This window comes from Pezoporus wallicus, unplaced genomic scaffold (genome assembly GCF_028554395.1).
Source record: "Pezoporus wallicus isolate ANWC-B61680 ecotype Strahan unplaced genomic scaffold, APGP_CSIRO_Pwel_v1 contig_5069, whole genome shotgun sequence".
NCBI lineage: Eukaryota > Metazoa > Chordata > Aves > Psittaciformes > Psittacidae > Pezoporus > Pezoporus wallicus.
In genome coordinates this window covers 7,285,104-7,517,874 of record NW_026642361.1, presented here as the reverse complement: position 1 = coordinate 7,517,874, position 232,771 = coordinate 7,285,104, and the positions used below count along the sequence as shown (strand labels likewise).

At 40.4% G+C, this 232,771-nt stretch overlaps 2 protein-coding genes across 2 annotated transcripts; both read right to left on the bottom strand.

The window, feature by feature from the left end:
- Window positions 1-11,921: 11,921 nt before the first annotated feature.
- On the bottom strand, window positions 11,922-70,882 carry PTPRB (protein tyrosine phosphatase receptor type B). Its single transcript, XM_057429351.1, has 34 exons — window positions 70,715-70,882; window positions 69,065-69,457; window positions 60,576-60,814; window positions 55,748-56,024; window positions 48,846-49,124; window positions 48,226-48,483; window positions 46,112-46,375; window positions 43,974-44,243; window positions 42,585-42,845; window positions 40,180-40,446; window positions 38,586-38,849; window positions 37,364-37,627; window positions 36,173-36,436; window positions 35,188-35,451; window positions 33,981-34,250; window positions 33,151-33,414; window positions 32,032-32,295; window positions 31,369-31,650; window positions 29,891-30,169; window positions 27,873-28,022; window positions 26,541-26,784; window positions 25,693-25,799; window positions 25,081-25,180; window positions 23,677-23,760; window positions 23,552-23,569; window positions 23,368-23,449; window positions 22,851-22,941; window positions 21,617-21,693; window positions 20,696-20,830; window positions 19,499-19,621; window positions 19,129-19,292; window positions 16,836-16,971; window positions 13,222-13,342; window positions 11,922-12,201 (listed from the first exon to the last, which is right to left on the bottom strand). The coding sequence occupies exons 1-34, from the start codon at window positions 70,767-70,769 to the stop codon at window positions 12,179-12,181; spliced, it is 6,633 nt and encodes a 2,210-aa protein (XP_057285334.1). The 5' UTR covers window positions 70,770-70,882; the 3' UTR covers window positions 11,922-12,178.
- Window positions 70,883-71,516: 634 nt separating this feature from the next.
- PTPRR (protein tyrosine phosphatase receptor type R) lies at window positions 71,517-223,611 on the bottom strand. Its single transcript, XM_057429459.1, is given in 15 exon segments — window positions 71,517-72,716; window positions 79,086-79,199; window positions 83,161-83,318; window positions 84,473-84,583; window positions 90,844-90,981; window positions 91,939-92,018; window positions 98,458-98,542; window positions 105,078-105,264; window positions 125,670-125,926; window positions 132,199-132,309; window positions 139,901-140,056; window positions 143,337-143,450; window positions 208,326-208,630; window positions 223,424-223,520; window positions 223,522-223,611. Coding segments are annotated over 15 exon segments (2,097 nt in total). The 3' UTR covers window positions 71,517-72,622.
- Window positions 223,612-232,771: the final 9,160 nt, after the last annotated feature.

Genomic DNA, 232,771 nt, shown 5'->3' with positions numbered 1-232,771 from the left:
TGCTATTCCTCTAAAAAGTAATGCTTGAGACTTAACCATGAAATTGTCACAAAGTCTGGTTTTAGGCAGGGGTAGAATAATTTGGAAGGAATGAATATACAGCAGTCAGTACATCCAAAAGGTGGGTAGCCTAGATCCTAACTGCTTTTTCTGATTAATAATGAAAAATGGGTCTGATACTAAAGGGGAAAAAAAAAAAAACAAAACCAAACCAAACCAGACCCAAACTATATGGATATTCTATTTAGCTGGTGCCTCTTGCTTTTGATGGATCTTCAATATTTATCAAAAACACAGAGTGTATGCTATGAATCTACAAGTATTCAGATAAGTGAATCACAGGCAGTAAGTGATTCTGGTGTGTTAAAAGCAAATAGTGTCCTGTGAACTTTGCCGCTTTTTTACAGCCAAACTGGAGACTAATGGAGACATATACGGGAAGCAATACACAGTAGGGAACATTTTAAATAATGCTTTGGGATCTTACTGAAAAAATTAATTTAGATCAGGCTGGAAAACAACGAGGGGAGATTGAAAATGGGCTGCAGAACTGTCAACACATAGCAATAATGAACAGCGAGGTACCGAGCACAGTTGTGGGGTGAGGTGTCTCGGTAGCTGTATTCATGATAGGAGATGCCAAGGTAAAGGGCAAATTAATTGAGTTTTTTTAAAACATGCCAGATCAGGAGGTTTGTGAGCTCCAGTTTGATGGCTAGAGATTTAACAGCAAATAAAAGTAACTAATAGTATTAGCAGAAGAATAAAACGTCTTTTCTATTCCTGAAAAAGACAAGGTAATAAATAGGGACAGGATGGACAGAGCAGATATGTTTGGTGAGGGAAAATATCTTGGCAAGCAAAAGTGTGACGATAAAGTCTTCAGATAGATGCTGGACAACACGCTGGTACAATTGCTGCTAGCTAATCCTGGCTTTGATAGCATTTAGCTGGTATCTTGGTCTGAAACAATAGCTTTTGCTCTGGTAGCTGCCACTCAAGTGACTTCTTGGTGGAATATGGGAGTACCTGAGACTGCATCTTGGGGGCAGCATGGTGGGAACAGAGCTGAAACCACTTTCCTGGACCTGGGAAGGATGGGGCTGTGGACACTGAGCTCTGCCAGCTTCACACTCTCATTGCAGATTCAGGACCATCACACTGATTTTTCTTTCCAAAAAGCAGCACATTTCTGCTGCAAATCCATGCATGACCTCAGAATCCCTGCCTAAACTCTTCCCCAAGGAAGGAGTTTGCACAACTGCATGCAACCAAGCAGGAGATTGCTAGGGCTGAACATCTTAAAATTCACTGGCCTCAATTTCAACAGGTTTGGGGTAAGTTTGTTTTTCCTACAGAGATATTCTGGGCATATAAAACACATAGTCATGCACACAAATTATTTAACAGGAACCTGCTTCCCTCACTTACAGGAACATGCATGTATGCCCAAGGAGTTCTTGCTGTGCCGAGTGAGGAATATTAAAGGACGTTTAGGCAAATTTCCATATTTCAAATCAGTTTTCAATGATCTACTGTTTAAATTATGTGTTGACCTATCTTGAAACTTTGTGGGAATGATTTCTTTTTGTCTAAAATGCCAGCACAGATCTACAGCCCATTTTGTAGCAGTAGGGCAGCTAATATATGGCTTACACAGTGGAAGCTTGCTGCAGTGTTAACTGTGCCTCTAAGTAAGATAGACTGGGAGTTGGCCCTTCCTTCCATCCTGCTATTGGAATAATGTGCATACTCTTTGATTTCACTCTGTTGATTCCTCCTTAAGCACCCTGTCTCTGGGCACACAAATACATGCGTTTTGTGCACTAAGGGTTTACCAAACTCATCATTATTCTCTATTCATGCACACCAAGCTCTCTCAATAATTAGCTTTATAATGATCAAAGATGTTCTGTACCAACTTGCATTCCTCTTTGTTTTATTGTTCCTCAATCGCTTCAAATGTTTCTTGTGTTGCATCTTCAAGGCTACTTTTATTGATAGCCAAAACAAAAAGCCAAAATGAGAGCGAAAAGACAAATTGATTAGTTTTATATTTAATTTGGAAAAGACATATTAAACTGAACGTTTTGTTTTGTTTGAGGTACATTTTGTGCTTTGCTAAATAACCTTGAAGACTGCTGCCAAGTTAAGCATTGCTATTAGCAATACTCATTATGTAGCTCAAGTGTTCTGATAATTTGGCCCTTTCCACTTAAACACTCCCTATTATTCCCTATGAAATCTGAGAAAAAGCACAAAAGAAGTGCTGCAGTCTTTCTGAAAATGAAGGGTTTACTTCCCTGTTCAAGTAAGAAGATTTCCTGCAAAAGTATCATATTAAAATCTGCTCCATCCTTGGGCGAGGAAGAAGAGGGCTGGCAGCATAGTTATTTTTCATACCATGTTTCAAGCAGGGGTTTTAATCGGACCATAGGTCTGCTTACATCACAGTGAGAATTTCTTTTACAGGCAGCTGAACTGCTGCTTTCAGAGGTTAGGTATTACATGCAAGGTTAGACAGTTAAGCAGAGATGGATACAGAACAAGAGGATCCTGGTTCTTCAGTCCCTACTCCAGCTACTAGCCCAGTTTCTTGTCCTTTGCTGAAACCATCCACAAGAAGATGCAGGTACTGTGGAGGGATTCAGCATTTCTGCACATCAGCGGCCCTGTTTAATGCTAGTGATGCTCTGAGGGGGTTGGGTCTGCAAGATGTGGTGTGTGACTGCAAGTGACAGTGGTTGCTTCTGCTTCCAGCGCAAGATCTGAGTGCTAGTTTGGTGATGAAGCAGTGGTTTGCTGTGCTAGCTGGGGATGGTACTCGGGCATCTGAGGGAAGGAAAGCAGCTTTTCCTCCCCTTCCTCCCTCCCGCAGTTGCTTTATCCCTTGCTGTTCCTCTGAACAATGCCCTCACAGTATGAACTAATTTTCTTTGAAATGCAGGCACTGAGTAAGTCATACTCTTGCCTGTTATTCCTTCCCTAAACATCTGCCATTATTTATCTGTATGGTTTAAACTCTTTATGTTCAATTTACTGGTCTCTCTGAGAATTACCTCCAGCTTTGTGTGGAAATATACACAGTGGTCGAAACAGCTGCCAGCTGTAGGGCTCCCCCAGCTCCTCTCATGATGATTTTCATTACAAGGTGATCTCCAGCACCATTTCAGAGGGTGGGATGTGATTGACCATGCCATTTTCCTGGAAAGAGGCCGCAGCCCCATCCAATATAAGCTAGCACAATCTCTTTTACCATCTATGCTTTGAATAAAGATATCTTTAATGCTAATCCTGAGAGAGATCCCCTCTGCAAACCACTTTCCTTGGCTATGTTGGCAGAAGAGCTACCTTTGTCCTTTCCCACTGGGTATGCAGTGCCTGGGAAGCAGTGGTGGGCTCCCAGAAGGACCTTATCCAGCAGGTCTGGGGACACATCATTCATGTCCTTGGTCCTTGCTGCCGTGTTAAGTTCATGCTGTGGTCTGAAATGTAAGTGGGAGAATAGGCTTAGAGCCTCACACAGATATCTAATGATCTGCTCTTTTCTTGTGTCATTCTCCCTTACTCTTCAGACTAGTGCTAGACTAACCTGGTTGCTTCAAGGTTCCATCTTGCCCAAATCCCATATATCCTACCATTGACATTTACCAAGAACCATGGTTAGGTCACACTAACTCATGTGGCAAATTAGACTAGCCAGAGTGTTCAGGGAAAAGCTTGATTTTAATAATTAATTATGAGTATCAAGTTGGAGGCCAGAGGCCATTCATTTCTTTTGATTAAACGGCCATTGCACCACCAGCCTTTGAAGTTCAATTACTTCAAGGCCCACATATCACCCAAATCTCTCTGTGCCTCTGCTGTAATGTTTAAAATGCACCACTGTATTCTATAGCATCTTGCATGCCATCTGTTTTCCAAATCACTTTCCTCAGCTGCATAATTTAATTACTGAGATAAGAACTAGAGCGGGGAGGATATGCAGATGTAGGTAACCGAAATTTGTTTGTGAAGTCTGTACCCAGTTCTTCCTTTCAGTGTGCAGGTACTGGAAGACATAAAGTGGAATTTCAGGAGGAAACAGGACGTGGTCACACTAATAAAACCCTCAGCTTCCCCATTTCCCTGGAGAAGGTCCATGCAGGGAATGGACAACCCATGCCCTGCCAGCCTGCAGCCGCATAAAAGCCTCAGATGCTCTCTCCTGGAGCAGACCCAGGAGGTTAAAAATAGCCATTTGTTGCTGTTGATGGCAAGGTAATTTTAACACAGATCACTTCCCAGTCTGTTGTGCTGAGTGACAACAAGCAGAGGGATGTGGGAACAAGTGGGCAGCACTGGGGCTTGGCAGGAGGAGGTGGAAAAGAGTCGCTTCCTCAGGGGCAACAGCAGCTTGCACAGACAGTTGAAGTACAGTTTTCCCTGGCAAGGCTGAGTGAGGAATGAGGAGCAGGTCCTCATGCAAGGACCTCCCAGGAGAGATGCATAGTCACACTGTGTGGTCATTCACAAGCTTGTCTTTCATCTGGTCACTGACAGTGTGTTGTATAAAGAAGGGATATTAAATGGAAGATGTCATCACAAAGCTGGTGGAGGCCTTTGGAGGCTTTATCCTTCTTCCTAGCTGCCTTCGAATCCCAGCATGGATGTATGTGCATTTTTCCCATGGAAACAGATGTTATCTTCCCTAGACAAAAGCAGTAGAAGTTCATTCACCATATTTTCTGTCTTTTCCCATTTTCTTCTAATGGACTCACTATACCAAGATGTTTATGTCTGATTCCACCAAAGCAAACAGAAATCCATGCTGAAGAACATTGCCAAGTCAAGGATCTGAAATCTTCTTATGTGCCCTGGTTCATCAATCACAACCTACTTGACACCAGCTCTTCCTTTCGGATTTTATTTCCCCCTTCCTCCATTTTTGCCATTGAAATTTCTCACATCTTAAAGGCATGATTTCACCACCCTGGGAGCTGCCAGAGGGCCTGGGGGAGCTGCTTGCTGGACAGAATGTTTGTAGGAAATTTGTTAGGGCCTGACCACATCTAATTGGCATGATGTGTAAAGAAACAGGCTCCTCGGATGTTTTTAGTGGTCCCCAAACTTTCCAGCAAAGATCTGCAGGGAATTAATTAATTCCAGTTGTCTGCCAGTTAATTCTCTGGAAGTTGGATTCTCACAAATAATTTAGTTCCAGGTGTCTTTTAGATCCAGTGATAACAGGATGCTGGCATTTATCATGTGTGGTGTCTTGAGCATATCTCTCCTGAACTGTTTGATACTCTGGACATTATACACCTCTTCCTTGCCTTTGCAAGTATCCCTCTTTTTCTCCTAGTGGTTTCATTACTGCTACTTTAGTCATTGACAGCCAGGAGAAATGCCCCCAATTAACTCATGGACCTTTCTGTAGCTGTCCCTTATTTGCATAACATTTTCTTCTGTAGCCAAGCTTGTGTGGAGCATTCTGACACCTTTACTTTGCTTTCTGCATCCAATTATTTTTACTCTGCATTTTTGCAGTGCTGCTCAGCTCATACCCAATCTATTTGAGTAGCTTTACTACATGCCATCTGGTCTGTGTTTGATTTTCCAGGAAGTCTGGGCTTTCTTATCCATAGTGCCACTAGTCTCATTTATAATTTCAAGATTCTTTGAAGAGAACTGAAGGGCCTTCTTTCTGTGCTGGCTGAGTTACAGCCTCAAACTTGGCCTGGACAAAAACTAGATGGATTTAACCCATGTATCCAACAGGAGTGGGAGAGATCTCATGATCTCGTAGTAGAAATAGATTATATAAAAACATCTAAGTTTGCAAAAGTGAAATTATTTTCATAGCTTTGTATCATTTGGCAATGCAAAAAATTGGATTTGAAATATATTCCCATCCCTACTGACATAAATGTGTGTATTTGTGCCAAGGACAGAGTTCATAGAGTATGTATTTCCTTCTGATTCCTTCATGCTTGCAGACTGCTGCAGGGATCCAGTGCTAGTGTGCTGTGGAGCCACCCAACACGGTTGCTTTCCTCTCTGAAAGAGCCTCTGGCACTATTTTCCCCAAGCACTTTGCTACTCTGATGATCAGTGGAGACACTTCAGCTGCAAATCGTGGGGAAGAAGCTGAACTAGTGTGAGAACTGAGCTTGGGGTATAGTTTAGCAACAGAACTCTGAGTGTGACTCCAAAGCACATCACTTAAATTCAGAGCTGTATTCTGAAAAGATGGAGTGGCTCCTCTGGAGCTGCAAGGGTCTGAAGACCCTGAGGAGGCCCCAGAACCACTTTCATTGAGCAAAGATGCTCAACTCATAGTCCATCCACAAATGTGACGTGGATACAGGCATAGTAGCTAGTTCATTTAAGCCCATGGATGTCTACATAAGGCACTGTAGAAGTCTACTAAGATGACTGCTTTGTCATCTAACCACTTTCTGTGTCTTTGATAAGTGACATACCGTTGGGGTATGGTTCTTCCAATTGGAAGACTGGGGGATGAGCAGTCAAAAGGGCAGTGTGAGATGATTACCCTGGATAGACAGATATCTTTAATTTAATCTAATTTACAGAAATGTCTCTGTGTGATCACATTCCTAATGATCACACTTTCTGCACAGTCACCGAGCTTCTCCAGAAGGTACTTCAGATCTGAAGTACCAGAGGTGATTGCCACAACAGGTTTGAGGAGATGGAGGGAGCCAGGGTTAGGCAGTGGCTTGGTCGGTGCCTCTTGAGTGCAGCATGTATGTGGCGTGTGTAACTCAACACTGTCCAGGTGCCTGGCTCCCACATCAAAGAGGCAAAGCAATAATTTCCAAGCTGATGAAAATGCTACAGGTCCACTACAAGTGGGGACAAGGACTTAATGAACATATGTTGCTCTCCACAAGAAGGAAGGACCAGACCAAAGCCAGATTTATGCTCCCAATAACCCACCAAAGAGATTTCATAGAGATGTTCTATTTTAGCTCAATCATCAGCTTTCTTCTGCCCAGGTTTTGCACCTATGCAGGTGGGTGCACTTGGGCATCACTCAACAAAAGACATCTAAGTTTTAAGGTCTGGCACAAAACAGCCCAGCTGAGACAGGTGCATCTCAGCACCCATGAGAACCATTGTGTGAAAGAGGGCTGCTGGGATACACATAACCCTAATAGGGGCTCACTCAGCTCACCCCTTTATGTGTGTGCCCCAACTTTTAGAGAGAAGAGTGCCACTCCTTGAGCAATTAAAGATTTATTAAAGGACAAGGCCAGAGAACTGGGGAGGTGAATGGAACCATGGTATCTTTCTACATGGGCACTAATCTGGCCAGCAGGCAACAGCCTTTCTCCCAACAGGTTGAGGCTTCTGATGAATTTAATCAGAATCAAACTCATTTATGACCTTTTCTCTGAGCAGCAGGACAACAAAATCCATAATGCAAAAGCAGTCAAACGGAAGACGAGGATGTGATTTATTTTTAAATGGATGTTTTATTCATGAACTATTTATAAAAATGTGTAAAATACACTCAAATATATTTGATTTGTTGGCTGTAGCTAAAAATATAAAAATATACTTAACAAATGCATAAATTAAATTGACAATAGTAGCACAATTCTGTGTTCACCCAGTGTTTGTTAGGAACACAAATATAAGTAATTATATAGCATATGAGAATGGAATATGTGCTCAAGATGTTTTTCAGATGCTCTACTCCAGGCACTGGCAAAGAACTTATGGTTAGCCACATTTCAAAATTGTGGGGTTTTCCACTATATCATACTGCCCTGCTGTAGAGCAATATATATTTAGCTACTTGACGTTACTTACAGTATTTCAGTTTTCAAAGAAACCAAGAAACAACTGAATAATCACGCATATCAACCCACCAGCATCATTGAGACTGTATGTCCCCAAATTCCACAGCATTTGCTAAATTTAGTTAGTCCCTAGTCTCCAGGATTTCCTGCCAGTCTTAAAAATGAAATTTCAGTCTGAACTAGCTGTTGATCTGTGAGGTCACCAATAACAGACCAGTTTGCTTTGGCCATAGTGGTGCTAACAACAGGGCAGGAGTTTGACTTTGTCAGCCTGAGAGGGACAGTCGGAGACCCTGGGTCCGCAGCGAGCTGCCCAAGCAGTGGGGTGCACCCTCATCTTCTATTCAAAGTTGCAGCCTCCTGGGACTACAGGTCCCAGAACTCACAGCTCCAGAGCCCAAGCACTCACAACAGGGCCATCAGGGAGTGGTGGTCATTCTGTATTGCATTTTATTCACCCAAACTGCATGTCTGAAGTGCTGAAAGACACCTGAATAAAGGTGAGCACCTTCCATGGTAGCAAAGCTGTGGCTCCAGTAGGCTGTATCTCTGAATGTCAGACATGTTTCTCCCCTCTGTGGCCCTGGGAGGAGATGCTAATACATAGTGAATAGGTGGTTATTAATCTCATCCCTCTAGCACATATATTAACTCCCAGGCTGAGGAGCACAGCTAAGTGCTCATATACTCCTGTCTGTCTAGTATTTTAACTTTTTGCTTTCAAAGTCAAAGCGTAAATAACCATATATAATACATAACATAAACTTAAAGCTCACACATTTTATTTTCTCTGTTCTACAACTGAAAGGAAATTCATAGTATATCATGGCATAAAATAATATTTCTGGCAATTTTAGGCACGTATATAAGCTGTATAAATAACTATAGCAGCAGAGAAAAACGTATAAAGTTGCACTTTTATGACATCTTCACAGTATGCCTATTTCTCACCCACTTTTGTGTTCCATTGTTCCATTAGTAAAAAAAAAATATCATTTATCAACTCCAACTATGCAAAATCTGTTATTTTTTTTTTTTTTTTTTTTTTTTAGTAGTGGATCTTGTATTGCACAGATTAAAAAAAATTACATTTTTTTTCATTATTAAATAATTTTCAATACAAAAATTTGAATTAACCTAAAAACCCAACCCTGCAAATGCTTCAGAAGTGGAGTGGTATTCTTCAGGTAAGCATTCCAGTTGATTTCCATCAAAGTACTCATGTAGCTTTGTGGACAATGCAGAGATTCACAGGATTGGGCTTCAAGTGTGCAAATCTTAGCTTATGGATCAGCAACAACACCAGCCTTGCTTTATAACAGTATTACTGGGAAACATCAAGAAGGGAATTCTGAACATCAGTCACCAACATTCAAAAGAGAAACACCCTTTTCAGCAGAGGATGTCTTTTTCCTTAAGCGCGGTCTTTGTTCAGTACACAGGCTCCTTCAAGTCCATTCTTGTTACATTAACAATTTCCCATCAGTCCTGTTATTCAGCTTAGAGGCACGGTAAATATAATTAATTATACTGGTAAGGAGGTGTCATATTAACAAAATGCTACATAGATACTTTTTACTTAGTGGATTTACACTGGTTTCATAAGAGCAGGATTGAGTGGAAAGCAGAACCAGAGCAAAAATGTGTGTGTACAGTCTCACACGTGACCTATCTAGGCAGTGATGTAAAGCTGTTCAAGAGCACTGTGCCAGGGTGTTTAAGGTCATCTGTTATGTTACTACGTGATGAGGAGGAAGAGGCTTATGAACTGTGTCCATTATAAGCTGAGAGGAAAGATGAAAATAGCTACGTGCTACTACATCATCATTTTGGGTGCACATTTGTGAACTCTGTAGGTGTGGAGGAGGGAGCTGAGAAAAAACGTTAAAATAAAGAACAGAATGATGTGTGTCTTTCTGAAAATGATGAACAGCATGCATACACAGGATATACGATCAGACTTTTGCTCTCAGATCATGTATTATTGAGTGAGTTCCATTTTGCTCAGCATAAAATATGACACAGTGATATACAGTGTGAGATAATTTATAGGGTACATTTGGTATGTCTTCACAGTGTAATTGCCCTGCTGATAACTAACATGATCATGTTCACTCCTCGGCTACCACTGCAAGAAGGACTAAATGCAGCACATGTAACACAATGCCAATTTTCATTATGCCCTAAGTTCAGCTGTTAGCAGAGTCAATGATTGATCCAAAGCTGCCACGCTGGTTTGTCCTTGCTTGCTAACCTAGAGTCTACCTAGCATAGGGAACAGAATGAAAAAGGGGCCTGCAAAAAATCTGCACACTCCTTTGTGGTTTTGCTCAGATTTTCCTCTGTGACAATGGCTTCCAATACAACACTAGTTCCCTTCTTCTTCAGTTCCAACTAAGGGTGCCAAATACTGAGGTTTGTGTGAGGCCAAAGAGAATGTACAAGAGGAATGAGCAGTATTTTCATACAGCAACACCTAAAATGTTAACCAAGTTTACATGTTTGGAGCAGCTGTAAAAGCTGATATGAATGGTGGCTACTGAGGCACATGAGCATGTTTGGTCAAGAAAGGACAAGACTCCAGATGGAGTAGGAAGGACAAGTGACTATCAGTCTGTTTCCTTCTCTCTAGGAAAACCGGAGTGACCTGGATGTCCACAGTTCTGCTGGAACAATCTAAGAAAAATATGTCAGAGCTGCCCAGCAGATGTCTTAAGCATTGGCAGACAGGTGTTCCTACTGCAAGGAGAGCATGGCTCCAATAAGTCATGGTGAAATCACATTAGTCTTGGACCACGGCCTTACCAGCTCCTCAGTTAGGCACTTAGGTGTATTGGCTGGTTCTCAGGAGGCCTTCAGAAATATTTCTCTCCAAAATAAAAGTTGAATTTAGGCACTTCAGCAGCAGGCTAAGATTTCTTTTGGTGAAGTATGGGTGAAAGAAAAAAAACCTATAAAGCCCTTCCTTCTTTTTGTGATGGAGAAAAACTGTGTACTGCCTTTTCTCTATTGGTTTAACAGCAGTTTGTAAAGACAAAGAATTACTGAACAGAGTACCCAGTCCCTTGAAGAAGAAGCCTCTTTGCAGAGGAGAGAGAATGTGCCTAATCTGCTTGGCTGGGCAGGATACCTGGTGAGTGGTCTTTGTGCTTCTTGCTCATCGCTAAATGCTTTGAGTCATCCCAGGACTTTCACAGCCCTGCCAGCCTACACCCCTTTTTTTACTGACAAGTCTTTTTCTACTCCAGTTGCCCTTGCAGTGGTGACATCAGGCAACACTGAAATGGAGGAATCTTTCTATGAGGACATGCTTGGGCCATGCTTTCCCTTTGTGAAAGCAAGTAGCATTTGAAGCAGACAAACACTTTGGGCCAAGGCAGCTATGCTGCAAGCAGCTTAAGACCAAAGCCAGTTGTGTAACCTATGGGATGTATACCTTTATCTGTCTTCAGTGTGTTTATAATCTCTCTACTTTTTTAGCTGTCATGGTACAGCATTGCTTTTAATGAGCTATGGAAGTTGCCAGACTTCACATCTTTAAAGGTCTGTTAACATGAATGTCTGAGGTGTTTCCTTGAGGTGTGATCTTTTTTATCCATGTGAAAATGCACAGACACAGGCTGCGCTCTGATTCTGCTCTCTTAAACCAGTGCAAAGAAATCTGTATGTGACCTGTCTCCCCTCAAAGCATTTGAGGGAGGAAAGGTCTTGTAGACTACACGGCAGTGCATGTTGTGTGATATTTTTCTACTATGTCACATTAGACTGAAACAGTTGCTTCCAGTGAGGTGGACCCTGGTTTGCTTGGCTGTTGATGAGTTCTGTTAAAAGTATGCCATTGTGTTATGGGTTATACCCACTTTTGTCAGATCAAAAGCAGTAACTTTAGAGTAGCATTGTAATTGCTATACAGGACTACTGTTCCCTTGCTTTATAGTAGCTTATTTCATCTCACAAACACTGAACTAGATAAAAAAATGAGGTCCTCCTTACAGGATTTTTCATTTGTGTTTCATGCCAATACTGCCTTAAATGCAGCAGTCCTGTTAGCCATACAATCTAAAACAGTTTCTGTAGAACAGTTCATAAAAACTGTGATAAGAAAAAAAATAGTATTATCTGAAGCTTAATATTAACAATATAGAAAAAAATACATATTTACATAATGCCAAAATACAATTATATACATTAATATCTATTACACTTAAATTATATATCTTTCAAAAAATTACCATACCAATAAATTATACACAGTCTCAACAGAAAGGTCTGGCACCTTTCTGGTGCATAAAATACATACATTAAAAAACCCAAACAAAACCTCTAGTTAATACATGTGGTCACAAAAGCAGATGTCTGTAACATTCTTAGTGCCTTGAATAAACAGCATCTGAAAGCAAGGAAAAATGAGATTAGGAAAAATAAAACAACCCAGCTGGATTCATGTTCAGCTCTGCCAGCTCATTACAACACTGGCTGGTGACTGATGTGACAGCTCAAGAGCAGATCCCACCTCTGCTTTTGCTAGCACTCCCAACTTGTGGAACCCTGGTTATTTCAGTTGTTGGCCTCCTCCTCCAAGCCTGCTCTACCTGTTGGTGACAACTCTGATTTCTACAGGCTAAATCAAGAAAATTATTTTGGTCTCTCATCATTTAATCCCAATTCTTAATCTCCAAATCTGAGAAGATACTGAGATCCTGCTCTCTGACTGAAAACTTCTATAGCCCTTAAGAATCAGCTCTACCAGGACACACAGGCCACCTCTGCTTACAGCTTCTCCAGACTGGTCCTCTGGCCATGAGAACAGGAGGTAAAGGGCAGTGCTAGTGCCAGGTTTGCTACTGCTGCAATTCTTATTGCCAAGAGATGGGACACAGGCTAGTTAAAAAAGCCTACAAAGATGGCAAGTTGGGGAAGAAACAAAGAGCATAGCCTTGGACACATACATTATCCAGTCAAGGCAGATGGGAAGTCTTCTAATGCTGCCTAGATAGTCATCAGCAAATGAGAGTGATTCAGGACAGAAAGTGAACTCCACGAACGAGAGAAGGGCCCAGCGTCCCTTCTCAGCCAGTGGCTTCAGTATGCTTCAAAGTGGATGGTGTAAACACTGGGGAGGTAAAGGAGGAAGCCAGAATCATGATAGGGAAGGGATTCAGTTCCCTTCAAAAGCATAGGAATCATGAAGTGTGAGACAGGGAAAGCATGAAAGTAAGGAAGGAGCAGGAAGAAATGTTATTATGACTACTAATGGAGGAAATAAAGATGCAATTGCAAGAGTGACAAAAGCAGAGTAGTGAAGAAAACAAGTATCGATGGCAACTGACAGCACAATTTTCCCCCTCAATTACAGTGTTAATGAGCATTAACATTCAAATGTTTTACAATTTGACAAACCAGCACTTACCTCTGTGATATTCTGGATTCACATTTTCATATATTGGAAACAAGGGATTTTCCTGTTCACTGCGAAGTTTTCTGGCTCTTAACACATCTCTCACACACTGATGTAGATACACATATTGACACTGCAAAGGAATTTTTTTTCTAAGTCACTCTGGGAAGTTTTGTACTTGAATTTTCTGTATTGTGAAAAATAATTACAGGCTAGCTCTCTGAGAGATAGCCTCAGCCCTAAGGCTGAGAGAGTTGGGGTTGTTCAGCCTGAAGAGAAGGCTCTGGGGAGACCTTATTGTGGCTTTTCAGGTTTTAAAAGGGGCTTACAAGAAAGATGGGGAGAGACCTCTTATCAGGTCATGTTATGATAGGACAAGGGGTGATGGTTTTAAACTAAAAGAGGGAAGATTCAGGCTGGAGGTGAAGAAGAAATTTTTCACAATGAGGGTGGTAAAACACTGGCACAGGTTATCCAGAGAGGTGGTAGATGAGCCATCCCGGGAGACATTCAAGGCCAGGATGGATGTAGTTCTGTGCAACCTGATCTAGGTTGAAGATGTCCCTATGTCAACATCTAGTTGAAGATGTCCCTGCTCATTGCAGGGTGGTGTTAAAAATGAAAATACACTTCTAGAATTAATCTTCTTTTCACACTAGGAATACAGTAAATTTTATTTGATCACCTGTTTTTAGAAATGCTACCAGTAAAACATAAATGAACATAATATGTTTTGATGGATCATGTCATGAGTGAAAACTCTATGAACTGTAAGGCACAATTTGACCTGGTGCTGTGTTGGATAGCTACTATTTCTGAACGATTTCATATAAAGTACATGTGACAGAATCAATATGTACAGAGTAGCACACAGAAGAGAGAATTTCCTGACTGTTTTGCTCTGAAAGGAAGTATTTTTCACAGAATTTTATCATAATATATAAATATTTCATAGAACTTTGATGAACCCAAATTTTCTACCAAAAGCAGTGGGTTTTTTATCCAACATGAGATTGCTTCTGACTATGTAGTAAATGACAGACTGTCTTTTCGGAAGAGTGCTTTTCATAGGAGGAAGCTAAGATGACATTCACAACCAAAGCAGGGAGGGTCATAAATTGGCTATTTATCAAACTACTTTGATAGAATAGATTGTTAAATCTCTATCCTTTTTGGGGGTTTATAACATGGGTTGTAATTTTTTGATTAGTGTAGCGTGGTACCCCAAAATTAGTCTGAGCATCTTTATATGTCCAGTGTACCTTTTTAATATTACTTTAGCTCAAAGACATAATTTCTCCAATGACCATATGCTTTTTTTCTCACCCAATATCTTCTTATTTTTCACAATAATTTCAGCTGTTGCTCTGTCCATTTTTCTCAGTGCTCTGGCCCTGGGACAGTGAGCATACCTGCTGTTATGCATATACAGCTGCTGTCTCCGTGGAGCAGAATCCTGCACCCCATCTGCCAATTTGGTGGAAAGTTGGCCAAGGCATGGCAGACTCTCTTTGGCAGAGACCATTCAGGACTGAAATGGTGGACAGCTTCTCTGCCTGTGTTACACCTGGGCCCACTGCCTTCTAAGCTAATGGACACAGTTTTCTGTTACTCTCCTGCATGTCTTCAGCTGCTGTCTCTTCTCTTAAACAGCTTTCAGCCAAGTCTCAAGCAGGGGCAGTGTTTTGTTGCTGCTCTTTTACTGTGAGTGCATAATGTCAAGCAGGATAGTGCTGTGATTTTTGGCTGGATCCATCTCATTGCAAACAGCCCTATCTGCTGGCCTATGCTCCCCACTGGTATTTGGCTTCCACCACATCAACAGATGGGGACCTAGCTTTTATCTCAAACCCCAAACAGATTGTGGAAGCCAAGACATGAATGATAACAGGAACTAGGGTCTTCTCACGCATCAAATGGAATTTGTGAAGCAAATCTTTTCTTCCTCCTCTCCCCACCTCCTTTACTTTTCGTTAAAAGATGTGTATGAATTACTCCGTAATTCACTGCTCACTGCAAACTCTTAATAAAGCTCCAGGATAAATTTACTTAATTTTCTGTCAGGGGGATGACAGATTGTATTGCTTGCGCTTTAAGCTACCTCGATGAAAGTCAGTTCCAAATCAGAAGCTATATACAGATGCAACTGACAGTTCAGATTACTAAAACTTGCTGAGAAAACAGCAGCTCAGTGGCTGTGCACTGACACAGCTACATGGTCAGCGTACAAGCATGTAACAGCTCAAGTGGGGTGAGTAAGTGTGAGCTGCAAGAGCCGTCAACTTGTTCCTGGGATGTTGATTGTGAATTCTTCCAGGGGAGGGACTGTTTACAACAGGGATCTGGGTAAGACTTGAGCCACTGCAGTTTGGGGCAGAAGTGCATGTAATGGAAAGTTGGGGTGCCCCTCACTATTGCTGTAGGTATTTTGTTTGGATATGGCTACCATTTGATTCAGATGTCCCGTCAAGCTCATGCCAAAAGTGGGATATATATGACAGAACTCTAGTTGTCTATAAGGCTGGTGTGAAACTTAGTCTTTTGAGGTACTTGCCTCCTCTTTTCAGCTAAGAAAAAATAGTCACCCCCCTGAGATGCTTGTCTGCCTTTGCTGACTACTGCTAATGGGAAAATGGAAGATAAGATGGATCTGTCTCTGAGCATGCCCAGACCAGGCTGAGAATCTGTCTCTCCTCCAGCAAAAGGTCTTCTGTGATTAAGATTGTTCCAGGAAATCTCTCTGCATTCCCAGCTGAGGCTCTCTTTATACCCATATGTGACTTCTACATCTATCAGGAAGTGCTGTCACTGATATTTTGATTTCCATATTGCAACAGACAGCTCCATTAGTATCAGGCTAGAAGCAGACCCATCAAACTTGTTCTGATTCCTCTATTAACATTTCACAGGGAAAATATAAAGACTGCTTCTACAACTCGCCTTTATTAAATCAGCTCTTAAGTGTTTGGCTGCTATTAGTGCAACGTGATTTTCTTGCAGTTTTAAAAGCACAGAAAGAAATCCCAAACTTGTACTTTTTCTACCCTTTGAGAATAAATGTACTTGCTTTTGTATGTTAGGAGAATGCTGATCAACTTTCCAATACCATTAATGAAAATGAGAGCAGCTCAATAAAATATTAACTGCAAAGCCACAAGGTCACACTGCTTAAGAGTTTAAAAATTATGTACATCTAATTTTCTCTGCCCTCTATTCCTTTTCTTTATTATGTTGAACTATCTGTCTTGTTTAGGCTTGTCTTTCAAACCTGTTCCTGAAGGACCTGTGCCTGCTCAAAGCCCATTTACTGGACACTGCACTAACAAAACAACGTGCTGTTGAGTGCCTGCTGCATAGCACTGCTGGGGTACTGTGGGCCAGTGCCAACAGGAGAAATCTATAGGAAGCACAGCTACCACTTGTTATGGTTTGGACTTGCTGTATAGAGCTGCTGTATTGAAGCCAAGAGAAACAATCCTGAACTAGAAATTCTCACAGAGAAAAAATACATCTAACTAGTATTTCACAGTGGAGTAACTGTGAAGTGCTTTGAGAGCCTCTAAGATGAGAGTGATTATTGTATATTGCAGCTGGTGTTGCTGTATTGTAGGCTATCCAAAACTTACCTCTGTCTGAACCATGTGAACCCGGTGGAGCCTTAGATCGTGTACTGCTGCATAAATGTCAACAGTGTCCTTTGAATCCAGTTGCTGCAGAATTCGGTCTAGTGCAATGAATGTGCCAGTCCTGCCAACACCAGCACTGGAAAAGAGGACAACACAAAAGATTTAACACCCAGAAGGTGGTGGTAAATAGCTACTCTTCCAACTGGTGACCTGTCACAAGTGGGGTCCCCCCAGGGATTGATACTGGGCCCAGGACTGTTTAATAACTTCATAAATGATTTGGAAAATGGGATCAAGTGTACCCTGGCCAAGTCTGCTGAGTAGGCAAGTGTACAGTTTGGGAGGGAGAGCCACTCTGCAGGAAGATCTGCATAGGCTGGAAGAGTGGTCAAACAAGAACCTTATGAAGTTCAACAAGGACAGATATAAGGTCTTGGCACCTGGGAAAATGCAATCCAAGAGTGCAGCATAGGCTGGAATCTACCTGGCTGGGAGCAGCTCTGTGGAAAGGGATCTGGGGGACCCTGGTGGACTAGCTCAATATGAGCAAACAGTATGCTGCCACAGCAAAGAAAGCCAGCAGGATTCTGGGTTACTTCAACAAGGGCACGACCAGCACTATCCCACTCTACTCAGCACTTGCCAGACTACATCTGGAATACTGTGGTCAGTTGTGATCCCTGCTATACAAAAAAGATGTGGGCAGGCTGGAGAGGGTGCAGAGAAGGGCCACAAAGATGATCACAGAACTGGGAAGCTTGCTGTATGAGGAAGGCTGAGGGAACTGGGTTTGTCCAGCCTTGAGAAGAGAAGGCTCAGGGGAGACCTTATCACCATCTTCCAGTATTTAAAGGGTGGCTACAAAGAAGACGGAGACTCCTTTTCTACAAGGAGTCACACGGAAAATATGAGGGGTGATGGGCACAAACTATTCCCTGGAAGATTCCAGTTGGACACAAGAGGAAACTTTTTCACAGTGAGAACAATTTCTTCAGGGAAGTGATGAATTCCCCAGTGTTGGACAGGATGCTGGGCCACCTCGTCAGGACTGTGCTTTTGTCAAAAACGGTTGGACCAGATGACCTTGAGGTCCCTTCCAGCCTTGTATTCTATGATTCTTTGACTCAAGAGATACTTTAGTAAAGTTCAGATCTTCAGGGTGAGAAGTTCATTGTTCAAATGGCATCTCTGGGACTTCAAACACTTAACGGAATTTGTTTAGGAAGGAAGAAAGGATAGCAATGCTAGAGGTATCTCTGCTACTACCCATACTGTTTTCTGCTTTGTATTAACTCAGTCATAAAGATACACTGAGACACTACACTTGCCTCTAACTTTTAAACCACTTTTCTCCAGGGTAAGCCAGTAGACTTAATTCTAAAAGATCAGGTGGCTTGTGCCTTGCGGAAGTAAGACAAAGTATCCCGGAGCCCCCAGTACCTGAATTGCTGGGAGGTGGGATTTGGAGACAGGAGGCCAGGAAAAGGAAAGTTACACAAAGGACAGTATACAGCAGACATCTGACATGTTGCAGCACATGAGGTAGAGCCAGACACAGGTGGGGTCATGTAAGATACATGCCTCAGCCCACATAATGGGCTCAGATACTACTCAGCTAGGACAAGTGAGCATGTGGCTTTACCAGATGATATACACAACACCACACTGCTCTCTCTCACTCTGTAACCTTATATTCTGCTGCAGCTGGCCAGTGGATCACGCATCCAGCAGTATGTTTCTTGCCTTTTTTGTGTATGTGTTTAGGGGTGGATCACAGAGCAGAGGAAAAAATGCAGCCCTATGGCTGCCAGAAATGGCACAACAGCAGAAGAGCATAAGACAGTCAGGAGAGGGAGTCTCAGGATGGGGGAAAAGGATGAATCTGCCAGCTAGTCTCAACATCCACATATAATTAGATTCACCCAGGGTATATCTTACCTTTTCAGAACACCCCTTTGTGAGTCAGATGTTTGGCTGCAACAGGAGCACACAGGCAATATAAGAGAGTAAAAGCTTATGAACAGCAGCAGCTGCTGGCACCTTTAGGGCTCTCCAGTGGTCCCACAGAGACACAGTGGTTCCTGAGAAACATTCTGGGGGCATCTCCAGGGTGAGGTTGTGAGCAAGCATATGTGCCTTGGGAATGCTGCTCTGATGTATCTGGAGACTCAAGCCCATCAGCTCTCTCTCAGGTTCTGCGGCTGCCCATGGCCTAACAGGGATGAACATTTGGGATCTTCCCAAGGGTATGCACAAAGGCTCTGTGCTGTTGGCCTTTTGGTGCTGCACATACCTGCAGTGCACAATAGTTGGTCCTGTGTCTGGGGTCCTGTTAATATAATCCCTTACAGTTCTGACAAACTGAATCAGGGACTGGGTGGTCTCTGGCACACCATGGTCTGGCCAGACAGTGTAGTGGAAGTGACGAATGAGCCTTGTTGAGTCAAGCTGCTCTTCCTGTTGGGATACAAAAGCGTGGGTCATCAGAACAGAGAGGAAGAGGAGGCACACACAACATGCATCTTCAGAGCAAATGCTACAGCTGCCACTACAGACAACCTGTGCATGATGCAACTGTGCTATAGCAGAAGAAACCTTCCTAATTTAGCCTGCAGGTGCTTTTAAGGCAATTAACTGAAAAAAACCCAAGAATACAAACATACACTGCAGATTTTAAACTCTCGTATTGTCCATTCTGGGAGCACCGATTCAGACAGCATCTCAACAATTAGGTCTCCATAGTACAAGGAATCCTGGTCAAGGGGCCAGTAGTGGTCACACTTCACCTGCAGGGACACAGACCAAGACAAATTTAGTGTCAGTAACAGCTGCAAACAGTGCCTCCATCCAGCACTGGCAGAAGCAGTTGTTGGACCTAGTATGCCTGAAGATGAAGGACGAAAGGCAGTGGCTGAATTCAGAGATGCCGTGCCCTGCCATGTCAGCTCAACAAACAGGGCCTGGATTGGGAGAGGGCTAGGATGGAACTAGGAATTCTAAGCTCTCATCACAGATGTCTGTGATGGGCTGAATCAGAAGCATTTCACTGATGCCCTCTCCTGGATGCCACATTTTCTGCACCAACTCTTCTCAGAACTCTGCTTGGATGAGCGCCAGGCCTCTAGTGCTTGCTTCCCCATTGCTTGCTGAAACATGACAGTAAAGTCCCACTCACAGAGAGATGCAGAAGGAGAGAAGCGCCTGCCTGCCTGCATCTGCTTTCACCATCTCCTCAAGAAAAAATGGTAAACTGAAAGCAAGTGTCCCATATGTGCCACCAGATGACCACTACTTCAAGTTTGTTTAATCTTTATAGATCTAGTCCCTGTCTTACAAAGGGTGCAGGATGTGGTAATACTTGGGCAGGTGGATAGCTGAGACAGCTAAACAGCCCACCTACACCTGCACTCAGTAAGACTGCTAAGTATGTGAGTGGTCTTTTTGCTACAACAGGGCTTATATAATAGAGACAGTTCCATGTATTTAATGATTAATGTTTGCTCTCTAGAGATTATATTTAGAGTAGCAGTTGATCTGATAAACAGGTTAGTTTTTTTTTTGCTGGTGGTTGTCATTCTGCATGGTTTCTATTAGTACTAGAGAGCTAAATCCTGGATTAAAGACCAGAAGCACTGTGGTTTGTTCCTAACTCTAGCCTTGACATGCTACATGATCTTGGGATGGTCACCGCACCCTCACTTCATAGCTTTAATCTCTCTCTAGTCTTTAGATTTTACCTCTCATCTCTTACTGTCTATCTCCTTGACCAGGGCCTTTGGCATTAATGTGATGCAAATAATAAACATAAGCTTCTAACATGTTAGAACATGTCACTGATAACAAACAAAGTGGCTGCTCACCCGGCCCTTCTCAACACACTGGGTAACCATGACAATATTGTGAACATTTTGCTCCCATGCCATCTTCCAGAACTCATCTTTGGTGCCAGGCAAAGGGCCTTGAGTCGCTATGTATTCCCTGCGGAAACTGTTGCCCTGCAAGTAGAAAGAACACCATTAGTTGCCATAAAGGCAGAAAAAAAAGTCTTCTAAAAAATGAACATGTCATGGGTTTGTGGCCAGGGCTCTGCAGCAACATCCTTTAGCAACAACTGTTGCCTTGGCCCCAGAACAAGGCAGCTGGTTGGAGTAAAGACAAGGAAGAGACTGCAGCAGGGTTATCCTTACTTCTATTCCTTTTGTGGCAGTCAAAACTCATTGTTCTATTGTGTCCAGCACAGTCTTAAGTAATTTTGGAACTACTAGGGGTTTTTATTTACTGTTTTTAATAAATTAGCTGAGTTCTGGCTTGAAATCTGTATTGCTAAAGCCATTGCTATTATCAATCACAACTCTCTGGCAAAGGGCACTGTTTTCATTTCAGCCAGTTTTGCCATTCAACAAGGTGCCAACACTGTCAGGATGAGCTACAGCTCCACAATGAGGATGCCACCTGCAGTGATAGCTACAGTTGTTGTGGACACTCTATAAAATTAGTGACCTTTAAAATGTGTCCTTGGCCAATTAGACCTGCTATATTACACAACCATAGCAATCCAAAAAAGTGTCTTTAAGTGCTGCGTACATCACTCACAGTTAACTTATTGGCAGTCAGACACAGCCTTTCAGCACACTCACAAAATGAGTTCTCAGACTTTTAGCTCAAGTGAATAAATGAAGGGGGAAGGGAGTCATAAGCATCCAGCTTTATATTCAGTTTTAGATGAAGGACAAATTACCACTGGAGGGAGGATTGTAAAATACCATCCTTGCGTCACTTACTGGTATGTAGCTTGCATTAATGTAGTCTGAGCAAGGGTCATCATCCACGTTGGAAAGCTTCACTCTTGATGTATCATCTAGGAAGAAATTGATTAGAAGAGGCTTATAGCTAGGTCTTGATATTCAGTCCCTCTCCTGTTTACAGAAATGCATTTTCAAAAGGACTGGCAGCATTATGATAAGGATTTTATCTGGAGGGCTAATTTAGAGGGGAAACTGTTTATATCTGCACTGCCTCTTTCACCCACGAGTGCTGTGGAGACTTTCAAAGTCTAGGAGATGGATGGGTGAGAAGGAAGTAGTAAGTATTCCAAAATTTCTCTGCTTATTTGCATAGGATTTGTTATGGCAACAAAAGAGCCACAACAGCCTACTTTGATCCTTCAGCAGTACTGGAGAGCTGTGCCCAGCACTGCCCTTTGAAACAGTGCTAATACTTCACTGGCCCACACAGGTCCTGAGCTAGTATGTGTGAGCAGGCCAATCATCCTCCCTCAGTAGAGGACCTTGTGCAGAGGGTTAGAGTGCCTAAGCCACCCGGTCACTGATTCATGAGATAATGCCATGTTGGATCTCAGTCAGGTCTTGTTTCTTGTACATCGAAGGCATGCTTAGCCCGGCAGAGCAGGCAGAACACAGGAGATAATGTTAGGCTGTGCTCCAAGCACGTACCACATCCAGCAGCAGGGCAGCCCGCAGAGTTGGCAGTTTCCTCCAAAACTGACAGATAGGAGATTAAAAGGGGAAACTCTAATGCCAGGTCTTGCCTCAGGAGAACAGGGCTAACATCACACGTGTGTCTTACCATGCAGAACCACACTAGCTCTACATTGTATAGTGGGTTTGCTGCGTCCTCTGAAGAAGAAAGATGTGGCAAAGTTGTCAAAAAGCACTGAATGGATGATACCTTGTATGTAAACAATGCTACTGTTATTTCTACTATCCTTGTTATCAGCAGTGACTTAATGTCCCTAACAGCTGGAGCTTTTTCTCTCCAGACTGAATGATAGTCATTACACCTCTACTGTGAAATGAAATTACTGGTCTGCAGGAAGCCATTCAGGGCCATGCATCATCTGCCTCCTAGCACCAGAACCTGAGCTGGCAGAGGTATTTTATCTCTGTCAGGACGAAGCAAAGGGATTGGCTGCGCTCTCTTTTCCACTAGGCCTGCTGAAAATCGTGAAAAATAGCTGGTGTGATGTAATATTACACAACCAAACCCAAAACTCACAGGGCAATATATTATTGTATCGATTTTTCCCTCTGTTCTCTGGCAGAAGTGCTATGTCACATGTCTGGTTTCGACCCACATCTTTCAAGTCCTGCAAAAGAAAATAGGAATAAAATGTGAGGTAAAAGTAATTAAAGGACTTTACAACACACTGGGGTGCAGTGCTTATCAGCTCTCAAGGGCCACACACAGAAGAATGGGTAGTTTTTTTAAACCAAACTGAAATTAAATATCTAATCATACTGGTTTAAAGCAAGCACATGGCTGGCAGGTACTTTCCATGCTTTGTTACACAGATGTGTCACGCAAACAAATGCTCCTGACCTCAGGCAGAGCCTGCCAACCTGAAGAGCTGATTTCTGCACTAGGACAAGTGGAGTTCAGGTAAGATTCTCAAATTTGTTTGTATTTGTGTGAACAAGACAAAGAAATTCAGGCCTTTCTAATGCATTAACCCATTGATTCAGCCAGCCCGCGCCTTCATAAAGCAAGTCCTTTGCCTAGATTAAGATCCCACCTCATACTCCTTGGACAGGAGGTAGTTGGAGTCTGCTTGAAGTTTGGTGAAGTGTGCTTCAAAATGACTGACTTTGATTGGACTGGAATATTCAACAGGAGAAAATCACAGGATGAATCACAGTCATAATTTATCCAGTTGGTTATGAAGAAGCTTTTTTAGGTATTTTTTTTTTTCTTTTTACCTGGAAGTTCTCCGGTTCCTAGAAATGATTTCAAAAGAAAAAGAAACACTTCAGTGAGTGAGGGACTGTTCATCCATGATGACATGCTAAAATACTGCTCTTAAAAACAAAACTTTTGACGTTACCCTTTTTGCCCCAAGTTCAGATGCACTGACAGTGGCCTGTCCCTCCGAATGCTCAGCCTTGCTGTAGGTCTCTCGTGGCCATTACTGGAATAAAAACGAAGGTATTCTATTTTACTGGTATGTTCTGATACTCCAAGAGCTGCCAATAACATAACTTACATTGGAAAGAAGTTGGTAAGTTAGAAAAAAGGAATTTAATTATATTTATCTCTTCATCCTTTCATGGCTACCTGCTTCAACACACGTCCCTTAGAGAACACTCTCCTGATGAGCAAAAACCATACCAGTATACTTGCAGTGCTGCTGGCTATATAAATCACAACAAGAAAACACACTCTGTTTGAAGTTCAGCTACACCAAAAAAAAAAAAAAAATAAAATGCTATGAGCTGTGCAAGGTGGAAAGCACATCAACCTGCACTCTGCTCATTCTCTATATGTCACTGTGTACTGAGATGGTACACAAGTCTATACATGCGAAACCAGACTTAATTTACTAATTCGCCAATGATCTATGCCTCTTCTTTTTTGGATGGCACATAGAGGAATACACTGAATTTGTTCACGGAGTCTAAGAACAGCATTGCTGCAAGGTATATCCATTTGGCCAAAAGCTATGACTAGTCACAAAACAGGTTCTGTTTTCATTCTAGCATCTGAAAAGCAAATTCAAATCAAAACAGACCTAATCTTTTATCAGTAAAAGAACTGAATTTCAGATTTTCAGAGTTTCCCATGTAATGGAAATGTTGATTTTTTTATTTCAGAAACCACAAAGAATTTCACATCAATAATGTCATTTCTCTTTCATGCAAAATAGTTTAAATGGATAAAGCTTTTTGAAAGTCGAAATAGAGTATTTCACTTTAAAAAAAATATTTAAAACTCACTATTTAAGTTTCATCTATAATGTGAAATATACAACTGTAACTGACAAAAAATGAGAAGTAAAGTTTGAAGTAATCTTTTGGACACTCTGGTTATGCCATAATTTAAGATTTTTGAACCAAAATGATAAAGTCTAAATGAACAGTTTCAAGAGCTTCCCATCTACAATGGAGATGAAATTAATTTGCAACATTTCATTTTTGACAACAGATTGTTTGAATGATAAACCAGTTTTTCAGGAATATTCAGACAACTACTGAATACTAAAAGCTACAAAGATTCACCTATGAGATAAATATGACTAACATCAGTAGGTATTTGAATCAAGAATATATAGATCTCTTCGTATGTAAATAATTAGTTCTATACTTCATGTACAGAGGACATAGATTTTATCTGTTGAATAGTTCAGTGCATTCCTCTGATTTTTTAAGTATGCTTTAAATACTGTATGGTTTAAATGAATGTAATTTGACCTGACTTCAGTAACAGAGACTGATAAAGGGACTCAACTTACCTAACTTTTTGTCTGCAGACAAATAAAGCTGTAACAGCCACTAACATCACAATCAGAAACAAGCCAGCACTCACTCCTTCAATGACTCCAAACAGAGGCTCTAGAAACAAAAATGTATATTTATGTATCTTGAGGAAAAGATATGAAGAATCAGAGAATCAATAGCTTTCAGGGGATATGTTACTATCAGATAAAGAAAACAGTTAAATCTAAGGAAATCTGAGGCATTTACGCACTTAACTAAAATCTGGCTTTGATTTCTGTCCTTATTTTTAATCCAACTATTACACAAAATCTTTCATTCCCAACACAGTAAAAGAAAGCCCAGCCCCATTTTATGGGAGTTTGGTTCTCTTGCACTTTGAAGCTTTCTTAGCGATAGCTTCACTGAGCATCCACCCTTTTCCTCTACTATCAGCAGCTCCATCAAGCGGCCATCTAAATTTTCAAACTGAGGCCATGGCTCCAGCCTCACTTCAGAGCAGCCTTCAGGACATGCACGACAACCAGTTTTTGTTCCACTCCTTGCAAACAGTTCTAGGTACCAGAGTGTTCTTAGGCACAGTATATAACCACGTGCTACAGTCATTGAAAAACAATCCTGAAACTAACCTGCCTCTGTAGTGATTGGCAAAGAGAAGAAGGTGTCTGAGAAGAGCGGTTTAGGGAGCTCCTTCGGATCTTCACTGAAGAGCTGGGTAAAAGCCCGTATGCTGATCCTAAAATACCATTACCATTATAGTTAGAGTTTATCAGATGTTCAGGACCAACAGCAGAAATGTAAGAACTCATTTGCCCCTTAGAGATAACTAAAACCTTTCCACTGACCACAGACAGCTCTTAATGACATCTGTTTATGTGGCTGTCCATTAAGCAACTTGCAGACCTCTTGGAAGAGTGTTTGGCTGAGGGAGGGATGTGACTGAGCTGCACTGAAGATCATGTTTGGTCTCACAGCCTGAGAAATTTCTGAGCCTGATCTTGGCAGACGCTATCTTCTACCACCCTACGGCCAACCTGGGCCTAGCTCTGGAGCCTCCAGGTTTTTGTAGCTTATTCCAAAGGACTGGTGTGGGGTAGTGGTGCCAAAAAGACTGAGTTAAGCACCCTTGCTTTTCCCATTAAGTAGTCTTCTGACATAGCAGATGGTCTTAAGTCTTTCCAAAGATTTATCAGCTATAGGAGGGCTTCCCATCAAGTTAAAGGAAACAAGCAAGCCTATTCACTGCACAGAGTTTTGTGCATAATTAACCATATCATTCCCATGCTCGTGAAGGACTGATTCATACCCATGCAAGAGGGGCATGGATACATGGATAAAGCTTTTATAAATTCACAATGAAACACAAAGAACATCATACAACCCAGTTAAGAATCTACAGAAGCTCAAGTGTATAAGGAACCCAGACAGCACCATGCTTAATAATGTGACAGAGCACAACTACCAGCATAAAACTAACCTGTAAGCAGTCCGAGGTTTTAGAGGTCCATCGCAGAATTTTTGCTGATCTGGATCACACCTTCCTCCCAGATTTTCCATTTCTCCTCCAAGCTTAATGTCAAAGCTTTTATAATCACTGTCAGGGTTTTCAGCACATCTACTGGCAAAATAATTTGTCTGGTAGATGCGTATAGAGTCATTGTGTTTATACTCCAGGTAGGAAGGTAATGGGTGCTGCTCATCAGGCTTTGGTCCTTCACTACCTACATCATACACAGAAAAAGACAGAAGATTTACATGCCACGGCCATTAATGTGATGCAGTTTATAGGCTCAAGCTGTTGACAGACATATTCTTTTCCAACTTTCTAATGTTTCTTGGAGGCTGCACAGGTTACCTTGTGAATACAAAGCTACAGTGGTTTCTAGTCCCAACCTTATTATTATTTTTCTGGGGAACTTCAGACACCACCAGCTATTTCAAAAAGCAAGTAAAAAAATCCAGACACTGAAAGATCTATTGTATAGAGAGAAAAGCTGCAAAAGGAAATGACAGGAGTCCCCTGAACAGAAACTCACAATAATGTGTAAAAGACTCAGGTAGGCAAAGCCATAGCAATGAATAGGCCCTTTCTCAGAGAGATTCATGGTCTGCACAAACATGACAGAGCAGACAGCGGAAACACTATCTCTGCTATTTTTCCTAAGGGCTGATGGACAGAGAGAGCCAGAAACTTTCTCAAGGGTCACAAAATACGCCCTGGAATGCCAATAAATGAAGCCACTTTTAAAACCAAGGTATTAATTGTTGAGACATCCATCTGTTTTGTCACACATAGGTCAACTGCAGAAAGGGAGGTTTGCATGGGCAATTTCTGTTCTGTTATACACACAAAGTCATTTCCTTCAGTTATCAAACACCACCTGGGAGTTGCTACCTTTGCCTTCCCAGCATGTCTTACTGAGGTTCTCTGAAAGAGTTGCCTTAGTGTTCACACCTAACATTCAAACTACCTTTTGAGATCTGTGCATTGCAAGGCAGCTTATTCTGTGTTCACTGGCAATGGCATCCAACATGTCTCCTACTGTAGAATTTTGTTGAACAAACATGAGCATGTAACCTAGAGTACAGCACCTAATTACTGCTTCTGGCTGAGCTCTGCAGTTGCTACTCTCTGAGAAGACTGAGTTTCTAAGTCTCCAGGGCTAGAGAGCAGGGACAGATCCAAAACCTCTAAGCAACTCGGCCACTAAATGACAAGAAGCTCCTTTGCTTCATGGTGATAGTGGTGTACCTCCCCATGTAACTCCATTAGGTGACAGAGAGAATGGTATTAAACCATGACACTTACCATCTGCCTCTCTCACAACCACAGTAAAGTACTTCACAGCTCCATTAGTATCACTAAACCAGCTGCAGTTAAAAGTAAAGTTGATAGAGGATTTGGTAATCAGCACCTCTTTTTTGTTCACTCGTATGTCTGGAGGTGGCTGAGGGGGACCTGAGTAATTAAAACCAAAACAAAACAAAAAAGAAGAGAGAAAGCATTATCTATGTATTTGCTGTGAGCTAGACTAGTAAGGGAAATGTAATTTGCAATAAAGCTCAGCTGACTTGACCCAAATCTCTGATTCTATTATTTTTGCAATCAAGGACATGCCTTCACCTCCCACTGGGAATCTGCCAAAAGATGAAACAAGCCAGCAGTGAGTTAACCATAGTAACAGTGGCAGCTCCCCAGCAGGAACTCCTATAGAAGCCCATATGGAAATGCATGTAAGTCTTGCTAAATCTATGAAATCAGAAACTATAGCTGCTAGAAATGACACAGGCTTAAGCCAGGTATTTGGAGGCAACTTAGAAGTTGCCTATTTAAAGCATCTAAATTTCTGCTTCCTTTTCCAGATGAACAGCCTTGAGTCAGCCTTCAACTAGAGAGTACCATTTTCCAGAGTGACTGCAGAATTTCCATAGGAAATGCTCTTCATGTGCTAGAAAGCTATACTTCAAACACACACAGTAGAAGAAAACTGGAAAGTGAAATATGTGTGAAATACCTTCAGAGGACCAGTGGAGTGAAAGTGGGTATTTTAAGGATCTACTTCGCTGAATCTTTTAAAAACTTGTATTACTGAAACTATATTGCTAGTATGGGAAACATATCAAATATGTAAGCAGGTGGCTAAACTTCAAAAGATTTCAGATTGCAAGAAGAGCCAAGAATTCACGCTTTCCTATATTGTTTAGCTGAACTTCTTATATGTATAAAGTCTAGCTGCAACTTTCTTGTGTTTCCTTGAGTAGGGCTTCCAGTAATAATGAGAATCTGAGAGAATAGCAGTGTTTAAAGCAAATAAGAATGTGAAACAGCTAGCCTTCAATTAGGACTCAGAATCACTTCTTGTGACGTGAGTAGCTAGTTGTAACTACATCTGAATTTGTAGCATCCTTTGCAGTAGAGGAAAGAGATGACATTGTTGCAATTAAAAGGCTATCGATGGGGGAAGGCAGAAGATGGGACGGTGACTGAACTCTGCAGCTTAGCTCAACAGTGTCCAAATCAAACATAATTTTTATGATCTAGCATTTCACACCAATGTGGCTTTCAATAAGCAGCTATCAAAGTGTCCCTGAATATAAGCCTCCTGGCCACCTTGTATTTCTGAGAAGTTTAGCCCTAGAGTGGTTCAGGCCCCTGTGTTTTGCTGTGCCACTGAATCCAGCAGTACTGCAAAAAATGGAGCATCTTTAGGGCCAGCAATGGCAGGCTGCTCACCACAGTGGTCTGGCAGTGCAGAGGCATCAGCTGATTCTACCGATAACACTCCACACGGCAGCCTATGGGTAGAGAAACTGAAGAAGCTGTTTCAAAGCACATGCTATGTAAATCTGAGATTCCCCTCTCCTACAGGTAATTTAGTCAGGTAGCACCTCAAAAGAATGTACAGAGCCCAAAAATGATCCAGTGCCACAATCCGATGTCCTCACTGAAGAATATTTGTGCTTATGATGGCTACCATCCATGAGGGGAAACAGCCAGGCACAGGAAGCCAAGCAGCAACCATGAAGACAGCTAAAGGCGTACGATGAAGATATCTTTGGTGTTGAACATCAGAATGACAGGATAACTTTTAAAGTTTCTCCAAATAAGCAGGTCTGGCAATATAATGAGAGGCAACATAATTAATCCTGCATTGTCTGTCACAACAGGGACCAAAGGACAGATTCACTCTATTTTGGCTGCTGGATTATTAGTACTACACACTGGCAATTACGGAGTTCAGAATTCATTTTCCTGTCAAACCAACACAAGCAATTCCTTACTGCTGCTCACTTCCCCCCTTCGCAGCAACTCTGAATTACGCTTACGGTCAATCATTGTGATGGTGCTGTCTTCAACGACTTCACTTGTCATATCTGCAGAATGCACCTTGATGGACACCATGTATTGCTTGTGGGGAACAAGGGTCATGATATTAAGCAGAGATTTGTCTTTGTCTATCCTTCTAGAAAATTCCACTTCACGAGTGTCCATCTTCTTGCATTCAACACTGTACCCATCAAAGTCAGAATCAGGAGGAGTCCAGGAACAGGCAATGGCAGTAGAGGTCTGCGGTCGACAATGAAGACTTTGGATCTTGTCTGGTTCTAGAGGAATGTTGAGAAATTGAAGCTTAGTGGGAAAAGGTACAGCATCATCCTGCTCAGAGCACCTGCTCTGCTCACACTAGAGCCCTTAGATTGCACACAACCATCTAATCAGAGCAGGAGGCTAGGAACCATAATTCCTACCTCTCCTGCAAATATGTGCTGCATTATTATTATTAGGCAAGGCTAACTCATTTTAGCCATCTGAAATCACATCTAGTGACATCAGCCTTACTGAGTTTGTGAAGCTTCAGTCATTAATTGTGAAAACAAGCAAACAGAACTACTTGCGGAAGTCTTAACACTAACAACAACACTGCAAAGCAACGGATTTCCAGAACTCTGCTACAACTTATTTGCAGGTCACATGTGGTTAACAGAATCAGTCAATACTGATACTGTCATCTCATGACTTTTACGTTTTCCTGGCTAGCATGTGGTATGCACGTATTACTAAAACATACCACAGAAGTACACTTTATCCATGTAATATCAGAGCACGATGTACAACAGGTCACATAACAAAAATAGATCTCACTTTCAGATAGCAGACATCTACATTTAAGTGATTAAATAGAGGTGAAAGAGGTCTCTTGTTTTAATAAATATGCTGAGTGGAGCAATGCTATTCAGCTTACTAAACATAGATGTCAATTTGGAGCTGAATCCCACCCCAGGTGACATGAGGGCTTGCCAAGGCTCAGTTGCTTTCACAATTCCAGGTCACTTTTTCAAATCAGCCTGCTCCTGAGGTTGATAGAGACAGCTAGAGGTTATGCAGATCCACAAACATGGACAGAAATGCAGAGCAGTGAAACACTGATTTCAGTTTCAAATCTAGTACAGCAGGGCTTCATTCATCTCTCTGGTCTGATCATTCAGAAACATTTTGCTGTTTGCTCTGACAATATCGTATTGTCAGAGAAGTTTGGATATCCAGCCTTATTTTACCCTGAAACTGACTGATTCAGGCTCCGCACCCAAACAGCCCCACTCTGGATGTGTAGATTGTAAGTGTATGTCCATTTTCAATCTTTAAACGGTTGACCTTGCACACAGCAAGGGCTTAGAATCTAGATGAATTCATCACCATCATCCATAAATTCACTAATGGAAATTACTGACTGTGAAAGGAACTGATAAGATTTAAGTTTTGCATCTTATCCAGCTGACAGCATGCAATGGAAACTCTCACTTACTTGTTCTCACACTTGCAAATTGAGACTGACTGTATGTCTTCCAGCTGTCACCACTGACAGTTCTGACACTGAAGTCATAGAGTCTTCCTGGTCGCAGGCCATAGATGATGCGTACTTTTGATTTGCTGCTGCTGTAAGGATTGAATACTGTGAGGGGATCCTTTGGAAGCCACTGCAACTCAAAATCATCGTAGTCTGTCCAGTCTGGAGGACCCAGCCAAGTGATTGATAAGGAAGTGTTTGCAACATCAGTGAATGACACGGTGTTAGGAGGGCTGGGTGCTACACAGAAAGTAGAGGAGAAGAGGGAAGGGGACAGATTCTTACCAAATTTTTACACAGACATAAAATGAAACATACATTTTCTTCAAGCATCACAAGGTTGATTATATTATTCCGTGTACACAGCTAATCACTGCACCTCTGCTGATGGTGGTGACTTTCACAGACATTACGTATCCCTGAGCCTTTGAAAGTAAACCAGCACTGAATAAAATCACACTCCATTGGTTTAATACCCCTAAGGACATTCTTTATCTTTACACCTTCAGTGACTCTTACAATAAACCCTCCTGCAGAACAAGTGTGTTGCATAGCTGCGAACTAATACGAATGCTGACATACGGGACTAAACAAAAATCCCAAAGCTTTTGTGTTTTTTACCTGTTCTTCCTTCAGCATTTGCTGTGTTGGTCAGGTCACCACTGTGAGTCACCACAGATAGAGTATACTTTCTGCCAGGAATGAGCCCCTGGAAATACCACTCTTTCAGGTCTTTCCTCTGCCATGTTTCTTTCTGTGTCCCGTTTGGGTTGTAAAGATTCAGCTCATAGAAGTCAACATCTCCTGCTGCTGGACCCCAGGTGAACCACAGACTGTCTGTCATGTTTCGGTTGGATGCCTTGAGGCCAACAACCGCAGCTGGTACTGAAAAAAAAAGGGGGACAAATATTACTTTATGCAGAACATCCTTAGAGTGAGGAAAGGCAAAAAAATCCAGCAGAACTTACACTTATCCTGTAATGACAGCCATGTAATAAACCAGACAGTCATCACAGCTGGCCAGAAAGCTAGAAAACATCAGGAAGTGTACCTCAATAGTTTCCTTTCTTATTTTGAAATGACACTGTCCCCAGAGTAGGCTGAAATGTTTATAATAGATACTTTTGCAAATGTTAAGAAGCTTTTTCCCACTCAGTGTATGGAAATATCCAGTTCTGAGGTAGCTGAAGGAAGCACACCACTGTCTAGAGGCACTCTTACATAAGGGCTACTATAAAGTGCCTCAGAGGATAAAGAAAGGTTTCACAGAGCATCAGGGTTGCTAAAGCTGCTTAGGAATCTCCGCTTCCTACGTGTGGCTGAACAAACACAGATCTGCAGCCAGAGCTCCCCAGGGGGAGCAACTTTTATTTACTGGTAGATTGTCTTCCCCATTAAGCCTACCTGCTTTGCCTTTTGGTCTTTTCCACTCATAGACCATGCTTTTAAGATAGGACAAAGCTGTTTTCCTTTAACGTTTAAGCAGCATACATTGGGATGTTCCTCTCCTGACCTGAGTACCTGGGAACTATTGTAAAGGTCTTTGATCCATTTTCCTCTTGTAACCATGTAATTCAAAAATGACCTTCTTCTTTGTCTAATGCTTTTCATGTATGAGAGCCCATTTTGATATTTCTAATAGTTTCTCTAATCTAAAGTGAACAGCAGACTCAGACTAGCTCACTGGTGTCCCCCATGAGCACCACACCAGAGACAGATGGTTTTCTTAGATGTTCTTGCCTGTTCTTCCAAAGACAGACGACTCGTTAGTGAGGTCCCCACTGTGGGTAACGATCACCATTCGATACATCCTGCCTTGCCGCAGGTTCTGGAATGAACACTGCTGGAGGTGCTGCTCTCCTGAAATCCTGTCATGAAGGGACTTGTCTGGGTTGTACAGGAAGATGTCGTATGAATCAAGCTCTCCTTGAGAGGTAGTCCAGCTGAAGGACAGTCGGTCAGTGGTGTTCTCTGTGACCTTCAGATCTGTAACTGCTGCTGGAACTGAAAAGAAGAATAAATGCAAAATGTCTGGCCACTAAGCTGAACCTTTAGTAAAGCAACAACTCATGTCTGGAATACATTTCAATTAAGCCACAAGTAGCTAAGTAATGTCAACAGCAACTTTCAGAAGCAAGGGGAAAGCATTTACGAGGTGCCATTGAGTCTCTCCAAGACAACGTTTGTATTTCTCAGCAGGCCTGGTTCTCTAGCCTGCACTCACACAGACCTCTCCGTTAGTTTCTGCAAGAAGCTTTCACTGAGTAAAGACTGTGCTAAAAGCCTTGAGATTGTGAAGTAAAAACTTGATGACAATAAAGCATTCAGATAGTTCCATAACAGATGGACTGAAGGAAGCATTCAGCAATCTGGTTTAAGATCCTTATTATGAACCATGGCCACATTATTATGTTAACAATTTCAGATTCACATACCAAGGAAAAATGATGTATAAATATCTGGAGTCTGTTCTTACTATAATCTTTCCAGAATCAAGATATAAAGATGATTCATGTATTTAATGATATCTGACTGAGGGAACTATAAATACACAGAAATGTTATAATTACCTGTTCGCCCAACAGTTTCTGCTCGTTTACTGAAGAGGCCACCACTAACTGTCAAAACCTGTATTTTATACTTCTTGCCAGCTAATAGATCTTCAAATTTGTGCTGTTTGGCAGTAGCTGGCTCTGATTTGTTGCTCAGGAGGATTCCTTGCTCATTCAAGAGCAGAATGTCATATCTTTCAGCTACACCAGGAGCTTTCTGCCAGGTTACTAACAAGGAATGACTGCTGTAAGCATGATGGGCCAATAATTCCTGGACAGAGGCTGGAACTGAAAGCAACAATTAAAGGCAGGACATTACTAGGTGAAATAGAGATCATTCAATACACATTCAATACACAACTATGAATAAAGTAATTAATAGAAAATATCTTCATTCATTTGCACGTTCACTTGTGGGAGAGGAATGTCTGTGCATGTGTTTACCCAAGAAAGTAATTCCTAGACATAAATACAACGAGATGAAGTTTGAGAGCAACATGAACATCTGAACTGGGTATGAAGGAGCAATAGATACATGTAAATTATCATGAAAAGAGGGAGGAGAGTGAGATGAACTGATGGGAACAGTTAATAAAGGCATGTGGAAAAGAACTGCAAAATAAAGGAGTGGTGCAATATAATGGCACAGAATAGAAAATGTTAGCTAACAGCTGTTGCTCACAAAAGCCAAGGCCACAGCAGACACACTCAGGTGCTGGAGAGAAGATGGACTGAAACCAGGGTGTTCCACTGTTTTCTGTGTCCCAACATGCAGTGGAACATTGTACAACAAACCTCGACCATACAATGGGCTCTGCTACAACACACCTCGACCATACAATGGGCTCTGCTACAACACACCTTGACCATACAATGGGCTCTGCTACAACACAATATTTGACTAAACGGAGCCCTGAAGATATATGTGATGGATGGGTACAGGCACAGGCCTGAGCGGCAATGGAACTGCATGCATCCTGCGAAGGCACTTTGGGCTGGAGACTTGTATTCCACATGCATTCACTTAGGCAATGTTACTGACATGACAGATCTGTTATTAACAGACCCATGTCTAGGTGTTTGCAAGAGTGAGGACTCACACTCCTTCGGAAAAAAGCTTGCCACAAATCTTAGAATCCCAATAGTATGTTCATAAACATTATTAATAAGGTTCAGCTTCTGGGAAGATTTAATGCAACTTGCCCTTGTCTCAAAAGAAACGTACTTGTTCTCCCAAAAGCTGCTAAGCTGTTGTGCAAGGTGCCACTGTTAGATTGCACCACCACTTGGTATTGCTCCCCAGCTTCCAACTTGTGAAACGTGTGCTCAGACACATGTTTTGAGACACTCTGGGAATCAAGCTGATGGTTTTGGTGAAATATAGTCACTGTGTAGGAATCAACATCTCCATTTCCAGGAGTCCAGCTCACTTTCAGGCTGTTTGTCATGCCATTAGGGGACACATGAATGTTTCTGACCATGCTTGGAACTGGAAAAAAAAAAAAAGGAACACAAAGACACCTGCTCACATATTTCCTGTTTGATTCAGACTTCCAAATTCCTACATTTTTTATGGCCGCAGCAGATGATTCAAAGGACAAAGAGCATTTCCATGTACAAGTCATTTCAATCATGGGTAAATGCAAGTAAAGCTGAAGACATTTGTGTAGGATTGTGCCATTTTAGAAAAGCAATTATGACTTCATAGGAACAAAAGTAAATAAAACATAAGTAAAAAAGAAAGAAGTTTCTATCTTCTTTTGTCTGGGTAACCTGCCTGCTTTCCAAATGATGCTTTAGATACACCTTGGAAAATCAGAGCTCTTTATGTACACTTAGTTAGTTAGCCATTTTGCGGTTATAATCACACCCATTCACTTCAGGTGGGTAAACAAGAGGTGTAAACCAGCTTAAGTTATTTAGCTGGAGATACTAAGCAAACAACTGGCATTCATGGGAATAACAGAAATCCAGCACTGACATCTCAATACTATTCTTATGCAACAAATTAAATTATCTGCCAAATATCAAATATTGGTACCTGTGACATTTGTTTATTAAGCACAGATCAACTTGGCTTAAGTACTAGTGTGATTTTCAATGAGATATGCTGTCATTGTGCCAGTATTACAGGAGCTCAAGTAAGATCATGGTTCACCCTTAATTTTATGTGCCTCATTCTTTCCTCTAAATATCATATTATTTCTTACTTGTCAGGCCTTCTATGAAAGTAGCACGTTGTGCATCTCCACTGATGGTCAAGACAAGAATTTTGTATAGACGTCCTGGAGTCAAAGCTGTGAACCAATACTCCTCAATGGTGTTCCCAAGGAAAATAGGTGGGAAGATCTTCATATCATTGAAGAGCAGCTGAATCTCATACTTATCAACATCGCCCTCAGCCTTTGACCAAGTTACCTGCAGATCTTCTGTGCTCCTGTTACTAAGAGTCAGTTCCTTCACTGACTCTGGCACTGAAGAAAGATAGAAAACTTTTCAGTACATATTAACAGATCACAACAAAAAGATAACAGCTCTGATGCCATGCTCCAGCACTAAAACTTTTCATTCAGTTCCCTAGGAGAAGCAGTAGATTGCACTTATTTACAAGGGCAGCTGCCTGTGGCTTGCACTGTATCTAACCTCAGAAGGTCCCATTTCAGAACAGTGAGCCCACAAACTACCACCATAAAAATAATAAGTGGGTAATAATGGAGCCTGCAGAGGATCCGCATAGCCAACAAAAGTTGAGTAGGATCTGCATGTACAACAAATGTTGTACGAAGAGGCCTGAGCTAGCAGAGACCCGAAGCAATCCATCTATATGCTGCAGCACCCCTCTGAACAGCTCCAAACTCCTGCCAGATGCAGGTCAGTTATTTTTGCCCAGTGCTACATCTGTGTTAATAAACTCAGTTTCTTAGCATGGCTCATTAGCTTATATGTAGTGCTAGGTGAAGACAGGCAGACTGCATTCAGGTCCTTCCTGGCTCACAGCTAGTCACTTTACCGCTCCTGCCCCATGCTCTCCAACTCCAGTTCTTGGAGTAATTTGAGAAGTGTGAGGTCTAGCCCTTCTTTTTCCTTATACATTTCCATGATGAGAAAAAAACTGTCGTGTACATTCTGGCATAGTTTAAGTACTAAGTTTATGTGAAAATCTGTACACTCTATTTCAGTTTTCCATATTTCAAGATTTACTTTCCAAGTTCACAGCACAGATCTCTTCTTTCGTGTACTGTATGTCCATAACTTAAACATTGGTCATAAACTATTTATTTACACATTCAAAGATTCACACTCAACATTCTGTGTTAAAATCACATGAAAATTTTAGGCCAGCTATGGTAAACAGAAAAAATCCTGGAGCGTCTCAAGATGCTTCCAGGGTGCTTACTTACTTGTTCTGCCATAGACTCTTTCACTAGTTTCATATTTTCCACTCCTTGTGCTGACTGTGACACTGTACTGCCTCCCTGGGACCAGATTAGTGAACACACATTCATTTTCATCCTTTGGGACACTTTTTGTTTGGATGAAATCATTGTTGTTCTTGATGATCACTTCATAATTATCAAAATATCCAGAGGCATGTAACCAGGACACCTTCAAGTAGTCACTTCTGGCTGAATTGCTGACAGTAAGTCCCTGAACACTTGAAGGGACTGAAAGAAAACCCACAATTAAAGATTCAGAAAGCAATAACTTCCTGAAGTAACAGGAGCTGCTGTAGTGGACTATATTTGTGGTAATTACCAGACTTTTCTGAGGAAGTTGCAAAAAGACCATAATGTGGATTTAAGCAATACCCTAGCCTCTAAAACAGTAACTGCCGTGTCTAGGCTGCTTTACGTCATGTAACAATGGTTTGCCTTTCCAGTTTTTGGTCTTTTGGAACTTGGTCAGCTTTGCTTATAGCAGTGAGTTCCACAGGTTCACACTAATCTTGAATTTGCTTCCCATTTAAATGGCTGTCTCTTGGATTTTCACTTACATTATGAGAAGACTAAAATTGCATTAACTTTACACTCTTTGTCATTTTAACACCCCTTACCATCTTCCATTTTACTGGTTTACCAAGTGTAAAGTCTGAGTCTCTTCAATCTTTGAGGAAGTTTTAAGAGGTTTTCCATCACTATTGCCACCCATTTCTGAAACTTTTCTATTCCTGATATAACCTTCTTGAGCACTGCATGACCAAAACCATACATATGGGTGTTATTCATTTATGTGACACCTTTCAAATATTTTAGTAGTTAGCCTAATCTATCCCATTCTTCCAGTACTTGAGTAATTGGGGGTAGCTGGGACGCTCTACAGGGTATACTTGGAAGAGCCAACCAGAGGTGTTAAGGGCAGGAAAATGATTTGAGCTAAAATTGATACATGTTTTATTTTTACTCACAAGGACTAACACATGACTTTTATTCATGCTAAAGTACTTTTATATGATAAATGCACATGGGGATTAAGAATAAAACTAAGTCTGTAAAGCTTTAATTTTGTAGTTTGACCCTCCAATCCCTACTCACCCATCCCAGTTTGGTTAGATACTGAGAGATCATTGATAATGGCTATACAAAGTTGCTATGGTGACTGGATTTGCTCCGAGGCTCTCTTTACCTGTTCGCTCCTGGCTGAAGGAGTAATTTTCATACTTCCCACTCTTCGTGGTTATCATCACATTGTAAAGCGTCCCAGGAGTAAGGCTGCTGAAGGAGCATTCACTGAAGGATTTGGAAACGGTGAGAGTCTGAACAATCTGGTCATCGTGAGAGAGTGTTACCAAATAACTGTCTACATCTCCAGAAGCTGGCAGCCAAGAAACACTGAGGTAGTCACTGCGACCTGAGTTATTTACTGTTACTCCAGTCACGCTGGAAGGAACTGTGCAACAAAGAGGAAAAACCAAGAGAGGTTTAACTACCCAATTCCTATTGTTGTCAGAATGCCTGGAATGTCGCCCTGCAAAATAAGCAGTCTGGGACTCCTGAGAAGCTCAGCAACACTTGTCTGCTTTTCTGAATACAGTGAAGGAAATTGCCTTTGGTGGCACAATCTCAGCACTTCTAAAGTCCCAGGAGATGAGTTATCCTTTCAAGTTGCCATTCATCAGTAGCAGCAATAACTGTTAAAGCTTGCATGAAGTTGAGGCCCACAGCAGAATGCGTCATTTACAATGAGTTCTCTGACGCCTAGTGGCCAAAACATGAATGAAATTTGTTTCTCAAAGCAGCAGGGTGAGATCAAAGGCTCCACATTGTCAGAAATACCATCACTCAGGTACAGAACTGTCAGAATGAAGCAGACCTTAATCACAATGAACTTTCACATTTTCACTGGACTCTGACTGACTGAACTGACTTACCTTAGTTAGAGGGACAAGCCATCAGCTGTCAGAGTAAAAGAAAAATAGATTTTACAAAATACGTTTATTCACTTTAGGCCTTTTGGTGCTATTCTTCTGCAATTGTGGGGTTGTGGTTTTTTTTTGTCATTGTTTGTTCGGGTTTTTTGGGGTTGTTGTTTTCACCTGAAAATAGTTCAGAAAGAACACTGGAGCAAGCTGCAGAATTTCCAGCCTTTGCCAAATTCGCATAAAGGGTGAAATTGCACTGTGCTGTCAATATTTCCCTCTATTTAAATATCCAAAGGACTGGTCCTTCATTTCATGAGTCATTACACTTACAGAATTTGGTGCAAAAGTAAAGCCTGTCTTATGCAGTATAGAAGGGCTTCATAATGTGTCATTAACCCTGGTGGACATTCTTTAATGTTGGATTGGAGCAAAAGAATGGGTCATAAGAGACTGAGACATAAATTTATCTCGCCACCTTTAGGCAGCTAATTTATGTACCTAAGGAGCAATCACCCTATGCTGCCAACTAGTCAATGGAACAAGAAAGTCCCTTCCTAGGGGTGACTCAGCTACCACAGCTGTACATCACTCTCAGGGCCTATTTTTGTCTTCACTACAGAGTGGTCCTGCTGTACTGAGTTCATGGTGTAGGCAGGGCAGTTAGCTCCTTAGGGAGCTATGCTAACGTGAATCTGGACCCACAGTGTGCCTGAGGTCACATACATACAGGAATTATATGGCTGAAACTCCTGTATTTCTGAATGTTCAGTGCAATGGCTTAATCACAAGACCATTCTCTTCAATAAATTAAGCTTTTAGGAACTGACAAAACACATGCTGGGGTATTTTCCTTTTTACCTGTCCTCCCTTCTGTGATTGTTTGCCTTGAAGATATTCCCCCACTGACAGTGGTGACAACAACTGAATATAGTCCTCCAGGTTTCAGGGGATAGAAGTGGTATCTGTTGGTTTCACTGGGAACAGTCTCATTTTTAATGACAACATTCTCATGAATCAGTAGCACTTGGTATGAGTCTACATCTCCCAGTGCTCTGGTCCAGTTGGTGAACAAGCTGTTGGTTGATCCCTGACTTGCCACGGTCAGACCTGTCACTTGGGCTGGCACTGCAAAGAAAATTGTCATAATGTTACTGAGGAGAAACAAAATAAAACAAAACAAATCCCCCAAATAACCCAAGTTTAGTCACATTGCGGAAGTGCATCAAAAGAACATTCCAATTTGCAGCCAGACTCAACAGGACTAAAAATAATCTAACTGTGGACTGCTTCCTGTCTGATGGGATGCGGTCTATGGGAAACTATCTAAGGCACAGAAAGGCCTTTCAGGGTTTAGCACAGCTTTTCCCAGTCAGACCACAATGATTCAAGATCAGGGAACTGGAAGAAATGGAATTTTATAAATACCATTAAACAAAGGCCAACAATTTTGGAAGTCACTTGGGGTTTTGATGACTTTAAAATACTGTGACTTTCATTTTCCCTTTCCTCTCCTATTCTCCATCTCTCATTCCTATTAGACTCCATTTCTTCTCCTACACCCCATCTCTCATTCCTGTTAAATGGCAAACTATTTTCCTGAATACCTCGGGCACAGTCATCTATACCTCAGAAGTGTCAGACCTTTTACTTTCGGAGTTAACTGGATGGTTTTGGTTTTACTTTTCACATCAGAAGATCTGCAGGACATTAACTTTTCTAGCATCAAAAGACTAAAAAACCAAACATAACATTTATCTAAATACAAGCTGTTAAACTTAACCAGGACAAGAATGAAAAGGACAGAACAAAAGGAATGTAGCACCTTGGACAAATTTTACCTCAAATAGTTGTTTTTTTTTATTTGACAGTATTTGGTCAAAGCAAGGAAATACAGCTACTTCTTTCTAAGTAGTGCTGCTTACATGACCAAGCGCAACTGAAATAAAGCACGCTCTTATTTTACAGAATGTGATTGCAAGCTTCTTCTCCTGTTTTATATCAGTCTTTTTGCACACATAGTATTTGATTAGCAATCATTAACAAAAGCTAGAAAGTAAAGCACATAGCTAAAAAAAAATGTAAAAAATCCCACCTGTTTTATAACGCTGTCATAATACAGAAAGCTCTAACGAGACACTGAAGTGCCACATTCCTGTGCTACAGGCATTTTTAGTAATACCTCAGGCTTCATCAGAAGCTGACCAATCTAGGATGCATGCAAGACCTTTTTCTGTCATATTTACAGCAATATTTTGCAAGCCTAGTGAGCCATCCTACTGCAATGAAGACTGAGAGGTTTGGAATGCTTATTAATACCTATGTTCAAATTCATTGATTTTAATTCTTTATCACTTTGAATGTAATAGTGACATGATATCCCTGTCTGATTCATACTAGTTAAGCAGGACACTGTAACTTTTATGCCTAAATAGGCCTTCTAAAGGGGCATAAGGCAGAAGGAAGTGAAATCCCAGCTATCTAATCACACAGCAGAGAAATGAAAGTGTAAGTTAAACTTTTCAGGCCTTGGAAGGACTTACAACATTTGAGTAAGGACCACTATCAAGCCATAGGCACGATTAGATTCACACCAGCAGCTTGTTTTTCCCTGTGCTGTGCCAGACCAGAGCTACATTTTAAGACTTGCTTGCACTGGAGAATGCAAAAGTCAAACAGAGTAAAGCAACACATATGGTTTATAACTTGCACACATGCACAAAATTAGCACCCTGCAGGGGGTGGGAATAGGACCTTCCTTTTATCATAGCCACCATCCTAAGTAAGAGACACAGATTCTGCAATCAGAAGACCAGACAGATTCAAAATACATTTTCAAGGTCACATATGTTTTGTGTCTGTCAACCTTGCAATGCTCCCCCTAAAGCAACATTTTCCTGTGTGGTGATGTTTGGTTTTTTTAAAGATGATGAATGCTTTGAATCAAGGAAGTGACCTTCCTGAAGATACTCAGTGAAAATTGTTCTTCTTATATGGAAACTTGTGGTAATGTAGATTGATCAAATGTGACACAGTATTTCAGAAACCTGTTTTGTCAGGAATTACAAATCCATTTCCCCAAAAACTTAAGTAAATACTGCAAGATAACTGATAGTCAGAAATGAGAGACTTGGAAACACTGAGGAAATAAACATAAATTCAATACTTTTGAAATATAGACACAGTTTATTCAGTTCACTATAAAACAAAGAAAGTTGTTAATGGTCAACAGAAGTAAAGATTAAAATAGTTTGACAGGATGGTACCTGTTCTTCCTTCCACTGAAGTCCAGTTGCTTAAACTCCCACTAATAGTAGTGATTGTGGCTGTGTATTTTCTTCCAGGTACCAAGTCAGTGAAAGTGAATTCTTTAGCTTCTTTTGCAAGCCCTTTTTTGATGACAGTAAGATCCCTGTCTCCTAGTGAAACCACATAGCTGTCCCATTCCGCAACAGGGGTCATCCACATGACACTAAGTGAAGATTCATTAGCATGTTTCACACGGAGCTGGAGAACAGGCTCTGGAGCTGTAAAAGTGCACAAATATCTCAGTGAGAACAGGAGTTAGTAGTGAACACACATGCCGTATCTTGAGCTGCTGTTAAGGAATCTGTTCTGTAAGACAGAATTGTAACAGCAACAGAGTATTTGTAATCAAGAGGAATTCTTTACCCTTTTCCAAGAAGCCAATGTTACAAACCTAGTATTTGTGCTACTCTTCCAGTAAAGGGCTGTAGCTGCAGCCTTCAGCATTATGGCTGTAATGCTTAGGCTTAAGCTTGTGTCAGGATACATATTTTAGTATGAATGGAAATGCAGTGAAGTCAGCGAGCTTCCTCTTGAAGTGTGGGTGCTAAACAGCAATATAAAACGTTTGTACCATAAACCAGTCCTACACCAATTTAGCTATAACAAACAACCATGCAAATTATCTGATCAGAGAGACACTGATTTTGCACTGGTTCGTATCTCAGTCAAGTTGGCAGACACTCCAAACTTACAGTGGTATAAAGGAAAGAAAACAGTAAATTTCTCTGTGTGCACACATACACACAGAGGGCATCTGTTTATTTTGTCCCCGTTACACTGAAATACAACTCACTTTCCAAGACTGTTGATCTATGTAACAGAAAATTAAGACAGAACGGGGCTTAATACCTATGCTTCATAATAGATACATTATGTACCTAACTGTGGGTCAAGCAGCTGTGAGACACCTAGAGCTGGATATTATTTATTAGACCATGTTCTAATCACTTAGCTGTGTCAATTAAAAGTAACACTACAAACCTAAATTATTTGTAATGTACAACAAGATAGGCAAGATGACAATGTGCCTTGCTCTATCAGCTACAGTATACAACAGTGAAATGTTGTATATGTAATGTTTCAGTCATGACAGTATATAGAATATCCTATATCATATATAGAAAATAATTCCCAAGGCTTTCATTAACAAAATATTTGCCACAAAAATAACCTTGAAAGTTTTCTCAGAACTACTAAGAAGAATTATTTCTCTTGTCTACAAGGGAGCTCTTTTTCCCTGTATTAATAGTGAAATTCACCTGTGGATTCTGCTGTACCTTTCTTTCTCATTGCCCACAAACCCCAGCTGAACACTTTGCACTCACTTCCCAGGCAAGCACACTGACCTGTTCTCCCTGTGCAGCTAGTCTTGCTCTGCAGATCACCACTCTCCACAAAGAGGTCCACACTGTACTGTCTCCCCGGGATGAGGCCCACTTCGTGGATGAGGTACTCGCTGGTGTCCTTCTCGAGCGTGGTGTTGAGCACCAGGGCCGAGCGGTTCCACAGGAGGAGGTGGTACCTCTCCCAGTCTCCCGCAGGGGGCAGCCACTTCACTCGCAGAGACCTCAGCCAGCCACCAGCACCGGCTTCCAGCTCAGAAACCTTCTGTGGAACTGAAATAGAGATTGAGAGAGTAATTCTGAAGTGGGGCATTCCTGCTAAGATGTAACTGCGCAGTGGCAAAATCTGTCTCGCAGCACAGCTACTGCAGAAGCACTTGGTTCAGCTGAGCAATGTGAGGTATCTTGTTATGAAGGTTGGCATTCATTTTAAAGATAATTTTTACTCTTTCCCGCACAAATCACTCACTTCTTACTGTTGGTTTCTGATATCAGAAATGGGGAACTCTTCTTATCAGGGTGGCAAAATCTTCCCTTGCACTTCTAGGACACATCTGCAGTTTCCAGTTAGCTGCCTTATTGTTTCCTGGACATTTACAGACCGTGAATCAATTTTTCAAAGCTAAGGCCAAAACTTCAGTCACTATGGGCCAAATTCTGGTCTCAGCAGGAGAAATTCTAAGTCTGATGGCTTCTTCCCACAAAGGCCTTGTATGTCGCAGGCCCTCCCATTTGTAAGGCACTGAGGCTCAAACTGAGGTCTATTAAAACATCCACTTTGTCCTGTCCTCCACTTCCAGGGTCCTGAATTTACATTCTCAGCAGGTTCTGCTGCTGTAGGCACCCTCTCAATACACAGTGATGTGAATTATGTTCTTGGGCACCTGGCTCTCTGAGTTAGGGTCCTAACAGTCTAAACCCTTCAGCATCTTTAGACATGGCAGGCTGGATTTAAAAATTTATCTTCTAGACACAAAGCGTGTGAGTCTGTTTTCAAAGCTCTTGGTAGCTATGGAAAAGTCATGGGAAGGAGTTGCACATGATCACCATCCTTGGAAGAAAGACTTTTAGATCCCTGACTTTGAATGTACTGGATCTAGGTCACAAATTTGAGGATCAGTGGTTTGAGTGAGGGCCTGAAGCTCTCCCTTCAGATGCAAACTGTAATCTTAAAGGCCTTCAGTGGTAGGCTAAACAAAAAAACAAAAAAAAAAGACATGCATATGACCAGTCCAGCTTTGTACTTACTGGACATGAAAGGCTTTCCACCTCTCTTCCAGCCTGCACTGGTAACAGGGTAGCACCTAGATACATCAAGCATGAGTCCTTCACATGAGGTGTTTAGTTGTAGATGATAGTCTCTAAAATACTCTTTCCTTCTCTCTCTTACATACACATATGTAATTTTTGGTTCTGAGACTACCAACAATTTATGCATGTATTCTTCACTCACATATACTTTTTTTCCATCTAAATTCTGCCTGGGCTAGGCTGGTGTGGAGACCATGACTTTGTGGTCAGTAATGCTGTGGGAGAACTATGCCAGGATTTTTCAGGTTCAGAACTCATACAAGAGACATCTCAAAGAAAATTATACTTCTGAAAAAGATCAAAAACCAAAATACCCAGCTCTACCCAGGCTGCCACATGCCTTCCTTAATCCATGCTGTTAGTAGTGAAGAAAGCCAAGACCTAATCTTTTCCTATTTGTAGATTTATGTCTGGAGAAAGGGATATTTAGACCCTGCAAAATTACTTAAAAATCTGTTAACAATTTGACTACATGCAGACTTCCCCATAATTTAACTCGTTTTATACACTATGCTGAGTTGAATTCAATATAACAAAGTTGGTCAGAAATGTAGTAGTGTGGAACAGTCTTTTTAACAGACCCACCCACCTATAAGGTCCAAAATGCATTATGTTGCCTGCTTGCAAACTACGCTGGAGCTGCTTTTGGCTGCCAGATTAACTGTTGCCAGAAAGTCAGGAAGGGGTACTCCTGGAACAATATTGTGCTTTTTATCTCATTTTGCCTGGAATCCAAATCATTTTGTCTCCTAAAACGATTTTCTACAAGGCCAATGGAGGGAAAAATAATGTTGGTTACAGTGGTCCTACCGAAGCAGAAGAAGACTTACATGTCCTGCCAGTTGCCATCTGATCAGTGAATAGTTCACCACTGATTGTGCGGGCAGTAACCTGATAGAGACGTCCTGGAGTTAGCTTGTCAAAGTGAGTCTCTGTGACTGGTGGCTGTAGAGTTTTGACTTCTTTAACTGATCCAAGATGGGACAGAGTGATATTATAGAAATCGAGGTTTCCTGAAGGTCTTCGCCACTTAACTTTTAAAGCATCTGAGCTGTCATCGTTAGTCACTGTCAAATCTAAGACTTCAGCTGGGGCTAAAAAAAAAAAAAAAAAAAAGAGAATAAAAATAATTCCACCACAGAACATATAAGACTTGCTGCCTCCAAACTGTAATAGTGAAGTTTTGGTTCTGAATAGTTCTATGAGAGGAGTATGATTGATTTTGCCTTAACAGTGAAAGGGCAAAATCTGGTCAAAGTGAAACTACCCAACCCTGTTTCAGACACTGTACTACTAAGAGTGACACCTCTCATAACGCTACTCTTGTTTCATGGAATAGAAAATTTGTTAGCCATGTCTGCACCCTAGTCATTTTAACTACGAAACCAAACACATGCTCCTAAGAACAGAGATACCTGCGTACATTTTTGCAGAGTAAACGCTACAGCATTATTGGAGCTATGCCTGATTTACACCAGTGTAGAACTGAATTGGAATCCAATTGGATTGGTAGGATTGGAATCAAACTCTTTCATTCAAGCGATCCATCAAAAGAAAAGCATAGCCACCTCCAATATCTTCATTTCTAAGGGTTTGGGCATGCTAGGTATGAAATGGAGGACTGTGCTGCAAGATAGATGGAGCGTTTTTATATTCTGAGAAAACCTCTGAGATTTAAAGTTTATGCACCTCACAAGAAGAAGAAAGAAAAAAATCTGAAGAAATACAATGAAACAAGAGTATGATCCCCAGATCAATGATAGATGACAACAGCAGTCATCTGCATGTCCTAGATATCACAATATTGTTCACTTAATGTCAAATTATATTTACATGATGAGATTTCTGTAGGAGAAACTGCACCTTACGTTTACTAGAAATTAAAGAAAGCAAAGGCATGACCCTGTTATTGCTTACAACAGTGTTTTAACCATTGGACTATAGCAGGGTATTATTTTATCTTTCTCTTTATGACCACAGAACTCTATCTTGAAAAACCTTCCTGGAAAAAAAAATGATTTCTAAAACTCTGCTTCTGTAAATCAATACTTCTCTGTGAAAAAATAACCAAACCCAAATAACTGAACAACCCAACATCCAATTTTAAAATTCTTAACCTACTCTAGTTTTTTTTCACTTCTTTTTCAGAAGTGCAGCTATTTTGAAAGCCAGACAAAAGCAGTCACAGAAATTATTTCTTGCAAAACTCACAAGCTTTACATCTTAGGACAAGGGGCAATGGGTGTAAACTGGAGCATAGAAGGTTCCATGTGAACATCAGGAAAAATTTCTTTACTGTGAGAGTGACAGAGCACTGGAACAGGTTGCCCGGGGGGTTGTGGAGTCTCCTACATTGGAGATATTCAAGGCCCGCCTGGACAAGTTCCTGTGTGATGTACTCTAGGTTACCCTGCTCTTGCAGGGGGGTTGGACTAGAGGGTCTTTTGAGGTCCCTTCCAGGCCTTGGGATTCTGTGATCTCCCACTCAGCTAAGTAAGAAACATGGAGCTAAACTGTTTTCAGTACTGTGAAGTAACCAGTCCACACACTGCCTAAATTCACCGAAGTTCATACAGGAGTCAGATGGACCTCTTTCACAGATACAAGGTGATATTAGCGCACTTTGGCTCAAACTGTTAACACCGAACTTCACATGTTTAATGAAGTTGCCTACATTAAGCAGTTAGCTGCAGACACCCTAGAAGCTAATTTAGCAGCTAACTTTGCTGCAGTACTAACTTAGGGAGCTAAATAAGCCTATGGTGTCTCTAATTCCCTCTATAGCCTTTGGAGAGAAACACCTGCCAAGGGTAATTCAGCCACTGAAGTCTGCAAATATACACTTTTAATATAAATCACTTATTTTTCTTTAACATGTCCTGTGGTATTATTAAGACTACGGTCTTAGCTTCTTGCTCTGTTGTGATGAATTCTGAAATCATACCTGTCCTGACTGTTCGAAAACTGTTGCTCTCCAAACCTGCAGCCTGGGTTATGATAGAGAGGTTATAGAGGTGACCTGCTTTAAGTCCTGAAAAGGTGTAGGAGGTCAGAGGATCTTCTTGGTGAACTTCATGAACCGGACCATGATTATCCAGTAAAAGCAGTCTGTAACGTTCCACGTACCCAGAGCCAGGAGACCATGAAGCATGGATAGTGTCTGTTTTGACACTAATCCGAATATTTTTCACAGGGGATGGCACTGTTGGAATAATATAAAAAAAAAATCACATGCTGAAGGCCTAATGGTTATCACCACAATTTCAGCTATTTTAAACAGATTTACTTCTGAAATATGTTGAGTTTCTTTAGGGTTAGTGAAAACCCAATCTCAAATTTATGTCCAAATACACCATAACAAAATGCCTGCATTCTTAGCAAACAACTCTTCATGTTTGTCAGAGATTTGCTTTTTTCTACTTACAATCAATAGTTACTGACATATATATGTAAAGATATATATCTTGCCAGGAAGAATAGTTACATATATTTGTTAATTTCAAAATGCAGAACTGAAAAATACCATGCTTTTATTCAGATGAACTACAGTAAAAAAAATCCTACCTGTAGATCCACTTATGTGAAGTTCTGGGGTACTCTTATTTCCAGCAACTGCAGTGAGGACAATGTTGTATTTATTCCCAGGGATGAGACCAGAAAAAGTATTTTCTGGTTTTGAAATTCTTCCTGGTATGGAGGCTTCTTGTATCTTTTTATTATCATGATCAAATAACACCAGGTTATACCAGTCCACCTTTCCTGAGGAAGGTTCCCACTGAACCTTCAAGCTTGTGAATGTAGTTTTTTCCTTATTAACTTCAAAATGAGGCGGCGATAAAGGATCTGTAGTTACAAATAGAAAGCATGAGCATTTATACACTTTTGAGGGCAACAACGTTTTGGTTTTAGTACCAATTTCAACCACTTCAAACAGATTCTGAAAGCATACGCTTCTGCTCTGCTGTAGTATTGTTCATATAAATTGAAATAACTCCAAACGCTACGATGGATAAACTTTTAGGAATTATATTTAATTGGGACTATTCCTCTGAGAAAAATCTCAGCATCCATTACGTTGTTTATTAAGGAGCTCTCAAGTAAAATCACCTGTAAAATACAATATACTGTAAAGGTATTGGCAAACATTAACCAAATTGAAAGACTCTTGCTGCTTGTATACTCCAGGTGTATTTCATCACAAGACTTCATGCAAATCCAAAGGAATATATTACTTGTTGATGCACTAAGGTATTGACATTTATGTCTCCCAATAAGGTTAAGAAATTGCATATTAAAAAGGTATTGTAAAACAACACAAAGCAGCAAACTCAAGCATTCACAAGTTGGGGAGATAAAGAATAAAGGTTTACCAACAATTAATAACTAAATTTGGCTTCCACATGAGTACACTCTGTGATACTCTCGCCTAGAATCAGACAAGACATCAGGGAGTGTATGGTGCCTCCAGGCTGCCAACCGAGGTCTCCATATGAACTATGCCTTAAACACAGAAGAATAAGACCATTTTTCCATTCCAGTCGTTGCTGCCTGGTTCCCTGAACAAGGCAGATGAAAGAGTGTGAGATCACATAATTAAAAACTGGACTGTAAAAGCTGCCAAGTCAAACCTACCCCTACCCTACAAATACAGCAGTAGGAATATCACGGGGCTAGCAGCCTCTAAGCTGTTTTTAATTCAAAGCCTGGATGGTGAAGAGGATTTAACTGCTTCTTACTCTGCTGAGTACATATTGGTGACAGGTTTTGGTGGTATGCTCTGTCAGTCACATATATTAGGAATTTCAAGGCAATATGTCCACCCTTGGAGACATTCAAAAGCTGTTTGGATATGGTGCTACACAACTGGCTCTAGGAGGCCCAGCTTGAGCAGGGGGCTTGGACTAGATGATCTCAAGAGGTCCCTTCCCACTTCAACCATCCTGTGATTTTATGACTGTGAAAAATACTGTGTGAACCCAGGTCTCTGCTTAAATGCAGATTCCTGCTTCGGACCACAGAGATACTAGTGCTCTTCACAAAAGGAGATAAAAATTAAATTAACAAAAGCAATACATAAAAGTCTTCTTTTCTTGAACTCTTTCTGAAAGGTCAAACTAAGTCTGCTTAAGTCTGGAAAAAAAAACAAAAAACAAAAAAATCTCAAGACCAAGTACATCAAACTTCAGGCCAAATAGTTAAAACTTCTCCCAGTTACAGCAATTGAAACAGGTTTTAATGAAAAGTGTCAGGAAATGTTAACAATAGGTCTGACTACCAGCTCCACCTATAATATATACTAAGCCACTAAAGACTATTATGTTGGCAAAAGTGAATAGTGGGGGTATAATCTTGTTCCTTGAAGGCAATTGTTCTAATCACAAAGGTCAAACTCTGGGAGTCAGAAATAAATTCCAGTGCTATATATGGTCAGATGCACAGACAACTGAAAAAAGTTTTAATTTAACTGACCAAGAGAACAGTCATGATAACTGTTGCGAAGTTTAATTTGCTGACAAAGTTCTAGTAAGTTTGACTGTTCTTTAGCCCTGCAAAAGTAATCAACACTGTAATCTGCATTATTTGCCAAATTCTACAAAAAGAAGACATCTACATTTTTAGAAGAGATTATACTCGTGAATGCACATTTATATGATTATACTTGTGAATCTACATTTTTAGAAGCGATTATACTGTCCTGGGTAATCTGTCTTCTAAGGTGAATTAGCAAAGAAAAGAGTTGCGTGCCTAGAAGGTGAAGTTCAGAAATTCAGACTTTATCTAATCTATCTGGTCCAGAAAACAAAACACTCAGTGCTTTGTACATCCGCTAGAACAAAGGAACAATGAGATTGGGAAGTGCCTGGGCTGAAAGAGCCCTGGATGGAAACAAACACTTAAAAAGCCATTTACATTGTTATACAAGTCTCTGCTGGCAATGATACAATACTGATATATCACAGAAATAAAATATTTTCACAAAGATATTTTTATACCATTTGATACTATATGGATTAATGTCTCCTGGTTTCAAAGGAATCTTACAGAAGACTTAATGTTGAGTTATACTGCACCCCCATCCACTTTTTGGGAAGAGGATATACCTTCTGTGCAGAGCTGCTACAGATACATTTTATAGAAATGATAGACAGGTTTATGTCCCATCCCAGTGACATGACTCCTAGATGCAGCCTCCAAGCACAGAAACACTCCTGCCTTATGCAGGAGAAAAAAAAACCCTATAAACATGACAAAGATACAAGCCTAGGACTCAGTAACAAGGAATTTCTGCCAGTCTCAGCAATCTTCATACCAAATTTTCCATTTTTTCCTAGTTTTCTCTATTCATGAAACAGTAACCTACTTCACAAGGACTCTTCTGACGAATAAGTAAGTGAAGAGGGTTGATTTCACTGCCTTTATTAAGTTCCAATACACTTTCTGGAGGGATGATATTCAACCTAGAAAATCTTTAGAAGATGGTAATTTATTTTCTTCTTGTACTCTGCGTTTTGAGTAAACGATCATAACCATTACATGATTATGGATGATAGGATTATACAGCCTATAGTCAGAGCCATGTCACAGTAGTTGTTCCTACAGATGGCTAACAAATCAGATTTGTCCCAAATAATTTGAAATTTACAGGACTGAACACATGGCCAAGCCATGCTTCTGGCATTTAGAGAGTTACATATTGCAGGGGAAAAACACTCTACCAGTCTGTGTTTTAAAAGGTAGGTTTTTTTAGCCTCTTTTCATTAAAATATTGAGCAGTTTACTGACAAAAAGTGATTTACCTGTTAGTGTTCTTAGTACAGGTGGTTTGGACTATGTATATATAACATACTGTATCACTACAATATATTTTTAGAAAACAATGTTGAAAAAGGCATTTGTAAGCATACTGTAGAAGACATATTTGAAAGCAGGGCAATTGCCAAGTTGTTCTTCATGGCTGTCAAGACCAGTATTTCAAATCTCAATTTCAAATCTCAAATGATAAATTTAATGGTAATTAGGATCTGTTTATATACTATTAACTAGAATTTTAATTAAAGAGCTAGTCATTCACTGAAAATACACTACTGAAATACACAGTTATGCTGGTACACAGACATTTGGAGAGTTGACAACTTAAAAAGTATTTTATCTGAAATTGAGAAAGACACAACCCTACCAAATTTTGTCATGGAGTCACTCTCAGTCACAGAAACAGTTTTACTAGGAACAACAAAGACAATAATACAAAAGGACGGACAGGTGCATGCATTGTCCCAACTTTACAATGTCACGCATGCTGACTAGTTGTATGGGTTTATGTGCTGGTTTATGTACGTATATATTAAAAAATATAAAAAATGGTAAATATGAATGTGAAACAAATATACAGACTTATCCCTACTAACATCTGTAATCTCAGGTTTGCAGTGGAAAATTTATCTGTAGCTCAGAGCTGATAAGTCATGTTATCAGCTTTTTCTTCATTTCCTATTCTACCAAAATAGCACAACTGCCAACACTGTATATGTGTTTGCATGTGTATACCTGCCTTAGACACTATATACATGACTGTATTTTCCATTATTTTGGAGGACCTATTTTAGTTCTGCTCTAGAGGATTAAATACTTGGCATTTTAAATTGACATAGATCAAAATTTTTTTAGTAAAGAGGCTCCACCTTAGTGGACTGGTGCAAATTATTGTATCAGTATCCATACATTTTTAGATTTCAGATCTATGGATCCACAAGTGAAATAGAAGCTGCTTCTCTGCTCAAAGATTCACAAAGGGTCTGGTGTTACTTGAGAGTTTATGAAGTCATGATGAGCTGTGAACTTACTCCATTGGAATATCAAACTTGCAAACAAGATAGACTTAACTCATTGACATAACTATGATTTTAATGTGAAATCCAATACTCAGAAGGCCAAATTAACTCAGGGATTTCGTCCTCTCCAAGCCTTCACATTACAGCTGCAACTGTGGTATGCATTATGCATCACTTTCACCTTAATTCCTTCGTCAGAAAAGATCATACTCAAAATTTAACAAAATATTTTGGATTTTATGGGCTACTCCAGCACTCTGTATAAGAAACATGATGAAAACTGAACTCATAACAGGAATGAGCACATGAAAATTTTAACAGGACTGAATATAAGCAAAAAGTTAAAGTTTCCAAATTAGGTATATAAATGAATCTGCAGCTTTATCTGTGTACCTTTACCATATCAAGACAAGACAGATGTTCAAAACCTCATTTTGCAAAAGTAAACAGATGAGATGGGATTCCTCTCACTTAACTACAATCACCTAGACTTCAGGTGCCTGGTTGAACCTAGACTCATTTTGTGGTCAGTGGAGAAAGCTGGGCACCTGCAAAGGACAGCTTAGCCTATCTGTCTTAGACAAAGAGCTCAGGAAAGGAACCTCACTGAGTACCAAGGTCAGACATCGTATTTTTAGATGGCTCAGTTCCGCTACCATTCAAATGAGTGGGAAATCTGTTTACAATATGGTTGAAAATATTGCACATACTTCCATATTCACAGGATAGTTTCCAGGAACACATGCCTATGGACAGTCAGGCTCAGTAGGTCGTAAAACAAAATTACTGCCATCAAGTTACAAAGGAACAGGTGAAAAAGAGCTTCCAGAAAACTGGTTTAAAATGCTGCCCCTAGTGGAAACATACAGAGGAATAATCCTCACTCATTCTGCACTGAAATGCATGGTATTAACAATACAATATGGGTTGTTGACAGGCATAACAAATCCTACATATTCTTTAGAAAAAAATAAAGATGAATGTTGGAACAATATATAAATAATAAATAGATTGACAACGTGTTTTGAACTCCATCAAGCAATGCAACTGATGTGATGAAATCAAGAAAAGCAAGTAACCATGGAGAAATCTTTGCAGGAAACCTCTACAGTTCCTCTATTCTTATTTTACGCTTTTGAATAATCTCTGACGTCCAAAACCCAAACACAAATCTCACTTCAACTATGGTCCATTAATTTGCAGTGTTTCAACCTAAACTTTAATCAGTCTTTTCACACTGATGTCAGCTCAGCTACATAATATGACTATAAACAGCAGTTGCTTCCATGCACTTTTATCCTGCAGCCTTGAAAAATCTATTTACTGATAAAAAAATCTTAAATTACATGTATAAGCTACTGTCAAATGATAATGTATTAATCAAAATGCAGACTAAAGTGGTATCTGCTTCTTCATAAGTGTTCGACAATAGATCTCTACTATCTAGTAACAATGACTTATACCTGTCACACTGATAACAGTTGATCTATTCATTCAATTTTCAAATTACAAGTCATCAATATTGAAAACAGTTGGCATGATGCATGACATTTAAATCACTGTCTGCATAGAAACCATTACTCATTTTTACTTGTGCTTACTGTACAGCTACACCAGAAGACTTGCTGCTAGACTTTTTTAAACTTGAGTTATCAAAGCAAATCAATGAAAGGTATTTAATGCATTTCTGTGGTTAATGCAGTGAAAAGGGTCTGGCAGCAGACAATGTCTCTGAACAAGTAATTGTTAAGTATTTGTCTGTTGCAATCTTCGATACTACGACTGCAAAGTACCTCTCAGAAACTAACACTTAAGGAGTAAACCAGGGAGGTATTTAGTGATGGTCCGATTGGACAACACTGCATTTCATCGTCTTTAAAAGAAACACTAATACAGGTAGAAAGAGCTCGGTTTCATCACTGCAGATGGTGGCTCTATGTCATGCACAGCTTCGCAGCTGAGCTGTTCACATGCACGCACAAACAGGCATGCGGAAAGGGGGCAAGGAAAGACAGAACTCTGTCAAGCTGCTGGGACATTTTTACAGCCAGCCATGGGTGTGACACTGTAAGTGCTCTGCACACAACTGTACATTGCAACACCTCACTGGTTGTATTTAAGGAAAACATGCAAGCAAGACATTTCAGCCTTACTTTCTGACTTTCAGACTCCGGTTAGAATAAAAGTACAAAAAATGGGCTGAAATAGTAAGTTATCCTTGAACTGGATCTACCTGTCATGAAATAGGCTGTACTTTAAACACAGTAAATAAACTACCACCTGAGGAACTATGAAGCCAATACGTTTTCATGAGCACAAATCATTATGGGCTACTACTTCTTATATTCTGCTGGATGGCAGCTCAAGAAAGTGGCAGAAGCACATGCACAGCACTGACCCAGTCTCCTCACAGCACCTTCTCCTTTCAAGCCTGATGGGTTAACCTTTGGCAGTAGTTATTTCTGGCAGCAGCATAACGAGAACTCAAGCACAGGACAGCTACGTCCAGCTAAGATTGCAGGTTTACCGCAGCTGTAAATGCACTGCCCACCTCCTGCCGCAGCCAGCCGAAGCAAGGGGCCTGGATGGAAAAGCCCGGGGTCCCCCCCGAGCACCTGCCGCGCCCCCCTCCCATACCTGTCTGCACGGAGATGTTGACAGCATCCCCAGCGGCGAGCGGCTCGATGCGGAGCAGGTACCAGGTGCCGGCCGCCAGGCCCCGAACGGTGCAGCCGTAGGAGCCGTTGCCCGTCGGGGCGGGCTGGCAGCCGACCGCCTCCCCGTCCTCGGAGCGCCCGCTCAGGCTGAAGTTGCAAGCTCTGCCCGCGGCGTCCCACCGCAGCCGTACGCTCTGCCCGGCGACGCGCCGCTCCGTCAGGTTGGCGCTGCATCCCTCCGCCTCCCCCGGCACGGCCTGCGAACAGCGGGAATGCTCTGAGGGACCCGCCGGGCTCCGCCAGCCATCAGTGTCCCCCGGGCGCTCGCCCCTCCATCCTTCACATCCCGTGCTCGAGGGCTCGGCTGGGACCTGCGAGGGGCGACCCCGCACCACCCCCTGCAGCCGCTCACCTTGGTCAGGGCCAGCGCCGTCCACAGGGCGAATCCCGCTCCATAGCTCAGCATCGCAGATGGATTTTAACCCCGAAAACCCCCGCGGGGAAGGGAGGGGAGGAAGGGGGGCGGCAGGGGTGGGGTTGGGGGGTACTGAGAAGCGAAGTGGCCGCGGCGGACCCCGGGGGCCCCCCGCTCCCCGCCGGGCTCCGCGCGGCGGCCGCCGAGCCCTCTGCCGGGCCGCCCGCTTGCTGCATGCGCTCGGGGCTGCCCCGGCCGCCTCGCCGCCTCCTGCCACCGGGGTGGGGTGCGGGGGCTGCCCGCCGCCCGCCCGCCCGCGGCTGAGGAGGAGCGGAGGAGGCGGGGGAGCGGCCGCCGCTTCCCACGCTGCCATTCTGACCCGGGCTGACTCTGCCGGCGCCCTTCCCGCCGACTTCCGCAATCAAGAGACGATTTCCTCGCTTCTCGCTGCAGGGGGCGAAGCGCGGCAACCCGGGACCTGCCGCTCCCCCGCGCCCCCCGGCTCCGGGGTGCCGCCCCGTGCTCCTTGTGGGTCCCACCTTCCTCCCGACTCCTCTCCCACCCCACCTCCCTTCCTGCCTCGCCGCTTCCTCCCGATGTCGGTCCCCCGGGTTTTCTCTCCCCGCGTTCCTCCGGGCTCATGAAGGCCCCTCAGGCAGCGGGGTGCCGGCAGCGCTCTTGCCTCACGCCGGCTGCACCTCACGACGATGCCTTGCCTCTCCTCGTGTGTGCCTCGCCTCAGAGCTGCCTTGTCTCATGTTTGCCTCACCTCCTGCCTGCCTTGCCTCACACCTGCCTTGCTTGATGGGCAACCTCTCCTCACATGTCCGCTTCTCCTCATGCCTGCCACCTCTCACTCTCACCCCATCTCCAGGCTCACCCTCCTCATAGCCTCAGCCACCACTGAAGTGCCATTCCAGCTCCCATGTCCCAAACACTCATGTCTTTAGGGGTTAGCTGCAGACCACCAAGATATCCATCTCCCTGGCCCGGCAGCACCACAGCCAGAGCCACTGCAGCAATGAGAGTCCCTACACACCCAACAGAAAGCAAGAAAGTATCCCTGTATTCAACTGTGCACGACTTTGAAATAGCTGCAGCCACGGCACAGCTCTGTTTCTGCCATGCATGCCCATTTCCTTCCTGTTTAGGTTTCAGCCTAATGTGTACTCAACGTGTATGTGAGGGAAAAGAAAAGTAGACAGAAGTGTTTCAGACCTTCAGAAGCTCAAATAGGCAAAATCTAGCAGCCATGGGATAAATCTGAGGTTGCATAAAGGGGGAGGAATTTACTTTCTTCTATGGGAATGGCACTTTTCCGCATCTTTTTGTACTGTATGGTGCACATGGGTTTTTAACTTTTAAAAGCAGGACCTCAAGCAAATTCAGTACCATGTCTGTTTCACTTTTGTCCCATTTTAGGGAGAAAAAGGTGCTAGGGCTTACAAACATTAGTCTGCCTTTTAGGGGATCCGCTGCCATAGGATTTTTCAGGCATCAGCCTGTCAAGCAAGATACCAGTGTATGAAAAAACCTTAGCTCTTATTCTTCCATTCAGAAATCGAAGGTGTGAGCACTCGTGGAAAGCTTCCTCTGTCCCAGTGGAGCCCCTTGACTGGCCCTAGGGACATGGCACTGACAGTTTTGGGCTTTACTCTGCAAAGCTCGGGATGGTTAATAACTGTGAACATCACCTTAAGTGAGGATATGTGTTGATTATTATGCCATCCTCAAGACCATTGCAGAACAAGATCTCTCATTGGAAGAGATGATTTACATACTTCAGACAACAGGAGAGACTGTGCCCCAAAGAGCTAGTGCAGCGATAAACCATCTATGGAAAACACAAGATGTGTGCATCAAACCTAAACTAGGACTAAAATGACACAGGTGTCTTGTAATGTGAGAGAGTTTTACAGTGTAAATTCATCTTTAGATGATTGTGGGTTTTGGACCTAATGGCATAAACCACACCAACATTTTTCCAGCACTGGAGGGGAGCAAATCTGAATGCTTATCAGGACATTTGAATTACTTCAAACCCCTCTCTGAAAATGACAACATTCAGAGTAACCTGCCTTTTCTTGGACATAAAGCTGCTGTAAGGTTAAGATCTGACACAGATGTCTATGCCAGCACTGGAATAAAACAGGAGGGGTCCGTCAGTCACTGGTAGGAATATATTTATATAGAGTAGCCAACATAATACGAGTGATTATTTCCAGACTGGTATTGAATAAATGAGCTCTTAGCAAATCAGCAGTCACACAGCCTTTAACACTTACTGATCTGTGCAGCAAGCCAAGAAACTAATTAAAAAAGAAAAAAGAAAAGAGAACTGGAAGTGAGTTTCTGGAGTGGCCAGACGTGTCTCTAATAGCAGGTTCCAAAGTCCCTTTCAGGCACTTTCCCAAGGTTTCCTGACTTTTTTTTTAACACCAACCTCTTTCTCTGCGTCTCTCTAATCAAAAGGAAATGGGCTTTGCATAGCTTTTGTCATGGTTTGAAAGTGCAAGCTGCATTTTACTTGAAGACCAAGGCTGCTCTAAACCAAACATTTTGTCCAATTGAAGTGTTACCACTTTCCGTCCCCCTTCCCGCCTGCAATGGGTATGCTCACAGCCAAATAACATCAAGGCTTTTCTTCTGCAAACAAGAGGACCTATCCCAGGCAAATGCAGTTCATAGAAGGTATTGTCCTCCTACAACAATACTTGGTGCTTACACTTAAAGACAGGGGAACAGAGATGAAGGCCAAAGATTTTAAGTTAGTGTGTCTAAGTTGGTGTATCTAGATTCAAATGTCCAGATCTGGCTGGAGGCTCTAAGGGACAGATATTAATGTTTTGGGTTGTTTCATTTTTTCATATGCTTAGAGTGGTTATCATCAGGATTCTGGTTTGGAAGCTTTGACCTAAGCAACTTGCTCAGTACAAATCACGTCAATCAGGATGTGAACTGTGGTAGAAACACAGGAGGTAGTACCTGTGGTACCATGGTACCATTTCTCTAGCACTGGTGGGTTTATTTAGGAGGAGTGCTGGAGGCAGTTTGAGTAATATCGGATTATATAGGACATTTCCATTTCGAAGAGACTAGTATTCTGTGCACATGAACGGAGGGGATAGGGAAATAAGCTCAACCTGCCTGCACCAAGCCGGAATAATCATATTTTAAAAGAACTGTCTCCATCAGCTATGGAACAGTGTGCAGTGCATCCATCATTGGCTCAATCCCTTCCCCTACAACAGCAATGTCAGGCTTCTTAAACTTTTGAGTTGGTTATTTGGGTCAACATAGGCCTGGTGATGCTGCTTCTTCTTTCTCCCTGTCTCTAGCAATGTTGTTCATACCAGATTGTACAGATTACTCCCAAATAAAAACCACATTTCTTAGTCTTATCCACAGTAACACTGACACCCAGAGTAGTAACTGAAACAACATGTTTGCCCCAATATACTGACTGCAGTGTGCTCTTCTGGAGAAAAAGCCATAGAGAATTTAGGGATTTTCAGTTCCAAACCACTGTGTGTTGATAGCGATACAGTGACTAATAATTTCCTGTGTGCTTTAGCTCTAATTGTCTGTGCACATTTTGCCAGTGGTGATTCCAGGTTTGTTCTCACATTACTTAACTGTGCCTTTCATAAAAGGATGTGGAGGTACTGAATGCCCACTACTTAACTGTGCCTTGCAGAAAAGGAAGACTTTGGAAACTGATGTGGAGGTACTAAATGCCCAGTGGTAGCTCCTCCTCTGGATGGGGCTGTCATCCCTGTTCCCCTCCTCTGCTAGGGCTGTTTGTGGCTGGACAGAGCAGAGATCAAGAAGTGGCTGTGTGTCCCCACTCTACCTATCAGTCGGTAGACAATCTGACCAAGGTCAAGGCCAGGGTTGCTTGTAAAGCAAGCTGAAGCCTTCCAATTCACTTGCTTTGATCTGTAAAACATGTATGTAATTTTAGGACTCAATTATCCTAAATAAGGTCGTAAAACATACTGCAATTCTTAGAAGGTAATTAGAGCTGGACCTTCATGTCATGCAACAAACCAGTGGCAGAGCCCAAGTCCCTGAGAACAGATACTGCTTTCACTGCTTCTCGCATATACTGAACACTTCCCTCAAGTGTAGAGACTTTCCCAATGCATTGTGCACACCAGGATTCTGCTGTACGGAAGCGGCAGAATTATTCTGCAGCTGTGCTTCTAGCAAAGGGCACTGTCAGCATGAGCAAAGCATCCCATCAAAATATAGAACAAAGCTTAGTCCTCTAGCTGGCTTTTTTTAGGCCATAGCTGGCTTCTTTTAGGCCATAAAACATCCACGTGCAATAGCTGTCAGGCTCCACAGAGTGGAGCAGGCTTAATAAAAATCAATAATTCTTCTGCCTTACCTCTTCTGTAGTGCTAGAATATTGACTAGTAGTGGTTGGAATCCAGGCTTTCTCTGTTACTGCAGATCTCAAGTCAAAGTAGAGGTTTTCAATGAGATTTTTACTGAAGTGTTCAGTCACATTTCTGATGAACATCTCTGTGCTACTCTTCAGCAGATTTTCAGGCCTAGAGGTAACAGTGTCTAAAGGGTGGGATGTAGTTCTAGTACTCCATACAGAAGTGTCTGCATCTTGAACACCTAAGGCAAATAAAGCAATTAAAATTAGCTCTACATTTTATGAACAATTCTTTAGTTCTCCATAAATGTGGCTAATACAACTTTTGAGTAGTTTAAGTGCACCTGTCAGTTCTATAGCTTTTGGGTTTCAATGCAAACATGTATTTTGCATCAGTACCAAATTCTGTACAGTACAAAAGCAGAAAAACATTCATTTTTCTGAACATTCACACCATTCATTTTAAACATCATTCTTCAATGATGCTGAAGTGAAGGGTTGTATGTTGTCATTAACAGCACAATGCCTTCTTTTCACTGGGAGCTTTTTCACTGGCTTGGGTCTATTGAACAGCCCACAGTTTCAGCTTTATATGGTCAGTATACCCCCTCTCCCCTCCTTGTAAGTACATGGACCAGATTCTCATCTGCCTTTTGTTGGTTAACATTCAAAATATGGCTTTGTTCAAGGTAATTTTTCAAGATAATTTGTTCAAGATATTTTTGTTTTATTTGAGGTACTTGTTCAAGGTAAGTTCCTTGTGCCCATACGGGATGTTGTTCTTGCTCTTTTAAATCAGTCCCATGCAGAGGCCATACTAACCCCTGACTGCTCTCTTCCCAAGGTTCAGCTAACAATTGTATCAGTTAACTGAAGTGTCTGCAAATATAACGGTGGATTTGCTTTCTTAGTCACGTATCCTTCAGAGAATGCCAAAGTTGCAATTAAAGCGCAGGAAAGATTTTACTACACATTTTTCCTCCACATTTTCATGGCTCTTCCTCCCCATTGGTATGTATTTAATATCCTTTCTTTGTGGCTGTGAGGGCAGGGTTCAAGCTGTGGTGGCCCCTACATCTGGTAGCATCACATTTCAGCTAAGTGATTGGGATTACTCACTGGCCCCTTCTCCTGACAAAAAGCTGCCCTGCCATTGCTGGAGCACAGCTAGTGTGCATTGGCTGAATGCCCAAGACACTTTGTCTGTCCTTGAACTGGGGTCTCCAGCATGACAGAGCCTTGTTTTGCTGCTGAGCCACTGGGCTGGTTGCCATTTATAACAATTTTAGCTCACAAGCCCCCTTGAAAAAATAGTAATGACTGGGTTAAATTGAAGCAGAAGCTTCCAAATGTAATTACTTGGTGTGCAATTACAATGTCTTAACAGGCCAGTGTGTGATTACCTCTTACCGAAAAGATCAGCGGGTGAGCTTCCATGAAGTTAACATGGTGGTGTTCTTTTTGTATATGTGTAAATACATATGTTAACATGTTTATATAAAGAAACTTGCAGCACTCTCATTTGCATTCAGAAATAAAAGTAAGATCATAAGCCCTTGTAAGAGATGCTTCCATGCAAGTGTTTCCTGTGCTTCACAGCACACTGCCTTCACCTGGTATGGGGTTTTAGACCCTCTTGAAAAGGATTGGTTTGCTGGAATAGGTTGATACCCAGATTAAACGTTTCCCCTCCTTTTATCTAACTGTGCTTCTCTGGGAATATAAAAATCCAAGTGTCCATTTAATTACAAAAACTGCTGATCAATTATTTTTCCAAATCAAGGCACTGAAAACAATACTACATACCCATTTCTGCTCTCTCTTACACCCATGCAAAGGGCTTCATTGAACTCTCAGGCCTGGTCCAACACTGCATGATCATCCTCATGCTGCTGTGCTTGCAGAATCCCCTGCAGAGTGCCTGTGGTGCAGAGTCTGCTGTCATCCTACATCATGTACCTTCCTGGCCCCCACCAAAAGACAGGGAATAGTCTGGCAGGGGCAGCCCTGTGCTCAAGCTGTCATCAGCTGCTGCAACAAACTGGTTAGCTGACACAAGTCCAGACTTTGTCTAAATTCCACTCCAGTCATTGCTCCTGGGAATCTCTTATTAGTTGGGGGTCTCTGAGAGCCTGTGGTAGGCAACTAGAAATGCTAGCCCCAAGGACTTGGAAGGAGTTAGGCCTGCTGGCTCTGCTTCTCTCAGATAATCTCCAAGTTCAGCAGGGATTAGAATTTAAAGGTGGCTGAAAAAATAAGTACATTTGAGTGGTTAGCAGCTGCTTAGGAAAAAAGGCTACTCAACTGGGTTCCTAAATATAGATTTACACACCCAACTTACTTAAAAACACATAAAAAAAAATCTTGGCTTTATTTACAGATGAACAGCAGTGATTCCAACAGGAAGATGTTTGCGTTCCAGTGCAATTGTGTTCTAGGAAAGCTGCTGCTCCATAAAAGGGAAGCTGGTGCTGCCAGTGACATTTATGGGAACTCAGCAGACAGAGGATAACCAGCATTCCTGGTGCAGGAGATGACAGGAGAGCTCAAAATGCTTGGTCCTGAGAAATGTTCCACCAGCCTGAGGAGGTACTATAAACAAGCAGCTGGTCATGGCACAACCCAACTCCTCTTGTTAAGCCTGGGGCTACCCTAGGTTTACAGCTAAAGGATCTTTCCCAGCAAAGACTGACAAGAGTCTGTGACCTGTAACTTCTGGACGGAAATGGCTTGCATGTAGTACTGTGCCATACTGGAACTTCAGATATACAGACCAGCACTTTCCATGTATCCTGCATTGGACTAATAGGGTTCATATTTGCCCTCACTTCAAGAAAATCAGGATACAGATTTATATTATCTTTCTAAGGCAAACCACTACAGTCCTAATATAAGGATCCTCACAGTCCTTCAATAGCAGGCACATGAAAGAAGACTGCATATTATAAGAACCAAGCAAATAGATACAATAACTTGATTTCCCAAGTTTTAAACCAGAAAAAACTCACCTCCCATCTGGACATCAGTAAGTACACAGACATTTCAACAGTGGGATTTTTCGGAAGTGTTTAGCATTGTTCTAGCAGTGTCTTTGGAAATCAGTCATAAAACTGTTCATGGGAACAGAACCGCTGTACTGACACTGATGCTGATCACCAGTGGCTGAATGATATACAGTGTGTGAACACACCATTGTAATCATCAGTAGCACACTCAGGAGAAATGATGACATTCTGACTAAGTGCATATTTCATCCATGGGGCATACTTCAGGCTGCATCCATCTGCACAGCAGCAGGCTACTTACAAGAAAAGGAAATCCATAAGTTTTGCATGTATGATGAGCAAGAGTGCTGATTAACTGTCAAGTACTGAGAACCCTACAGTAGTGCCTTCAGACTCACATAAGCCAGCCTGATGAAGGTTTTTGAAACAGCTTGCATCGTACCTGTCTGCCTACCCTATTAAACCACATTTTCAGAGGCTGAACTGCTAATGAAACATATATGAACCAGATATCTGTTATATATACATATATATAAAATAATCTGTAAGATTGCATCTAACTCACTGACAGCAAGACTGGGGCTGTTTTAAGGGGTTGTTTTAAGATGTCTGTATGTGCAGGACAAAATGAATTCTCTTTTTAGTGATCTAACTACTTGTAAAGAGACTGCAAAAATAAAGCCTCCATTTAAAAAAAGTATTTCCACTTTCTGTTGTATAGAGGAGTGTGACAGAAGAACAAAATCCACAGAATGACCCTTCTTTCCCATTCAGTGTAGACCTTTTAAAAACTGCACCGTCTATGCTGCTTGAAATTTTTTTACCTTCTTTATCTGAAATGTTGTAGAAGCTAGCAATGTTTGTATCTCATGTCAGGGAGGTCAAACGCCTCTGAACTCCAGTCTAATCCTAAGTAGGTCTTTTACTTGCTTGTTTTTGAAATGCTGAAGTAGCTACTTAAAGGCTTTTTCCACACTAGTGGTAGCTGAACATCCCAGATAACTATGGTGATAACACATAATAGGGCTCTGTCAGACTTATTTCTGACACTCTGGACAGACCCAATTCACTCTGAAGTACATTCTTGGTCACTGAAAGGTATCTAGACTCCATTAACTCCACAGATTACATCTCTACTGAAGAGAGCTCAAAAAGGCAGCTACTATGGAGACACCTAGGACTTGGTTCAGTTGCCCAAACATGGTTGCCTTGTGCAATCTGAACTGCCCTAGGGCATCTGAGACATCTGCTCAGAGCTCTCATAGCACCTATTGGAGACCTATGTCTTTCTGAATGGGCAGTCAGATGTCAGGTAGGGTATCTTGGAGCATCTCAAATGACAGAAAGCACCTATGTTGAGACAACTGAAATAAGACCTTCCTTCAGACACCTACATTTAGACATCTAGAAGCTGAAACCCACTCTAGCTACTACACAGAGTTCCATACAAAATGAAGGCAGAAAATGTAATAATGAAAATTATCAGTAAGTACAGATGTCTGGAATTGGCATCTTTGTTCACACTCTCAGCAGAAGATGAAATAGTAAAGCAGGAGTTGCTGTCCTCCTGGTTGCTCTGGAAAGCTTCTCATATCATTCCATTTTTTCCATGTGAAAGTACCCAAGCTGATTTTGTTCAACACTTTGTGTTGTGGCTCGTTTAGACATAAAATTTACAAAAAGCAAAGTCCTAGGCTACACTGTAGATTTTTTTTCCCTGTTTCTTTTTATGAAATGTAAAACCACATTGAGCTTCTGTCAGCATGGTATTGGGTTAGGTACAAAGTCTTGTAATTATATCCAAGCATCTGACATTGATGCCTTTCTTTTTCCAGGTGAAGCTGAGCAAAAGTGGTCAGCTATGTAATTGCTTCGACCAAAGAAATAAGATTCAAGTCATTTTTGGTATTGCATAGGTTCACGTAGATGTAAGCAAACTCTTTCACTTCTAAAATCCTATAAAATAATAATTCAGGAAAATAAAAATGGGTTTGAGTGAAAGCTTTTTTAGAAAAAAAGTTTTGGGTCAACTCAAAGGTGGAATGAAATTATTGATTCTTACTGTTCTAATTTATCCTGGACAAATTTGTAAAGGTTACAAGCACAAAAATCCAACCTGTTACGAACCTGTGGATGGATTGTTGTGGTCACTACAAACACCAAAGGTGTAGGAAAATCAAAGCCCAGAGATATTAAAATGACCACAAAAATGGGTAAGAGTTGTTGCCTTTTCTTTGCTTCTGCCACCTTTTTTTCGTGCTTTTCCACTTTCCCAAGAGTGCCAAGAAGATGCATGTGTCTTCCCTTGCCATGTTCAGCAGTCAGTACTGCTGCTCCAGTGGTTCAGAGCGTGCACTGCTCTGGTCTTTTCTACCCTCCATCTGCTGAAGGGTCAGCAATGAGATGTGAACTCAATAAGCCCAGGCAGGCAAACTGAAAATGGGACAAGGGGAAGAGAGAGGCCCATGTGAAAGACAAGATACAGGGCCAGAAACTGAGGTAGAAAAGGAGGAGGGATTGTGGAGGTAACAGTCTGAACATCAGATGGTACATCAGGCTTTGGCTCATACATAGTATCTGTTATTTTGTCTGGTTTAGACTGCAAACAAAACAAAGAGATTAAAAGATGCTGTGTTACTTGAATTCCTTGTCCAACTTCTTTTTTATCTTTGTAGATCTCACTATAGTTCTTAATTACTTGGCACATAACAGTAAGTAATAAAACCATTCTTCTCCACAAAATCAGCCATTCTTTTGAATGGGACTTTGTCTTGATATTCACAGTTCTATGGTTTTGCACCTACAATTCCTTCAGGAGATGTCCCTGCTATGTATGAAATGGTAGAAGAGAAATGCACTGCAGAGCATCATATTACAAAACAGTTGATGTCACCTTCTGCATCCAGAGTGTTCTACAGGCTGCGTGACAGTCTTCAGGTCTCAATGAACAACTGCAGCATAAAGCTTGGACTTGTGTCTCCCTGTTTGAAGTCATTCTCCACTTAGTGAATAAATTTTGGTCTGCACTGGTTTTGAGGTTTGTTGGTAATACTTGAGGTGCTACATAGCACTGCTTCTGCTCTCTAATTGGATACTTTATTAAAACTATCCTTCCCAGAACAAAGGAATCTTGTAAGAATTGCTTACAACTCAGCAGTGACATAGGCATTAGTGTGGTGTGCTGGGTGCCTTTCAGACATAAAAGAGAACACAGGGTTTGTTCCATAATTGTTATTTACATGCAAAAGTTTTTGTTCCGCTTAGTCATCCTGACTTCTACCCCTTCACGCCCACCATGTCTTCCTCCTCCCTGTTTCCATTCCTGTCCCTTCTCCTGGATCCTGTCTTAGAGAAGCTCTGATCTCGAGAGCTGGCCAGCGAAAAGAAGGCATTGGCAGTATAGACACTATTTCTCTCTCTGCCCAGAATCTACTTGTGAATTTAATGAGAACAGAAGTCTTGCCATCTCAAGGGAGATTGATGCCTCATGGCCCTTCTCCGTGCCCGTTGTTTCAGCCAGAGGCCAGGTTCAACCATGCGTTTGTGTGAGAAGGACTGTCTGCTGTTAAAGTGGCCTTTGGCTGAACAGAGATGTGATATTTAAACTTATCCTGCTTTCCACAGACAGTCATGTAGGTCAGGATTGTAGCAAAAAAAATGCTTATCTAAGCACATCTCAGATGGCTGATCTGAAATCTAAATACAAGCTCAGACTTTCCCCAGGCACAGAAAAATCATGCTTGGCATTTAAGTCCTGAATATAAGGTAGTTGCAGTTGTTGGGTTTGGAACTTGTACTGTATATGGGCTGATAAGATGTTTGAGGTGCAATTTAATGAAGTACTCCTTTGCCAAAATAGAACTATTTTTATGAGTACTATGAAAACAAAGGGTAAATTATATAAAAATACAGTCTTACTTAGGAGTAGAAAAACTTAAGCGATTTAAGCTCCAAAGACTTTGCTCAGTTTTTACTATCTTAGCTAAATAGAGACTGAATATGTTATTTTAGGCTGTTCCATTGCTGCTTTCACTGAAAGTAGGCAGATGTTCTTGAAAGACTAATTTTACACTTTGCTTCTCCTCTGAGGATGATTAAAAGGAGGATGATTAAAAGAAGGATGTAAGGTTACTTTAACTCTGCTAGGCCACACTTAATCCAGCAACCTAAAGAAAATAACACTACCTACGTAGTTCATCTTAACTTTTTCTGGTGCATTGACTAAGCAAGACGTACTCACCCTATACACAGGACTTCAAATGGTTTTGCCTTTGAAATCTCAAAAATGTATGGGTGGGCTAGAATGGCATCTTGGTCATTTTCCATTCCCTGATTCTGCAAGCTGGCCTTTCAGACCTCCACTCAGGTGGGTAGTCCTGCTGCTGTGAGTGGGGTTCTACAATTACACATTTGCTGATAAAATGGTACCCTGCCTTACAATGAATGGGAGGTTAGAAAGAACAAGGATTTGTTTTAAAAGTTTTGAAAATTCGGCCATATGCAAAAGTATGGGGCCATAAAACATTTTTTCTTAATCCTGCAAAGGTAAGAATAAAATGTATGTGGCCCAATAAAAAGCTTAACTCTGCAGGTTGTTCTTATTTTTAACCATGAAGAGCTGCTTAATACTGCACAAAAAAAAACCAAACATCAACAGGATTGTCAGGAAGGATTGACAACAAGACATCAAGAAAAGTGTTATTAAGCAGTATTCAAACCATTCTACCTTCCCTTTTGCTATGCATATGGAAACGTATAAACACATTGGTGTATCAACACATCTCTAAGTATGTGCACAGACTCATGAACCTCAAAGGGCTATTGCAAGAATGTCTGAGATTTTTGGTTCAGGTCATTATTTTCAGAATTTTGAGTGTTTTCATATATATTATGATTCTAAGGCAGAACAACACTAAATATGTGAACATGGAAGCAATAGAATCATAGAAGCATAGAATATTTTGGGTTGGAAGGGACCTTCAGTGTCTGTGCTAATCACACATTTGGGTTAATTAGAGAAATAACCTTTGTGCATGTGCTTGATTTTCAGATGTCTTCTTGCTCTTGGCAGATTGAATCTGGATTTGTACAGTAAAATGAATGCAGAAGAGAAGGACTTTTATGCATAGTTTTTAAAAGTATGAGGAGTTAGTACCCACAATTCTGTTTAAAAGTGGAAAAGGAAATGACACAAAAAAAATGAGCTGAGTTTGCACTTAGCATACTCAGCTTATTTTGCACTTCAGCTCATAAGCACTTTGATACAAAGATTGGGACTAGAGAAAAGGAGAGACATCCTGAAAATATAAAATGGCTTAAAAACCCCACCAGTTGTGAGAAAGTCAGCACTCAGCTGTTCTTTTTATGGTTCTCTAAACTCTTTTCACATAAGAAAAATTATATTCGTAATTTTTAACATTTGTTAGCATACAAGATACATTTTTGTTAGCAAAACTTCCAGGATACTTCCTTGAAGGAGTAGCTCACCTTGCTTTGAGCACAGATTTACATACACAGGTTTTCCCGTCTCTCTGGCTTCTAGCTGCCTCCATCTGTGAAGGTATTTCTTACTCTGCTTGGCCATTACCTTCTGGCCTTGCTTTGTGAGAAAGAGAGAGCTGTTGGCCACCATAAGGAGCCCGTCCTCCTCATGGCAAGTCCACCTGACTGCCTCGAGACAATCAACAATGATGCTGCGAGATGAAAGGGCAAAGCGGGTAGAGATGCTCAGGCACTGGGCAGATTTCACATGGAGGAGCTTGTCATCTGCTGTCCACTGCCATTCCTGGTTGGGGTTGGTCATATTGCACTTTTCCATAATGACTCCTCTATTTTCTGAAAGACACTGCTGTTTCTGGACATGGATAATCAGAAACCCCTCTGGAAGAGGAAAATTCCAGAAAAATACAACAGATTACACATGGTTATTTAACAAAAAGCAAATTCTTGATGATTTAAAAAGCATCAGCAAATAAATCCTCCCACTTTCTATGTGCTGAACTTTTCATGAATTTTCCATATGTTGAACCTATTTAAAATAAACCCCAAACACACAATCCACACGATGCAAGTGTTGGTACTGTAAAGAATGAGAATGCATAAAGCAACTATTGTAGCAAAGGTCACCTCAACCTTCATTATATATAAAAATTAAGAAGAAACTAAACTGGATGTAGAAAAAAAATCAAGAACTACTAACTTTAAATACCAATTCTAAATACCCACTTCCCCTGCTGGAAAGTATAGAGAGATCTACATGGGCTCTCAGTTTTCTTTTTATTTCCAGTTTCAGGACACAGTCCTTTTAAAATATAATTTACTGCCTGGAAATTGTTTTAGTAACACTCGTAGTATTTCCAAAGAAAACATAAGAGGACATTCCCAAACCTATGTGCCTCTCAGTGTCTGTGCCATAATGGAGGCTCTTTACTGATAGGAAGTACATCTATTTTACTGGATTTACTCCAGTGTCTCTAGCTGTTAGTTTCATGACCATCCTAATTCACATTAGATTAGCTCTTTGTGCCACCACAATGAAAGATCAACACCAAACAAATAAAGAGAACTGCAATGCATTCATCAAAAAACCCCCAAAGTTAGAACAACAAATTCATGCTTATAACAGAACACGGAACTGGTTATTTCAAAGGCAGCCTCCCTGCCATATCTTGTTTAGGTTTCTCTTTTTTATATCTTAGTTACTCAAACATTTCCAGCATCATTAGTGACAAAGTGCTATACTCGACAAGTGTATTTATTTCCCTTGGTTGAGGTTTGTCATCCCCCTGTTTTTACAGACTGGGTATTTTCTAACTAAGCACCACAGAAAACTCCTGGCTCTGGAAGTTTCACAGAGTAGGAATAAAAAATAGGAATCTCCCCTTCAAAAAGATCAGCTCTTGGACTGTCTAGCAGGAGGTCTTCGTAAAAATGAAAAGAGGTATCTCTAGCATAGAAGGGGACAGTTTATTTTCCTTTGAAAAACGATCTAAACAGAACGGGCTGTGTTGGCCCTGCCCCCCATTCCTCCTCTATGAACCCCAGCAAAGAAATGACTCAGGTTTTGTAAGTCACCAGCTGCGCCGCAGGGCTCTGCTCAGAGGCAGAAAGAGCAACCCAGTGGGGAGAGACACTTACCTGAGAATGTCAAGGCAAGGCAGGTAGAAACCAGGACGTGAAATAAAGAATCCATTTTCCCTCTAGCAACTCCCCACGCTTCTCTTAAAAAAAAACCACCTCAGATAAGTGAAGCGAAGGCTAGGAAGGAAATGTGCCTTCACAGGGGGAAAAAGTCAGTGACGAGCACTTCCTTCTATTCAATTGTTTTGGGGAGTTTTACACCACTTTGTCCTTTCATATCATTCTTCAGAGTTTACTAGTTGCTTTATTTTGGAAAATACAAGCAAGAGAGAGAAGTTTTCAAACACCTGGGGAACTAAGAGGTGATATTGTATCTCTTTAGAATAAAAAGTGAAGGGATTATACTTTTGTGTAATTTGTTGCCTGTGAAATATTGAAAGTCTGCAGGTGATCTGGATGGTGCTGAATGAGTATATCCTGTATTATCCAGAGAATAAACAAACATTATATATAATCAAGCAAAATCTTAATATCAATGCTTCTAACTCCACATGTTCTAAAAGCCAAGTGGATGGCGGAGGGAGAGAGAAGAGGAAGAGGAGGAGGCAAAGCTCTGAGGTTTGCACCATGTCTTAAACTCTCTCCAAGGGATCAAGTGATGCTGGTTTTGCCTTACCATCACGTGATCCACCTTGATCCATGTCAGTGGGAGATTACCTGTGTCCTCTGGATTGGTTCTGTAGTGGTCTAAAGCCATGGTGAAGGCTGAACAAACTGTACTGGGCTGTGCCTGTTTACAGGAGTACAAGAGTGTGTGGTGCATTACCTTCTCTAGGTTAAGAAGAGACACTTCAGTAACTATTTTATATCAAGTGCAATTTATTAGCAGTATGAAGCAAAGTCAACGTCACTGCATTAAAAACTCATTATACCCTGTAAACAGACTTCCCAGTGCTGTAAGTCATAACGCCAACTTTGCATTTCTCTTAAAAACAAACTCTTGCTGATCAGTAAAGGAAACAGTCATAGAAGCATTTTCTGTCTTGTATAACCTGTCATGAAACAGTCTATATCACCAAAGGTATCTATCCCTTACTGAAAGAGACAGAGCAGATAACATAAGCAAAAAAATCCTTATTAATAAAAGACAGACAAATATTTAAAATCCTTACCATTTAATATATGCTACAAAGTTTTCTTTTTAAAGTAAAATGACTTACACAATTTACAAATACACTCGATTCGGGTCTGTAGCATAAGAATGTTCTGAAACAATCAACAGCATAGGGTAAATACGTACACACTGATTAACAGACATTGTGCTCTGCAACTGCTCTGTAAGACCTACAGTAAATACACATTTAATAGTTAATAGTATGAAGAACATGTATTTCCATATAAAATATGAACCATTTTTGAATATTTTCAAAACCAAGACTTTTCATTTTTTTGTCATCTTTTTTTTTAATCCATAATTGAACACTTGCAATTTTAGCAGCAAGAATATTATGTGGCCAAGAAACAAGCTCACCACATAATCAGTAATAGCACTTTACAGTACAGTTAACAGTCCATTCACAAGACAGTTTGCAAATGTTAAAGCATTTATACACTTGATTAACATTTCTTCCGTAGAAGTTCCAATGTCCATCCAACTGCAGCAGTAGCACATACATACATTCCATATGGCAGATATCAGTATTACAGAATTAAACCCACCTTTAGATATATACCTTCTTTCAGCACAGTACCTTCTTTATAAATCATTTTTGGGAAGCTCACAATACATTCATATATAGTAAGGGTCCACAAATCTCTATAGTTTTGCCAAGCCGTCCACAATCCTTTCAGAAGTTGGCCTCAAAGCCGCTCTTCCCACTTCAGTAAACTCCTTGAAGAAGCTGCTGGTAGGTAATGAAACAAATTACCTCAAGAGACTGACATTTGGTTTTACACTCCTTGGCTTCACTGGACAGCTTCTGCAGAAAGTCTGCTTTCATACAGACTCAGCGCATGGTGCACAAATTCATACTGTTCACTGGTCTGCACCATTCCGCCCCTGAAAAGGAAACGCATCGGAATGAAATCTTAAGAATGCGATAATCTGCAGCCCCTGCCAGCTCCTTGACCACCAAATAATACAAGACCTTTTCTCAATGTTTTACTTAGGGTTTGCTTGTGTAAGTGGGAGATATGCCTGAGCAGAAGCACTTTCTTCGTATATTATACTGTCCAGCACATGCCCAGCATGAGCCACCATTCCCGACTCCGTCAGGGTAAGAACTGGAGAGGAAAACATCTGGCATCTACACTGTTAAAACCTACATTTAAAATTCAACACATTCTAACAGAATACTGCTCAGTCACTTGGGCAAGGCAGGCCAGATACATGGACAGCAGTACTACTATGGAGCAAGGGAGTAGTCAGAATGCGGCCTTTCATTTTTTGTCCTTTACTAAAAATGTAACCTTTGATGACCCTCAGATCGCCTGTGCAGAGAGCAGCTTTTCCTGTCCTCTTTCTAACGCCTACAATGCATCCTGTCTGAACAGCAGCCACCTAAGAAATTTTACAGCAATGACTCATTTCAGCACCAACAATACAAAAGAGTTTAAGTTGACCATAAAAAGGACTAGTTACAATCAGTTTGGATTAGATGCCTACATTTAATATATTCAACTGATAACAATCCCTTTTTCAGGTCTAAGTATGAGGATCAAGTCCCACATCTCTGGTGCCAGCGTCAGGGTGGTGGGAAGCGGATGATGTCCTCCAGGAGGTAGGTGTGGTATTTAATAAGAGTGATACCACTGAGCTCTGAAATTAACCTTAGCCTCTTTCTGACAGTCCTTAGTCTCCCAGGTCTCACTTCTCATGGAGTGAAGCCTCAAGTTCACTTAATTTCACTTCTATTATCTCATCTGCCAGGGTATTCAAAGCTACCTACTCTGCTTCTAGAATCAAGCCCCCAGTTCATCCTCCGCGCACCCTGGAACAGCTACTTACCTTTGGGAGGATGAAGGACTAAGTGACCTTAGTGGGAAGGAAGACATTAATTGTGCATTGTATTTGGCTTCATCTAGATCTTCAATGAAACAATCAAGTCTGGGAGGGATTTAGATACAGAGCAATGTTGAAGCCAGGTATCTTAAAGGAGAAGGTCTGACAAACCCTCATGTGATTCCTTTAGACACGCTAGCAACAAAAGAGTCTACTGATATATAAAGCTATACAAAAATGGTAAAAATGCCTCAACAAGTATTGTGCTTTAGTAGTAGAGAACGTTATCTGTAGCCACAAGTTATTTTTATTTTCCTCAGTGGTACTGGATGGTTAAAGGGAGATGTCAGGGAAAACATATTTAAAATACCTAGTTCTTTAAGCAAATGACCAGCTGTCTGTGCTTCTCCAGTGAGCTCAGGCAACTGCAGAACACCTTTTAGTGAGCTGCATGTCTATTATGATATGCTAGCCGTAGGAGTTAAATCACAGACCCTTAAATGGTCCCATCCGGTGCAAAATGCAGCAGCCTCTTAGCTTTGCCAACAAGGACATCCACAAATTCATACTCTTGGCTGCCTGCTGTCTTCAGCTGCTCTCCTCTGTGCTTGTTCCCTGCCTTGATATCCAGTGAGAGTCTAAAGGTGATGAGAGGGCTTTGCTCTGGTCCTCTCTATTGCCTAGCCTCCTTCCTTCCTTGTCACTACTGTGTCCTGACTTGCCCACACAGCCCCTTCCCAGCCAGCTTCCCTTCCTGTCTGCCCCATCAATTTTCCCCCAAGATGTTCTCTAAGGGAGTACATTTCCCAGGTTAGATCTGCTGTGTAGAAGGGATAGAGGAAGGTAACATATCTAGGGACAAGGACTTGGCAGGAAGGGCAGGTTAAGACAAGTTTGGCTGCACTAGGCTGTTTGCGGCGTGATCCTTGCTTCTTCCTCTTTGGTGTTGAAGTAACATACAAAATCACCACGAAGGTATGTGTAAGACTGCCTGGGGCTGAGTCCAGCGCTACTGCATGTGCCCTATGTGAGCATGACCAAGATGTTATGGTGCTTCTGAACCCTGTATGGGCAAACCAATTCACCTCCCTGTCAACCTAGGGACACCTGACAATTTGGCCTTGTCAGTGCTATTATACACAGGATTCATAGAACCATAGAATCACAGACTGGTTGGGTTGGAAGAGGCCTTAAAGATCATCTTGTTTCAACCCTCCTGCCATGGGCAAAGAACACCTTCCACCAGACCAGGTTGCTTCTGGTCTTGAACCTGCCTTGAACACTGCCAGGGATGGGGCAGCCACAGCTTCTCTGTGCAACCTGTGCCAGTGCCTCACCAATTTTACAGTAAAGAAAGAATTTCTTCCTAATATCTAACCTAAATCTACTCCCTTTTAGTTTAAAACCATTACCCCTTGTCCTATCCCTACTGGTAACAATGCTTTCTACATCTTTCTTATAAGTCTTCTATATGTATATTGCTGCAAAAAGGTGTCCCTGGAGCCTTCTCTTCTCCAGAACAACCCCAGCTGCTGCCGACTTCCTTCACAGTAGGCATGTTCTAGCTCTCTGACCATTTTCATGCCCCTTCTCTGGACCTATTCTACCAGGTCTGTGCCTTTTGTGTGCTGAGGATCCCAAAGCTGGATGCAGTGCTCCAGATGGGGTCTCACAAGGGTGGGGTAGAGGTGAAGAATCACTTTCTTCAACTTCCTGGTCACTATTCTTCTTATACCACCCAGGATGCAATTGGCTTTCTGGGCTGCAAGTGCACATTGCTGACTGATGTCCAATTTTTCATCTACCAGTATCCCCACGTCCTTCTCCCCTTTGTCCTTGTGCAAGGCTCATGTTTAATAGCAAGGAATTATCTGTGACCCTAAGACATCAGTTTGTGCAGAAGGCTGTGTGGTAGAGCATTTCAGGAGGAAATCTGCTCAAGGAGGGAGGTTTCCTCTCCCATGTCCCTAGTGGCTAGCAGGGATGTACCCACAGCTATGGCACCTCTGGGTGTGCAGCCTTTGTCCTCTGCCAGCACACACCGCCAGCTCCTCTGTGAGCTGCTGGCCTCTTTTCTTCTTTGGGACTCCCTGGAGTGGTGCTGGGAAGAAACAGCCCCTGGTATCCTGAGGGCTTGGGGACCGCAACCAGCTCTGCCTGGGTAGCCATGGGGGAGGAAAGCGTTCTTTACCCTGCCCTCTGGCTTGCTGCTAGTGCAGCTGGATGCAGTCTGCTTCAGAATGAATACGGTGCAGGGTTTGGGATTTATTTTTTTTTAACCTGTGGCGATTAGTCAAAACACTTAAACAATGAATTGACGCACACTGGAAACTCTTTTCATCCTGTCTGAGGAGCCAAGAGCAAACTTACTGGATGTCATTCCAAGAATGTGCCTTTGAGGTTAAGAATGTGCAAAATTTCTCAACATCACAGTCAGTCTTGAAGATGCTTCACATCAAACGTTTCCTGTTTCTGTTGAAAAACTTAAAAAATGATCTGGGAAAAAAGCTAAGCTGAGCAGACCTGTGGGTCTGTCTTTCTATGAATCCACACATAGCATGGCTGTATCTCCATCCTGGGTCAAGATTTTGAGTGGATGGTTCCTTTCCTCATGTTAGCTCAGCACATACAATTACTGCCAGATACATTTACCCCTTAACTTACCCTAAGCAGCTAAGAAGAAAGTGGCACCTGGAAATACGTTACCTAGGAGCCACTCTCTTCTGTCTTATTCCCTGTTGGAGCTCTGCTTTATACTGTTTCCAGAGGGGTTACATAAAAACTTAATTAAGCTTCTTTTTCAGCATAACTTTCTGGCACCATCTCGAATTTGTCTCGATCCTTGTTTGGTTCTCTGTCAGTATGTTGGACAATGGGAATGTTTTGGTAAACCACTACAGCATCACTGTGAGTCCCTGAAGTGCAGCTCTTTTCTTCTATTACTTAATTCACTCTAGTAGAAATGTGGCCATGGACACATGCAACAAAAAGTTCACACACAAGTGGGTACTATCAAATGTGTTTATTCCATCAGCAGGTCCATCAGCAGGTGTCTGGATAGCTCTGACCATAAGCAAGTCTGGCTGGGAACCTAGTGGAGATGAGGTACCAGGAGTGAAATATTCAGTGTACTACTTAGGCAGGTTTCTGGCTCTCAGGTGGTCAGATAAAACCATCCTTTTCTGCTGAACTCTTTTTCTGTTTTCTAAGGGCAATCTGATGCACAGAGAATAAATTGGAGCTCAGCTGCTGGCCAGTGTCATGAAGAAGACAGCTTCATCACTGTTCCTGCCCTGCTCCTGGTTGTACCCCATTGCTAATGTTGGCCACTTGCAAACAAGTCTAGTGGGACATTAAGCTCATTTTGCCAGCTCATGCCGTGTGTAATGACCCAATCTCACACACCAGTAACCAACACATCAGCACTCTGTCATCAGTGGAAGCTGGTCTCGTCGATCTATGTCCATGTAAGAGTGATACTCAGCCACTTTATGAACCGTGTTCATAAAATCTGGTTGGGCTGGCAGTGGCTGCTGTAATTTGAGAAGCTGCTAAACTCTGCTCTAGCAATCTTTGTTATAAACTCACTGCCAGGTGAGCGAGATCCATTATGCAATATGGCCAATTTATACAACGTGAAACTTAAAATCCTCCCAGAAATACGCAAATCACAAGACTTAACAATTTTTATAACAGGCTTTGTGCCACTGAGATTGCTGTTATGAATGAATTTCAGATTATATAACTCTCAGGCACTGCCTGCGATAAAAAAGTATATATGTGTCTTTTAATTTTTAAAGACATTTTTCTCAGCAAAACTCAGTAACCAAAACCTCTTTTCTTTTATTTGGGTCAGATTTTCATTATCTTTCAAGTTTATCTAGGATACCCATAGATATAAGAGAGTTCATTGGTCAGATAGACTCAATGAAATAGTGTTGTCAATTACAATGCTGAAAATCTAGATTATATTTTCTATGGCTGAAATAATGACATGAAAAATGACTTAGCTGAGACCAGAGTTTGCTTCCACTTCTCTAAAATGGAGTGTAAAAGCAGTAAGAAAAAGGTCATTTCATAACAGAAACACTAAAGCGGGGGAGAACACTACAAACCTTTTTCAATAAGATGAAGAGATAATCAGAATGGAGTGCTGGAAATTTAGAACTGATAATTTCAAACAGAGTAAGCACTTTTCCCTCAGTTCTCCCATCTTTTCATGTTGCAGTGGTTTTAGGTCAGTAACTCCCCTTGCGGAAGTTTACACTCCAAGTGACTGGTGTTGCCCTGTAAGGATCACACTACAATCTCTAGTAGGATGAAGGCACATCAGAGAGGAAGGCAGAGAGGGTGATCCATAAACATGGTTAACTATATGAATTCTGGTCCTTCTGCAATTTGTGGTTCTAGTATCTTTCAGAGCTCTTCAGAACACAAAAAATCCTGTATTATACCTTTGACCTAAGTTCTTTTTCAGCATTTGCACCCTTATGGGTTGTTTCCATTTAAAGAAGAAATGCATGTCAGAAGCAGTTAAGATACTTGTGAGGAGATGATATGACCCGGTACCTACAGCAGAAGAGGAACAAGACTTCTCTATTCTTGGTACAACCCTGTTTATTTACTTTATACAAAATCCTGTTTCCCTGAGCAGAATAAGAAAGAAAAGTGCAATCAGACCAACAGCTCCCATTGTGCGCAATACCCACATCTTCCTTTCCAACACAAATCTCTCTTCAGCCACAGTTTCACAAAACAAAGCATGCTGCAACAATGCTGGCTTACACTGTTCCTGCTCCCAAGCTGTGAATTCAATCAGGGAATTGATCTGACTTAAGATTTAAGAAAATTCTGCAACAAATGCCTTACTATTTTCTTAAGCTGGGTACGTTTGCCAACCCAATTCAAAACCACCCCCAGCACAGCTGAGGGAATAGCAGCAGCACCAGATTTGGCTCTCTCTGCTGCATAAAGAAGCTACATACTGAGTGAGCCTGGATGTCCCTGTCAATCCAGGCTCAAAGACAATCCCTTGCCTCCGGATTGCCCCATGTCTCTTGTGTCCCAGTAGGATGCTGTAAATAGCAGAAAGCTCCAGGAGGGGAAAAGAGGAGTGCCAAGTGCCCAGCAACTGCAGGGTTGCCATCTCAGGACAATTTCATTCAGTGGAGTCTCACACAGGTTCACCCAGAAAAGAATGTTCATTATTCAGCGTCTTAAAAACAGATGTTACCTTGAACATTCAGCTAATGCTGTCATACGAATCAGCAAAAGCAATGGCTGCTATTTCATGCAAAACAACATTCAACTGTGGAAAGCTTTTCAGAATCATAACTGAATCATTTCAGCAATGATTTCAGCATAATTTCAGAATTATTGACTAATTTTCAGAATCATTGACCTATTTATGGTTCTTCTGGAACTCACCGATCCACTCGTAGCTGGCAGACAATGCTCAATGCATCGACAACTCCTTCTTCCTTCAATTGCTGACAACCAATAGCCGTAGCAATAAAACATCCAGTTCTTCCTATACCAGCACTGAAAAGAAGGCAAAATTTAATAAGGGAATGGAGTTCACGGATCAAAGGAATTAACTGGAAAACACTAACTAGATACAAAACCAGTAAAAATATGAAACTCGGAATTGCTAGAACCCACAGTTCTGGGGTGCATGATGAGCAAGGGTAGCTTCTCAGCTCACTTGCTTAGAAATGAAAGGGTGCACTGTTCCAGTGGTCCAGTTGTTGTGGGTAATTTGCGAGGCTTGTATGTTTTCAGTCTGCACACAAGTGTATGGTAAGAAAAATAATCTCCAGTAGCACCACAAAGTCCAAATATTCTATGAAACAGTCCAAACAAATGATGGAGATATGCACTGAGATGGGGAAAAGTCTACCTAAAGGCAAAAGTCTTTATGGGGCTTTATGCTCAAAGCCTTCAAAGTATACAGGGATTCTGCTAACCATACCTCTAACCATGAAGGAAAAAAGGATCTAGAATCATGTTGATGAAGTTAACTCCCTCTCCTGTGATTCTGCAGGAGGGAGAAGGATTTGGTGCTGTAACTCTCCACGTTTTCTTGATGCAGGCATGGAAACATTCATTTTGACATTATTTTTACTCCCTGGGCCTCCAACACTTTTGAGACTCTCTGCCCCACAGTTTTCTGCATAAGTAATGTGAAATTCAGTGCAGCTCATCCCTGTCATGCTGAATGGGAGGAAAATAGGTAAAATAGTTAAAACATGGAGTCAGGGGTCAAGATCTCCATGCCTGGCTTTATAGTAAATACTTAACCATCTGGTGCCTCGCTTTCTTCATCTCTGCAATGGGTATGGATGCTACCTGCCTAATAAGAGCACTGTAAGAGTTACTTAAATTAATGCCAGGAAGAGTACATTGAGTGTCTCAGATGGAAGCTTGATATATATGAGTGAAAAGTGTTACCAGAAGTATGTTCATTTGCTGCAGCTGAAACAAATCACAATCTACTCACCACAAAGTGAAAGATAGGAGTGTTTTAGAGACTCAAGAGCCCTCTCATCTGGAAGTGAAAATTTCCAAGAGGACTCAGCAATATTGACTATATGGGGATGCCTAAGCCAACCATGGGGGGATAGTGAGATATAAAACTGGCAGAATAAGAAATATCAAGTGAGATAAAGATCTTCAGTTGACAGCCTGTCTCCTTGGACATCAATATTTATGAGGAAAATGTATCCAAAAAGAGGAGGACATCATAGTTTCTAAAAAGGGATTTGGAGAAAGCAGTCCAACGCATTCCCCCCATTCACTTCCTCAAATATTGTGAAAACCTTGAATGTGGGGCTAAAGTTTTAAGTGAAGTTGGCTACAATGAAGGGTTCTTTTTTCCCCTTCTTTTGGAGTGGATTAAGTGTTCTTGGACAAGTTCTTAACATGTATTAAGCAAAGTCTATTGTTTTCTAATGTATTTTCTTCCTCAGTTTAGGCATGCCAGTCCTACCTTACTACACAGTTTATTTCAGGCAGTGTTCTTCACTTGCATAATATTTCTTCCTGGATATCCACAAAATACAGAGAACTACTTACTCTGAAGTATTTTCAAACACCCAAACATGGTGTGTGGGGGTGTGTGTGTGTATATATATATATATATATATATATACATAAACATTTATTTTTATTTTTCTATTCTTCTTTTAGGAGTTTAAGGTGTAGTAGCTCATTCATAATGACTGGTCTGTTAATTGGGAGTGTTGGATATTGGACTGTTATGATTTTGAGATTAAGAGACGTGGGCAGTGTGCTTTTTATAGAACATATTCATGCACTAGGTGATGTGGAAAGAAAAGCAAAAATTTACAGCAATAACAGTGTCAAGTTTCCAAGCATGAAAATTTTATCCCTTTGTCTCATTTAGGAAACTCTTACAAGTCCTCCAATATGCCAAATTGCTGGTTCTGGGAAGAAGAAAACAGCATTGTGGTCCAGATTCTCAGTCCACTTCGTTTCACTGACTAAATGGGGTTAAATTAGTCTTATATTTGCAGAATGTAATTCTTTGTTCTAATTCTTCTCAATTCAATTTACATTAAAAAAAAACCACTTTTCCTTCTATATTTGAAATCTTTGAATTAAAACTTGTATTTGATCCCAAACCACCTAGTTGCTGTTAAACTCAAACTTAGCACTAACTACACATCCAAAGGACAGATTAAAGAGGTATTTTCCACATTTGCCACATGCTTTTGATGAGTGACATGAGAGAGGAAACATACCTTTCAGTAAATGCCACTATAAAGATTAGCAAGAATTTAAAACTTCCCTTGGAAATCTGTGCTGTTAGTGTGTGTGTAACCAGATCTGCTGATTTTAAGGACCAAAACAAATGTTTACTCTTTTTCCTTTTCTTTCTCAGAATAGGAATTGTTTTATTACAAGAAGTCAAGTCCTTCTTATATCCTGAATGGGCTCGTTCCTAAAGTATTTAAGACAGCACCCTCTGTGATAGGCTACAGGAAGGCACATACAAAAAGCCTTTTGTTTGCACTAGTGCCATAATTTCCAATGTTCAGAGATTATTAAAACATTTCTGCTTCAGATTAAGGATCACTGTTTGAGTGTGCACTGTAATGGTCCTCTGGAAATAACCGAGAATTGTGCAGTTGTATCTGAAGTCCAAAGTTAAAAGTGTGCACAGCTCTATAAAACCTGCATGACCTCAACTGCAACTCAGATTAAAAGGGAAGAAACTATCTGACTAGAAGAAAATGGAGTGTGAGTTTTTACCTATGTTTTAGACCACAATGATCATATAGACATCTGAGTAATCTATTAATTTTTAGAAGAACTATTAATTTTAATAGTTCTGATATTAATTCATTAAGAACATGAAGAACTATTAATTTTAATCACAACAGAGATGATATCTGGGTCTTTAATAACAAATAAATTCCTCCTCATGATTACAGACCTTACTGTCATATTGCTCACCTCAGAAAGGCACCCTAAAGACCTTCATTACTGAAGATTCGTACTAAAAAAAAATACTCTCAAGAAACATCCACAGGTTTGTGGATTGTCTAGGGAAGCAATAATTCCTCATAAAAACAGCTGCATAAAATTAGGGAAAGTTCCTTATTCATCACATTCTGGTTTGAAAAACGACGGGTGGTTCAAATCTGGCTTCCATTTCTCTAAATTTCCTAAATACGGAGTTGAAAAGAAGTGGTTCAAGATGAGAAGTTCTGTTTTGATGTACTTCTAGGAAAAAAAAAAAAAGTAGTATCCCAACTGTAAGAGATGTATCATCACAGTTATGGGACAAAGGAAGTAAGGAAGCATAATTTTCATTTATTTTCTGGTTTGCTTCACTTTTCACCTACTTCTTTGCACCAACAAATCCAGTACTACCTTCTGCTATTTCAATTGCAAAACTGGGGCAATGAATCAATACAAAGAAATAAAATTGAATTTAATTAGAATTCTTAGAAGAACATTCTCTGATTTATTACAATTCATGTGAATAACACTCTGCTCTTGAGTTCAAATAACACTTTGCTCTTGAGTATCAAACCAACTGCCTGTGTGAAATTAGTATTGATGCATTCTGGTCTCCAAATTTGTACCCAGTGCTTGCTGTTGAAAATTTACTTGCTTTTCAGCATTTTAGCCAACCAGTCATAGGGCATTGCATCTGACCTAGGCATGTAATTATGCAACAAGACCGAAAAGCAAGCAAATCATGACTAGGAAACAGAAGCAAAATAATTTTCCAGCTGGTCTTGCAGAAACAAGGTTCATTAGCAGAAACAGAGAATGGTTTAGGAACAATTTGCTAGCAACAAGGGAATTCTCTCCAAAGCTCAAATCCAGAAATATGAACTGAAAAAAGTCAATTAGCATGAAGAGGATCTGGAGAATTTTACTCTTCCCCAAATCAGTTCTTTGTTTAGGAGGATGTGATTTGCTGTGGCCTTGCTTTGGGCAGTCATTTCAGAAAAGGATTGCAAATTACCTGCAGTGCACAATGACAGGCCCTCTGCCTGGTGATTCTACCCTGTCCTCTTCTACATCCAGCATGAGCTGCAGCAGAGGCTGAGCGCTGTCGGGGGTTTTGTGGTCCGGCCAGGATGTGTACCAGTAGTGTTTCACACTCCGGGACTGACTCCCTTGCTGAAATTAACATGAAGATTTTATAAGCACACTTGGGGTGAACAATTCTTTTTATTTCTCTTAATGTTGTGGTAAAAAGACAGTAAAAATGTTAAGAGAGATTTAAAGATGTTTTTTATAGACCTTGGAGGATGCAATTGTAGACAACAGACACCCAATTGTAAGAAGGGTTTGTGCATCTGAAAACTTAGCTGGTTTCCCAGCTATGTAAGTTCCACTCTGTCCATCTGACTGCTGCTGACTTGCTGACTGTTACTGTCAATTGGGAATTGTCAGAGATGTGTTAGATCAGCATGAAGATGATACAGAAAGATTAGCTTGATCTGGGCTTCTCCTAATTGTTATTTATTTCTGCTACCTTTTATGGACATTATCATAAGGGTCGGATACTAAAACTACAAGAGTATTTAAGTTAAAAGTGCAGAAGAACTGCTCTTTCAGATTAACCCATCATCCCAGTTTGTCCCGTTGCTCTATCCAACAGAGGCTTCTACCACTTACTTCAACAAGCAAAGGGCCTAAATGTGGGATAATGTGACTTGTGTTGAACAACATGACTTCTGCCCACTTCTCACTGGCTGGACTGAAACACCAAATTTTCCCAGTTCATTACTAATTGCAATGCTTTGTCAGGAGAAGCAGACCAGTTCAGTAGCACGCAAGTGTAACTGGGGAGTAACTCAGAAAAGGATCATCTGCCTTATTTACAGTTAATATTTAGTCAGAAACATTAAAGTGTGAAGCTTTCCTTTATATACTCCTTATATTTTTAGCTTCTCAAATGGAATACGGATGCACTCAGCACACAACACGAGCAGCTTAACTTTTTTAGAGTGATGCTATGCTATTTATTTCATTAACTAAAATCTCTTTACATTGCCTTAGCCACGTAAAAAGGCCTCAAACCAAACGTAATTCAAGGGAATGGAACTTGCACTCTTTTTTAAGCCTTTGTATTGCCAGAGTGATACAAAGCAGCAGTAAGGTAAGTGTTCCAGTGCTTTGGTCTCAATCATACCTTGCAGCTGTGAGCTTCATAGCTCAGTTACTCCTTTTGTAAAAATTTATGCCCCTTAAAAAAACCTCTTTAACTTCATTTAACAGTAAAAAAAAGAAAGCATTCGGAACAATGCTTCTCAGATGCAGACCGTTACCTTTATTGTAAGCTGACGGATAGTGTAGTTCTTGCATTCTTGCACACTGTTAACAAGGACTTCCACCTTCCCATAGATTCCTCTTTTTTCTGGCCAATAAAGCACACATTTCTGGAAAACAAGAATCAGTGTCATCAATCAGCTGGATCCTGGAGCCACATTCATATCTAATTTTTACACAGAACGTATTTGTCTGGAAAGTTGGGAGGAACTCAACCAAGGGGTTACTCATGTCAGAAGCATTCCCAAAAAAGATACTGCAGGGCTCTTAAAGAATGACTTAGGCCTGATTTTCAGGATCTGAGTTTTTCAAATACAGATTTCTATCACTGAACACTTTGAACAGCTATTTTTATTTTTAAAAGCTCAATGAAGTTCAGTCAAAGGAACTCTTTTCCACATTCAAAATTAAAGATTTTTTCCCCTAGAAAATTCTTTAATTCATAGAATTAAGTTTATAAAATGTTCTCTTTCCAAAGGAGATTCCCTTCTGAGCAAAAGATTCAGAGTTTGTCCTCTCCTCACAAGACTTTTTATCTTCTTTACTCTCCTGAGCCCTGATACAACAAAGCTTGTAAATGTGCCCTTAGATCTTAATGAATTCAATGGGACTTGATGTGCATGTTAAGGTATATTGCAGAATCAGAGGTGTCAACTATATAACTTACTGGAAATGAAAGCTAAAAAAATCTATCAATCAGTCTTGCTAGAGCTACACAAAATTATATACAGAATTCTTAATGAATCAGTAGTGTTAACAGTCTTTCAGCAATGTATCTGACAAGCACCTACTGAAAAGGAGATGAAGAAATAATAGTATCTACAATATGAACCATTTTATTTTTCCCCTCCAATAGTTTTCTTATCTTCAAGTCAACTGCAACTTCATATTCATTTCCATGAAAGTATCTCTATAGTCTACCTGAAAGCAAACCATCCCTATTCTATAAATACTTCTCTAAATCTCTAAAAATAAATGCTTATTATATTAAGCATTATCTTAAGATCGTAAAGTGTTTGAAAGCCACGTTTTCTGAAATAATGCTGGCCAATATGATGAAAAGAACCCCAACAATTAAAGAAAATATTCTTTTTAATATCCAGTGCACAAGTAAAAAACCAAACAAACCCAAAATGCCCAGAAAACAGACAGTTCTACAATAATAGGAATCCCAGAAAGAACTTGTTTGCATTTCCTCACAAACTTTTGCTGAATAAACTAGTTTACATTTAGACAGTAGCCTACATTACACAGCAAAATGAAAAAATCCCTTTAATGTAATTAATTGCCATAAACCATAACTCCCAGTAAATCATGCTAAAAAGGATCCAAAACAAATTATCAGTGAAATGCAAGGCTTTACCACCAGGTGTGATCTTTAAGCTGCTACGCGATAACCCAACAGCTGACTGAACTGAATCATCTCTGTTGTACAAATACTTTTCTAAAAATAGATGCTCATTACCTTAATAATGTAAGGTGTGTGAAAGCCACATTTTCTGAAATAATGCTGGCCAATCTGAGCGGTTTCATTGACATCCTGCCTTTAGCAGCATTACCCGAACATCCTAAATTTGCTGTCTCCCCGAAGACATCAAGAATGGCAATAAAATACTCAGAAATTTGTACAAAAAGAAAGGTGTTCACAAGTTCCACAGTCCCCCCATGTGACACGTTTAGCTACTATCATCTGCCAGATCTGCAATTCATGCCCCTCCCTGGGAGCGTAGTTTTCAGCGCTAATATGGGGAAAACTCTAAATACACAATTGTACCCTGACAATCAACAATAGTTGAGTCAACCCCTGAGACTTTTTGATAAATGTGAGCATACAACTACAACGCTCACTACAAAGCCTTCAGGCACTTCAGAAGAGTGTTTTTCTTGACTCTTTCCCAGAACTGGAATTGGCAGCTTGCACTGGGTGGACAATGAAATGGGGCTGTTCATTAAAATAACTTTCATTTAACAGTTCGTCTACATTTAGTGAAATACAAAGGATTATTTTTAATATAGTCTCTGTGCATCTTTTATAAATACCATTTGTTACTGCTTTAAGAAAAACCTTGAAAATACAGCTAAGATCAGCTTGTTCAGGCACTTCTAAGAAGACAGATACTTGGGGGAATTAACGTGCTTTTGAAAGTTAATTATAAAAGAAGGATAAAGACGAAGATGGGAGGGTAAAGGCATCAAACTTATGGAAAATAATATAGTAAATCCCAGGAGCATCAGCAAAAACAAGTAAATTGCCTCAAGACACTACTTGAACCTGAAAGATAATTCCATTGGTCCCATATAGCTATATCTTAAACCTGTTCAAAAGCCAAACACAGTGTCTGAGAAGTCTGCTCTCTAGTCTCTGGTCTGTAATCAGTAAAAGCCTATTGCAAACAGTATGTATCAGAAAAAAAAAGAAAGAATTTACTTGTTCTTATCATCACGTCATCTTCCACCTCCACTCTTTCTGCTGGTCCTGATTCTGTTCCCTGCTCTTCTTTCAGGCTGCATATTCATTCACTATAGCACTTTCTAAATAGGTCACACATTTTGTGAGCTTGGGGTTGAACATACAATCCTCTATGCAGTCAGCAAACACATAACAACTATGAGCAGGGTTTTTTTAAAAGATGCTTAAGAGGAAAAAAAAATAAAAATAAAAAATATCCTAGCCAACTTGCATGGCAGCTAAAAGCCTGGGAAACCTCTTACTTCCATGTGGAAATTCTCATCTTCCTTCCATCTTTCAAATTCCCCCCTCAAATTAATTTCCATTGGTTAGCTTTTTGCTAATAAACGGTTATTTATTTCTGATCTGCCCCACAAAAATGACACTCCCTGACCTGAGCAGGAAGTTTATATAAGAAACAGCATCTCGCATGACCTTTAATTGGTTTCAGCCTTTGTCCTTCCTCCTGTGACAGGCCTGCAGGCTTTGGTTCCCTCCAATCCCCTGTCCTGTCTCCTTGCACACCCCACCCCAAACCCGCCAGATGCCAGGCTTCATGGGGCCTCTTCTGATGTGGATCTCCAGAACTAAGGCACGCTCTGCCTTGATGTACTAAAAAACTCAAAATTAGGACCAAATCTTCTAAAGTTTTTCCAAAACCCAAAACATATCTATAGTACCAATACTGAACTATTAAGCAATCTCCAAAGAGGCTTAGGTGAATCTATAAAAGGTAGGATTTCTGAATTCCAGAATCTACTTTGCTGTGCATAGATCAGTGTGCTTATAGAGGGAGGAAAAAACATCCCATGAAAAACAATATGAGCTTAAACAGCGAGTTAACAAGATTGTCCTAGATAATTACTGACAAGATTTACATTATCTGAGTTGAATAAACACACATTGTTTAATGCATCAGTCAGTACTAGGCCTTTCTTCTTGTAGAATGCCACACGGTATTCTTTATGCTTCCTAAAATATGTTTTCTGGTTAACAGGTAATGTTGCTAGTAAGCTTTTAAGACAAACTAAATGCATATTATCTATGGAATACATAGCACAATTACGAAAAACAGCTGGTACAACAGAAGTCTATAAACATCTCTGTAAAATTATATAGAAGTCTATAAACTTCTTACATTCCACATATTTGTCAAATTCCAGTTAACTAACTTCTGTAATATATGAAGTTCGCATGTGCCTCATGGATAAAGCTATGTAAGATCCTGTCCTAAAATATTACTACAGACGGTCCCTGATCTCTTAGAATAGGATGGGTCACCCTGTGAAAGTGACTACTGCTCTTCAGTGACCAGGGAGGGTACCTAGATCACTAGATGAGTTGTGATTTTCCTCATATTAACCCTAAAATTATAGCCTAGAGTTACAAGTTTCTCATTATTCGTTCAGGCAGAAGCTCCTTTGCTGTAGACTCTCCTTGCATAGGCAGATTTCCAGTCTGTTCAGACATTGTGTAGTGCTGAGGACAAGTTTTGCAGATTCTGTTTAAAACACTCAGAGCACCCATAGTTCCTTTAGCATTATTCTTGCTTACAAATCAGTCTCCTTTTTTTAAATCAGTCTTCAAAAAGAAAGAAAATCCAATAATTGCATGCTCCATGGTTGGGTTTTTTTTTCATGCAGCTGAAATGGGTATTTTGTTCAGCACTCTACTTTCATATTACATCTTCATCCATCTTACAAAAACTGTTACCACAGAGTCTTAATCATTTTTTCCTCTCACGGAGGGAAGTAACTCTATAGAATCTTTTGTTTATCATCATTTCACACAATTCCCTTTTTGATTGCAAATTCATCACATCAGTATATTGCACTAGGACACTAATGTCCCAAATAATTTTACTTATGCTAAATAAATGAATTTATTGTTGAGATTAAGGTTTTCCATGTGTCTCTCATTTGAGAGCTCCCTCATTACACATTACTTTATAGTACATTATAGCTCAAATGGAGGCCGACTGATGTTACATCAACTGAGGAATGGGGCCTACAACTGAGTCGGGTATGGTGTTTATTTGTGCAGGGGTGGATGTGGATGAGTATGCTTTCAAATGTGAAGGAATCTGTATGTGTGTATACTGCAGATGCACCTCTGTGAAAATGATGGAAATAAAGCAGACAATAGAAAAGAAAAAAATATCAACTGCTATTACGTGACATAACATCTGCTTTTGCCTCCTCTTTAGAAAGCAAGTTAATACACTGAGCTCAGCCACTAGCTAAGCTGTTTCCTTTCCAGTAGTAAGCCAGGTTTCAGGAGGAACCTAACAGCAAGAGTTTCTAAGGTTTCTAGACAGAGCAGGACAGCTTGTGCAAACACAGCCCCTCTATATAGCCTGGGAACGATTTGAGATTCCCCATCCTTTCTATTAGGAGGAAATTACCACTGCCAGGCCACAACAATGCGGATAAACACCAATGCCTACAGCCTGTGTAACTCAGGTAAACACAGGGCTTCCTGACACGGTGGAAACTACTGGGCTCTTCTTTCAAGTCATTCTTCTTACACAGTGTCAGATGTGAGTGTTTAAACAGTCAGCATTTCCTCAGTGAAATACTTACCCTTTTGGCCAATTAGGCCAGGGTAAATTTTCTGTGTTTTCAGGAGTAACCTTTTTAATGTAGGCTTCTGGACACTTGTTTGAAGTCTAGTGCAAAATGGCACCTAGTTTGGAAATACGGCTTGGGATATTTTACAGGACTAACCTACTTTTTACATATAGCTTTCATAAAATCCATTTGATTTTAAGTTTATGCTAGAAGCCCAAACGCAGGGTGACAAACAGCCAAGCAGCAGTCAAGAGCACAAGAAAGAAGAGTATGTCTACTGAGTCCACATTTTCATGGGGCAGTGAGTTTGAGCCCTGGGAACGCACTCACGATCTCAGTCCCCTGATCACTCAGATTGGGAACTTTGCCTGAATAAACTCTGTTTCTCTATCATCACATGCATCTGAGTTTGAAGAACAGGGGTGTGAGTGAAGCTGGGGCAATATAGCCTAGTGCTTACCTGGCAAGGTGCTGAGATCTGATTGAGGTACCTAACTGGAGCTGGGAACTGATACCAAGTCTAGCAGTTTGGACTCAAGGAAAAGTCAAACTCCTTTGTGTCTGTCTCTCTCTTGTCCACAAGCCTTGTAAACCACTTGTTTAATGTTTATTCTTCCAGAACACAGCTTTGTGTTGGCCCTTTGCAAGGGACAGTAATTTTTGTTCCTAATGTATGGCAGTCACAAACATGGACTCTGGCACAATCAAGGAAAACCTGGCAACAATTTACACGAATACTAAATAAAGCTATTAAAGTTGTAGTTAGGAATTGATCCAAAAGTCACATATGTATAACAGGCAGTTAGATGGCCGTTAGCAATTAAAATACAGTTGTCATCTCTACTTGGTACTAAGGTAAAGAGCCACATATTTTCATTCTGGCCAAGTCCCTCTTGTGGTATCAGCATTTGGGAGCCCAAACTGTATTTCTGGGATGGTCCAGAAGATTTGTAATTTCTGGAATGGAATCAAAACCTGCCATTACAGCAAAGTGAAAACTTCAACCACATCAGAAAACCTCCATAACACTAACCATTGATTCTTTATATACCAGAAAGTTACAAGAAGTACAGAGGTAACCAACAGATAAATGAGGTGTTTCTTAAAAAATATGAGCCTAGCAGCACAGATCTAGAAAATGGAATTACTTTTTGTCTTTTTTAAATGCATCTCTTATGACTGCTATGCAGTTGCAGTTGGTGCATTTGGCTACCCCAACTTTACTTACCACATTGACCATTACCAGATTATTTAAGAGCCGGTTATCTGCAAGCTTCCTTTCATATATGCTAAGGTTCTTTCTACAGTATCAGCCATAGGAATAGTTTCTCAGTTTGGCTAGTTGTCATACCTCATTTTTTTCTTTCAGCTTTGTGATCATAACAATGACAGGGCTGTCTTCTTGCCAAACCATTTGCCAGAAATCATTCACGGTATTAATCATGGGTCCCTGAGTTGCAATGAAAGCCTTCTCTTTACCTCCATATCCCTGGTTCAGAAACAGAAACAAAAGTATTTGCTTTAAATCCATGTGGTCAAAAAAATTGCAGGTGGATGTTCTAAAAAAGCAGAAAAATTAATCTGGAATTTCAGAAAAAAAACAAGTTACTTGAACTGAAAACGGTTATGACTAAGAGTAGAGCAGATCCGAAATTTTTCAGTAGAACAGCTTTTCCTCTGGAAACTGGATGGGCTGAAATGATCCTGAGAATATATCAATCCCTTGCAAATTTCTCTGCTTACTTGGCTTCTTCTAGCTTACTCTGTTGTCCAAGTTGTTGGGGCTTTCCATCATCCATATTGCTGCAGTGCTTACAAGACAGTTTACAGTCAACAAGCCACAGGAAAAAAAAATGAGAACTATAAAATTAGTTCCTATGAAGATTGATAACAGGAAAAAAAAATCAAAATACATGAATGCTTGTGGAATCCAAGATTCTGCTATATATCTTTGCTAAGGGAGAAGCACCTTTATGAGACCTTATAGAAAGGCCAGAATATCAGTATAGGGAGTCCCAAGACACACAGATGTATAGAAGGTCAAAAAAGTGCCAAGCTAACTGTAGGGAAGCAGAGGAAAGGGAAAGGCAATACTGGTATCTCTGTCACTGTTAAAAGGTAACTCTCATTTCCTTACTATAAGACAGTAGGACAATATTAAAAGGTAAATACTGAAGTAAATAAATAGTAACATCTGTATTTCTCAATGTTTTTTATAAACTAGTTGATAAAGTGTTTTCTTACCACAATCATTTTAATATATTCATGGCTATGTGGTCTTTGTTACAAATAGTTCAAGAAAGTATTCCTGTCACACCAATGTAGAAAAAAAGATAAGGAATTATCAGTGAAGACAGGTAGGAGAGTGGCACCTTAGCAAAACCAGGTATTCATTGGAAAATGAAATATTGTTTCAAAAGCACATGAAGAGTGTACATTTACTTACCCTAATGTAGTTAGCATTTATGTAGGTACTCAGCGAGTCAGATGGATTTTTTGGTTTCAAATACACTCTGCTTAGAGGATCTAAGAGCACAAGGAAGATGGAAATTGGAAAGAAAATCCGTAATTAGAAGGTTTCTATAGAGAACTGAAGACTTTTTGAAGAAAATAATCTACTGTTATTTGGGGCTGTCAAGCACTAAAATACTATGCACCCAACTCTTTCCTCTGCAACAGATCATTGTGTGTGACTAAGGTGCACCTGTAATGCACAATGCTGAGCTGTGCAGAAGTATCTCAGCAAGCTGTGGGCATTGAAGCAACACTATCAGGTCCAGGCAACATCCAGCAAGCTCTAGTTTGCCTGTGCTGAGTATCAAGCTGACCTGCCTAGACTGTCTCTGAAACCTGTGTCATATCATTGTATGATGCTAAATAATTACACCAAGTCTTTTGAGTTCAAGTTGGGTGTCTTTGCCTGAAGTTGCACTGTTCCAATGACTACAGTTGGATTTAAATTAGGAAAAACTCCTTCTCCCTGGGATGAAATCAGCTATGTGTTTTTATTCTAATTTAAGTTCACTGCAATGGGCTGGACCAGGAAATACCTATCCTTCCCTTCAGTCCTGTGTTCCATATGAGAAACTTGTGACCGCTCATGTGTACTGGACTGGATATGCAATGACAAAATGCAGGAACATTTTCCTTCACGCTTTTCTTTCCTTCATTATCTTAGATACCTAGAACAGAGCTGGGCCCAGCTCTGTTGAGTATAGAGCTTTTGGTTACTAAATACATCTTGCAAAGGAAGTTTTTGTGCTCTCATTTGTGATGCTGTGATTCTCGATGTATTAATTACCCTTTTGGAATTAAAGCCAGTAAATTCTCAATTACACAGAGTAACAGAAAGGGATAAGGAGATGGGGAGTGAGGTGCCTATGTTGTGGCTGTCTAGGGACACTTTGGTTTTCTTCACACCTTTTGTGAAAAAAATGTTTTACTGTTAACAAAATGATACGGAAATATTTCTGTACTAAAAAAATAATATTCTGGCTATTTGCTAAAATAATTCATTAGAATCAACAGCTTTTTGACAGTATACAAGACACCTATTGGTTTGGAAATCATCTCTGGACAGCTGCTTTGCTGAGTGCAATCCAAGCAATGTCTTCAAAGATACATATGTGGATGCTGAACTGAAGAGTTGTAAGATAACACTATTTATTATGTGGCCCTGCTGTTTGTACAAGAAATATATAATTCATGTACATATGCAGTAGCAAAAAGGGGTATTTTCAGAGTTGGTTTTGTATTCTTTTTGTTACTTTTCATCCTGTTCCTAAGAACAATATAAAGCCTTTGCAAATCAAAGGAAGAGGGAGGATGATCCCAAACATACTATATGTCATTTTCCCACTGGAGGCCATAGGAGTGTCTTGGACAGGAGTGGAGCCTTTGCAGGACCCAGACTGGTGTTCTGAGACCATGTTTCTTAAAATGTGCAAACGAATGCATGACTTCTAGTTCAAAGACTGTATGTGGAAGTCTTGTCCTCTGTGTTAACAGTGCTACATGAACCCTAGTTAGCTTGTGTTAAAATCTCTTTGTACTAGCTTTCCCAACTTTTCACTTTTTTTTTTTTCCTTTAACAATATGAGGACAGGAAACCTCTCATTCCTTTTCAGCACAGAGTGATTATAAGCCATTTCCACAAATGCCTCAGGCTACGTGGCCTTGAAAAAACACCCGCTTCCTCTAACTCACACAATGCCTCTGATTCTGGTGTAGCTTGACCCCTACCTCAAAAACCCTCTTCCAAACAGACTCAACATCCAGTTTAATTACCATGTCTTGAGATAAATCCCTCTGTTACTAAGGAGCAGCTAAATCAGTTTCATAATTTCTGAGACCTCCTTCCAACTCCAATCAACGAAACAAACACTGCTTCCGGATGGGAATCTTTTCTAAATTAACAGTCCTGATCCGTTATGAAATACTCAAGTGCTGTAAACTTAGCTCTGAAATGAGGAAAACCTGAGTGCCCTTAAACATCCACAGCCACTAAGCAATCATCAGACACAAATGGAAGTAATTTGCTTCCTCCTGAATGACAAATACCTTGGAGGTAATAATCTTTTCCTCAAAGATGACAAAGTCTGAGAGTCTGAAGCTACATCAGAAAGACACAGATGGTGGCTGCAAGGCTGAATTCATCAATCTTTGTAAAGCAATCTTGAAACGCAGCAGAGCTGTTAAGCACTTTTAATTACTAATAAAAAACGTCTCCTGCAATTCTGACTTAGGCAAAATTACTGCTGTTTTCTTCCATGCATCTAGGAAGTCTGGAATAGCTTTCCCATTAGAGTAGAAGAAGCTCCCTCTAACTCCATCTTTAATAAATTAATATTGCCCTGAATTTACCAGGCTGGAGGAAAAGGAAGAGATTAAAGGGGTTGGAGCTTGCCAACATGAGATTGCCCAGTGCAGGCAGCAAGGGAAGCTATATGGTGGCACTGCTGGACAGCCTCCCCAGCTGCCATCAGCACTGGAGATTCATCCGCTTCATGAACACCACCTTGTCATAAAGACATGAGGCTTTGTCCCATTGCAAAGGCTGTGTTCATTTTACAGGGGGTATGATGTGCTGTGGTTGTTTTTTTGCTTCTTCACTGCTACTATGTTTTGAATTCATCAGGCATGGGTATGTCCTTATTCGTAGCACTTCCATGATAAGTCATTTTTAACTCCCAGTCCAGTCCTAGTTGTCTTACCAGCAGTAGGACTGAAGTACTGTGAGAAGGGATGTCCTCAAGGTATGTCTGCTTTGTGAGCAGGAAAGGAAAATGAAAACTTTGTGAGCAGACTGCTCTCACACTCGCAGCCCAAAAGATCATTAATCTTTCAGATAACTGAAACATTTGAAATCCATCCACCTCTATTTTGCCTGGTTTTGTTTGCAGTCTGTAAATGAATTGCAGATACTAGTATTATTTGGTAAACACTGTTAACACAGAACGTGGAAGAATCATACCAGACTGCATTCCCGATCTCTGCCAGGTGGCGAATAGGCTATTAGACTTGCAAATAATGCATTTGGCTTAAAACACCTCACGTATAAAACACCTGTAAACAAAGCATAATTTTTTAATCTCATCTGAATCATTTCCTGGCACTTCCAATGTAAGCCAGGTTTTCCCAATGGAAAACTTAACAGATTTATGATGATGAGCGCTTCTGCATTTTAATAAAAATCCTTCATCATGACAAAATAAAGTTTTATCCATGCAAAGGGGATTTTTTTTATCTACTAAAGAAAAGGTTGCCTAATATCCGCTTATATTTTTAACTATGCAGTCTAACACAGATAAGCGTAATACTCGCTATTTACAAATATTACAGATATTATGATACTCGTGACCACAACTAGGACACATTTTGTTCACTCATATGGATACACAAACTGCTTTGATAAACCCATGTTGAATTCTCCTAAGATTGAACAGTTTTTCTCCTTCTGCTTTGCAAATGGGATCTTTATTTTTTTCAAAGCCTGCTGGTGATCCTATTGCCTTCATTAGGGAGCAGGACTGGAGCAAGCATGACTGCTTGCAGTCACAACTGCAGTGCAAGGGAACTGGAAAATTCTCAACATCAAGCGCATGGTTTCCCAGCATCTGTCCGTAAGCTTGCATAATAAAGTGCTTTGTTCATACAGTTGAGGTTTAACTTCCCCCTGGTCTTTAGCTGGAGAGCCAGAGCAAGTTTTAGCACAAGCACTTCAATCAACAGCTTGTGGATTTGTTGGTCTGACCCACCAAGAGCTTCCTACCTTCATGTTACTGCTCTTCTGCCGCAAGTGTTTTCACGTAGGCTTTTGCCCTGAGGGTACTTTCAGAAAGGGGTAAGGAATGACATCCAGGTACCTTGGATGTGTTGCACACATGGGAATAGCCACAGAATAGTGTTAAGCCTCTTGCTCCGCTGTAAGCAAGAGCCCATCCATGCTGTGAAGCACCATGAGAATTCTGCTTCTGGTCTGAGGTGGAAAAGTGAGGTAAGAACGGGAAAAGAATGGCTTTGAAGCTGAGGTCCTGCTGCTGGGACATGTAGCAGGAGCTCCAGGAGATAAGCAGCAAAGGTGAAGATGTAAGAGGATGAGGAGGGAGCAGCAGGGCTGGTGTTCTGCCACAGGGATGTGACTGTGGTGAGAGACTGGGAAATCTGTGCATATGATTGGAAATTTGCTCAAGGAGTGCAGAGGGAATGCAGCTGAAGATACGGAGTGGGGTTTAACAGTGGCTGGAATCACAGTCAGGAGGGAGGACGGAAAAACAGTGATTTTAAAGGATTGTTTTAGCCACTTGCTTCTGATCCCACACTGTCCCCTTGTACATTGCATGAGCATGTGTATGTTATATATGTACATATATATGCATTTATAAAACAACACTTAAAAAACTTAAAGAGGCCTCCTGTGCCTCTTTGCCGTAGCAGACACTCTTGTGCCTGAAGAGGCATAAGGGTGTTGGCTATGTTATACTGCAACTGACACATCTTTCATGTAATGTAACATTTCCTGCCTTTTATAGTTTTCCATATAGAATAATTTTCATTAGGCATTCATTTTATTTCCCATGAGCGTGTCTGGCTGGGCAGTATCTGTTAACACGAACCTGCCCTCATGCACCCTGCCACAGAATTATCTCAGAAAATGAGAACGTCCTCCACAGGGCAGAGGGTGGAGATGGCAGGACTGGGCATTTTTAGGAGATAATCCATCAGGTCAAACGTCACTTGTCACCACAGGTGCCCTGATTCAGGAGACGCACCCAGCGCTGGGAATGGAAAAGCTGATGCGGGCATATGAAGCAGCAGGTTGATATCATCTGAGCAGGAAACCAGGAAGGCTGTTCTATTTAATCACTCGAATCATTTCCAAACCCTCTTGGACTGGGCGTGGGGTGTGCGAGTATTTATTATGAGCATGTGCCTCAATCCACAAAATACCTTCTTTGAAAAGGCCTGGTGCTAACACACAACAGACCTTTTGATTTCTGTCAAGGATGGTTACAAAGTGCCTGTCAGTGAGTAGTTGTGGTGTGCACCAGCAGTGTGCTTGGACTCAAAATGTGCCGCAGAGTTAGTGGCACGTCCCAGCTAACTGGAGGTGAAAACACAAAGGCATGCTGGTTCTCAAAGCTCATCAGCATCAACCACAGCCCAGCTGTTGTGTCCCAATTCAAAACACATGCTACTGTGAACCAGGACTCATAGCACTTGCAAGGCATTGCTGAAGGCGATGCTGTGGCTGGGGCAGCTTGGATGCAAGATGCTGTGGGAAAGGAGAACTCCTTCCAAAAATCTGCATGTCAGGCAGAGCGAGGCTCTGTGATATCCTGGCTCCACTGCAGCTGATGGCGAATCTTGCTGTCGTCAAAGGGGTCAGGACTTCACCCTCAGTGTACATCCTGTTGATTCTGGGCCAGACTCTAAGGGAGCTGAATTTTCTGATTATTTGGTATATAACTTGTATTCAATTAATTTCCTTAATTCCCTTCAATATTTCTCGATAGCACTCAGATGCACAGAGCTATCAGTTGTAACAGAAAATCTAATCTTGAAGACTACGGAAATCTTACTGGGGGCTGAAGGGAAGCAAGTACTCCACACTAGTTGCTTTCCCAGCTATGTACCGGATTTCTGAGATTAATCTAGTGGCTGAGGGCCACCAATTTTCATTAATTTGGCTGCAAAGCCTTTGTATGATGTGAACAAATCACAGTGTGTTCAGGTTCACTGAAAGAAATCACGTCATTTAAAGTGTGTGAATTTGCATGACTAACACATAACGTAGGCCTACAAGGACATTACAGAGATGATTAGAAAACAAATTTCTAATTGGTGGGATATGCTGTCATTTTTATAGTATTCTTCATTCCAAACCTAAGCAAAGGGACGTGTTTACATTTTTCTGTGGGACTGTCCTCCACCATTCTGAATCACTGAACTGTTTTACTTTGGTGATGTCAGAATTTATAAAATCTCAACTATTTCTGTCTATATTTAGTGCAATGTCAAAACTTCCTCAACCTATTCTGAAACTGAACACAAACCAAAATGATTATTAATATAAACAGATTTCACTGCAGGATGGTTTGTGCTGTGATGGATGGAGGCAGCAGTCTTGGCCCTCTTGTCATACAGATCAGGGGAACTACTGCAAGGCACGGTAGACCCCTCTCTACCTATCTGCCCAAGCTTTCCTCCAGAGAAAACCTAGGTTGCATTTCAGTACATGGTTGGGATGCTGCCAAAGCCTGTGCCTACTAAGGCATCCAGTGAGAGTTCTGCATTTCCCAGTCCTACAGCACTGGGATTTTGTTATCTTTCTACATAGACTATAAATACACTTATGAATGGGTACACAGTGATCAAAAGATAAAGAAAGCTAGATTTTCACAGCAATCCACTCTCAATGCAGGACGAAATGTCACCATAGGAAACCGAGGGCTAACTTACTTACTTGGCAAAATTGTCTTATAGCGGTTTTTAGTTCCATGACTCGGGATGTCAATTTCTTTGGGATCCACAAAATTCATTGGTATTTCCTATAAAAAATAAATTAAATGAGATCGGTGTTTCCAAAGGAGCCATGCAGGAAATCATCCCCAGAAGGCCATCTGCTGTTACACAACTGTCTTTTGACATCAAAGTTATTAAGAAAAAAAGTGGTTCCCACCTCAAGCCTGTCAACACCCTTCCTTTAATAAACACAGGGAGTTGCATATTGAAGGGGTGACTTCCAAGGAACACTTCTGATGAAATATTTAAAGCAAAGTTTTTACAGGATCTTGAGAGAGGTTAAAATGCACAACAGTCCGAGAAAAGAAGAGTTGAAAAGTGCAGTTCTGTAGCAGAAAAGCACAACATTTTCCATAACTGGGAGAGGAACTTTCAAAATAATTAAATACTAATACCTGGCAAACATTTTTGTTTAAATTTTGTGTAAAGCCCTTAATAACGTCAGTCAAAGACCTCACTGGCTTTTTATGGAAATTACTAGAATGAAGTGCCTTAGTATTTTGCATTCAGTGACCCGAAAGTGTAATAAAACTTTGAAGCTATTTCTCTTGATTCTTATTTTGATCTTTTAGTGACTGATCTGCATTGTCTTCTTTACATACACAGATGTTCAAGTAACCGATGCAACGGTTTGCTTGAAGTACCAAAAATACATAGATTATCAACTGAAAATTACTGGTTTTCAAATTTTTTTTTGTCAGAATGAAAAGTAAAAATCCTCAATTTTTTCATTGAAGAAAATGTTTCACCTGGTCTAAGGGGATGAAGAATAATTTTGATTTTGAGGTCCTGAAACATTGTTAGTTTTCTTACAGTTGAATAAAAACAGCCTTTGAAAATGGAAAGATCAAACATGTAGTTTGGTGTTTTTTCTCCCTGACTGTAGGAGATGTTTTACCAACCAAAACAATCTGCAAAATCACATTAAAAATGCTTCAGCTGACCCCATTCTCAATTTTTTACTGGCTTTTTTGTTGTTTTGGTTTGTTTTTGGCCACCATTATTTAAAGTATCATAGGATAAGCTGGAATTTGATCTTCAGTAAATTAATACTTCTATTTAAAAGCACAGTCATTACTACAGACTTGAAAACTTCATTGCTATCCCAGGACATTTATCTGAACAGACAGCAGCATATTAAATAATTGCCTCTTACAGATACATAAGAACAAAAGGGTCCTTTGACTGGCACCACTGGCAAATTTACTGAAGGATTTTCCTCCAAAATCAGCAGGTTTCTAACTCCACAGGCACAGGCTTGCCCAGGGCTTTGACACAGATGAGACGCATGGCCACTGCCCTTCAGACCTAAGCTTCCTGCCCAGCATGAGTGGCTGCTGCGGGGACTTTTTAGAGGAGCAGGGATGAGGCCCCAGCTTGCCAAGGATGCATCCAGCAGCAGGTCTTTATATGGATTAAACAAGCAGGGGAAGGTACCCTCTTACTTTTCTGGCTGAAGGCAAATTACGTAAAATTGAGATGGGTCATAAGGAATTGCTTTGAATCTTTTCTGCTTCCCAACTTGGCTTCTGAACATTTTACTGCATAAGGGTGCAACTTCTGTGTTGTTTTTATTTTCCTACTTTCTCTATTTAATCACTTCTCTGCTTTATGCCCATGTGTTTAGTAGGTCTTCTTTATTCTTCCTCTCTCCCTCACCCAATTTCTTCCTTGGTCTCTTTCTTGTTCTTCAGCTGACTCCTCGAAAGAAGAACTCGCTGCCTCTTATTTCAGGACAGCCAAAGTGTTGCTGGTAAGATACACCTTCCTTGCAGGTACTTTACCCAGTCCATTTTCAACTCCCTGGATTGCTATCCATATGGTGCCTGCACTAAGCACAGGTTCTTCTCATTTGTAAGACTCCATTCCTGCATAAACCTCATTCCCATTCCTTCAGGTCAAACAATTTCACCTCTATCCTTCTTCTCATGCCCCTTCCTCCTCTGTGGACCTAACAAAATGAGCTGTTAACCCCCTTTCACATTTACCTCTGATTTTCACTCCTTCCAGTGGTGACCTCTCTGAGACTCTTCTCCTTGGCCCTTGGGCTCCAAACTGGCTCTAATGGACAGTGGCTGACCTAGTGGCTGACCTAGAGTTTGCCTGCTTCAGTTCTGGCTTGGAGGAAACACCACCAGTGCATGGCTTCTGAAAGGATTCCCTGCTAGACAATATACCAAGAGAGAGCAGTACACTAAGACTGTGTTTAACACAATCTATGTCTGTCTAACCTACAGAGACTGGAAAAAGATGTGTGAGGAAGAGTCCTCTGCCTGCATGACAAGAGACTGTTTCCCTCGTGATGCCTCCTGATATTTTAAAATAGTCCATCATTTGGCAGGTTACTGACAGATGCAAAAATGCCACTGAGTTGAAAACAGAAATGCATTTCTCTGGGCCAGCAAGGTCAATTAATAATATTAATCACTTACATCCTGTAAACACTTTCTACCCAGTGGGCTCCTCCCAGCAGTAAGTACTTGTGGGGCCAAGGGCACAAGCAGAAATCTGACAACACACCATGGATCACAGCCACAGACAAGTCATTTATCCTGAAACTGGCTGTGAAAAGCAAGAGAGTATTCCAGAGGAAAAAAAAAAATCAGGATATTATGGGGATAATGTTCCTGCTAACATGGGGGAAAATAATCCCAGCAGATTGCAAATAGCACAAACGTGCAAATTAGCATACAAACACTGTAGCTATATAGGCAATATGTCTCAATTGGTTTTATCAAACATATATGCATATTATATATAACTAAATGATTAAAAATAACGTATAAGCTGCATACATTCGTGTGCTTAGTTGCATGCAGCAATTATAGATGTGTATGAATATATACCTTTGTTCATGGGGTACTTCACCTCTCTGGGTGTTAATCCTGTAATAACAGCTATTGTGGCTCACATTAGCCTGTCATGCTACAACTGTTCATGTACAACTGTATATGATTATACATATATATACATATATAACTGTATATGATAACACACAGATATGATTTGGGTCTCTGAAAGTATTCAAGAAAATGTGGCAAAATTTAGGAAAAGTCAGGCAGATATTCATTAAATTCAACCCTCCATTTCTACGAGAACAAATTTAATTCCAGTATTTTGGAAATATGATTTTTTTTTCTGTTCTGTCCCCAACTTCAGACATTCTGTCTTTTGAATAGTAGCAGCTCAGGCTTCTAAAGAAGTATATGCTGGGCAATTTATGTTTTCCTGCTTACAAATAAGATATATTCTCCTAAGTTTTTTATCATTAAAAAGAATAAAAATAAAATAGCTCCTTTTTCTTAATAAATACTATGGAAAAATATTTTGATGGTATCTTATCATGTTTTACAACAAAAAATACAGTTAATTCTCACTTAACTGTTAATAAAAGAAGTTAATTAAAGAACTAAAAATAACCTGAAACTGTTCATGTTTCAGTTTTCCATTTAAAACTTAGAACGTTTCTCCACTTTTTGCACATTTGGAAGGTTTTTATGGGATCTAATAATTCTAGACTCAAGAAAACTGTCTTATTCTATTTCTTCAGCTAGCTAAAACAAGCTGAGTGAGCAGAACGAGTGAGGGTTATATATTGCGTTCTTTGCATGCCTCAAGTTCCTACTGAAGCTATTATCTGTAGTAAGGAAGATATTAAACAGATACTGTTCAACAGCTTCATCTCAAAATACATTTTAAAACATGGTTTAAAACTGGAATAGACAAGTCATGATCTCTTCAATACAATTTTGTGGAAACGCTGAATGGACAAAGTCATGTTGAACCCCCCCGAGGGACAAATAAAATGTGAGTCTTTATTGCCCCAAAGCCATGCACAGATGCTGTGTGAGAGGATTCGGGTAAACAGGATTCTATGGAGGTGCCAAATTGTCTGTACAAACTGTCTCTTAACACAGGGCACTATAAGCACTATGAAATTATTTCTTCTGGTTTTCCTGCCTGAGCAGCAGAATGGCAAAGAACTGACGCATAACTGGTGATAAAAGTATGTTGTATGATTACATTTTTTTCATGTACACTCTCTGACCAATTTTTGGTAAAATCACTGAAGGATTTGTTTTTCTTAAGCAAATGACTTTTACTACAAACCCCAGCTTTTGAAGGTGAATAAAAGCACCGTGTCATAGGATACAATTATTCATAATGAAGAACTATTTTTAGAGTAAGATGGCACTCATCATCTTTCTATTCTATGGACTTTCATGTACAAACTAAAAACAAAATGAAACTTGAGGTATCACATGCTTTGGTACATTTATTAACTGAATTGTTTGTATGGCTTTGTTAGACCTGTAGTAGTAGTATGCTCAAGGGGTTTTACAGGTCTTCCAATTCTTACCTGCCTTGTTAGGATACACATTTCTGTGTGGCTCTTATTAAATTTGAGCTACAAAAGCAGTCTTAAAAAGCTTTGCTTGTTTAGTTTAGCTAGCTGAGTTGCAAAAGCTAAACGAGTTAGGCTAAAGTTGGGTTAGGTAGTTGGTTATGTTAGTTTCCTCCTCTCTGGTACCCTCTGATAGCACTTGGTAGCAAAGCATCTGAACTAGAACAGGACAAGCTTTTCTTTGCATTGCAAAGAATGATACCATTCTTTGAGCATGAAAAACCATGAATAATCACTCTATTCACCTTGTCCTTGCTATCATGATTTTATAGGCTTCTGTTAGAGCCTCTCACAGTCTCTTTTCTAGGCAGAAGAGTCCTCATCTATTTAGAATCTCCTGATACAGAAGCTGCACTAGTGTGTGATTATGTTCGCCATACTTCTGTATGTGCTTCAAGGTTCAGAGAAGCATGCAGGTGTGACTGCAATACAGAATTTTCCAGTGTCATAAAGATGTTTTCTGTCTTATTCTCTAGTTTTTTGCTCAAGTTTATTAGCTTTGTATTTCAGAACCCATCAAAGTATACCCTTATTATCAACCCCGAATTTGCTCTGCCTCATCACCATCATAAAACTCTTCTGTAATTTCTCTGAAGTTTATTTTTAATTTCACTATCCTCGGTAATTCAGTGTCATTATCAAACTTTGCCAGCTTAATATTTATTCCCTTTTCCAGATGACTTAAGAGCATCTTGGTCAGTATCACCTCCAGAATAAATCCCTCTGGGACTCCAATGGTGAGCTCCTTTTACTCTGAGAAGCAACCAATCCTTCCAGTGCTAGACTATTGTTATTATTCCCCACTGTACTGCATTTGTTCATATATCTGTTGGATTCTTTCCAATTTCTCTGATTTAGACATCAGATTTCTAGGCCTGTGGTTCTCTGGGTGTCTTCTGGTGCCCTTCTGAAAAACTCCTGTTACCTCTGGCCCTCTGATTCCTCAGCTGCTGGGGCTCAAATGCTAGGTTAAACCTGCCCAGTTAATACATCAATAACTGCATACGTGAACTCCTTTAGGATTCCTGTGTGAATACTAGCTTATTCCAGAGAGTAGCTTTTATTCATTTTATTGATTTGTTCTAGAATCTTTTCCATTAACACTTCAGTATCAGATAGATCCTCTAGTGACCTGTTTGAAACTACTCCTTGCCACAGAGGTAAGACATTCCCTAAGTTTTTCTATGAACAACACAGATGCAAATAATGCAGTCACTTCTCTCTGACTGTTTCAACTTCTCCAAATCTCTTTTCTACCCTTTTGATCATCCTTGTACTCTTTGGTAAGTTTCATGTTTTTGATATATTTGAAAATGGAGTTATGATTTTTTCTTTTTAAATTCAAAACCTTTTTTGGCCTGCCTTATTCAGCTCTCACTTCCAACTGGCCTCAGTTTATGCTGTTATATTCCCCTTCTAAAAGTATCATCTCCTTACTTCTTATAGTGCTGTTCATCTGGTTGTTTTGCAATACCAGTCTTTTTCAGGTCTTATGTAATTACGTGTTTTCCCTGGCTGAGTTTTTCCTAATCTGATTTATTTCTATCTATCAGCCTACTGTCCTCATTTTAGATTCTTGCTTTTTTGAATATCAGATACACTTGTAGGACACTTCAGGTTTTTTGGTCTTAACGTATGTCACGCTTGCTGTATGGAGTACTTGTTAAAAGATATTTTTGACTGACTGTGAGTATCCCTATCTGCTCCAAAAAGTCATTGATAGTGACTAAAACTTTAGTCTTCAAACTGCAAAAATACGTGATGTTTACAAGGGAACAAACAAAATCTCCAATTATTACTGTGTTTTCTGTCATCATAGCCTTTATGATCTGTTTGAAACTGTCACAGTGTTACAGTCCTGGCTGTTTGTACTGTACCTCTAATACAACATTTATCCCATCTATGAATGGAACTTCAAATTGAGCGGCATCTGTATTATCCATGGATATAGCTGACTGACTTATCTATCTTCAGTGCTTATCTATCTTCAGTTTAATCATAAAACACCACCTTGAAACTATCTAATCTGCCTTTCAGAAATGATTTCTACCTTAACATTAAAGTGTTGCCCACTTATTCCCCCCCCCCCCCCCCAGTTTCTGTTGTGCCAATTATGTAAACAAAAATCTACATTTAAAACTTGTTGTTAAACTCACCATGAATTCTGTTTGAAGTAAATGAGAACATGCAACCGCATCTCGAAGCTGCTGCCGTGTCAGGATGCGGCCGGCTGACTGTAGGTATTCCATCGCTACCTTTTCTCGTGGGGTTGGCACAGTGACGAATGGTTCAACACTTCCCAAACTGCTCATATCCAAAGTCAGTGAGACATTGGATCCTCGTCTGTGTTAGAAAAGAATTACAACAGTTACATCACATCTCTGTTACTGTAAGTCCCATAGTCATGAAGATGATCCTGAGTTATTTATGCACTCTGCCCTTCTGTATAGTCATTGGGAGATTTGGGAATGCAAAAACTCCAAGACAGTTTTCACTGGTAGGACTGGGTGGCCAGAAATCCAAGACCTTATATATCATCCTGCCTCTTGAATCTAACAACCAATACTGCAATAACAGTGTGCTAGGGAGCAACTATTTGGATTATTCTTAGAAGCAGAAACTGCTCCCTATATGCTACTTAATCGTTCTGGATGTCAAATGTGAAAATGATATCTTAGTAAGGAAGAAATGTTTCATAGAAAACAAAAGGGGATATATTTCTAACTGATAGATATAACAACCTGGAAATAAATTCATAGTTATGTCAGCATTATGTTTTAAGAGTCTACTCAAACATACAGAATGGAGTGAAAAAAAAGTGATAAAATCAGCAGGAATAAGTGGAAAGGCAGTGCAAACACTGCAATTACCCAGACAGTGGACAATGTCTCAGGCTAGGTAGGACAAAAGGGAGATGCGATAAACCTCTCCCTAAATAAACTGCATCCCAGGAGGAGGAGTGGTCACAGAGAGGTTATTTGGAAATGACAAACACCTCTTGCAAGACAATCAAGTCCATCAACACTGCACATTTCTACAGGAAATTAAAGTTGCATCCAACACCACCTTTAAGCAATGAAAATACAAATAAAGCACACTTCTTTTTGCTTTCTCCAAACAACACTTAAGAAAACTGTTTTTTCATAGTTTCAACCCATCAATGTTATCTACTCAACCCTTAACTTTAGGTATATTGACTGCAATAAACTGATGATCTCTGAATCACGATGACTAAACTCCTACTGGGTGGATGTCACTGCACACTGCTCTGGACACTGGGATGCGGGTAAGGTACAGTTCTCTCTTTTGCAGTAATAACTCATATTATTATAAATATCATACAAGCATCACCAGATAGTATCTGTGAAGCAAGTGCTATTAATATTGGGGGAATGATTTCCTCTAGTCTTCAGCTAAACTTGTTTGTGTTAATACTTGCTTTTTACTGCTTTTTCATTATTAACCAGTGGCCAATATGTATTTTCATGCACACATATTTGAGAAAATTACTTTTCTTTGCAGACACTGTGACTCCTTACTTACTGCTGGTGTGGCTGCTCTGTTTTCTGGCCGCCTTCTGCCACCAGAAGAAGTACTCTTAGGATTTATAATCTTCTTTGTTTATATCCATATGAACTTTTTTTTTTGTCACTCTGACACAACTTAAATGCACTTTCCTTCTTCTCATATGTGTCAGTAATTTTGTTTTAAATTAAACCATTTCTATCAAATCAGTCTGCATGAATAGAAATTACTTCAACCATTCACCTGTTCGCAAAACACAAAGGAACAATGGCCAAGAGACAAGGCCACCCAGTGGAATCAGTGAATCCCACATTGTCCCCCAGTGTCAATAAGCCTATTTCAGCTCAGGTGATGGGTGGGTGATAGCAAGAGCTTTGTGGTCCTGGCCAACAGATGGTATCACTGAGTCAGTGACAGAAGCAGAGGTGGAAGAGGCAAAATGGAGCTGTCTGCCTCCAGGGTTGAATGGGGACAATTGCTGTTGGCAGAGGGAAGTAGGAGGGGTACAGTTCCACAAACTTTTATAGGAGGTAGGCAAAAGTGAAGTAGCATCCTGAGCAGAAATGACTAGTAACTGATACATGCATAGGCTACCAGTAGTGGTCTCTGGCTCAATACAAAACCTGCATCATACAGAAGCCCCAGTCAGCACTACCAGAGCTGTGACAGCCTGGGAGATGGGCACACCACAAGCCAGCTGTGGTGGCCACACTCTGCTGGACCCTGTGGGAGGATGCTGGCTCATGCTCCCATTGCAGCTCCCCAGGGGACCGTCCTGTCCAGTCCCTCAGCTCCATGTCTCTTCTCAAGGAAAACATCCTATTGGACTGCTTTCTCACAAAAACCCTCCTGCGAAAGAACCTCTTCTGACCATGACTAGTGATTTATTCCATGGAAAAAGGCAGTCCCTCAAACAGGTGTCCAATCTTTTGACAACAATCCAGAAATATACAGAGGAGGTGTGCAATGAATCCCTCCAGAACTGTTTAGGCTGAGAAATGGGTAGTGATTTAGACCCAAACATACTTCTGGGAGAACCTACTGAGATTTCCTAATATAGAGGAAAAGTATTTGCATTGTTCAGTAACAAAGTACAGTGAAAATGTTAATATTTTCTTTGGCTTTTACATTGTTATAACTGACAGTCTTGGCAAAAAGGCTATTTCCTTTATAACAACAACAAAAAAATATACCTGATCTAATTATAACTTTGAGTTTACAGCTTTTACCATTTATGGGAATTATTGATGAATACTGGTGTTGAGAATCAAATAACTTACTCTGGAAAGAAGAAATAGCTTTTGCTGCATATTTACCACATTAAAAACTACACATTGAATAAAAACTGGATACAGGGCAGCAAATAAAAGTGGGTTTTTTAGAAAGTCCATAAGAGGATATACAATAGATAATAGCTCTAAAAGTAATTCTTCCATAAAAACAAGCATCTCAAAGAACACTTTTAAAGTATGCTTCAGATAACAAAAATATTTTAATGATGTTTACAGTGGCAATACTAACTATTGTCAATATTAATCACGCAGACTTCTTTACTGCATTTAAGACCATGCTGAGAAATAGGTTTGAAAACATGACATATTGCCTTGTTTTGAAAGATGAGGGAGGGCTTGAACCCATCATGCACTTGTATATCATAATAGAAGATGCTTTTAGTCTCCGGTCTTGTTCTGCACTCCTTGGATTCTCTATGTTCCTGCAACAGTTAAATTCTTCACTTTCTCTAGAAAAGACTGGAAAGCAAGAATTCTCTGCTCTTTTACTACCTGCATGGAAAGAGCTTGGGAAGTGAGTCCATCTTTTCCCACCTTATTGTAAGGGACTGCAGAAGGCTGGCCACAGAGCAACAAGGAGGTACCACCTAATACAAAGCCCATTTTTGGCAACTGTCCCTTGTCTCCAGTAGGTTTTGAATAAAGATATTACAAACAAACCAGTGACATTTCAAGTCAGACAACTAATTTTTCTTTCATACACACACACACACACGTATCTCCTGACTACTTACAGGTATCTTTCCATTTTAAATGAGAGTGAAGGAGCCATACACATGGGTTTTACATTATTTCTGAATATTCACAACCCTTTTTAACCATTTGAATAACTTTATATTCTTTATGTTCCCCATGTTAATAATTTGGGCAAAACTGGAGAAGATTTTGTGATGATACACCTCCCCCTGCGGCCCCTTGAGGTTGTGTCTTGATGGGGAAGACCATCATGTGAGGAATCTGAGGAACTGTAAACATTCATGACAACATTATATTAAAATCAGCATGAGACTAACTCTTCCGAAGTTTCACCAGCTGGGACAGCTACCTCATCACTGGGTACGTGAATAAGTGCAATCAGGAAACCACTTGTGTCTGTGTATTGTCTAGTATCCCAGAGGGGGGTCTTACTACATATTCACAGCCCTCTTTCCAATTGGGTAATAGGAACAGGTCCACTGATGAGAACCCATGGAGTATTTTTAATAACACATTTATAGAAGCAGATTTTAGAACAGGCCATGATTAAAAAAAAAAAAAAAAAGATTAATGCAATGTTTGTTTGAAAACTCTCAAAAGGAAGCTCCACCTGTCCACCTTGGAGTGCCACCAGGTTACTAAAGCCTATTAATCATTACTGAGGTCATTTCCAGGTCTTCCCTGACCCTAAAATTAAGCCGTAGCTGGTGATTATGAAAACCCAATTACCCGCCACGTTTTCCCAGTTGTTTATTTAAGCTGGGTAATTTCTTTAAATACACATTCCCGTGTTTATTCAGCGCTCCTGAAATATGCAGTGCCCAGATTCCCGGTCCTCAGCTTCTCATCCTCTCGAGTGGCTTTGGAAGTGGCCGTGCCCTCTAAGAGCCATTGTCCTCCGACCCCGGCATTGCAGACGTGGGAGGGGCTTCCTTCTGCACCCTGTCTCCTCCGTCCCAGCGCTGAGCTTCTGAGTGGCCAAAGCGGGAGCTGTGTCAGCCGGGCAGGTGGAAGGAAGCCGTTAATTAGCGGGAACAGCAGCGCTCGCTAAGGCTTTTGGGGAGGGACCTTGCGTTGGGTCCTCAGATCCTGCTTGTACCAGGGGATGCTCGGCAGGGCTACTCTCCCTGAGCTTTACTGCGGGGATGACAGGAAAACACCGTGGTTTCCCTGTGTGTTCATTTCTGTAGCGCTCACAGACTGGCTCTAGACATGGGTCCCCATTCTTTTCCCTTGCTGGTCCATCTCATCAGTAAATGCACTGAATTGAGGTGGGTTTTGCACTGCCGCAGTTGCACTGGGAGTGCACAATCAGCTATGTGGTTTCCACCATTTACTACTTTACCTTAAGGAGGTGCCAGTCTTCACCTCCTTATCTTGTTTTATGTTTCAGTAGAGTAATTCAAAGGAAAAAAATATAAATTTGTGAAAGAAATGCAATGGAAAAAAGCAGAGGTCTCAGCATTCCTGCTGCTTTTAGCAAAATAGTTAAGAGAATTGGGATGGGCAATGGTTATATAGATGAAGAAAACGTGCTATGTAAAGCTGCGGTGGGGTGTGCGGTAATTTTTCAAGTTACCTTAAGTCATTTTGCAATAAATTGTCACAGGTGCTCTTCTCTAAAGGACAGTACTCCTCAACTGATTTCAAGATTCAGTATTATTTATGTCAGTCATTTACTTAAACCCCAACAAAACAACAGGAGAGGAATACAAACTGATTTTGATAGAAAATCTGTAACTATGAATATAAAATTACTGATTTACTTTGCATTAAAGGATCGCATGCATTATGGCCAATGTAAATTGATACAGCCAGATACTTTGAAGACCTATTTCACTCAGCTCCTGTTTGGTCATTTTGCAGCAACTTTACTATTGCTGAAAATGAAAACTGCAGGATCAGAGTTCTACCTTCAGCACTTTGGTATGCAAGTGGTCAAAACGTCACTTCACTCACTCTCTTACTATCCCCTGATATACCAGTGCTACTTAAAACAGAAAAAGTTACCTACTGACCTCCTATCATGCCTAGGAACAATGGACTTTCTTTTTCTATAGGCTCCCGGCCTCATTTCCAAAGTCTTATTTCTCTCACAGATTAACCTTACTCTAGCTCTGATTTTTCCTTTCCAGAGAGAATATCCTGGACAAATAGGTAGATACTAGCCTGATGTTTCCACAAGAACGCTTAGTAATTCAATCATTAATAATACTGATGTTTATATTATTTCTACTCTGCCTCATAGCCATCTGCACTTGAGACAAATCCTCTAGCCATTTGTATGGGCAGCCTGGTTTCACCAAGTAGAGGACCTCATTTGCAGTGCAGAGGGAGTAAGTAATCTGGATATAGCACTGAAACTAATACCTATCACCAGAAAGTCATAGATGGAAGTTTGGGACTACAAGGGAGGCAACAGGATGAAGTACACTGATCCTATACATCTTCTTGGAAAGAGGCTCTGCCGTGTCTGCTCTCATTTGCTCTAACACACGGCTCTCCTCATAGTATTCCACTGTTGCCTTATTTTATTGTTTCCCACCCAGTTGTCACTTGAAAACCTGATGCTTCCTGCCTTTCACTCTGAGGAAGGGGTCTGGAAGTGACGACAGCAAGCTCTGTGCCTATTGAAAGGAGAAGATGGATACATGGCTACTGTGAGGCAAAACTTCCAATCATCTGCAGCTTCCTAGCGACAAGAAACCTGGCAGAACGTGGTAGCATCCTCCAGCCCTCTCCAAATCCACAGAAACTAATCAGCAGCCTCAACTGTAAAGCTTAAACAGGTATTCTGGAAAGTGGAGGCCCTTCATATTCTCTCCAGAGGATCTGATCTTGTTCGCACCACCACAAGCAAGAGCAGGCCAATACCTCCAGCACTAAACTGCAAACAATTCTCAGGATCTACTCAGCGCCCAGCATGTCAAAATGAACTGAGGAAACGGTTTTGACAAGTACTTCTGGACTAAGTTTTAAGCAATCAGTATCTGGTTAGGACAGGAATGGCTCAATATCCTGTAGAGGAAAACAGCTGACATGAGAGTAGTTTCAACTTTCCCTCTTTTAATCATGCTTTCTAATGTACTGCCAATTCACTCCTGTTCTGCCCTCGATAAGGCTATGCCGCTCAACTACGGGAACTGACTGTTCAAAAATGCAAAGCTTATTCAATCTCCCATCTTTTCCTGTAGATTATTTCTACAATCAAATTGCATTTTGTCACGCAAACTTCTCTCTCCAATAAAATTTGAATTGTAACATAAAGCTCTATTTCAGGTTCGTATTCACCTACGCGTGTTTTTTGCATGAGTGAAAACTGAGTTAAATGTTCAGAAGTGAAAACAAATGAAGATGCTAATTCTTTGTATTTATTTCAGCTGCTTTTTTTTCAAATAGCTGAGTGAATGTTTACTGATTTATGGGTAATTTGCTTTAAATGGTAGAGCTTTAATTGAATGCAGTCTTGTTTATTGCTAGTATTGTCTACTTGCATCGCAGCACTGCTCTATTTCATACTGGAGGCCTCATTGCACAAACATACTGGATGACCTGTTCTCTTTCCGACTAATGCACACGCTAATTTAAACCAAGCTACAACGAATATAAACAAAAAGGATTAACAGAATAATAGGGACAGGGAAAAGAGAATGGAGAGGAATAATAATTAGCTTCCAGGGCTGCACAGATTAAACAAATGCACAAGTTAATGAGCTCAGATAATGCATTTGTTTAAGGTAAGCCAACAGGATCTGTTAAAAGCCCTACATATTCTGTCTGCTGTATCTTCTGCTTGAAAATATCTTTTTAAAATCAATTTGCAAAATATTTTTGTCACACTTGTATGAGTTGCTCCTCTACAACTTCAGTTCACAAGTACCTCCATGATGCCTTGGAGGAGTTGTAGCCAGGCACCAGCATTTCCCATTTAGATCCCCTGCCCATGTGCAAAGCTTTGTTACTTTTCCCAGCACACACAAGGCTCACTTCTTTGCTGACCACTACAGCATCTCCTGAGGGTGCTTGCCTGCAGTACTGAAAGATCTGTAGCCTAAGAGAAATGACCTAATAAATGAGAACACAGAGGTACAACACTACAGCAATAGCTTCCAGGAAGTTTTTTTTTAAGACTGCTTAACTGAGATTTTTTTTGCTATTTTAGTTGGTTAGCCCTGTGGTAAACAAATAAATAATGGACTGATCTTAGATTTTCCAGTCTGCTTAGGATAAAAGCTTTTGTCTAAAAGACAAAAAAAATATTTGTGGTTATTTTTTCTTTTTCATAACAGACATCAAGGAGTCCATTTAGCTTCATATATTACATACTAATTAATCACCTAGACACAAACTCTACCTCCATCCTGCACCTGCTGCTCATTTAATGAATATAATCTACAACCCTTAAATCCAAACAAACAAATATATTATCTATTCACACTTTAATGTCCTTCAATACTCTTCTGAATCTTCCATACTCAAAAGCAGCTGACCTCAAAAAAGACAAGGGTAGGGGTATTAATGTGAATGGGCAGTATCTTCAGACAGTATCAGTAAGAGAAAATCATTTTTTTTATCGTGACTTAAAAACTAATCAGTACAATGAGTTCTTTCCTGGTGAGTCTGCCATTTGGAAAAGACAGGAAGGAACATCTGGGAAGAGGCGTTTACTACAACCTGTCAACCTTAAGATAATAAAAAAGCACATTCTTTGTTTATTTGACTTGGTCTTCATTATCTTTAAACTACTGCAAGTGTCACACAGAAGATTTCTAAGCAGACAAATGAATTGTTAGTGGACTTTGAAGAAAATACTGAATAGCAGCAGTTCCTGAAGAATGTGAAAGCTCCAGACCCACACCATTCCTCAACAGAGCTGCGCCATCTATGGACATTTCTAAAGGGAGCCGGCAGAACTGCTCCACTCAGTCACACGGTGGACAAAGCATCCAAGGCTGTAATGACCAAAAATATTGTTGGCTCATACACTTTGCAAAGCACAGTCCCTTTTCCAGAGTGACTTATGTGCTTATGTTATACTATGAGTTGATGGGATTTAGGCTCTTAGAGACAGGAACCACATGAATGCACTTAGGTCTGCCATTTGACTGCTTCTGAAGTTTCCAGAGCTGACACCTAAGCTAGGTATATAATAAACATTTCTCTCCACCCAGCTTTATTTTTCTTTTCTTGATTCACTTTAGTAATTTGGCTTTCCAGCCTTGCTTTCTATGGGAAGGTTTGCTCTAACGTGGATATTAATATGCAAAGTGCCTGGATTCCCTTTGAAAATAAAGTTTAGGAAATCTGCTTAGGCTTGCAATTTGAAATGAGCAGTGCTTTAATGCTTTTAAAAGACAGCTGTAAATGGCTGCATATCACAGTGTACATTATCTTGCACTTCAGAGATCAGGAAGACCTTTAAAATAGGTATTGCCAAGCTGTACGGTCCCATTTAGGGCTGAGCAGCTGATATAGCTGACGAGGAACAGAGAGGTTAAGTGACCTGGAGCTCCTTTCTATAGAGCTCAGCAGATCCCTTGAAGGCCCTGGCCCTGGCCATTGCCTGCCTTCATGAGAGATATTTCTATAGGGGAGTGTATAGGCTGGGCTCTAGAGAAGGAAGATACCTATGCCCAGAGATGAAGGCATGGGTCAGAGCAAAGGTTTTCTGTATTAACTCTTTCTCATACACACCCACCAATGAGTCAGTACAGACTGGAAACTTCAGAGTGAAACAATTATAATTGCTTTAGATTCATAACTCTCTATTAGCAAAGGATTCACAGCATTACATCGCTTGATTTAAACTCAATTCTACGAATGTGAATAGAGGAGGGAAATGTGTGGACTATTGATAAAAGCAGTGATCCTCTAAATGCACATTGCGTTATGAAATAAAGAGAGAGGAGGAGAAGTCATATCTGAAAGATAAACCAGACTCCCACCCTAACCAACCTCCACCCCATCTGTCTCAGTTCAAATGCTCTCAACACACAGGGCTCCATACAGGTAGCGATTAACATGGATTAGATTAACATACATAGAAGGGAGCAATGTAGAAATATGAATGTAAATTTAGTATACTGTGTAAGACCAAAGTTTGACCAGTATCCTGTTTTCAACAATGGCCAGCAAGAGGAGTTTTAGTGAAAGAACACAAGAACAAAGTGAGCAGGAATTACTGATTACTTAATTAACCCTGTGACTTATTTTTAGGATGCCCTCCAGCTTCTGGCAATCTGTAGTTCAGGAATGTCCTGAACCAAAGGTTGCTTCCACATCTTTATGTCTAGCATCTTCTCTTCTGTGATTTTTCCTTCAGACAGCTTTCTTAGCCCACCTTATGACCTCTGCACTGTCCCAGGACAAAGAGAGCCACAGCTGGGAGCCAGGCAATAGTGAACACTAAACATGGGGACAAGAGGGGTATTAAGGCCATCTACATTTGGGAAAATCCTCGTGATGAAGCAGAAAACATTTATTTTATCCTAATCTTTTCAGTAAATAGCAAATGCATTCTCTGTAGCCAGAGGATTACCTTTGGGATTAATTACAATACCAGCTTTCTGCTTTTCACAATGCCGCCTTCTTTCACAAACCTATTCAGTATTGTGCTTTGTGGGCCAAATTCTCTTCCCAGATACCTCTACAAATCCACTGAGGCAAAACAAGCTAAATAGAGTCTACAGTGAAACAAGACCGTGCAAATTGGATTTATTAGCTGTTGTGTACTTTCCTGCTGTTCCGACCATTTTCCTTCATTTGTTGTACGTCTATGCTGCTACATCCACTATCAAATCCAAGGGAAAGGAACTGAAAGCCTCTGGACTATGCAGCAGTCCTCCGGTGGAATTTGCTACAACTCAGGAAGAACTTGAGACATCTCAAAGACAGGAGATGCGGCTGTCAGGGGGATGGTGGGAAACGGAAGCACCAGCCCTGGCAGACGGGAAGGCTTAGCTGCCTTCTGCCCAGCATCAGCCCCAACTCTTGCTGGCAGCATCACTTTCCAAGGAGCCGCTATTGGTCATCCTGAAGCATCGGGACCATGTTCCCTAGAGAAACATTGTACTTAACGACATTTTTCTGTGTGGGAATTATATACAGCACTTCCCCTTCTGATGCCTATCGCATATTTGAGCAGTCATTTGAAGTGGCTGTGTTCTATTTTGCTCCTGTTATCAAATCACAGTATTAACATAACAGGGATAATTATAGCTACCATAAATTAATAACAACAATACGTCCTATTTGTTAAGCATCAAAAGTATATTCTTTGATAGGGAACATAAGGGAAGTCCCTGTCCCAGAAAGAAATATCATTGTTGTAGCTTCTTACAGAGTCCCCTGGTTAGAGAATGGAATGAAGAGTTTTAAGGGTCCAGGTATTTTATGAAGATAGGGATCTGATTTACAGTATCATCTTGGTTCAGCCATTTAACCAATTAATGTCTCCCTTGCCTGAGCATGAAAATCATAGAAAGAGTCCCTGAAACTTTATGGCCATATTCAGCTAAGGTCCAAAGTCAAACCAAACTGATGCATCAGCTTGGATGTAATGGGATAAAAGCAGAAAAACAACTCTAGCAAGAGCCTGGCTGAAATGTCAGTGTCATATGAAAACAGCTGCTGCCTCTGGGCAGTACTTCTGGGGCTCAACCACTGTCATAGCATACTCCGGGCATCCTCATCTCTGCCACGGTGCTACTGCTACCCGATTTCCTAAGGCTTGCCTGTATGCATCTACTACCTTGTCTGATGTTTAGATTATAAGTTTTTTGGATAGAGGATGATTTCATCTTTGTGTGTATATGGAGCCTTGCACAGAGGGATCCAATCTGTGACTTAGGCTCTCAGGTTCTAGATTAACAGAAACACTAAAGAGAATTTGCCACAAGAGCTGAGAAATAGTCTGACCCATAAATTTACATGCAGTATTCTTGGAGCAAACATGCATTTGCAAACAATGCAATATTGCTAGTCAACAGTGTTAAGCTTTCTGTACATGCTTGCTCTGACTGCGCGAGAGATCCCTACTGGATTTCCAGAATTGGATTTCTCCATGAAGAAGCAGTATAATTAGTCAATTGATAATGCACAGAAATAAAATTAATTATGATTGCACCCAAAGAAGAGATTCATGGCCTGGAATATTAAGTGATGTCTACAATATAAGCCGGATGTAAGTACTGTCCATGGCTTCTTACAATTCAAAGATATACTTGGATATTTCACATTGCAGTTTTGGAGGCACTTTTTCTTTTACTTCTTTAACTGTGTCTGTTCCTAACATTTTAAATTAAGGAGAATGGAGCTAAATGCACCTTTAGGCTGCCCTGCAGAAGCTGGCCAGAAGGAATGGCATGATGACTGAGAAATGCATTCCAACCCTTCTCCCTTCTACACTGGTTGGTTGTTTTGCTGAAACCTGTGGGTTCTCGTCAGGAGCGCAGGAGATGCAATGTACTGCATCTTGCTTACAACCCAGTCTCATGAAGAAACTGGTCCTCTTCTCCCACCTTTTGTCTGTTAGCTTGGCATTTCCAACCTGCCCAAGTGAAAAGGTGATACTTTTAGTTGCAAATGTCACAGATCACAGATACACAGATCTTGGTACAGGCTGAGCCAAGATACTCCAAGCATTCAAGTCCAGCTAATATGCATCTCCTCACTTTCCCAGATGTCCCACTCTGCCTGCACATTAGGACAGCTGGTGAAGCAGTCACAGAAACCCTGCCTGGGATGGTCAACCACAGAAATGGAGCAGAGGCAGAGAGAAGCCAAGGAAATCAGTCACAGGAAAGCTGCATCAGAGTTTAAAACTGACCAAACAGCACTTAAAACCCCAAACCTACTGCTGGACCAGACAAGGGGATTACTCACACAACAAAAATTACTCATGAGCCCATGAGTATCACTCATGTGATTCTAGGTCTCAAGAAGCATTTAAATATTAACATTTCCCCCTGGTTTCTTGTGCCGCGTGTGACTTTTCAAAAGATCAGCTGGACGAATCACTGCAAAACCACCAAAACTGTCTACCAGATGGCGGCCACTGATTAATTTGTCTTAACTTAAGCCAAAAAGGAAGAAAATGTGATGGGTGGAGCAGTAAAGACAAGCACAATCAACATCCGACCAAATAGGGTTTCCTGTCACCTTGGGAACGCCACTGATTGGCACTGCGGTTTCCTGTGTACAAGCTAAAACCAGTAGCAACTGGAGTAACAAGAATAAACGCCAGATAAGAGACCTGGGAATACAGCAAAATGATTATAAAAGTCCTGACTAAATCTCAGAAGACAGTAAAGGCAAAACCAAGGGTAAGCATGGGCTGTGTGCTAAACAGAGCACTCCCCGGCACCTGAGAGGACTACAAAGCTGCACCAGAAGAATTTCTCCCAACAAGGGTAATTTGCCTAAAATATCCACTCCCAGAAATGAATGTCATGTGCTTTGAAAAGCTTTTAGTTCTTCGCAAGAGAATAAAAAAGGGATGTGGGACAATTTAAAACAGAGATGGAGCTAGGAGCGGAAACGTACCGTCTACCCATGCTAATCTGAAGTAATTTGCAAGATGTGCTAGAGACACAGGGAAATGGACTGTGGGTGTAAGTTTGGGTCACGGTACATCGTTATGTGCAACTATTTATTTAGGTCAAAACACCCTCAGAGTTTTGCTTCCAAGAGCTCTCACCACAACCAAAACACCTTCCCAACCAGCCAGGAGTCAAACAGTTAAAATAGGGTTTTTAAAGGGTCTTTGTTCGGCTGGTGCCTGAGTTCACTTCCCTTCCAGAGAAAGGGGACAATTCACATTCCTGCCCTCTTCCTACACTGCAGATAAGCAAAGACGTCTGTAATGGGTTGGACAGAACAGACCTTTGTGCAACTCAGAGGTTCAGCGCTTGCAAAAAGCTTTCAGTGACTGTGCACTAACAGAAATGTTACACAAATACAAGCTGGAGGTAAAGCAGTACTCCCTTGAGTCATGAATACACGTGCCAAAACAGACCTGGGGGGCACTGAGCTGGAGGCCCTCAGGGCTGGATCCCACGTTATGTTCGCCATTACTTAGACCAGTTTCTTCCACCTTGTAGCCCAGGTTTTCAGCCCTTACCCTTATCCTGTCACCCAGAGTGGAGGTGTCAGTGTTGTCTTCCACCTAGTTGAGGTGGCCTGAGGAAGAGGGATGCCACAATGCCAGGCTGCGGGGAGACCCTGCACTGGAAGGAGCATCACTAAAAGGAACAGCCTGTAAGCAGCTGCTCCTGACCAGGACTGCTTCCCTCACGTCAGCTGCTACACCAGCTGTGCACTTCATGTGCAACCTACCTCCAGGACCAGAAGTTAAACAGCACCAGGAAACAATCCCCGGCACTGCAACTCTGTAATCGATACTGCTACGTATCAAGCCTTGTTTTTAGCCTTTGCCAACAAGAGCGTTCCAAAGCAATCCGCTGGCATAGCTTGGGAACCAGCACATGCACAAACCATTCCCAGCAGGCAGTCTGCATCCAGCCCCTGCTCTTTTGGAGGTAAAGGGAGCTTGGCAGTATAGACACAAACTAATCTCTGCTAGCTGGCCTCAGCGCAATAAGTGTTCCTCGATGTATTGAATTTATTAGTGCTTCTTACAGACTAGGACAATATAGCTGAGAGGTCTGCCAAACGAGAGAAATGCATTTTTTAGGTCCTTCAGAAAGTGGGCTTTTTTTACTGTATTCTCTCACTCCTCTTAAATGCTATGGACAAATAGTACTATAGAGGACTTTTACTGTCCTTCGGGTTAAGGGTCTCATCCTTGCCACCCCTCCTTCAGATGGACATGCCAGCTAGCCAGTCTCAATCCAGTGGTTAGGAGCATGGCTGGAGGAGGTTCATGTGCCATGTCCAAAGTGCTCTAACGAGTCAGTGGCAGAGATGGACTGGAGCACAAAAATTCCTGCCTCCCACCTCAAACCCACTCCACTGGTTCCTGGTGCCTTGCAGACTCCTGATAGGGTATCACTGTAAAATGATTCTCCAGCCAGTACTTTTGCGTTGGCACAGAGCTGTGCTTTGAACAATTACACTGACATTTTCCTGAAAACAATCCCCAGGATTTAAATTAAGAATGCAGAAAGCATATTCAGCTCCACACAATAGGGTAAATTTATCCTCCAAATCTATGCAAAGCTAGTATATTTTAGCCAGGAAATTCAAGGCCTCTTCCTGTAAATATATTAAGTTCCCATGCCTGTGTCATAAACTACAAAACCTGGCGTGTTTACAGTAGTCCAACTGCAAGGTGCTACCCTCTGAGCATTACTTGAAATGATTACTCACAATGGACGGCTTTGTATAAAGATAACAGATCAGCAACACCATAATTATATTTGCAGTGACTGTGCTCTGTGATCTGAAAATCAGAACAGAACCAGGGAGAATTGTTGGAAATTTTTCTCATCTGATTTGGTTGAACAGTGATATCCCGAGATGCAGCTGCCATTATAGTAATGACGTAAAAAACACATTTGGCTTTTTACCCTGTTGCCAGCATTTCTTATGAGGTTTTATTTGTTATACAGTACTGTTAAGGCAATGATTCATTTAAATGGATACTGTTTTTCTGACACCAGGAAAATAGGCATTACCATTAGCATTTGTCATCCACAGCATTTCTCATCCAGATGGCAAATTGACAAGGCATAGAATATGTATAGGTGGTGAGAACAATAGTTCAATTCGTGTGTCTACGCAGATTAACTAATAGAAGAGAATAATTATGAATATCAATATAGGAATTTTCTTCTACCTCCAAACTTGGAGCCCAAACTGTCCATGATTTTCTCTTGTAAAGGTGTCAAATACAAGACATTTCTGAGGAAGGATGCCAAAGACAGACAAAGAACAATAATTGCTCTCATTATTTGTGTGACTGACTATATGTGTGTGTACCTCTTGCTCATACATTCCTGATTCAAACTTTATCTTTTGGCAGTGACTTCCACAGACTCCTATGAGTTATCTGAATAACTTTCAAAAAATATTTTAAAGTATATTGCCTTTCTTTTCCATCAGAATATCTCCTTTTCTCATCTTACAAGGAAGCGGACAGAGCATTTACCAGCTTTAAAATGCATGCTATTTTAACTTTTGCTTCATGATACTTACAGAGAGCAGAACTCACTGCGAGTACAGAAAAGGATTCTGCTGTCAATTTACAGGCATCTTCAGGATGGTAAGAGAAATCTCATTGGCTACAGTCTATTAGCTGTGGCGTAGGGGTTTTACAGTATTGCTCTGCCACGTACAGTTCTCACAATCAGAGTTCAAGTCAAAATTCAGTCCTATTTGTTATGTTTGCAGGCAGTTACAATCAACGTTGATCTGGGTGATTTCCGCCCCACTATTCTCTATTCTGATTTTCTCTAGAGGTTTCAGACTTGGTTGCACAGTATATGTTGAGCGATCTCAGTGGGCTGCCCTCTCTCCTTCAGTTTTGCTCATGCTGGTATTGCATGCCTTCCCTTTCACAGAGTATCTTCTGTTTTCCTGTGTCCCAGCAGTGCTTCCATACCATTTCAGGATGCTTTTATTTAAAAAATAGTTTATTTCATGTATCTGCCTTTTTTTTTTCCCCTCTATTTTCCAAACTTTTTTCTATTATATTATCCATCCTTCTGTATTTATTTGCAGAGGAAAAAAAAAAAAGCAACAAACCCACAAAGCACATGTAAAATGTTACCTGGTCTGAATGAGTGTCCTGCATGCCCCTAGCATCCTGATATGTGAACATGAGGAGCCCTCCATTTCAGACAGAATAATTTTCCAATTACTATGTAACAGACTGGGAAAACATCTTGCTGTGTTTTTTTCCCACTGATTATTTAGATGTAATACCCACAGTTTTAGGTCTTTGTGGCTAGGATGGAACACAAATGTTTGAGAAGACTTTCCAAGCACTGTTTGTGCTTTTTAAGACACATAGAAAAGCTGTTTTCCACATTCTCTTTTCTTCCATGCATTTTTGCATGTTAGATAGTAACTAATTTGAACAAAACACTACACTGTGCACTAGTTAGTTGAAATACAGTTGTCCTAGTCACAAATAATATTGAAACTAAAACTCACAACAGAACTGGCTGGATGAAAAGTAAATCCAGTTGTAAAACAAGTGAATACCATGCTGGTGTGGTAGCTTACTTACATTTATATCCCCACCATGTTTGTGTTTTAACAACTCTCTGCTTGGACTAAGTAATTGTCAATGCTCGACATGTCAGAATGAAATTTAAATTATCACATCCCACTTCACCAGATTCTGATTTTGGCTGGGACCATTCATATCAAGATGAATTTTGGACCAACCAACAGAATAAAAGGCAGCCTCACTCTGCTGAAGGAAAAAGTATATATTATTCGTATAAACTTATAAAAGCATAAGCAGAAAAATAAACATTATTTGTCTACCTCTGTACCAACCAACGCTATTCCTAGTAAAAATGGAAAGGTTCTGAGAGCTGGATACTGATGTGTTCCACTGCAATATGGATAGGCTAACAGAAAAGGATCATTTACCTCCTAAATTCAGGCATTGGTGCTATGATATTGTGACACTTCATCTCTGAAGACACCCACAGGAGAACATTAGCTCTCCCACTCTTTGGGTCAGCAACAGCACTGTGTGGGTTGCTGGTGGAGAAGGTCTTTGCTGCAAAGCAGAAGCAGTTGTGAAAACACCAGGACAGAGCAACTTTGAATCATTCTATACTGAGTGATCCAGAGGATGACAGGAGGCTCTTAAAACAGCACTTCACCCACCTGGCCCAGCATCCATCATTAGCTGCAACAGAAAGGGGTTAGTGCCACTTTGTTGTAACAGCCTCCACACCTCTCAGTCTGCTCTTGGCCACCAGCATTCCATCCCTTCCCAGACACACGCTGCACATGGGCACGCATCTGCCATCACCAGCCAAGAAAATAACTCGTCCCCCGAAGACGCTGCGCCAGGTACCGCCCTGACTTCATGGCCACCCTCCCTCCTCCAAGACCTACAACCCAAAGAATCAGAAATGCAGGACACCTGGATGAGGGGAAAAGGGGAGGGGGGGGAAGCTGCAGTGCCTCCTGTCGCCTCCAGGTGTCGCCCTCCGCTGCGCCGGGAAGCAGGAAGCGCTTCAAGAAGCTGGACTAACTCCCAGGAACGTTTTGATGGTTGTAGGTACGTGTGTACGGTTGGCCATTAGCAATTTGTCTGCCTCTGCACCAGCCGACGCCATTCCTAGTAAAAGTGGAAAGGTTCAGAGAGCCGGGATACTGACGTGAAATTTAGGTTCTACTGCATTTTTGCTTTTCAGTACACTCCTCAAAGCAGCACTTGGTGTGCAGAGCTGGGAGAGCCAGAGAGGCAGGCATCACCCAGCTATTCTGCCCCCTCCTTCAGAGACGCTGTCACAAACTTCCTATCTAGAAGGCACAGCAGTTGCCTCACTCTCTAATTGGGCCCATGGTCCACTGATTTCTCTTTGGAGAGATACACTTTAGTCCAGGTCATACTAAGCATTTAAGGTCTCCTTACAAGACCAAGTAGTGACAAGACAAGGGGGAATGCTTTAAACTGACAGAGGGTAGGTTTAGATTGGACATTAGGAAGAAGCTCTTCCCTGTGAGGGTGCTGAGGCACTGGCACAGGTTGCCCAGAGAAGCTGTGGCTGCCCCACCCCTGGAGGCGTTCAAGGCCAGGTAGGATGGGGCTTGGAGCAACCTGGTCCAGTGGAAGGTGTCCCTGCCCGTGGCTAGGGGTTGGAACTGGATGAGCTTTAAGATCCCTTCGAACCCAAACCGTTCTGTGGTTCTATGACTTCATGACTATAGAACACAAGGAATCAAACCAGGCAGTTTGGATAGTTAGAAAATACTCAGGAACCATTCTCAAGCTATCTGGCCAAAGGAATCTCAATGCTGAGCTTGTCAAGGAGTCCCCATATCCACACTACCCTGCCAAGAGCTTCTTCCTCTGGCAGAAGCCAAAATCAGAGTAGCAAACACTATTGAACGTGTGCCCTGAAGCTGTGGCTATGAGCAGGAGGGGACCTCTGGACTTGATCTTGCTCCATACTGACAGGAAAAAGGGCTGTCAGCAGACTGTTTTGTGCACAGTGTGCTGCTTGTGGTGTGCAGACCTATGTTGTAAGGTCCACTGCTCCCATGTGTAATGAGGATAGCCCAGGGTTGCCTAGTGCAAGGTTGTGGGGCACAAAGGTGGAGAAGGGCTTTAAACTGTCCACATGCCTGCTCATTAGCGAATGTCTGAGGCAAAATGTGTTCCTACATTAATTTGTCTTGTCTTCAATGATTCTATGTGTCAGATTGTGTGTAAACTTTTTCATAGTACAGAATACACCAAATAAATAAGAAAACTATTTAATAATAGGTGCTTATTTCAGAGGAAAAGAAGACATCATGCTCTCTAATGTTCTCTCCCTCATGTTCCCAGACCTTCGCATCATGGAGGCTGAAATAAACTTAGAAGTGGACTTAGGCTGATAAATGTGACTACTGAACATGACAGAAAGAACTGCAGAACAGGACATCACAATTGCTTTCACTTTTCCACACTGACCTATCAGTGTTCTTTTACAGTAGAAACTGAAGTGCCCGGTTCCTTCAACTTCTTTTTCCTTAGTAATAAGCTGAAATTCCTGATCTCTTTGATCAAAATCAGGTTTAGTTTCCTCTTTATCTCAGCTCTCCATTTTCACACATCAGAACTTTGTCCTTCCAAAGGATGAAATTTGGTTTGGAAGCATTAAATGCTCAGTTACTATCTGTGGAGGTAGAAATTAAGATCCTAGATCAATAGTTTTTATTTTCTTTTTTGAGCAATGGAAAAATTCCTTCCCTTGTCCTTAAGACAAAGTCCCTCTACAAATTTCTTCACCCTAATTGCTCTCAACTATTATGACTGCTATGTTAGGTACTAGGTATTATAAATTAGATATGTGTTCCCCATGTTCATGTGCTTTCTTTGTAAGGTCTTGTGGAATGACAGCCATTATCAGAACATGTTTACTTGCTTCCTCCATTTCTCCATTTTTTTAGCTGCAGTGATAGCACAGCATACTTTATGACAGCTCTGCCTTTCAGCATTTTTTATCACCCTCCCTTAGCTCTGGCTGTAGCTCCTAAAGCCATTGACAAAATCACTGTCAGTGAAATCCCACGGTTCAAGCTGAATCAGGGTTACTGTTCAGCTCTGAGAGTCCTCACAGACAAGGCTCCATTTGCTCTCCTTTTCATTCTGATTTCCCATCATGTCTGCATGATGTCTGCTCTTCCGTTTATGGTCTGTGCCAGGGTGGAAGAGTTCAATTGCACGGCTGCATGTTATGTTACTTATTCAGAGCACTGATGCTTTATGAAAGAGGCCTGCAGCTATCAGGCAAAGAATGATATAGGTTTTTAACAGAGGAGAGACAGATGTCAGTGTGCATTCTCCTGTGGGAAAAATAACTAGTCTCATAAAAAGAGCACTGGCCCAGTTTTTGAAAGATAGGCAAAAGCTTTGGTGCTGTCCTGGGTTTAGCAGTAGCAGTCAATTTTTCTCCTTCTTGGTATTTCTGAGGAGCTGCACACAAGGGGCGGTTTCATCACCAATCACTTCTTTCCCTGTTTTGTAAAGCCCGCAGACTTCGGACTGTATCCCGACCATCACAGAAAGCTGGGTTTAAGAAGAAAAATTATCTAAAGGTGATATGGAAACAGTGCATGAGATTGGAAAATGCATCAGTTAGTGTAAATGCTGGAGTAAATTTACACCACTTGGTGTAAATATTTCTTCTTTCTAAGTTTCCTGTATGCTAGGGACTCCTTGACAGGGAGAACATCCTTTGCTGACAAAACATAACCAGCCCTTGTGCCCTCTGCCAGGATCCCAAGATCAAACCAGGCAAAAATCAATGGAAAATGAAAAACTATTTCTTTGGAGTAATTGCTGGAAAGGGGAAGAAACAAGTCAGCAAAAAGAATTCCAGTACAGCAGCTAATCTCAGCCCAAACTTCTGGACCTATGCTCATATGAAAAGGAAAGGAGAGAATACCCATGAGACAGATATTAACGCACCAAAATCCCACTTCTCAGATGTCTGTATAACAAAGTCTCCCATTCACTGACAGAAGAGACATATGAAATCATGCAACTTGAGTGTAACAAAGCAGAATAAACCCTGAATGTGCCAGGCACCATCCTACCTTTCCTGAAGCCCCACAGGTTTCATTCTGAAAGGAGATGGACTGGCACACAGGGGAGGTTTGAGCTCAGGAACACACTGGCCTTGAGGGTCCACTACAACACTGACAACTTTTGGAGCCTGTTCAGGCTGGACCATGCTGCTGGTGGTCTTAGACTGAGATGTCGGCAGGGGAAGAGGTGACAGGTGGATCTCCTGCTTCTTTTCCTTCTCTGGTCTCAGTGACAGCTGGATCTTCTCCTTTAATCTGTACAGAATCTACAGAAATAAAGAGGAAAATCCAATCTCAATTCCCTGCTAAACAATGTAAGGAAGGTATCACAAAAGCTGGGTAAGATTGCTATACATGGCTTCCATTTCTCGAAAGTAAGCCACAAGTTGTGTTATACAGCATTCCCACAAAAGGATAAGTATTACTACAGCATAAACCACAGTGTATACACATGGGCAGAAACGATTTTAAGAGTTCTTATTGTGACCAGTAATTATTTGTAATACCAGCAGTCATATTATTAAAGGGGCAAAACCCACAGAATGGAAAACTGTGAAGAAGGAGCTACTGCTTAAAAAAGTAATTGTAGAAAAATTTGTAAGAACTTTAACATAAGGCAATGGCACAAAATAAAATAGATGCTTATGTCTCAAGTTATAGCAGCTTCATTTTGGTTTAGAGCAGATGTTCTTAAAAGATCTTACTCAACCCCACTTGTAGCACTGCGTGCAGTTCTGGTCTCCTCAACATAAGAAGGACATGGAGCTGTTGGAGCAAGCCCAGAGGAGGCCACGAGGATGACTGGGGGCTTGAGCACCTCCTGTATGAAGACAGGCTGAGAAAGTTGGGGCTGTTCAGCCTGGAGAAGAGAAGGCTGCGTGGAGACCTCATAGCAGCCTTCCAGTATCTGAAGGGGGCCTATAGGGATGCTAGGGAGGGACTCTTCATTAGAGACTGTAGTGATAGGACAAGGGGTAATGGGTTAAAACTTGAACAGGGGAAGTTCAGGTTAGATATAAGAAGTTCTTTACTGTGAGGATGGTGAGGCACTGGCACAGACGTGAATGCTCCATCCTTGGTGGTGTTCAAGGCTGGGTTAGACAGAGCCTTGGGTGGTACGATTTAGTTTGAGGTGTCCCTGCCCATGGCAGGGGGTTGGAACTAAATGATCTTAAGGTCTTTTCCAACCCTAACTATTCTGTGATTCTATGATTTTATGATTTTGCATGGAGCTGACCTCTGAACAGAGTAACTTTACTAGGCTACATTTTCAGTGGTAGGCTGCTCCTACTCTGAAATACTCCCCAGGATAAGGATGTCCCTCAATATCCTCAGAGAAACATATCCTGTTCTGGAATAAAGCTGAAGCAAATGTGTGGCCTGCAAAGCTATTAACGCATCCGTTTAGAAAAGTGTGTTTTACAATTACCAAGACATTGATGTCTCATCATGCTGTAGTACCAGGATTCTTTGTCCACCTATTGCTTATGAACTTGGATATCTGCAAATATCTGCAACAAAAGCTTTTCAGAATTTGTCCTGATCCTCTTCCACTGAACTCCACGCTGACGTTGCTGTACACTGGCTTGGTGAGGGCTGGTGCATACTGTGTGCTCTGTAGTACCATTCTAGAAGAACCTGTATTATGCGTATTTAACAAATCTTATCTCTCTTGAGTGGAATGCAAAAAACAGTTTCTGAGCTGTAGTTGTGTCATTTTCAAAATGTGCCTTAAAACCTGTGAAAGTCAGAAGAATTATCCACACATAAGAATTGTGTGTGGAGGTGGGTGAAAGGCACTTTCACAGCTTTTTGGAGGTGTTTGCAGGCACCTTTATACCTTCTACTCTGCTTTATCTGTTGCTGCAATGGATTCCAACTGAATACTGGTTTGTAAAGCCATGAAGACAAAGCTTAGACCAATGCATTTTTCTGCTGCTCTTTGGCAGCTGTTGTCCTGCTAGCACTGCATAAAGATCTATCACTCCATAGCTTTCCACAGAAGACTGGATGTCTGTGATGGGTTTGTTTTTTCAAGGATTAGCATTAGAGATTTATCTGGGAACCGACCTAATGTCATTAGCAATATACCCATTAAACCAGACTTAGCTACGTAAACCATCTGTTCATTCAGAAGAGTTTAGAATTAAATTGCATGGATAAGATAAGCTGCTCTTTGCCATTATTCTGCAGGAAAAACAGCCCTACTGTGAAGCAAGGACACAGGTATCAGTAAAGATAAAACAGGAAGTTGAAATATTTTAACTCTTTTTTTTCTTCCAGTGATTGCTTTGGTCTTATTTTTCTGGTAACCCACAGGTATACAGCTCAGACATTCATGGTGATGACAATATTAACCATGACTTCTTGTCACTGATATATTTTGACACAGTTTTGTCCCTTGGAGACCCAGGGAATTAAGATTTTGACTTCCAAAACCTGGACAAGTATTATTTCATATATTTTTCAGTGCTCTGTTATTAGACCTGAGGAAAAAAGATAGCCTGCCACCAGCAGAAGTTGAAGAAAAGCTAAAGAACAGCATTTGATCTAAAAGCTAACACACTTTCCTCAGAAAGTGTGGTCAGGGCTATTATGTTTTTAATGAATTCCAGGTGAAAGTTAAACAGAAATGTCCCAAAAGACCAAACCAAATAGCCAAAAAGATCAACCAATCACCAAGCTCTGCAAAGGGAGCAACTGAGTTGTACTCATATTTCAAATCAGTTTAAACACATCTTCAGTATGGATGGAAACAAATACAAACCCCCTAAATTAGGAAAACTGTCATTTTACTGATACCCCAGAAGATACATTGTGATGCTAATCAAAAGGCATGGAGCAACACCACAAAGTACTATTTTCCAGGACACCAGGTAGGTCACCTGTGATTTTTCATATACGAAGCCTAGGGAAAGGAAGGAAATACGAAGGAAAATAAGTCTTCTTTCTGCCTCCTTTTCAACTCATATGGAAGAATGACAGGGTGCTGACAGCATGACATTCACTGTTTGTATCTCTGCTCAGATTTCTGCAAAGGAAAGCTGACATATTACACTCTAACTTGGCCAATACCTTCTATATACCCATTCAAAATGCCAGTGGAAACTGCTTTTATTCATCTTCAGAGATTGACAGGAAATCCCAATGAGATAACTATGTTTCGAGAACAAAGATCTTGGCAATGCTTATGTGGAGCTGTGATACGAAAACTCATCTGCCTAGAGATATGTAGGACACCCAGGACTGTATAGTAAAATCTCCCAGAAACTATGAAAATTGAGACAGCTCACTCTTATTAAAAGTGTTCTTTGTAACAAGTACTTCTCAATATGTGAGTGAGGCTGTGTGTGTATCTCTGCATGAGCAGAGCTATTGTGCATGTGTATTCATGTGTACCTGTCACAGGTCAGGTTGCAGAAAGTTCACATCTTTCATTATTTTAAATGAAAAAAATCCCACTTTTTGATTTATTTTTTTAGTGGGAAAAAGAAAAACATTTAGAAAACCCTCGTAGTACAACTTGCTACAAACATTACCTAACCTGAAGATGATACTTCCAGGCTACTCAACAGATACTTCTATGTGCATTTTTTTTAAAGGATATGCAAATATACTGGTTTAATAAAACAGAAATACGATAGCAAATATTTTAACCCACTGTCAAATATTGTGTTATTTAGCAAACTTGGTGATGGCTCAGTTATTTCTCTATTTTTCTAAAATCAAAATGACAGCACACAGGAGCACTAAAAATATTCATTGCTACTTAGCGCTTTGGCAAACTTTATACATGATGTTCCCAGTAGAACTGAGCCCGTGGTCAGTCCATGATGAGGATAGCGATGAGCTGTGTGTTGGCTTCTGCATATGACAAATCACTTCTGGGATGCAAGAAGTTCTCATACCATGACAAGGACTAGCTGAGTAAATACACAAAATGACCTCAGAAGTAAAGGTTACAAGGCTGAATTTATCTCATGTGCTACTGTATTTCACTGTTCAGCAATACTCTGCACTGTAGATTTTTATGTATAGAGGCCAGGTATTTGTTAAATTCCAGCCAAAAGAAGCCTAAAAGCTGTTAATGCACAGTGCGCTGTCAGCACAGGGAAGCATTGTGATTTGTAAAACCCAGTTAAAGACAAGGCCGCACGTTTTACAATTTCTGCAGAAATTACACAGAACTAAGCAATAACTGACAATTCAGCTGTCTTACACTGACCACTGTTGGTCATCATAATCATCACTTAAAAGTGCTTCCTGCTCCACACTTCTGAGGACACTTCAAAGTCATCTGCAGATGCAGCCTAAGCTTTCTGCTTCTGGACCTTCTAAACCCTAAATAGCCACCTATGGACAAACAGGCGACTACCCTGTAACTTTAAAAAATAGGCCACCTTTTGGTGCTTTCATATGGTTGCTACAGCCAAAGTTACTTAGGATGAGTCCTAATGCCTTACACTAGAGCTGAATGATCTGATAGACTGCAATGGCTGAATTTGGAAAATACTGAATTCGGAAAATACTGAATTCCTACTTTCCATAAATCTGCCACACTCAAACACGTAGAGTGGGATGAAAAACAACATGAGATAGTTTTTAGCCTTACAGATTGCAGATGTATTAACAGATCCTGGCAAAATTTAGGACAGTGTCTGAACAGTCACACATGTAAAGACACAGGCTGGACCTGGGAGGGGTCAGAAAGAGGAATGCCTGCAGAAAAGACCACAGCATCATAGGAAATCCGTCATGAAGGGAGTTCAAGGAGTCTACTAGTATTTATCTTTGCCCTAACTCCAGATCAGCTGCACCCAAACTATTCCTGACAGATGCTTGCCCAAAATCTTAATAGGTGAAAACTCCTCATCTTCCTCAAGCAATGCTCTCCAAGGTCTAGTGACCCATGCGTTCAATAACAAAGTTCCTTCTAATGAGTCAGCCAAATCATTCTTTCAAAAATATTGCTTCTTTTCCAGACCCCAGTGGAGAAAGTATTCTTCCTCACCACAGGCTTTGAAATCTTTCCATGTTTGAGATCCACCATGTTTCTCCTTGCTCCTCTTTGTCACCAAGTTGAATGCCGGATGCAGAGATCATATGCTCATTTATACATTCCAGGGCAAGCGGTGTATTTCTTTGCAACAATGTGATGTTACTTATTTACTTCATTGTGTGCTCTGCACTATTGCTGGATCCTTTCCTACATAACTGTTGCTTTGCCACGTATTTCCTACATTGTATTGATGCATATGATCAGTACTCTTGCCCCTGCACAGCAATATTCTTGTTATTGCCCATGTTTTCCCCAGCACCTTAAGAATATTTTAAGTTCTGATAATGTCCTCCACAATGCTTCCAATTCCCAATACTGTATATGTATTCCAAATAAATAATGAAAATATTGAATATTTGAGGACATGGACAGACAGCGTTTTCTATACCCTTCCAGTTAAACAGTCAGTAATGACCAAAATACCTGCTTCTCCAAAGTAGAAAGTTTGAGTAAAAGTTAGTACTGCTAGAGCTACCCTCCCATTTTTGAGTGAGATGGCCAGGAGCAATGGAGATGATTAGGCAGTAGAAAAATGAAGCAACAATTTCTGTGAGAAAATAGGTGTTTTTCAAATCTCAGGGAGACCTTAAAACCTTAAATAAGATTTTGTTATAAATGTGATTAGTAACATCTTCCGTTCAAACATTCTTTCCATCTTAAGGTTCTAAGTGGGAAATCCATCTAGTTTAAAGAAAAATAAAAGAAAGCAAAAGACCTCAAAAGACCCCAAGATACTATGTATTCATAAATGCTGAAAATTGTCATAGAATTCAGTAAACCCTCACATTCATCCCAGAAGAAATATACAGTTCAGAGAAGGAAAACAAGTGACAAAATTGGAAAAAATGCAAAAGTTACCCTATGAAAGTCAGTGGTGGTGCTGTGTTCTCCATCTTCTGTGTGATCCTTGCACATCTCATATTCAGCATATCAGAAGTCCAATGCCCAGAAAACTGGCCACTGAACAATGTGAACAGCAAAGTTGTTCAAAAATCTGATCACTCCTTCATGTACTTACTAGTCATTTCAGTGTAAAATTCATATATTCAATATGTGAATACCAACACACACTCTAACAACTGTTCCTTGACAGTACTGTATCGATGTGGTGTTGTTTTTACTGTCCAATAAAACTGAAATACAGGCAGCTAATGCAACTTCAGGGCTCCTGGGACCTTGGTACGAAGACTGAGAAGTCATCACTCATGTCACTACACAGTTATTTTGCAGATTTAAGAGCCCATTATTTATTTCTGCAGCTTCCTTCTAGTTACATTCTTCAGTTGGACTCAAAATATATCAAGAAATGTGGTTCTTCAAACTTAGGCTCCACAGCATTATGAGGACAACCACGTCTTACCTTGCAGCTGAGTTTTTAACAGCCTTGAGAAAACACCTCTCCTGTAAAGAATGTGTGACTCTACCCTTCAGACCGAGAAAAGCATGAAGAACAGCAAAAGAAGGTAAAAGGCAACTTACCATTAAACAAGTTACTAGAATGACAAAGATGCTGAGAAATATGACAACTGCATAAAATCCTTCTTTGCTCCAGATTTTGTCTGCTTCATGTTGGCCTTGCAAAACGTTTTTCTTTTTGAACCAATAAAACAGAAAGAGGAAGAGAAAGTTACACAATAGCTTGTGCAGATTAAATAGCTCTTGTCAGGCATTAATCACCCTCCTCAGCTTTGTCACAGTTCACATTCCACAGTATATGGCACTTACTTTCAACGCTGCTATGTGCATACCCACCTCGCCTGCACTCCCTGTGTCTGTATGCGTGCATGCCATCCAGGGGCTCCAATGCCACATGAGGTGATATAAGACCTCCTCCGTGGCTGGTGAGAGAAAAATCCTCCACCAGGAGTCATGGGCTGGGTGAAGGTAAGCAAACAAGACCCATGGCTTTCTTGGAAACTACTGAGCTCATTAGGTAAAAAGTCTGCAGGAACCGCTCACCCTGCTTCCTTCTCCCCACTGCTTATCTCCAGCCCACAAGCCAGCCTCCCGACTGCTCACACTTGACACAGGAGCAAAGAGCAGGTGACTTGCTGGTTTGCCTTCATCAGCTGGGAAGCTCCAACACTGTCACCTTTAGGCTGCACACACACACATGTGCATGTGTAAAAAATTCTGATTTATGCTGGAGTAATCTTGTTCTCCATCTATCTACAACTCTGCGTTTGCTTAAAGTAATCTCATGATCTTTGGGTTCTTGCTGATAGTACATTTCTAAAACAGCTGTGCACACTAACATTTTCAGAACTCCTGATGATTATGAAATATTAATAATTCTAAAAGCATTTATTGTTGGTTTTACTGCAGTGTGGTCACTTGGCTGAGATACTAAATGACCAGAATTTCACTGTTTCCAAACAGAGAGTTGGTAGCAGAAACAGGGTACGCATACCTTGAGTCTAACTGCAATATATTGTTTAGAATAAAGTAGAGCCTCTTGTATTTCCACAACCACAGTTCAGTAGACATCACTTTCCCAGGTTTTGGGTACTTGTTTTTCTCAATTGTGTATTTACAGTACAGTTTTCAGACTGAGTAAAAACTACTTTTGTTAAGTTCTGGTTTCCACTGTAAATATTCAATGTCTTGGTGCTTCCCTTTTGCTGATATTCCCTCATGGCCTTAATGAAACTTCTTGTTTAATTAGTGAGCTGTCTTCTGTCACAAGGTGGCCTTTTTTTCTCTCTAGGGACACTGAGTAAGAGGACTGCAAGTTTTCCACAGAGGAAAGAGTTCCTCTCTTTAGAGATGAGTGGCTGCTCATTGGACCTGTGTGACTGAAGGGACCCTCTAGCACTTTACATGGGTACTGACTGCATGCTCCAACGTCTGCTAAGCCACTGATTAGCCGCTCTTTTGAACAGTTCATGTCAAGCAAACTTCCTGTGTCCATCAACCTCTCAAACATCAGAAGTCATTATGAAGTTGAATGCATGCAGGAAGGCTTGCTGAGGAGAATATCATGGCCTGGGGAACAGATGACAAGCTGACAAAAACCTGCTGCATGCTGAATCCCTATAGAGTTTTCATGGTCCTCCTTTCAGCACAGGTTTCTGCCCTGCTTGCTTTGAAAAGGGCCAGGACAATGGACATTAAAGTCAGTGCAGATGCACGTCAATTCACAGATCATACTGTCCCAGAATGCAAACATTTAGAGAAGCATTTGGTGTAAGGGTTAATTTATGGAGACTCCATTGCTAAAAAAAAAATGCCTGTGTATAACCAGGAGTTAGAATCATAGAATCATAGAATAGTTAGGGTTGGAAAGGACCTTAAGATCATCCACTTCCAACCCCCTGCCATGGGCAGGGACATCTCACAGTAAACCATACCACCCAAGGCTTCATCCAGCCTGGCCTTGAACACTGCCAGGGATGGAACATTCACAACTTCCCTGGGAAACCCATTCCAGTGCCTCACCACCCTTACAGTAAAGAATTTCTTCCTTATATCCAATCTAAACTTCCCCTGTTTAAGTTTGAGCCCGTTGCCCCTTGTCCTGTCACTACAGTTGGCTGTTTTAGAATGGAAAGCATAATAAGGAAGGGTTTTCTTTGGAAGTTATAGCCCTAGGTAAATCCTTTACCCTCTTCTGCTAAATTACAGAAACAAATCTTGTAAAATTAGTGTATTTGCCTGTGTGTGCAATCATGCAGTGCTTCGTGGTCTGGGCTTAAACGTATTGCAGGTATCACAGTTTAACAAGGTTTCTGAGTGTCAGTCTGATGTTCAGTGAGGGCTTTCAAAGATAAATTGGAAATCCTGCCAAATATTTCTGCACAAACTGTTCCTGGACACATTCAAACAGCGCTGCCACTCCATCAGGGTGCAACTCCCCATGCAATCTGCCAGCTCAGCACAGCAAGGTTCTTCTGCTGTGCTTATGGCACAGGACGGAGGTCGTAGTACTGGCTCACAGCCCGAATCTGCAGCTGCTCCACACTCAGCACTGCTCCTATTGAACTCCATGGGAACCCCACAGCGACAGAAGCAGCTGCAGCTCTGGTCCATTAGCTATAAACTGTTTGACCCTGGGTGGGTTACCTGATGGCTTTCCGGTGTTTCAGATCTCTCAGGAGGAAATCCAGATATAAAACAGGAGCTGAAGGGGAATTGGCTGTGCTGACCTTTTGTAAGTGAGTAAACGGATTTGTTTTTTTTGTACCTCTAAACTGAAAGGACAAATACACTAAAAACGAAGAACGAACAGGATTTTTTCACTCAATGACAAAATGAGGCACTAAAATTAAAGCTAATTCACTAGTGTCACAAAACTTAAAATATTTTATAACAGACTTCGTACATATCCCTGAGTTAATACTGAGAGAACTGATCTCTATGACGTCTGTATGTTCAGATTCCCTGATTTGTCTTTCTAAAAATGAAGCTCAAAGAAATGTATGCCACAACTTAAACTTATCTGACACACCATTTTGAAACACTTTAGTAGTACCTTCACCTAAGCAAGGAAGTCTCTCCCCCAGATCTAACAGCAGGACAGCAGTATCATTGCTTAAGCTGCTCCCTAATGACAGAAGAAGCTTTGACCTCCAGTAAATGAGTCATTTCAGGACCATGATAAGGAATTGCTTTCTGAAACGTCAGTGCTGCTCATTCAGAACTTTGTTCCTTGGCTTGGGAAAACTGATAAGAGGGATGGCAGCTGCCACAGTCAGGAAACAAGCTTGCAGGATGGGCTAATCATAGAACCATAAATGGTTTGGTTTGGAAGGGACCTCAAAGACCTTCTAGTTCCAGCCCCCCTGCCATGGGTAGGGACACTTTCCACTAGATCAGGTTGCTCCAAGCCCTGTCCAGGGGGAAAGAAGGGATGAGGAAGCCAGGGATGGGGAAGCCACAGCTTGACTGGGCAACTTGTTCCAGTGCCTCACCACCTTCATAGTGAAGAATTTTTCCCTAATATCTAATCTAAATCTACCATCTTTTAGAGACTGTAGTGACAGGGCAAGGGGTAATGGGTTAAAACTTAAACAGGGGAAGTTTAGGTTGGATATAAGAAGGAAATTCTTTTGTGTTAGGGTGGTGAGGCACTGGAATAGGTTGCCCAGGGAGGTTGTGAATGCTCCATCCCTGGCAGTGTTCAAGACCAGGCTGGACGAGGCCTTGGGTGATATGGTTTAGTGTGAGGTTTCCCTGCCTACGGCAGGGGGGTTGGAACTAGATGATCTTAAGGTCCTTTCCAACCCTAACAATTCTATGATTCTATGATCTTTCAGTTTAAAGCCATTACCCCATTGTGAGGACTCCTGTCCATGACCATGGGCAATGAGCCTCCCACATGAAGATGTGCTTTCTGCGGCTCAGCTGACTGATGTTATTCCACACTTCCCTCACTCAGTTGGGAACCTCTTCCTGCCTGAGAATCCACTAAGATTTTCTGATAGCTTTTGAGGAGTGGGAATGTACCACTGCCATCAGAGGGCAGGAAGATAAACTCAGATTAAGCTGCAAAAAGCCCTGATAAAGGCAGGGGAATACCAGAGCAGGTGGGATGGCAGGGGAGTTCCAGTAGCTCAAGCACCATCAGGTACCAGAGTAATCTTGGCTTCAGGGTGGAAGGCTCATCATCATGTACATCCTCAAGAGCTTCATCACCAAGTGTTTGATGCCATTCTCTAAGGAGCCTCTGCAATCAGGTGAGTCATTCAGGCAGAATTAGCCAGGTTAATTTAAACAGTTTAAATTCAGTATAATTCAAGGTGGGGAAGAGTCAATGTATTTTTAACAATCCCACACTATCGCTAATCTTATGGAAGAGTGCCTGCACAGGTATCTGCTTTGGTCTGAACTGGAACAAATGTGTTTAGAAAAATTATTTTATATATATATATATGCATATATCTATTAAGACATTAAAATGGAAGTAAGTAGTCATTGTAAAATCTATGACTGAAAGATCCTGCCAAGGTAGCAGTGCCTCACCACCTTCACAGTAAAGAATTTCTTCTTTATATCTGACATGAACTTCGCTTTGGGTTTTTTTTCTGCTATGTTAACTATGCTATCTAAGGCAGGTTAGGAAAGTCTGCCAAGAAATCACTTCTACCCACAGTGAAAACATGCAGGAACGTGCATGACCTCACAGACACTGATCCAGTGTCCTCCCAGGACAGTGGATAAGAGCTACATGGTGTGTCCCATGACAAAGCCTCCCCAAAGCCTGTAGCTTGCATGCATGTGCAATTCAGTGCTGTGATTTCATGTCAAATCTGGGAGGCCTCCAGGGGCTCCTGACCTGCTCTGGGTGCACCTGTGCAGATGTGATGTTACGTCTGCCTTACCTGATGGCAGGAGCACGTGCTTGTGCTCTGCTTTGCTCCCAGGAGCCCCTCTCGGTCTAGGCTGTTGTAATTTCTAAGCTACTGGTTTTGATCAGTTGTCCTTACAATGACTTACGGTTTCTGTATTCTCTAAGTGCATGACTGCTTCCTTTGATTTCTTCCCTAAGAAGTTAATATCACACACTTCAAAGGCAACCAACTGAAGCTTTGTGCAAGGAGGCTGTAACAGCACATTTTCAGATTGCATAATTTTGGCATGATTTCTGGAAATTTCCCCTTCAGTGCCGTATCTCCCAGCTGGCAGTTAACTTATCTCTCAAAAGAAAGTAACCCTTCTTTTACTTACTGTAACTTCAGCTATTTTTGTCATTCAAAACCACTTCAAGTTCTCTTCTACTCTACTAAGTTCTGAAATCCAGTAGCATTTTCTTTTTTTCTCCAACCACAATTTAAAGCCATTAGGAAGTCATGATTCCCACACTACAATACCATGGACTGCCTAAGTCATTGAATGTGATCCCACAAAAAAGCACCAATTCAGTAGTTTGTTCTGGGGAAGTCTGGTCCTGGCCCTGACACACACCGTGAAGCAGAATACAACCCTAAACCCAACTTCAGACACAAACTTAAGACCATAATAAAAAAGCAAATGCTACAACTACAATAGGCCATTGGAAGAGAGAGGACATATGAAAGGTATTGCCAGTGCCCTGGATTCCTGAAATGGCAATGACTCCATTAAATTCATTTTTTCACATTCCCACCAGTACATGTTCTCTTCTACACCAGGCAGCAAAGGACTGTAGTGGTTCCCGCAGCAAAGGCATATAGGGAACCTGCTCCTTCGGCTACTGCAGATTAAGAAACTAGGATATGAATTTTGAGAAAAGCAATTTAATTAAAAATACATCTATATGTTTAATGCATCAGCAGATTTGAACTGGCAAATTATTACTGGACTGAATGGAAATGTAGCTCCAGTCACCTACATCCACCGAGACTTCTGCTGTTTATGGCATCACATGGGCTGAGAATTTAAGCAGAGAGCTTCAGTTTTACACTTGCGTTTTCCCATATAATCTTGGTAAAGTTTCTTAGGAGAGGGTAATCTCCCCCCACCATTAACCCTCTACAGTTAGGGTGTCTAGTTTAAGCTAAGCCTTGTTAGAAAGAGTCAACCAAGCAATCTCAGGAGAGGTATCTCAGAAATAAGATGAACTGCCTGACGAATGTAACTCTTCCTTTTTGCCGTAGAGAGAGCTAGTAGACCTTCAAGACATTGGCAGCTCATACTGAAATAGGCAGCTAAAAAAGAAGACAAATTCCAGCCCTAACACCTCAGGGTCAGCCACCCACCTAGAAAGATGTGTATAATGTTTCCTTTCTGCACAGATACACTGGTAGTGCACATACGATACTGGTTGTGAAACATTCAGACTCTTCAGTGGAAGATTGCACAATTTATTAGCTCATTATTTAATTAGGATTGAATACACAACCACACAATGTGTAAAATAATGTGTCAGAGATACCTAAAGCTTTGTGTAACTATATATGTTTTAATTTTCTTTGCTGTTACTTTGGAATGATTTGTTCTTAGAGCAAGTTGAGAGAAGAGTAAATTACTGGTAAGTAGCCAAGCAAGTAAAGATTATATGTTGCATTTTAGTAGTTGTTTTCTGTGAAGTCTTAAACATGTGAACAATTTATTGAAATCCAAAAGGAATAACTATTAGTGAAAAGCTGCATGATTTTCTAGCTGTATAATCTGCTAGAACTGAAATATTAAAATAATCTCTGGTTTCTCATATTGGAAGAAGTTAGAGTCTGCACAACTTCCATTCTAATAATCCCTTTCTAAATGATTCCATCTGGTTGTCTGCATTTTTTTTTTTTCCAGACAGAAAATTCAAATACCTAAGCACTCCAACTTATTGAAATATATCTAACTCCAGATGAGATCTGTTCAGCACTGGTTTTTTTTTTCCAGCATCTCTTCATAGCTTGATGACATTTCTCCATTCATCTATTATTCATGTATGTTCTTGTCCTATGCCTACCTGAAGTGTTACTTGTAAGTGAAGTGCTTGGAACAGATAATTGCATCTATCACAACCGTCAGAGTCATGTGCTTCAGTATCAAAGGAAATTCTGACCTAAAGGAAGCTTAGATCAGGTCACTGATATGCAATTTAAAGACCTGATTTGACTTCTGGACAGTGCTGCTTGGGTTCATTTTGTATTAGAACAGCTAAAGCCTGAGAATCCACTCATTTTCATAGTGGCAAGCTGCTGTAGTAGGGCATCTAAAATCGCATTAAACTGGCTTTGGTTTTATGTTTTATTTTTTTGAACCAAAAATATCTTCCAGACTCTTAAACAAAATTAGAATACTTAAAATAAGCGAAAGTATTTCTAATCAGTATATATATAAGTGAACATAACAGCCAATACTAACTCAGCAATGGCTCAAGCACAGGTTTGGATGTAAAAAAAAACAGGAAGTCTTTACCCATAGGGAGAAATACAGCTCATCAGAACCTCTCTTTTTTTCCATTGTTTTGGACATAGACATCTTCTCTGTCAAAATGGGAGCTTCCATGGAAAATGCTGATTCTTGATAACACATTTGAAGCTATTATACCTTGCACTGAATACTGCAGTTCTTTATAAGGTAGGTGCTTCTAAGACACTAAAGAAAATGCAAAGTAATGTGGCCATGTATGTGATATCAGCAGTAATGCCATCTTAGCTTATACGATTTCTCCCTCATGCTTAAGAAACTCAGACTGAAAACTACCAGCAATGTAATAACTTCCTAATCTGTTGTTGCCTAATCAATTAGAAAATTGATAACCAACCTCAGGGGAGACCTCTGTTATTCCAAACTGGGATAAACTCTGATGCAAAATGTTGATATTAAGGGAACGCAGCACTTCTTCAGATGGGAGAGCCTCAGAAATTCCTGGCTTTCTAATCAGTGGGGATACAAACAGTTCCACACAGTTCTTCTTTCCCTAGGAAAATAAAAACAATATAGAAACATCAGAAGGGTCTGAGATTAGATAGTCACTGCTGTCTATAGATTGTATCTATAATTCTTTAAACACAAGTATAGAATATAAAGACTCAACCTGCTCTGTGAGGAGAGTATATCTGTTCCTTGACTCCTTAAATCCCAGTTGACTGCGCAAGAAGATGCAAATACCATATGTGGGCACATGCGCTTTGTCCCATTCACTATTGCCAAGATACCCTCTTCCTAAGTCTAGTTAAATTAAATGAGACAGGTCAATGTAACATGATGAGGGGAGGAGCTACAGGATGGGGTCAAGGGCAGAGTGCCAGCAGGGGTTTTAGCAGACAGTTGTCTGATCTGAGCTGAAATGCAACCTTATTTTAGAAGGTCATCTTTAAACAAGAATGCTTAATATAATAGTGTGGTATTTCAGCACTGCTTTCTAATCCCATGCCAAAACATTGCAGACATATACCACAATGAAGAATAAAGTCCTTTTAATCAACTGCAGTGTAATTCCTTAAAAAAGCACAAGATGAAAGGACAAAAAAATTGTGTTTACATTTAATAGGTAAGCTGAGAATTCCTACTCTCCCCTCTATTAATTCCTGCTCAGGTGTCTTTGACACAGTCCTGGTAACCCAAGGGGTGCTGTATTAGAGATACCACTCTGTTGCGAGGGAGCAAAAGTAGAGACTGCCAGAGGGCTCCTCTCATCATGATAGCCTAGAAAAACACCTGAGAGCAGTGGCCCAGACAGTGCTGATGTCCGAAAGAGTGTGTTGGAACCTGGGTTTCCCAGGGCTATGGCCAACTTCGCTGTGGCTGTGATGTAGAGCCCAGACCTTGGGGATTGCACACATGCAAGGTAAGCATGGAGCTACCTGCATTGCTGCCTGCACAAGCAAGAACCAGCCTGGTTATTTGCTATTCATTATTATGGGATGGGAGAGATCAGTTCAAACTAGGATAATCATGATTTCCCCACCTCCTTCCCTTCACCTTGATTGTGCATCATTATCTTTTCTGAAGTGAAGAAAAAGACATCTTTTGCTATTTTTAGAATACCTAGCTTTGCATTCAGAGTAGATTTGCAAGAAAAGGGACACTTTCAAATATGTTTACCCTAAATCTGCCCTCTGTGCTCTCATGTGCTGCTGGCCCATCTGCTTGATAAGTTTGGTAAAGACTTTAGCCACCGGTGGGACTACACAGATCAACAGGGTTATAAGAAGGGAAAACAGACCTATAGGTCTGGACCATCAGTTCAGGGCAGAGACTTCAGTCAGCTGAAGAAGCTGATTTGAGGCTGCAGTCCTACTCAGTCTCTGATGTGGGTAGGTGGCTGGTTCTGGGTGTAGTTGGCAGGCACAAGGCAAGGCTTGGCGGGGCCCCAACACCCCTGGTGTTTTGTGCCTCCTCTTTTTAGGAGTTCCTCTGCTCATTAAAAGGCCTTTATGGGAGGAGGATTTACTTGAAAGGTTAAGGAGACACTGGAAATGCCCAGTGAATATTTCCTGGCACACTGTGTTATACATGAGAGGCTAGCAGGCCCTCTGCTCTCCTCGTGCCCAACCGCATCTTGGCTGCTAGGTTCCTCATCACTCTTGAGAGCTGCTCACTTGGGATGGAATCAGCTTACCTCACTTCAGTCATCTGAACTACCTTGAAAGTCAGCGGAGAGAGACTGGCACCTCCAGGGAATGATTTAATCTACCTTAAAATAATCAGGATCTCAATGCCTCTCCTAGCAGTTAACCTTCTCTATACTTTTTTTACAGGGAGACTAGTTGAGTAGCTTTGACTAGGCTGAAGTAAGGTGAGATGAATTTTGATGTTCCCTGCTTGCTTGCCAGCACTCTGCCTGAGAGGAATTGTCTCATGCTGGATACAAAGTGGGAATAATGTCTCCTAAGATATTTTTCATCCTTGTGAGTTTTGACTGTGATTTTTAGAACAAAGAGGGAAAAAGTTTCCTTTCTTATATCACTAAAATATTAACCCATAGCAGACTTTACAGATGTTAAGACTAATTAATTAATGGCATTTACTGTATTCTAAGCTATATGAAGGTGAAAAATGACATTATCTTTTCCCTTAAATCACAAATTAGAGGAGAAAATCTATGGAGCCAGTAGGAAAATAAACGGCATTTTTCTTCTGCTTAGTTACATAACTTCCACAGAGCATAGTAAGAAAGTGACTTTTGTGTTGAAATACACATCCCAAACTCTGGAACATTTCTCATTTAATTGTGCTTTTCTGTGAATATGTCTTTCAACCTTTCATTCCTTTCATTCTGGTTAATGGAAGGGCCAAAACAGATTTAGCATCACTTGTCACGTCCCTCGCAAACATGAAAAGGGCTGCATTGCATTCCTATTGATCTCTTCTGCTGTATTTCTTGTGTGATCCTTTCTCACAGAGATATTATTTGAGGCAATTTTATAATCCTTTTTGATGTATAAAATCCTATCAAGGTATCGAGGCAGGAAATACTTTTATGCTGAAGCTGTCAGTTTTCTTCCCTAATATTCAACCTGCATGCAGAATAAACTAAAATAACTCTTCTTCCCTCTGCAATGTGAATTGAATGCAATACACACATGATGTTGGTGGGTTTTCTGATTCATGGCAAAACTGTCATAAAAAACCAACAGTTTTAAGAATCCATGCTCTTAACAGAAAACCACACAATGGCAATTGCTTTCAAAAGTCGTTCTTGCTAGAAGCAAATTTTCACCATCTTTTGCAAATATGATACCATAGTCTACAAGATAATTTTTGAGCATGCATTGTTACAGCTGTATTTAAGAACATGAATATTAACATTGTGAGGGCACAATGAATTTATTAATGGAAAATCTGAGGATAGATTGTGAAGATGCCTTTGAAAAGCAGAATCATATGTACTTTTTTGAGCAATATTGCACCTTTGAGAAAAAAAGCCCCATGATAAACGTTTCTCAGTGAATGTGATGTCGAACTGCACTGGAATGAAAACTAAGGGATAAGCGATCTGCTTATGAGCATGACACAAAAGAAGTTTATCTGATTTAATTTTTTTTCCAGATCGCAACTGAGAATGCTTTCCATTCAAAAGAAAATTTAAATTCTTTTGTAATGGAGATCCATTTTTCTGTAGTGCAGTTAAAATATTAGAAAAATTATTTTTCCATCCTATTTTATTGTACTTTTCCATAGTGACAGGAAAATAAATTTATGAGAATTCAATGTAACCTGATACATTTTATTGTACATAGCCCTTTGGTACTTACAATGAGTCTGTTGATATGAACTTGCTGAGGTAACAGTCCTAGTGCTGCTGCCACTCCTCGGCGAAATATCCGGAGCAATGTGATATTCAGCTTGTTTACATCCATTTGCAGTGTCTGAAAAATAAAACCAGTTCAAATGAAATCCTTGCTCAGCACACTCAGTTCTCAAGATGACTGATCTCCGCGGCTGTTTGTTAATTGTTTTTTTCCAAGAATGATAATCCATGCAGTGTACTGCATTGAAGTACGGAACAAGTCCAAAGGAAAATTTAAGTATCTTAAATGCTTCTTGTTAGCAAAGTACCACCTTTCTTCGACTACATTCAAAAGAGTTTCCAGAGGTTTTTGGCTCAATTCCTTGGGCAAGACATAGTGTTTAAGTGAACACAATTATTACATTGAAAATTGCTACATTAAAAAGTCAAGCATTAGACATAAGTTCACCTTTAAAGAATGAGATGTTGGGTTTACACAATGAAGATTTGCTTTGAATGTTATCTTAGCATTTCTCCCTGCAGGTGAAGAATGAGTCAGACATGGTGAAATTATAGGATTTTAATTTTGATTAGCTGTTTCTGAGATCAAAAAAGAAACATTCTGGAACTCGATGATCTTAAGGTCCTTTCCAACCCTAATTATTCTATAATTCTATGACTCCACATGCTTGAATTTCCTAAAACTTGAGTCAAAGAAGGCTATAATGATGAGTGGTGTTCCTCAGGGGTCAGTATTGGGACCAGCACTATTTAACATCATTGTTGGTGACAGTGGGATTGAGTGCGCCCTCAGCAAGTTTGCTGATGACACCAAGCTGTGTGGTTCAGTTGATAGGCTGGAGGGAAGGAATGCCATGCAGAGGGACCTTGACACGCTTGTGAGGTGGGTTGATGCCAACCTCATGAAGTTTAACCATGCCAAGTGCAAGGTCCTACACCTGGGTCGGAGCAATCCCAGGCACAGCTACAGGTTGGGCAGAGAAGAGATTCAGAGCAGCCCTGTGGAGAAGGACTTGGGGGTGTTGGTCGATGAGAAAATGAACATGAGCCGGCTTCAGGGTGCGCTCGCAGCCCAGAAAGCCAACCATATCCTGGGCTGCATCAAAAGGAGCGTGACCAGCATGTCGAAGGAGGTCATCCTGCTCATCCATTCCATTGTTGTGAGACTCCACCTGGAGTACTACCTTCACCTCTGGAGCCCCAAAACAAGAAGGACATAGACCTGCTCAAACAAGTCCAGAGGACAGTCATGAAGATGATCAAAGGGCTGGAATCCCTCTCCTATGAAGACAAGCTTAGACAGTTGGGGTTGTTCAGCTTGGAGAAGAGAAGGCTCCAGGGAGACCTTAGAGAAGCTTCCAGTGCCTGCAGGGGGCCACTAAAAAAGCTGGAAAAGGACTTTTTACAAGGGCATGTAGTGCTTTAAACCGACAGAGGAGAGATTTAGATTGGATATTTGGAAGAAATTCTTCACTGTGAGGGTGGTGAGACACTGGAACAGGGTGCCCAGAGAAGCTGTGGCTGCCCCATCCCTGGCAGTGTTCAAGGCAAGGTTAGATGGGGCTTTGAGCAACTTGGTCAACAGTGAAGGTGTCCCTGCCCATGACAGGGGGTTGGTCCCTTCCAACCCAAACAATATTATGATTCTATAGTTCTATGATAATTTTCAGCAGAGACTGAAGCATTTTCTTTCCCTGTGTTAGCATCCTAGTGAAATTTAAATATCTTCTCAAGTTCAAATCCTTCCTGTGAAGTCAGTGGAATTTTACCCAGGAAATTATTTAGATTTAAATCTTCTCTTTCCAAAAAGACCCATCTGTGGGGTCTTTATGTACTTTATGTATTGGTGGCCAGTACTTCCATGTGGTACTTTGGCGTCCCTTCCTTTGCATCCGTATCTCCTTTGCAGACAATATGTAGTGGAGAAGAGAGGGAAGAGGAGTATGTCAGATGGTCCCAGAAGGCTTCCAATGTTTCTGGCAACTTCTGACTTAGGAAGTCAGTAAGTTCTGATTGAGCCAGTTGACTTGAGCTGAAAAAGATTATTTTAAGCTTCCTATTTAGAGCCATAGGCCACCTTGCTGCTTTGAGGATCCAAGCAGGAATTCTTTCCTAACCATGACTGCATAAAGTGAATTAAATACCCATGGGTCAGACATCACACTGGGAATATGGCTATGGTCCAGAAAGGAAGGCAACTTTTTTCTCAACAAGAAAAGTAGCATCACACAGTTTGACTGTTGTTCTTTATCACTAAGGGTTTGTAAGTTATGATGTGAACCCATAAAAGATTTGCTTTCTTTTTCCACTGACAATCTGATTTTTCTTTCAGTACTGTTTTTAACATTTTCCCATTTTCTCTTTTTTTTTTTTGGAATTGTCAGGTCTTGACACATCACCTGAGATCTGCTCTTACCACACAGCTGAGGTTTAATTCAAAGTATTACAGGATTCTTCATTTTAGATTACCCTTCCTACCCTGGCATTTTCAAAATGAAAAATCCTCTTCTCTTTGCTTCTTCTTGACCTAGACAGACTACCTGACTGGTTACAAAACTGATCCAGCTTTTCTACTGAAACACAAAAATGCCTTGAGAGGGGACACATGTAGATCTAACAGATCCAAGCAAGACTACCTGACTGGTTACAAAACTGATCCAGCTTTTCTACTGAAACACAAAAATGCCTTGAGAGGGGACACATGTAGATCTAACAGATCCAAGCACCATCTTTTCTGTTCCCAGACTGGCTTGCTCCAGCCACAACATGTCTGAGCAATACATCAGACAAGAATTGGTTTGAAGCTGCTACTACATTGAAATTTGACAGCCTGCTCTGAGGATCCTGGGTAAATGAGAAAGGTACTTGTTGCTAATATAGGAAGGCTGCTGTGAGCATCCCTAGAGATCCATCAGGATGGTATGAAGACTGTGAAACTGCTTGTCTTAGTCAGTGACCCTGAGTTATGGGGATAATGCTAACTGTTGTTACTGAGCAAAATTAGCAGGCATAAAATCAAAATACATTCACTTAAACATACTCAAGCCAGGGAGCAGATCCCATTAATGGAGATGTTGTTAAATAATGTGTTAAGAGCTCATTGATAAAGACACAGAAATGAAACAGCCAGAAAAATACCTAGCTTTAGACAAAAAAGAAGTTCTTTAAGAGCCTATAAGGAGGTAATAAATTCTTACAGCTTTAGTATGCTGGGATCATGGTTCATCATATCCAGGCTCAAAAAAATGCGTGAATAAACTCCATTACCTTGAAGAGAGCCAATTTTCTTCTACTAGGTCTGAATTTCACCCACTGTGTCCCATAACAAATACTCATAAAAGGCTGCACAGTGTGTGTGTGTCTGTAACAACTATCTTGTCCTTGGTTGTTCTAGGTGAAGCCTGAAGACCACAGGAGTTCTCTGTTGGTCTGGACTTAGCCTGCTGTGAAAGCTCACATGCCATTGCAGCTGGAGATTTCAGGACCCTTTTAGGAGACCTCCTATGTGGGTGGGAAGAAATTTGTCCTTAAGCCTCATCTCAAAGTGCTTCTTGTGTAGCATTAAAGATTTTTTTGTGACTATTCACAAAAGAAAACCAAAACCCAAGAAGCCTCTGAGGAAGAAAAAGGTCAGATTTTTTACAAGAACCTTGCCTTGCTGCCAATTGAAGGGATCTACTTCTTAGTTGCTGGTGTTAGTGTGAAACTTAGGAACTTCGCAATTATAGTAAAAATAAAGTAAGAGTAACATAGGCCACATTTTTCTACATGAGGCAGCACGAGAGAGTGTATTTGCCTCTTCCTATAAGAGAAAACCAGTCCAGATTCTGCCACTTTAGGAATGGGATTTCTAACTCAATCAATGAAAGATAATGCATAAAAATGCTTGATGGTACCCCAAGAGCATCTGCTTTAGAGTGAGCAGCACACCACAAATGTGCTCTGTGCTCTCTATAAACCCCTTGTTTGTACTGGATTCATAAAAGCATAAAGCAGGAGTAGACCAGGTTAGAGACACATCAAGTTCATTATCCTGTAGCCAACTCTGGATGCTTACGGAAAATGAAAGGAACAGGGCAAAAATACGTCCTTTTCTCAAGTTCCTTCTGACAACTTCCATACTAATTTATGCTTACTCAGCACTAAAAGGTAATGAGTCTCCTCAATTACAAGGTTTTTATCATGCTGACACTATTAAGATCTGGGATGAAGGCAACACTTGGGGGCATTATATTCTCAACTCTGGCATGTGCAATCCCAAAGGTGACTGTAATTTAAGTCTGACCTGAGGGTCTTGTACAGAACTGCCTTTGCAAATTCTTAACTATGATAATTTTTGTTGAGAAAAGTTACTCAAAAAAAGAAAAAGAAAAAAAAAAGCCCTAATGATTCCTATCAGTAGAAAACTCCTAAAACATTAATAAAATTTTAAGATTTAATATTATTGTGCCATACTAATGGCATGCTTAGATACTGTGTTGACTGTAGTCCATAAAGGTAAGAGATTAGCATAGAAAACTGATAAAGGATAAATTACAAATGCAACGATGCCTGTGCATTAGACAAACAATATAAACTACAATTATGAGAATCACTCCTAGAATGGAAACCTGTCCAGCCATTTACAGGTTATAATTACACAGACAAAATCATTATGAATTCTAACACCACCTGTGATGAAACGTGAAATTAACCCCTGCAAAGGTTAGATATAGATATATATAAACATAGATATAAATAAAAAAAAAGCATTAGCATAGATACACAAGTTAAGTCTTACCATGTTCCTCTAGTTGCTCCTTTTGCTTTGGAAAAGAAAGGGCTGAAGCATCCCAGTTAGACAGCACTAATAATTTACCCTTTGCTCATCTGCAGTGTTTATCATGGACTGCAACCTGCTCCCATGAGAGTTCACAGTTTTGAATCCGCTACTGCTGTTGGCAATAGCAACTTGTCGAGCCTCGAGGTGAACACCGTGAAGGACCCATTTCCCTGAGCAGCTACAGACCTGGATATTGCAGCTGCAGTGATAGTTTCCAGGTTTATGTGATCCAAGCAAAACAGTAGTTTGAAAAGAAGGAGTTTTCTGCTTGTAGTGGAAAACTTGGGAAGACAGGGTTCCAGGAAAGGAAACTCAACACAGAAAAACGTCAAAGACCATTCATTCACACCTGAGATCCTACAGGGACTTTCTGATAAAGATTTTTATGTTAAAGAAAAAAGGGGGAAAAAAACCTCCCAACATGAAAGGGATGAATGTATAACATAGTTTCTGAAATAATATCTTTAGGATATTACAATAAATTATAATTTGCAAGTCAAATTCTGCTTCTCAAGAAGCATTCAGAGATGCTTCCCTTTCTTGTCTTTTCCTTATCATCAGTGATATCCTCTCTGCAATGACCCTTAAATATACCATTCCTTTTCTAAACACTGGTTACTGCTCTCTGAACTCCACCTGACCCAGCCACCACAGGTGTTTTCTCAAACCTTCAGCTAACCTGAGTATACTGGACGAAAAATAAGCAAGAAAGAGGAAGGTTAAAGTAAAGTCTTCACAATACTCTTACAAACAAAGATTAAAAGTAAATCAGCAAATTATACATACTAGGAACTTTACATATTTAAGAGCCACTGCATAATAAGTTCTATTTTTGTGTTAAAACCAAAGAAAGTCTACTCTAAAAATGACAGGAAAAATAATCACTCCAATTTACTTAGGCCAAACAAAAGAGAAAGCTCAGAAAAGAGTTGTCTTACCTGCCTGTGCACCACTTACTTATTTATAAGAAAGTCACCAAAAATGCTATAAAATGTTTTTTGTGTTAAAGCAAATACTGGACTATGGTCGGGCTGTGGGTCCCTCCATCTGAGCACCCTGCTCTGCTGCCTGTACAGTGACAATGTCTACAGTTCATTAGTGTCACTGTGTTCCATCTTGTCACCCTCACCAGACAGCCTCAGTTGTACACCAAATAGGATGTATTTATCAGGAGTGAAGGTGAAAGTGTTGCAGCTGTATTTGTACAGTTGGGTACAGGAGTACAAAATATTTGGCAACAAATTGTGAAAATACCTGCATTTTCTGTTTTCTTCCCTTAAACACATTGGATTTGCCTCCCTGCTGCTGTTCAGCAATTGAGATCACAGCTGCACTGGGCATCACGTTAGCCCCTTTGGCTGGCTCAGGTACCTAATACATATCCATAGGAGACTTTGGCTTTTATAACATTACGTGTCATGTGTCACAGCAAGTTTAGGGTCTCATGTAGTCCATGAATCAAATGGGAACTGCATTTCCTCAGCCAGTGTTGTGCAACTAGAACAAAGCATTTTGCCAAGACAACCATCACTCCAAAGGCACTTTGCCCTAAACCAACCTGATGTCCATGGTGGCATTCCCTCCTCTCTCATTTACCTCTCCCTCTACAACGGTACTTTCTCCAAGATGAGAAACCTGCTCTTTTATGAAGTCCACATTGAACTTGGAATTATGTCTGTAAACTAAGATAAAATTCTCCTGAGTATAAAATCAATTATTCTCAGTAATTAATTAAAGAAGCTTCATGTTTCTATGTGTTAGCAGTAGCCTGAAGTGACCTACTCAAACTTTTATACATAATATATTTCTGCTAAAACACAGTGTGACTGGAAATATAAATCTTGGGGCATTTAAGTACTTTTAAGGTCAGAGACCAACTACAGAAAAAATTGTGAGGTGGATTCTTGTCTATTCTACAAAAGTACAGTGAAAACTGTGCATGTCGAAGGAGGTGATCCTGCCCCTCTACTCTGCTCTTGTGAGACCTCACCTGGAGTATTGTGTGCAGTGCTGGTGTCATCAACATAAAAAGGACATGGAACTGTTGGAACAAGTCCAGAGGAGGGCCACGAGGATGATCAGGGGACTGGAGCACCTCCCACATGAAGATAGGTTGAGGAAGTTGGGGCTGTTCAGCCTGGAGAAGAGAAGGCTGCATGGAGACCTCATAGCAGCCTTCCAGTATCTGAAGGGGGCCTATAGGGATGCTGGGGATGGACTCTTCATTAGGGACTGTAGTGACAGGACAAGGGGTAACGGGTTAAAACTTAAACACGAGAAGTTCAGATTGGATATAAGGAAGAAATTCTTTACTGTGAGGGTGGTGAGGCACTGGAATGGGTTGCCCAAGAAAGTTGTGAATGCTCCATCCCTGGTGGTGTTCAATGCTGGGTTGGACAGAGGTGTGAGGTGTCCCTGCCCATGGCAGGGGGATTGGAACTAGATGATGTTAAGGTCCTTTCCAACCCTAACTATTCTATGATTCTATGAAAACCACCTGAAATAGTAGAAAAATTACAGGTGTATGCTTGAGTTCACAAGAGCCATGAAAAGTATTGAGAAATGCTCTGGACCTGGAACATGCACTGTTTAAGTCATTAATTTTCTAGTGAGGAGACACGAGGCTGTAGAATATGCAAATCTGCCCAACAGTTCCAAATTTCATATGTAGCTGGTGAAAATTTGAGTATGCTTCTCCAAAGAGTATTGGGGTGGTGAGAAAAATAACTTGAAACTGATTCCGTATAAACATTAAGGAAAAGTGATAGGAATGGGATACTTTGATCACTTCAGTCCTAATTAGACCAGGAAAGCATTGTATATTTGGATGCTACTTTTCAAGACATGGCATTGTACAACTCACATTTTTACTAGAGAAAAAAAACCCACATCTTTTACAGAAAATCTTCTTTAAAGTAAGCATAGTATTTCCTGGATTTGTGCATTTCTCATATAGCATTAAAGAACCATTTGGCTCTTGATCGATTTTTCATGAAAACATACACATTTAAAAATTCATGCATGTTATGAGCTCTATGAAAGACATCAAACACAGAAGTAACACTAATGGGAAATTTTGGGTTAATCTACTTAAGACAGCTGTATGGTGTATCCCCATACTGATTTTTGAGTTAATGTTCATTAAAATACAAAAAAAAAAAAATCAAAATTTATAAGAGGAAGCAGTCTTTCACACACTGCAATTAATCCGCAGACCCTTTTACCACAGGAAGCTGCTGAGGCCAAGAACTGAACAAGAGGCAGAAAAAGGCTGGATGCTTAGATAGATGTTGAAAATCACTAATGTCCCTGAAAACTGTACAAAAGAGATACTTTAAGTCTTGCCATACAAGCAAGAAGGAAGGAAGCTAAACCTTTAACTATCAGAAACCAAGACAAACCCTAGTGCAATAAAAGAGTAAGTTTCTCAGTCTGCTGTCATAAGTTTTGAGTGTTGGACATCATGACAACTAGATACTGCATTTCCAAGTTCTGTTTGCATGTGTAGGTACCATTTGAGGATCATGTAAGAGCTGCATCACTGAAGATGATGATGCTGTACCAGGTGTTAGGTGAGGCCAGGGCACTCTTCTGGCATTCACAGTTCAGACTGGCAAAGCTACTCTGGAGGTGGGTGAGTAATATGACTAAACTGGTTTGTCTCAGCTACGTGACAGATTTACACTTCTTTTTGCAGGAAGAACTAATTTCTCAAACGAGATCAGCTGATTTGGAGCTGATTTAACCACTTCTGTAGGAAGCACCAACACAAGAGTGAGAAATGCTCCATATGTGAGGTCTGGCTTTTGTCCAAGATCCTCTTGCTGAGCTCGTACATGCACTTGGGCACATGTGAGTCAGTCAGCTATAGAAAGACTCTATGACCTTCATGGCTGATTAAAGTGTACAAGAATGCATTCAGCCTATTAAGGATAAGGTTTTTCTTCAAAAGGCACACTTTGATTTCTATCAGTCCTATGGTTTGCATTAACCTTTGGGCTTGCAGTCTCCTAGCAAAGATAAGGGTCAGCTCTTTCAGTGTCACTTGATACCATTGTGTCACAAGGTAATGTGGATTTACTGATCACATCTAATGAGAAGACACAAAGTCTTCCGTCTTTCTTCTGAAAGAAATCTCAGAAGGACAGTTATGTCATTCTCCTGGCTTCTGAGTTGTGTGGGTCACTCCTGTACCACAATGTGATGCATTTAGAGGGGTGACAGTCTGAGACTGTGGATTAGATTGTCCCCTCAATGCTCATTGTACTCACTGCCCTTTACCTCTTTCCTAAGTCATCATTAATGTATTAATGATGCATTATATATCTGGAAGTCAGAAACTCTGTACAGCTTCCAAACCTAATATACTATAGATTGTATGAGGCTACCATCCCACAGCCTAATCTCAGCAGGGGAATAACCTTATCCAGAGCCCAGTAAAGTTAATAAGACTTATTTCTGAGTCAGAGGGTTGAAGAACCCTGTACCCTAAATGCCCATGGGATGCATGCTTGTCATTGCTGAGGGGGTATAAGAAGGGAAGGAAAGGTTATCTATTGTCTGTGGGACACAAGTTTGGCACAGTTTTGTCATTAAATAACACATGGACTCTCTACTGTGGGTGCCCTTCAGAAGCAGGAAGGAGAGAAGCAGGACAATTCAGTAGCTCTGTTGGACTTTGTGGCTGATTTTCTAGAGCTTCTTTGGGACAGAGGGAACTTTCTGCTTCACCACCTCAAGGAACTTAAGTACCTAGTGATGGGAGGAGACAGTTTACTGCTGTATGTGGAAGTATACTACTCCTTTTTAAAAAATTGGTCATAAGGACGCTACATCTATTTTAAAAAGTGCTAAGCTGGGAGCATTTACAATTAATGCAAATTGTTACCAGTAGGGATAAGAGACAAAAATTTTGCTGTGCCTCTGGCCTTAGCAAGTCTGCCTCAGTTAATCTGCCTCAATTCTATGTCTGTAAAATGGGGACAACAGCATTTGACTGTTTCAGAGGATTTTACATAGACTCATAGAATAGTTAGGGTTGGAAAGGACCTTAAAATCATCTAGTTTCCACCCCCCTGCCATGGGCAGGGACACCTCACACTAAACCATGTCACCCAAAGCTCTGTCCAACCTGGCCTTGAACACCGCAGGGATGGAGCATTCATCATATATTTCAGTAAGAAGATGGAAGGCAGATATGCAGGATGGAACTTTTCAACTTCTTTCACAGAAGTTGAAGAATTTCTTCTTTCACAACATTTTAACGTTGCCCCCAGAAGTCACTTCCTGTCTTTTGTAATCTGGTACTGCATTTGTTCAAGGACTGAGATTTACTTCATCACAAAGTATTTCAGTTTTCTTAAAATAACAGCTGAAGTTCATTTCAAAGCTCCAATAGCTTTCTAGGCTTCCTTCTTTCTCCATCCACTTCTCCCTGCCCTCCTCCCTTATGGTAGACAGTTGAAAAGGACAAGATGACTGAAAAGCACAGGACAATACAGAGAGGTAGAAACATGAAGAAAGCTGGAAGAGCTCAGCTGTACACCATTTCAAACTTTTTGTTCTTTGAGAGGCATGTATAATGAGAGCCATAAAATTGTCCTATCTGTCCTAATTCAATATTAGCAAAAAAATTATTCCTTTCATTACAAAAGAAATGCATGGTGCTATTATGCCCAGTACAACTTTTATGCACAGCATGTTTGTACCAGTCACATCCTATTTCATCATCCCAAAGCCAGCTGTAATCCTCAGAGCAAACCTTTTGAGCCTGTTGAACACAGCACTTTATATGTTTGTTTTTTCTGTCCAATTATTAAATCTCCAGTTAGAACCAGCATAAAGCTCTAAGTGTCATAAAACCATCATTGTTTCTCCTTGCTTCTTTTGTAAAACCCTCATTTCAGCTAGTTTTATGTTTCAAACAACTCTTAGTTACTGAAGTTTGAATTACTGTTCCAACTTTGTAAAACGATCTTCAATACATCAAAATGCCTCCCAGAAAAATGACAGGCATAAAAAACCCATCCCAAAATCATTCTTTTAATGATTTTAAATTTAGTTTGCAGCAGAAACATACAGATATATGTATATAAGCTGAGAAAGTAATGAAGAACAAAACTAGCAATCTAAGACAATACAGTGACTTCCACATATTTCAGGAACTGATGCGGCCAAAAGACTCCCAGTGAGTTATTCTCCATAGTAACCTTTTTCTTTGCTCTTAAAACCAAAGGAAGATTTCAGCACTCCTGATGTCCTAGCTTTCTCATGCATTTAGTTTCAGAGACAAATTTTACTGGTAGTTTCAGATGAGCAAAAACTGCCTGAACACACACAATAGGAACATTGTAGAAAGAGACAAATGCTTTCCCTTTTTTCACATAATCACAGTTCTCTGCAGTTCCTGGGAATAGGAAGAAAAAAATTTGAAATACATTTGGGGGAAAAAAAGAATGAAAAAAAAAAAGTCTTAAAATATACTTGGCTCAAGTGGAACTGAGATATTTACATGAAAGGCTATTTTTGTGTGATTCCTGAATACAGCTCATGTCCCAGAACAGTCTGGATTATTTGTCCAACACAGATGAGACTCCCAATCTAAGAAGCAGTTCTTACACCTCAGCTCCTGAGAGATCAGAATCCTCTTTTTGGAACCAAATGTCCAACAGCAAGGGCTCTTCAGTGTGATGCAATTCACCAGTACATTTTGGGGTTTAGCTGCTTTCAGCCTTTTTGCCCACTCAAGTTTCTTTACAGCTATTATCGTCACCACAATCACAAATTATTGCAATAAAAGTTGTATCACTAATTTTCTCCTGCCTAATGAAGCACTCCAAATCCACACGAACTGAGTGAAGACAACGCAAGGCAGCCTCGTAACTTCTGCCTCACATTCCTTTTTCTATTATGAACTCAAAACAAAGTTAAGCGAAATCTAGAAAAATTCTTGGGGACCTAAGTTTCTTAGACAAAACTTGCATTACTTTGGGGTTTATGCTATCACTGATTCATGTGACTGGATTATCTCCTTTTCCTCAAAGATTTAGCAAAACCATTAACGGTTGTGTGTGAATCCTGTGAGCTCAAACAAGAAAGCAGGTGAAAAGACAATCTCATCATTTTGGCAACTGTCTCAGGACCTCTGACCTCCTGAAGGTGCTAATACTGAACGTACTTCAGAGGCTATGAGGTACAAGTTCCCTTTCTTCTGGGCAGGAAAAGGATTTTTCCTTTTCTGTCTAGTACTGAACAGAGAAGACAGAAGGGAAAACACTAACACCAAATCTTCAAAGATTTAAGGAGAGTTTTACCTCAATGACTCCTGTTAATGCTAACAGCACTATTGTATTTTTGACCAGTGGCTCAAGATTCGGGTTTCAGGCTTTGGAAGTGCGATACATATTCTGTGTCCCAAATGACCTAATATACAACAAGATTTCTGACTCAACCATTAGGGAAAATCATTGGCTTCCAGATTAATTTGGGGGATTTTTCTTTAGAGATAAGTCCACTTGTGAGGTCAAAGATGAAGTTGTGTGGCCTTGTATTATGGGATATTACTGCTCTAAAGTGAGTGGGACAGAGCCCGATTCTTGGATGCTCAATTCTGTCTTTTATATTTAGAATCAGAAAATCACTCTGTTTCATTGTTTATTAATGAGCAACACAGCTGTCGAAGCCAACCTTGGATGTTTAGAATGAGAAAAATGCATTTTCCCCCTGTTACACTCAGAATTGATCACTTTTAGAGAGAATATACAAAACAGCTTGCATGAGGTTCCCTCATTCTCACACATACACAGAAGCAAAAGAATTCATAATCCTTTCAGAAAGAAATAGGAATTGCAAACTTGGTGGGTGAAGTTTCCTTTTCCTTCCCCTCACCCCCTTTTTTTAAAAAATAATATTCTTTAAACATACAAGAAGTAATTTTCCAGATTTTCCCGAGTGACCACAAACTGTGCCATTTGTGTTTGGGAGGTACTGCTTCTCTGCACGAATGCAGTGAATGCATCTTTATGCAGGCTTCCTGCCTCTTTCCTGTACTCTGGGAATTTCCCAGTGATTTGCTGGCTCCTGCTGTGTGTGGGCAGAAAGAGGCTCCTGGGGAGAAATAGTTAACTTCTCAAAAATGGAGTTTATGGCTCCAATCCAGAGCAATATCAGTGTTATCCTTGTCATATCAAAACACAAGTCCTGCAAATGATAACAAGAGGGCTTGTAGACGTCATAAAAATCCCCAGCATATCTACCTTATGCCCCAGGAAAAGACACAGTGGCAGCATCTATCCCTGTTAATAAAAGGCTGTATGGCTTCCATCTCAGTTGGCATACAGATAAAACTTAGGACCTAAATTTATCAGTCAAGGTGTGTCTACTTCAACAAGTTCAGAAGTTACATGTAAAAGCAAACCAAACCAAACCAAACCAAAAAGCTACAAAGTCTCAAGAAAAGTGGAGGAACACAGCTCAAATTTTATATTTCTATGTTATACCTTTTTTGACAGAATTATGCAGAGAAAGATGACAATTTCATCGGGGACTGTGGCTAATGCTGTCTATTCTTATACACATCTAATGAGAGCAACTGATTTTTAGCTTATTATTTTGAGAAAATGTCTCAATGACCTATTCACAAGGTCTTGTTCCTTCAGGTGTGATAACACAGAAATACATTTTGCAAAGGGTCCTAAATAGAAAATGCTCCTGGAAGAAAATCTACTGATGTGATCCCACTGAAATTCATATGACCACTTGGGAGACCAGGCTGTGCTCACAGCAACTCTGCACCCAGCTGAACACAGATATGCCAGACCTGCACAGCTACTGGCCAGTGCACAGGAGCAAACTCAATGGATCCCATTGGTGCTGGACTAAATATGCACTATACTCTCTAAGATGCAGATGTAAATTTACTGGAGTGCTTGAAAGAGCTTTATTTTTTTGTGCTACCCTCACTTGCTGATTAACTGCTGTGATTTCTCTTCATACAGTGCTAGCAAATTACATATTTTGGACTGCTCTCAAGTGGAGACCTCATAGCAGCCTTCCCATATCTGAAGGGGGGCCATAAGGATGCTGGGGAGGGACTCTTCATTAGGGACTGTAGTGATAGGACAAGGGGTAACGGGTTAAAACTTAAACAGGGGAAGTTTAGACTCGATATAAGGAAAAAAAAATCCTTACTGTGAGGGTGGTGAGGCACTGGAATGGGTTGCCCAGGGAAGTTGTGAATGCTCCATCCCTGGTGGTGCTCAAGGCCAGGTTGGACAGAGCCTTGGGTGATATGGTTTAGTGTGAGGTGTCCCTGCCCGTGGCAGGGGGGTTGGAACTGGATGATCTTAAGGTCCTTTCCAACCCTAACTGTTCTATGATTCTATGATTCTATGTCCCATCTCTCACTCCTCCGATGGCAGAGAAGCCACTGTGGTGTGCAGTAGTCTGAATGTATATATTATATCCATTCACCCTTCTGTTGTCAGCTATGTACAGCAGAGCTCCTCTCACACAACTCAAGGGTGTAGTATTACTATGTGACTCAACAGTTGGCCTGACACAGCACCAGAAGAGCACAACAAAGGCCTGACCCATTTTTAATTACAAAGGCAGATAGTGACAGGACAAGGGGAAATGACTTTAAACTGAAAGGGACAGATTTAGATTAGATATTAAAGGGAAATTCTTCACTATGAGGGTGGTGATATGCCAATTTTCAAGGCCAGGTTGGACGGGGTTTTGAGCAACCCAGTCTATTGGAAGATGTCCCTGTCCGTGGCAAGGGGTTGGAACTGGATGAGCTTTAAAGGTCCTTCCGAACCCAAACCATTCAATGGCTCTATGATTTCTCTTCAAACCATTCTATGGCTCTATGATTTTGCTATTGCTACTTTGAATAAAGCAGCAGCAAGTTCAGCTTCACCAGAACAAGATGAATTGGTTGTGCAAGAGCTATACAATTGTTCTATATATGCGCTCACAGGATTTCTGGACATCTAGAAAGCATCATTACTACTTGACCATAGTAGCAGGGTAGTGTGTTACCTCAATGAAAAATGTGGCACATTACTGCTAATGTGGTAGCTGATTCCCAAGGTCATTAGGGTTGGCAGGGAATTAGATTTTGTCTATAGTAGTGGAGGAGCGCTCATTTTACAAGCTGAAACAAAGCTGAACAAAAATAATGGACCATAAAACAGAACAATCCCACTCTGAGATGAACAAAGAAACATATAAATGTTTTTTTACAGCTTCTCATTTCTATGATTTTTCACCATTAAATATAAGATTCCCAGAAAACCTTCCAGAAATCACGTAATTAAGTGATTGGGGGGAAAAGAGGAAAATAAAATAAAAGTTAAAAAAATCAAAATTACCATTTCCTAAGGAAATTTGAGTGTTTTAAGCAAAGGCAACAGCAAGAGGAAGGTAAATATTCTAAAATATTCTCTGCTGTTGTAGCAAAAATGCTTTGAGAATGTGATTATTTTTAAGTTATGTGTTTTTTTTCCACAAATTGGTACAGCAAAAAAAGAGAGAAATAAAATCAGTGAAGCTGAATGTTATAGCTGAGACCCCTTTGCCCCCAATTCTTCAACTGCTTTTTGTCACAGGATGCAGGGATATATAAGGGATATATATAATTCTTTGTTCAACTCCATATAAACATATGCTTTGCATTTGCCATGTTAGACAAAACCTACTCAGTAAAATTTGCCTGTGTCCACCTACACACAAGCCATTTTATCCTCCCATCAGCAGAGACTGTCATATTTAACAGACGTATGTCTGTCTCAGGGTAACTTTCTGGTATCTTTCACTTCTGTGAGAGCTGATCACTCTGCTGCCAGGGTCATATTCATGTGCACAACTTCAGGCATCTCGTTTTCACCTGCCTTAATCAGCGCGGTTTAGAAGCGGACTGAAAGGAAAGCGAATCCTATTAATTCATTGCCAGCTACACCTGCAAGTACGTAAGCAGTCGCAGATGTCCTGAGTTGCATTCCCCTGGAAAGACCTTGAAGGCGGGCAGCAGCTTTTACTGTTTGCTGCTAGAACAGAACAGTACAGTAGGGATTCTTTCATTACAGACCTGTGCAAACAGGTACTAAAGCTGTGTTATGTCCCTGTGTTATGACAGGGAGAGCAAGGATGCAAGGAGAAGGAACACTTTAGTAATAAATAATAATTCTCAGCTTACATTTGTAGTTCTTGTCATGTGGGCACCCCAAAGGATCTATCAGTAAGGATTAAACATATTCATTAGGTCTGAAGAAACAGAAGTCCACCATGGGAAAGTGCTTATCTTACAAACATGAAGAAGGTACCTAATGTGAACACCATAAATAAAAATGAAGACTTGGGACACCCAGGCCAGAGCTCTGGCCAACATCCCTCCCTACCTCATTTTCCAGGTTTGGGGGGTATTCTTTATATTTATGACTAAATGAATAAATGAGAAAAATGCATTTGAAAACATCTTCTGCAAAATGCAATGAATAAAGAGTAATTTCTTTCCATTTTTAGGAGCCCAAATAGATGTGATCTTCTATTTGAACAACCACTTTGTGATTTTTCAAAGTCAAAAATCCAAATATTCATTCACTGACTCAAGCTTTTCTAATTTTAATATTTTTGAGGTGATTTAGGAAAAGAAAATAAGATATACACCTACATAAGAAAGCAGACAATTTTTTGTCATTTAATAATGTTTTTCACAAAACTTTTGTGCAAGAAAGGAGCTGCTACTTGACAGACTACATCCTCATGGAAGATAATATACTTATGGAGCCATATCCTTAAGATACTTATGCATACCTGTGTATTCAAACTTCATGTACAATAGAACACATGTAGAGCTCTAATTATTAGTTGAGCATGTGGTTGTTTACTTTAGACTGAAGAAGTATTACATCTGGTTGTAAAGCTTCTCTTTATATCCATAGCTGAAGTAATCGGAAGGTAGATGATGAGAGCTGGTATTAAGAAGCAGTAACAGACTGGCTTAGAAACCTGAAAAGGCAAAAAGAGAACTGGGAATTCAAATTCTGTTATCAATCCAGTTTGCTTCCCCAGTGGGAATTCTATGCTCTTTCTTCCAACATTTTCTTCCAACATTCAAATTTCATTAAATAAACTTGATGAAAGGGATAATTTCACAACATTAGCAATATTTGCACTTCTGTAGTGATACTGCTTCTGTGTTTCTGGGTATGAGTTCCCTCTTTATAAAAATCTCATAAATCAGGGTTTCCTAAAGAGCCTCATAATGAATATAAATCAGGCTGGGGCTGCCCATCTATCCACAGTGCAAACCCAGTTGGGGGCTCTTTGAATTGTGGAAACAGTGACTGTGGCAGTGCTACCTCAGCCTAAGGCTCTTATCTCACATATCCCACAGATCTCAAAATGATAGTCTGCCCATGACAGCTCCAACCTGTAAATGGTTCTGCTGAGTATGGCCCCTTTAGGAGCCACAGAGAAATACTCTGTGAGCTACAAATACGGTACAGGCCTTCAGGAACCACTGCTGCATTGTTTCCAAATCAAGAGAGTGCTGACATCTAGACATTCCCCATTTATAAGAACCCAAAGTGCTTCCTTCCTCATGAGGAAAACTACAAAGCTTGTGAAAAGAATAGAAATAGAATAACAGAAATTATGTTTCTATGAGGAAGGCTAATTTTTATCCCTTTAGACGACCACGTAAATAATGTAATGGGAAAAAATGTCTGCATGAACTGGCTAAATGAAGAGAAACTACCAATGGCTATATAGGGCCAGCGGACTTAATCCAGTTTAAGCTTTTTAGTTTATATATCAACAGGGTTGATATACATCAGATTAAGATGGCAAAATTTTCATAATTACAGAGAAAAAAAAAGAAGGAACCACTTTTAGAGATTTTTTGAAAGGGTAAGAAAAAAAGGGATGATAGTGATGTGATGTATACTGCACATATTCCATTCCAAAGGTAATCACATTGGATGCTGAGAGAGCAAGTAAAAGGATAAACCTATAAGTATGCTGGAACAGATAACCTCTTTCAGAAAGTTTCTCCTAGCTCTGCGCTAGTCAACATCCTTATTAGAGGCCTGCTAAGCCGCAAAAAGTCATACAGAAGCTTGAAGATAACACAGAAGATTGAAAGTAGCTCAAAATCAGGGCACTTGGGATAAACAATAAGGTACATCAGATATGCTGGGTGATTCAGATGAAGTTCACCTGAACATCATGTACTTAATATGGCTAAATTAAAGACAATACAGATTTTGGAAAAGCACATGCAGTTCAGCTGCAAAGAAACATATTTTTAAAAGGAGTGACTCAGAAAGTGAGTCAGGGCTCATAACTGATAACCAAGTAAATAGGTAACTCCCAGGACAACATGCAGACTAAAGTTATGTGAATACAGTTCTTATTCAACCTCTGAACTGACTGGAGGCTGTACAGCCACGTCAGAGAGGTGGTAAAATTCATCTATTTATATATATCTTGGTATCTGTATCTCTTGGTATATGTATCTTTATTTATTTATAGGTGTCTTGGTAATGAGCAGAGAGAACTACATGCAGGCTGTCACTTTCTACTGCTTTTCAATTCGTTAATGTCTCACTCATCCTGGTGATCAGGAGCACAACCGTGACCGTGACCATGACCACGACCAGGACCACACACATTCATATGTACATAGCTTCTATGGGACACGGTGATTTTGTAACTCTCCAGCTGCTTCCAGTTCTGTAAACACTTATTGACTATGTTTCTGCTAATGAGCTGAGACTTACCAGCTGAGGGTAAAACACCTGAGGGGCAACCTGCACTGACTGCAATTAACTCTTGGTTCCTGTTTCTGTTATTTAATTAGCAGAATGAATTTTGAACACTGTACATACCAATCACAGAAAACACAGGCAATTACCAAAAGTCATCAAACCCTGTTTTCTAAATTACATGCCAACAATAAATGATTTTGAAATACAAAAATAAAGTAAGCAAAATGGGTTTTTATGCTCTGTATCTGCCGGATAAGCTCAACAGTTCCTCACATTAAATAATGCCTACTTCTGTCTAGGGTCAGCAGATGGAGATAGCAATCTAATAAAACCCATTCTCCTCTGTGGAAATCTCAGATTGTGTTTTCCTACAGAACAATGTAAAGATGCAGAGTGCGCAGCGAGAAATGTACTGGAAGTGAGTGAGGCCCTGGGAGAACCATTTACTTTTTTTGCTGCTCTATGTAGGTGTACACTGAAGAATGTAAGGTGTTCGGTGGGTACTTAGGTCTTTAATATCCTTGTTTTACTTTGGATCCCTTTTCACCTGCCTGAAACTAATGGGCAACTAATGCAATAACTCTAGGCTTCTGCTGAATTAGAAAGACTGTGGCTGTGAATGAGAGAGATCCTGATGAACTCCAAATACAATGGAGGGCTGTGATCTGGAGCCCAGTGCTGTTCACACAAGCATAAAAGTCAACAGAACCTCTATGAAGACAAGGGCTCCAAAGCAGTTGCTGGAACTTGACAGGAGCTCTTGAAAATGGATTGTTTAGCCTGGACTAGAGAAGGTACAGGAGGGAGCCTCGCAGTGTATATAAATTCCTGACAGGAGGGACCAAAGAAGATGGCACCAGGGTCTTCTTGATGCTGCCTGGTGACAGGACAGGGAGGCAAGAGGCACAAACTGAAACAGGAGGTTTCATTCACATATAAGAAACACTTTTTTTACTGTGAGAGTGGTCAAACACTGCCACAGGCTGCCCACAGAGGCTGTGGAGTCTCCATCCTAGGAGACATTCAAAACCCAAATGGAGAAGGTCCTGAACAACCTGCAAGGCTGAGAGACCCTGCTTTGGGCAGGCAGCTGGACTACACAATCACCAGAGGCCTCTTCTAGTCTCAAACAATTCTATAATGAGAAATAAAACATGACATGAAAAACTATACACAGAATCAGTGATTTTCTTCTATGCATTGTGCTTGTCAAAATTTGGAGTAAATCTATAAGGAAAATGTCACAGACTTTTTCCAAAGGGAAAAAGAAAAATCATCAAAGTAAGGAAGTTTAAATAATGTTTCCTTCTTTCAGTAAGAAACTCTCTTTCTCACTGTTTAAGTGCTTCATCCAGATCACTTTCACAAAGCTGCAGAGCTGATGACAATAAACCAATGAGAAACTCACTTTTGTATCCAATATTAAACAGCTCTGTTTATGAATAAACACAGGGCACAGACTTGCCAAGAACAAGAGTGGCATTTTGCAATCGTCTTCCAGAGCAGCTGTCATGATCATTCAAGGAATAAGAGTGCTCCTATTAACTTCCACAAAATTATTCACATATTCAGCATTATGCTGCAGCATTTTGCTGCCTTGTTGCTTATTAGCCTTTGCATTTCACAGAATGCTTATAATAGGATCATGGACAGTGCACAGTATACAATGACAGCCCCCATCACTATTCACAAATCTGTTATGCATGTAGCAATTTAAAGAGGAAGGCACCCCCTTCCCATCACTTCACAGCATGAAATTTTCTGAAATATGTATTCTATTTCATGCTTAGTTGTGCATAAATTGGCATAAAATCTTAAAATAGTTCTCATAAAATAAAATTAAAACATTACTTATACTGTGCCAGCACTTTTACGCCAACAGAAGCACACAGCCCTACTGGTTCTGACCAGATGTCCAGCTCTTAACGGTGGTGCCCCTCAGGGATCGGTGTTGGGACTGGTCTCGTTTAACATCTTCGTTGCTGACATGGACAGTGGGATTGAGTGCGCCCTCAGCAAGTTTGCCGATGACACCAAGCTGTGTGGTTCGGTTGATACGCTGGAGGGAAGGAATGCCATCCAGAGGGACCTTGACACGCTTGTGAGGTGGGCTGATGCCAACCTCATGAAGTTTAACCATGCCAAGTGCAAGGTCCTACACCTGGGTCAGAGCAATCCCAGGCACAGCTGCAGGTTGGGCAGAGAAGAGATTCAGAGCAGCCCTGTGGAGAAGTACTTGGGGGTGTTGATCGATGAGAAAATGAACATGAGCCGGCTTCAGTGTGCGCTCACAGCCCAGAAAGCCAACCGTATCCTGGGCTGCATCAAAAGGAGAGTGACCAGCAGGTCAAAGGAGGTGATCCTGCCCCTCTACTCTGCTCTTGTGAGACCTCACCTGGAGTATTGTGTGCAGTTCTGGTGTCATCAACATAAAAAGGACATGGAACTGTTGGAACAAGTCCAGAGGAGGGCCACGAGGATGATCAGGGGACTGGAGCACCTCCCGTGTGAAGATAGGCTGAGAAAGTTGGGGCTGTTTAGCCTGGAGAAGAGAAGGCTGCGTGGAGACCTCATAGCAGCCTTCCAGTATCTGAAGGGGGCCTATAGGGATGCTGGGGAGGGACTCTTCATTAGGGACTGTAGTGATAGGACAAGGGGTAATGGGTTAAAACTTAAACAGGGGAAGTTTAGATTGGATATAAGGAGGAAATTCTTTCCTGTTAGGGTGGTGAGGCACTGGAATGGGTTGCCCAGGGAGTTTGTGAATGCTCCATCCCTGGCAGTGTTCAAGACCAGGTTGGACGAGGCCTGGGGTGATATGGTTTAGTGTGAGGTGTCCCTGCCCATGGCAGGGGGTTGGAAGTGGATGATCTTAAGGTCCTTTCCAACCCTAACTGTTCTATGATTCTATGATTCTTCCAATACTTTGTGTCGTGCACAGCCATAAGTAGACATGAAGCAAAGAGTAAGGACAGGACAAGCATATGAAATCTCTCCCCTGCTACTAATTCTGTGTCAAACACTTTTGGCTCAGGGGATTTTTTGAGCCTACTGTAGTTTGCCATAATGATAACCTTCAAAAGATCTCTTTTTGAAGTTCCTTCTGTGAACCTGAGTAAAATTGCACCCACTGCAGCACTGGATAAGGTCTACTGTTCACTGTCGAGAAACACCTTCTTCATCTAATCTGAACCTAGCTGCTCCTGAGATGGATGTAACCATCATGTGAAGGGGAGGCGACAACACAGTGCAGCCATTCCGATGATGTGAGCTGGGATACTGACTGCACAACGTAGGCTTCAGAGTTTTTCTAGGCTGTGCTAGCACTACAAAATTCTGATTTCCCCAAAAAAAGCTAAGGATATGCTCTGACATCATATGCTTCATACACTTTATTGTACTTCAATTAAGATTTCTTCATCTAGTTTCAAAAAAACACTTTCACAATTAACTAGTAGTGCAATATTCCATATTTTCTTTTCATTGTGCTTTCTTTTAGGATTATTTCTCAACAAGAAAAACATTTTGTTGATAAATGAACTATTGTCATAAACACTTGCAAAATTCTACATTTATTTCACAAGAGAAAATTTGTCAGGTATAAGAGGTTCTAAATAGCTTGAAGAAAGCCACTTAAAGCTCTTTCTCTTTAGAAAGTGGCAATAATGAAATAAATTATGTAACCATGAGTTTGCAGTTACAAAACTCACTAGTAGTACCCACAATAGGTTCTGTAATGCAGGTTTCAACCCTAGAATTTGCTTCATTCATTAGGAGCATAGCAGGAGAGTATATGAAAACTGCAGGAAGTCTATCTCCTTAGGTACTGATATTAAAAAAAAACTCTTTTTTCCCCCTTAGAATGTGTTAGAGATCAAAGCACTCTGAAGCTGTCAGATTGGGATAAGCTTCTAAACCTAAATATGATTTGAAGTTTGAACAGTTTCCTGCCTTCTCGCCTGTCCAATGTTTCTGATGCAGGACCATAAATGAGCCGTGCAAGTACAAGGTTTCTACTTGATCATTTATGACCACAGTCCTTTCCGTCTATAGTTCATGGTATATAAGATTGAATGAAACCCAGGATGCCAAAGACATTTAACAATTGTTTAAGTAGGTGCTTGTTCTAATTCAATTGTTACACTAGGATCAACTCTATTTCATATCAGCAGAATTACTACTATTGCAAGGCACAACTTTTTTTTGTTTGCCTTCTGGAAAGGACATGTTTAGGCATGCAGATCTTTCAGGCAAAGGATGAAGAGTCACACAGGACGTGGTTTGAAGACAAGAACTCTCTCCATAATGGCATATGGTAAAAAAACTATCCTCTTTTTTTTGGTAGCTACAGCTTACTCTTCCTCGCCCCCTCACCAGCTGTTACTCTTCTGTATGTGAAACACATCCAAATCATTTCACATACACACACACACAAATCAAGTTAAGAATAGAGCAATTCAAACATATGACAACATGATATCCAGAAAAAAAGTCATTTCAGTGGTTCAGGTTATCAAGTCAAACACCACATTGTTAGAATTTGACTATCAGCTATTGCAGAGATTGAGAAATGGCACAGTGGAGTTGAAAATCTCAGGTAGGAGACTGCAAAAGAGCTGTAGCTTATGATGTTGCCTGTCCTTCCCCTCCATGTACTTCACAGCCTCTAATGGTGCAAGAAAAAGACATCTTTCAAAAGTATGGCTTGGTAGAATAATTTGAAAATTATCCGTGCACTGACTTTGGTTGCACAAAGTCCTTAGTTCTCATGTACAATTAGTTCTCATGTACAATTCACTTACCCGCATTTTCACATAACTGCAAGCTATTTTAGAGAGATAAAGATGACAGCAATCCTATGTCTACATTGACACGGTGTCTTTGCAGTATTAGAGCCTGATGAAAGTTTTGTCAGTCATTCAGTACTGAATAAATAAACTTTAAATGATGTAAAATATGTAAGACCATTAAATGACTTCATTCACTAGGACTGAGGCCTACAGAATACTTTGTCTATCGTGATACATGGGGACTTTGCAACAGAATCATCAGGGTAACGTTGCTTTGATTGCTGTGGGAAATCACCCTTGTAGTTTAAACTCATAGAAAATTATTTATAACTACATCAACATCTTTGCAAAAAACACAGAAAGGGTTGGTAAAACGTGTATTATCTGGTTCCACATAAATAAAAGCATGACAAATACTATTATTTTTTATTGTGTACAATAGCAGCTCTCCTCTGTTAGCATGTATTGTTGTTATGGACTTCTTATCACTTCACTCCTACTGCTCAGCTGTCTCTCTGTATAGGTACACAGAACATATACTAACAAATCAATCTCCATAACATGGATGTTTTTCTATCTGTCAATATCTTGGTGGGAGACAATCAAGGGAGATAAGCTTCAGAAACTGATGTCAGAAAACAGTAAATTGCTTCCAATCTGAGGCAATAATTAAGCAATATTCATTATTCAAAAGCCCTCATCCAAGCAATCAATGCAAAATAACAATTTCAGTTACAAAAATGTAACTACCTTCCTAACCTGGACGAGCACCAGCTGAAGAGTATGTTTGTTTCCACTGAAAACATTCTACATTGCAGCTCTGGAAAGAAGGTTGAAAATATGGCATATGACACTAAATGGCTCAGGCAAACTGGGTCCAGAGAACTTGTGGGCTGTGCTAGGGTGGTACCGTTGTGGTGTTTCTACTCCACACAGTCTACTCAGCACCTTTTCTGCAGAGATACCACCAATTTCCTGCCTGGGCTGGTGGAACGGGACTTACAGCCAAGTCACATGGTGCAAATATGGACTTCTGGTTGATGAAGAAAAGCCAGGAAGGAAGGTCAGTTTGCAATAGGATGCTAGACAATGAATTCAGTAGCTGAAACACGTGAACTTATCCTGCTTACTGGTCTCCCTCAGGAGGGTGAAATACAGGCAGCCATGATAACATTAATTTCAGAATTTAAATGTGGCAAACCCTGAAAAAAAAAAGTGACCAATATCTTCCAGACAAAAGTCACCATTCAAATATCTTCATTACTGGCAAATAAATCAAACATAGGCATATAACCAAAGCATTCAAATAGCACATCAGGAGAGCTCTGTCAGGACCTGACTATACCTGATGGATCAGGATACCTCTAAGTGTGTCCACGTGGGTCTGCAGTTTGTTGCAAACCCCTATATAATAGGGAGGGAGCTGGCAGATGTTGTGCGTCCTGACCATTCCTGAGACTGATACTCAAATGCAGTGCGAAACTATGAAATAGACAAACACTGTAAATCACACATGGTGATTAATCAGGTTAATCCAATATAATCATTGTCTTACAGTATTTCTCCCACCCAAAGGAGGCATTAAAAGTTTCTTGTCACTTATTGGCATATCATCCCATTTTCAGTAGCTTTCTATATGCAATGAGTATCTGAATAACAAGCAAACTTTTTAAAGATCCAGATATGATGTTCATGGGTGCTGTTATTTTATTCTAACAATTTACACCTTGAGCAGTTCATTGAGTCCTAAAATATGAATTGGACAGGGAGAGGAGACATTCTTCTTCTAGCAGTTGTACAGACCTTCCACTATTTAAACTAACATGACTGATGCAGGGTGAGGACAAGAAAGACAAGGGGAATGATTAAAATAGTGAGAGGTAAAGATCTGGTTGAATGATATAAAAGTGAAGCATGAAACTCCTGAGATGGCTTGCTTTTGTAAAACTGCAAGGCGTGGGAGGACAGTGATTTGTGGCAAAGTTTATGCCTTACTGTATCTCCTGACAAGACAGACACTTGTGATTAACAGAGATACTGGGGAGTACCTTTCATCTTAAAGGCTGTCTAAGTACATTACAGACTGATTTACAAACTATACACAGTATTAATTATACGCAATGCTGCCATTTATCACAGAAATTCAGCTATCAGTGGGAGAAACAGAACAAGTAATGAGGGCAAGAATCACCCCTGTCCCCACAGACCCATGCTGTATGTTTTCCAGTGTGTCTTTCTCTTTTTCTAATGGTCATGGTGAAGAATGACCTGCAATAAAGGCAGGCAGTTTAAGTTCCACAAGATGGAGCTCAGCAGGCCTGAGAGCTGCCCTCTTTTCTCACATGTTATATGTAATAAATGACAAAATGTTTGCCACATTCCCCCCTTCGTTTGTCTGCCACCAAATAATGGACGCCTGCTGTTACAGATATCATGACAGCAGTTATCCTTCCTGCTCAGGTGGAAGAGGCACGCATTTTGGAGCACAGTATTTCTGTTCTAGCCCTTGCTGACTGCAGGGTTGCAGAAATACTCGATGCTTTTATCTATCTGACAAAACGCAAAAAGGAAGCAAAACCATAAATTTTGACTTCCCACTGAAATGAGGGAGGGAAAAAAAAAAAGGCATTTCCTACTCTAAGTCATATTTTCCATTTGGCATTTCACTTTTGGGCACTTATAGAAAAAAATGTATATATTAAAAATTAGATTTGGTCAATGTTTACATCTAAGCCGAAAGAGCCAAGGAGTCAGAAATCTCCCATGGGAAATGCAAGACATAAGGTCCACCACTCTGCCACAGTGGTGGCTTAATGAGCTTCATTGTCATCTCTGGGCTCCCAGAAGACAGTGAAACCCTAGGGTCAGTTAGCACCCTTGGTGAAGAAAATCCTGATTTCTCTCTCAGAAACTCCTCCATTTTATATAAGGCACATTCAGTCAATAAAAGGAAGAGAAAGACAGTCTAACCTGGTGGTTAGGACACCAAGAATGCTCAAATGCCACAGCTACTGTCCCAGTGAATCTCAAATTAGCTCACAGCGGGTAAAAAATTGTCAAAGGAAGACAATGAAAGTACCCAATGCAGAAAAGCAGAAAGTTCAGAAACTGTATTCAAATGCCCTGAAGATCAGGAAGGGTCTCCATACCCTGGGAAGCATTCTAGCTACTGCACAGAAGGGATTTTCTGTGTCCTCTTCTTTGCCCTTCCCACCAGTTATTTTTTTCAGTCAAAGTGACTTACTGAATTAGACCTCAGTGTGAACTCTCTTTGGGATGATATTTTTGTGACAAATATATTGCTTATCAAAGATATTTAACTCAGCTTTACTGATTCTGGCTCATTTTGTAGTGGGCTAAAAACAGACCTGTCCTAAAGAAAATTAATTTCTGGATATCCATATGAGCTTCAGCAATGCAGATATAGCTAAGAATTTGTCCTCGCATTACCATTTAGCCCTGTGAAGTGTGCATTGGTCAGAATGCAGAGATTTTTGTTTCTCCAATGATGCCTTCTTCAGTCAGAGAAGTTTCTCAAACCTCCTGTTAGAAGAATGCATTTCCTCAAATAAAGCAGAATAACAGGCACTAATTTGAATACTCTGTTCTAGAACACAGATCAATTTTATATTAATAGGAATAAACTTTCACAAGAAAAGGAAAGGTGTGTTTTAAAACTAACATCGGCTTTGAACTTTCTACTTCATCTCAAGATAGTGCTGCTAACTTACATACCTCCTGCAGCTGAAATCCCAGCTGAGGGAAGTAAAAGATCTCTGAATAAGACCTGTAACTGGAATATATTGAGTTCTGCAGTGTTACTTGATGTTCACAGTTAATTATTCCTGTTATTATCTCAGCAAGAAATGCTCCTTTATATTTGTGTGATACTTTTACCTATTATCTTTAATTGCCTGGCTCACTTTAATTATTAGCCTGGGAAATTCTGGGGATGTCAAAGAAGAGCCTCTTAAAACAGTGACTGCGCGAAAAACCAAGATTTCCTTAGCTGCCTGTGCATTAAAACCACTTCCTGCAATTATTCCATCACTTTTGACTTTGCTTTTAAAAATATGATTTCTGGACTTACGAGGCGAAGAATAATCAAACATGAATGAACCTCAAACCATGCAGAGCTGTCTTCCTGAGCTTTGCAAACAGTCTCTACTACTTCTTTGGGAAGCACGAACTGCTATGTGTGTCCTTCTAGGACACTGGCTGAAAATGTCATTGCTGATATCACTAAGCACTGCTACTTTCTTGCTAATCTACTTAAGCCAACAAGCCCATGCTCCTGCATGCATTTTAGATGCCAAACCCCATTCTGCTCTCTAGCTGACTCATAACCTCCCCAAGAAGTCTATTTAATAGTCTTGAATTTCTTCATAGAAATTGAGAATGACTTAAACAGAGAGAAATGTCAAATGAAAACAACAAAGATGGCCTTGTGATGAACATTTCATCCTTATTCAAGAAAAACGTACCTTAAAAAAATTCAGGCGAACAGCTACACAGCTGTCTGCTTGCTGTTGTAATGAATCAATGTAGAACCTTGCCACTGGCTCGCCCACATTATCTGCCACATTGGCTGTATTGAGTTTGAAAGATGGGAGATAAAAAAAAACAAAACCACTTTCCTTCATGATTTGTTTAATCTGCTTGTACCATTTGGCCAGATCGTTGGGTGGTGACAATGGACACGGAGCCATTGATCAGGTTTTGCTGATTTACACCTCTAGAGAATTTATTGTTCTTTGGTTGTGCTGAAGTACAGACCATCTCAGTGCCCCACACTGCTTCTCCCCCTCATCTAGACTCTGAAAACCAGTGAGTGAAGGCACTTGCTCTTCTTCATTCTACACATCTTCATAATCAAATCTAATAGTGCTGATTTAATAAAAGGCATAAAAAAGAAGATCAGGCATAGCTCTAAGGGATCAGGTGAAAGATTTGACAAGTATGGTAAATTCAAACACGTGTCCCTGAATAACAGATTTTCATGCTGATCTTTCTGACAACCAGACACAACTTATAGATTTGTTTTTTCCATCTGGACTTTGCTAAGGTCATGTATTCACCTTGTGATAGGACGATAAAGGAGCTGTTGTGTTCCTCCAGCAGCAGTAAGGAGAAGAGGATTAGGCAAACAGAGCAGAAAGCACAGACCTCTTAAAAATCTGGAACCAAAGCTGCCTGAATTCAGTCAGAATCTTTCCTTTGACACTGATGGATTTGGGGTAGGCTTGTACTAATTAAGCAAATGTGACGGTAGGAAAATTGCTATTTCTCTGTCAGGGAAACAGCTAAAAAAGTATTCACAAGGTGTCATTTGCTTCTGTCAAAGCTTTCCACTGTGCATCTCTTCTCTGGTCTGTTGTCAATAACTTTAGACATCCCTCCCTTTTCAGATGCAAGCCCCTGTCACAACCTGACACTTCTGTGGGCTACTTCTTGGGGGAGAGGAAGATTGTTTATTGACAGCTGCAATGTTAGGATTTAAACCATAAATCAGGTTGTTGTGTAAGCCTCCTAATGTCTATTAGTTTATGAACTACGGACTGAGGAACAGCCTGCTGGTGGATGATCTTAAACTACATGTTCTCACATAGCCTAATGGGGTGGAATGTGTGCAGTTGTTTCATAAATATCAGGTAAGTAATTTCTAGAGGGATGGTGAGAGACTATTTCTAAAGTCTTTTCTTTAATATCTTTAACAGTGGTCTAATAAAAACAGTGTCCCCCAGAACAAAAGGATGCTTTTACTTATAAGAGAGCAAGCAGAAACTCAAAACATCTTGCTAGAATGCAGATTCGATTAAAACCCCACAGAGGATGCTGTTATGAAAGGGACATAAACCAGATGGGCTTAATTTCTTCATAAACTGAGAGGAAAAACAGAGGAGTGATTTTTCAATTAGTTTCAGAATCGGCTTGGAAGCTCTCTAGGAGTGGAAGAAAACCTCTCCATTATACTGATATGATATTGAACTGTACTGAAATGATAAACAGCTACAAGTAGGTGCCTGACAACAGATGTACCTGTTAGGTCACTGGGCTAGATTTGTGCTAGTGTAATTTCTCTTAAGTCAGTAGTGCTATACCAGCTGTATATTTCATTCATCATGTTTCACCATCTAGACTTCAATTTTTGGAATAATCAGACATATTGTGCATGGTGGGCTTATGGTGTAGCTGCAAACCAGAAGATCTGCCCTGAAACTATTTTTGGTTATTTCCGTCTTTTCTCTCACAAACCCAGAAATCTGTAACAACATATACTGTAACTGAATGGCTGCATCTTCTCTTATAGCAACTTTGATGAAGTACCCAGGGATATTAATTCAGTATACACAATACAAACCCTGCTTAGTATTTTTCATGACACTAGATGATAGCGGCAGTGCATGAAAAAATAGTTCTCTCTGTGGTCATGAATAGGAAGATATAAGAAAATGAGCATAGGCACTCATCTAGCATTTACTTTCCACTGTCAAATAGTAGAAGGGATTTTTTTTAAGCCCTTTCTAACAGAAAGCAGTAAATTATCCCCACTAATTAATTATTTACATCAGAAGTGAAAGCTTTCCATGAATCCTCCACATATCTTTCAAAATGTTTGTGTTTAAGACAGATAATATATCAATTCTTTTAAATGTGACATTTAAATAAGCATATTATTGCCAGCTGCTCACTGGCAATAATAGTTTCCAAAATACCTTAGTGTATCATAGCTGCTGAAGACAGGGTATTCTGAATTTTTGAGACTGCCTTATGAAATATAAACCCATCTCCCTGTCAGGGAGAAATTTAACTACTTCTTATCTCTAGCTATAACGGTCCCTACTTTTCCAGATTTACCCAATGACAGTGGAAAACATCATCGCTCTGTGTATTCCCTCACCCCTGTCTGCTGCATAATTGCATTTTTCCATGCAACTGGGAGACCAAAGTACCTCTGTGCCAATTAGCTTTTCAGACCTTTTTAGGTAAGGGAATCAAGCCTAATTGAAATACACTGTGACAGTTGGGACGTGGCAAATCATGTCAACACTGAAAAGGATGAGAGGCAACTGATCAGTTACCCTGAGGGCATTGCCTGTTATTGAACATGCAGAGAGGCACTCTAATAGTAAATTAAGTTTATTATTACTAGTATTATATAGTAAATGCTACACAGGATCTCATCATAGCTCTTCAGAGCTCAGTGAATTAACTGTTCTTTGCTGGCAATGGAAATGTGTATTTATCCGTATTAAGTATTTCACTAAAAAGTCCTAGGAAATAAACTATTAATATACAAATAATCCTGTCACTGCTAGGAAGGGATCACTGTTAAAAGTTCCTTGCCTTTAAAATGTTTTCTCACAAGTCCTGACTCATGCAAATTCAGACAGCCCTTGGAAAGGCTTAAACCCTTCCTTTATACTCTCAGTAGGAATCAGGTCTAGAAACTACCATTACAATGAAAATCAAATCAGTTCTTGAAGGAAAGACAATTTAAGGCCACTCTCAGATCTGGAAGATGTTGTGAAGGGTAATCACAACCTCTGTTTCTCATCGACATCTTTTTTTGCTTACTATTACCTCAAACATGATAAAATTACAGTTGAATGCCTGATGTTTCCTTCTGTAAGCAATCACCTTTCTCATTACCGACAGCAGCCTAACAGGCAACTTAGAGATACCAGTTCAACTATATTCCCTTCTGCTTTTTGAAGCTGTCAGTTCTGGGAGAGCCAGAAGGCCACAAACAAGTCAGGAAATGGGCATCCTCACTTAAAGGAAGGTGTCTTTCTGTTGGAACACTCTCAGGCATAGCGTGAATTACACGTTGAAGCAGAAAAGCTGATGACTTTTTTTGCTTCTCCACTTTTCATTTATTCCTGTATTATCAGAGATGTTCCTATTACTCATTTAAACATCAGGTCTGCAAGACTAAAATTACTGATAATTTTGCTGCCAAGCAGAGCTCATTTCATTTATTTCAATCTCTGCTAAAACCTGCACCCTTCTCATTACCACCCACATTCTCTGCAGGCTGGTGGGAGGACTGCCCTAGTCAGATGGGAGATATTGACCTATATCTCATCATGAATTCAGTTTCTCACCAGAGATTTGCTCTGCCATAAGAGAAAAGGGAATTCATTCACTAATGCAGGAAGCATTAGCATGTGCAGTTATATCATCTACAGAGAATGAACTTCATTAACACAACCAATACAGAGCCACAAAACCTTTAAAGAGCATCTGAGCTCTTTTCTTTTATGAAACATTACCATTGATTTACTTTCCCAGACATACTCCTTGTTAGAGGCTGATGGCTAGCTGAAGTGTTTTAGAAGAGGAAGAAAAATCTCAGAAGATTTCATTTCTCTGAGGTCGACATTTATTTGCAGATTATTTTCCATTTTTTTTCCTGTTCTCTCATAATATCACAGCATTTGTAATAAGGGAGAATGTCTGCCCAATATCATCTTATACGACATTACGCAGTTAACAATTAACTATTAATGGAAGTGAAGATTCAGGGTTTATTTGCTGTTTTCCTTTCTGTTTCTGTGCAGTTATGCTAAATATAGTTACAAGTGAGAACAGCTCAGATCGTGCTGGGAGGCTAAGAGAACTTCTTAAATGTATGCAATACATGTTTTCCTGCTACAGCAGACAGGTTCAAGTAACAATGTTATGTGCCCGCTTGGGCTTTCTTTTCTCAGCAGGTAATATAACTCCTGCACCTCTCCACAGCTTCATAAAATATTAAACTATTTTTCAGAAGTATTTTCCCTCTCTCACTGGAGAACTGAGTGGGAAGAAGAATAAAGAAAAACACAGAAATAATTTCAAGGTGATTCTTCATGTGGACCTCTTCGACTGTCTGCTTTCACATAGCTTTAGGATATACATGAGCACTGAAGTAATTCATCTGACAAATGCTTACCAAATTGCTATGAAAAAAGGCATACAGATAACAGTGGTTGGTACGGGGCAACAAATTTGAATAGGATGATACACATTTGATGGAAAGGACAGGAAGTCCAATCATGACATGGTGCAGGAGAATACTGGAAAATTTCCTAGTGATTTTCTATGGAATATCTGGCAAAAATGGAAAGGCAGCACATATATAACATGATAGTTTAAGGCCTGAGGAAGGCCAAAATGAAGAATGCCTTTGAATAGAAATCTAGATTAAAATCTTTATAGTTAATAGCTCCTTCACAGAGGAAGACTGGAGACTGGATATCTCTAATGGAATCCTGTGGTGTCAGAGAAGGAAGCAGAAAGTTTCCTCAGAAATGATCCTCTGAAGAAAAGATAGGAGGGACCTAATAAATGACTTTTGGAAACAGGATGTGGATGGACTAGCAAACTCTACTGGTCTCTGCCAGCAGTCAATCTGCATGGTGATGTGGAAGGTCAAGAAATTTAGTCTTAATCATTAGGGAAGCAATATAGTTGAGTTGCATGAATAAATCCAGTGTCTAGAAGAAATACTACTAGAGATAGCCACTATTCTATTTTCCTTCCCCATTCCCTAGCTAGGGATGAAATGAGTAGAAAAGAGGAAATGAGGCAGCATAAAAGATGTAAGATGAAATGCAAGGGAAGGAAATGATAGCAAAAGGACTAGAAAGAAGTGACCATTAGTCACCAATGTGTAAGGCAGAAACAACTAAATTCATACCTGTGGACCTTCAGTAGAAAAGCCAAAGAAGTTTCGCATTCCTGAAGAGATAATTTTGGTGGTTTGTTTGCTTGTTTTTCCTTCTGTTACTTCCTACCCAGCACTGCCCCATGGCTTCTTTCCTGTGGTAGCTGCCCCAATACCAGTTCTCAACTTACGTTCATGCCAGCCTTGTACCCCATTACTAAGACAACCCAAAAAGGGTATGACATCCTCAAACATCAGTGGAGGGATTAATTGCTGAATAAAATCCTGAAGGTGCAAGAGATGAGCGTACCTTGCAGGAAAGTAGCTGCACACTGTTAATACCATGAGGACAATTGCCACTGAATTCAGTATATATTCCTATAAAATATATTCCTATAAAAATAAGATTTGAGAACACACTTATTTTACAGAACAGTTTGTTCTATACCGGGGGAAGCGACATCTTTGGTAGATTTACAGTAATGAAATTTTTTCTGTGACCTTTTACTATGTCTCTTTACATTAGGAATAAACGCTAACATCCCACATATTTGTTTAGTCTGGCCTTCCTAGCCAATATTCTCTTAATATATTTAAAAGTTTCTAAGATGACACAAGGTGGGTGGTTTTCTTTGCTCTGAAGCAGTCTATTTTCCAAATAATTATTCCCTCTGATTCATCATTTTGCATCCTACCAATGAGATAAGCATATGTTGCCTGTAGCTGTGTACTTAGCTTTATTACAGGTAAGAAGGACAACAACCAGCAATAAGTGAACAAATATTTGCAACCTATGGTTACTGCATAAGAGTTCATGAACACAGCCATGAAGACACCTGAACTTTAAACAGAAAATGGCATGGTAACAGGGATTGTATATTAACAGAACTAAATTACTAGGCTTTTAATTTCATTCAGAATATGCTGGGAGGATTCTAAGCATATCTTCCATAAAGGTTTATGCAACATGACTCAAACATATTTTAAAAATCCAGATAAATTAATTGGTTTCCAAGAAATATTTTCATTAGAATTTTTAGTTGTCTGAATTTTCTACAAAGAACGACTGCTATTTCTGAGTGAGGTCACATTTAAAAGAATAGGAGGATGGAAACTGCACATCACCTTTATTAGCATTAGAGCTAGTTTAGCTACTGGCCAAAAGCTTTTGCTATGATTTTGTCCTAGTTTTGCTAAAAAAAAACAACCTAAAAACTTAGTCAAAAGTCCCTTACAGAATAAGTTATTATTATAAAAGGCTGTTTCAATAGAATATGTTGCTTCAGTAGATTTTTTTCCCTCCAAAATTATCTAAACTCCTTCATATTATAAATACATAATGCTTTATTAAGAATGAAAACTTCACATTTTCACTACCTGTAAGGCTGAAGAACACTAATAGTTTTATCCTTAATGACCATTGAGAGACCTTAGTCACCAATACCTATATACTACCCATACAGAGATAAAACACAGTGTTGAATTAGAAAACACCTTTTAAAAATAAACATTCTACAAAATTTCCTACTTGCACCCAATAATTTGCAGGTTTCAGCAACTTACTAACCATACGTACAAGAGCAGAGCAGTCTTTTGCCCCTCACTGCATTCCAAAAGGCTTGAAAAATATCTGTATGCTTTTGGGGGGGGGGGGGGGGGGCAGGGAGTTCTGTCTGTATCAGCTCTGCTGATTCTGTGGAATTAGTGCAGCAAGGATAATACAGGTCAATAGCCCTAGTTCAAAAGCCTTCGTATTTTCAGATTATTTTGTTCCGCTCCACATGATTTAATGCATGGAGGATAATATAAAGGCCTTGGGGAATTATTCTGTCTCCTCCATGCTTGTGTGATACTTACTGTAATGCAAATGGGAGTTACATGTGTGCATCCAGGGAAGAATACACCATGGGTTTTAATATGATAAACAAACAGCAACCTAGGCTCAACTTAGTTTTTTCTTCAGTGTACATTGGAAGCACAGAAACAGTTAACAGGTTTTTAAAAAATAACTACTCATTGAGCATCGTGGATGTAAAATTCTCTACCACAAAATAACTGGGGTGTTTAAAATCTGATTAGACAGACTTGTGTCACAAAAAATAAGTTTATTAAGCATTTCAGAGACTTGCACCACAAAAACCATACTTTACTATGATATGCATTGACTGTATAAAAATACACATATATACCTATAAGAAGTGTATAGCTATGCATAAATACATGTATATATAGGGAGTTACATAGAACATGGGGAATTAAGTGCTGTTTTGTGCAAGGACACTGTGCTACTTTGAGAAAAATGTGCTGGCAAACCACATAAATGGGAAACTGCCTTGGAGAAGAGTTTCAAAATGGGTGATACCACTGAATGATACCATGCATACACACACGTGCCCACACATGTGTGGAACAATTAAATAGTGGAACAATGAAATATTGGCTGTATTGCTTTGAATGATCACCTCTTTCCCTACAATGCTGGAAACTGTACATTCATAATTCCAGCATGCAGGTAGATAAGTGGTTTTTGTACATACTGACCTTTTCTAATAATTCTTTTCCTTCCTGAAGTGACTAGGCTATACATTCACACACACATGTACAGTTAGAATTAGAAATAAACCACATGCTTTGAAAGCCTTAAATACATCTGGTCTAATTTGTAAGCTAGAGAATCTCTAAAGTAGAGAACACATTGTATGAAGACAGCTTTGATTCAAATTCTTTTATTCAGTTACCAAAGCAAGGCAGGGAGTTAAACAAGATAATATGACTTCCTTTGTTTCTGAGGGAATTATTTTCTCTGAAAGATTCAAGTACTTTTAATTGAATCCATTTTTAACTTCTCACCATGCAGTTATAAAATTTGAAACATGACCACAAGGCCATTAGCAAAGATTTCAAAAACGATGAGAAGGTCTGCTAATCAGAAAAACATAAGCATGGGTGGGTTTTTTTTTGTTGAGTCACAAATGTCTTTCCACAGCAAACTTTTTGCTCAAGAGATGTTGCTTAAACCATTCATGTGAAGCTGCCCTGCAGAGCAATTCCCCAAGAACACGATCTGCCAGGGCACATTCCTCAGAGGCCACACACAGTCTTTGATTGCAACTGCAGAACACCTCCCTGTCGCCTGTAAAACCTCATGCTTACACTGTCCTTTTGCACCTTGGCATTGCCACTGCAAGGATGTGGAGCCGACAGCATAGCAGATACAATTAACAGTTCTTGGGAAACGCAGAAACCTCCAGGAACTGTTGGGAGTCCTATAACTTCACTGGTTTCTCCATGACAGATTGCAAGATGAGCTTGTAGCTTGCTTGCTTGCTTGCTTTCATTTGAAGAAGCATACTACAAAGTCTAATATTTGAAAGTTTGATACAAATGACAATATTTTCTTCCTCAGGGAGATTTAATTTTTTCTTCCATAACTATGCATCATCCACATACAATATCATTATGACAAATACAGGGCAATGCACAACAGCAGAAAAGAAACCTGGAAATTCCTTTTGCCCCACTGATTTAGCTGGTGATCTATTGGCATTGGCATTTGTAACCCCTCAGATCTCTAACCTAGTACTTGGCAGCTTCAGGATGATTCTCAGATCCCTGAAAACAGAACAGCTCCAGATCTTTTCCAAATCATTATTTTAATCCACAACAGCAAAAAGCCATCAGCCCCAGAAGAGCTGGATGATATATTCTGTATGAAAGTTTTCCAATTGAAAACCAACTTGGTCTTGTTTTTTCACCAAGAAAAACATAATTTGAATGTTTTTAATATGAAATTTCCAAGCAAGAAATAAAAAGTCAACAAACATATTGGCAAATTTGACCTTATTACAGTTGGAATTCCTGCATGCATTTAGTTTTTGAAAATGAAAATTATGATACATCTTTTTTCCCCTCTAATTCTTCATCCTCAGTCCAAGTTTTTTGCCATCAACTGGAATAGAAGAAAACTATTTCCAGCTTTGCTATTTATTTTCATTTTCTTTCCAGTTTTCCTATTTTTCTGACTGTGCTTCTAAGTTTTTTGTTACTGCTTATTTAACTTATCCAAATTGTTTCAAGTTTTTAAGAATTACAGAATGCAAAATGAAAAAAAAAATTAGTAGTAAAAAACAACCCTGAAAAAAAAACCAGGTACAACCAGTTCTTCTAAATTACATAAGAGCAAAAGTGAAAATAAGAAGAAAGGGTAAAATGGGGGGTGAGCTAAAACTAAGATAAAGTGAAGTCTGATCTAGAAATGTATATAACTTTTTATAGAATATGCAGTGTTGGACAAAAAAATTTCAAAGGTTTTCCTTTAAGAAGGAAAAAAAGAATAAAAAAGGAAAATACAGGTTAAAAGGTTTAAATAAAGGCTAAAAGCATGCCCCATTACCTTTATAGTTAATATACTTTGTGAGAGAATTGTTACAATTTATAATCACCATTGTTTACAGGTTTAGGATGATTATCTGTAGTGCTAACTAGCCATTGACAACTGCAAAATACTGAAAGACATGTAATGACATGAATAAAGTCTTACCAATCACCTCTTTCTCATAGCCTTCTCTTTTCCAAGAAAACATACTGGAGATGATGCGAGCTTTCTGAATTCAAGACACGAAGGATGAGGAGAAGGATTTCCTTGCCTGTGTAAGACTACAAGAAATAAGCTTTGACCTCCCCGATCTGCCTTGTTAGCTGTGGTAGAATTCAGTGCTGAAGAGTCTGTCATTCCAACAGCTTCAAACTGAGCACCATACATTAATCATGAATTTCAAACTTTGATTGGCAGAAATGAAAAAAATTGTTAAAGCAGATGGCAGCCTGTAATTTCATTCCCTGCTTTGCCTTACCTGCAACATCTGCATGCAGCACCTCCTCTGCAAATTAAGCCTTTCACTCAAAATAATAATAAACATATTTATAGACTGATTTCCCAGTTTTACTGATAGTTTAACTAAAATTGTCATATAAGGAAAAGTAGATTTGTTTCTGCTAGAGGCATATCTCACCATGTCAGATTTTTTTCAGTTATATTAATGCCATGTTTTTTCTAAGAGATGGATTCATTACAAATGATCCGTCTTCATTAGGTAAAGACAGATCTAACCTACTGAATGTGTTACATGTGACATAATACCAATGAGCTTGTACCATGATTTTTCTTTTTAGTATTACAGTTTTAAGGAGGTGTCCTGCATATAGAATTTCTATTCTTTGGGTTTTCTACAGTATCTAGTATTAAAAAAAAATAGTTTCATAGAACTCTGATTTTAATGCAAACTGAGTGTGACTTTGCTCAAATCTAAACACACTGAATTAATTTCTAAAAGTTTGCAGTGAAAACCAGTCTATGCTTTTAGCTGTGGACTAAAAATTATCCAATTTCAGATAATACAGAACTAGGAAGCACCAACCATATTCCTAGATCAAATTTCTTTTTATTGAATTCAACCATGTCATATGAACCCATCATAAATTGAACCTGTAAGAACCCAGAAAGAAAAGCAATTGAATCAATACCTTTTCTCCCTGAAACTCAAGGAGTATGGATTTTCCTTGATGCTAGTGTGAGAAAATTCACTTTGGAAGCACCTTTTCAGCTATATTTCTATACAGGTTTTATTTTTCTTTTAATGCTTTTTACTTCCTAAAGTCATTAGTGTTCTATTTGAAAAACTCCAAAACTGTTAATGGATGTATATTTGCAGCTACCTCTGTATGTGGCAAAATCATATAATATCCTGTCTGAATGGAGGGGAAACCGAGCCAGAACCAGTCAGGTTACACATTTAATCATCCTGGACTAGGAGGTCCAGGAATTGCTGACAAAAAAGAGATCTGCTCATCAAGCACACCTCACTCAGCCACTTTGCCATGTAAGAAAAGCAGCCTTTTGTCTTGCATGTAGCAAACTCCAACAGAAACTTCGAGACATCCAGAACAAGTGGTGGCTCAACCTAGCAGAAAAGACTCAATTATGTGCAGATTTGGGTGACCACAGAGGATTCTATGAGACTCTGAAAGCAGTGTATGGACCCACATTTCAGGTTCAAAGCCCCTTACTTAGTGCGGATGGCCAAAGGTTTCTTACAGATAAAATCTCCATCCTGAATCGTTGGTCTGAATATTTTCAAACACTCTTTAGTGCTAACCGTGTAGTCCAAGGTGAAGGAATCCAGCACATTTTACAAAATCCAGTGAAAAATGAATTGGATCTAGCCCCTACCATGGGAGAGACTCTTAAGGCTATACAGCAGGTGAAAACTGGCAAGGCAGCTGGGGTCGATGGAATCCCACCTGAAATCTGGAAGCACGGAGGCCAAGCACTTCATGCTAAATTTCATGAGCTAGTTGTGCACTGTTGGGAACAAGGTAAATTACCATCAGGTTTTCATGATGCAATCATCATCACTCTGTATAAGAAAAAAGGTGTAAAGTCAGACTGCTCAAGCTACCGAGGTATAACTCTGCTCCCCATTGCTGGAAGAATTCTTGCAAGAATACTATTGAACACATTAGTACCCGCTATCACAAAAGAACTTCTACCTGAAAGTCAGTGTGGTTTTAGAGCTAATAGAAGTACCACAGACATGGTATTTGTTCTCAGACACTGCAAGAAAAGTGTAGAGAACAGAATAAGGGGCTCTATGTGGCTTTCGTTGACCTCACCAAAGCTTTTAACACTGTGAGCTTGGAACGATTAGGTTGTCCCCCCAAGTTCCTCAAAATGATTATTGTTACATGAGGATCAGCAAGCCCTTCCCAATAACCAATGGTGTGAAACAAGGTTGCATTCTCACACCAACTTTATTCACAATCTTCTTCAGCATGATGCTCCAAAGGGCTATGGTAGACCTCAATGAACAAAACAGCATTTATATTCAATACCGCACTGATGGTAGCCTATCCAAACTAAGGTGACTGAAGGCCCACACTTAGACCCTAAATCATCTTGTCCGTGAACTGCTTTTTGCTGACGATGCTGCCCTTGTTGCCCACACAGAAGCAGCTCTGCAGCGTTTAACATCTTGCTTTGTGGAGGCGGCTGAGCTTTTTGGCCTGGAAGTCAGCTTGAAGAAGACAGTAGTTCTCTATCAACCTGCACCACAAGAAGATTATCATCATCCCCACATTACCATTGGCGAGTCAGAGCTTCAGTCAGTTCAGCAGTTCAGCTATCTGGGAAGCATTATTTCCTCGGATGCCACGATTGACAAAGAGACAGACAACAGAATAGCAAAGGCATATAGAGCCTTCAGAAAACTCCATAAAAGAGTCTGGTGCAATAAACACCTGAAGAGAAGTACAAAGATTAGTGTCTATAGAGCCATTGTACTGTCTACTCTTTTATATGGGTCTGAATCATGTGTTGTCTACCGCCATCACCTGCGACTCCTGGAACGCTTTCATCAGCGCTGCCCCTGTACAATTCTAAACATCCATTGGACTGACTATGTGTCAAATGTTACTGTCCTTGAACAGGCAGGGGTCACCAGTATCGAGGCCATATTGATGAAATTGCAGCTGTGCTGGGCAGGGCACGTCTCTAGGATGAAGGATCAACGCCTCCCTAAGATCGTGTTTTATGGTGAATTTGCCACTGGTTGCTGCAAGAGACGTGCCCCAAAGAAGAGATATAAGGACTCCCTGAAACAATACCTTAGCTTTGGCCATACTGACTACCATCAGTGGTCCACCTTGGCCTCCAATCGGGAGACTTGGAGACACAGCATGTATAATGCCGTTCACTGCTTTGAGAACTCACACAGAATTAGTCTTGAGGAGAAAAGACAACGTAGAAAGAATTGCATTCCATCTATACCATCCAAGGAGACCTTTCACTGTGCTTTTTGCAACCTGATTTGCCTATCTCACATTGGCCTTTTTAGTCATCAGCGCGCTTGTAGTAAGTGTGGGTAAAGCTCTTCCCAAATCTTCATTCGTGAAGTCAAGCCATGATGACGCATCTAATCTGTGCTGGAGCTGGTGACCAGATTAAGATTACTGTGGACAAAGATGTGGTTTAAATCCTATCCTCCATCAGAATGATTCATACCCAGAGCTGTGGAGGAGGACTCTGCTTGCCTGTTTATGCTTAGCCTGTTTCTACACCCAGTACAGTATAGGAGTTACTGTACCCTTACTCTTTCTTTCTAGTAATTTAAGTATTAGGGATGTAATCCAAAGCAAAAATGATGTGGGTCCAATATTCTCCCTTTTACAAGGAGACTTCAAGCCAAACTCCTCAACAATGATTGTTGTCTAACAAGCCTGAGGTTACTCTAGGACTTCCAGCATTCTTCATCCACTGTTTTAAAGACACTTCAATGGATAAGAGGTCCAGATTTTGGAGGGAAGAGATGAAGAACAAATGTGACTGTGACTGCAATTTAGTGACTGCTTTAGCACAGAAGGAGGCAAGTTATGGATTCTGTTCCCTGGTTTTTATCCAGTAAATATTTAATCATACCAGTATTTGGTGGTTTTTACTTAGTTACTAACAATTAGCAATACTTTCTTTGAAAATTATAACCAAACACATACAAAAAGTACTCATTTTTAATTTATAAGCAATAAAGCAAATTCTTGCAGTAAGTACCTCATTTTATCCTGAAGTTCCTGAACATAATTTTGTTCCATCTTTTAATGTTTAATACGCTTCAGAGAATTAAGAATGAATTTTCCTCTTATTCATGATTATTAAAAACCATACATTATTTAGCATACATATGTATGTATATATATATATATCACCAAATTTGATATCCTGCTTATGACAGGGGCTTTATTTTGCTAACTATTTTACGATCTTGCATCTTAGAGGACACTTGGTGGCACCATTCACACTCATGCTGAAGGACCAGAAGAGGTATTAATGGGCACATGGTCCCTTCCTGTGCATCAAATGTCCACAGATACCACCTGATGAGTCACAGCATTTTGAGGTGCAATGTAGAGAAACACAAATAATTTTCTGAAACTCACAAATTAACCATGGCTACTATGCGATGATGGCCACACTGCTTCCAATACCTGATCTGGCTCATTTACATCTACCTCATTGTATGGGGTAGATGAGTCCTCATTTGCTATTCTGGATTCTAAGGGGACTATGTGTGATCAAGCCAACAAGCAGATGCTCATGAGAATGGTTCTTATAGAGGCTGAAAATATTGAGGTGCTTGGCTAAAATGTGTAAGAGTGTGGAGTTTCTTGAACATAAGAATATCTGAGCAGATTAATGTTTGTAATCAGAGGAAATGTGTGTCGGGAAGGTGTCCTGCTCCAAAGGCTCCAGGGCAGAGCTCTGACCCTCTCAGAAGACTGTTCTTCTGCCAACCTCTTTCCCAAAACTGAATCAAACAAGCTGTGAGACAAAGCCATGGTTATCCAAGTAAACTACTGTTCTCCCACGTGCCACTCTCTCTGGTATCATTTCTGTCACAGGTATTTCACCTTTATTATCGTAGTGAGAGGAAAACAAACAAAAGGAAGAGGTTAAAATGTGGGAGTTCTGCTTGAATGAGTGCTACGAGATTAGACAGATGCACTTTTATTATATGTTATTATGTGACATGGCAAGTCACAGAAAGAAAAGCAATTAAGGAACCAGGAACATTTTGTTCATTTGAACTACATTGCTGAAGGAAAGGTTTTTTCTGGATCTTTGCCCTTCTGAATATATTTCATGTATCCTGGACTGCAATCCAAATGTTGTAATAACTAACATGCTAAGTTAGGGGAATTGCCTTTTACATTGTGTAAACAACCTTCCAGCACTGGTTTGCAAAACTTATGCACAAATGCTCTAAAATACCAGGATGATATTTAATAGACTTAATATTGTTTGTCGTTGATGAATCAAGCCAAATGTAAACAGATCAGGTCACTGAAAATCAGGCGTTAGGTTTGTCCTCAAAGAAGCATACCATGATGCTATTAGCCCTCCTAGGAAGAAAGAAAGGACCAGACAAGAAATGAAGGATAGGTGCATTCTGGGTGGCTCAAGTGGTCTGAAGAGTCTGTCAGGGGGCTTTCAGGCAGAGCTCAGTGTCACAGTGACCAACAGCAAGTACTGTAGGTATCAGAAAGGTATTCTAGAACCACAGATACGATCCCAGTGGCTATTCAAAACAATAAAGATGCAGCTGTCTATGCTCATGGATATCTGAGAGCTTTAAGACGACACATGGTCATATTCACAGGACTCAAAATGACAACATATAAAAAGACATCTCCTCCAGTCCCTTCTATGTTCCTTGTTCATTTCCTGCACTGCGATGCTGTGCTCACTGCTGGCCTGTAGCTTTAATTTTCCTATGCACTGAGATCTCAGACCCATCTAGGCAGAAACTACCAGTGAACTTGAGCCTTTTCTACTATCATCAAAGTAGAAATGAATACAATACCATGACCTGTGCAGCTATTTTTCTAAGGCACTTTCAGTTTGAGCAAGTGTCTGTAGGATGGGACCTTCAGCTCATTCCCCTCAGTAAGACACAGGAAAATAGATGCTCCAGCGTTTGTACTGATCCCCAGAGACACAAACTAGATGTGGCTAGACCATGGGACAAAAACACCTATGGGCCCAAAGTATGCACAGGTATTTTTCACACACCTACAGTGTAATCGACACCAAGCTAACAGAAAAACATAGAGGCATGGAGGTACACTAAGCGTGAAAGAAAAGCATTAAAGAAATAATAGTACATATATTACCCAAGACCTTTTTTACATTGTAAAGACATCATACAGGCAACAGAGTTGCTGAATTGTTCCACATTTTCTCTAGCCATGTTTTGACTTTACAAAAGCGCAAAACCCACAGTTAACCAAATGTATATGGTTAATAGTTATTTAAAACAATTCCTCTAAAGCCTCTGTTTTCCCCCTCACTTCAAAAATCCACTGTCAACTCTCCCTATAAAGCTCCACCAGCTTAAAGGCAGGTGTTACACTCACTGTCAGTAAACGGAATTCTAAGAAGTCTCAGTAAGAGGATTTTAACTCCTCTAAAAAGAGTGTTATGGAAGCAATTTTATAAGAAAAGGCCATTGCTGAGCAAAACTTAATCATGTTTGTATGATTTACCCTTTACAGATTAACACAAGTATTGTAATATTTCATAACTACCATCCTTGTAGAATTAATCAGAGCTACATTAGCCTGTAAACTGAAATTTAGCTCATTAAAAGCATAAGATGTAATGAGCATTTCAAGTAACTATAGAAAAGAACACTGTTATTCTAGTATTAGCAACATACTGCTAAAACAGAGCTAATTCACAAGTTGTTTATTAAACCTTTGACTATTTTATACCATTCCTTCTAGGGCAAGCATAAAAGCTATTGAAAATTACAAGCACTTACATAATCAGACTTTATCACTGCCTTTTCAGTAGGTGGTCTACATTCCCACCTTCAAGTTAAGAAAGGTGTTCAAAGAATTCTGTTGCCTCTCTTTCAGCCAAAGCCTTTCCCCAACACAAGCAAGCTGTTTAATAAACATGGTACTTTATGAGATTAAAGAGCTAGAGATAATCCGTGAAACTGCAGATGAAATAACAGGATTAAGTTATATAGTTAGCTCAGTGGACTGAAATAAATTTAGTTCACTCTGTTGGGCTAAAATGTATGTAAAACCTTTTACTTCCACTAAAACTTTTTCCTTAAAGTTTCTTTACATTACTACCATGGTATATCACAAACTGAAAATACTTCAATAAAACTAAATATGTTTAGGAGGGAAAAAAAGATTAAGAAAAAATCAATTACTTTTCTATTAGTCTATGGGTTTGAAAATCTGAGCAGCATTTTCTACTACTCAGACTAGGAACAGCCTTTCATGCCTTCTTTACTGAGCTATGGCAGTAAACATTTTCTGTTATTATTTTGTTTAATAGCTGTTCTTGAGATAAAATAATGCCGTGTGGAAACAGAACTAAAAAGTCAAAAGAAAACACTTAACTTTACATGCAATATGCTATTTTGAAATACATAGGCAAAAATACACATAAATAGAAGATATATTTTTATATCTTTATATAAGAAATATAAAATGCTAGTTGATACCTTAATTTAGGAAAGGCAGACTCTTAGCACATCCACCAAAATAAGGATGTCTGCTGCTTTCAGGAGTGGCTTATTTTTCTCCAAATTAGTTAAGAAATTTGTTATTTCTGACTCCCTTCCTGCCTCCTTTGGCTCCCACTGATTTCCTCTTACTTAATCAAGCTTACAGTGCTTAGACACCAGAAGGCAGTCTCCTTATTAAGACAGAATTCCTACTGATGAATCAATCTATGTATCTAGTATCAAAACTTACATAACTCCTCACCAAGCAGGAAAGTCACATGCATATGCATATGTATAGACACATCCGCAAACACACTGAAATACAACAGAAACCATGACAACACCTTAGACCAGCTTAGGTATGCCCACATTGCAGCGAGTGCTCGGGTACACTGAGTGCCTGTCCCCAGCCATGCTAACATAAATGTCTTGTGCCCTTCCCACACAATCCTACCCAAAAAGCACTCTTTGAGTCCTGCCATTATCCACCAGCTCCTTGTAGCAAAAAGGAGAGGAAAAATTATATAGGGCAGCCATTGGCACACTAGGCACATAGCCTTTCCTAAGAGATGCACCTCCTTTGTACCTTAATGGAGGCCATTCCAAGCCAAAGTGCTGCTCCCTGCCAATGGATGTCTGTACCTAAGCGTGCTAGATGTCAGCAGTGCCAGCCCCTCTGCAGAGATGTGGTAGGAGGCCAGGCAGCTCCTGTGGTTATCTGGGCCTTGGCCATGTGTACTAGCTGCCAAGATACACAATAGCACACAGGTGGGGAAGGTCCACAGAGCTTACCAGGACTGCACATCACCAACCTGGCCTATGTCATGGTGACACTGACACAGAAAACAAAAGGAAGGCTTGGACATGGATCCTGTAACGGAGTGGCCTGCCACCTTGCTATCTCCAAGGCTAGCCATCAATGTATACCTGCCAGAGCGAATGCCCGGGATGAGATCTCTAAATCATGACAGAGCCTTTCAGCAGGAAATCTGATGCTCTTCTGGCAGCTTACTCATCCCAGGGAGAAGGAGGACAAGGTGTCCTGCCTGTATTGTGGTATCGTTAAAAAGTCAGGTTGTGTCTTTGAATCAGTCATGATGCTCAAGAGCACACATGTCCGCAGATCTGCCTAGGTCCCACTGTGGGTATGGTCAGGTTATCTACAGATTTGAGGGCAGTAGCCTAAGTCTCCACTCGAGAAGAAATAGTTCACCTTCCTGCTGTAGCCCCTACACATGCATGGACAGCTGAGAGCCAACAATTTGGCTGGAGCATGCTGCATGGTAAGTTAAGGGAGCAGCTGACAGAAACAAAACACCCTGCATGAATGTGAGTACCATGACTAGAGTCTGCTCCAATAGCTACCAAAGTCAAAAGAACTCTCCACAAAAGCCACATTCCTTCAACTCAGTAGTTCTATCAGTTCAAGCAACTTAGAGTCTTTTATACCTAGGTAGATAAGAGCATATTGATTAGTAATATTTCTATGACTAATTATATTTACATATATAAATTACAAATATAAGAGATCAATATTTATCACTTCTATCGTGCAATGCATGATAAAGATAGACTGTTTTCCAAGAGAAGGAAAAGCAGACAAAACCAAGATGCCAAGTAGAAACTTAACACTGAATTCCTGTAATTTATTTTCATAACTACAGCTCTCAAACACTGTTAATGTAATTGGTATTTATTCATGATCTTATTACACAGTGGTTAACTGAGACTTAGGAAATACATACACTGTGTGTCAATTGCCTTTAATAAAAGCAATTAGACAGTTGAATGGATATTGTTCATTACCACCTATGAGTACAGGGACATCTGGTGGACAACATTGTTAGTTGGTATTTTTCTACCTTTTTTCATGAGGGATTTTCCTCTAAAGATCCACAGAGTGCAATTTCAACCTATGAAATGACCCACACTTCAGGAATCCTGCATGCTTTTATATTGCTAAGTGACCTTTGACATGTACACCTTATAATACATTCATTTTAAATTAATATTTATTTCAGCTGAGATAACATTTTTATTGCTTTTAAACAAACAATCTTTTCTTTAGTCACCTCTCACATGGCAAATGTGAACCTTATCACAGTAAGAATTTTTTTTCCTATAATATTTTACCAAAAAGTAGCAAATTTTAATCTTGGACTTCAAAGTATATTTTGGTCATGAGTTTAAATGGGATTTTCAGAAATCGCTTATATCATGATTTAATTTCAGGTCAGTAAGTACACACATGCATATGCTTCACAATAACCCCCACAGCACCTAGACTCCAGAAGTCCAGGAAGCATTTCAGGAGTAAGAAAACCCTATACCAACAGCAGGGATACTCTCCAAGTTGGTTTTTCCTGGCGTGACACAAGCAAATAAGCAAATAGGCTTATTCACAGTGAACCAAAGCAGTTACGTGCCATGAATAAAACAAAATAAATGAGAAAGAATAAGAAACCCAGGCCAAAACATACAACTAAAACTGGAGTTAAGAACACCTGCCATACTGTCACAATATATGGTGAGAAGATGCACATTATAGCTCAAGAAAGTGTCTGCACATCCACAACATTGTCAGAAAACTGGTAACAGAAGGTCCCAGGGTGAAAAGAACTGTGCACAGCAGAGGGGAAGACTATCAAGGGAACCAAAGAGAAGCGTGGGCTAAGAAATATGCAGAAACGGAGAGAGAGAACAGTAAAATGGCTTGATGCTACAAGGAGCAAAAGAGAAAGGGGAAAAGAAAGACAAAGGTGAAGGTGACTAAAAAAGCAAAGGCAAGCCAAGGCACTGGTAGTAGCCTGGGGTAAGAGATAGCACAGAAGAGACACAGAAAGGAAGGTAGAACATTAGAGCATGAGAAGAATGAGAAGGTGTGAGAAAAAGGGTGAGTAGTATGCAGAAGACCAATGCGGCACTCAAAGAGGAAAGTAAAGTTTCACTTCCAGCAGCTGTATGTGGGCATGATCAAGGAAAAGGAATTTGGTATTTAAAATTCTTTTCCAAGTTTGAATTTATTATGAAAGACTTTCAGTAAGATTAGATATTTGCCCTATTATAGCCTGAAACCAAAACACATCTTAAAAAAAAAAAACAAAACAAGACAAGGGTTGGATGAGGAAAGGATTAAAGGATGTATATGACTTGCAGACACAGAATCAGAGAGGGAGTAGATGAAAGAACAAAATCATCAGGGAATTTTGAATGGATGGTGAGACATGTCTTAAGCATGCATTACAGACTAGGTATCGTGGGGGAAGAAACCATTACAAACAAACTCATTACAGGAATGAAAGAGAAGGATAAAAAAGGATAGAGAATTCTGCATGGTAATCACCAAATTGTTAGCCAAAACAGAAAACTATGAAAAATAAGGCAGGATGTATGAAAATTGGCAGTGTTCTTCTGAATCAATGATGTTGAATATATTATATGCCTGGTTGAATGGAGATAAATACAACTTTTATACTGGACAACATAATACAAGCAGTTAGGACTCTTATGCTTATAAGTTTCACATTGGTTCACATCAGTACTATTAGGCTGTAAGTCCCAGTAGAAAATATAATTCAGGAAAGAATGAACAATGCAGAAGTAATGTAGCGCAAGTTTGGCTAAAATGATTGCCTAGTTGACATTATGACTTTAACTAAACGACTCCCAATTATACACGGAGAATTTTTAAAAGTTTTCCATGGCTATTAAGTAATATTTCCAAAGGCAGAATAACGTGCTATATGCACCAAACTGAAGCTTTATTCATTCCTTTCTGTTTATATAACCTGTCTGATGCTGCCTGTGAAAACAAACTTCTGCCTTCCCACTTTACCATATAAAACATATGCATTGCATGTGGCCTCATCTCCTTGTACAGAAGCACTTTGCATTTTTACTTCATATTGTTTCCTTCAACTTTTTTCTCTAGCAAGGATGCAGAAATTTCCTGCTATCTAGGTTATATGAGGAACTCAGTATAACCTTACCAGGATAATCTTTTTGTTGAGACTCGATACACTACCACCTGATTTTGCACTAGCTGTTAGCAAAAGAACATCTATTAGCTTCTTTCTCCAGCTCCTGTCCCCAGAATTTCTTCTCAAAATTATGAGCGTTATACTCCCGAGAAATAATATATTGCTGATCATGTCACTAAGAGGTAACCTGCTGAAGACCTGAAGAAGATCAATTTACTTCAGAATAAGCAACAGATCTGTGGTTAGAGCTTTATACTGGCTATGGGAGACTTCAGCTCAAGTCCCTGATCTGTAAGAATCCTTGCTTTGTCCTCCACATGTCACATGATTAATTGAATGACTAGACTTCCAGACAAATCTTTTTCCACCAACACCACAGATTCCACTCAGTCCAAGTAACTACATAAAAATTGATCCAGAAAGAAAAGTGTCTAAAAGTGACTTGGCCTTCTGGAACTTCTGGAACATAACAAAAGCAAGACCAATAAGTGCACAGAAAACAACCCCTGCATGAGCCTGTCTCAGGTCTATCCTAAAATGTAAACAAAGACACCAAGTAACCTGACTTGGATGATTTAGTTATTTTCTCCCTGAGACTCTTGGCTCCTACCAGGATGCGGCAAAAAAGGCACTGGAACCCGAGCATCCATTCTAGGTCTATGCCTTGAGCTGTGGGATCTTGTCCATTCTGTGATGCATGACTCTCATTTCCTCCTTACCTCACAATTAAAGGATCTAAATAGTTCCATTTTATCCCAGTTAAACTTTTCTTTAACCTCAACAGTTTACCTCAAAATTCCTTAAAAAGGAACTTAGCTTTTGGGCTATCTCTGCCTTGAGTTTTTGACTCGGAAAACTTCATTTCAGTGGTTCTTGATCAGCTTCCTGAACAGCTTGACTGTTACAGAGAATGAGTGATCCACTCCATAACTAATAAGCTGTTAGTGAGCTAGTTGGCAGCTGATGTGATATGTAAGTGAAGGTATTTTTGTATTGCATCAGCCTCAAAGTAATTTTGAAAGAAGTCCACAATTAGAGACAAGGGGGGGGGAAAAGAAAGCCAAAGATAGAGGCACAGTCAGTCAGCCTCCAGGCAGAATAAGATTTAAGAGAGCAAAGATGTAGCTTATATGTGGAGTAGTAGAGAAGCCAAGAAAATAAATTACTATGCATTGGAGCCAAAGATTATAGTCAATGCCTTTCTATTACAACTGAAGAAACTATGATAGTAGTTACACGGCCAAGAGAGCAAAGATCAATAGCAATAGAGCAATGGATGGAGAGGGTTATAACAACATTAAGGCAAAGGAATGCTAGAAGCCTTTGCCAAACTTGTACAACTGTGTTTGGCAAAGGCTGGGCTCACTGGGACTGGCAACACACAAGACATTAATGAGGCCACAGTGACTGAACAGTCCTTTCAAGTAGCAGATCTGTTTTTCTGAAGTATTTAATTTCTTCAGTGATTGATCAAAAGAGATGAATATGCAGCATGCCAAAATCACTGGATTCTTTGTTTAAAATCTCTTGCCTTTAATGAAAAGAATTTATATGTCTGTGCTCAAAACAGATGAGGACTGGTCAGCCTGCAGCCCAAAAGTCAAACAGGACATACAAGGAAATTTTGTCTAGCCCCTAGGAAAGCCTACAGCTGTAAAGCTAAACCAGTTTTACAGTCCACTGAAATATAATGGTAGAAACCAAAAGTGAGTTTGATGTGGGCCAAGAGAAAGCACTGCCAAGCACTGAGCACACCTGGCTGGCCAGCCAAACAAACTGGTAGCATTATAGAAGAAGGATCAATTACATGAGAATAAAAGAACAGGTTTGACTGGGTAGTTGGGAATATCTGAGTCTGGCCTAGAAATACGTACCTTAGTGCAGAAATACAGTCAGTGCTCAGTTGCCCTTGGATCTGAGTTTAATAGCACATGAATGTGGAACCATCAAAGCTGCCCTTAAGCAATAGTAGCTCAGAGTCAGGATACTGTAACTCAGAACTGATATTGATGCTCCTCATGTTCTGGAACACATTTGCTGGCACTGGGAATCTAAGGGACTTTTTGTTAGAGCTAGACAGCTCTATGATGCTAGGCTTTGGCTAGCAAGCCCAGATAGGTGTGAGCTAAATCTGTGCCCGATACACCTATATCATGACCTTACTATGTTACATTGTTACACTGCACTGTCAGCGTGGTTTGGTTTTTTATTTCATAATCTACAATATCCTTTAGTCCCCCACTTTGAATAATGGAGAATTAATTATAAAAACATCCTACTCAACATCTGCACAGAATTAAATATCCTTCAAAATAAGCTGCCAATCTCTACCTTTTCTAGGCATATTGATCACCACCATAAATATGTGCTATTCATACTGAATATTATTGTCAGACTGAATCTTTAATATTTTTAGAACAAATACTGTAAATCCAGTTATTTGTTAAAAATTTTCCTTAAGTAGTTTATTAAAACAACTCTGATCATTTTGGCATAGATATGTACCTCTTTGGAAGAGTAACCTTGTAGCTTAAGTCTTACATTAATTTCAGAACACATGTTGTGCTCTGAGTTTAGAAGAGTGATGCACAATGTTTATTTTGGTCAGCTACTTAATGAGATTAGATTCCAAGGAGGAAGCTATTGAAAGTGACAAAAAGAGTTTAAATTAGTATGCTTAAATACAAGAAAAGTGAAAAAAAAATAAAAAATGGAAGAAGGTATTTTCTCCAGTGTTCTCATCTCTACTGGCATAAAGGACTGTGCATAGAACAAACTGCCCAACACAGGTCTGCTAAATCTCCGACTTTGAAAGAGGAAACAAGAACACTCTACAGTAAGCATACGAATATCCATCTTACTTTTGTTACTGTACCATGCAGCCATTTGAAGCATTTGGAATCGTTTGGGCATGACAATAATTAATTCTATAAGCACAATAGTATCCCATCATGCTTGTTGAGCAAGTTAAAGCAGAACATGAATAACTTTCATTGACCAGAGGAAGAGAGTAATTAAAATAGAAAAAAGCATGACTAACGTAGCACTGCTCTGCAAGTGTTTTTAATGTATCAGGCCCTCAGCCTTCTAAAATTAATTAATGCTTTAATGAAAGTTGTCTGTTATCTGACTAACAAATCTAGTTTTTCTAATATCCAGCTACCCTGGCTTTCAATTAGGACTCAAAGAGCCAAGAACTGATGAGAAGGGACATCATAAATAATTTATGGTGTCCTACTTCTGTGTATAGATGGTACATTTATTATTCTACTTAATGCATCCATATGGTTTTATAATTCATTCATTACTGAAACCCTCACATCACAGTTATTTCATTAAAGGTTATATCCACTTTCAGGCATATTTGTAGGAAGCATATTTAAAAATTAAAGCTACAATCAAATTTTTGATTTAGCATATGGATTTCAAATTACCCATTTATTTAATTATTGCCCTATTACCTATTTCTAAAGGGGTCAGTGGCTGTGGGTTTTTTTTTATTATTTTCTTGGTCAAAATTCAATGGCTTTCTTGCTATTTCATTATCTGGGTGGTCTTGTTTCCTTGTTCTCCCAACTCCAGTCAACAGTCTCTTGTTCCAGCCACAAAAGTATGTATGCAGCATGCCAGAGAGGTGCTCCTAAAGCTAACAATGACCTTCTCTCCCCCTGCCCCAGTGAGCCTTTTAACAGAGTACTTCTACCAGGGTCAATTTAGAAATTCTTAAAACAAAGTTTATATCACAGCAGGCAATAGACAAAGTAGAGAGGTCTTTAAATAGTGTACCTATAGTTTAAACAGAAAAGAATGGAAGAAAAGGAATATTTTTAATTTCCAAGTTAACTTCTACTGCCTATATACACTTTTACTGTGGCTAATTAGGCAGAGGACCAGCATCCTGTACAATCATGCCAGAGAAAGTCGATGAGAGGGGTTTTGGGGACAATGTCTACTTCATGCTTTTTTTTTCATCATCTTAAGACAATGAATATAATTTCTATGCTGTTTCAGCTTTACTTTGCCTGAAGAATGCAAAGGCTCTAAGAGTGCAGTATTAAAGTTCATTCTTCTACCAACTGAAAACTTTTGTGTTTTAATGACCTGTCAGCTCTGACTATAGAACTGCACTACTATAGAGCTACATGGTACAGTACCTGAAATTAAACTGTTAACACAAAGTAATTTTCATTACACAAAATTGAAATATCATGTCTATTTGTAAAGGTTAGCCTCCAGAGCCATGTTCTTAATTAGACAATACATTATGTGTTGCACAAAGAAAGCATACCCGCAACAAATTTGCTAAAGAGAGCAGAAAGCTGTGTTGCCAGAACACAACAGGACTGTAACAGAAGTGATCTTTATTTCTTTCAGTGTGCTTTCAAAAAGAAAACAAGATTACTTGTACAATTATTACCAGTAAAAAGATAACCTCTAATTCCAAAAAAAAAAAAAATCAGGAAAATGGGGAAAAAATTAAATTAAATTCTATCAATAATATTGTGTAAATCAAGCAGAATTTACTTTAGCATATTGTAAATATAAAAATCTTTATTGATATTGTCGTAGATTTCTGTTACAGTTTATTACACAATGACCATTCCTAAGGAGAATGTGCATCCTCAGCCAAATCTGTACAATGCAGACATTACACTGTTATTCTCCAACAGCTAATAAAGACTGAAATGTAATCTGTTTCATGTTTAAATAAACATAAATATAACATATGCAGTCAACATGAAGACAAGCTGAGAGAGTTGGAGTTACTCAGCCTGGAGAAGAGAAGGCTCCAGGGAGACCTTAGAGCAGCCTCCCAGTAGGTAAAGGGGGCCTACAAGAAATCTGGGGAAGGACATTTAACAAGGGCATCCAGGGATAAAACAAGGGGGATGGCTTTAAACTGGAAGAAGGCACATTTAGATTAGATATAAGGATATATATTAATCACTATGAGGGTGCTGAGGTGCTGGCACAGGTTGCCCAGAGAAGCTGTGGCTGCCCCACCCCTGGCAGTGTTCAAGGCCAGTCTGGACGGGGCAGTGTCCCTGCCCACAGAATGGGAGTTGGAACTAGATGATCCAACCTTCCAACCCTTGGTTGGTTCCTTCCAACCCAAACCATTCTGTGATTCTATAACCACTTTCCTACAGTATTCAATGCTATTATATTAGCAGCCTTGCTGTAATCTCCCACACCCGCATTTTTCATGATGCTTCTACCATGTATTTGATTCAAAGCACTGCACACACTGAAAGTATTTTCCACCAGTTTGTTGTGGTGCAGAGTCAAATAAGAATTAGCTCCATTACAAACCTCAGCTATGACTGACCTTCAAAGCAAGGACAGCCAAACATTACTTAAATGCTTTTAGCAATAGAACAAAGACTTTGTAACACTCTGCTTACCTCTCTGGGTTATTCCCCTTTCCATGAATCATTTCAATACCAAGATAACTGAAAAAAACATCATTTAGTTGACACCTTATGTGATCACTTTCAAACTCCAATATGCTCTCAACCTGTGCATTTCATTTCAGAATCCAATATTTATTTTTTGCAAAAGAGATGCCAAAATGCAGTAATTGATCTAGGAAGCATTTTTACAAGTGTGTTCAAAAGATCATCTTCTGCTCACAAATAATGTTTGTCTGATTCAAAAGGTCACTTGGTTTTAAAAATATGACATACTGATATATCAATGATATCGATTTTTTTCTTTTTCAAAAACCATTTTTATAAGGCTTAATATTTACGGGGTTACATACAAGAACACATTATGAACCATCTACTGAGGAACTTCATAGAAGCTGTCACTTTTCCTAACAGCAATGTCAAAAGTAAAGAACCAAAAGGATTATTCCAGAGGCTGAACTGCCAGATCCAACAAAACACTGACTGATAAGGAAACACATGCTGTCTTGCTGTCTTTTTATCTGAGTGGCCTTTATCTGCCTTTTAAATGTTACTGTAGGGCACTTGGGTTTTTCACAAAGACAGCTCTTCCAGAGTGCTAACAGAATTAAAAAGAAAGAAGAAAAAGTGCTTGTTCAGTCTTTATTCCTGAACAATATCAACACAATACATAGATCTATTGCAGGAAGTAGTCCCTAATTTGTTTATTGCTGGGTCTCAGAACCCGGAGTCATTTTGTTTATTTATCATTTTGGATATCAAGCACGTTTTACTCCAGTGATGGCACCTGGAACTCTGCATACCAGGAAATTTTCTCCTTCCTTAGTCAATTTTAGGTACTAATAGGTTTCAGTTTGCTTGTAAAAGGGAAACAGGATATTGACAGCAGTATGGCAATCTCTCAAACCAACCTGTCTGTACTGTTTGGGGCAATGTAGTCAGTGCAGTTCCATTTGGTAAGGAGTGCAAGGCGATCTCCAAAGCTAAATGCTGAAACACACAAAGTGCAGGGATGGAAAATCCACTGTTGTCTAAATCTCTGCACCTTTTCTCCTGGAATTCAGTACGGCATAGCAAAGAAATGGTAGAGAAATCTGTTTAAATCATAGGAATAAATTGGGCCATGTGAGTAAAAAGGAGACAGCAGGGTGGTTTGTTTGTTTGTTTTTCCATTTTGGAGACCAAATCAAAACACATACAAGAAATTTGTACTGGATCAGCTCAAGATAAACACTTTTTTAAAATTTCTCCAAAAGTTGGCTGAAATTATGGGTTTTGGGTCAAACAAATTATTTCATCTGTGCGTATGAGATAAGTGGTACTCTGGACCAAACCAAACAATTTGAAGAATGGAAAAACAGACAGATTCTGTTCTGCTACACACAAGTATCTACTTGTATATAGGAATATACAGCTGAAAGAAGTATGGAACAGCTGACACCTTCTTACAGATGAACTGCACAATGCTGTCACTGAAATACCAAACTTTAGCTTAAGAACATATACCTGCTCCTGAAATCCAGTTTTAATTTAAACTGCACTTTATGAAGAAAACTAAATGACTTAGAGAATTATCTTCTCTTCACTAAAAACAAAAAATGCAGGAAAAGGAAACCTTTGTGATCTGGGCAATTTGTGACAGATACGGGCAGCTTTTGTGCAAGTTTAGGATCCCACTGGATGTTACTGAAAATAACCCCGAAGTTGCCAGCAGTAGACTAATCAATTAAAACACTGGTTTGCAGAATATCCCACTAACATTCTTCTGGCATTTTGCAAGTCAGATGACAAAAAAGTGCCTTAAGGAGGTTTTAGTGCATGTTACAGCCTAATGCAATCTTTCCTGTTTTCCACAAAGACTGACAGCAAACACAATACCGTGATAATGGTTCAGCATGCAATTATCCCCACTGAAGTGCACAGAAGGAAGCAGAAAGCAAACGAGGCCAACTAATGCAGACTCTAGATTTCTTTGTGCAAACAAAATCCAGAATGACAGAGCTGCAGGCTACTAGGTTTGCTTGCAAGGCTCACTGCAGATACGTTATGCCTAATATAATTACTTCAGAAAGGACTCAGGTAACGGTGAATATCAATCCCTTATTAGAAGGTGGACAAGTTTAGAAGCCAAATACCATGAAGACCTTATGTTCAGGGTCATACTGCAAAGGGACACAACAGTGACTGTAACAATCACACTAAGGGTACTGACTGATACTGCCCACAGCTGTAATGTGTGACTAACATTTAGAGCTTGTCAGTAATTCAGCACTTTAATTATAATAAGGTCTTAAAATTTCACTGTCTATCAGCATGGTACTTTTCCTCTGTAATTCCAAGCATCAGACAAACACATGACCTAGAAAAGAAGAGGGACGCAGTTGATACCTTATTGGGGTTTGAGATCTAACTTCTCAGAAGTCTCCTTTGAAAAGTCACTGCATTGACATGGTTTTCTATTTATGCCTCCTCTGCCTGACCCAGTGCCAACCCCTCTCTTAGGCTGGCAATAACAGATGTTAAGTGACAAAAAGTGACATCTGACTTTTTGTTACGTTTCATAGACTTGCCTCGGCTGTTTGCCCCAGCTCTGGTTGACTTGCTACCTTGTGGACTACTTGTTCTCCTCACTCATATTTTTTTGCCTTATTCTCACACCATTTTGTGCTGAATATACTTTCAAAAGTATTTTAACCACCTCTTCACAAGACCTACAAAGGGAGTGAGATCAGGGTGAATGGGAGGAGTAGGATACAGAGGTCAAAGTCACAGCACCAAGCTGTGTGTGGTCTTTCTGTGGCCACAAAGTAAATGGCCTTTGGAATTGCAATCTGACAGACTCAAGGCTGAGAACCCAGGTTCATGCAGTATTCAAAAAGCAGCTACTTAGCCATTTCTATTAATATAATATAGTATAACTACATATAGCTATAGATAGAACTACATATAAGTACATCTACATCTATACCAGTGCAAATTAGGACATTACTGTACAGGGTGTAGTAAGAAGATAGAACTACCATTTTGAATAGCTTCCAAAATAACTGTAGCATTACATAACACACAACACATGATGGAAGGTAGACAAAACACAAGCAATAACAAACCACTTCCTTCAGAAACCCTGCTTGTTCCGTTTTAAGGACATCCCCAGCCTTATCCATTCCTCTTCCCTTCTTTCCCTCCCAGAAGAAGAATGATTTTTTGACTGAGCCAGAAACATTTAAATGTAACTTCACAGATTGTTCACTATGGCCTTAGTGGGCAGATGCTGTGCCAGCAAAGGCTGCCACAGTATTTGAAATCAGAAGAGTTCCTAAGAAAGAGAACTGGAAACAGGAAGAGACTTCATCTTTTATCAAGGCAAGGTATTCAACATCAGTAAGAAATTACGAAAAAACAGTCACTTAGTGGAGTGGACAGATGGGGAAATGTGGAACAGATTAATAGTAAAAAACCTTATCAGAGCATCTTCTCTTCCTGGGATTCTCAGAAGGCCATTTATGTTCTGGTACAAAGAAAGATCACAGGCAGGTAGGTAGACGCTTTGACTCAGAGGACTGAAAATGACTGGAAGGATTGGATGCCCCCAGCTTTTTATAAAGTTCTCCTCATACAGTTCTAGCTATGGCATTCCAGCAAAGCCAGGAAGAAGAGGCAAATTCGATGTTCAGAAGACAAAATATTTTGTAGTCTGGTTCCCTTTGTTTGGCTGATGTTTAAAAAGAAGCATCAAAAGTCTCGAGTGGATACATTAAGGAGAAGAGAGTAGGACATCCTAGGTGTTACTAGAAGAACCTAGAGATGATATTCCATGTGGAAGCCATGGCTTCAGAAAACGTACAAAGATCTACAAAAATGGTCGTTTCCAGCAGAAAAATAAGTGGTGGGAATAATGAAATAAAATATAAGAACAAATAAGGTAGTCAACTCCTGGGCCTTGACACTGGTAATTAAACCTGATGAATCAGGAAATGCAAAAGTGATGGAGGAATAAACATATATCATATATATCATAAGTCCATCATATTTCAAAAATCATGGCAGTCAGGTGAAGTTCCCAACAACTGGAAAAAGGGAAATATAATCCCCATTTTCAAGAAGAAGAAAACGGATGACCCAGGGAATTACAGACCAGTCAGTCTCACCTCTGTGCCTGGCAAAATCTTGGAGCAGATTCTCCTGGAAGGCATGCTAAGGCACATGAAAAACAACAAGGTGCTTGGTGACAGCCAGCATGGCTTCACTAAGGGGAAATCCTGCCTGACCAATTTGGTGGCCTTCTATGATGGGGCCAAAGAACTGATGGACAGGGGTAGAGCAGTTGATGTCATCTACCTGGACTTGTGTAAAGTGTTCGACACTGTCATAGAATCATAGAATAGTTAGGGTTGGAAAGGACCTTAAGATCATCTAGTTCCAACCCCCTGCCATGGACAGGGACACCTCACACTAAACCATGTCTCCCAAGGCTTCGCCCAACCTGGCCTTGAACACTGCGAGGGATGGAGCATTCACAACTTCCTTGGGCAACCTATTCCAGTGTCTCATCACCCTTACAGGAAAGAATTTCCTTCTTATATCCAACCTAAATCTCCCCTGTTTAAGTTTTAACCCGTTACCCCTTGTCCTATCACTACAGTCCCTAATGAAGAGTCCCTCCCCAGCATCCCTATAGCCCTCCTTCAGATACTGGAAGGCTGCTATGAGGTCTCCACTCAGCCTTCTCTTCTCCAGCCTGAACAGCCCCAACTTTCTCAGCCTATCTTCATACGGGAGGTGCTCCAGTCCCCTGATCATCCTCGTAGCCCTCCTCTGGACTTGTTCCAACAGTTCCATGTCCTTTTCATGTTGAGGACACCAGAACTGCACACAATACTCCAGGTGAGGTCTCACAAGAGCAGAGTAGAGGGGCAGGATCACCTCCTTTGACCGGCTGGTCACGCTCCTTTTGATGCAGCCCAGGATACGGTTGGCTTTCTGGGCTGCACGCGCACCCTGAAGCCAGCTCATGTTCATTTTCTCACCGACCAGCACCCCCAAGTCCTTCTCCGCAGGGCTGCTCTGAATCTCTTCTCTGCCCAACCTGTAGCTGTGCCTGGGATTGCTCCGACCCAGGTGTAGGACCTTGCACTTGGCATGGTTAAACTTCATGAGGTTGGCATCAGCCCACCTCACAAGCGTGTCAAGGTCCCTCTGGATGGCATTCCTTCCCTCCAGCGTATCAACTGAACCACACAGCTTGGTGTCATCGGCAAACTTGCACTCAATCCCACTGTCCATGTCACTGACAAAGATGTTAAACAAGGCCGGTCCCAACACCGATCCCTGAGGGACACCACTCGTTACTGGTCTCCAGCCGGACGTTGAGCCATTGACCACAACTCTCTGCGTGCGGCCATCCAGGCAGATCTTTATCCACCGAGTGATCCATTCATCAAATTGATGTCTCTCCAATTTAGAGAAAAGGGTGTCATGTGGGATGAAGCACTCCATAGACAGGTAGGAAAAGCCTCACTCTCACAGGTCAAAGGAGGTGATCCTGCCCCTCTACTCTGCTCTTGTGAGACCTCACCTGGAGTATTGTGTGCAGTTCTGGTGTCCTCAACATAAAAAGGACATGGAACTGTTGGAACAAGTCCAGAGGAGGGCCACGAGGATGATCAGGGGACCGGAGCACCTCCCACATGAAGACAGGCTGAGGAAGTTGGGGCTGTTTAGCCTGGAGAAGAGAAGCCTGCGTGGAGACCTCATAGCAGCCTTCCAGTATCTGAAGGGGGGCTACAGGGATGCTGGGGAGGGACTCTTCATTAGGGACTGTAGTGACAGGACAAGGGGTAATGGTTTAAAGCTTAAACAGGGGAAGTTTAGATTGGATATAAGGAGGAAATTCTTTCCTGTTAGGGTGGTGAGGCACTGGAATGGGTTGCCCACAGAAGTTGTGAATGCTCCATCCCTGGCGGTGTTCAAGGCCAGGTTGGACGAAGCCTTGGGTGACATCGTTTAGTGTGAGGTGTCCCTGTCCATGGCGGGGGGTGGAAACTTGGTGATCTTAAGGTCCTTTTCAACCATAACTATTCTATGGTTCTATAGATGTGTAAGTTCATGTCAATAAGCAAGTGAAAGAGGTATCTTCTCTGACTATGTAGTATGAGCAAAGTTAGACAAGAGGATATAGCAGCACTTGCATGATGAATTTGACATAACTGTAAAAGCAGTTCAGTGGTTTCACATGTATAAGAAGATATATAGCAATAGTGAGGTGTGAAAGGGAAAATCTTGATATATTGAGCAATATATACATTTCTGAAATACTTCACAGGATACATTTTTGAAACACTTCACAGGATACAATTGAAAAAAGCATCTGTGGAGTTTTGTCCAATCTTAGTATAACACACCTGTGTGCCTGAGAGAGGCTTTGGACAGACCAAACTATACTCAGTTACAAGGGATGATGCTTTAGCACCTCCACGAGGTGATACTTTAGACCTATTCTGAGCTGTAACCTTTACGACAAGTCTTTCTGCTTTTCTCCCAAGTTCAGCCCTGTCGATATATATGTACGAATGTATGTGCGTTTGGGTTTTTAACAAGTGTGTTAGACAGCAACAACTTTAATCATAAGTGGTTATCCACAGACTATTTCTACTTTCCATGTACTGCCTTGACCTTGGTAATGCTCACATTCAGTATTGGAAAGACTTGGAATAAACACAAAGAAACATTTAGAGTATGTATTCATTTCACTACTAACTCGAATATGTTCGATAAGTGCATAGTTTCTGAGAACTAAAATAAACCCATACAAACAGAAAACTCTAAAGTATTACAAAAGACTTTGTAATTCCATATGTTAACCAAGCAATTTTCAGATGAGTTGGTTTTATGTCATTTAGGGAGACAGCTAAACAGAACATATGGGTAAGCACTAAGACATTTATAGAACAGCCAAAATGCTACTAAGAGCTCTGGATTGTCCTCACTGCCCTCAACAAACAATGTGCACTGAACACACACACAAAAACCCAACAGGCACTTGATACTCGGTAATGTGATGGAAAGCATTCAGCTGTATAAAATACAGTCCCAGGAAATAAATCCCTCCTCTTCCTCTTAGGCAAGCAAGCAGTACAATTTCCCCAGGTTCAGTAAAATTACTTCTTAACATGCATTCTGTAATGACAGAGTCACGAAACACCAGTTTTTGACACAATACCTGTAGAATTCTTGGCTCCGCAGTACTCCGCTGTGCATTGACAACATTTTGCTTGTCAGAGGGTCTAGTCCTTAGCACAAAATGTAACCTTGTAATAGTTCTACATTAGGCATCCATTCACCCTGCCTTTCCATCTCCATCATGAAAATGGACCTCAAGTCACTGAAATTAGATTGAATTCAGTTTCATCCCCTCTGCAAAGCCACAACAGCGTTGATTTATTTTAAATAATAACCCCCTTTGCTGGCTTTCATACTAAATCACGATGTGCACTAGTCATGTAACTGGATTACAGGAAGCATTAACACTAGCAATTGCCTTTTCAAGTTGAGCAACCAACAACATTGCTAAAGGCTGGAACAAAAAGGGTCAGCCAGGGCAAAACAACAAATGTTGCCACTTGCTCTGTATGATAAAAACCAAAAATCAGCACAAGCATTAAGTGCTAATTCGAAACAAAGAGGGAGCAATATGTGCATTCAAAACAAAACAGAATCCCTTGGCAATGACATTAGCATTACAATCTACTTCAGATGGCATTCAAGAGGGAGAAACAAAGCCTTAAGTGCAGAGACCTGGAAGGAGCAGGGCTGTGCTTGGACTGTGGCAACTACCCTGCTGTGGGACAGCTGCCCTTTGGAGAAAGGCACCTTCAAAATCAGTCCAATGAGCTGTGTGACTCTCAACACCTCAGCTTTAAAACATATGCTTCCCCAAAGGCTTTTTCTGAAAAGATGAATTAAAACCAAACCAAAACCACTGTCCTTCAACATGTCCAGAGATTGCTGAAGATCCCAAGCAACAAACAACTTTCATGTCATGATTAGCTCATACTGTTATGCCCCCCTTGAAGCACATATGGTTCTCAGCCTGAACAGAAGGCTTCAGAGCAGGAGCTCCATCACAGAAATGCAGCAGCAAAGCTTCAGACTGAGGTCACTTAATGAGAACTTAATGTAGATTTAATAGATTATTTTTTTTTATGTGACTGCCAATTGAAAATCTGCCTCATTTAGCTTTTAATGCAGGCACAGAGCTGGTCAGTTAAAATCAGGATGGCCCCAGAATACTCTGCAGGATTTTTCCAAGTCGAAGACTGTGGGTCTCTATAAGTGTGCAAGACTCTACTAAAGTAACAGGCCATAGGTAACATCATTCCTTGCACTAATAGAAAGGGGTTTCACCTTCACAGGAGGTGAAGTAATACTTGCTGTGGAAAAAAGAGACAGGTACTTTTACTATGAAGCTGGCTGTGCTGGCTTAGGCTAGCTTGAGGCATAGACATACCCAGCTTGCTTGGCATCTCCTCCTCTATTCAGTATTGGGATTCTGTACAGTTGACAAGTCCCCAGTGAAGCAAAGCTGTCAGGACCTTATATTGGTCTGATATGAACACTTACATACCACTGAATCTAGTCCACTAACTATGCTAGCCATCCAATCTCAATTAGGAGGTTTTGTTCATGTGCAATACAAGAAGTTCAGAGCCCAGCTTTTTGAGCCTAGCTCCCTGATGGTATTTGTTAACTGTTAAAAACTTTAACGTTAGACTAAAGATCACTACCCTTTTTCTCATCATTCTTTTCTGTGTCACTAGCCTCTACTGCATTTGGTACATTCATGAGGGCAGATATGTAGAGGTACCAAACGAGGAACTTGTACATGATTCTAAAACACTCTGTGCACTAAGATACCCTAGTGTTGTATCTTCTTTCCTTGTTTGTAAAGGCCATTCTGTTTTAATCTAGCATTTTCTGTAATTTACAGAATTAGGCAATAGCTGCTGACTGTAATTAGTCACATTGTTTCAGTTTAATCTTTATTAGTTCACCTTAATAGAGTGTGTGATATGAATGGTTGTTCTTCCCTCCAGGAAACAGAAGAATGAGCCCAATGCTCTTCTCCATAATCAAGCGGGCTACCTATGCACCATGGTGAAGCAGAGCAGAGTCTGTGTAGAACTTATGCAGACTGTGATATGCACTCCACAGAGGACAGCTCTAATGACAGTATGCTGCTCCACTGGCATGAAGGTGAGGATGCAGCAGGGTGGCACCAGTATGCCAGTTCTACCACTATGCCCTCCACTGCAGGAGGGAGCATTGTCATCACTTTTTTGAGAAAGGGAAAGATCATACAAACAGTTAACTGAATGAGAGGGTCCCAGTCCATATGTCCCAGAAGTAGTGCATATGGCTTACGCCAACAAAAACATATTCTTTTCACAAAACTGTCTTTTTCAAACAGCTATGTAAGCATAACAATGGATTTACTGGAGAAATAGAAGTGACTGAAACCTTTGTGTCAGTGTCCTGGCTTTGGCTGGGATAGAGTTATTTTATTCCTAATAGCCAGTACAGTGCTGCGTTTTGGATTTAGTATAATGCTGATAACACATCAATGTTTTAGCTGTTGATAAGTCATGCTTACCCTAAGTCAAGGACTTTTCAGTCTCTCATGCTCTGCCAGTGATGAGGGGCACAAGAAGCCAGGAGGGAGCAGAGACAGACCCAAACTAGCCAAAGGAGTATTGCATACCACAGCACATCATGCTCAGTATATATACTGGGGGGCAGTTGCTTGGGATGGACTGATGGCTACTTCAGGATGGGCTGGGAATTGCTCAGCAGGTTGTGAGCAATTGTACTGTGCATAACTTGTGTTTCTTGAGTTTTATTCCTCTCCCTCTTTTTGTTGTATCCCTTTTCTTCTTCATCATCATCATTGTTATGTTTTACTTCATTTCAGCTATTAATCTGTTCTTAACTCAACCCACAGGTTTTACCTTTTTACAGTTCTCCTCCCCGTCCCATCAGGTAAAGGAGAGTGAGTGAGTGGTACTTAGTTGCTGGCTGGACTTAAACCACGACAGCCAGCCTTGTAAGATCTCCCTGCCTCTGTAGAATTGTACTCTAAAGTACATCTTCTTGTGCCCTATGCAGAGTAAGTTTAAAACCCATCCAGCAAAAGCAGTGCAAACATCAATCAAGACAAGAAGATTAATGGCACTTGAAGCAAAGGTAAATTCTTTGCCTGCAGAGAGGCTATGCTCTGCACTGGTTCATCATATTGCTTGTTGATCACAGTGAAGCTATATGAATGCAAAGTGAAGAGATTCAAGATGAGCAATGGTTATTTAGATTTAGATGTTCAGCCAGGCAATGGAATATGAACTTTGGATACCCCACAGTAAAAATCTGTCAATATTTATCTACATGCATATTTATTCACCAAAAAAACCTGCAGAACCCAGGAAAAGGCACTTACCACAACTATCACATTTGTTGCAGGAACAGGAAGATTTTCCACTTTCAAATCTTGACCAGTCATAGCTAACAGGTTGAGGGATGGGTCGTAGGCAGGTCTGGGCAAGGCTGATTTAACAATTATTGCAGGGTGCAACTTGCTTATTTTGGTGTGGGAAGAAGAATGGAAATTTTGTTTGGAATTCTTATAATTGTCTGTATCCAGACTTTTCTCCACACTCTGCACATGTTGATAAATAAATACAGGTTTTCCACTCTTTTGCTGATGAATTGCCAAAAAGTGGTCATTGTCTCCAGAAATGCAGCCTGTAGAAAGAGAAGAATAAGTTTAGAATGTCTCTCCTGGCTATCTGGTAGATGGCACTGGAAATCTGATGAAATCCTTAGATTCTGAAAGATTTTGAAAGAATGTTTGTGGAACACAAGAATTTCCTTAAAATCACACAACGCTACACACACGACACTACAGAATGTCTACTAAGTATGTGAAGTATACTACATTATTAAACTCATTTTTACAAGGCTTTTAATGTTATTTATACTTCCAGACAGGTTTACATTTCAAAAATTATGCACAAGAGCACAGAACACATGCTGAGGCAAGTCCAACTTTAGTATCATAGAATCAGAATCATAGAATCATTAGGGTTGGAAAGGACCTTAAGATCATCTAGTTCCAACCCCCTGCCATGGGCAGGGACACCTCACACTAAACCATGTCTCCCAATGCTCTGTGCAATCTGGCCTTGAACACTGCGAGGGATGGAGCATTCACAACTTCCGTGGGCAACCCATTCCAGTGCCTCACCACCCTAACAGGAAAGAATTTCTTCCTTATATCCAATTTAAACTTCCCCTGTTTAAGTTTTAACCCATTACCCCTTGTCCCTATCACTACAGTCCCCAATGAAGAGTCCACCCCCAGCATCCCTGTAGCCCCCCTTCAGATACTGGAAGGCTGCTATGAGGTCTCCACGCAGGCTTCTCTTCTCCAGGCTAAACAGCCCCAACTTCCTCAGCCTGTCTTCATGTGGGAGGTGCTCCGGTCCCCTGATCATCCTCGTGGCCCTCCTCTGGACTTGTTCCAACAGTTCCATGTCCTTTTTATGTTGAGGACACCAGAACTGCACACAATACTCCAGGTGAGGTCTCATGAGAGCAGAGTACTGGTATCAACTCCAATGGGAAAACATATGCAGTCCACTTTCTGATGTATGTAATCACCCAGTAATGCCAAAGATGAGAATTACTATGATCACCTTTTATATATGGGGACTTGAGGAGGAAGGGACAAGAACTGGATCAAAAAATTAGACTTAAACATGTAAGAAAGAGAAGAAAGGTGAAGTTCTGATGCCTGAGTCTATAATCATGATCCTGTATTCCTCATTCAGCTCCTTAAATCAGTAAGCCTTAGAGTCCATTATACCAATTCCTTTTATGACCTAACCTTCTCCCAAGCATTACCTGGCCAGCCAATGGAGCACCTGGCTCTCTGCAGAGGAGATAGAGATGTGTGGATTTAGCCATACCTTGAATACCTTGGCGTTGTACACAAAGAACTCTGCTAGAGTACATGGTTTTAATAAACCATGTATTAGTAAAAACTATGTTTTATTTTGATAGTCAGAATACTTCCCAATAATGCCTTTATAAAAAGAACCAGAACTAAAACTGTATTTTATTCTCTTTTGATATCTTAGATTGGATATAAAGAAGAAATTCTTTCCTGTTAGGGTGGTGAGGCACTGGAATAGGTTGCCCACGGAAGTTGTGAATGCTCCATCCCTAGGGGTGCTCAAGGCCAGGCTGGACAGATCCTTCGGTGGCATGGTTTAGTGAGAGGTGTCCCTGCCCATGGCAGGGGTGTTGGAACTGGATGACCTTAAGGTCCTTTCCAACCCTAACTATTCTACGATTCTATGATTCTTTTTAAATGTATGAAGTGCAGTGACTCTTCAGTGCCTTTATGAAGAAGAGAACAACCACAACAGCCCTGTTTAGCTCCCAGTCTGGAAGACAGGCTGTCCCTGTGAGCAGAGAAACAGGAAAGGATCTGCTCCTTCATAGATATAAAGTAGCTGAAGCTTAGTCACCTCATGGAAGAGCATCCTAAGAAACCCACTGTGGTACAAAAGGGACTTTTTGTTCTAAGACAAAGGAACCCAAAGAGCTCTCCTCTGATCAGCCTGGAATTTCCTCTTCAGAAGCTGTTGGAGTTAATGGCAATGCTGAATCAGTGTGCTGATTTTTTGTTAAAAAAAAATAAATCAATGTTATTTTAAGTCTTATAATGAGCCATGAAGAACATTTCAGAACCAATATCAGTTCAATTCAGGGTGAACAAGAAATCATTTTATTCTATTCAGACTGATTTTTGCCTCTGAATTTTTTGCTTCTGTAAGCAAATCAAAATAATCGGTCATTTGCACAGCTCTATCCAGGGTCCTTAGGAGATTTCAGTGTAGGTAATTACATTCTGTTGACCTAATTTCCTCATGAAATTTCAGTTATGAAAATCAAGGACAATACTTCATCTGTGCTATAGTATTGCTATGCATCATTGTGAAATGCATTCTCTGCCAAAAGCGGGTCCATGTCTGTAGGCAGTGAAGAAATTCATAACATGCATGAGCAGAAAATGAAGAGGAAGAAGACAGAACACAGAATCCTGCATTCTGCAGTACACTTAGAGATCCTCCTATTATAAAGAACTATGCTAAACCTAAGGCTGCTCTTTTAAATGGCAAAGATAAACACTGACCATTTCCTAGACGACCACTGAGTTCACATGTGTAGAGCTGTTAGGTTTTGATTGGGAAGATGACTGAGAGCAGGAGGAAAACAGAGAAACTGCAGAGCATAGCCTTAAAGACAGCTGAATATCAAAGCTTGTTAAGCTGGCTGGGATCTCATTAAGCTTTGTGGGGGCTGACTTCATTGATAAAATCCTGAGGGCTGGTTTTACCTAGCAATTTAGAGAGTTGTGTGAATGGCAAAATAAAAAGAAGGAGACATCAGCACTTCTCATCGTCATCTACTTCTCATACCCACCTATTTCTCACAATCACTTCTTTGCTGGATTTATTTTAATGTTTCCTGCACAGGCAATCAGTATTCCAAAGCTATCACAGATAATATACAGGAATGTAACTACAGCCCTATTTGGTGTCTCTGATTCCTCTTTGCTTCCTTCATTCCTACTCCTACTATTGTGATACTCCTGGAATTCTTTATATTGCATTTCCTACTGTCTTTAATATTCCAAATTCCACTTTAATTTCATTTACTTTTACTGAAAGAAGCAGAAAAAAATATAATTAAGTACTAGCCCAAATTCTTCATTGAATAATGTTAAAGTAAATGCCATGTATGACTTCAGAGTTAATCCTGACTGAATCCAAAGTAACACAAAAAAAAACCTGATAAAACAATAGTTTAAGGAACTCTCCAAAAGCTTGCCTGCTTATGAATCTCACTACTTTTTAACAACAGTATCACAATTTTCTACTAAATCCCAATGGCTCACTTCCATTAGAATGCTAAAAATCACATTAGTAACACAGGTCCTTGCAATGGATTTGATACATGGCCCATTGCAGCATATTTTCAAGATGGGCAGCAAAATACATTTTAGTAATGGCCCATCCTTTGGAAATGAGAAATTAACAAGTCTAATTACACAACATACTCTTTGCACTCACACCAATCCATTTAACTACCTGACAGCACAGAAGCACAAATAAGTTACAAGGAAATTACTAGGCTGTATTTGTTTTTCTGGTAAGTCCACAAAGCCCCATTAGCTTAAGTAGGATAAATGCATTTAGTGTGCCCATGTGAAAAACTTCATTGATCTTTGTAGGACTGTGGATAAAGCTCAAACCATGATCAGACTTTGCCTTCAAGACTGCTACAGCTGCCTCCAGTGACCCTAACAACTGGGCCACACTTTGTATGTTCAGGGAAACATAAATCTTCCCCTTAGTATGATGAAGGTGTAAAATACTCCTTCCTCACCCTGCAGACTACAGCTCTGAACACAAGCGGTATGCAACAACAGAACACTCGGAGAAGTAAGTCATTAGAAACACCATAACTTTTGCTACATATCACGTTTAGATATTGCCTGTCTCCAACCCTAAGAGAGGGAAGACTGGGATTCCCATACCAAGTTCTGTACTTACACAGAAAAAGCAACTGCTCCTTTGTTGCCCCCAGGGAAACCATCAGAAGCTATGAAGAACTGGAGTATGATAGTGAAACAGTGATTTTGGTGCCCTTTAAGCTTCAGGTATCCCAACATAAACAGAAATTCAGAAAATGAGGCTTAGGACAAGGCTCAAAAAACTAGAATCTCCAAAGGTATCTCTTCCAAAAGCTTAGGAAACTTGATTCTATGTGAGTTTTTATATTCTGTTCACACCATTCTATTTAAACTCTACTTCAGAATGTAGTTATGCATGACTGACTTGTAATATTCACCCAGTACTGATATCACCCTTTAACTAAAATAATGTTATTCCTTCCCCTAATATTCCTTCCCTTCAAGTGTTTTTACAAAGAATTACAGTTTATTCTGCCTTGGCATTGAGGAGAACAGACTAGCTGTTTAGATTGTGATTCCATGCTATTTCTTCTAATTAAAAAAACAAGAAGTCTTCCCCTATTTCTCAGCTAAGTATAGCTATTTTTATGCCAACAAAAAATGAACAACAGTCAATGGTTACTTTCAAACTCAGGTCAGAACATCTCTTAGCACCAGCTTTGTAGATACCTTTGCTCCTGGAAGACAGCTTATCCTTCCTTCATGTAGATCACAGAATCATAGAATAGTTAGGGTTGGAAAGGACCTTAAGATCATCTAGTTCCCATCCCCCTGCCATGGGCAGAGAAACCTCACACTAAACCATGTCACCCAAGGCTTCACCCAACCTGGCCTTGAACACTGCGAGTGATGGAGCATTCACAACCTCCCTGGGCAACCCATTCCAGTGCCTCACCACCCTAACAGGAAAGAACTTCTTCCTTATATCCAATCTAAACTTCCCCTGTTTAAGTTTTAATCCATTACCCCTTGTCCTATCACTACAGTCCCTAATGAAGAGTCCCTCCCCAGCATCCCTATAGGCCCCTTTCAGATACTGGAAGGCTGCTATGAGGTCTCCACACAGCCTTCTCTTCTCCAGGCTAAACAGCCCCAAATTCCTCAGCCTGTCTTCATACAGGAGGTACTCCAGTCCCCTAATCATCCTCGTGGTCCTCCTCTGGACTTGTTCCAACAGTTCCATGTCCTTTTTATGTTGAGGACACCAGAACTGCACACAACACTCCACGTGAGGTCTCACGAGAGCAGAGTAGAGGGGCAGGATCACCTCCTTTGACCTGCTGGTCACGCTCATTTCAATGCAGCCCAGGATACGGTTGGCTTTCTGGGCTGCAAGCGCACACTGAAGCCGGCTCATGTTCATGTTCATTCATGTTCAATGGACTTGCACATGTTCAGGTTCTTAAGATGGTCTCGAACCAGATCCTCTCCTACAGTGGGACTAGGGTCTTCATTCTCACAGTCCCTGCATCTGCCTTCCAAGACTTGCGTGGTGTGGTCAGAGCCTTTGCCAGTGAAGACCAAGGGAAAGAAGCCATTAAGAACCTCAGCCTTCTCCAAATCCAGGGTAGCCAGCTCTCCCAATAGCTTCCGGAGGTGGCCTATGCTGTCCCTAGTCTGTCTTTTATTCGCTACGTACCTAAAGAATCCCTTCCTGTTATCCTTAACATCCCTAGCCAAGTTTACTTCTAACTGGGCCTTAGCTTTCCTAACCTGGTTCCTAGCTTCCTGGACAGCATCCCTGGATACTTCCCAGGCCGTCTGTCCTTGCTTCCACGTTTTATAAGCCTCTTTTTTCCTTTGAAGTTTCCTCAGCAGCTCCTTATCCATCCAAGGAGGTCTCCTGACCCTTCTGCTGCACTTCCTTCTAGTTGGGATGCAACACTCCTGAGCTTGTAGCAGGTGATCCTTGAATATCAACCAACAGTCTTGGGCCCCCCTGCCCTCTAGGGCTATATCCCACGGAACCTTACTAAGCAGGTTCCTGAAGAGGCCAAAGTCTGCTCTCTTGAAGTCCAGTGCACTGAGCTTGCTGCACGCTCTTCTCACTGTCCTGGGGATCTCAAATTCGACCATCTCATGATCGCTGCATCCAAGGCTGCCCTGGAGCGTCACATTTCCAACGAGCCCTTCCCTGTTGGTGAGCACGAGGTCAAGCATGGCACCTCTCCTTGTCGGCTCCTCTATTACTTGCAGAAGGAAGTTGTCTTCCACACAATCAAGGAACCTCCTGGATGGCTTGCGATGGGCTGTACCATCACTCCAACAGACAGGGTGGTTGAAGCTCCCCATGAGAACAAGGGCCTGCAAGCATGAGGCTTTTCCTATCTGTCTATAGAGTGCTTCATCTGCAGGTTCTCCTTGGTCAGGCGGTCTGTAACATATCTCCACAGTAATGTCTCCCATCGCTGTCCTCCCTTTAACCCTGACCCACAAACTCTCTGTTGACTGCTCACCTGTCCCCAGAAGGAGTTCCATACTCTCCAGCCTATCCCTAACATAAAGGGCAACTCCCCCTCTCCACCTGCCGGGCCTGCCTTTCCTAAAGAGCCTGTAACCTTCCATTCGAACACTCCAGTCATAGGAGCCATCCCACCATGTTTCTGTGATGCCTATTATATCATACCCCCGTAGACATGCAAGCATCTCTAATTCTTCTTGTTTGTTCCCCACGCTATGGGTGTTTGTATAGAGGCATCTGAGCCGAGCTCCAGATGGAGCCAGCTCATTGGCTGGAGCAGCTGGAATATCTCTACATTGCTCCGAGCATTTATCTCATGTAATAACCATGTCTATGCCCTTTAGGAATAGGTACTGTACTGTGACTTTATATTGGCGATTTATTGATTGTGTCTTCTAGTTTTTCTGTCTGTACAATGTAGTGATTTCTAGACTCTTTTCCTCAGGCTTTGGCTGGTGATGAACACTGCTACTTCTTCCCCTGTTCTTTAGCTACGGCTTGACTTTTCCTCCTTCTTTATGTCCTGGTTGACTTTTACTTCTTCCTTGCAAATCCTCACATGCTGCTGTTGCTTTTCCTTAGTTGTTTTTTTTTTTAAATATATATATATATATATATATATATATATATATATATATACAACAAAGCCTGTCTTGATCTTGCTTCCATGTTCCTCCTCTGTAACCCCCCCCCCTTTAATTTAGCTTCTCCTATACAATAGTATTATCTTTCCTCAAAATCTCAGTTTATCTTTAGTTGCACTTCCAATCCATGGAGTTTTGCTTCTCATCTATTACAGGGCAACAAGAAGCTCCAGAGTGATGTAGAATGCATACTTTCTACAGCTATAGAAGACTGATGGAGAATGGGTCAGTAGAAGCCCTTGTGAAATACCTGCATGGTTCCAGTATATGGAGGACACAAAATTTTTTCATTATAATAGATGGGTAAATCACATGAATGCTAGATAGCACATGCTTCTGAGCCTCTCTTACTCTATAAGTTTGTGCTACATATGCAGAAATGAAAGGCTATAATAAATAGTAAATCTGACTATAAATAAATAGTAAATCTGGGCACTTTTGACAGTCCCAGTTGGCCTCTGCTTAATAGAGAAATCCCAAAATTTCTCCAGACTGTCTTGACTCCCTGAATAGTCTCAAGACAGTTGACATTTTATTTTAAAGCAACCTGCCAGCGAATTGCTAGTCTTCCAATTCCCAAATACCTTCACTTCCTCTGAAACAGAGAGATAAAAAATTTTGAGATAGTCAAGATCCATTAACAAGCCAGTAACATAGTATCATGTTTTCTCTTTTTCAAACAGCAAAATAGCACAGCTTTGCAGATTCTTTATCTCACATCCTCTAGAGCCAGAAACCAGAAATTCATTCAACTGGAAAAGGAGAGCCCCAGTGGGACATAACATTCTTTTGTAAACCTGATAGGGAAAGGTAATGGTGTCTAAAGTCTTAATGTGTGTCTGGAAAAACAATTTATTTAAGGTCATTGTCTTAAGTCTTATTGTTTTAATCTGAATAAATTAGGTTCATAATAAGGTATATTCCTGAACATTCCCATTTCCTGTAATCAGAGGTATATTTACTAGTTGCAATTAGCGCAGTCACCCTAAATCCATTGACAGAACTGCTGTGCTGTACCTGATTAATAAAGTGCACAAGTGAATACAGACACATAGTGCATATGCTTTAAATATCACATATAATACTGTAACTAGCACTATATAACTGAAGTCTCTTTATAGTTACAGATATCTTGATTGATATTTTACACAGCTTGAGATTTTCATGCCAACAAGCTGGAAATTGGAAGGAAAAGGCAGAAAATGTAGAGTCATTTCTTAAGGGAAAAACGTGCTGAAACTTGACTGATTGGTTTCAAAGATAAAATTAACTCAAATATAATCTGATTTACAGTACTTAATGCTGTTGCCAAATAATTCCTCATTTTCAGTAAAAAGATTTACTAAACTTTGGTAATTAAGTTTTGCACCCTGAGCTCCCCTTTTTTAATTTCTGTTTAGCTCACCATTCTGAAAGATGTTCCATACAGTCTATCTTCACACTCTATAAACCAACCTCAGGCTTTAGTCAAGTTCAGTCTTTATCACCTCATTCACAATGGTTCATCTTTTCTTGAACATCCACCCAGAGTCACTGTGAAAAGTACTGCAGACCATTGATCAATCCTCTCCAATAATGCCAATGTTCCTACAGCTAGGAGACTCATTGCCTGCCTCTTTTTAGTCCATTGAGATGGAAATGGACTCACACCCTGCAAAATTTAATTTGCAGTTCTCTCTTGTCTATATAAGGGCCAAGTAGATCTTGGTCCAGAGGAAGCGGGATTAAAAAATATGAATGCATGGTAGCAAAGAAATACATATGGACCTAAGAGAAAGGAAGAAGAGAGGACACCAGCACAAACATCATATTCCTCCTGGCAAAGGACTCCAGATGCTGACAACTCCTCATAACATCCCCCAGTAGCCAAAATCAGTGTGAAACTATCAAGCTTAGAATCCATAGAAGCAGTGGAGGGAAAGTGTAACACCAAGGAAAGGGATAGACAATTTTATTTGCATCATTGCTATAACTGTAATTTTTTTTTCTGTATTATTATTCTTTGGTTTTCTATAAAACATTAGATCTACACTAACAATGCTTCTTGAACTAGATTATTAAGATTTTCATTATGCTAACAATAAACCCTCCACTTTACTTTCATGTATAAGGTGTGCTTCATTTTCATTAATGAACACCACTTTGAATGTAATAAAATTCTTCTAGCTGAAGAAAGTCATGAGAAGCTATGCAGGAGCATGCCTGATGAAAGAACGTTAGTTCTAGCAGCCTACTTAGGTAGGGAATAGCTTTGTTTGTATTGCTCTTACAGGTTTTGTCTTAAGAAGCAGCTGTGGCATGAAGGAAGGATGTGATCAGGCTATATGTTTTGGAGTTATTCTCTGAATGATGGGGACTGTCACAGCCTGCAAGTCCCTCTGCTACAAAGACTGTTATACATGGGAAAGTATTTACATAGGTGAATTCTTCTGTCAGTTCCAAAACTTCCAATGTGTTGCTTCATGCATGTGCTACCAAACAGAGTGGATTCATATTTTTAACTTTGAAGTTTGCCTGGTTTGCCTCACAAAAGCACTTCTGACCAAAACAAAAAATAAATACAAAACCAATTTGTACAAAATGTGTGTATGTATGCATGTAAATGTATATACAGTTTGTTTTTCCGTGTGTGTTTGTGTGTGTGAGAGCAAGCAAGGACACCCACATGTGCGTAAGAGAGTAAGAGAGCACCCCAGAGAGGGGGAGTTACACACAAGAGAGGGAAGAGGAGAGAGAGATGATTGCAAGGAATAATTTTTTTCCTTTTCTAATAAGCAACCTGCTGAAAATAGAAACAACTGCAAATTCAATTTTGCTGAATTTGGCCTTTTCAGTAGGGGAGAAAAAAAAAAAAAAAGGAAAAAAAAGCCCTGGCCAAAAATAGCCACAGTGAATTTGAATTAAGCACAAGTGGTATTTTTCTCAAAAAGACACTTTGCATCTTGTTTCATGGGCCTGTTGCCTAATATGTCAATAATGAAACTGGATACCACAGACCATTGATTTCACTAGGTCTACTCATGTGAATTAAGAGATGAGCCATTGGTCCCAAAGGCACTAAAGTACTCTGCCATACTTATACCCTGGCACTAATGTACCATATAGTCTCACATCAGACTTTATTCCAGAAGGTGTGAGAAAGCAGTGCATCAATGTGCTAATTTTGTGATTACTGTAATTTTCCAAAGAAAGGTTGTGGCTAAATTCTGCTCTATATAACGTGGATGTAAATATATAGTATTTCCACAGAAACTACAGCTGACACGAAGGAAGTCAAGTTCAGCCTTAAAGTTTTGGCTGGGTTTTTTTGCAGTAATACTACTCTCAGAAATAGTACAGAGGATTTCTAAACAGATCTTGTTAAGCTTCTCCGAGTACTTATTTTGAAGCCATGCTGAAAATCCAACAGGACAATGACTGTGCTTTAGGGAGTAAGACTCCTACCCCTCCTTCTAGCCCCCTACATGAAACCTCTCAACATACCCATGGAGGGGAACCACGATCAAACACGGCCACACACTGTTATTTCATTAGCTCCCTTCTGGAGAGGCACACTTCCCCAAGAGCCCAATTCATGGTTTTTCAGCAAGTCTCCTGCTTCACTCTCCAGAGAAACTGGAACCAGCCTTTGCTGTCTACGATGTTTCAGTCTTCTTGTAATGCAACAAATGAAATTAGGCATGGATTCCAAGATCACAAGCCTCAATAATTTCCTAATGGATGTACTGAGCATAAACCTATTGTGGAAGATGATGTCTTCAAAATAATGAACAGCAAGAATTTCCAAATGTAAAAACATGGCATGAGTCTCTTTTCCAATGAAATACTTCCTCAAAAATATGAAGTCAGATACGTTATTATAAAACTATTTATCCCAAAAGAACCTTTAAAGAGACAGATGACTACCCCCTGATTATGCATGATTCTACTAATAAAAGGCACAAATGTCTATTCTAGTAAAAACACCCACTCATGGCCAGCAATATGTTTTTTTAAAGAAGGCAATTATAAGTACTGGCTTCATTTAGATTATGTTAGTGTAATGAAGCATAATTCCAGTACATTTTTAAATCAGTAGCTCCTTCACATTCATTCTAAATGTATTTAGAAACTAGCATTATTCACTCGTTAGTATGAGGTTACTGAAATGGATGTGATTGTGAATGCATTTGGTGCAGATCTCACCTCAACCCTAGAAGTACAGTCCCCAGTTTTTCTTATTACTGTGACAGAGCTTGTGCACTTTATGGAACAGAGACCCTCCAACACTTAAGTAGAAACCACATACCCACTCCAGTCATTTCCAACCATGAGAATACCACACAGTGCATGTTTTACCAGGAAAGCTGAAGTACTTGTTTCTTCCCAGCAGAACTTAGTAAAATCACCCTGTTGACTTTGGTAACAATTAACAAAATCAGTCTAGCATATTTATAACATGTTTCTGAACCCAGTGAATTCTACGCAAAGAAGTGTTAATCTGTGGTCAGAGAAATTCTTGTTTTCATATAAGCAATCCCCCCATTATTACACCATTGCCCGAAGAAGTTAGAATACCACAATTTCCTATCTCAAGCTTTATCTGATTCAGCTGGTGGGTTTGGGGAATGAATCCATCAAGAAATCGAAACAAGGATCTACATGCTTCCTCTCTGAAAAGTCTAGTAGGAAAGTATTGGTCCATACTGACTTAAGGTTGTCAATGCATCTCTTCATCAATTAAGAGGATAAAAAAAAACCGGAGGTAACAGAAGTCCTTAGCAAGCCAATGTAAAGCCTTTGCTCAAGAAACCATGACTTAGATGACCTGAGTTGTTAACTCTCTGCTTTCCCAGGACCAGGGTTTGTTCATCCTAAAAGCAAATTCTGAAAAAAATTCTCTTGTAAAGAGAGATTTTTAACGTAAGGCAAGTGGTGAGTTGATAAGACTTTTTTCTAGTCTAGTTGACTTTCCTTGTGTATTTCCTATGACTGGATATTTAATTCAGCATTTTAATTCTGTTTACAAAATTTGTTACAGAAAGAAAAGGAGGTGAAAGAGTTAATTAGTTGAGCAACCTGAATGACTCAAATGGCTCTCTATTTACAAGTTAGCCTAATGCATCACTTTGTGATTTTGCTAGCACCTTCCATTCTTTAACAAGGAAACAATACTTCCTAGTCACCTTGGGAGGTATTAGATCTTTATTGCAAGAATACTTATTAGATCATACCTACTAAAAAGGAGTATAACCTGTCCTGTTGGGCACTGGCTTATGCAATGCCTAAGTGTAAGTCGAAGGTTCATGCCGACCTGTAATCAGTTGCTACTGATTTAGGTCTTCATCCAACAGCAAGCTCTATATAGGTTGATTACTTCACCTGCTGCACTCAGCAGAAGGGCTTAATTCTGTTTTCAGAGATGCACACACAAGTTTCTGTGATTTCAGCAAGAAATATATGGGTATATCAACAGCACAACTGGATTTAATTTTCTGTTTACACAGCTGTCATGCCTTATTGGAATTGGAATCTCAATCAACTTACTAAAATAGTACCTTTTTAAGTACACGAATATGCTTGATCACATATTTGATGAGAATATTTTCCATTTTTTGTGTGAATGCATATGTGGCTACTGTAAACACATTCATAGTAGAATAGTCTTTCCATAGGAAACCAGATTTGCTATATGACATGCATTACCTTTTCATTATAAAACATTATTTAAACACAGATTATTAATTCTTTTTGCTGTAGCATCAGCTCCAGTAAATATAGACTTATGTTTTCTCTAAAATCTATTCTCACTAACTGATACCATGGGAATGATACCATGGGAAATTTTGTTAATATCTGCTGACAGCATTCCCTAGAAACATGGCTCATACAAATTCAGAGTCAGATCAAAAAACCCAAGCAGTTTCCATCACATTACAAAAAAAAAAATTACATTTGGGATATAATTTGTGACCTAGCATTAGTGGCAAGTGGAATGCAACCAAAGCTGCAAAATTGATGTCAATAATTCATAAGTTTAGGCTATACATAAAAGATGTCCATAGTGGTAGCCTGTATAAGGCTGAATTTTCTACTTCGGTTAAATGAAATAGAGAAATCTTAGCAGTTTAAGCTTGCTATTTCATTGTTGTGGCATCTTCAATGACTTCCAACAAAAGCAAGTTGTATGCAGCCCTGCCTTGGAGGAAGCACAGCTCGTGTGCTTAGTGGGAGCCATGCCCAATATGCAAAGATTGAATTCAGCTCATGTCCATCCTGTTGCCTTCCCTGAAACAGTTATTTTCCAGGGAGCAAAGTAACACCATATAAATGGTTATTTCCCCTCTTTTTCTCATGATTAGAGATATTTTAATAATAAAGGCCAATATTTGTCTGCAGGCATTCCCAGTAAATTAATGAAACAAATAAAACTTAGTAAGGAAAGCAAATGGCTTACTGGCAGGATATAAACCCAGTTTCCATTAGTTGGATAGAAAAATAAAGCACATTAAAACTAATGTGAAGTCCACTATTAATAGAGAAGATTAAAAGGCATGTTTTGTCAAAGAGGCTGTACACTAATTTTGCACAGATGATCATTTTAGTACATGTTGCAAAGGAACAATCTAAAAGCAGCTTAAGGCTTTTATTAAAATGGATCATGAAATGCTCCCTTTCAGTCAATAATCTCTTGCACATATGAATATAAGGCACAACAGCACAAGCTTCCTAACTATAGATATACCGGAAAGAAGCTTCTGAGGTTTTATGAAGTGTAGCCTAATATTCCAGGGCAATAAAATACCAATAACTGGGGCAAACCACTTCTCCTGAAAGCAGCAAAAGAGAAAAAAAAATAAAAAATGCAGTACTTGCTTCTTGATGAATCCATACAAACAACTATTTCCATAACACAGCTTATTTGGGGGAGGAGTACACATGTTCATGCACTGCTTCCCCATTAAAAGAGACATGAAGTTCAACTATTACTTTTAATGATTCTGTAGTAAGACAATGCCAATTAGTTGGATCTTAAAAATCTCTCCTAAAAACAACATTCCTGGGAGCAAAAGAAACCGTACCTGTGCATTTCACCTCTGTTCTTAATTGGACTTCAGTGAAGTTACAAGCAGGGTGCAACAGCCATTTACTATTTCAGAAGTAGCTACACTTGCCAGAAATGATAAACCAAAGAGACTATTCAACTTTACTAATTGAGAATTTAACTCAGTTATACAGTTACCCTAGATTTTATTTCCTTGCTAAGAGTATATATACTTAAGTCTGCACAGGGGAGAGAGATGGCATATTAGTCTGAGCAATAAGCTGCTTTAAGTGACTTAAAAGAAGCCCGAGGTTTATACCAGGCATATAAACTGTGACTATCAGAACGAAACTGGCGGTGGAACTTTATGTATGTACCAGGGCTCCCATCGCTAACTACATTTCTGAATGAGGCACACGTTTTGCTAGCAAAGCAGAGAGAGGATTTATGATCACCACCGCTACAGCTGAAACGCCTGCTGTCGCAGCTGAAATTTCCCTTCCTTAAAAAACCCTGCTGCTACGACCGAACGCAAGTAGCAACGCCCCACCACCACCCCTCAAGTGATAAACGAATACGGAGGCAAGGGGGTAAAGACGCAGGATTTTATCCCTCGCAGCCTCAGGTCCGCGCGATGCGGGTCCGCGGGGTTCGGCGCGTTCCGCAGGGCTCCCCCGCCGCCCGCTGTCCGCGGTGCTGAACGGCGCTCAAGCCACCCGCCGCTACCGCCCGCCGGACCCCGGCAGCCGAGCCCCCTCGGGGCCGCTCACCCCCCGCCCCGCCACAACAGGTGCGCCGCCGGGCACAAGCGGGTGCCCGCCGCCTTCCCGCCCCACCGTCCGGCCCCGGCCGCCCCGCTGACCTGCAGCGCGGAGGTGCAGCAGCAGGCACAGCGCCCGCAGGCACGCGGCCGCCCGCCTCATGGTACGAGCCGCGCTGAGCCGACCGGAGGCGAGGCAAGCCGAGCCGAGCCGAGCCGAGCCGAGGGGAGCTGAGCCCGGCAGCGTCGCGCCACCGCGTCCCGCTCCCCCCGCCCCCGTCAGTGAGCATGCCTGGGAGCCCGCTGCGCATGCGCAGCGCTCGCGGGCGGGCGGGTGGGAGCCCTCGGTTGCCTCAGCGGCACGGGGTGAGGTGAGCGGCGAGCTGACCGCGGGAGGCGGCCGTGGTTGCGTGTGGGATCGTGTGCCGGTCCCCGTCCAGTCCTTGTCCCCGGGAGATGGGTTTGTGGAAGGCCGCTCCGGGATGAGTGGCGAAGGGAGAGGTCTCCAGTTCCAGCAGCATGTCTGGGCAGGACGGGGTGGCGGCGGGTGTGTGGTCATTTGTCCCCCAGTTCCCAGCTGAAGCTGAAGTCAGGGCTCGCTCTTGCAGCGGAGCGGTGGGTTTGCGTCTTCCCAGTGCTGATGAGGCTCGTCTCAGCAGATTAGCACAGTGGGGGGTACTTCGTGGTTTTGTGCTTGCACCAGAGGCAATTCTCCGGTGTGTTTTGAAACACGTTGAAATGAGCAGTTAGCAAAAACTGTGTGATGGAAATGACAGCCGATACAGAGATAAAGAAATGACTGCTGAACTCCGGGCAGTGGCTCAGACCAGACTGATGCAACACCTACTTGGGAGACACTTGGAAAATTGATTACATGGGTATCACAGACACATATAAAGAGGCCAGACATGAAACAGCCCTGTAATAAGATCATTTTCTTAAGTTGAGTTTAATTGATCGAAAGAGTCACTGGAGGCTAACCTTGAGGGGAAGCAGCAGATGTATTGCCCGGCAAGTGATCTGTCTACAGCCTGCTGCTGGATGTGGCGGGCAGTGTACACACAGTCAGGTCTGCCACTGAAGTGGTGTGCCCTAAGCAGAAAATAACAGAGACAGAGCTCACTTGCTTCTAAATGGTTTCAAATGACCCTTCATGCAGAAATCTTCCTTATATAAAGTTGTGAATGGGTGCACAGAGCCTGATACCAGAATGCAATTGCATGTATGACTGTACATATGCAAATGAGCTTCTTTTGCAGCCCCCATCCGGCTGTTCACAGCCATATAGACAGTCAGGTTGTTTGCTTGACAGCAACATGAATGAAAAAGGGCTTGGGTTAGAAGACCACTCAGTCTTGAGCTCTGCCCAAAATGGGGAGTTACAATGATCAAAGGGGGTTTTGAACAAGGAGTGGGGTTTGAGCCCTGTCCTTTCAGTAGTATCTTTACAGGTATTGTGCCTCAGATGCCCTGCTAAGTTGTGAGATTTCTGCTGCTTCCTCTACTGGCATAATTTGCTGTAGATATGTACAAATTGCAGCAGTTTAATCCTGTTCCAGTTTAATCCTGTTAGTTCTGACTAGCAGAAACAAAAACTAAAATAAGTGAGATAAAGAAGTTTATCCATGCAGTGCACCCCATTTGTGCCCCCACAACTACAGTTCCTATGTGCCCAGGCCTCAGAGGTATACATACAGGTGAAACAAGCTGGGGGGGCTCTACTTCCCTCAGTGAGCAGTGAGTACAGCGCCAATTACAATTTAGCCAACTCCTAGGAAAAGACAAAAGAAAAAATTACTTACAGTCTTCTGATGTTTTGTTATTGTCCACAAGTCATCACCCTTGTGTGTTCTAGGTAAGGATTTAGGGTCAAATATGTCAACAGGATAACTGCACTGAAGCTAATGGTATTGATTTGTCGCCATGTGGTTACAGATGAGGCAGCCGTGGTTTCGTATAATTGAGCACTGTAGCAATATCTGCTCACCTCACTTGCAGAGCCCTAAGGCACGCAGACCAGATGACTCACCACTACTCTGTTAAGAAAATTGTTTTCCACTGGTGAAATGTCTTGAGATACGTTTTTGAGCCCACATCCAAGAAAACATTTAGGCTTCAAACTCATACTTCAGCTGAACTCAATAGGAAGATAAGACTAAGTAATTTTCTGAATTTTATAGCAATGCATCCTTTTTAAAAGGCAGTCTCATCAGTGCAGAATGGAAGCATTACTGTGGGGTGGGAAGCTGTTACACAGAAAGCATGCTAACACGTTGCATCAGCTTGAATTCTCTAGCTTCACTGTTTATTTATTTTTACATTTCCAAATATAGGACATGATATTAACAGAGTGGAGATCACTAGTGTGAAGCTTACTCTACGAGAGTGTATTAAATCTAAAGCTGAATGAAGTGTTCAGAGAAATGCTGAATATTACCAATATTTACAAGTGGGGTAAATAGTGTGGGATATTGCTAATTCTTGCTGATGATTTTTTCCATGGTACCTTCTCTTCTGATGTAACAGATCAAGTATGCTGTTGAGAAGTCACACCCAATATTAGTTGCAATTAAGAGAGCCTTGGTCAAAGAGTCCTTACTGGTTTCTTCCCCTGTCACACTGAGTAGACCATCTTACTTGTCTGAGACTCATTTTGCACTAGACTTCCATTGACAAATTGCTTAAAAAGGAAGCTGAAACAGTGAAAGCCAAATCTTCAGTTTAAGACTACAGCAATACACAGATTAGCAAGGAGAGACTGTATCTGAAGAAGAGACAATCACACTTTTGCCCAAGATTAATAATATGGGTGCTTATATCTGTTGTCCTCTGACAAGCTTCTGCAGAAAGCAAAGCACTGTGTAGTAACAAATGAAAGCAGGTTGGAAGAGGAGGAGGGGTGAAGGGGAGGTTCTATGTATAGATCCTTGGGAGATGTGACTGCAAGTCAGAAAAATAACTACTTTTTTGGTGTGTCCATGTGTGTGTATGCATTGATCTCAGCAGAGTAAAGCTCATGACATGTACATTAGGTCTCACACTAATTGATATTGCTAGGATGGGAAGATGGGTTCTTTTAACATGGTGCAGAAAGGTAACTGCTACAGAAAAAGTATCAGGGAGTAGCCTGTGTCCTGAGAGATTGCCCATGGGCAAAATCATTATTATACCAATACAAATGTGTCATATTCCTTAATGAGCATTGTCATTATAGGAGTACATCCTTCTAAAGAGGTCTGAGACTCTCTAGTGTATTTTTGGCAGAACCTCTAATATAGACATGAAAAAGTGACACTGACTTAGCTGAGAAACAGCAAAAACCTAGATAGCAAATGAGAGAAAGAGAGGATGCCAGGGTATTTTGTTCTCCATTTTATGCTATTGGTACCAGAGGGCAATAAAGACATCATCCTCTAATGTTCTACCAGGGGCATCAAGATTTCTAAAGTCAGGTGCTTTTAAATTACCACACAGATAGAAAAATTTGTAAAAAGAAATTTCAGATTATCTTGAAAGACCCTTTGTCAAGGCTGGGAATGTATCTCTTGAACTATACTTATTTGTATAATCAGTTATTTTATGTCAAAGTAATTTAGTGTGATATGTGTTTCTCATTAAATACTGGTAAAACCCCCACAAATATGTGTGTGTGTGTACTAATGTGCATTTAAATAGGGAAGGCAAGTTACCCATGGCTACTGATAGCTAGAGAGCACATCTCTCAGTAATGCAGCTATGCTTGATATTTGAAGTAAGTTGCACAGTACAATTTATAGACTAAATTCAAACCTCTCCACACAGAAGTAACTGAATTTGTGTAGCGATAATAACAATTATATTATTAATAATATTAATATTGATATTATTAATAATAACATCATCATCATCTTCTGTGTCAAGTGAATCAAACTTTAGGCAACTCTGATCTAATCCATAGATGCCAGCATTAGGGCAAGTTTAGATTCAGATAAGATTAGGGAATCTGGACATTTGTCTATTTGCAGTATTAGCCTCATCTGGTTAACTTTGATGTTATATTTCAAGAAACATTAAAAAGTTATTAATTGAATATGCAATTTTGTGAAAAGTGGAATTACTTCTCCTAGCGAAGGTGAACAAGACCAAACTGTTGGTCATCTCTCAGAGTGGTTTACTGTTCACTGTTTTGTTGTATAAGCACAAAGATTGGTTTTTAAAAATGTGCCTGATTTGGCTGCCGATTGGCTTTTCAAACAATGCTTCTAAATATAATTGCAACAAGAAGTTGGGATTTCAGTGCATCAAAAACTGCAGCACCTTCAGCTGGATAAGAACATGGACAGGCAACTGTTCTCTCAATATCAAATTGACATTCATGGAACATTAGGGAATGGGAGTTATAGCAGTTGTCCTTAGCAAATAACAAGTAAACATCTTGTATAATTAATATTGAGCCTGATACTGATCAGCAAATCAGCGAGTAGCACAATTTTTTCACTAATTAATTTGCTTTAGGTTGTCATTTGATTAATTTTTGATTAGACACATGACATACCATAATAATGTAAGTACCCTAGCTAGAAAGTTTAGGTAACTGGTAAGACTCTGTTATCTCTTCATGTCGGACTGAAGCTATACATGTGTTTGCTAAGGGAGAAGGTACCTGATCACCGCAAGACATCTCAGATTGCGGCCCAATAAGATCTATGGATAAACTATGTTTATTTCTCTCTAGATATTTTTAAGTTTGATGCCTGTTTTAAAGTATCAAATCTTCACCTTTCTACTGACACTGCTAGTTACACACCTAGACGATCCTGCTGGAGTTGATGGGTGTCCTAAACAAGTCTTTTTCAGTGACAGTCAAGAACATGGAATGAAATTCCACAGGTATTAAAAGCCACAGCAAGAGCTAATTTACTTTCATTTCAAGTCTAAGCTGTATTTCTTTGACCTTCCCTTACCCAGCATAAGCACACAGCATAATGCACATAGTATCTGTTCTAAAATCTCTTCCAAACAGTTTTCCTCTGGGGCAGAAGGTGGGGCAGAGAATAAGCATCAGGCAAATTCTAGGCATGTTGCTTAATACAATTCTGGAAGGAAGACCAGTCTCACAGCAACAAATTGGTGTAAGTGGAACAGTATGGGTCTATGCAGTGAGTCTGAGCTTTCAGCACCCTCTTAAATCTTTAAAGAAGTCACACATATTAGAAATCTTACTTCTCAGATGGTATTTTTGCTTGTTGTTTTATAAACAGGAAAGCAGTAGCCTATAACAAATCCGTATTTCTCTCTCTATAAAAATATATTAAATATACATATGTAATGTTTAAGTAATGTTCAAAGTTAAATGTACATTTAAAGAGGATAATAAATCATCAAAACCATAAAAAGTCTAGTGTGTACATTTTAAAAATCAATTCTTTAGAGCAAAACATTATCCAAGTTCCAGTTTACAGGTTGGAAGTGTTGTTATGAATTATGAGGAATGTATGACAACTTACTAGTAGGCCTAGATACCCGTATGTACCTAGTTTTGTTGAGAGTTGAAAGTGTTGTTGTGATTCACAAATAAAGCACAATCTATTTTTTAGGAAAGTCAGAAAACATTTAAAATTTCAGAATATGTGCAATTTTTAAGCCCCTAATTAAGGTTTCCCAGCACTCTCTAATAGAGGTACTTTTCTTTTCCAGTTGTTTCTAAAGCCTATAAAGTTTTAAAGATTTGATCTGAAATTTTAATATCGTTAGAGACTTTACTGAATTCCATTGCAAAAAACTTGACTCTACCTATTAATGCCAAGAGTTATCCATTAAAAAGATACTATCTCTAGAATAGCCAAGTGTTTGATCAAAAGAGTCCTTCTGATGTCAGGGTGTATCTATTGTTACCATGAAATGTTGATCCGGATTTAATAAAGCTATGGGAACTAACATTTTCAGTGTGTGTGCTAGAGAGTGTCTGGAGGCAGGGACTGCTGTTTGTTTTTAGCTGGAACCAAAATTCTGTCAGAATTTCATCTGCCCTGAATATACTTCATTTCTAGTAGCTGGCTGGAATCCTTGTGGGCCATTCCATCAGAACAGAAGTGCATGCTTCATTGCAAAGGTAAGAGGGCTTCCTTTTAACTACTGTTCTTAGCAGCAGGGAGTCATAAGGTTGCAGAATGGAATACATGGAACGCACTGGCAGTACGAAGGCGAAGCTCAAAGGAGAATATCAAAACAGGTAGGAGTGGAAAGGAAACCATTACCAATTTGAGACAGCGCAGGCATTAATGCTCTGATGAAACCTGATTGCAAAAGTAAAAACTGAGAGACAGTAGTGAATGGAGGAAAAAACAAGAAGCAAGACAAAAAGTGGTCAGGAAACAGGAGGAGGTGGCAATAGAAGCATGAGTGTCTGTGGACAGTAAAGTAACACTAAAGTCTGCAAAAGAATGCCAGATTCTTTGAAAAAACATGATCCAATTTGCTGAGGAGCAAGTACTTTTATCCAAAGAAATAAACAAAGCTCCCCTCTGCAATTTATAATCTGGAGAAACAAAAAATAAGAGGCCAATATTTAGTAATTGTTTCTCTTCATGCCAGTTGAGGGATTCCAGCCCTGCTCTCTTAGTCTCCAACACTTAAGGAACACAATGACTAAAGACAAAGAAAATAACTGTGCTTATTAACCATGATTTTTTAATTGATAAGAAAGAAAAAAAACCCCACAGAACACAGACAAGAGGAATGGCAATTTCACTTTAATTCTTTTAATTTATCCCTTTTGTGGAAAGGATTTGAGAAAGACCACATCACTGAGTATGGTGTGTAACCATACAGAGTCCAGAATATCTACGTCTTCCTATTAGCAGCAAGTCTTATCTTAATGTAGCATAATTAAAAAGGTAGCCTATAAGTGGACCAGCAATTCCAGCAGAGGATTGATCATGACTGATATGCAATGTATCACGTATAACCTAACCTGTAAGTTATAGGTGATCAACGGATAGAAATTTTTAGTCTTACCAAATCTGAAAAGTGGTTTTATAAAAACAAGTTGTCAAAAATAATAACTCATTAGTCCTATACAAAAAGGGAAGTCTTTCTAATGTTCTCTGTTCCCCTTAATATTTAAATTTAAATAGTCAATATCCTGGAAGGAATTTCAAAATAGATCTATCAATCTAATTCTTGGCAATGCTTTACCACTTTGTCTTTCACAGGACAATGCAGCCTTGTCATCATGTTACAGAAACATTCACGAAAAGAAAATCAGTATTCCCAAGTGGTGTATTGCAGTTCTTTTGCTTCACCATTCATTTTCATCTATCTGGCTATTTCTTCATTTATATCAGCCAACGGACACACTGTGAAAATTGTGGTAAACTTGAGAATAGGAACAAATGCTTTATTTGGCTACTTGTTTTATAATCTCATTTTTTTATGTCTTCAGAAAAGGAGGAGCCCATCAGGTCAGAAGTGTGGGCTTCTTAACTGTCTACAGACTCATTATCTTTGCCCACCCCAAATGCACTTTTGACGTGTTTCCATCATGTAACATCAAACCAAAGCTGTGTCTACCTTTGCTACTGATACGTCACTACTTCTTTTGTTTCTGAAGAGAGTAAGTCCAGAATATCTCTGATACTAAGCTCTGTCATAAGGTTTATTTTTTTGAAAGCCTTCTGAGACAGGCCTCAGTCTTTCCATTGACATACAATAGTGGTCTGACTCTTCCTTAGTTGCTTACAGTTACTTTTACACTTTATTAATATGTAAACCACTTCCAAAATATAATGAGATTCCTACGAAGCACAAAGCTATTCATACACTTTCCAACTTGCAGCATAAAAGGAAACTGTTAAAAATTGAAGAATTGTATACTTTTGTCTCTAGTCATCAAAAAATATGTTTAGTGGATTACAGATAATATATTTTATCTTTTAACACTTGAAGTTGATCTTAACTAACAAAGGATAAGGAATTCCTGTATTTATCTGGAGCACTTCCTAGTGAAAAGTAATTCCTCCAAAACCTAACACATAGATACATATTTTTTATGTTCTCTAGTCATCACTGGTATAAAAATAATCACAGATACCTTTTCAAATTGAGACTCTGTCAAGGTTGGAATGATTTAATATTGCAATTTTACTAATAACCATCTTTGAATCAATATTGTTGTTTTCCCCTACACTTTGCTACCAGAAACTAGCTACCAAGCCACAGTCAAAGTGCACCACTCATCCTCCAGCATCTGCTACCCTGAGAGCAAAAATAGCCTGTAATGCTCGAAGTGGCTCAGATCATAGCTGACATTGTCCGTATAATGATTTCAACTTGTTGTTGACTCTTGGGAATCTGTGCAATTCCAAGTAATTTATAAAATGCAAATTGAAGAGAAAAATCATCCGATACGGAAGGTTTGAATTGAAACATTATGTTTACACTTACACAGCCAAGACAAATACCTCATTATTTAGACTCAATTGCTAAATCTTACATATTTTTAAACCAGCTGAGAATGGCTAAATACAGTCTCACTGTTCTAGCTAGGTCTTTGTTGGATACAGTCCTAGGTCAGACCTCTCAGCTGACTGCAATCTGACAGGAAGCTGCACAAGATTTCCAAATTAGTGTTGCAGAACTCTCTCTTGGACATTTAACATTAACATTAAACATTTCTCATCCATTGCTTCATCTAAAATGTTGTCTCTGAGGAGCTAAGCTACATGTCCTAGGAGCAAGGAAATAAATGGCGCAGCACATGCCTATTAACAAAATATCTTAACTGCTGAAGCTTTACTCTTAAAGCAGTCAAAGACTTCACCATAAGATAAATTTTCTCCACACCTGATTTCAGTATTTCTGCAGTGCCTTTGTCAGTTATTTGGTGGTGAAAAGTGGAGGGTTTGCTCCCTCTGTCCTACAAACACTTTTCATCCCATGGCTGTGACTGGCCCCCGTAACCTAGCTACCACACAGCCTGGCTCCTGTGTCATGTTTCCACTGATATGTTACAGATCTTTCCCTCATTACAGCAAAATCTTCAGTAGATCTCTGCTGAAAAGCCATTGTTCCAAGAGGGATCAGGCAAGACTGGAGAGACAGTGTCTGAGTTGGTGGCGGTGTGGTTATGACAGTCGGCACTACTATTCTAAGAAGAAGTCAAGCTCCTTTTCTGGGCTCAACGAAACTATCTTCCATAAAATTCAATGCATCTACCTTGTAAAGATTAGAAAATATTCTAGAGGCAAGTTTGAATTCATCACAGTGTTACAGAAATTTCATGGTACCAAAGCTAAATACATAGAAGATGGGAAACATCAAGATTAAGTTTACTTAGAAAAGTTTACTTTGGACCTGTTGTTCATATCCGTTAAGATGCACCTTCCATGAGATTGCGTCATACTATGCTTTTTCCTGAGATAAAAACAAGAAAAGGTGTAATACAGCAGGGTAGTCTTCAGATTTTATTTC

Bases quoted from the DNA above. Each gene is read 5' to 3' on its own strand.
- PTPRB (XM_057429351.1), bottom strand. From the start codon at position 70,769: ATGGATTCTTTATTTCACGTCCTGGTTTCTACCTGCCTTGCCTTGACA. The intron at 37,628-38,585 runs GTAAAGAGAGCC...GTTTTCTTTCAG, and splicing joins CTTCAGCCAGGAGCGAACAG to TCCCTTCAAGTGTTCAGGGA. The intron at 21,694-22,850 runs GTGAGTTTTGGG...ATTTCTTCCTAG, and splicing joins ATACAATAATATATTGCCCT to ATGATACATCAAGAGTGAAG.